At 35.0% G+C, this 288358-nt stretch overlaps 1 non-coding gene and 1 pseudogene across 1 annotated transcript; both read left to right on the top strand.

Moving 5' to 3' along the window:
- The first annotated feature begins 84864 nt into the window (after positions 1-84864).
- On the top strand, positions 84865-209418 carry LOC101443675 (pseudouridylate synthase TRUB2, mitochondrial pseudogene; annotated as a pseudogene).
- On the top strand, positions 101700-101829 carry LOC111760523 (small nucleolar RNA SNORA31). The gene has a single exon (XR_002794185.1). It is a non-coding gene; the product is annotated as a small nucleolar RNA SNORA31 (small nucleolar RNA).
- Positions 209419-288358: the final 78940 nt, after the last annotated feature.

Below are 288358 nucleotides of genomic sequence, written 5' to 3'. Positions count from 1 at the left end.
GCTGTCTTTAATTCCACAGTTGTCATAAAAAATTAAATCTACATAAAATGTAACCTCCGCAAGGAAAACAATCATAAATAATCAAGAGGAAAAACTTTAGTATTTATTCACACATTACTTTTTTTAATGATCTTTATTTTTTCCTGAGACTCCGAATTTTTCTCTGATGTCACTTTCCTCTATCTTAAAGACAAATTTTTTTTTTGGCATTTCTTATATTTAAGGTCTGCTGGTGACAACTGTTTCTCATTTTGTTTAACTAAAACCTTGAGAAATATCCACACTGGAAAGACAATTCTGTTTGAAGAGTATTTTTTTCCACACTTTAAAATTGTTTAGTCTGTTTTCTGGTTTCCATTATTTCTGAAAAGAAAATTATACTTATTCAAAATACTTTTCCCTCTTTGTAACATGAGATTTCTGTCCATCTGCTTAGATTTTAAATTAAAATTTGTATTTTGTTATTTGACTGTGATGAGGCAACAGTCACTTAAAAATTGCTTGATGTTTACAAAATGTCTTAAAACTGTAGATATTTTCAAATTCCCACATTATTTTCTCTGCTGTCTCCATTCCACTATTAAGCACATTAGGAGGATTTTTATTTCATGTTTTACCTTCAGCAATAAAATTTCATTAAAATATATCAATTTAACTGCCAAAGATTTTCTATCATTTCATTTATTTCAAGCATCTTTCCTTCTACTTAATTAATAATATTACAACAGGAGTTTGTCAGATGTTTCTTGGATTATATTTTATTCCTTTGATATATATATATTATGTATATAATATCGGTCTTTTTATATTTTCTTGCATGCCTGCTCACTTTATGAATGTTTTCTTTCCTCCTTGTCCTTTCTTCCTTCCCTCTTTTGTTCCTTATTTTGGGGGAAGGGACAGGATTTTTACATGTCTTCCTCATTACTCATGCTTAATTTGTGTGTCTAGCAAGGCCTATGTTTGCTTTCTTTAAAAAAAGGATAGTGACTCTTTACTACTTTTACACCTTGTCTAAGGTGGGTAGTATCTTTCTTCAAAGCAGTTTAATTTAAAGCCTGGGTAGCATATGAAGGCCTGAGGAAAATGGGGTGATGTTAAACTTGGGTTTTGTGCAATAATACCTGTAAGTGTTAAAGGTGAACTCCTTTCTCCAGTTGTGGGAAACATTCTGTTTGAGGGTTCACATCAAAGAGTTATGGAACCTCTTCCCTCATAAGGAAAATCTAATTATTGCTCCTAATATGCATAATGCTGCCCCAAAACTTTTTAACTCAGATATAGTTACTGCATTTTTTTTTTCTAGTTTCCTACAGCAGGTATTTCCAGTGCCTTTCAGTTTGTGGAATGTTGTGATTGGAGTGTTAGCAGAGAAAGGAAAGGATACAATTGGGTTCCAGCAGTGAGACTGTTATCCACAAAGTAGCTTGGTCAAAGTATCCATAATGATTCTTAGAATAAGCAAAAATTCCCCCAAAGCAATACTTCTAAAGGACATCAAATGGATTGTGACTTGTGTTGTTTTTATTACTATTTTATTTTATTAGCTATTAGCTATTTTTATACTAATTTTAGTAATTTAATCGTTTTGAGTGAAGAGAGATTCCCTGATCTGACTACATTCCTTGCCTTACCCACGGGAGGTATTTCATATAAATAATATTTTTAAGCATTAACACTCCATGCGATAGATTGCATGAAGCAAATTATATAAGTGCCTTCAAGAATACATTTTACTTTGTTCACAGAATAAACACAGGACAATATTTTGGGACAGCTTCATAGCATGTATGTTCAATGTCTGTTATAATCTAATATCCTTTACAGTTTCACCCAGAATTTTGAGTGTGGGGTTCCTTTTCATTTTGCCTTTTGGGGATTCATTATAATTCTATAATTAATACTTTTTCTTTCATCAATTTGGAAGAAAGTGAAAGTTTCCATTATTACAGAATATTTGAGACATGGTAGAAAAAGGAAACATAAACTCATAGGAAAAGCTTCAGTTCACAGTCCCAAAAAAGAAGATGAGACACAAGGGTTGAAATGATCTTAATTCTAAATATGATTAAAGCTATAATTTAAGAAAGGTTAAGGTCAATTTTTAAGAGTTAGAAGCAGGCATACTTATTAACTGATTAATTTACTTATCTGTTACACTTCTGACTAGTTGGAGACTGGTGAAGCAGTAGGATTTAACAATAGTATGGACGGCTAAAAGGTTGGGACAGTTAACTGAATAATTATCTACCTATATATAACTTACTAGAGGATATACATGGAAGGTAAAAGATGCTATAAAGGCAATACCAGAGGAATCTAATCTAGTCTTATAGGCCTGAGATTATCTATTAAAATGAGTTTAAGTTGATAATTTCAGGACAATAACACATTGCCAGATAAAGAGGAAGAACGATGAATGATTAGGGTAAAGCGAATTCCTGAGGACGTGATCAAATATGAATAACCTTGTGAAAGAAAGAAGCATGATGTTGCTGGCCAGGGTAGAAACTTAAGAGAGTGGTAAGTGTAGAGATTGATGGCGAAAGTGGCTTTTGGTAAGCCCAAAGAAGTAAGCATTTGATTGGGGACAAATGCTTTTTTTAATCTTAAAAAAAGTTATTTAAATCCACAGGATAAAAAAATAACTTTTATACTCCAGTCTGAATTCTGTGTGCATATGTGTGTAAAAAATATAATATTTACTGAAACAATGCTAATTATACCTTACATGATACATTCATATTTCTCTCTCTCTTTTTAGCATTGCTTTTTTTCAAAACTTAGCTATTAGCTACTTTTGTCTCTGGAGTTAGTATGACCCTTCAGTGTTGTCCTGAGTCAGATAAAGATTGGTTGACAACAAGTTCCTGTTGGAAGCATCCCTGGGCAATGCAGCACATGTCTATTCCAATTTTGGAAAGGAAAACTGGCAGAACTTACTGTGAAACTCTCTGTAAATCACCACTTGCTTCCAATTCTTTAATTAAAGAAGTATCTAATCTCCTCATCATGGTTTTCAAATCCTTGCATATCTAGTATCTTTCTATTTTGAGCCAAATCGACCATTATTCCCTCACTAAGCACTTTTCAGCCTCTCTGATATATTCTTCGTGTCTCTCTATATGGCTTAGTTGATTTCCTTTAAAAGCACATTGCATGGATGAACCTGGAGGACATTATGTTGAGTGAAGGAAGCCATACACAAAAGGACAAATACTGTTTAATTCTACTATTATGAACTAAATATTATGTGAAATATAAACATATTACATAAAATATGAATATGGGTAAAATTGCATATAAGAGACCCTTTATTTTTGAAGCTGAACAAATGTAGGTTAATACTATATAATGTTAATATCAGACAAAAAGGAAACATTGTACTGAGTGGAGGAGACCACAGAGTGCTGCATATTGCGTGATTCCATTTGTGTAGTGTGTAAGTATAGATCAATCTATAGAGATGAAATTTGATTGGTGGTTATGTAGGGCTGGGGAACAAATGCTAGGTGGTGTGGAGTCTTTCTTTTTGGAGTAATGAAATTGTTCTGAAATATTTGAAGTGATGAATATACAACATTGTGATTATGCTAAAGATCAATGATTGTATACTTCGGATAGATCATATAGTGTGTGACTATACCTCAATAAACTGCTTAATAAATAAAAAATTATGCAAGGATAGACATAAATGGTAGCTATGTACAGGAGAGGAAACACAGAGATTGAGAGAAGAGGAATTTTCTTGTTTCTTTGTCTGTCTTTTGTTAATTTTTACTGAAATAATGAAAATGCTCTAATGATGATTGAAGTGATGCATGCACAACTATGTGATTATACCAAATACCACTGATTGTACACTTTAGGTGAATTGTATGCTTTATTAATATGCATCAATAAAATTGTTTTTTTTTAAAGGCCCCTGCTCCTGTAATTGCGCTTACTGGGGATTTCTTCTTTCACATCTCCACTTTTCTGGGACAGGAGGGGCTCAGTGAAAAGGGCTAGGTCTCTGCTCTGGAACCAGAACAGTCTAGCACCTCAGCTATTTGGCACCTACAGAGACTAATTTGTAACACTCTCCTTTCTATTTGATAAAATTTTATCCAGAAATAATTTTGGGGTGATAGGAATAACAACAGTGGCTGGAAAACAAATGTGAACAATAAACTGTAAATAAACAATTTCTTTAGAGAACTCCATATCTATAATCAGAAAAGAGATTAGTAATTAAAATAATATAGATTTCAGTATTAAAAAAGAAGAAATATATTAATGCCCACTTATTTATAAGAATGCCTTTGCTGAAATAAAGAGGAACATAAAATATGAAAAATTGTTTCTAAAAGAATAAATTCTGCCATGCTCAGAGAATGATTTACACATTACTGACAGTTTTAAAGTAAGTTAAATTCTGTTTCTTTACCTTTATGATCACTGAGTTATCACTGTTTCTTTAAATCTACTGTGTAAACACACTTTCACAGGACTTGGACACAGGAACTGTAAGAGACTGAAACAAACTGGAGTGATTTCAAATTGCTACAAACTTGTTCTCATAACAAAGGCCTATCTCTGAGACTGGGATTTTCAGGGAAACTGGGATTTCTCCAAGTTAATTTTTGTGAAGATTACAATGTTTATTAAAGTATAAGTAAAGTGTGTTAATGTAGTCTTGCATGTTTGATAATACAACATTGCTGACAAGAATTGCTTAGAATTAGAACACCAAGTCTTGTCAGGAGGTACTATTCTATGGCTGACCTTGTTTAGAGTGGCTGGTGATGCTGGTAACAACAAGCTGACAGAATCTTTGTGATCTTATTATTGTTTTCAAATTTTCTCCAGACAATGCACCACTTTAGTCTCCCTTTCCAGAGCAGGACTGGTGCCATCATTCTGCCCTGGTTACATCACTGAGTTGAATGGATGAGCTTGAGGGTAGGTGAAACTTCAGGAAATTTACCACTTAACTTTTCATAAATGGTGAATATTTTACTCATTTACCTAATGTGAGAATTAAAGTAGAATTAAATATATGTGTATATATGCACATATGTGTGAACATACATATATGTATATATATACATGCATGAGTACTTATATACAGACATCTTATATATTTTACACACACAGATATATATACTTTGGACTATAGGACAAAACTGTATAATTTAATTCTAACCCCTAATGACTCCCCATCATGTCATCCTGTTTTATTTTCTTTATACCTCTTATCTATAAATGAAATTGTATCTCATATATATATATAAATATATAATTGTTTCCTTTCTTTCCCTTTTTAGCAAATTTACATGAAAACAATCTTTAACAGTCCTTAAATGACTTTTTTGCTGTGTAGAATTATGCCTGAAAAACAGCACATCACTAAATATTTCTGGAAAAATATTATTGAATGTCAGAATTATACAAACACCTGGGCCAATCAGTGTCATTTTTTGCCATGGGAGATACTGAAAGAAGACCAGGTTTTAGGAAAGAAGAGTTCTGTTATAGATAGGGTGTATGTTGCAGTTTGAGATTATTTTATGAATTCCCAAAAGAGAAAGATGATTTGTTTGAAGTACCATATTCCTGGGGATATGATACTTTTTGATTATACTAAATTCCATTGAGTCTTTTGATTAGATTACTTGATAAGACCCCTTTAGGGCATTTGATTGGACTAGTCAATGAGGTGCCACTCAAGTTCTGTGTCCGCCCTTTTGATATAAGTGGAAAGACAGAGTCCGACACACACAGAGGGAAAAGGGAGCTGCCATGTTTTATCCCGTCATGTGAGAGAGGACTAGAGGATCGCCTAAGCATGAAGTCCCCAAAAAGCTGGGCTCCTGGAGCAGCTCCCGAGGAGACAAGCCCTGTGCCAGGTTTGCCTACAGCTATAGAAAGGGGGAGACCTCGGCAGAGATTGGTGGGCATCTTGCTTCCCCACACGGCAGCTGACTGGTGAGAAAGCACCTCCGACAGTCCACTGATTTGGGTATTTTTACAGCCTCAGACCTGTAAGCTTTACCCCAAATAAACCTCCTTTATAAAAGTCAGCCCATTTCTGGTACTTTGCATAGGTAGTCTTTTGGCAAATGAAAACAGCATGTAAAATATCACTAAGGACAGGTTTACAAAGAAATCAGAGAAGTAGGGGCAAAACTAGGAATGAGTGGTGGTACATTATTTAAAATACACAATTTTTTAAGGAAAAAAAGACATCAACTGTGTGGTAAGCTGATGACTATTTACAAAAGTTTCCTTTGAGTTTAGCAACATTGGTACAAGAGAAACAATAGTGATGATAGATTTGTAAGGAAATCAGCTGAGAAAGGAGAAAAGACAAAAAGGCTTTAGGGAACAAGACTTTCTAAAACACTGTCAGTAAAAGGCAGCCAATCAATTGGACCATAGCTGAAGAGGGATTATGTAATGATGATTTAATAAGAAAGAGCTGCACTGCACAATAAGCTAGGCATTCTTTACATGAGCCTATTCAAAACTAGAATTTTGACAATCAAAATTGAGTTGTCTTGTAAGTATAAAATGTGCAACAGGTTTTGAAGACTTGGTAGGAGATAGATAAGAAACATTGTCCCAAAGGTATTTTTTACATTGAGTATAGTCAAGATGGTAATATTTTGGATATATTGAGTTAAATATATTTAAATTATTTTCACATGATTCTTCTTACTTTTCTAATGTGGTTACATCTGTGACTTCCTTTGTGGCATGCATTATATTTCTATTAGATAAGGCTGCATCTAGAATCTAATTGTATGCTGAGGGGCTTAAGATGAGAGGGCAAGGTATAGGGAAAAAGTGGAAAATAGATTCTGCAAAATCATGTTTTACATTTTCTTTTATTACAAAATTTTTATTACAGAAAAATGATACATAAAATACAAGATTCCCATTTGTTAGGGTTAGGATTAGGGTTAGGGTTAGGGTTAGGGTTAGGTAATTTTCTGTTTTTTTATTTTTTATTTTTTTAAAGATTTATTTTATTATTGCTCTCTCCTTCCTCCCACCCCCATTGTCTGCTCTCCGTGTCCTTTGGCTCTGTGTTCTTCTGCATTCGCTTGCATTATCCTGCAGCACTGGGAAACTGCATCTCTTTTTTCTTGTGTCATCTTGCTGCATCAGCTCTCCATGTGTGCGGCACCACTCCTGGGAGGGCTGCACATTTTTCGCTCAGAGTGGCTCTCCTTACAGGGTGCACTCCTTGTGCATGGGACACCCCTATGTGGGGGCACCCCTGCATGCCATGGCACCCTTGCGCACATGGCAGGACTGCACATGGGCCGGCTTATCACAAGGGTCAGGAGGCCCTAGATATCGAACCCTGGACCCTCCATATGGTAGACGAACACTCTTATCAGTTGAGTCATGTCCGCTTCCCATTTTCTGTTTTTTAATATTAGCCATTCTAGTAGATGTGAAATGTTATCTCATTGTGATTTTGATTTGCATTTCCCTAATATCTAGTGATGTTGAGCATCTTTTCATGTACTTTTTGGCCATTTGTCATCCTTTGGAGAAACATCTACTCAAGTCTTTTGTCCATTTTCTAATTGGGCTATTTTGAAAAATTCTTGAGGCATAGAGGGGATAAGATTTTAAGCATGGTTGATTGAGTTTAAGCTATTAGAGAAGGTAAAGAATACATACAACAGGAAGGAACCTTGAATTGTTGAGGGAAAGTTGAAAATGCAAGTTTGTTTTTTATATAATATGTGCACCAGAGATTCAATGGATTGTTTTGATGTAGTTTGAATAATTTGTTCCAGGCTGGGGTGGACAGACCCTAGAATGGCCCAAATGAATCCCATGCCCTGGCATTCATACCCTATATGGTCCCTTCAGCTGAGTGTAGATAGGATCTGTGATCTGCTTCTAGCCAACATGTAATGACAAAAAGGAAGGATTTTTAGATATAATTAAATTCTCAAAAAGTTTGATTGTATTGATTTTGCCCCCCCCCTCCTTGCAGCTTGCTTGCTGTCTGCTCTCTGTGCCCACTCACTGTGTGCTTTTCTGTGTTTTCACTTGTCTCCCTTTTTTTGTTGTTGCATCACTTTGCTGAGTCAGCTCTCCATGGCACATGCAGGCTGGCAGCACTCTGCAGTGCTTGCGGGCCTCGCAGCTCTCCACAGCATGTGGGCGAGCCTGCCTTCACAAGGAACCCCTGGGATGCAAACCCAAGGCCTCCCGTATGATAGACGGGAGCCCAACTGATTGAGACACAGCCGCTTTCCTGATTGTATTGATTTAGCTCATCAAATGGGAGAGAATTCTGGGTTAGCATGTATTAATAAGGGGAAAGTTCTTAAGTGTGGGACTACAACCCCCTGGGAGAGATATTGCCCTTGCTGGATTGATGAGGTAAGCTGAGGAAGACCACATGCCTTGGAACTGAAGGTGGCCTCTAGGACCAGAAGAAAAAACCCGTGCCCTAGGTCATACAGTGACAAATGATTTCTGCCAAAACCTGAATGAGCTTGGAAGCAGTGTCTTTCCCAGTTGAGCATCCAGATGAGAATGTAATCTGTGTGACACCTTAATTGCAAATTTATGAGACCACAAGTGGAGAACCCAGGAAAGTCAAGTCCAGAGACGCAGAAAAATGAGATTTAAAAATGTTTATAGACGCTAGGTTTGCAGTACTCTGTTACATAGCAACAGAAACATAATTCACAGGCCTTTCACCTTCAATAATTTTGGTGGGATGAATCAGAGTTCTGGTAATCTGAAAAGCTGAGTTCTAGTCTTTAGATATAACGTTTAGATCTATTTCAATTTATTCAGCTCTCTACTCTAGAACAGTTTCCTCTTCTGTGAGAGAAAAACCCTCAAAGCTGGTATATCTTAAATTAAGCCTTTGTGATTAATTACTTTGAACTCCAAACCTCTGTGATTTTTTCATTATTAATATTTAGAGGATGATTCACCTAGTCATTCTCCACAACTTGGAGTGCCATACTAAAACATGGCACTAATCCTTTCTTTACAAATTGGCACCATACACAGACACTGGCAACAGGTATTTAATATACAAAATAATTTGTACTAAAAGAACCAGAAATATATCATTCATAGGTTAAAAGTATCATATGAATTCATCATTTAATTTGTACTTGGAAGTTGCTAATAATGACTTCTGAGAATCTCCAGAAAGAAAAATGCAATTATGATTTATATTCATCTTAGATTTTTAAATACTTCATAAGCAATTGAGTTTTCTAAATGTCAACAATAACTATGTAAATGGAATCCTGATGAATTAAATGACAAATACATTTGAAAAGAGACACAACTACTTGTATCTTTAAATTTGATCCAAAGAACACTTCTCATGTGGTAGATTAACCTCCTTTTCAGTCTAGCATTCAAATCTGATCGTGAAGAAGGATGACAGCTCTCTTCTTTCTTATATTTATGTCAAAGTGTAGAAGAGCCTACATCTTAATAGCAACATTAATAGAAGTGTATTAGAAGTTGCTTCATAAAGTGATGGGCAGATTTTGAAAATGGGTGAGGATAATAATATACTCAGGAGGGTGGATATCTGGTGGGATGGCATGGAGGTCTATATTTATTCCTGCCAGAGTTAATATTCCTACCAATGATCCATAAAAATAAGTACAATAGTCCACTAACCATATTTTCACATGAAATTAGTGTTTCACATGGAAGGAAAGTGTGAAGGGAAAAGAGAAACAGTGAAAAACAGATTGTAACAAGATCATCACAAACCTCTCAAGTAGTTGACATTGTAACACTTCAATCCAAGAGTTCGTCAAACAAATCAGGGAAGAGATCAATGCTGTGGGGTCAGCAATGATTTTATTATTTTGAGCCTAAATAAGGAACATCATCTGAAAAGGAAATATTAGAATGTGGCAAAAGTTATTCATTCTTTTACAAAAGATAACACAGATAAAATCAGGAAGAAATGAAATTGGCAGAAAATATATTAGTTCTTTTTTTTAAACTTTAAAATGAGCCATGAAATTTGAAAACAGTAGATTTTCAAAAACCAAAAGGATTGACATATTTGGACAGGAAAAGGAATCAGGAGGCCTGAGTCAGTAACAACATGAGTTCTCATATGATATGTTATTGGAAAACTAAATAAATAACATCATCTTTATTTTATGCATGAAACTGCTTTTTTCCTAAGTTTACAGAATGTTTGGCACAGTCTTGAAATAGGGTTCTTCTTGTATTTATTCTTATACAGCTAAGTCTCTAGGGTACATTGCTAAATTACTATTAACTTTAGGTCCTACAATTGGAAAATGGGAATATTGACACATAACATAGTGTTTAGTGAGAATAAAATAAGACAGTTCTATTTGCAAAAGTGCTTAATGCATATATGGGGTCTATGTAAAATGGGATTGAAACTGCATTTCATCCTTGCAGGAAACAAAAGATAAAGATGTTTCTAGTCATCAATGAGTGGACTGACAATTATTCCCTCTATATCCAAAAAAATTCCAATTATTACATCCTGCTTCCATTTGCCTTCCATCGCTTTTGTGAATAAATTATTTTTTCATCTTTTCTCTTCCTCTCTTGCCATGTAGAAAAAAAATCACAAAAAAAAGCTACTTAATTTTAATTCCTTGTATGTTTTTAAAATATACATTTCACAATTGAGAGCAAATTAAAATCATGAAGTTTAAAACATTATACTTTCAATGACTTACAGCATTCTTTCTCTCAGAATTACCTATTTAGACCTTCACATCTAAACTTTCTTGTTTTGAAATAACCATCAAGACACCCTTTTGGTAAATTCAAAGCATTGTGAAAATGGGAACATATGTTTTCATTTAATGATTTTCTTAAAGTTTACCAACTTTTTTTCATTCTCTCTGGATGTGTTACTACTAAACAGTGGTCAACAATAATTAAGATAAAATTTTATTATAATTAAATTTAAGGTTGCTAGCACAGGTCTCCCAGATAATTGTGAATTTCAGATAAAGAAGAAATCATTTTAGTGTAGGTCCCATAGATACTTGAGACATTCTCATACTTAAAAAAAAAAAGTTGTTTATCTGGAATTCAAACCCTGTATCAGAATTGATTTTAGGCCATGATGAGCATATCTTGATTTTTATTTGCAAAAATCTGACAATCTTGTTAAAATTTTCAAGGGTGGAAGTGATCTAAGATTCAAGTGGTCAACTACTTTTCATTTCTAATATGTAAAATGATTAAAATATAAGGAAATATAGGACATTCAAAGCATCATTTATGAAAATATTAGGAGATAACTGAAGTGCAAACTATGTGTTTCTGATTATAAGAACAAGAGGAGATAGAATATAGAGGAAATAAATATCCTAGTTCTCACAACCTTTAGTATTTTAGTCACTTTAAGTTTTAGTAACAAGTGCTGTCTAAATTGGTTTACGTGCAGTGATGAAACCAAAATAATTCCTTTACAGAGGATTTCTGATTCTTACATCTGCTTAATCTTTCTTGTCAACAATGACACCTGTTCATACTTGTTGGCTGATTTAATGGTTTAGTGAATGAAAACAGGGACATTTTTGAGTCAAGAAATCCTAGATTGAATTCAAGCTGAGTTGATTTATTAGCTGTATGATATTTGGCAATTACTTAATACTTCTGCTGTTTGCCCAATCATGAAATAAAAATATTAATATCTATCAATTCCAAATAAAGTCAATTAAAGTTAGAAGTCTAAGGTAGGCATTGTGAAAAAACTTTATCATAGTTTGCTCCACTTAAATATAGTAACTGACCAAATAAACTTATAAAAAGCTAATGTAAAACAATGGTTCATTTGCAACAATACAATTTTCTAAAATCTTCTAATCCCCAGTGACAGTTTGAAGTTTTGTGAATCTGAGAAAAAAATCATGTTCTTTGAACTAATCCATTTCTGTGGGTTGCATTACATTCAGTTAGGAAATTTTGGTGAGATCACTTTTTTTGGAGGTACCAGAACAAGGGATTGAACCTGAGATCTCCTATGTAGGAAGTCATCACTCAAGCCCTGACCCATATCAGCTTCCTGATCATATCACTTTGATTGCTTTAGGGCCTTTGAGTGGACTATGTTAATGAGGTGTGACCCAGGTTACATTATATAAACTAAGAACTGAGAGAAGAAACACACAGGGAAAGACAGCTACCATTTCTACCCTGCCATGTGAGAGAGAGGCTGGTCTGCAGTCACAGAAAGACAAAGAAGCCAAGGCGCTGAAAGAGGTCCCCACAGTCTAGAGGCTGTGAATGCTCTAAATCAGCAGAGCACAGTGGCATGGAATGAGACCCCTGAGAGGCAAGGCTCATGGAACATATAAGAGCTAAAAAGATGAGCTGAGCTCTGCCATGTGCTTGATCACCCACAGCCGAGCTCCAAGAGGCCTGGAGGAGAAGGCAGAGATCCAGGCAAGAGCTGCCAGTTTGCCTTGCCTTGTGGCAGAAGCCCAGGATCCAACCAGCAGCCAAACTTTGGTGAGATAGCATCTCTGATGATGCCTTGATTTGGACATTTTCACAGCCTCAAAACTGTAAGCTTTTAGCCCAATAAATCCCTGTTATACAAGCCAACACATTTCTCATATTTTGCATCAGCAGCCTAAGCAAACTCAGATACCCACCTTTCTTTTCGAAGATGTTCTCATGCTCCCTTATGAACTTTGTGACTATTGATATGCCTAATGTTTTTGCTTGGACTATGGTTTGACTACTTTGGAGCTAATTATTTCTAAAGCCTATTTGTTGGAAGCTTGGGGAAGAAGTTGAATGTCACACTGTCACTCAAACAGCAGGTCATTTAGCCAGATTCCAAGACCAGAACTCAGAATTCTCCCATCTCCACTGTCATCAGAAAGAGAGGAATGCATCCCTTCCATGGCTATCTCTTTAAACAAATAGGCTTTTAAAGTCTATTAATTTTCAAATTTTATTCACTAACTCTTAAAATGTCTCCCATTAAAAGTAGAGACTTAAAACTTAACAGACTGGGAGCCAATGTGGCTCGGTGGTTGAGTGCCAGCTTCCCAAATACAAGGTTCCATGTTCAATTCCTGGCTCCAGTACCTCAAAGCAAATAAACAAAAACAAAAACCCTCAATGGACTAAAGTGCCTTTGTTTCTTAATAAAAACAGTGGGCTCTGGAGTAAAACAGACTAGATTTCATTTTATATTGAGCCACTTGGAAACTATATTACTTGAGGAAAATCACTTAAACTCCCAATTCTTCAGTTTATTAATTGTAGAGAGGAGAGTTACCCCACTAATAATTGAGTTTTCTCTCTATGAGACTTTCTAAGGAATCTGTTCTTACTGTGCTGGAGTACTGGATCAATGTGCCATTTCTACAGGGTGGATGACAGGATGACAAGAGCCAACAACAGTAGCCCCATAGGTAGGGTCAACAAAACTCAGTGTGTTTATTTTTTTTATTTACAGTGTGTTTGCCCATTGCCTTTCTTTTGTCAACAAAAAACTGGACCTTCACTTTTACAATGTAACATCAAAGCTCAGAGAAAATGAGTTTTTCCCCCTTCAGCCACTATTGGCTCAAGCATTTTAAATTCTTTTGAGAACATGTTTGAAGCAATAGTCAAAATTAAGCATTGTTGTAAACATAACTCAATGGCCTGTATATAAAATAGCAATTCATGATTCACCACACAAAAAAATGATTTAAAAACAAATATTAATTTTTACTTAATTTTCCCTTGTCCAAAATAAAATTATTTTATAAAAATAATTTAAAAATTACCCAAACAAGCTGATTATCCACAGTCTAATCCTTAAGGGCAGATTAATAAAATCACACTTGGAAGTAATAGTCTATATACATTGCTGCTATTGCTCTAAAAATCGTGGTTCCTGTGTTGTTCTATATTACCTTGGTTTGTGTACTATCCACTTAGAGAAATTATTGTAGTATTGTGAATACTTTGGGAGAAGGTTTTGAAATAAGGAATTTTATGGGATTGATTTATATGAGGGCAATTGTGTGAAGTTCAATGGTGGAATTGGATAGTTATTATCAAAGCCCACTAGGTTGCTTCTGCAGTATGAAGAAAGGAAGGGACAGCGATACTAGCATCCACCTATTTAAAATGCAGGGAGTGGTATGAGGTCTCTCCTAAAGACAACATTGAAACCTTTGGTTAAATTTATATATCACTTGCACTTTATACTTTGTGCAAGTTGCAGGAGACAAGGTAATCTAAGAAAAAATAGTTGAAAGAATTAAATTCTAGATTCTAAATTTGACTTACAATTATAACATTTCTGTTATTTTTGTTTTAAATTTAAACCTTTAGCCAGCCCATAAGGAGTTTTTAAAATGTCCAGCTAGTGCTATGTGCCAGGCATGATGCTAAGTACATTAACGACATTTCTTTTTCCTTGCAAGAAACTTTTCTTTTTATCAGTACCTTGTTTCTTTTTATTTTTTATTTGTTTTTAATTTTAAAAGAAGTTTTAAATTACATAAATGTTACATAAAAAATATAAGGGATTCCCATATGCCCTACTCCTTCCCCTTCCCACACTTTCTCATATTAACAGCTTCCCTCATTAGTGCGGGACATTTGTTACAATGATGAGCACATATTGAAGCATTGCTACTAGCCATGTATTGCAGTTTACATTATAGTTTACACTCTGCTCTGCACAATTTTGTAGGTTATGACAAAATATGCAATGGACTATATCCATCACTGCAATGTCATGCAGGACAACTTCAGTGTCCCAAAAATTCCCCCATATTACAACTATTTTTCTCTCTCCCATCCTTCAGAACCACTGATGGCCACTGCCTTTATATCAATTTTAAGGGTTCTTCCATTGCTAGAATAATAATAAGTCCATAATACTAAGTCTACGTGAGTCCATTGTTCATTCCCCAATCTTAAGGATTTTGGGATAGTGATGCCCATTCTGCTTCTAACTGAGAGGGAGATTAGATACTATGGGACAAATGGATAGAAGTATCTTGCTTGCAGCTGCAGACACTCTCCATTCCTTGGGATGGGGTTGCCCATTATCATCTCCTTGTTACTTGTCCTGGAGAGTAGGTTTTGCAACTCTGCTGAAATTCAGGGCTCAACTGTCACATGGATGGACGGAAGATTTCAGTCTCTGGGGCATATCTTTATCAAATATAGTGCTAATTATAGGTACAAATAAAAAGGTTAGAAGAACCGTGTGTAGAGAACGTATAAATGAATCTAACTCTGTTACACTGGGGAGGACAAATTCCAAAGTAAGGCCCAGTGACAGGGTACCAAATTCTTAAACTCTCTGCCCTGCTTATAGTTTCTGGATGTCTCTAGGACCCTCATTATCCCTACTACTTGACGCACTCTTTACTGTGGCAGTCAATGAGATACTGGTGAGACTTGCATAAATTTAAACGCTGGAATGACCTTCTGACTCACTTTGAAATATGTTAGTCAAAAAAACCTCATTTACAATTACCGTTTCCCTCTCTTGGCCAAGGTCTTTTTTCCAAATGTATTGCTAGTTGGCACTTGGTAATAATCCCTCAGTGCCAGGAAGGCCTTCCTCCAGAAGTCATGTCCCATGCCAAAGTTAAGTTAGTGCATTTATATGCTTAGTTTGGCTTGGAGAGAGGCCACATTTGAGAAATAAGAAGGCCCTTAGGATGTAACTCTTAGGCAGTATATAATACTAGGCTAAGTTTCAATTTCACAAGAAAAGATTCATACGTACAATCATCAATATCAAGGGCCTGACATAATTGTCTTTCTTCAGTAGGCACTGTCCTTACACTTGGGGGGATTCTTGATGCCCTTTTAGAGAATGTAGTCCATGTTTTATTATACCCATTTGGTAATGAGTATGCTACCTGCAATTCAAGATGGATTATTTTCAAGTAACTATATTTTTCCACAATATTTTAGTAAACATGCATGCAATAAATGATATAATTCTAGAATCAGGGATTATTTTCAGTGTTTTTTTAAGCTAATGTTAAAATTACAATCAAATTAAAAAGTTGAATATAGGTGTAACATAAAAAAATCCCTTCAACCACTTACCAATCATACAATTACATTGAAAGGTAAGAGGATTTTAGAAAAGTTGACATTATTCTCAATGTTCCTATAAACAAGAACACTTTGGAGTACAAATCTGATTAATTGGTCCCTAATACAAACAAAGTTTATTTAAAGAAAATTCCAAGGGCTCAATGAGCAATTAAAATGGATTTTTATAATTTTTCCTAACTCAATAAGCACCATGTTGTTTGAAAATATTAGCTTGCACTAATAATGATAAACTAGAATTCTAGGTAACTATTTTAGAACTAAAAATATCAGAGACATCTTCTAGTGGGTGAATTATTATTCAATTGTGTTACTAATAAATACTATTTGTTTTTAAATATAAGCATTTTGTTAATAAAATATAGACATTTAGTAAATGTTCACTAATTACTTATGTGATATATTTTATTTTGTTACATCCTTAGTTTCAGAAAACCACAATAATCTTTTCACTTCAAAAACAATTTGTTTAAATTTTTATAGAGATAATACATGAATATGTTTCAAAAAGGGAAAATATGTATTAGGTGGCAGAAAGTCACTCTCTCCCCTTCTCTGTCCAGTCCTCATCCACTCCTAACACCCAACATTCACAGAAAACTACAGTTAATTATTTTTAGATTTTTCTCCCATATTTCCCTATAACTATAAATTCAAATAGTAATATTTTTCTATTTAGCACAAATAAAAGGGACATTATAAACATTTTTGAACTTCTCTTTCCAATTAATTCATCGTGCAGATTTTCCCTTAAAAGTACACAAAGAGCAAAGGGCATCCCTTACTCTCTTTTATGTTGTGTAGCATTCCTCCATATAAGCTTACTCTAAGTTATTTAACTGACCCTGTGTCAATAAAAATTAATAATTTGTTATTAAACACTAGCCAGATAGTAAGTGTTTTAGGCTTGCATAAAATGGTCTTTGTAGCACCTACTTAGCTTGGCCAATATATTAATAGCATGAGAGTAGCATGTATCAATTTGATATTATTTATGAATTTCAAAAAGAGATATGAATTATGATTGTAAACTGGTCTGTTCCTCTTGGCATGATATCCTTTGATTGTATTAAATTCAAAGGTTTTATGTTTACTTCATGAAATCAAGATTAGGCCTTTGATTTGACTATGTCAGTAGGCTGTGACTCAGGGGTGAGTGTTGACCCCCTTGGTGGGCTGATAGAGACAGACACTCACTCAAGAAGATGTACCAATGAAGACACAAGAACTCCATAGACATGGAAGAGAAAGAACTTTGCCAGTTTTGATCCTGAAGCTCAGAGAGAGATGAGCCATTCACCTGATAGTTTGTAGCCAAAGAGAATGGAGCCTTAAGAGGAAGAAGGAAAGACCAGGCAGAGGTTGCATGCCCATCTTGCTTCAATATATGGCAGCATACTTTGGTGAGGAAGTAAACTTGATTTGGACTCTTTAGGGCCTTGTATCTGTAAGCTTCCACCCCAAATAAATACCCTTTTATAAAAGCCAATGGATTTCTGTTCCTTTGCATCAGCATCCCTTTGGTTAATACAGAATTTGGTACTGAAAGTGGGATCGTGCTTCTGCAATTACCAAAAAGGCTGGAACGGTTTTATAAATGGGTAAGGGGTATTTTTTGGAGGAATTGTGAGATGCTTGCTAGAAAAGGTCTAGATTTCTTTCAAGAGACTGTTGGTAGAAATATGGAGCCTAAAGTTATTTCTGATAAGGCCTTAGAAGGACATGATAAACTATTATTGGAGACTGAAGGAAATGTGATTCAGGTTTTAAAGTTGCAGAGAACTTAGCAATATTGACTCCTGATGTGATAGGGAATGCAGAATTTGAAAATGACAAGGTTGGATATTTAGTTATATAGCTTTCCAAAGTAAACTTGGAGAATATGGCCTGGTTTTTCCTTGCAGATTATAGTAAAATACTAGGTGGAATAGATAAGCTGAGAACTGAATTGTTGGGCACAAAGAAACCAGAAACTGATTCCAGAAATTACAAGCCTCACCTCCAGAAATCAGTCCCCAAGATGATAGTGCCCCATTTGAGGAATTAGCTAAATATGGAATTTTTAAATAGGGATTCAAAATGCAGCTATTCAGGAAACACTTGTGGAAAGTCTTACTGTCTGGTGGCTTGGACCCCTGCTCCCTGCATGCTAAACCAACAAGACTTTTGCAAGATTTGTACAAACAAAATAACTGTCAGCCTGAACTAAAAGGAGCGTGGAGGGGAAAGATGGAAGGGAAAATGACTTTAAGAAGAAAACCACTGAAGTTGAGGTCTTGAATTAAGATATCTCTTTGGACCAAAAGAGGAACCCCACCCATGTATACAGAGAGGGTGAGTTCTCTGAAGAAGGTGGATGTTCAGTGAAAGTTTTGCCACCCCAGGCTACTGAGAGGGTAGAGCACATTCCGCAAGGGTGGTGAGAGTGAAACTGACACCTCATTGAGGAGAGGAGCGGGCCTGCTCCCCATAGATTAAGGAAGGTCAAGTTGACAACTCACTGTTCTGACAGTGTTGGGCCTGTATGCCAGATATTATGGAGAATGATGCTGCCACCTCGCTGTTCTAAAGGGGGTGAGACCATACCCCAGAGACCGGGGAAAGAATGGCCATCCCTCCAATGTTCTGGGAGGATGAGGCCTGGAACTCAGTCACAACTCAGATGTTTGATGAGGATGGAACCATGAAAATGGCCATTGGGCAAACCTATGGAAAGGGTGAGCCCCATGAAGCCGCAAGGATGAAAAGAAACCATCCTCTTAAGAATGACTCTCAGACATTGAAATTTAATGGAGTATGCCCTGTAGGTTTTCAGAACTGTAGGGGACAAATGACTCATGTTTCCCTCTCAAATTCTCCTTAAGGTGATGCAAATGTTTATCCTATGTTTGTCCCTTAGTATATTGGAAGCAGATATATTGTTTTGCAAGTTTCACAGGTCTATAGCCAAAGGGGACTTTGCCCCAAGACATACTATATTTCTTTAAACTGATGATGATATGATTTTGTACTCAGCATTGCTACTAATTTAATTTTTTTTGAATACTGTAATGCCTTTTTGGAATTCAGAGGGTAGTATGTAGCAGTTTGATATTATTTATGAATTCCAAAAAGATGTATGGGCTTTGTTTGTAAACTAGTCTGTTCCTCTGGACTTGATATCTTTGACTGTATTAAATTCAAAAGTTTTATAATTACTTGATTAAATTAAGATTAGGGCTTTGATTCTACCATGTCAGCAAGGCATGACTCAGGGTTGAGTTCCCACTCCCATGGTGGGCTGATAGAAATAGACACTTAAGAAGATACACAGGAGAAGACACAAGAGCTTCATAGACACAGAAGAGAGAGAACTTTGCCAGATTTGATTCTGAAATCCTAGGGAGAAATGAGTCATTTATCTGATAGTTTTCAGCCAAGGAGAATGGAGCCTTAGAGGAAGAAAGGAGGAGAGACCAGGTAGAGGTCACCTGCCATCTTACTTCAACACGTGGCAACAGAATATGGTGAGAAAATAACCTTAAGTTGGACTCTTTAGGGCCTTGTAACTCTAAGCTTCTATCCCCAAATAAACACCCTTTACAAAAGCCAACTGTTTTCTGATACTTTGCATCAGTACTCTTTTGACTAATACATAACCATAGACAATTTGAAACTAAATGTGCATGACTTTCTACCAATATTTTTTGCAAAAACATTGTCTGTGGGCTATAGATTGCTGACATCTATACAAATACTGCAATGTTTCTACACCCTCACTATCTGTTGTTTTCAGGCACTAACTTTGTCAAACCAATACATTTATATTTTTATAAATCACAAATTACTTTATTAAGACAGCCCTAGGAAATTAATGTAATCACTAACAGAATGTATCATTGTGCCTTTGAAATTCCTCTTTAATTTTCTTCATTGGAATTTCAAAATATCTGCATGTAGGATTTTGTTTTGTTTTCACTTTTAGTCCATATGTAGCAAATTTTCTCCAAGACTTTAAAAATATTTTTAATGTTTCTGTTTTTTTTTCCATTATTGACTTTTGTTTAACATTTCGTCTGTACTTACAGTTTTTTCAGCATTGTTGTTTTCTTGTTACACTTTTACCTTTTCTACTGTCATTATTTCTACAATGATTTCTTTTATTGTTTCCATGTCCTTAATGTGTTCTTTCAAATCAGAGTTACTTTCCTAAGGTAAACTTACTCTCTTTACAGAATTCTTTTATTTCTGTTCTGTGGTGCACAATCATAGTTGATTCTTCAAGGTTTTGTTTTTGCTGGTATATCTTGCAGGTTTGTATTCAAACCACAATAATAAAATGAACATTTCAATGATGTCAGTTCCATGATTTTTTTTGATTTCCCAGTACACATACAAGTTATTTTTACTTTATAATGTAGTCCATTTAGTGTGTATGATGGTTTGAAGTTATTTTATGAATCACAAAAAGGAAAAGATGATGTTATTGAATTAATCCATTCCTGTGGCTATGAGACCCTTTTGACTGTACAATATCAATGAGGTGTAACTCAGGTTGAGTGTCCACCCTCTTTCTGGGTCTGATATAAATGGAGATACAAAAAGGAATGGGAAGCCCCATATTATATTGATCCTGCCATATGAGAGAAAGGACTCAGTGATGAACCTGGGAAGAAAAAGGAGCAGCCAAGACTGATAGAGGAGACCTGGAAATAGGCAAGCCCTATGGCTGGTTGCCCACAGCTGAGCTCCAAGAGACAGTCAATTCTGGAGGGGTAGACAGAGATTGGTGGTCATTTTTACCACTTGGCAGGATGTGAGGATGAACAGTGGCTGCTTTGGTGCTTTGGTGAGAAAGCATTTCTGATAGTGCCTTTAGTTTTGGACATTTCATGGCCTTGGAAATGTATGCTTTTACCCAAATAAATTTTTCATTATAAAAGTCAACCTATTTCTGATACTTTATATCTGCAGCCTTTTGGCAAACTAAAACTATGTATATTATGTCTAAAAAAGTAATGTACATAACTTAATTGAAAAATATGGTGTTGCTAAAAAATGCTAACCATCATCTGAGCATTCAGCAGGTTGTAATGTTTTTGCTAGTGGAGCATATTGTTTTGATGTTGATGGCTGCTGACTGAAAAGGGAGGTGATTGTGGAAAATTGGAGTGACTGTCAATTTCTTTTTTTTTTTTTAAGATTTATGTATTTATTTCTTTCTCTCCCCTTCCCCTCCCCCTGCCCGTTGTCTGTTCTCTGTGTCTATTTGCTGTGTCTTCTTTGCCCACTTCTGTTGTTGTCAGCGGCACGGGAATCTGTGTTTCTTTTTGTTGTGTCATCTTGTTGTGTCAGTTCTCCGTGTGTGTGGCACCATTCCTGGGCAGGCTGCACTTACTTTCGCGCTGGGCAGCTCTCCTTACAGGGCGCACTCCTTGCTCGTGGGGCTCCCCTATGCCGGGGACACCCCTGCGTGGCAGGGCACTCTTTGCGCGCATCAACGCATCAACACTACACATGGGCCAGGTCCACACGGGTCAAGGAGGCCCAGGGTTTGAATCGTGGACCTCCCATGTGGTAGACGGACGCCCTAACCACTGGGCCAAGTCCACCACTCTCAATTTCTTAAAACAAGAAAACAATGAAGCTTGCTGCATCAATTGGCTCTTCCTTTCACAAAAGACTTCTCTGTAGCATAATATGTTGTTTGAGAGCATTTTATCCACTGTAGAACTTCTTTCAAAACTGGAGTTAATCTTCTCAAACGTTGATTCTCTTTACTGTTTATGGAATATTCTAAATACTTTGTGTCATTTCGCCAATGTTCATAGCATCTTCACCAGGGGTAGATTTCATCCCAAAAAACACTTTTCTTTGCTCATCCATAAGAAGCAACTCCTCATCCATTAAAGTTTTATCATAACAATGCAGAAATTCACTCACATCTTTCAGCTCCACTTCTAATTCTAGTTCTCTTGCTATTTCCACCAAATATACAGTACTTCCTCCACTGATATCTTAAACTCATTAGGGTTACAATCATGTTCTTCCAAACTCCTCTTAATTTTGATAGCTTGACCTCCTCCCATGAATCACAAAAGTGAGTCTTAACTGCATCTATAATGATGAATCTTTTCCAGAAGGTTTTCAATTTACTTTGCCCAGATCCATCAGAGGAAGTACTTCTATGGCAGCTAAAGTCTTTCAAAATGTATTTCTTAAATAATAAGACTTGAAATTTAAAATTACTTCTTCATCCACAGGCTGTACAATGGATGTTGTGTTAGTGGGCATGAAAACATTCATCTCTTTGTGCATCTCCATCAGAGCTCTTGGTGATCAGGTATTATCAATGAACAGTAATATTTTGAAAAGAATCTTTTTTACTGAATCTTTTTCACTTATCTCTTCTCCTTTTTTCACATTCTCAAACCCTATATATTCCAGGACTACAAAAAATATCACGTATTGAAACTAAGTAAATTTGCCTGAATTAAATTAAATTACTTTATTCTTTAAAATGCTTTAGTCACTAATTTTGGGTAATTTTTCATGAATTTTAAAAATGAAATGGAATATTTAAAAATAAAACTATAGTCCTCTCATTTATTATATAATACTAACTCATATTCCAAATTCATTCAAATTTTAAAATATTGTATAATATTCTTAAAGAATAAATTAAAACATACCTTAACTTTTGAAAATCCATAAAACAATACCAAATGTATTAGACACTCCTTAGACAATATTTTTACTATAAACTCAAAAAGATATTAACTAATTTATTAACTGTTTTATAATCTAATTAGTATTAACTAATAATTAGTAGTAACTGTTAACTAATTAGTATTAACTAATTTATACCTGTTTTGTGGAAAATTGAAAGATACATATTTCTATACAACACCACCAAATATTGTAAGTGAATTACATAGCCTAAAATGTGGCAGTGATGAGAAGATAAATAAGGATATTTGTTGAATTTAGCAAACAATTTTAAAAGAACTTTTCTGCTTGAAGACCAGGTAGCTGATCCTTATACTTTGAGAATTCTTCCTTGGGATGGATGTTACTGGAGGTGCATGTAGTGTTAAAGTCACAATGGGACATGACTTGGCCACTGCAAGTTCCTCATCTCTGTTTTTTAGATGTAACTTAGAAGTCCAGTTTAAATTTTGAGTCTCAAAGTAATACCTGATTTAGTTTCTTGTTGCTGCCTCCCTTCACCCCTCCTCCTAGCCTTTGTTATCTCCCTTTTCCAGCCGTTGCTATCCTTCCCGCCAGTCCCGTCCACTTAGCCAACTCATAATCTGCCCCCTTTCTTAATCACCGCCTACTTCATAGCTGCCTGCACAGTTCTGCCTATCCACTACCGCCCCGTAGTTAACCCGCCCCAATTCCTACCCCTCCCTTGACCCGACCTTATATAATCAAGTGTGTTTCCGCAATAAAGTAGACTAGCTCATTCTCACAGGCTGTCTCCATGGTTTTTACCGCGCGTCCCCCACGCCTGGAGAACCTAGGCCTACGCGCTGGCCTAGGGGCTCACCGCCGAGCCGTGGAAGCCCGCCCGGTCCTCGTGGGTTGCTAACTTAGAATAGCAGCCCACAGCAGGGGTTGCTAACTTAGAATAGCAGCCCACAGCAGGGGTTGCTAACTTGGAATAGCAGCTCACAGTTTCTCACAGTGGCTACAATTTCAGAATTTGGTTTCAATCCCAGTTTGATTTTTGTGTCTCTTTGCCAACTTTTTCTACATGTAAAATGAGGATAATAGTATTTCCAACCTTATGGGATTCTTACGAAGATTTACTATTTGGAAAGAATTTAATACAGGTAAAATTATTGGATGAATGTCTAGTATGCTCAAGTAACATGAAAAAGAAGTGCTTTCATAACTTGTGTTTCAGACATTTTGTAATTCTGTCTTTGACTCCTATTTCCTAAGACTGGAACAAAACTAGCTTTTCAGCAGAATACAGACATGACTTTAGGTAAATCATACCTTATTAATCCTGACTTTAAGAGGAGAAAAAAATTAATTATTTTGATTTCTTTTTGTTTTGGATTTCACCATCTAATTATGTAATGACAAATTATTTAGTCTAAATAAATGACAAAAAGGGAAAACAGTATTTGTGCAAATTAAGAAAAATTATAATTTATATTATGATGAGCAAGTTCTTCCCATTTTTAATGATAATTGGTGGGTTTATATCATAATTAACCATGTCTCGTTCATTAGCTGGCATCATATTTTCTCTAACAAAATTAGAGAAAGTTTTAAGTGAACTTAACATTTAAGTGAACTTAAATGTTAGTAATAAAATGTATTTAGTTAACAATAAAAATAAATACATAAGCCTAGAGCAGTAGCTTTATTACACAGTCATTAAATTGGGGTATATTGTATTTTCCCTTCTAGTGATGTTACTGTCTAAAAGAAGTATTCCTGATTTGTGCTACATTTCATGGTCAGGGTAAATTATTTCCTTAATTGTGACTTAAAGACCTCTAAAATATTATGTTTGCAGCATTTTGAAATATTCATTGAATCCTTTTGAATTTAATGCATATATTTCAAAATTACCTCTATGATTTATCAATAAAATAACCAAAAACTTCAAAATTCAGGGCCAAGTAATGAAAAGTCAGAAAATAATCATCTTAATTTAGTAATAAAAGTACATTTTTAGTAATACATACCAAACTAACTAATACATACCTTGATAAGAATATCAATCATAGTTTTGTAATTTTTTTCCTGGTCTTAAAGAAGTGGCTTCCTAATTTTGTTCTTTCCCCAGAGCAATCCTTATAGGCTGTGCTAAGTGATGAGGGCAGAATGAATGTGGTAATTTATATAAGCAGATTAACTGATCAAAAGAAATGTGAATTAAATATATATATATAGAAAATGTATTGACATATTAATTTAAGATTAAATTAAAGCATATATAATGATTTGTAAATAATGCCTGGAATGTATCGATTTTTAGAATTATTTTTATCACTCTTATATGAAGAACACTTCTGTCAAGCCCTTGGATGAAAGGAGTTTGAGAGACTAACGTTCCTTTAATGGAAGAATTATTCTATTGTGTCAGGGAGCAGCATAATCTACCATTTATTCCATCCAGGCACAACAGGGCATTAAGTTGTTTTTAAAATTGTATTGATAGAAACATTTGATCATTACAAACATTTCAAACAAATATGAACATTTTTTGATGTTCTGTTACTTTAAATATGACTTCCCATATTAAATCTAGTATCTTCTAAAACTTCTACCAAATAGATTTGAAGACCTCGGAAGTTATCGCTCAAGTGTTTTAATTATGTCCCCTAGGCCATATATTTCTTTGTCTCTCTGTGGTATATTAAGAGAAATATGCCTTGACTATCTTCCAGCTTTCTAATTAATTCTTTAGATTATGCATTCTGTTGTTCATATTATCTATGGACTTTTCTCAATGATGGCTTTAGAGACATCTAATAGTTTTTTCCCCAAAAATAAATGGCTTTTCATCTACTTATTTTTCCTATTTTGTTTGTTCATGTTGAAATATAGATAAGGATACTATTTTATATATTTAAAAATCTACTTTTCTCTAAAAGTATTTTTATCATTTTCCTTTCCTATATTTGTGACATATGGCATTTTACTTTTTTTGATAGTTTTGTTATCACATAGATATCTTTCTCCTATTTGTATTCAAGCTTTGCTAGATCAATATCCATATTTGGATTTAACTAAGAGGGACTCTCTTTTTCTCCATGTGAATACAGATTCTGTTAAGAAAATGAAATATCTTTGCCCAATGGTCAAACATGAAAATAGAGAAAATGCTGCATTTGAACATGCTTTTCCACAGAACTCTCTTATTTTAGGAGGAATTGCTCTTTAATCTTGCTCACACTATCTCAGAATGGTTTTCTTACTCTTTAATCAATTGTCTGGGAACAAATACCCATGTAACAGTCCATCTCCTCACTCCCACTCATCCTCCTTATACATTGCAAATATTACAAAGTTCTGTCAGGAATAATTTTTTATGGCTTCATGTCCTTATCTGTTTAATGTAATAAATTCCTCAGATTTTTTAGTTTGATCACATTTGCTATAGAATCCATAGAAATGGAATATTTCTAAGAAGCAAAAGCAAAATGTTCTGGTTTTTAACTCTAACTTCTGTAAATTTGATATTTACATATTTGTTATGCCATTTGTGGCCATTTGATATTATTCATGAATCAAAAAGGAGATATTGATTATGTTTGCAAACTGGTTTGTTCCTCTGGGCATTATACTCTTTATTGATTTAAATTAAAAGACTTTACATTTACTGTATTAAATCAAGATTAGTGCTTTGATTAGATCACACTATTAGTGTGTGCAGGGTTGAGTCCCTACCCCCTTGATGGGCTATATAAATGAACACTCACTCAAGGAGAAGCAGACACACAGGAAGAAAAAGAGCTCCATAGACATGGCAGAAGAAAGAACTTGATCCTGGGGCCAGGAAGAGAGATGAGCCATTCACCTAATAATTTGTAGCTGAAAAGCCTAGAGCCCTGAGTAGCTAGAAAGCCCAGAAAGAAATAAGCCATCCAGCATACAACTGAAATCAAAAGAAGCTGGACCCACAGAGCCTTTAGAGAGAGAGGAAGGTTGAACCCTTGCAGACCACCCACCATCTTGCGTCAACACTCATGGCAACGGACTTTGGTGAGAAAAGTAACCTTGAATTGGACTCTTAGGGCCTTATAACTATAACCTTTTACCTCACATAAATGCCCTTTATGATAGCCAACAGATCTGGTACTTTGCATCAGCACCCCTTTGGCTGACTAGTACACCATTTGAAATGGATTTTGATGGGGAGAGATAAACTATCATATATAATAAAATGCTTAGGATGAATCTCACTTGTCTCCTTAATAGCATTCTCCCTTGCTTTCCCAAAACCATATCAGTAAAAAAGTAATTTCTATTTTGCCAAAGTAAAAGAAAACTGTTTTGATTTCCATTGTCAGAAAACTCCTATTCCCACTAAAGTTAAGAATAAAGCAAGGATGCTCACTATCACCATTACAATTTCAATCAGAATCAGAGGTACTAACTAATGCAATTAGGTTAAAACATCATTTTACCCAAATAACTGTAAAGGAAATAAAGCTTTATTTATCATCAGAGTATATGATTGTATACTTGGAATATCCAAGAATCAATACATATGCTACAGAAATGAGAAAATTTAATGGAATAATAGGATTTAAAATTACCAAAATGAGTGAATAGCCTTTATAAATAAAACAGAAATAAAGGAGATAAAATGAAAGAGAAGACACAATTTACAATAACAATAAAAAACAAATAAAAAGAAATGCCTTGGTGTGAATTATTTAGAATAAAATTGATTTTTCTTAACTGCACAACAAAATAAAACAATCTAACTCTTTAACAGATTGGACTGAATGAAGGTGTTTCAATAAATCTACACAATGAAATATAATGAAGTTTTAACAGTGAATGATGATCATTATATAGCAATTTGGAGTCATATCTCTATGCAAATTACTTTAAGAAAGCAAGGAAGGAAAAAGTGCATAATAGTTTGTATATGTGTGTGTTGGTGTGTGTATATATCACATACAAACATGTATGTGCTACATTTCTGTTAACCAATACATATGTATAAATATATGTGTATATATATTCATATGGATACAGTGAAATAACTAAAATTGCAAGGAAAGTCATTTCTATTAGAGAGTAGAGGGAATAAATTCGAAAAGAATGGAAACTATTTCTTTCTAAATATTTAGTCATTTATAGATTTATCTTTGAGATATTATAAAGATTTGACATATTTAAAAAACAAATGAAATTACACAAGCATTTTTCTTCCAACTGATAACTAAAACAAATGACCCCCAAGCATATAACATACAGGGCATCTAATTATCTAAAAATAACAATAATTTCAAATGAATTTGTAGCAGTTTGATACTGGTTATGAATTCCAAAAATAGGTATTGGATTATGTTGGTAAACTGGTCTGTACCTGGGCATGATTAAATTATGATTAGGGCTTTGATTGGGTCACATCAGTAGGGTGTTGGTGGGTGGGGACTCACAGATAAAAGGCATGACAAATGACAGAGTTGGAGGTTTTGATGTTGGAGTTTGATGCTGAAGTTTTAAACTGGAGCCCCGGGAAACAAGCACACAGAGGTAAGAGAAGTAAGCCCCAGGAAGAGAGGAACCCTGAGCCCAGGAAGAAGCAAGCCCCGGGAAGAGAGGAACCCTGAACCCAGAGAGAAGCCTGAACCCTCACAGACATTGGCAGCCATCTTGCCAACACGTGAAAATAGACTTTAGTGAGGGAAGTAACTTGTGCTTTATGGCCTGGTATCTGTAAGTTCCTACTCCCGAATAAATACCTTTTATAAAAGTGAACAGACTTCTGGTAATTTGCATCAGTAGCCCTCTGGCTGACTAATACAGACTTAAAACATGTTATTTGACTCTCTATGCCTTTTGTATAATATATACTAAAATCAATTGGTTTTAAAGAATTGCTAGGTGGTATTCATTAGACTAATATTGAATACTGAACTAACAGTAAATTATTATTCTGAAACTATGTTTAAGTGCATGAGGCCCTGGGGACTTTTAACAACTTAAATTTGGGAGATAGGAGCATTCTCTTCTTAAAACTAATAGAAGCTCTGGTTTTGCTAACAGGAGAATGAATAGGAAGAATATTTCAGAAAACATTTGACAAATTTCAGTTCTCTTCCAAGTTACACAGTTTACATTACCATAGGCAATGGGCACTATTATACTCTTTTGCATAACATCTGTCTCTTCCTCACAATCTATCAGGATAAAATAATTACTTCTTTTTCCAGGTGGTGAATTTTAATTTTCATCATAGCCTCTTTTACAGAATTTCATAGGAATATGGATGTCTTCTTCACAACATGGGGAAATACCAAAACCGCTCTGATTTTATTCAACCAGTTTTGACTCTTAATAGTAGGGTTGGAAGAAAGAAGGAACTTAGGGATTTGATAATAAAAATTCATCAATTTTATACCCCACTTTTTTTATTAAATGAGTTTTCTAGATTTTAAAACATTACTCATATGACATTTCTTCAGACTTGGGGGCATCCAGATTTCCCTTAATTTGGGTTTATTTCCTTGTCAAAATTTTATTACCAACAGCAAATAAGTGAATTATTTAAAATATGATCTTTGGGACACAGGTGACAAAGTTCAAAAAATGAATTTCATGCTCTTTTTTTGCTCAATTAATGGATATAATTCCAGGTAGAATAAATAATTGATAGAAAATAGTCATTCAATACAGAGAAATGGATTCATTATATTCTGAATCATGACTACAAAGAGTGAAAGTTATAAATTTGAAGTGGGTGGTACCTAGAGAAATGGACTTACCTGGACATGGAAAGCCAGAGACATAAATAATTGGTAGGATAGTTTGGACACTGATCTACCTTCCTTTCTTAAAGAAGTGGCATTGATATTGCTGAGCTTGATGAAGACACAGGAAATACTTTAACCTGTAAACATTCACTTAAATAAAGGAATTCAGATTGTTGCTTTAAAATCATACTGAATGATGACCTAAACTATACTATAAAAAAAAGTGTGTGCCATGGCAAGGTCTGTCCTTTTTTGAGATTTGATAAGCCCTTGCCCTCTTTTGACAAGTTATCGACAGCTGCATTCCCTAAAAATGAAAGTTAGAGAAATTGAGGTCAAGATATTCTGAAGTTACTATTTTTCCTATGAGGTCCCTTGTTGTTTCAGAAATTTCTGAAATCATAGATAAATTAACTGATATTTTACATTTACTGTGTTATAGTAAATTTAACACATTAACTGCCTGAAGAGTTAACTAAAAAGGATTTTTATTTTAAATTCTTTATTTTGAAATTTAGCGGTCTGAAAATAGTTTCTATAGCCAAAGATAGTTCTGCATTGATCAAATATAGCCAAAGATAGTTCTGCATTGATCAAATAAATTATTCAGTTCATATTCCCAAAACATCTTTGTATATTTCCAAAGTTCATGATTTATTGCAGAAATTAGTGAAATGCCCTCAACGTAAATCACTAAGAATTTAAAAGACACAGAGACAATTTAAGCCAAATTCATGCATAACAAAAAATGTATTTTTCTTTTATAGGTAATAGTTTCAGCAATAAGGGACTTTAAAACTTTTCATTTGCTTTAAATTGCTTAAAAAAAAACAGAACTAACTCATAGCAGCATATGTCGATGGAAAAGGATAAAGGATTTCGGCTCAACATGTCAGGGAATAACCACAGAGAACTTTCAAATCATAAAACCTAGAGATTTGAATCTTATTTTAATATGAGAAAATTTTTTAAATGTACCCATTTTTGAATGGTAGTGATAGGTTTTTGGATGAATTCTGATCACAAACATATTATGAAAGCTCATTAAGAGAAAAAGTAACATTCATACTAAAAACATAAAGAAACTGCTAAATTACTAAGGAAAAGGAAAATGATAGTATCTTAAAGACAAAGAGTTCTTCTCTCAATTCAAAGGCCCAATTCTACCTTTAGATATGTCATTATTGTCCAATAATGCATATAGGCCTTGCAATGTGTATAGAACACAAAAACTGTCCTAATAATAAAAAATGAAATATATTTGAAGTTTAAAGTAAAAGCCCCCTCAATTAAGTGAAATCACTTTACTTTGCAACAAATCAATAAATAATGTACAGCATGTAGTATTTTAAAAGCCTGAAAACTATGTGGAGATTCATTGAATACAAAGGGAATTTCATTTTTTTAAATGGAGATACAGAGTGGAAGGGACACACAGAGAAAGGAAGCTGCCATTTTGATCCTGCCATGTGAGAGAGAAGACTGCAGGAAGACAGAGAAGCCCCGAGAGGATGAGAGAGGTCCTGGAGTCTGGAATCAGCAGAGCACAGAGACATGGAAAGAGGCTCCCAAGGGGAGAAGAAGAATTTCATAGGAATATGAAATTCTGAGGGGCCATGCCCACAGAGCAGGTCAAGGCCGAGGAGACAAACCATATATCTGATTGCTCACAGCTGAGCTCAGGAAGAAAGTGGAGCAGCTGAGGCTGAGAGGAGACTTGGAAGAATGCAAGACTAAGTCAGCCTGGATTGTAAGGCAGAGACTTCAGCAGCAATCAGCCTCCATCTTGATTGGCTACATGGCAGAATGCCAGGATCGCCAGTCGCTGATTTTGGTGAGAGAGCATCACAGCATGATTTGGACATTTCCTGGTCTCAGAACTGTAAGCTCTTACCCTAAATAAAATACCCATTATTAAAGCCAACACAATTCTGGTACTTGGCCTTGGCAGCCCTGTGGCAAACAGACAAATGGGAAAAGATGAATATGTTTTTTCTTACCAATCAGAGTCCAACCTATCCCCAAAACTTAAAAGAAATAAATAGAATCTTACACTGAAAAGAAGCTAAAACTGACCTGAATGAGTATGAGTAGCAAAAGCACTTGCATATTAAATGTGGTTTTCCTATGGAGTATCAAAACACACAAAGGAGCATCAAGCCCTGGGATAATGGAAAAGATAGAAGGATGTAAGACCTTAAAAGAAATTCTGAGACACAATTTGAGCCAGAAAAAAAAATGAAAAAAGACAACCTTTCTCATTAACAAATTTATATAGAGACTCACAAACACTGTCATATTTGAATCTTGTTAAATGGCACTTGGAACATCAAAGACTAAACCAGATGATCAGGAAGGATAGTGTGGTTAACTTTGGTGATTATAGTGAAAGTTTTTTTCCTTTAAAAATAAAATGTTCATATATTTGTTAAATAAAATGCATAAAAATAAAAGCCAAATCCTCAAAAAAATGAAAACAATCTGAAGCCCAAGATCTTTTTGAAAGTAATTTTACTTATATTTTCTGATATAAGTATTTAATTAAACCTAATATTATTGATTTTAATAAAATAAATTAAATACATTAAAATAAATTAGATCAATTAGATACATGTCCACCATGTGCCATATGTACCTTATGATCTCGGATTTTTATTCAAGCTTCAAAGTAAGTGTTATGAATGTATGAATGTAATTTACAGTCACATTCATACAGTCAGGAAAAAGGTTCACATATTTAAGTATTCTACCCACAAACAATGAAATTATAACAAAGCAAAGCTAGGATGTAATCCAAGGAATGTCCTTTTCCGTAATCTGTAATTTCTTCAATAAATTATGGTAAATAAGGTTAAATTATTAATATTTAGTTACCAAAGTTAGATGTAAAAATTAGAGCATTGGCCATATTTACCAATGTTAAAAAATAATAGATCTGCTATTCAGTGGATGTGATTTGTGCTCCAGAGACAGGGATGATTTCTGTCTGATTCTCTACTGTCTCCACAGTATAAAACACAGTGCTTAGCACAAGTGCTCAGACTTTGTTGACTAAATGGACAAATGAATGAAAAAATGATGAGTTTTATATAACATTAAAGCTATTTTTGCTTTATTAAAAATTCATTTCTCCAAGACATATCTAATTCTTGTTGCATTATATTTTAAGAACTTATTAAAAAGAGCAGGAAACAAATGGTTCACTAAAGAAAAAAAATCTTTTTTTAGTGTGTGGGGCAAGTGTTTTGTTTGTTCTTGAGTAATGTTACTATAAAGGTGTACATATACATATTTATTTTACTAATATAATCATATTTTAAAATATTTAATTCAGACATAAAAAAGAATAAATTAATGATATCATTAGTCATATTGGCCCTGAACATTTTTATAATATGTTTGTCATAAAAGGTTACAAAACAAAATAAAGAGTAGAGACTGGTGTCTGATAAATAAACTTCTGTTTTACTTTTCCTAGAAGCCTGTCCAAATGTGAACCATGGCCCTGTTGCATGGCTTCTATATCACTGGACCTTGTGGTACCCAGTGGCATTTAATTATTTCCATTCTTGTGGGAAATAATCCCTGTTATTATTTCCTGAGATGAGTAATGTGCTATATGCTTGAAACAAAAATACTTTCAGTAAGAAATTTGTCTCTTAAGATGCTTACAGAATTACTCCAAATTCTAAAAATATTAAGGCCAAGTAATCAAGTTTGGTTCATCTAAGAAAGATGATAGTTGAGCCAAAGTGAAAAATAAGTCATAAAAAATGCAAGCTGTCTAAAGAAATTAAGAGTGCAGAAATTAAAATCCAAAATAAAGGTAACCTAAAGAAATTTGTATTTAATTCCAACTAATTTATTTTTATATTCTAAGTGATTCTAAAGTTCTGATTTCTGAAGTTGTCTTCAGAAATGATTTTTTAAGTTGTCTTACAGTTTTCAAACAAGTTGTTGATTTTATTTGAATCATATTTCTAGAATCCATGTGTTATACTGATTGCACATAATAGACATAATGTGATATGAGATGTAATAAGTACCTGCAACTGGTTATTAATTATTTAATAAATACATTTATTACATTTATTTGATTAGTTACTGGTATTGTGTCCCAGCCTCACAATTTTGTAGCCTCTGGTCAATCAGTTGTACCAAGTGACTTTAACATGAGATCTAAATGGTCTCTGCGTCACCATAAGCCTAAAATTAATTGGAGAATAAAAGCCCTGAGTAGGGAAAATAACACTGTATGGAAAAAGGAAGAAAAATAAAGTTGACATCCAGTCTCATGAAAGAATGGCGCCAACTATCTATACTATTCCTGATAGTGATCATCAGAAAACAAGGGCCACAAATGTTTCGCTGTCTGACTAGTAACTTAGTATTACTTCTCCACAGAAATAGCTTAATCCTTTGAAAAATTCTTGAAAGGCATAAATATTTTCTGTAAGCAACTTTAAATATAAGGTTTCTTCACATTATTTATAGTGAAATGTAAAAATATTTCAAGAAATATGCTAATAAAACCAGATTCATATTAGCATTCTATAATTGTTATTTTATCTCACCCATACACCAAAGATTTAATGAGTGTCATTATCCCAATAATCAAAATATATGTTTTGGATATTCAAACTGTCAATTGCACCATTACCTGTGAGGGAAAAAAAAAAGACACTGATTTGTATACACTGTATAGAGAATCTGTTATGTGTGTGTATGTGCATGTATGCACACATATACACACATATATTCCAAATATGTGAAATAAGAAATATCTGACTAAAATGTAGTCTGACCCTGATTTTGTAGCTAATTTAAAATTAGTGGTTGGTAGAAAGACAATTGTTAATGGGCAGAAAATTTTTCAACAGGTGGAAGATTTGAAATTTACAATTCCTTCTAAAAATTAAAGCTGTTCTTTTATTGTATAAAGCACCGTATATCAAATAAATATTAATTTAATAAGTAAAATGGGATTTTTGTTATCAGGTATTCTGTGAGTGTTTAATAATATTATGTGTCCTTATTTTGTTCGGTTAACTTTGGGACAATGAAAACCGATTACTGGATCAGCAAACAAAGTATACACTAGGTTAGAGACAAAAGACTTAACCTGTGCTCTATCTCAGTTTTGCTCTTGACCAACCAAGTAAGAAGCACTATAATCTCTCTGGGTTTTAGACTCTTTGTATATAAAATGAGCATCTCTTTCCTCTTTAGTTCATACAATAACCAACTCATTACAACTAGTATGAATAGATACCCTCTACGACAGAATTTAGATGTAATCTTCTGAAAGTATTCCCATTCTTTTGAAATTTGGCTTAAATGATTCATCTCTGTACTCACAGACCATTTCCATTGCTTTTATTACAATGCAATGCTAATTTTTGTTGCCCCAGTGCATGTCACAATTCCTAGTAATATGAAGAGAACCAAACCAAAAAATCCCACAAAATTTATAGGTGAACGTATACCAGTATAAAATGTGATAAAAGAAGGTTGTATTTCATATATTTTAAAAAAATGTTAGTGACTAGTTTCATGAGCCTGGGTTTCATAAATTGTTCTAAGACGTTCCTATAATGACCAAACTCTCCCTGAATTTAACAGTGTAAGTATAAATATCTTAAGTTGTGAGAATATATGGATGTTGGTAATCTGGTAAAATTAGTTCTCCTTCCCAGGTTCCTACTACAGAGTTTTTATCATGTGGGTGATATATAAATGCAGCTGTCTGACTAACAAATAGTAAATCAAGATATAATAGCAATGGTATATTACATATACTCATGTTTTTCCAACCTTCTTGAGATATCCATGCAGTGTTTTCTTTAAGAATTTTCCAGCTTTGCTTTCTGGGCAATGCTGCAGTGGCTCCTTTTCAATATGAGAAGAGATTAATGAATGGCAAGTTATTCAACATAAACACAGAGTTAGCTGATATTTTTAAATTTGATATCCAAGACATGGTACTCATAGCTTTGTGTACTTTTCAATTGGGAAAACTTTCTACAAAATATGTCTTGCTCTATTTTCAGCCATCAACTGATAAAGCTACATTTTCAATCCTTTGCCAAATATATAAATGTGCACTAAGTCCCTAAGGGATACTTGACAACTTTCCTTAGAAATGACAAGATTTTATGAATAACAAATACATTTTATGTTCATTGTAAATAAGATACTACCTCAGAATTATTTAAATAAATGTATTAACTTCAGATGATTAAAGTTGAACATAGACTAGTATCTACCTATATTGGCTAATCAGTAAACTATGTACATTAGATTTTTATTGACACTTTGACACTTTCCACTTTATTTTGTTTGCTTTAATTTTGCATTTATAGATTTAGAATATTACCTGGATTTAGAAACAAACAAACAGAAAACACACAAAAAAATAAGATCCAACTCTTTTCTGTCTAGAGAAGACTCTCTTTATATTCAAAGAAACAAGTAGTTTGCAAGTGAAAGCATGGAAAACTATGTGCCATGCAAACACCAAACGTAAGAAGCGGGAGTAGTTTTACTAATACCAGAATGAAATAGATTTTAAAACAAAAAAACATATATTAATGATGTAGAGGGAATTTTCATAATGACCAACCCATCAGATATTTTCTGAAAATATAAAAATATATTCACTGAAATACAAAGCCCCCAAATAAAGCAAAAAGGTGAAGGAATTGAATACAAAACAGACAATGCCACAATAATAGGCAGAGACTTCAAAACCCCACATTCAAAGATATATAGAATAACTGGCAGAAATTAATAGGAAAATATGAAACTTAAACACTACCATAAACCAATGATTTAACAGACATATCCAGAATACTAAGCCCATCAAAGCACAATAATACCTCTTATTTTAAAAACACATGGAAATTCTCCAGGATATACTATATCATAGGCATTAAGTAAGCCTAAAAAAATATACAGGCATGTAAATACAAGTATTTTCTCCAAACATCCTTAAATTTAATAAGAAACAATTAGAAGGAAATTTGAAAAATTGATATATATGTGGAATTTAAACAATATACTACAAAATGATCATTGGGTCAAGAATAGAAAATGCCTTGGAATAAGTGAAAACAAAAGCACAACATACCAAAACTTATGGTACGTGGCTGATATAATGCTCAGAGAAAACATTGTGCCTGAAAATACTTACCTTGAAAAAGAATGATCTCAAACCAATAACCTCACCTGCCACCTAAAGATACTGTATTGGTCAGCCAAAGGGGTGCTAATGCAAAATACCAGAAATATGATGGGCATTATAAAAGGTATTTATTTGGGGTAGGAGCTTACAGATACCAGGCCATAAAGCATAAGTTACTTCGCTCACCAAAGTCTATTTGGAGCAAGATGGCTGACGACGTCTGCGAGGGTTCAGGCTTCTTGGGTTTCTATGTTCCTGGGGCTTGATTTTCTCTGGGTTCAAGGCTCCTTCCTTCCTGGTCCTGACTTCCCAGGTCTTCAGCATCAAACTCTAATAACAGAAATCCCCGCATCAAAAGCTCCAACTCTGTCCTTTGTCACGCCTTTTATCTGTGAGTCCCCACCCACCAAGGGGTGGGGACGGGGTGGGAACTCCACACCCTAATGATAACTCAATCATGCCTGGGTACAATATTTATTTTTGGAATTCATCAATTATATCAAACTGCTACAGATAATAACAAAAAGCATAACTACATTGTAAGTAGAAGAAGGAAAATAAAATATTAGAGTAGAAATAGAAAATTTTAAAAGTGAGAGTAAATCAATAAAAACAAAGTTGATTCTTTGAAAAATAATAAGAAACTGAAAAAAATTTCGCTAGAAAGACCAAGATAAAAAGAGGAAAGTCTCAAATTATAAAATAAGGATTGAAAGAATGATCAGGTAGGGTGCATTCCGGGGAGTATTATGTTCTTCCCTGGGAAGACTGGCCACTTCCTCTGGAATCGACACAGCACTCACAGGTTGGAGTCTATAGAATCCAGATCATTGATTATGAGCACAATAAAAAAGATAGTCCCTGATCAGGCCCGTCGAAGTCCCACCCTGGGTGAGAGCTCTGCATGGGTGTTGTTTCCAATCTAGACTCTGGTATCTGCTGCTCAGGGCTTCCCACCTGTGAGCTAGATGTTGGTGAGTTTCTGTGTAAGATTGTTCTATTTCTTGGTTATTTTGTGACTCTGATCAATATTGATTCAATCTTTTCACTGATTATGTTATTCTTGTTTCTCACTCTAATTGTCAGAACAGACTTATTCAGCCAGGTATGCACATATATATTTATTTTGCATCCGGTCAGGACTCTGGCCGGAGGTGGGCCAGGTGTATCAGTATAAAAACTAGGCAAATATACTATGAAAAAAGAGAACTATAGACCAATATCCCTTATGAATATAGAAGCAAAAAATCCTCAACAGAATACTGGCAAACCAAATCCAATACCATATGACAAAGATTATACACCACAATGAAGGGGGATTTGTCCCTAAAATATAAGATTGTTTTAACATATGATAGGCAATCAATGTAATATACCATATCAATAAAGTTCAAAAACTCATGTACATCACAATAGATACTAAAAGTATGTGACAATATCCAACACATTTTCTTTTTTTTTTTAAGATTTATATTTTATTTATTTCTCTCCCTTCCCCCCACCCCAATCATCTGCTCTCTGTGTCCATTTGCTGTGTGTTCTTCTGAGACCACTTCTATCCTGATCAGCGGCACCGGGAATCTGTGTTTCTCTTCGTTGCGTCATCTTGTTGTATCATCTCTCCGTGTGTGCGATGCCATTCCTAGGCAGGCTGCATTTTCTTTTGTGCTGGGCAGCTCTCCCTACAGGGTGCACTCCTTGCGTGTGGGGCTCCCCTATGTGGGGGACACCCCTGCCTTGCAGGGTACTCCTTGCTCACATCAGCACTGCAAATGAGCCAACTCCACACGGGACAAGGAGGCCCGGGGTTTGAACCACGGACCTATCATGTGGTAGGTGGACACCCTATCCATTGGGCCAAGTCCGCTTCCTTATCCAATACATTTTCATGAGAAAACACCAAAAAATCTAGTAATAGAAGTAATAGATGCCTGTGACAAAAGGCATCTTTAAAAAATCTATCTACCATGATACCTAATGGGGAAAGAGCATATATTTTCACCTATGATCAGGAATAAGGATGTGTTCTCTTGCAACTCTATTCAGCATAGTATTGGATGTTTTGCTAGGACAATTAAGCAAGGAAATTATATGTTTAAGTCATCAAGATTAGAAAGGAAGAAGTAAAAACTATCTCTATTTGCAGATGACATGACCCATTTACAGAAAATCATAGGCAACCAACTAAAAATAATTAGAAATGAACAAGTTTAACAACATTGCAGAAGAGAAGATCAATACACAAACACCAATTGCATTTTTATACACTAGCAATGAAAAATCTGAAAATGATATTTTTAAAAGTTCAATTTTCAATAGCAAATGAAAAGATAAAATACTTAAGGATACATTTAATGAAAGAACGCAAGTCCTGTAAACTGAAAACTACAAAACGTTACTGAATTAAACTTAAAAATATCTAAATAAATAGGAAGACATTTTGTGTACATTGATTAGAAGACAATATTTTTGAATTATTAAATTCATCTATAGATTTAAGGCAATCTCTATCAAAATTCTAGCATTCTTTTTTGTAGAATGGAGATGCTTATCATCTAAATTATATGGAATTGTAAGGAACCAAAACTGGCTAAAACATTGCAGAAGTAGAACAAAGTTGGTGGATTCAAAATTCCTAATTAAAAAATTTATTACATAACTTCCATAATCAAGATTGTGTAGTACTGTTATGAAGTGTTATGGGTATAGACATATAGATCAATGGATGAGAAATGTGTCCAGAAATTAACCCTTACATTTATGGCTAATTGATTTCCAACAACATTACCAAGGCAATTCTATGAGGGAAAGGCAAGTTTTTGTTTTGTTTTTCAATTGTTGCTAGGATAGCAGGATATCCACATGCACAATACTAAAGTTGGAAAGCTTCCTTAAACCATTATACAAAAAATAGTTCAAAATGGATCATAGATTTAAGCAGAAGATTTAAACCTGTAAAATTCTTGGAAGAAAAAATGGAAATAACTCTGTAATCTTGGATTAGGCAATGGTTACTTTGATAGACATTAAAATAAAGCAACAACCAAAAAAGCTGGATAAATTGGACTGTATCAGACAAAAATTTTTGTGCTTGAAATGACAGTATCTAGAAAGTAAAAGAGAAAAACCCACAGAATGTGAGAAAATATTTACAAATTATACACATGAATGCATAAACCCTAAGAAACTGGTATCCGTCAGTTTGTGTGTATGTATCAAACCTACAACTATTTTAAAAAGACATATTACTCAACTATTAATTGGACAAATGATCGGAAAAGACATTTCTCCAAAGAAGACATGCATTTGGACAATAAATTGCTCACCCTTAGTAGCCATTAAGATAATGAAAATGAAAACCACAATGAGACACTATATTATTCCTACTACAGATAAAGTGTTGGTAAGGATGTGGAGAAATTGGAACCATCATACATTGCTAATATATTACAGGCACATTAGAAAACACTTTTTCAGGTCATCCAAATGATAAACACAGATTTACAATTACAATCAGCAATTCAATATCTAGGTATACACTCAAGAGGAAGAAAAATATATGTCTATACAAAAACTTATGCAAATGTTCACAGGAGCATTCATAATAGGCAAAGGGTAAAAACAACCCCAATGCTCATTAGATGATGAACATGTAGATAAAATGTGTATCTATACAATGAAATATTATTTGACAATAAAAATTAAGTACCAATATATACTATAACATAAACTTTGAAAACATTATGCTAGAAAGGGAAAGAAGTTAGCCTCAAAATATCTCAAGTCAAATGATTCCATTTATATGAAATGTCTAGAATAGGCAAATTTATAAATACAGAAAATATATTAGTAATTGTCCTGGGCCAGGTGAAGAAATAAAGAGTTACAATTGTGTGCAATTTCTTTTTGGTGTTATGAAGTTATTTTAAAATTGAATATATGTAATTGTATAACTCTGTGAATATACTAAAAAGCACTGAATTTTATAGTTGTAAAAGTGGAATTTTATGGCATATGAATTATATATCAATAAATATGTTAAACACCTTAGGAATAAGTTATATTCTCAATGGCATTTATGAAGAAAGGTTAGAAAATAAATATAAGACAGATTTTGGTATAGTTTATTAATATTAAGAAAACTTACCTGGGATTGGACAACTGAATTTCTTATCCTCAATCAAATAGCATTATTCCATCTCCCAATTTATCATCACTGTGGCACTTTGAAATTATTTTTTGAATCTCTCAAAAAGAAAGATTATGTTTGTGAAATAACCCATTGAGACCCTTTCAATTGAACTGTTACTGAGATGTAGCATAGGTCTCTTACCTCCTACTGGGTCTGATAAAAACAGAGGCACAGGAAAAGGGAGCCACCATATATTTGACCTGCAGGGTGAGAGAAAGAACTCCGGTCCTGCTCACATCTGAGCTGCAAGGAGAGAAGCCCCCAAGAGTACAAAGAGGTGAGGACCAGGGAGAAATGAGCCATATGTCGGATAGCTTGCAACGAACTCAGGAAGAAGCAGAGTAGCTGAGACTGAGGGCGGAGGCCCAGAAAGAAACAAACCTTATGCCTGCTTGCTCAAAGCTGAGCTCTGGAAGCTGGGCTTCTAGTGAGGGTGAGCCTGGAAGGGAAGAGAGACACCTCAGTAGGGATCAGCAATCATTTTGATTTGCCATATGGCCAGACAACAGCATCAACAGCAGCAGATCTCTGGTGAAAAAACACCTCTCATGGTGCCTTGACTTGAATATCTCTATGGACTCAGAATAAGCTTTTACCCCAAATAAATCCCCTTTATAAAAGCCAACCCATTTCTGTTACTTTTCATGTGCAGCCCTTTGGCAAACTAAAACACTCACTACCCTAACCTTTGTTTCTTATTCAGGAAATGCTTTGAGAATGTGTATTTGATATATTATGGTGTTGCTGCTGTTAGGATTGCCAAAGCCTTTTTTGGTAAAAAGTGAGGACTTGACTTACTATTTGTATTACTTTATTGAATGCCACATATAACTGATATTATTAATGGACCTAAATGTCACAAGTGTGTAAAATTTGCACATACATGTGTAAGTACATATGTACTTTGTCTTATAATTATTTTCCAATTATCATGATAGTCTACTCAAAATCATTCATAGTTCACTAATTCATACATATATTATTTATTTTAAAAATAAATGAGATTTGGGGGAGCAGATGTGGCTCAAGCAGTTGAGCACTCGCCTCCTACATGGGAGGTCCTGGATTTGGTTCCCAGTTCCTCCTGAAAGAAAAATAAAAAAACAGACAACAACAACAACAAAAAAACGCAAAACACAAAACAATGTGCAGGCAACAGTTAAAATAACAAGGATCGAAAACAATGAGTAAACAGATGAGGAAGACATGGGGCGGGGGAGATGCATGGATGAGTTTCAACAGAAACCACCTGACTTAGAGCAGGTTGCCATGACCAGCCAGTCTCAGAGAATCCATCAGCTCCTTCAAGCAGAAAAGGGGGCCAAGGGCAAGTTAGAGGAAGCCAAAAAGAGAAAAGGGAAGCAATTAAAACAAGGAAGGAAGAAGCTATGGCAGAAATTGTCTAGTACAGAATTCAGAAAGATAAGGTGTTTTGGCTGAAACAATCTAAGCTAATGGGCTCTCAGAGTAATTTCACAGAGGAATTAGAAGAACAAACGTAGCAAAGATACAAGAACTGAAGAGAAGTTACAAGTGCATGGAAAGTGTGATAGAACAGCTTCTGAGCATGGTCTGTGACATGAAACCAGAAATCCACATGAAGTATAGAGTCAACATTTAACCCAATGCTATATTCTTCAATAAATGGTGTGTGTATGCGTGCAAAAAAATGATAAGTTTCTTTCAAGTTTAACCAAAATTTCCAATTAGCTGCATTTGCCTATTGATTTGTGTGTTCAGAGATCACTTAAGGCCATCACCTCTGCATTTATTGTGGAAAAAATAAGGAAAAAACATAATGTAACTGCCAAAGCATTTGCTGACATGTTGATATATTACCAGGATAGCAACATAGAAGTTAAGATGGATGAAAGCTGTGACACTGGCTGCATTTTTTAAGATATCCTTCTTTGACCCTGAAAAAATGATTTTTTGCACTCCAATGCAATATCAAATTATAAGAAATTGATTGCAATGCCCCCACCCCCAATGAGGAAACATTAGGGCAGTTTAATATTTAACTATGTAGACTCTTTAACAGTACTTCAAACTATGTGAAATATAATAGAAATTTTATTTGCCAGAGCTTTTACTTGGTCAGTATCAAGTACTTCGGATGATGGAAGTTTATAATTCATTTATTTTCAAAAAAATTAATCCATACAATAAGAGAAAAATTAAAAATCATATCTAATTCATCAAGTTCAGTCTATTGTTGCTAAAGTTTCTCAAGATCTAAATGGAATCATAATCCACTGACTCTAAACTAAAATTTTCTATATATGCTCATTCACCACCTAGCTCACTATGTGTGCAGGTGCATATCTGCAGATGTGCATGTGTTTGTGTGGTATATGCCTGGTGTAGTGGTATATTTACAAAAATATGAATACTCATGATATATTTAAGCAATTGAGACCTATGTTATACAAAAAGGATATAACATTTACAGCTGACGCTTGTTTAATTTTCTTTGTAATAATTATCACTTGATTTCTACTAAATGTGTGTTTCCATTTTTACAATGGGAACTCCTGAATATAAGAACACAATTCAATATTCATAACTCATTGACCTTCACTATTTTACTAATTATATGCCTGTAAAATCGAACTGGGATGATTTCTCAAAACCCTGAAGAAACCCGTAACTGTTGTGAGCTAAAATTCTTCCCCATGTGAAAGATTAAAATCAAAAGCATGGGAGATTTGCCTAATGCTCTTCCATTTATTTATTGAAAAATTCATTTATATATACATGGGTTCATGGATATTTGCTTTGTAAGTTTGGCTTATAGTCTAACACTATTTCATTTTGTTGCCCTGTTTATTCTAGCCCTTTCAGTTGACCCTTTGACATTTCCTCATTTTGAGTATGTATATTCCTAAGGAATATCAGTAATATAAGGAAGATAAGAGCTATAAGGAATATAAATATAAGAAACATAGGCATCCCTATGATGTCAGACAGAATCAGCTAACAATTACTTAATTATAAATGCAAACTCATTTTCATCCTCCTAACAGACTCTTCTAAGGGTCAAAGTAAGCAAACTTTGGGCTACTGTCCATGCAAAAAAAGTGTGGAGACAATAATTAAAGAATAAAGTTTTAGCAAATATGGCTATTTATATATGTATATAATATATATACATCTATTTATGTATTTGTGTGCATATATATATATATAAACCCACACACACATAAATATAAACAAATATGTGTATTTTAACATACATATATTTTAACACATACACATATTTTAACATACACATGCTAAATAAAAATTGACTTGGTTGAAGTTAATGTTTTGACCAGGTTCGGCCCTCACTCATTTATTTATGACAAACTTATTGGACAATTTATATGTAAAAAACTGTAAAAGAAACAGATGTATGTGTGTGTGTGCATGTGTGACTGATTCTATAAAGGTAGTTTTTTGTTAATGATTTAAAATCCTATTTTTATTAACTCATTAATAAGTTATATATATTACATAAATGAGAAAAAGAACTTCAATTTTTTTCCAGCAATATTGGGATCAACAATTCTGGTAATAGAATTGAAATGGTTTTGTTATAATAATGAAAATTTAATAGTAATAATATTAATGTTTAGAATTTTTCCCAGCTTATACAAAAACATACATTTGTATATTAGAAGCATTAATATGTCTAAGTAAAATATCATTAAACCTGGGGAAATATTAGATTTTAGAAGTATTAATATGGCTTCTAAAATAGAAAACAAATTGCAATTGTTTAATTTCATTTCAGGTTTATATTTATCTTTAAATGCTTGTTTTAAAATAATTACATTTCTAAGTATATGTATTTGTATGAGGATTTTAACTTAGGTACTGAATTTCAAGAATTGTTTTACTTCTTTTTGTTCCAGAAATTGTTATTAATTTAAATAATACTAAAATTAGTTATAAAGCATTTATATGAAATGTCCATTTTATTTGGTAATATAACCTACACATTTTAATCTTTGTATTAGATAAGAGATCTTTCAAATTATTTAGATTTTCTATCATAAACTTGAAAGTACCCTTTTAATTTCAATTTTGATTACTTTTCTTTAACTTTGGTTGATTTAGATGTTCCACAGTTTATTTTCCAGATTTTTTTAAATAGCTTACTTCTATTGTGTTGGGAGAACTTTGAATGATTTTATCTTTGGCATTTGTAAAGAATTTCTCTATGACCAAAAATACAGACAATCTTGTATAGGTTTAATTTGCCTTTGAAAAGAAAGTAAATTCAACTTTCCAATTTTGTTATTTCTTCCTTTTATAGGAACTCTTCCTAGTTTCTCTTTCTTCCTGGACCAAGTAAACCAAGGGAGAAGAAGAGACTGGTGACTGTGAATTTACATCTCAATGGATCTCCTCTGGGTTTTTAATCTAGTCGGTGTTCTTTTCTCCTCTGCTCTCTATTGCCTTTAAATTAAGATTTTTATATTTCCACACACATTTTCTAGTATCTATGATCAGCAGAAGCAATAGCAAGTTGCCTAGTATTCCCTATCAGAAAATGTAAGAATAAGAATAATAGTACTAATTTAAATCATTGCTACTGTGTCATACTCTCATTAACCATAAACAGCCAACGTTGCGGCATGGGAGATTTAAGGCAGAGTTGTCTAAAAGGGCATCTGGCATTATTGTGATTGCTGTCAAAGGGATTTGATATGGACGTCATATTCTAGTCTTGCTTGAAAAAATATATGAGCATCATCTGGATATAATCATAACTTTATTAGAGAGGAGAGTGATGTATTCTGTAGTACAAAACTGTTTTCTGTTCCTGATTCCACTATTAACTTGCCACTCAACCTTGCAAAAATCACTTCATTTCTCTGAACTTCAATTTCCTCAATTCTAAAACCAGGATAATACTTATTCTGGCATAAAGTTAGATGGTGTTTAGGATGACTGCATAGGTAGCCTCTTGACTGGAGCAGCAGAGCCTCAGGGTTTGTATTATGCAGCTTTCCCCCTTAGCAATAAAATAAATACTGAAATATAAAGCCCTATAGTTTTTAATGCCTGGATTTTCTTGCATTACAAGTTATCTTTCTTATTAACATTTAGAACTACTTATAAGTACAAGTAATATTTTTCAATTATCCTTTACTCATATGATACCTGGAAATAATAATTAAGAGAATAACAAAATGGTTTAATAAAATAATGGGGATTGTGTTTATTTTAATTTACCTGTCATTTCTAAAAGTTCACCTAGTGAAACTATGAAGAAAATGGCACATCTTTATAGGTAATAAAATTACTTAAGCAAAGTAAATATCCTGTATTTTACCTCTTAAAATAGAGCTGGTGACTAGAAGAAATGCAGAAACAATGACAAGAGTTTTACTTAGGATTTTTGAAAATGCATAAAGGGCAATGACAAGGTTTTGTGGGGTTTTTGTTGTTGTTGTTGTTGTTTTGTCTAACAATGCCTTCCTTACTATGGATTTACACACAAAATGAATAAGTTTAATATATACAATCACTACTTTAGTGTAGTCATGGAACCATCACATAATAATAGAGACAGAAATTATGAAGATATGACAAAGATAGGAAACAGGAAACAGTGGAAGATAGGTTTCAGTCTCTTTAGATTTCTAAGGGCAAATGTACATTTCCATGATTAGAAATAACTTGAACCTAACCAACCCAATCCAAATTTTGTTGCAGCTCACCATAAAATAATTCTTACAATCACAATCAATATTCTGAAACCCTAAAGATATTGAAAACAAATATTAGGAGAATAGAGCACATACATTGTGGAAGAAGAAACACCATTGTAAAGCTTTGAATAAAAGTTGCCATATGGGAGTATTTTAAGAAATCTCTTCTGAGGTGTGTAAGTAGCTTAGACTTTTATGATATAGATTTAGAAAGGGCAAATTCATTTTGTTCTGAGTGTTTATCTAAGGTTATGATAAGGTCAAGACCTGATAGAGGGACAGGAAGACCGTTTCCTTGCTTTACCATCCATTGTTAGGTCAATCAGAGTGTAGCAAGTGGAATTGAGAGGAATAGTTGGGGCAGTGAAAATTTTTATTTTCTTCTTCATGTTTTACATTACATAGTATTTATAGTTTTTGATAAGTGGAGAAAACATGGAGCTTACTTTAGGGACCTGGGATTTTATTCCTCAATAATATGAACATTTTTTAACAAATACCTCTTGGCTATGGACAACAATGAATTCGGGAAACAAGAAGTTGGTCATTACCAAGAAAAAAAAAAAATAGAGTCTGAGACCAGAGAAAGTAGGACATTTGAATTAAATTTATATACCAACTCTCAGTTTTGAAGAATGTGTTACAACAGTATATCCCATATTTTAATAATAATAACAACAAAGTAATGTTATTGAGTGCCTGGAGATAGAAAACTAAAAATACTCATGTCTAATTCCAACATTGATGTGCATTCCATACCTCTTATATCTAATAATTTGTAATGCATTACATTTTATTTTATGCTATAATGTGATAGATACTCCTAAGTGCACTGGCAAACTAGAACAAAAATGCACTGATTTACTTTTCACTTATCACTTTATTCAGACATTATTTATCAAAACCTACCTCTGTAAAGCTATAAGTATTGGCAAAGTAATGTTTGAAGGATACAAATAAAAATAAGATATAATCGTTTCAAAGCTATGATTTTAAAATCTAGCTTCTCAAGAAGCTTGGGAATTCCATTTGCATGGGAATCTTTAAGCTCGAGATCGAGAAGTCTGAGATCTTGTTGAGACATTACAATATGAAGATATCATGGAAAAAATGTTTGCTCAGCCCAAATCTTTTTAAACTCAGAGTATAAACACATTACCTTTCCTTCAGTGTGGGACATGACTCCCAGGGATTAGTCTTCCTCGCACTGAGGGATTATTACCAAGCACCAACTAGAAATACATCTGGATAAAGACCTTAACCAAAAGGGGGTAATGGTAAATACAAACTGGTGTTTATGGCTAAGAGATTTCAAAGTGATTTGGGAGATCATTCCAGAGGTTACATTTATGCAAGTCTCAGTAGGATCTCATTGACTTCCACAGTAAACAGCATCTCAAATATTAGGGCTCCTGCTTATAGTCTCTAGAAATATCTAGAAACTATAAGCAGGACAAACAGTTCAAGAATTCTGCACTCTGTCATTGGGTCTTACTTTGGAATTTATGCTTCCTAGTGTAAAAGAGTTAGACTCGTTTATAGGTTCTCTACCCTTTTATTTGAACCAATAATTAGCACTATATTTGATAAATCTACATCCCAGAGACTTAAATCTTTGATCCATCCATGTGCCAGTTGAGACCTGCATTTCAGCAGAAAATTGCAACACCCACTCTTGTGTTCATTGAACTCATCCAGGACAACTAACAAGGAGATATAATAGACAATACCCATACTAAGGAATGGAGCATGTCTGTAACTGAAAGCAAAGTAGCTCAATCCATCTGCCCCATTGGATATTAAGCCCCATCTCAATTAGAAGCAGAGTGGGCATCATCATCCCCAAATCCTCAAGACTGTAGAAAGAACAATGAACTAAAGTAGACTTATTATTGTTCTACTATAGACTTATTATTATTCTAATAGTGAGAGAACTCTTATCATTGATGTAAATGCAGCGGCTACACAAGGTTGTGAGGGATGGGAGAGGGAAGAATATGTGTAATATGGGGGCATTTTCAGGACATTGGATTTGTCCTGCAAGACATTGCAGTAACATATACAAGCCATTGCATATTTTGTCATAACTTACAAAATTTTGTGGGACAAAATGTAAAGTATAATGTAAACTATAGTCTACGGTTAGTAGCAATGCTTCAAAATGGGTTCCTCAATTGTAACAGATGTACCACACTAATGAAAGATGTTGTTAATGTAGGAAAATGTGGGAGGGGGAGGCAGGGGGGCATACGGGAGTCCCTTATATGTTTTATGTAATATTTATGTAATCTACAGCTTCTATAAATTTTTTTAAAAAAATCAATTACAAAAAATCTAAAACCAGTACTTGAAAAGAAAAGAAAGATTCAGCATAATTGTCAATCTGTTTGCATATATTTTTGCTACTATCTTGCTTTATTAGCTTTTTCTCTTTTAATAAAATTAAATAGCTTCTCTTCCCTTTAGGCTGATTGTCTTTTACAAGAGGAAAATTATCATTTTTTTGCAGTATAATATAAAAACTTACTTTTGTTATTGGACAAGGAATTGAAATTTACTGCCTACCGTATATTGCTTATGGTCTACCAGGATCTCTTACAATTTTTGTATTAATAGGCTTCGGAATGAGGGTTGAAGAATGACATCCATCAGGTTATTACTCTGGCCCAATGATTTCAATGCAGACCTGTATGAAAACTTGTCACTCTGCCTATTCTCAATAAAATTCCAACCATTTCCACTTGTTATTCTATAACTAGACTCTCAGCTTTGCTTAGGGTTTGTAACCAAGCCAGGCACATAAATGAAAAAAAATAATTATCACTAATTTTATTGACCTGTCTCAGAAGTGATAATAATATTTTAATGAAATTTGTACTTTCTTAATGTCACCTGACAAATTGAAAAAGAGAGACTGAAATAGCTAACTTTGGTGATGACATCTAATATAAACTCCAAATTTTCCACCTTAATGTGTTTAGTCCTCATAATTCTGTGGGTAATGAAGAATTGCAAATTGAGCTAGCCTCTGTACTAGGCTGTAAAATTCCTTCTTATAGTAAGATAGTTAGGTATTTCTGTCATCATGGTAGCTAGCCCTCATTTATCTTTGCTTTGCTGCCATATGGGCATAAAGCATGGCCTGGAATAAGTTCTCACAAATATTTGTAGAATTGAATTGAATCCATGAAGATGAAAACAATGATCTAAATGACTGTAAAAGGAATTGCTTCAATTAGCCTCACTGTTTAACAGGAATAAGGAAAATTTTTAAAAATCTTAAAATAACAGTAAGGATATAAAATGGATGAGCACAATGTATACATATATGAAAATGTAATAGCCACCATAGAAAGAAGTTTTCTCATTTTTCTTAGTTACAAAAGGCAGTTCTCCAGATAAGAAAAAGAAAATAAATTATTTACATTCAATATTGGCAGCCTTTACCTTTAAGTTTGTTTGTTTGTGATACCCGTATGATAAGCCAAATGTCTACAACATGGCATAAACCGTTAAATGACTGGGCCACAAGTATAAGTCATAGTCATATTTCTATATGTACAATTTTGTAGAAGTGAGCCAGCAGTCCATCATCTGCTTACCAAGAAGATTTGTTATCTCTACAAGCTGAGTGAATTGTGATTTAACTAGGAAGATCCTAAAAGACTTCTACAAAATGACTTCCTTCTGCACATGTTTTATTGTCATTTTATTGAGGTCATTGGATTTTTCAGGTATCTTAAAATCTGACCTATAAACCAAATTATAGAGGAATTAATTTAGATGAAATTTAAAATTTCAACTTTAAATTTTTAATGAAAATCTTCTATAAGTTGCATCAATCCCAATTAACAATAGCAAAAAAAGCTTAAAATTAAATTTTAAGAGTTCAACTTTATTAAACACATTCATGAACAGTGTTTTGAACTCAGAAAAATAGATGTAGCTTAATTTAGTTCAAAGGTTGAACTATATATTTTTAACAGCTTAGAATTTTTCAAATCCGAGCTTGAATACCTATTTAAAATGGAGAAGTATGAACTTTCAAATTCTGTGATTCTGTGTTTATGTGTGTACGTATATGTACAGATGGGCAACAGAAGGGGAAAAGGGAACATTTGTCCTCTGATTTTTTTTAAATTTGTGAAGTCGTGGTATTACAGGACAATCATGCAAAAAATACAAAATTCCCATATACTACCCCACCACCAAACCTTGCACTGGTGTGAAACACATTAAAACTGATGATAGCACATCTTTATAATTGCCCTATTAAAGCTGATGGTTTAACTTTGAATTCACTGATTGTGTAGTGTAGGTCCATGGATTTAAAAAAATTAATAATTTTGTCACATTCCTATATATATATTTCAATGCTGGTAATTGCTTTGATAATGTCATGCTACCATCACCACCATCCATTACCTAAACATTTCCATCATTCCAAATAGGAACCCTGTACATTTTAAGCCTTTACTTCCTATTCCCTACTCCACCCCGTCCCCTGGTGACCTATATTCTAGATACTGATTTTATGAGTTTGCTTATTTTAATTGTATCAAATCACAAAGAAAATACAATAATTGTCCTTTTATGTCTGGCTTACTTTACTCAACATGTCTTCAAGGTTCATCCATGTTGTCATATGCATGAGGACTTTATTCCTTTTTATAGCTAAATGATAACCTACTGTACGCATACATTACTTTTTATTTATCTATTCATTGGTTGATTTACACTTGGGTTCATTCCATCCTTTGTCAGTTGTGAATAAAGTTGCTATGAACATCAGTGTGCAAATATCTGTTTTTGAGTCCCTACTTTCAATTCTTTTATGTGTATAGCTACAAGTGGGATTGTGGGGTCATATGGAAATTCTATACTTAGCTATCTGAGGAACTACCGAACTGTCTTCCACAGTGGCTGCACTATTTTATATTGCCAACAATGAATGAATGTTCCTACTTCTTCACATCCTCTCCAACACTTGATATTTTCCATTTTTTAAATCACAGTCTTTCTAATGGGTATGAAATGGTATCTAATTGTGGTCTTGATCCTTGATGGCTAATGTTTTTGAACATATTTTCACATGCTTTCTGGCCATTTAATATCTTCTTTGGAGAGATGTCTATTCAAGTCTTTCGCCCATTTTTAATTTAGTTGTATGTGTTTTTGATGTTAAACTGAAGGATTTCTTTATATATTCTGGAAATTAAACTTTTATCAGATACGCAGTTTACAAATGTTTTCTCCCATTGTGTAGGTTGTCATTTTATTTTCATGATAAAATCCCTTGAGGAACAAAAGCTTTTAATTTTGATGAGGTCCTTTTTTAACTACTTTTTCTTTTGTTGTTTGTACTTTGAGTATAAAGTCTAAGAAACCATTGTCTAACACCAGGCCCTGCTTCTCTAGGTTTTGTTTTAGGAGTTTGCTCATTCTAGCTCTTATATTATGGCTCCTGATCCATTTTGAATTGATTTTTGTCTATGGTTTGAGGTAAGGGTCCTCTTTCATTTGTTTTGCAAATGTAGATCCAGTCTTTCCAGCACCATTTCTTAAAGATAATTAGCTTTCCCATTTGCCACCTTGTCAAAAATCAATTGGACATCAACGTAAGGACTACTATCTCACCTCTCAATTAAATTCCATTGGTCTGTATCTCTGCCCTTCTGCCCATAATATTCTATTTTTATTGCTGTGGCTTTGTAATAAATTTCAAGATTGGGATGTGTAAGTCCTCCAACTTCATTCTTCTTTTTCAAGGTGGCATTAGCTATTCAGGGCTCCTTACTCTTCTATATAAATTTGGTGGTTGGCATTTCCATTTCTGCAAAGAAGCTTGTTGGGATTTTGATTGGGATTGCATTGAATTTATAAATTGCTTTGAGAAGGTTTGATGTCTTAACAATTTTTACACTTTCAATCCATGAACACAGAATATACTTTTATTTATTTAGGACTTCTTTGATTTTTTTTTTCCCAATATTTTGTAGTTTTCTGTGTACTAGTCCTTTACATTCTTGGTTATACTTATTTACTGATATTTGATTCTTTTACTTGCAATTGTGAATAGAAATCTTACCTTGACTTCTACTTCTGATTGTTCATTGCTTGTGTATAAATTTTTGGATGTTGATCTTTGACCCCACCATTTTGCTGATTTCATTTATTAGCTCTAGGAGATTTGTTGTGGAATTTTCAGGATTTTCTATATATACAATCATATCATCTAACAAGAGGGAAAATTTTATTTCTTCCTATCCAGTTTGAAGACTTTTATTTATTTCTTTGCCTAATTGCTCTGGCAAGAATTTCCACACATTGTTAAAAAATGGTTGTGACAGTGGGCATCCTTCTCTTATTCCTGATTTTAGAGGGAACGTTTTCAGTCTTTCATCATTAAGTAGGATGTTAGTTGTGCATTTTCCTTGTAAGCTCTTGATCGTGTTGCACAAGTTTCCTTCTATTCTTATTGTTCTAAATATTTTTTTCATGAAGCATGCTGTATTTTGTCAAATGCCTTTTCTGCATCAATTGAGATGATTATTTGTTTTATTTCCTTCATTCTATTAATTAGGTACATGATATTAATTGATTTTCTTATGTTGAACCAACCTTGTATATCAAGGATAAATTCCACTTGATCATAGTGTATGATTATTTTTATATGCAGTGTAATTCACTTTGCTAGTACTTTTTTGAGGATCTTCACATCTGTATTTACAAGAGATATTGGTCTATTGTTTTATTTTGGTATCTTTATCATGCTTTGGTATGAGGGTGATATTTTCATAGAATTAATTAGAAAATGTTCCCTCCTCTTCAATTTTTTTGGATATATTTGAGAAGAATTAGAGTTAAGTCATCTTATAATGTTTGGTAGAATTCCCTGTGAATCCATCTGGTCTTTTCCTTTTGGGGATGTTTTTGATGGCCAATTAAATCTCTTTACTAATAATTGGTTTGTTGAGATCTTCTATTTCTTCTTGAGTCAGTGTAGCTAATTTCTGTGTTTCTAAGAAACTTTACATTTCCTATAGGTCACCTAATTTATTGACATACAATTGTTCATAGTATCCTCTTATAGTCTTTCTATGTCAGTGGGGTTTGTAATAAAGCCCCCCCCCTTTTCATTTTTCATTTTAGTTATTTGTATCCTGTCTCTTTTTCTTTGTCAATCTAGCTAAAGTTTTGTCAATTTTATTGATCTTTTCAGAGAAATAACTTTTGGTTTTGTTGATTCTCTCTATTTTTCCCCCTTTTCTACTTCATTTATCTCTGATCTAATCTTTATTATTTTCTTTCTTCTTCTCACTTTGGATTTAGTTTGTTCTTCTTCTAGTTCTCCCAGTTTTGAGGTGAGGTCTCTGATTTGAAGACTTTCTTCTTTTTTAATAAGCATTTAGAGTTATAAATTTTCCTCAGCATTTACCTTCATTGCATCCCATAAGTTTTGGTATGTGGTAATTCATTTTCATGGAAAAGGAAGCATTTTTATCACAAATAAAATACTGATTTAAGAAGCACAAAGTCACTTCACACAATTTAAAAATGAAAGAATTAACATACTGACAGGTCATAATTCAACATGAAACATTGGCATGTTCACCAGTTTGCTTGGTGCCTGTGATGGTTAATTTTATGTGTCAATTCGTGTATGTTATGGTGTTAAGTTGTTTAATCAAACACTGGCCTAGGTGTCATTGTAGAAGCATTTCCTTGATGACAATTGCTGCTACATACAGTTGACTTTAATTAAGGAGATCACCCTCAGCAACACGGGCAGGCCTCATCCAAACTTTTGGTGATCTTTAAAGCAAGATCTGAGGCTTTTGAGAATCAGAAATAATTTTGTCTGGAGACTGCAACTGCCACTGCTTCCTGGCCTCTGCTACAGACTCATATTGTAAACTTCAATGTTAGTCCCCCTGGAATTTCCAGCCTTCTACTTCTAACATGGAATTCGGACTGCCCAGCTCCCACAATCATGTGATCCCATTCATTGTAATAAATCTCTTTTCATATATTTACCTACATGTATCCAATTGGTTGTTTCTCTGGAGAACACTAACACAGGATAAAAGTGAGTCCTTTTAAAGATCCTTAAAGCATTCATATTAGGTTAGACATAATATTTAAATGTTTTTATTGATTTATTTGCATGACTGATATGCCAACTTTTATGAAATACAACAGTTCTGAAATACAAGTGGTTTTAAAAATAATCCTCTAAAGTATTTAATTGAATGGCATTTGCTTTAATAAAGGTTTCAAATGATCTTTAAAACCTGAAACAAATCAAATTTTGGACATGGTATAACTAAGACAAGAGTCTGAAAATTGTGAATGGATATATTTTCTGAAGGTTAAAAACATGTAAGATTGATTAGTGACAAGTTCAAATAATGTGAAAGGCAATACAGGTGAGACAAAAAAAAAACCAAAAAACAACAGGACTAAAAGTCTGCATTGTACAAGCTTATAAAGTAATTTATAAGGTTTGCTGGGCTTCAGCTCACTTCAGGAATCATGAGTTTGAAAGTGCCCTGAAGGTTCTGGTTTCTTAACATCCAAGAACAATAATTGAAAAATGCATGCTTGTGAAAAACTCTCTCAAAGTTTACCACAGCTGAACCAGCAAAAGATACAAATGGCTCTAGTCAGCAGCCTCTGGAGATCCTGGGGGAGCAGTTCATGTTAGGAGCAAGGTCAGCTACTCGTGGTCACACTTGAAGTATGTAGCTTCTGTCTTTATTTTGAGTTATGCAAATGACCATAAGTTCTGGGAAAAAATAGAGTCAGATTTAGAGATAGAGCCAAAAATAAAGAGAGAACTAGAGATCAAGGCAGAGGAAAGGATGAGAAAGAATGAGAGGTTATAATGCTGTACTTTCCAACATTGTAGGCACAAACTACATGAGTTTATTTAAATTTAAATTAATTAAACACAAATAAAATTTTTAAAAAAGTAATGTGGTTGTACTAGTCACATTTCAAATGCCCAATGGTCTCAAACAGTTAGAGACTACCTTATTGAACAGCACACATTTCCATTGTCTCAGAAATTTATGTTGGAAAGAGGTGATAGAGTCAGAGGTAGGTATTTAGGGAATTAAACTGAGTGACGGTAAAGAGAATGAAAGTTACTAAGGGTTAGAGATTAGAATAGAGAGAAAATAAACTTCTTTAAAGATTGCATTTATGTGTTAAAAAATTTAATAGGACTGGAAAATAAGAATAATAGGAGACAAAAAAGGTATAGAAGCAAACAATCATATGAGTGATGTGTGATTAAAAAAATCATAATCAAGATACCACGTGGCATGCATGATATCCAAAATTTAAGAAACCAAAAAGAAGTTCACAGAGATTATAAGCAGAGCACTACAACAGTATTCCATTGCTTTATTTTTTTGGCTTTTTAAAAACACATACATTTTAAAATTTCAGATATTCTCAACCTTTCTCACCTTATTTGTGTGTGAAATAGAATGACTGCCTTACTGGGTCAGGAAGTGAAGGACTGTTGGGAAAAGAAAACATGAGAATGAGAATATGAGAAAACCATTGCTAAACATAAAAATTAAAAATACGTATTTTGAAAATTTCAGAATAACTTGAAAATGTAATACCCTCCATTTTTTTTATTCTGAAAAGATGGATTATGAATTTATATAGAATATAGATTATTATTTTTGAACAATAATTTTTTCAAACACTAAGAAATTTAATGTAGCAATTAAAGACTATTATGAGGATGTAATAAAGGAACACAGGGAAACGGACTTTGGCCCAGTGGTTAGGGCGTCCGTCTACCATATGGGAGGTCCGCGGTTCAAACCCCGGGCCTCCTTGACCCGTGTGGAGCTGGCCATGCGCAGCGCTGATGCACGCAAGGAGTGCCCTGCCACGCAAGGGTGTCCCCCGCGTGGGGGAGCCCCACGCGCAAGGAGTGCGCCCGTGAGGAAAGCCACCCAGCGTGAAAAGAAAGAGCAGCCTGCCAAGGAATGGCGCTGCCCGCACTTCCCCTGCCGCTGACGACAACAGAAGCGGACAAAGAAACAAGACGCAGCAAATAGACACCAAGAACAGACAACCAGGGGAGGGGGGGAATTAAATAAATAAATAAATCTTTAAAAAAAAAAAATAAAGGAACACAAAATTCAGAAGATGGAAAATTGAATTAAATTTACAACTAGAAAATTTGTTAAGAGATTTTGCGATGTGACTGAACAGCACTTTCCTACTTTTAAAGAGAATATCTAGTCTACTATTTAAGTTTACATTTATATAATCACAGTTTGTGTGCTGCAGATTTACATGTTGTAAATTGATATATTTATCAACAGTTAATTTGCATGCAACAAATATTTAGTGACTGTTATTCTGAATGTAAGAATTTATCAGTGATAAATGGGGAGGAACCCACATTCCATGATGTTGATAAATCTGAAAACAGAAAGTCTCTTGGAAAGTAAAAAAGTATGTACTTTGAATCTCATATACAGGGAAACTCAAATGACTTGAAATAAGATTTACTACTTCAGGATCATGTGATGTGTTTAGATTCTCAATAATGAATATAATCTTCAGGGTAACAGGAATTTTTGCTGGATTTTGTTTAATGTGCTTGCCTAGTACCTAAATCATGCCGAACATATCACAGATGTTGCATAAATAAAATTTGTCAATTCATTCATCCAATCATTTATTATTCAACTGTAATTTATTGAGTATGAATTATTTCCTAAGTACGTGCTAGGCCTTCAAATATAAATAAGGTCAAGAGCTTCGAATGAAGCAGCCAAATCAACAGAAAGCTAGAGGAAATTGCTGAATTTTATAGGCATTCATAGGAGTACCACTTCAACCTGCTTATAAGACAAATTGGGCAAAAGAAGACTTGGGAGTTGGACAGGGAAGTACAGACAAGTGTGAAGGCTAAGAGAGGGTTCTTCATCTCTATAGGACGAATATCAATAGTGCCTTTCTATTTATTTTGCTTATTTTTTAAAAGAATTAAATTTAAAATAATTATTTTTTAAAAGAAATGAATGTAAGAGAGAAATATTCTGGCACAAGATAAGTACTCAGTAAATATTGTTCTTTAATTTGGGGCTGATGGATTATTTATCTTTGATTTGATAAGACTATAGGAGAAAAAATCCTGGGAAAACACTTGAAATATAAGGATACACAAAATAGTTTTCCATATATTCAACTATAACCTACTATGAGCAGATTAAATGATAAAATCAATGGATGCAATTAGAAGTATACATCTTAAAACCTGTGAATACATTTTATCCAAATGTTCTTAAAGATAAAGCAGTTGTTCTCAGAGAGGAAGCAGTGGAAAGGCATCAGAAAATGAACACAACCTCTGCCAACCCAGTTTTCCTTCCGTTGCTATTATAAACTACCTCTGATCTTTGGTTTCTTTGTATTTAAAATATGGCTAGTAATAAAATCATACACTTTAATTTAGGGTATTGGGTAAGAATCAAATGAGATAAAAGGTTATGAATATATAATTTAAATAAACATAAAAAAATGGCAAATTAAGACACTCAGAAGTAAAGATAAAAGATAAATTGTACTCTGTAGGTGGCAATATTTCCCGTCTTATTTACTGAATACTTTAAAAGTAAAATGTCGGCTAAAGTAATTTCCTGCAGATGCCTTAATTTGCTTATTCTACTGAAGAGTTCTCTGAGATGCCTTTGTGTGTGTGTGGATATGGTATTTCCACATCTGGAGCTGAAGTCTTCCAGGTGTGTAACTACTCCATAAAATACGAACTGTAAAGGTTATTTCAACAGTTTCTGAAAACACAATTTAACCTACTCAACCTGAAAATGTGCAAGCACACCAGTCAAGTCAATTTTGGCAGCGAGAGTCAAGAGAATGAGTGCCATATTTACATGAATTTTGAATGCCGGTAACTTTGAGATCATTCTGCCACCTTTCCTAATATATTGTAATGTGTGCGCCTCAAGGAAACAGATGGAAGGCTGCCCTCACCCATTGTCTAATGTACTTAGCTTTATGCAAACAACTTCCTTTGGTTTGCCACCAGATATAAAACTCCACATCCTTCCTTACAACATTCAAACCTGAAAGTGTCTGATCCAAAAAAGGAACTTACACTTTAGTTTTAAAAGATTTTACAGTTTTTTATTGCATTCCTTTTCTGCTTTCTAACACAAGAAAATTATTTCTATATTTATGGTATTCCTAATGCATCATTCTTTTACAAAGATTTATAGTTGTTACTAGATCAACAGCTTGACATTTTAAAGAAAGATCATGGCCACTGAGTCCATGTGGCCTCCATATATTTTGGAACTATCAAAAAAAACAGTGTTTACTGTGGGACTCTCCACATTGCAATGGGGTGATACTGCCCCTACTGACAAATTACTGATCCAGAGATAGGAAGCAAACACATAGCAGACAGTCTTTGGGTATTTGAATTAACACTTTACAGGTTCAACTATGACTTGTGCTCTTCAGTACAAAGAGATTTCAATTTAGGAGTGATTGATGCAGGATATTAGCTGATACTTGGGCTTGAAAATGAAGGGAAATTGCCTTGGGCAAGAAAGACAAAGTATGTGGAATAATAGGAAAAGACAAGAAATGGAGAGAGTTTGAAAAGATTTAAATATCTGGTTTTAGTTTGACATTTTGGTTTCCTGAGCTATTCAGAAATCTTTCTTTTCTAAGCATTGTACCGTAAGACACCTTACTTTTTTCTATCAATCCAGTTTGGGTTGGCATTTTGCTACCTTCTATGAAAGTTATTAATAAAAAAGTTAAACATTTTTCAAACTTTCAGAAAAAAACATACTATATAGACCATAACAAATGGACAACATAGATTTATGTAATTAGTGAACACATATGTTTTGATCCTTGAAAGAGATAAAACCTATTAACCTGGGGGTGGGGGTGGGAGAAATAACAGTAACAACAAAAAACCTTCCCTACTGCCTTCAGGCTGGTTACAAATCCAAATAACCTTACACCTCCCTTTTTACTGCTACCATATGGTAGCTACAATTTTGTTCCAAAACTACATGTCTTACATTAGTAGCACTTTTATTAAATGCTCCTGTGTGATGATATTTTCTGAGACAGGGTAGGATATGCATGAGAGCAACTAGTCATACCACATTGCTTCCTGGAAGTTTAATTCATCTGAGAAACATCCAAAGTAAGAATAAATGCCGTCAAATTACTACAGCCACAAGAATGATGTAGATTTTAGCTTGTCAAGTACTCCTACTGATTTTTATTGAAATGGTACTTAAGTAGGGGCAGTGGATACTAGTATCATATTCCATCAGAACCCAACAAATGCATACAAGAAAAGTGATTTGGGATTTTGACACCCTGAATCAGAGAACACTAAATAGACACATTTGGTAGTGCAGAAAGCTATTGGTGCTTTCACGATTGTTTTGCTCTTATTTTTTTCACTTGTTTGTGTGTTGTCAACTATTTTGAAATCCGCTTAACATAAACACTTAACTAAAAAAAAAAATAAGTTTGGTTTCAGTCTGAACCACTTTTCATCAACTTTCCCAACGTCAAAATCCTGGCAGCCTAGCCCATAATCCTCAGTCCTTCATTTCCCCGCAAATTGATGATCCTCTTCGATCCTTTTAATCTCATCACTTTTAAAGTCAGGAAACTTTTAACATATAATGTAGGATGGTAATTGTTTGTACTCCCTTTATTCCACTAACTTTCATGTATTTTATTTTAAATTTATTACCTCATCTCTGCTTAATTTAAATTCATTCAATCAACCAATCCATTTACCTAGCACTTTCCTGTGAAAATTTCAAGTTTATCTCTTCTGATACTCAATTCCTTGCCAAAGTACAGTTTCTTACTGTATCCCTATACTGGACTAGGATCATTTTCCTTCTCTCTGTAGAATTCCCTTTTAATGTAGGCATAGTGGTGAAAATTAATCTCCATATTTGTTTGTTTGAAAGTATTTTAAATTACTTCCAGTCTTGAAGACGATTTTAAATTGTTTGTAGAATTCCATCTACTATGCTAAGTCAGCTGTCAGTTTTATTGCCTTTTAATTAAAAGTGCTTTATCATTGTTTCTGTGGATTTCTTTAAAATTGTGTCTCTGTTTTTCAGAAGATTTTATTATAGTGATTATAGTTATGATCACTTTACATTCATCTTGCTTGGTGTTGACAAAACTCCCAAGTTTGTTTTGCAAACTTTCTTTAGTTTTAGAAAATGCATTGTCAGTATATCTTTTGATATTCCTTCTGCCTCATTTTTTTCTGTCTTTTTTTCCCTAAAACTCAAATCATATGCATATTAAACATATTCACTGTATTGTCTTTGTCTTTTATGTTCCAGTTGTGTTACTTTATTCTTTCCTTCCTGTTGTTCAGTTGGAATATCTTCAACTATACAGGATTGACCTCAGAATGGACTCAGAATAGGTGAACTAGTGCACCTGAAGGAGTTAGCCAAGAGTACCAGAAAGAAAAAAAGTTTGAGAACCAAAGCAGAACAGGATATCTCTGATATGTATTACAATATCAAATGCTCTACCATATATTTAATTGGCTTCCTGGAAAGAGAGAAGAAAGAGAAAGTCAAAAGAACTATTTGAAGAGATAAGGGTTGAGAATTTTCCAAATAAATAAATGACATTAACTTAACATATCCAAGAAATTCAGCAAAACTCTAAGCACGTTAAATACAAATAAAACCATACCAAGGCATGTCATAAATAAATAGTTTTAAGCCAAAGATAAAATTGATATAAAGGCAGTGGTTCTGAGGGCAGGGAGAGGGAAGACTAGGTGTAACATGGGGCATTTTTGGGACATTGGAATTGTCCTGTATGATATTGCAATGATGGATACAGGCAATTATAAATTTTGTCAAAACCTATAAAATTGTGCAGGGCAAAATGTAAACTATAGTCCTTGGTTAGTAACAACCCTTCAATATGTGCTCATAAATTGTAACAAATGAACCACACTAATGAAAGATGTTGTTAATGAGGGGAAGCAGAGGAGGGGGGAGGGTATATAGGAATCCCCTATATTTTTTGATGTAACATTTATGCAATTTAAAGCTTCTTTTAAAATAAAATACAAAATAAAGACAACACAATAAATAAATAAATAAATTAAACCAAAGATAAAGAGCAAATCTTTTTTTTTCATATTTTAAAATAAAATTTTATTGAAGTGTATCATTCATCCATGAACGTACATCAATAAAAATGTATAGTAAAATTTGTGAATTTACAAAACAAGCATGTATATAGCATCATACAAGGTTCCCATTCATCTCCCCACCACCAAACCCTTGCATTGCTGTGAAGCATTTGTTACAAATTATCAAAGAGCATCATCAAAATATTACTTCTCACTATGGCTCATATCTTATATCTGGTGTATTTTTTCTCCAACCCACCCAATTACTAACACCCTGTATCAGTAAAATATATTTGTTATTGTTCAGTAAAAAATGTTCTCATATTTTTTCCTGTTAATCACAGTCCAGCAAATCTTAAACACAGGCAAGGGAAAATTGAGTGGCTATGACTTCCCATCAGGGAAAAAAATGGAGGCTGGAGAAAAACAGAATGCTATATTAAACAAGACCAAAATAAAATAAATATAATTGTCAAATTTAAATTTCATATTAATATAACATATTGTCTTAATTTTTTAGCATGTTTGAAAAAGACATTTCCAGATAAAACCTAAAAGCATTTTTATTCAGTCAGTGATGCTCTACCAAAAAGGATAAAAAATATTCTTCTGACTGAAGGAAAAAACTAAAAAATAGAAAGGCCATATTTGCAATAAGTAAGGAATGTTTCTCGACAAATATAAAATAGCCTTCTTTTAGTGTCCTTATTCTTCTAATACTCAGAATTTAAAAATTACTAAAAGCATAAGGCTTACTAAAAATGAAATAAAATATATTAAGAATTTTATACAGTAGAAGGAAATAAAATATAAAATCTTCAAATTCAGGAGTTTGAAGAAAAATAAATGGATTTTATTAATATAATATTTTTAGAATGATTGTGAAGCAGAAAAAATTTTCTGGCAAAACAAAAAATATTTAGATAAGTCAATACAGGATATACAATGAGATGCTGAAAAAATATGTGATTTATCACAATGTAGGCAAAAATGAAACATAATAAATGATAAATGGGATAAATAAAACCCAAGTACCTAGATGGGAGTATTAAAAGCAAACAAATAAGTTGCTACCAGGTACATGAGATAAATTTTTCAGCAAAGATTGACATACCTGATAAACAAGCTAGTCCCTGCTACAACTTGCTTCTAAGGAAAAACATTTTAAATATAAAGGCATAGTCAGGTTGAAAGGAAAAGTTTAGAAAATCATAAACCAAGGAAATACTGAGCAAAAGTAGACTTGAGTGTCTCTGTTAATATCTGACAAGATAATTTTAAGTCCAAATATATTATGAGAATTGAAAAGGGACAATTTATAATGAGAAAATAATCAGTTCTTTAAGAACATCTAGTAATTCTAAATGTGAATGTGCCCAAAAACAATGGTACACAATATATGAAGCAAAAATTTTCAGAACTAAAGATAGAAAGAGAAAAATCCACAATAAAATTATATATTTTAATACTACCGTAACTTTGATTGTGTCTAGCTAGAACAAATATATGAAAATTAGTACACATAGAGATTTGATTAACATTATAATGAACATGACCTACTTGACATTCATGTAGCACTTATAACCCACTACTGAAACATACATTTTCCTTTAAAGTGTTCATGGAACGTGATCTGAGATGGGACATAAGGGGACCCATAAATAACTTGCAATAAACAAAAGCAAGTAAATCATTCAGGGTATATACTATGACCCATATTTATTTTGCGAGTTCCACATTCTTTTGTGTGCATCCATATTTCCACCTGCTATTAATTTCTTTTTGCTGGTAGAACTTCTTGAACATTTCTCTTAGAGCAGTTGTCGTGGAGGTCAATACCCTCAGGTTTTCTATGCCAAAAAAATATTAATTTTTGCCTTTATTTTCAATAACATTTTCACTAGGTATAAAATTCTACAGTGTGAAGCATGAAGGGGAAAGAACAAAATTAAGTGGAGAAAGCCCCAGATCCTAAAGCAGGTTTTTTTGTTTTTTCTTAAAGATTTATTTATTTATTGAATTCCCACCTCTCCCCCTGTTGTCTGTTCTCTGTGTCTATTTGCTGCATCTTGTTTCTTTTGTTCGCTTCTGTTGTCGTCAGCAGCACGGGAAGTGTGGGCGCCGCCATTCCTGGACAGGCTGCTCTTTCTTTTGCGCTGGGCGGCTCTCCTTACAGGGCGCACTCCTTGCGTGTGGGGCTCCCCTACACGGGGGACACCCCTGTGTGGCAGGGCACTCCTTGTGCACATCAGCAATGCGCATGGGCCAGCTGCACACAGGTCAAGGAGGCCCGGGGTTTGAACCGTGGACCTCCCATGTGGTAGACGGTCGCCCTAACTACTGGGCCAAGTCCGTTTCCCCCAACACAGGTGTGACACAGAGGAAGGGAGAGAGAAAAAGGAGAACTGGACAGAAAGATCCTCAACCTGCAGTGCAGCTCTGAGAAAGTAATGACCAGGGTAATGGGAGCCCCGGAGCAATGATAGCCCATTAAAGATCTCCAATTTTTCAGGAATATCTTATTTCTAGGACCTCAACCATACTCAGTTGTTAACTTGGGTCAGCCTAGAAAGGTCGTGACCTTGTTATGATGCTCTGGTGGATCCTTAAGTGATAGCAGCTGTAGGATGTCAACGAACTAGAGCCTTTTTTAGCAGATTCTCTCCTGAAGAGAGTTCTGAGCAGACCATTCTCATGACTGCCACTAAAAGCAGCTCTCTTAACCTGGCATAAAGTAAGTAGGATAAGGCTACAACAAATATCATACTTATGGGGAAAGAATAAATGGCTTCTCCCTGAGATCAGAAACAAGACAAAACTGCTTTCAACTTTTCTGTTCACTATTGTACTCGAAGGGCAAACCTGAACATTAGAAAAAAGAAATGTGAGAAGTACACTTATATCCTGTTCATTTTGACACTGCAATATTCTCTGAAATATCTAAGGATATTTTAGAATTATTTCCACTCCATTCATAAAATTTGATTCTCTGGAGTTGCTATCTTCTTTCAAGTTGTTTTTAGCTTCTGCCTTTCATATTAATAACTTTGCTGATGATCTTGTTCTGCCCTGTCATGTGTAAGATAGGGATACAAAAAGAGCGAGTTTAATTAACTGTGCTTGTGGGGGAAATATTTCCACTGTAGTATGATATTGTTGGGTTATTGATGTGGAAATGCCTGCCATAATATTTTTAGGTTTTATCTATCTGTATTTATTTTTCATTTGGTCTTGGACTTGTTATACTTTGTAGAAAAGGTAATGACTTTGTTCTTCTGAAGGGTGAACTTTTTTCTTCCGTTTAGAGATTCAAATACTACAAGAAGGCCTTGGGCATCACTTAATACACCTGTGAACAGTGTGGTCTCCTGAGCTGTGAGTTTTCTTCCTAGGTCAGTGACCTTTTGTTTTACTTTTCATCTTTTTCCTTCATCTTCTCAAGTAGGGGAACTCCCCTCTCCTGCCTGCATTGAGTGGGGAGAGAACACATAGGTATAAATCTCCTCAATTAGACTTTCAAACAGTCTGTTTACTTTTAAGATGATTTTCCTTGATCTTGTAGAGTATACTGCCACCAATTATTGTGGCTTTTCCAAGTTTTCTTGGGAAATATTAACTTCCTTCTTGAATTTCCTCACTGCTGAGTCTTCTTAATCTAACTCTGTTTAGGTGAAACATGCTCTGTCATCTGTTTAATCATTCTCAACACACTTGAGCCATATATGAGTGTGGATGCATGTGTATTCTTTTTTCTTGATTCTAGAATCTTATATATTTGGAGTTTACTTTAAGGTTTTCAATTCAATAGCTAAAGTTCTGGTGTTTTTGAGTGATGAATCTTACCAAAATTTTTTAAATTTCTGATTTTGAGTTTGTGTGCTCATCTTAATTTGACCTCTTTTGTTTCTTTCCTTTGTAAATCCTAACTGAATGAATATGTCCATGCAGAGAAATTTCTATTTGATTTATAGATTCCCCAGTGTTTTCACCACACCAGGATCATTTTTTAATTGCTATATTCTCAGCTTGGGATATCCCCACATTAAGAGCATAGTACAAATCTAGTATCTAAACATATCAATATTGCATGCCTATTCTGATTTCTTGTGAAAACATTTTTTTCTCCTCACTTAAAGAATCATAGCAGAGACAAGATTAATTTTCTCTGGTGACAGATTTAATTACTTCCTTTATAAGTGATACTAAACTCATCTGATGATACCTACACTCCAGGATTTTTGGAGTGTTGAAAACCCAATACTCTAAGCATTACTATTTCAAATAACTTTACAGGGTTGCTGAGGAATCATCTTATTTACTTTTCTTCCTAGCTGACAGTACATTTCACTTCTGGCACCTGTAATTTCCTCTTCTCTTTTTAAAAATCACTGCACAACTTTTTAAAAAATATCATATTTCAGCCAGAAAATCTAGGGGTTTCTTTTTTCCAGGATCCTTTAGATCTATACCTACATTTGTTTTTACTTTGCTATATTGGGGAAACATACTTTCTCAGTCCTCAAAATGAACTCTTACTGCTTTTGTTCTTTTTTTTTCTTTTTCCTGTTTTCCAGGTGCCAATTTTCTAATGTGTCTTAGCTAAATATCTTTTTGCTTATTGGTGTTACCTCCAGCTTATCCTCTAACAAATTGTCTTCAATAAACCAGAAAACAGGAGCTTGTTTTTCTTACTTTCATGCATTTTCTGGTTGCTTTATGAGGCTGTCTGTTCAGTTGTTCATGAGAATGGTTTGGACGGACAATTTCTAGCAGCTCAAGAGCTCAATCTGACATCGATGGCAGGTCTGTGTTTCACAGCAGGAGAGTTTTGTGCACAGATCTGTTCTGTTGACGTTTCCTGAATTTGTGCTTTCATGGAGTGACCATGAGTGAGAAATAGAGGCTGGCTTCCTATTACACAGGTATCTATCACTTGCCAAAAAATAAACCACATGACACAATTGTCTAAGAAGGAACTTTGGTGTCTTGATGACACTTACTTTTTCTTAACAGAAAACACAATGTTGTTAGGGTTTTCTTCAAAGTCTATATTATAAAAAATATCAATTATGTTAATTCACATATATATTCATTCATATATATACATATTTCCAATTATATACCCTGGAAGACAAATACATTCTCTTTCATCTAAACAGCATTTAGATTTTTATATTACTAATATATTATACCATTTTTGATAAAGTGACAGAAATTTTCATGTCCAGTTAGAATTATTAATTTTGTTTTATGTTGTCTGGTTGTTTAGTGCAGTTCTTTTCTCCTTTGAAAAAAAGGATTCACTATAATAGGCTCATAAACATAATTAAATGACAATCAAATTTCTAATAGGAAAGAAGAGATACTACAGAAATGAATTGTTTTGTTGAAATCTAGGTTTAAAAACTCATTATTATTTTAAACATATAAGTATACCAAAGAAACCAAATGGCTCCATAGCTCATTATTAATATGTCATTTTCCATTAAAAGAAATGTGTATGAAGTCTACTTGATTAAAAAGTAAAATAGTATATAAAGTTTCAATATTAGATGTAGGGAATTATATCCACCTCTGTGACAGTTGAATTTGGTGAATCCCCAAAAGAGGAAGATTATGTTTTCAATCTATTCCTGTGAGTATCATACTTTCTGATTGCATTAAATTCTTTTGAGGGCCCTTGATTAGATTACTGAAGATAAGATTGATTTAGGGCTTTTGATTGGACTACATCAGTGAGGCATGAACCAGCTTGGATCTCCACCCTCAGTCTGAGTCCAATATTAACAGAGACACAAAGAGAGACAGACACAGAAAGGACAAGGGAGCCGCCAACCTTGATCATGCAATGTGAGAGAAAGGATTCCAATTTCCCCCCAGCTGAACTGCAAGGAGAGAAGCCCTGGGAGGTTCAAAGAGCTGAAGCTCATGGTGAAATGAGTCACATTCCTGATGGCTTGCAGCTGAACTCTTGAAGAAAGCAAGCAGCTGAGACTGAAGTAGGAGGCCTGGAAAGAGACAAGCCCCATTCCTGGTTGCCCACCGCTGAGCTCCAGGACCTGGGCACTGAGAAAGAGTGAGCCTGGACAGGAAGGCAGAGACCTGGGCAGAGACTGGTAGCCATCTTGCTTCACCATGTGGCAGCTAACTTTGGCCAGAAAGCATCTCTGCTGAATCCTTAGTTGCACATTTCACGGCTTCAGAACTATAAGCTTTTACCCCAATAAAAGAAAGCCCACTGGGTGGACTGGAGGAGAGTGTAAACTATAATGTAAACCACTGTCCACGTGGTGCAGCAGTGCTCCAAAATGTATTCACCAAATGCAATGAATGTGCCACGATGATGAAAGAGGTTGTTGATGTGGGAGGAGTGGGGTGAAGGGGGTGGGGGGTATATGGGGACCTTAATGTAACCATTAAAAAAAATAAAGAAGGAAAAAAAATCCCCTTTATAAAAGTATTTCTGGTACTTTCCATCTGCAGTCCTTTGGCAAACTAAATCAACCTTCTGTCTCTTTTCTCCAAAAGAAAGTACAATTTGAGTTTCATAGTATTTCTTAACAACTCTAACATTCTTGTTAATTCCTATAGTTATGTTCTAGGAACATCTTCCATACTGACTTAGCTAACTAGCCCTGTGTGTCCTCAGCTGAGACTTCTTCATTCCTTTGAGCATGCACATGTAGGCAGAACTTGTAAGTGCACCAGTAATTTTTAGCAAGTAGTCAATTTTGTGGTTTTAGACTCCTGGAATAATAAACACACATGCACACATACATACACTTTCTATAAGTCTATCACTCATCCTATCTATCTAATACTAGAAATTGAAAATCAAAGAAACCATGCATCTATCTTTAGTCACAAAATGAGTTATTTGGTACATTGTCATTCTTGCTCATCCCTCTCTCCTTTATTCCCAGGGAAAAAATAAAATTCAACCTTTCACCTAATTTGTGCCTGCACCCAAGTAGCTGAAGGCTGCATCCCTGCGTATTCAGACCGTAAACCTCAAGTGTTCCCTTAAGGCAGCCTGAAGCCCTAATGGATTTCCCTAGTTCATTTACATTTCCCCTTTTTGTCTCTCCTTCATTATTCAACTCTACTCTTGCCATCTCTACTCTCAGTTGTTAACCTTAAGGCCTACTTCACAAATGGTAATTAAAGCTTTCAGAAAAATTTCCATAAACTTTAACTGCCACATTCACTGAACTCCTAGCATCTTTATCCACCTACTTGGCTCTCCATCCTGTCCCTGTAGATAACTGTGAGCTTTCTCTCCTCCTGCGAGTCCCTCCACTTGTATATTAGGTACCATGCGCTCTCACCTAAATGAGTGTATCACTCCAGCAATTCCCTCTCTCTCAGTTTCACATTTCCTTTCTAATTAATTACTTCTATTAGCCAACAATTATGACATTCTTTCTCTTTTTTTCACATCTCTCATAAGCTTTCACACCATTTTTCCTTTGCTTTTTCCCACAAAACTCCTTGTAACACTTGAATGTACTCGTAGCCACTGATTTATCTCCTCTCAATTTCATTTAAACCTACATCAACTAAGCATCCTGTCTAACTTACCATCATAACTGAAAGTAACAAATTAGTTTCACATTTATAAATCCATATGCAAATCCCCAGCCCCCATGAGCTGGACTTGCCAGCCGCTTTGTCGTAGTTCATCGTCACTAACGATTTTTCAACAATCATGTTTGTTTCAAAGCCTCCTGAACACACCTCACTTCTGTCCTCTAATACTGGCTGATATATTTTGATTGTTCTGCCCCAGAATTCAGTTGTGAGGCTTTTTCTCTATTCTTTCTACATTTACACCTTTGGTGAACTCATCTATTTTCATGGCTATATCTCTATGCTGACATTTTAAAATTTCTATTTCAAGCCCATGTCCTTTCCTGAACACCAGGCACACAAATCCAACTGTCCATTTGATATTTCTATTTCGACGTGTGAAGGAAATCTCAAACTTTCCATCTCAAAACTTACATGTTTTCTTTATCCCAGCCTCCCCCATCTCATATGATTCCATTCTTTCTATTTCTCAGACTGAAAATCTTGAACTTAGGGTTAGCTTTCTTCTTCCAGTCATATTTTAGAGCCAGTCAGTCATTAATACCTGTCGGGATTTCTTCAAACATACCTAAAATCTAAAACTTCCACTGTTCCACATGATACAAGACATTTACTGTCTCTAATCTGAATTACTGTAATAGCTTCATAAGTGTTCTTCTGGCTTTTACTCTTTAAACTCCCCTACTGCAAACCATTAGCAATTTTCTCGTTAGAGTAAACTATTTTATTTTAAATGTGCCAGATTATATTTGCGAAGCTACAATGGTGCATTTTGGAAACACTTGTTAAGGGCACAGCTGAAACTTTTCCTGAATAATCCATTTATTGCACAGAGTAAAGAGTCTAGAAAAGGCAAATAATCTCCTTGTCACTTGGCATAGAATTCAACAGAGTAGGGAATGAAGTCCCATCATGGCTGGTCTCCTGGGGTGTTAGAAAACTGACCTGGGAGGGGTCCATAGATGGCAGCTCCACATGTCCCAGCAAAGAGAGCCCAATCTATACTGTGTGAGCATGGCTTTTAATCCACCCTGGTGGGAGGAGGACCTGCCACTGAGAATTCCTATCCTTGATAAGCATCTGGTGCTGCTTGTTCCTGGTCTGACCAGGTCTTGTCATTCTACTTAACATCTCTTGCAGTTGTGGAAATGCACACAATAATAAAGGAAGGTGGAGGCGGCAGAAAATTGGAGAATGGCTATTTATCATATGTTTGTGACTTCCCCACAGAAGGAGGTAGGGGTAGATAGGTGAGGGCTGGGCCATGGCTGCTTAACAGGTGTCTGTAATTTCCCTAGCAGTATCACTATTCTGCTCAAAACTCTCTAAGATACAATGAAATTTACTAACTAATTACGCCCACTTAGTTCATCACAATGCCAAATGAAGCAGGAACAGAGAGGAAAGGTTCGAGTAGCAACTTAGGAACTAAAATAATGTTAAATTTTTATGCACACTTTATATAGTATTTTGCCTATTTGTGTATGTGTATGTGTATGTGTGTCTCCTAATCACTCTTGACATTTATGTATAGGTTTTTTCCCCTGAGTTTGTGAAATATTTAATAACTTTAATTCTAAGTTGTGGTAAGTGAAAATGCATTAGAATTAGTAGTGCAAAGTTAAGGATAGATTAATTGAGGTCAGAATTTCCAATTTTCTAGGAATGACTCTGGAGTCAAAATAAACTAAATATAATAAAAATCTGCAATTGGTATTTGTTTCATCATTATCAGCATCATTGTAATTTCTCCTTCAAGTATTTATTCATCATGTATAATTCCTTTAATAAACAAATATAAAAGCATTTTAAAATAACTTAATACAATTATTATTGAGCACTCACTGAATCTAAAATGTTAATTCAGAACCTCATTTAATCATCCCCCAAATTTATGAAGTTCTATTATATCCCCAATTTGTAAATAAGGAAAATCATTTTACGGAGTTTAAATGGCTCATTTAAATTCATCCACTTGGCGTTTTCCCCCCTAGAATATAAAATTACTATTTCCTCCCAACAGAGAAAGGATTACTTGTTCAATGAGTTCTCAAAATTTTCTTCCCAAATTTCTGGTATTCAGAAGTGAAAACTATGTTTAATATCAGTCACCTTATTATCTTTATTATTATAACTAGTGAATTTCAAAATGCCGATTTTTATTAAGAAATTATATGTCTTTTAAAATATTTAAAAATATCTAGTATTCTCATTACCTTTTTTAAACTTTTTAATAGAAGTTTATCATTCACACATGAACCTCCATACACAATAAATGTGTAGTATAAATTGTGAGCTTACAAAACAAACTTGGAAATCCATAAACAGGGCTCCCATACATTACCACACCACCACCATCTGGCACTGTGAAATACTTTTTTACAAATTATAATATGGCATCGTCAAATTATTACTACTAATTTTGTCAATATCTTACATTTGGTCTATTTTTCCTCCAACCCACCAAGTTAAAGGCACCCTATTCAAGATATCAAATATTTTCTCCTGCACATTGATATCATTTAAAAAAGTGGGACAGAATGTGAGTCAGACTGTTTTGGCAAGCATAAACACTATTACAGAAATATTGTTCCTGTTCCTTCTTACTTCTTGTGCCCTGAAATTGTCCTGAGTTGTACTTCTGCCCATGTGTACATTTTATGGTTTCTGATTTTCAAGGATGTCCTTTGTTCAAACTATTAATATTGTCTTAAAGTAAGTTTACCCATGGTGGATTGAGGTTTGTAAAGCAGAACATGCTTTGGCTACCGCAGCATTTCTTAAATGTTACTATAAATTAATTTATAATGGAGACTTTCTGGATGAGACTAAGACATAGACATTTGTCATAGCATAAAAGAGATGCATGATCCTTCTCTTTGTATAATCTATTAATATTGAGATAGCTGGCTTATGAATTTACTTTAAAACATCTATGTAAATTAGTTTAAAGTTCTTAAAATAAAATTTGAAGAAAAAATACAGACCTGAGAAATGAGATTAATGTTTCAAATACTATTTCTTTTCTCTGTTTGGAACATTATTTGAATCACATCTGGAATGTATTATACTATGTCATCAAAATGAACCTGTACTTCAGAAAGAAAACATGAATTCAGTTTAGCTCATGCTAAAAGCGTGTGTGTGTATATATATATATGTGTGTGTGTGTATGTGTGTATGTATGTATATACGTATATATATGTATATCTTGCCAAGTGTAAACTGGTAAAAGCTTGAAATCATGTATAGAAATAAGCTGTACTATCTTCTTAAAGCATAATATTGACAAAAAGGACTAGGCTAAAATCACTAAAGATAATTTTATGTGGAAGTATATTCCAAACAGAATAGTACATGACAGGAATAACAATGGTTTAAAAGAGAATCTTTAAAAAAAAAAAAAAGAACTAGATTAAACTCAGATACTGAATTAGCAATGTAACTGGCTAACTTCAACAGGACTGTTACTTGCTTATCTGTAAAATGGACATAATAATGTCTGGCTACCCTTCCTCACAGGGATTTTGTAACATCAGAGAAGTTATACCTGGGCATGATTAAGTTATGTTTAGGGCTTTTATTGGGCCGTGCCATTAGAACATTGAGTCCCCACCCCGTTGTGGGTAGGGACTCACAGATAAAAGGCATGGCAAAGAACAGAGTTAAGGTTTTTGATGTTAGAGTTATGATGTTGGAGTTTAATGCTGAAGCCTTAAGCTGGAACCCTGGGAAGTAAGCACAGAGAGGAAAGAGAAGCAAGACCTGGGAAGAGAGGACCTGAGCCCAGGAAGAAGGAAGCCCCAGGAAGAAAGAAACCTGAACCCAGAGAGAAGCAAGACCCTGGAAGGGAGGAACCCAGGAAGCCTGAACCATCACAGATTTTGGCAGCCATCTAGCTCCAACACATGAAAATAGACTTTGATGATGGAAGTAACTTATGCTTTATGGCCTGATATCTGTAAGCTCCTACCCCAAATAAATAACCTTTCTAAAAACCAACCAATTTCTGGTGTTTTGTATCAGCACCCCTTTGGCTGATGAATATAGATCCTGAAATCTGTTATTGACGCTTCTACCACAACCAGAACAAAGGCAGAAAATGAACTTTGCTTTTTTATGTTGCCTTCTAAGTTCCCACCAATGATTTCTGATGAAAGAATCTATCAAGACAACAGCTGACAAGGGAGTCTGGGAAATCTAGTTACCGGCTACCCCTAGAATTGGAGAGAGTAAGGGAAGGTTGGAATGCAGCTTGGAACCAACAGGCAATATCTGACAGAGTGCCACAGTATAACAAATAAATAAATGAAGCACAGACCAAATGGAAATTTACTGAACTACGTCATTTGTATGTTTGCTTCCCCTTTACTCTGGGAGAAATCGTTTATTTTTCTTTTAGCTCTGTGTAGAAGTCAGGTGCTTGGCACTTGAGACAGATTCAGTATTTGTCAGTTGGTCAGATGTTATAGAATGATTGAGCCAGATATTTAATGTTATGAAAGGGTTTCCAAAACTAGATGTAATCTTACATTTCAAAGGTATTCAACACTGCATTCCTATGCTGAATATTTCACACCTTTGCTCAGTATAAATTCATTGATATCTGTGCACCAGACACTGACTACAAAAAAGGCACTGAAATATTATACAACTGAAGATATCAATTCAACTAGATATGCTACACCTTCAAAAAGTTTATTTTATAGAGGAGAGTCAGAGCCAAATCAACAATTAGAGCACAGCTTGGTCATCCCTCTTTAGATAAATCCTATGCTCTAGGTAAAGAGGAAAACTGAGCAGGGAGCTCACCTTGCTACCAAACTCATTTCCCCTCCCACATAATGATCATGCTGCTCATCCAACTACAAACACTTTCCATACCACGCCCTGCCTAGGTTATAGATATCCTTAGACATCCATAATACTTCCCTTCATCACTATTGCACAATAATGAATCCTAAATTCCCTACTAATGGACCTAGCATATAGCCAAGATTCAGAAATACAACTTTCTTTCCATATCCCTCTCCACTCCCCTTTCTTCTCTACCCCTCTGCTTCTCCTCCTTTCTCTACTGCTCTTTCTTTCTTTTACCATTTAAGTTCACAATTTCATAGCATTTACAAATTTGTTTTAATATGACATATGTGCTTCCCAAATCACTTGCTAAGAAAACCATTCCAGAAGAATAATAGGGCTTTGGGGGCAAATAGGATTTAGGGGTAGAGCACTCAACCCTCTGTCAATGACCTGTAAGAAACAAATGGTAGGAAACAATGAACATGAACATGAGAGCCCAGTTTAACACATGTTAAGTGGCTAAGAAATACATAAATACAAAAATTAATGTGGGATTTTAACTTGGAAAAAGCCCTGAAATTTGCATGGGGGAGTGGGCTTGAAGTGGTGGAAATAGGATTATCTGTAATTGCAAGGAAGGATGACTTATAACATGAGGAGTGAATGATTGTGGCTCATAACATGCACAAGTTATGCTAAGTGGTCAATGTTTGAAGTGTGTGCTTTTTGTGTATTCTTATACAGTTTGATTGATCTGGATGCAGATTTCTGTATTTACCTAGCCTGAAATTATCTAGTGTTTTTCTCTGTTGAATTTGCATATAATCAAATACGGTATTCACACTATTCTCAAATTATTCCCTAGTATATCAATTGCATTTGAACAAAATTGGCTTACTGCAAAACTCACTGTATTACTTCCATAACTCATGTAAAATTTAGAATGTTGACAGAAATAGATTTCATATGATGATGGCAGTAATCTCAATATTTATTAGGGAAAGTATGACCTTAAGAGCAGAGTAGGCAAATGCTTAACATAGGTCAGAACATAGGGACAAGAGAGGTTTGATTCAGATAACATGCAAAGAGGGTGTCTCTTCAATCTGTTGCCAACGTTAGCACAAATTTTGATAAAGAATACTAAGTGAATTCTTGATAAACCAGTGCATATATTGGTTCACTTACTTTTTAATTTTCATCTTGAAATAATTAAGGATTTATGAAAAGAGTTGCAAATATAGTATAGTTACCTCATCTTTCACACAGCTCCTCCTAATGTTGACATGTTATATAACCATAGAACTTTTAACAAAACTAAGAAATTAACATTAGTACAATACATTGAGCTAATCTAGAGGCTTCATTCAGAATTCACCACTTTCACACTAATGATTGCTCTCTGTTCCAGGATCCAATCCAGCCTGCATTCTGATTTGTTCCAGTTTCTCAATCTTTTCTTGCCTTTCATAACTGTGATGATTAGTTCATGTATAAACTTGGTTAGGTAATGATGCCCACTTGTTTGGTCAAACAAACACTGACCTAATTCTAACTGTGAGGACATTTTGTGGACTTAAATCATTAGTAAGTTGATTGCCTCTGTGGCTGATTGCAGCTACAATCACCTGAGGAAATTGCTTTCAGCAATTGGAGATGTCTCATCCAATTAGTGGAAGGCCTTTAAAGGGGAAGTGATGCTTTCAGCAGTCAGAAGAGAGACAATTTTTGTCTCGACACAAGCCAGCCAGCTCCGCCTGCGAAATTCATCAAGGGCCTTATAGGAGCTCCTGGTTTGGAGTCTAGAGAATTTAGAATCACTCATGTGAGATAATTTTTATAATATATTATATCTATAGGTATCTCCTGTCAGTTGTGTTTCCCTAGATAGCCCTGACTGAAACAATAACCTTAACATTTTGAAGAGTGCTGGTCAGGAATTTTGTGAAATGTACCTCATATTGGGGTAATCTAATATTTTCTTATGATGAGACTGGGATTATAGAATTTTATAGAAGGTCTATGGAAGTGAATCGTTCTTATGTTCTCAGGGCATCATTATCAGGTGATATTTGATATCATCACAATGAGTTACTGGTGATATAACCTTGTTTACTTGGTTAAGTAGGTGTCTGTCAGGTTACTCCACTGAATAGTCATGTTTTTCTTTCCATACTCCAGTCTTTGGAATTCAGTCACTAAGCTGAGGTCACAAGCAAGGAGAACAAATATAAGCTCTAAGTCTTGGATGGGAACCTATCACAAAATTTGTGGATGTTTGTTAAAATTACCGCAGTGACTTGTACATAATTTGGGTGAGAGACTTGTATATCTCGCTAATTTTACTCATTCATCTCTGAATCTGCAACAATTATTACCATGATGTTTAAATGTTAAGTTCTAATTCCTTAGTTCATTTAACATTTGTTATCTGGGAATATTTTTATGAAAGATTTATCCATTCTCACCCACTTATTTTTATACTCAAGCATGTATTTATAGTAATAGAATTTATGGACTTTTTCTTATTTTACTTATAAGCAAATATTATTTTTATTTATTTTGATAAGTGTAAGGGGGTTTCATTAAATGCCTTCTCCTAAATTAATTTTCTTCTTTAATATGTCATGTAATTCTTTATAGTAATGTATCTGTAAATGTGGTTAAAAATTGTCCTACTGAAATGGATACAAATTTATCATATATTATAATTTTATATATCTTAGATAATTTTGTTAAAATTTCCCTGGGATTTCTTATATGTTTATAAGAGAAATGAGTCTAATTTCTTCTGGTAGTGTTCTTATCTGAATAAAACTTTACTTATCTAACCAAAACCCTAATAGTCTCATAAAATATTTTGAGAAGGGAAGCGGACTTGGCCCAATGGATAGGGTGTCTGCCTGCCACATGAAAGGTCCACGGTTCAAACCTGGGGCCTCCTTGACCCATGTGGATCTGGCCCCTGTGCAGTGCTGATGTGAGCAAGGGTGCCCTGCCATGCAGGTGTGTCTCCTGCACAGGAGAGCCCTGTGCACAAGGAGTGCACCCCATAAGGAGAGCCACCCAGCGTGAAAGAAAGTGCAGCCTGCCCAAGAATGGCACCACACACACATAGAGCTGACACAACAAGATGACGCAACAAAAAGAAACACAGATTCCTGGTGCCACTGATAAGAATAGAAGTGGTCACAGAATAACACACAGTGAATGGACACAGAAAGCAGACAATGGGGGGGTAGGAGAGAAAAATAAATAAAAAATAAATCTTAAAAAAAGAAGTAAATGACTACTATAAAAAATAAAATGTTTTGAGGAGTGTTCACTTGTTCTTTTTCATGAAATGTGAATAAGATCAGTAGTAGCCCTTGAAATTTTTTCAAATTTTATTGAAGTATATTATTCTTTCAAGAACATACATAAATAAGTGTATAGTAAAAGTTGTGAACTCACAAGCATACAGGACACATACAGGAGTCACATACATCAACCTTCCACCAACACTTTGTATTATTGTGAGACATTTGTTACAAATTGTGAAAGAATATCATCAAAATCTTACTTCTAACTATAGTTCATATTTTACATTTGGTGTATTTTTCCCTAAACCCATCCTATTATTATTTTTTAAATATATTTTTATTACAGAAGCTGTACCTTACAAAACAATCATGCCCATGTGTAGAATTCCCATACAAAATCCCTTCATCAACACACAACACCATGATGGAACATTTGTTATAAATTATGAAATAATGTCATCAGACTATTACCAACAACCATGGTCTCTAGTGTACATTTGGCATGCTTTTTCCATACTCCCTATTATCAACACAGTACATCTTTGGGATAGATGCATAAATATTACAGTATTTCTTTTAACCACAGTCCCTAGACCACACCAGTTATATTTTTCCCATGCTTCTCTACATTTCCACCACCCTATGATAGTGACATACATCTGCTCTAGCTCACAGAAGGACACTCTTGTATTTGTAAAATCAACTACAATTCTCATCCACCTCTTGGTTCACTGTGTTATTTAGTCCCTGAATTATTCTCTGGATTTCTTGCAATTGCCATATACATCTAGAGACTAACCTTTCCAACCATATTCCCATTTATAAACCAGCTGTTACTCACTATAATGTGTTACCACCAACTCTATACATTTCCACTTTCACAGTAAAGTTAATTAAAATGTCTACATACATTAATATTGGTAGTCATTCTCAGCTTTCCTCTTATCTACGTTGACTTGACCACCTACCACCAGGTCTGGAAGATGTTTTTGTACATTTTCTTCAAGAAGCTTTATGGTTCTTGCTTTTATATTTAGGTCTTTGATCCATTTTTGAGTTGATTTTTGTATAAGGTGTAAGATAGGGGTCCACTTTCTTTCCTTTTGCTATGGATATCCAGTTCTCCTGGCATCATTTGTTGAATAGACTGTCCTGCCCCAGGTAGGTGGGTTTGACAGTCTTATCAAAGATCACTTGACCACAGATGTTAGGGTCTGTTTCCAAACCATCAGTTTGGTACTATTGGTCTATGTATCTATCTTTGTGCCACTACCATGCTCATTTTACCACTGTAGCTAGGTAATATAATTTAAAGTCTGGAAGTAAGAGTACTACAACTTTGCTTTTCCTCTTTAAGATGTTTCTATCTATTCAGGACCTCTTTCCTTGCCAAATACATTTGATAGGTGTGTTTTCCATTTATTTATGCAATGCTTGTGGAATTTTTATTAGGATTGCGTTAAATCTGTATATCTATTTGCATGAATTTGTAGAATTGACATCTAAATGATATTTAGTCTTCCAATCCATGAGCATGGAATGTTCTTCCAATTTATTTACATCATTCTTAAATTTCTTTTAACAATGCATTGTAGTTTACTGAAAACAAAATTGTAGTTTACATCCTTGGTTAAGATTATCCTTAAATATTTGATTCTTTTAGTTGCTATTGTAAATGAATTTTTTTCCTGACATCCTCCTCAGATTTGTGTATTACTAGTGTCTTAGAGTCTGTTTCATCTATGTAAGTATAGCTACTACAGCTTTTTTTTTTTTGGTTACTGCATGGGTGCAATATATTTTTCCTGCCTTTCACTTACAGTCTATTGGTATCCTTTGGTCTAAGGTGTCTCTCATAGACAGCATATTGTTGACTCATATTTTCTTACCCATTCTACCAGTCTGTGTCTTTTGATTGGAGAGTTTAATCCACTAAAATTCAATGTTATTAGTGCAAAAGTAGTACTTATTTCACTCATTTTGAACTTTGAGATTTATCTGTAGTATTTTATTTTCACCACTCTTTTGGCACTTTGCACGCCCTTAAATATTTCCTGCAAAGCCAATCTCTTTGATATAAACTTTCACAGACTGTATTTCTCTGTAAATATTCTAAACTCATCCTCATTTTTGAAAAACAATCTCTCTAGATATAATATTCTTAACTGAAAGTTTTTCTCCTGCAATATCTTAAATATATCATACCACTGCCTTCTTGTCTCCATTGTTTCTTATGAGAAACCATCACTTAATCTTATCGGTTTCTCTTATATATTATGTATCACTTTTTTCTTGCTGTTCTCAGAATTCTCTTTGCTTTGGCATTTGCCATTCTGTTTAGTATGTGTCTAGGAGATGATCTATTCAAATTTATTCAGATGGGAGTATGTTGTGTTTCTTGGACACAGATATCTATGTCCTTCATTAGGGTTGGGAAATTTTCTACAATTATTTTTTTCAAATATTCCTTCTGTCCCTTTTCCCTTCTCTTATTCTTCTGGGACATCATGATACTTATATTTGCACATCTCTTGCTGTTGTTTAGTTCCCTGAGAGCCTGTTAAATTTTTTCTACTCTTTATGTCATCTGTTATTTTGTATGTTCACTTTTGGAGGCCATGCCTTCTATCTCACCAATCCTTTCTTCTGCCTCCTCAAATCTGCTGTTATATGACTCCAGGGTATTTTAAATTTCAATTATTGAACCTCTCATTCCCATTTGATCTGCTATTTTTCTATGTATGCTTTCAAGTTCTTCTTTGTGCCCATTCAATGTCTTCTTAATATCTTTGATCTCTTTAGCCATCTCATTGAATTTATTAAGGAGATTTGTTGGAACATCTATGATTAGTTGTCTCAACTCCTTTATGTCATCTGGAGGCTTATCATTCTTTTAACTGGGCCATATCTTCTTGTTTCTTGTTATGGATTGCTGTAATTTTTTGTTAGTGTCTTGGCATCTGGCTTACTAGATCTATTTATTTTGGGTGCAGTTTCTCTCATTAGTTTAGGGATTTCTTGTCTTTTCTCTCTTGCTGGTTGTGTGTAGTGGGAGCTAAGGATGAAGTTAGAACTATAAGCTGTGGTAGCTGAAACTGCCTGCATTGCCCCATGGACCGATGATCTTCTCCAACTTTCTCCTTTTCCAGGGGTAGGGACAGAGCCACAGCAATGTGAAATAATCCAGGATGTGCAGACCAAGACCATCTGAGGTTGCCAGAGTGACTGATGAAGCTTCATGCCCTTTCCTCCCCTGCCTGGGGTGGGGAAGGAGCTGTAGGTGTGGGAAGAATCTATACTATCCAAGTCCAAAATAACTACAGTTGCCCTGGTAGACTGACATAGCACTAGCACCCCTGACAGGGTTGGGGATGAACCCTGTGGACTGCCCAACAATCTAATTCATGTGGGCTAAATGTATGTGCAGTTGCCCTGAGAGACTGAGGGCATACTGCCTCTTTTGCCATTTAGAGGGTAGGAATAGAACCACTCATGTCCAACAATTCAGTCCTGTGTAGGCCAAAAGTGCCTGCTGTTGCTCAGAAAGACTTAGGAAATATCAGCCCCTTTCTATCCTATTGCAGGGGAGGGATCCACAGATCCCCATCCATCCAGGCCATGTGGGCCAAAAATGCCTGCCACTGTTGCCTAGAAGGCTGAGGAAACAGAGTTCACTTTCTATCTTACTTATGGACAGGAATGGAGCTATAGGTGTCTGACTATTCAGTCTGTGTAGGCCCAAAGCACCTGCAGATGCCCAGAGAGGCTGAGAAAACACAGCTCCCCTCTTATTTTATTAGGAGGTGGGGATGAATCAATAGGTGCCTGAGTCCAGTATGTGTAGGTTGAAAGCACCTGTATTTTCACAGAGAGGCCCTATGGGGTTGGAGGGGAGAAGATGGAGTTGAACACACTCAAAAAACCAGTTTGTGTGGACTGAAAATGCCTGCAGTTGCTCACAGAGGTTGGGAAACACAGCATCTCTCCTATCTTATTGGGGTGCAGGAATGGGGACCCAGGTGTCCAACTAGTCAGTCTGTGCTGGTCAAATATGCTTGCAGTCACCCAGAGAGGTTGGTGTAGGTCCTGCCAGCTTCCTTCCTACCAGAGGTGGTACCGGAGCTAGGCTAGGACTGCAATCCAAGCTGGGTGGAAAGAAGCCAGTCCCTATTCTCACTGTGATTTTCAATCATCCCTGCTTTCTGTCATATTGGGAGCAGAGACAAATGATGGCTACTGGCTTCTTTATGATTTGGACACTTCAAACTTTGGCTGTTCTTAATGTAATACTTTAGCCAGTTGAATTTACTAATCAGTAGCTGAAGTTGGTGGCCAATTGTCTCTTCCTCCCCCATTTTTGGGAAATGGAGCCTTCAGTTCCAGCCATGGAATATCTCCTGTGTTGGCTTGCACTGCCAGTGGAGGATGAGCCCCAGCCTCCACTGCCTGTACTCATGAATCTTCTCTGCAGATGGGAAGTCTACTCCTTCCATTCATTCAAGGATATTGCAGGATACTTTTCTGGTCTCCTGGAGCCCCCAAAGTAGTCCTCTGGTTGATTATTAACTTCCCTGTAGCCTGAACTGATTTAGGAGCACCTTTTTCTGCCATCATCTTGCTGGTTGTTAACCCTTTAATTTTTGTTAGATTTTACCATAGATTATTTATATATAAAATTTATCAACAGAGAAAATTTATAGTTTTCTCTCTAATCTTCATAAGAGTATTCAGATTATTATTTATTTTTACCTGTTCTTGGTCATTTATATCTCTCTGAGAAATTTGTCCCTTTCACCTAAGATTTAAATTTATTTTCATAGCGTTAACAATATGCCTTTAAGTAATGAAAGCTGTAATCTGAATGGGGCATGTAGTAGTATCCTATTGCCACTGTAACAAATAACCAGAGACTTGGTGGCTTAAGATAGCTCAAATTAATTACATTACTTCTATGGAGGCCAGAAATCCAAAATCATTTTCACTCAGTCACACTCCTTCCAGAGGCTCTTTTTACCCCTGTGTTTTCCAAATGCAACATTTCTTGCATTTCTTGGATTATCATTGTTTTCACCATCTTGAAGGTTTGCAGGCATAGCACCTTCAAATGTCTTTCTCAATCAGCATCTTATTGCGTATTGCCTTCTGCTCTTTTGTCTCTGTAGTCATTTTCCCTCTACCTTCCTTTTGGGATATCTGTAGTTTCATTTAGAGACCACCCGGAAAAACCTGCATAATATCCCATCTCATGAACCTTAATTTAATCACACTAGTGAAATATCTGTTACCCAAAAAGGAAAAACCCAGTTTCTGTGAATTAGGACCTGGATATCATCAAGGGCCACTATTCAGCCTACCAGGCTTGTAAAACATTGTAGTTATGAACTTGATTGGGAGCCAGTCAGCCCAGATTTAAAGCCTAGTCCCATTTCTTGAAAGATATATGAGCTTGGATAATTGATATAATTCATCTGTGCCTCAGTTTCTGTTTCTGTAAAATGAGAATATAGATTTAAATATAGTTCATATTTCCATGATGTAAAAAAAAACTTGTCTGTTAATATTTTAAAAAACTGTAGGTATATATCATTTTTATTGCAATATTATTTATTAAGAATTTTCAAAAAAGAAACAGCACATTTTCAAAGATAAAACTGTTGTTACTATTAAGTATATTTAATTGATATTTAATAAGCCACATAATCTTCTCAGATATTCAAATTAATAAATATTCCTTAAAAATTAGACCATGTAGCAGTTTGCTATTATTTATGAATTCAAAGAAGAAATATTGATTATGTTTATAAACTGGATGGTTACTCTGGTGTGATAGCCCTTTGATTGAATTAGATTCAGCTGAGATGTCTGATTAAATTATGTTATCCTTAGGGCTTTAATCCAACTCATGTCATTAGAGTGCAACTCAGCATTGAGTCCCACCCCCCTTGGTCTGATAAAACAGACTTACATGGAAGTAGATACATAGAAGCAGATATGCAGGAAGAGGAAGTGCTCTATTGACACAGCCTGGGAAGAGAATGCTCCATAGGCACAGCCAGGTCAGCCTGATAGTATTCAGCTGACCTTGTGGAGGGAGCAGAGCAGCTGAGCCTAGAAAGAAATGAGCCCTGAGGAGAATGACAATCCTTATGCCAGCCTACAGCTGAGATTGGAAGAAGCTTGGACCACAGAATCCTAAGAGGAAGAAGGAAGGCTGAACCCTCGCAGACATCACCCACCATCTTGCATCAACACGTGCCCAGTGATTTTGGGTGAAAAAGTACCTCTTATGGTACCTTGAGTTGGACTTTTTAGGGCATGGTAAATGTAAACTTCCACTCCAAATAAATTCCTTTTATGAAAGCCAACAGAGTTCTGGTACTTTGGATCAGCACCCCTTTTGACTGATTAATACAAACCATCCATAACATTCTTGGCAAACTCAAAATGTTAAAAATTGTTTTGTAAATAAACAGTTCCCTAGCTCTAAGTATTAATCAATGGTAGATTTATGATTTCTCCCTCCATTCTTTTTAACTTATATTAAAGTATACATAGGAGATTTATGTAAAAGGTATACAGATCTCCATGTAAAGTAAAAAAGAATAAAAACATTCTCCTTTCCTATGTACTAGGCAAAAGCTTAGTATTTTAGAAGTAATTATTCATATAATCTAATAGAGAAAAAAAGTAAGAGAGGTTAAATAACTTGTTCAAGTTTATGCAGATATTAGGTAGAAAAATCTAACTTTAAATCAAGATGGTATGGAATTAGAATCTGTGTTTATACTAACATGGTTTTATTTCATGAGCTGTCTTCAAAAAAAGCTAAATTATTGAGTATATATCAACAGAAAGAAAAAGTTTATCCAATGCTATCAGGATGAGATGTTTGTTTGTTTTATTTTGTTTTGTTTTTGTTTTCAAGAAATGGAAATGCAACAAAAGGAAAAATAATTTAAAACCTATACCTTTCAGAGTATTTTAGTTTGCCAGAATGGCAATGATAAATACTACATGATAAGTTAGCTTACAACAGGAATTTATTGTCTCATGGTTTTGGAAACTAAAATCCAACAACAAAATATTGACAGAACTTGCTTTCTTCCAGAGTCTGTAGCCTTCCAACAATCCTCTATTGTAGGGAGCATAGGCCATATTGTGGGCCTGGGTACCATCGAAAGTGCTGAGTCATGGTGAGTCAGGAGTGCTGAGTCATGGTGAGTCATGAAATGCTGAGTCATGGGGCAGGGCCAAGGCGCATGTGCCTCCCCTAAATTATCATATCCCTATATATTCCCCCTTTCCCTCCTCTTCCCGAACCGTCTGCAGATTGTGCATGACCCCATGTGCGCTGGCTCTCCCAGTAAAGTCTCCTGTTTCTTCCGACCGGTGTTCGTGAGAGTTCGCAGCACAGTCCTTTCGCCGCAGCTGGTTTGCGGCCCCGGCGGCGGTTCCCGGAGCGAGGCAAGAGAGAGGTCACCCCGACAACCCATAGCTTACGCAGGCAGTGTTAGGAAGGCCCTCTCCCCAGGCAGAACCGGTCCACGAGCTGCAGCCGACCGGCCGCCTTCACTCTATGCCATGGTGATTTCTCTCTCCTTGTGTCTGCTCATTTAATTTCTCTGGACTTCCGGTTTCTGCTTCTATGTTCAATTCCTTTGCCTATCTGGACTTCAACCATATAGATTAAGGTCCAGCCTGATTTAATCTTCAAATACTCTGTTGAAAAATGTGTCCAGATCTTAATTTTATAATATATTCAAAGGTCCTATTTAAAAATAGGTTCTTACCCATAGGACTAGGTGTTAGGACTTGAACATATCTTTATAGGAGGTTTAATTCCATCCCTAACAGGCAGACTTTTTGAAGGAAGTTTGGAATACCAGTTACATCAAGTACCCTCCTTTTTAGATATTATTTTTCTCCATTCATGCTTCTCACTTCTGCTAAACTCATCTAACTGTGAGATGCAACTCAAAATCACTGAATTCTTTGGAACTATGGTTAAATAATACCAGACCATTCAGTTATTGAATTTTCTATAATTGTGTATTTTCCAAATCTTACTTTGGAAATTATAGATTTGAGATAAATAGATATTTGTAAAGCGTATGTCACTCATACATTTGTTAAGATTGATTAACCAAAACCCATTTACCAAAACAATATTATCTTGTTTCTTAACAATTTGATTTAACTGAATTAAATTAAAAGTCATGCACATGAATATAAGTGGTACATATAAAAATTGTATATATAATAAATATTTCCTCATCTTTTGCAAAAAATAAAATGTAATTTTACTGTTAGATAATGTTCTTTGTCCTAGAATTGAGTAGCAGATATGTCTTTCAGAATGAATCTATATAGTGAGAGTTATGCAATTCAATTTTATTTCTTGCCTTCTAAAATAATCAGATATACATTTATTTCTTAATGTCAGTAATAAACTCATGTTGATTCCTTGATTATATAATCATTGTATTTCAAGATGGATTCCAACTTATCAATTTTTATAATCATATATATCCATTAAATTTATCCTTAAATTGTGTTGTGCTACTTAATAAAATGCTGTTTGTAATAATTTGAGGAAAAAATCACTTCTATTCATATCTTTTACCTCACAAGTGTAAATAACCTAGATAAAAAATGACTGTTATTGTTTTATCCATGTGTCATTATATAAAATACATTGTCCATATTTAGAAAAAAGAACATGAATATATTGAGAAATATTAGGTTTGTTAAAATAAGCGCCACAATCAGAAACCTACTTCAGCCAATTTGCCCAATTTGAAAAAAAAACCCACAAAAACAAACAAATACTATTCCCTTTGGATCTCAATTTTCATGTTGTTAAATGAGAATAATAATAGTACCTACTTCATAGACTTGTAGAGAAAATTAAATTAACTAATTTATGTATTTATAAAAATGCCTGGCACACAGTAAATGTTATCATCACCATCATCATTATCATTTTAGTAATCTAAACATACTGAATCCTTCTAAAATATATGAGGACACAGAACACAGAAATAATTCCATGGATTTCGATGGAATTTTGTGAACCAATGAAATGGGTAACCAAATATTGTATGGTATCTTTTCCTATATGTTTGTGAAGAATGAAACATTTTAATATATGTGATTTACTTATAAAAACTTACAACCCACATATTAAAAATGAAATAATTATTTTCTAAAGAAGAATCACTTGTCAGAAAGAAAAGAAAATTAAATCATGAAAACAAACAATAAGTATTCATTGATATAAAGAAGCATAGAGTTAAATGTTTCCTATTCAGATCTAGATATAGAGATATATAACCAAAATCAAGGCCAACTATAAGTATACATTTTTATTAAATCATAATATTTCAAAAATTGAGGAATAATGGTGTTTAGTAAAATAAAAATAATTCAACATTTACCAATATTATGCAAAAATAATTAATTTCATCATTGAGATTCATGGACTACTAATCATTATTTTCACATCGTAGGTGTTTATATTATGTAATGCAAAACTTCTCAATTTGATAAAGGATAATGATCTGAAAAGATAATGATTTCAAAATAACCCATTAAGATGTTAAAATTTCACAAAATACCTTATGAGAGCCTCCTTGTTGCTCAAATGTGGCCTCTCTCTAAGCCAAATTCATCATATAAATGCATTTCCTCCTGTATGGGACATGACTTCCAGGATGAGCTTCCCTGGCACTGAGGAATTACTATGTAGCACCAACTAGCAATGCAACTGGAAAAATCTCTTGACCAAACAGGAGAAATGGCAAAGACAAATGAGTTTATATGGCTAAGAGACTTCAAAGTGAGTCAGGAGGTCATTCCAGAAGTTACACTTATGCACATCTCAGCAGGATCTCATTGAGTGCCAAAGTAAATATTGGCTCAAATAATGTGGCTTATAAGGGATCTGGAGACTTCCAGACACTATAGGCAGGGCAGACAGCTCAGGATTTTGGTGCCCTGCCAGTGGACCCCACTTTGGAATTTATGTTCTCCAATGTGATAGAGTTAGACTCAGGTGTGGTTTCCCTACACATGGCTGTTCTGCCCCTTCTATTTGAACCTATAATTAGTACTAGAGTTGCGAGGTATATGTCCAAAAGACTTAAGTCTTTGGGCTGTTCATGTACCCACTGGGGCCTGAATCTCAATAGAGTTCCAGCACCTACTCTAAATCACTGGACTCATCCAGGACAACTAAGAAGGAGATGATGATGGGCAACACCCATTCAAAGGAACAGAGAGAGTCTGCAGCTACAAGCAAGCAGTGCCATCCATCTGCCACAAGGTGCCTAAGCCCCCTCTCTCAATTAGAGGTGGAGTGGGCATCACCATCCCAAAATCCTCAGGATTGGTGAATGAACAATGGACTAGAGTAAATTTACTGTTTCTCTAGTATAGACTTGCTGTGATTCTAACAATGGAAGAAATTTTATCATTGATGTGGGGGCTATTTTCACATCGTCTGAGGGGAGGAAAAGGGAAAAAATAGGTATAATTGGGGGTATTTTTGGGACTTGGGAATTGTGTTGAATGACACTGCAATGACAGATACAGGTCATTATATATCTTGTAATAACTTCCAAAAATTTGTGGGAGAGAGTGTAAAATACAATATAAACTATAATCCATGCTTAGTGGCAATGTTCCAAAATGTGTTTATCAATTTTAATAAATTTACTACACTAATGAAGGATACTATTAATGTGGGGAAATATGTTTGAGGAAGCAGAGCATATGGGAGTCCCTATATTTTTAATATAACATTTATGTAATCTAAGTATCTTTAAAAAATAAAAAAAGTATATTAAAAATTTCATTAAAAATATGTATATGATTACATTGGCTAGTTGGTCATGGAATTTTATACTGATAACATGCTGATTGGACCTAGTGAGGAAGGCATTCCAGACTTGCTAGTAAGGCAATTATGTGTTAGTGGATGGGAGATAAATACAACAAAAATTCAGGGGCTTTTCACCACAGTGAAATTTCTAGGCATCTAGTGGTGTGGGGCATGTTGAAATTTTGCTTCTAAGGTGAAGGAGAAGCTGTTGCATCTGATCTTCCTACAAACAAAATATAGGTACAAAGCATTGTTGGCATTTTTAGATTTGAGAGACAATATATATTTTATTTGGGTTTGGTATTCTGGCACATTTACTGAGTAACCCAAAAGCCCCTAGTTTTGTATGGGGCCTGGAATAAAATGAGACTCTACAACAGGTTCAGGCTGCTATGCAACATTCTGACATTTGGGCACTATGATCCAGCAGATCTAATGATGCTGGAAGTGTCGGTGGCAAATAAAGATGTTGTCTGCAGCCTTAAGCAAGTCCTTACAGGAGCATCACAGTGTAGACCTGTAAGATTTGGAGCAGTCCTGTCATCTTCTGTAGATAACTACTCTCCTTTTCTGAAGCAACATTGGCCTGCTTCTGGTCCATGGTAGAGGTTGAATGCTTAATCATGGACCACTAAGTTGTCTCAGAATGAGAGTTGTCTGACAAACCAAACCATAAAGTTGAGAATGCATAGCAGAATACATGAGATCAGGCTTAAGCAGCCCAGAGGGCACAAGTAAGTTACATGAAAGAGTGGCCCAAACACCCATTGTCCCCACTCCTACCAATTTACCTTCTATTTCTCAGCATGAAAATATGCCTTCATGGGGCATTCCTACAATTCCTTCCTCACTAAGATGACAAAAGAGAAAACACTGGATTGGTTTATAGGTAGTTCTGCATTATATGCAGGCACCACCCTTAAGTGGAAAGTTGTGGCATAACAACCTTTTCTTGCACATTTATAAAGGGCAGTGGTGAATGGAAATCCAACTAGTGAGCAGAACTTTGATCAGTCTATGAAGTTTTTCATTTTGCTTGGAAGGAAATCTGGCCAAAAGTGTGTTTCTGTAATGATGCATAGGCCTTATTCAATGGTTTGGTTGGGAGATCAGGGACTTGGAAAGAACGTTATGGGAAAATTTGTGACAAAGGGGTCTTGGGGAGAGGGATGTGGACAGATTTTTCTTAGTGGACCAAAAATACGATGAGATTTGTGTCTCATGTGAATGCTTACCAGAGGGAGACTTAAGCAGAGGAGAATTTTGATAATTAAGTGTGAACAATGACCTGTTCTGTGGATACAAGTCAACCTCTTTGCCAAGCCACTCTTGTCATTGCTCAATGGGTTTATGAACAAAGTGGCCATGGTGGTAAGGATGAGGTTATGCATGGGCTCAACAACATGTACTTCTACTCACCAAAGCTGATTTGGCTACAGCCACTGTGGAGTGCCAGTCTGCCAGCAGCAGAGATACATACTCAGTCCAAGATATTATAAAATACCCTGAGGTTATCAGCTTGCTACCAGATGGCAGGTCAATTTTTATTGGACCACTTCCATCATGAAGGGGGCAGTAGTTTGTTCTAACTAGAATAGAGACATACAGCAGATGTGGGTTTTCCATCCCTGCATGCAATTCTTCTGCCAAAACTATCTTCCATGGACTTACAGAATGCCTTATCCACCATCATGGTATTCCCACATTGCTTCTGACCAAAGAACCCAAATGATGTGCAGGAATGGCACATGCTCATGGAATTCTTACCATGTTCCCTATCATCTTGAAGCAGCTGGATTGATAGAATGATGGAAGGCCCTTTCAAAGACTCACTTACAGTTCCAACTAGGTAGCAATACCTTACACAGCTGGGGCAATATTCTCCAGGAGGCTGTGTATGCTCTAAATCAGCAATTGCTCTATTGATGTGGGTTATAGGTGGGAGGCTCTTTGTCTCTTCAGAGATAACCTAAGCTCTCTGACTTGTGGGTGTGACAGTAAGAGGCTGCAGTCCTGCCCTTGGTAACAATGGCAACGACTCCAGTCCCAGGAAATAGGTCCATGAATCAAGGGGTGGACACGAGCGAGGCACCAGACACTATTACTCCTAGTGATACTTTTTTCCTGTCACATAACATTAAGCTTGCTGGTATAGAGGTGTTAATTCCAAAAGATGGAGTGTTTCCACTAGGAGCTACAACATGTTTCCATGGAGTTAGAAATTTAAGACTGCCACCAGGCCACTTTGGCTTCTCATGCCTCTGAATCAACCGGAAGGGAAGGGAATTTCTGTACTGATTGGAGTGATTGATACTGATTTTCAAGAGCAACTAGGGCAGCTAGTACAACATGGAGGTAAAGAAGAATTTGTTTGGTATACTTGAGATCTCCTAAGGCATTTCTTATACTAACATGCTCTGTGAGTTAAGTCAATGGAAAACTGCCACAACCCAATTAAGGCAAGACTACTATTGCCTCAGAAATTTCAGGAATGAATGTTTGGTATTTGCTGAAGGTAAAATGAGTATAGAATGGATAATGGAATAAGGTAGTTTAAAATATGAGCTGTGACCATGAGATCAGTTGCAAAAAAGAGGACTACAATTGTTGTGTTTCTTCTGTGTTTACTATGAATATATCTGTATATAAATATAAAACAATATCTTTGTTTGCTTCCCTATCCTATTCCCTTATAACATAAGTTGTATTAACTTTGTCATAATATTTAAATAATAGGATAACAGTTTTTAAGAATTAATATTAACCAAGGACTTTGGTCCTTTTTGGGGAGATGGGTGCATTTCTGGTTGTGATCAGGGCAGTTGGAATTATGTTAGGGTAAAATGTGACAGTTATTGTTTTCTTCTTACTAAGAGGTTAAATATAGTTTATGAAGATGTGTATGGGTGCCAAGTTGACACGGGGTGGACTGTGATGGTTAAGTTCATATGCCACCTTGGGTAGGTTATGGTGTCCAGTTATTTGTTCAAGTAAGCACTCTCCAGATTGCTACAGTGAGAATATGTCAAGGATATTTCTTGGCTATTTAAACCTACATTCAAGAAAGGGGATTGTTTTCAGCAATGAAAGAAATCTCTTCCAGTCATTTGAAGGCCTTAAAGGGAGAACTGATGATTTCAGCAGTCAGAAAAATGTCTATATCTACTTCAGGCAGCTTCTCTTTGAACATCCTTTGGAAGCTTCATGGGCATTCCTAGCTTGCAGCTGCTTATGGAATTCAGACTTGCCAAACCCATAGTCAAATGAGCCAATTCCTCTCATAAATTTCATAATATTTATATTAGGTCAGTTATGTTTCCCTGGTGGGTGCTGACCAATAAATACAATATGTGCATGTCATCTACTTTTCTAAAATATTGCATTTAACTCATATAGCATTTTACTAGTCTTTATATGGCTACAATATATCTTATTAATAATTTTTATTTTATTAATTTCATTATATCTTCTATAGGTAACCTGATCTTATACATCTATATTATTTTCTTATTTTGTTCAATATTCCCATTTTTGTTCATATCTGTTCTTTAAAATTGAATATTAATAGCATTCCCATTTTATGGTTTGAAGATATTGCACAATTATATTTTTAAGAACACATTGTATTTTGTTATTTTTATATTTTTATCAACTCTGATATATTTCAAAAAAGGTAAGATATAGATATATTATGTACTTGGCCATTGCTATAATATTACATTTCTATACAGTAACAAGAATTCTTGAGATTTAAAAGCAAATCATTTGAATTTTTAACAAAAATGCCCTGGAAGCAAAAATACATTTTTGATTGTTTTCTGCTGATGGATCACTCTTTTTTCACTTTGACGCCTTGAGGGATTAGTCTTTTATATCATCTGGCTATGTCTATACAAAGCTTTAACCCACACTTGGGTGTAAATAGAATAAAACATCATAAAACTTCCTTTAATCAAAGTTTTATACATTTCAATACCCAACTAAATATTTCACTCTCAGGCATAAGATACATACAAGATATAAAAGGAGTGTTAGTAATATGTTATTATGCTTTTTAAAATGGAATGTATCAATTTGCACCATGTAGTAGAACTGTAAAACTTAGTAACTTTCTATAATTCTTAGTTCTTTTAAAACTGACTTTTTCTTGCTTTCAGCAGCATGATACATAAAATAACTTTATTAAAGAAATTTAACACAAAAATGACAAGTTCAATCCAAAAATAAAATATGTATTTGCCTAATATTTTTAAAGTTCCTTAATTAAAATAACTATGACAAAAAATAAAAAGTATATTCTCTTTCAATTATATAAGAGATTAAAAAGAATTAAAAATAAGTTATTTGGGAGAAAACTAACATTTTAAAATTAAAAAGCAACATTGTTGACTCGTGAATGAAGCATTCTGTTTTTTTCTGACATTTCAAGGAAAAAACACCTTAATTTAGGTCACCTGTAAAAATCTATTACTTATCATTGTTATTTTTAAAATAATGATTATTGTTTATTAGTGTTAATATTCCTATTATTTACCTTATTAAAATTTAATACTATCAAATGATAAAATATGTATTTTTTGTTAACCTGATATACATATCAAAGACATGATGATCTTGCATAAAATTTCCTAGGTATACTAAGTTAAATACTTAAAAGTTACCCATAGTTTTCTGCTATTTAATATAAAAATACAGATATTAATTCCCATCATGTTACAACCTTACTTAATATATTTGTCAGTTGCCAAAATTCTGTCATACAAACTATTAGGAGGATTATTTAATGCACATGTTGAGAATAGTGACTATATTGTGCTTGTAGCATTTATAAAGTATAAAATACTATGAAAAAATATTTTATTCTTGTTTAATTTGTGTATATTTTAAAAATTAAAATAATATTTATTCACTTCCAAACATGATAGGGTAACATGGACAGGACTTAACCTTATTACACCATGGAAAAAATTGCAAACTGGGGAAGAGATAAGAACCAATTGTTTCAGATATTAGACAACATAAAATGTAGGACTTTGATAGCTGAGATAAAGAAAGAGAATGATATATCTCCAGAATTCTCTGATTTTTTTCCTTTATGTAATTTCTTGATAATAGGGATGGGGATTGGAAACTAAACAAAGTCCAGAAGACTTGCTGAAATGAAAAAGTTGAGATTAGAAATGAGGGAAGCTGAAATGGATACTATTTACAAGTTTGTGTTCTGTAAAGGACGCAGCTATTTAAAATATAATTCAAAAAATCTGCATGGAATCCTTCTTGATTATTTGCTGGATACAAAGCTATTCAAATGCTGAGGGTAATTCTAAAAGGCCAGGGAAAGAAAAAGTTTTAAGTTTGAAAGTTTCCATAAATCACAAAGGGCAGGAAGACATTTCAGCTAGTCTCATAGAACAAATAATCTTCAATGACCACCAAGGTCATTTAGTAGAGATCCTAGAAGATTACTTAGAAGTAATTCTAAGCTATTCCTTATTAAAATGCTGCACTTTTCCTTCACTAGCAAACTATGATCACATGGATTGGCAAGTGACTTAACTGCAAACCCAACAAAACGCAACACACTTTAAAGCAAGAAAACAAAATCCTGTCACTGAATGAGCAAACCACAATGATCCACCCTTCAACCAATTTTTTGCTAAATATGTGAACTCTGAATTCAATTCTAATAGTCAAAATACCTCTCCTTGTGCTATATGGCAACTCAAGACCCTTTCCCTCCCATATAAATTTGATGTTTGGCTTTTTCATTTCTGCAAAGAAGTTTGTTGGACTTTTGATGGGAATTGCATTGAATCTGTAAATTGCTTTGGGTAAAATTGACAGCTGAACAATATCTGGTCTTCCAATCAATGTCCTCTCATTTATTTAGTTATTTGATTTCTTTCACATGTTTTTTTTTTTTTCTGTGCATAAGTCCTTTACACACTTGGTTAGGCTTATTCTTAGATATTTGATTCATTTAATCGTATTGGAAATGGAATAGTTTTCATGACTTGCTCCAATTGCTCATTGCTTGTGAATAGAAACATTCCTGACTTTGCATGTTGAACTATACCAAACCACTTTGAGGATCTAAGAAGTTCTAGTAGCTTTGGTGTGGATTTTTCAAGATTTTCTGTATATACAATCATATTATCTACAAATAATGAAAGTTACACCTCTTCCTTTCCAATTTGGAATTCCTTTATTTCTTTCTCTTGCCTAATTGTTCCAGCAAGAACTTCCAGTAATATGGAAACTGACAGTGGTGACAGTGGGCATCCTTATCTTGTTCCTTATCTTAGAAGGAACACTTTCATTCTTTCACCATTGTGTATGACATAAGCTATGGGTTGTTCATATATGTCTTTAATCATGTTGAAGAAGTTTCCTTCTATTCCTGGTTTTTTAAGTGCTTTTACCAAGAAAATTTGCTGGATTTTGTCAAATAACATTTCTGTACCAATTGAGATGATCATGTGTTTGTATTTCCTTTGTTCTGATAATGTGGAGCATTACCCCAATTGATTTTGTTATGTTGGACCACCCTTTCATAACTGAAATAAATCTCACTTGATCATAGTCTATAATATTTTTTAAAAATGTATTATTGGATTCATTTTTCTAGTATTTTATTGAGGATTTTTATGTCTATATTCATAAAATGGATTCGTCGGTAATTTTCTTTCCTAACAAGTTTTTGTCTGGTTTTGGTATGAAAGTGATATTGGCTTCATAGAATGATTTAGGAGTAGTCCCTCCTTTTTCTGAAATTCTACAATTCTCTAACACAAAAAGCTGTTAAAGAGGAGCAAAAAATTTCAATGAAATCATTAGTAAATTTTAAGGTATAGGAATAGAATTTAATGAAATTATAGCATTAAAGAAAAGATTATAATCTCAATAATCTGCTGGGCAATTTCAAGTGGTCCAAAATATGTGTAATTGGATTACAAGAAAAAGGTGAGCATCTGGGGCTCAGAAATAATAGTTAAAGCTTAATGAGCCTCAATAGGAATAAGTACATATGCACAAAACAGAAATATACATCATAATCAAATTATTGAACTCAATTATAAAGAGAAATATCTTAATAAAAGCAATCAGAAAGTAAAGATACAATATATGCAAAGAAACAAAATTAGTAACAATTTGTGCATGCTTCCTCAGAATTTCTACCAGATAGAGGGTAATGGGAAAACATTTTTTAAATGTTGGAATACAAAATAACACTATTTCTTTATCCATTGACAATGACCTACAAAGAGGAAAGGGAAATAAAAACCAAACTGAAATAGTTCATCTTTATCAGAACTGATTTTATGAATTGGTCTATCCAAAAGATAAGTACAAGTCCTAATCTAAAGAAATAGGATTTTTGAAGATGTTATTATCTATATATATCAATTGATTTTATATGCTGACATATTTTTTAGGATTTTCTCATCAATCTCATGATAGAGTTTGAACTAGAAATCAAAATTACCTGCCTTTTTCACTTTGTATTTTGTTCATTTGTTTGCTTGGTTTTGTCTTAGCAAACTTCTGCTTTCAAAACTTAGTTGAAATTCCTGAACCTTTTTGATATGTTGTAGAGAAAGATATATAGAAAAAATAGTTACAAAGTTTGAAGTAAATTTATCATATAAAATTTACCCATATACCTCCTACCTACTTCTTGTAGAAAGACCTAAAAGACTCTACTCCCTTTTCAAAACTGTAAATTAATCTACATCAATGGATCCACAAGAAACTTTTGAGTTTTGGCACACCATTAAATTATCCTTAGAAGAATCTCTCACTGCTGTCTTACTTAGAGTTCTCTTAACTTAGAGGGGTCTGGCACTGCTCTCTAGGCATAATGTCATTAATATAATTGGACAGAGTGATATCATCAGAGACAGAGAGCAGTGATGTTTCCAAGAAACTGAACTACAGAAAAGAAATGGAGCAGTGATTCATTCCTTAAGAATATAATAAAATAAATACTGTTGTACCTGCCTTTGAAAATATTTCCTTATGTTGTAAACAATTTATCACAAAGGAGGAAATAAAACCTGATGTCATCAATAGATATTCAAGATCAAGTAGCTTTATTAATTTGCTCCAATAGGGAAACCACATCTGGATAGCAGCTGTAACTAGATTCAGCACCCAATTAAACTGATGATTATCTACTGCCATTGCCCAAGTCCCATCTGTCTTTTGAGGGGAGTGAAGTGGATAATCAAATAGGGATGTTAGCAATCATCATTTTTGTTTCTTTCAAGGTTTTAATGTGATCAAAACTCTACAGTTAACACTAAGAATGAACTACTTACATTTTTTGTTTCTTTCTTTGTTATATTTGTTTCTGTTATGGAAAGCATGCTCTACAGATTTATATTTGACTATTCTTCCAAGATAATGATTCTAAAATAAGTTGCATATAGTTTTTTTCCCCTAAAATACCAAGAAATTAAAATGAGGAGATATGTGATTCTCTTGGACATACTCTGAAGCAGATGGATCACACCTGTAATTATCACCTAACCTACATTAGCTCTCATACTGACTTGTGAGCTAAAATTTTGTGTTTGGTTTGCAAGAATTTGTAATAGCTCAGGTTCAGTTCTAATATCTCCTCAAAGTGTTCATATTTCCTTTTCCACATCCAATTACCTTGAAATCTGTACGGAGTCCATTAGTAATGACTAAGAGGAATAATATCAGTGTATACATGTAGTGTCATTGCATGGTCCTTCTTCAGGTATGTCTAACATGACATTTTTATACAAGAGCTTTTAGTTATGTTAATTTACATTAACCTAAGCAATTAACCTAAGAGTCATGGACCTATTGTGTTGGATCAAGATATATTTCACAAACCTGGAGATTTGAGATTATACATATCACAATAAACTTAATTGGCCATTCATAGCTTTTAGTTTAAGAAATTCCGTGATCAATTAATAGCCACAACATTCCGGTTCAGATCATTTTGCCTGCCCTGACTCTACTTAGTCTTTGGAATCCCCATGTATTTTAACTCTGGAATTAATTACTCATTAATGAATGTATGCTATGATAGGATCCTTCAGTCCTTCACTGAAATAAGGAGGGAATTTAATTAGTTAATCTCAAACTACCATCACCAAGTGCAGCATACAGGGTAGACTAGGTTATTCTGTAATAATAAACAATTTAAAGATGTCAATGCATTAACATTAAAAAAGTTTATTTTTTTCACTTGTGATACATGTCCAGGGTAGTCATACATGATTGGAAAGATCTGGAGACCCAGGATAGATTGTGATCCATCTCCACACATACCTTTACAATACCTGAGTGAACTGTGTATTGTCCTTTAAAGCATCTACTTATATTTCATTAGAAAAAGAGTTTACTCAAATTTCTTTCAATGAAGAGTCACATGGCATGACCAATTTAACTGAGTACAATATTCCTGAGTTCCTGGAAAGGGCAGAACTATACTATTGATGATCAAAGCTAAAGTATATTATATCCTCTAGTTACCAAAGTTTTTTAAAAGGATGCCTGAGCACTTACAATTCTCTGATGGAGGAGAAAAAAAAAGGAAAATAGTTTCTTCTCACCCAGGTCAGCTGACAGGGAGATGAGGATGGACAACCACCACACTAAGAAACCAAAAGAGTACAGCTGCAGACATGAGAATCCTATCCACCAGCCACATGGGACCAAAGCCCTGGCATTGCCATCCCAGTGTCCTCAGGATGGAGGAATAAAATATGGACTAGGGTGAACTTACTGGTATTTTACTATAGAATTATTGTGACTCTGGCAATGGAAGAAATTGTATCATTGATGTGGAGACAGTAACCACTGGAGTTGTTGAAGGTAGGGAGAGGGAAGAAGAGATGTGATATGGGGTATTTTAAGGACTTGGAGTTGTCCTGAGTAATACTGCTGGGACAGAGGCAGACCATTATATGTCCTGCCATAATCCACTGAATGGAATGGGAGAGAGTGTAAACTACAGTGTAAACTATAATCCATGCTGTAAAACAGTGCTCCAAAAAGAATTCATCAAATGCAATGAACGTACCACACTAATGAAAATCATTGTTGATGTGGGAAAAGTGAGGGTGTGGGGAGTGGGGCATAGGGGAACTTCCTATTTTTTTAAATTTTTGTTCCTTTTTAAAATTTTTATTAAGGTTAATAGATCACATAGAATGTTAAATTAAAAAAAAAATAAGAGGTCCCCATACAACCCACACCTCACCCTCCCACCCCTATCATTTATGTAAATTGTATTTTTTGAAGATAAATACATCACAAAAAAGGTTACATTATAAAAGACATAAGAGGTTCCTGTATACTCCCCATCCCCACACCCCACTCCTCCCACACCAACAACCTCCCCCATCATTGTGGCATGCTCATCGCACTCGGTGAACACATTTTGGAGCACTGCTGCACCACGTGGATAGTAGTTTTCTCTGTAGTTCACATTCTCTCCCAGTACATGCAGTGGGTTATGGCAGGATATATAATGTCCACCATCTGACCCTGCAATATCATTTAGGACAACTCAAAGTCCCCAAAAAGCCCCCTCATTACATCTCTTCTTCCCACTCCCTGCTCTCAGCAACTACTGTGGCCACTTTCTTCACCTCAATGCTACAATTTCTTCTATTAGCAGCCACAAACGTTTTATAATAGAGTATCAGTAAGTCCACTCTAATCCATATTTTATTCCTCCATTCTGTGGGCCCTGGGATGGTGATGTCCACTCCACCTCTATATCAAGAGGGGGTTTAGATTCCACATGCATGATGGATGCAATTCTCCTGCTTGCAGTTGTAGGCACTCTCAGTTCCCTGGTGTAGTGATAGACCATCTTCACCTCCCTGTTAGCTGACCTGCATAAGTGCAACAAACCAGAGAGTAGGAGCTACAACTCTGCTGAGGCTCATGGCCCAGCTGGCACATGGACAGTCCAGAGATTCAAGTTTCCTGAGTATACACCAATGTTAGCCCAACCAAAGGTTCAGTAAAAGTCACAGAAGAGGCATGTGTAGAAAGGTCACATCTGAGTCCAGCTCCATCACACTCAGGGACACAAATTCCAAAGTAGGGTCCACTGACATGGTACTGAGCTCCAGAGCTATCTGCCATGACCATATCCCTGTGGGCCTCCATAGCCCTCAGGAAAACCAGTACCTGGTGTTGTATCCACTTTGGTTGTTTTGGGGGTCTTCCTGAGGGGTGTATAAGCACGACCCCTCTGATGACCCCTTGACTCTTTTTTGAAGACTCTTAGCCATATAAACTCATTTGTCTTTGCCATTTCCCCCTTTTATTCAATGTCTAAATGCAGTTTTTAACACACGATCCTACATGTGGGCTGAGATATTCTGCTGGTTTGAGTTGACCCTTTTATTCAAGGTCTTTTCTATTTACATCACCAGCTGGTGCTTGGTAGTAATCCATTGGCACCAGGGAGGCTCATCCCTGCGAGTCATGCCCCGTGCTGGGGGGAATGTAATGCATTTACATGCTGAGTTTGGCTTAGAGAGTGGGCACATTTGAGCAACATGGAGGCTCTCAGGAGGTGACTCTTAGGCACCCTGCATCTCTAGGCTTAGTTCATATTTCGAGCACACAGCCTCATAAGCACGGTCATCAGTATCAAGGGCTCATTTTTGGAAAATCCTTCTTTGTTGGTCTTTGCCGTTGCACTTGGGGGATTGTTGCTATTCTTCCTATATTTTTGAAGTAACATTTTGTGTGATCTATGTATCTCTGAAAAATAAACTAAAAATATTTTTTAAAAAGATGCCTGAATGTCCCCCATCAATATATGGCTTCTGCATCCTCTCAAGATTTAAGTTTGAGAGTACTTCATAATGAAGTATAAATTTGACCATTCTATCATTCTTATCTCCAAAACTCTTTGAGCCATTCCTCTGAAATATATCAAAGAGATTATTATATCTCCAATTTCATTTAGTTTGGGACAAAGTTGAATTAAGGTGTTTCAGCCAAATATGAAAAGCAATTTTTGAATTTCTTTGTTAAGTGCATACATGTCAAAAAGTTAGCTTGGTTTTATATATTTTCTCCTTTTCAAACACCATTTAAATTCATACCAATTTTATTCTCCAATTCTTGACAATGCATAATAGCAAAAGTACTAAAATTTCACCTCATGAGTACTGGGTAAGGGATGACAAAGGAAGACTTTTTCATACAAAATTACTTTGGTAAAAGAGTAGCAGCATCCTTAAGCAGATGAACAAAATCATCTTCATTATGAGGAGGGAAAAACTACTTTTCAGAAGAAGGGTTTTTTAATCACGATGGGTGTGACTGTTTCTCAATGAGGGAATATTGATTCTTTTTTTATATACAGAACAGTGCCATACATCGTCAGTGGCTAAAATATTAAATGTTGGCTCATTCTGAGTTATTAAATCAAGCATAAATGCCACTTTCCTAAACATTCCCAAATGTATTTTAGAAACACAGTATTATGCATTTTCATTATTATTATTATTTAATTATCTCAAATGTGCATACATACCAAAAATATTTATATTTCAGAGTCTATCTATAAATACAGAAAATTCCATGTAAAATATATGGTAAGGCTATGAATTTATCCACTGTTTAATTTTCCAGCCTGCAGAGTTTGACCCCAAATATCCAATCTGTTACATCTGTTTTTTTCAATAAAAATCTTAAGAGGAGTGGATGTAGCTTATGTGATTGAGCACCTACTTCCCATGTACAAGGTCCTAAGTTCAATCCCTGATACCTCCTAAAAAAAAACCTAATTGTTATTTTAAAGCAGGTTGTAGACTGGATGGTAAAGTACACATAATTTTAATCTGGAAGTGTAAATGAATAAGGATATCTTAGCAAATTCTCTAAAGAATAATGAGAGGAATCATCACCTTCAGATACTGATATTGAAAAATATAGTGCTTTAACTGAAATATAGAGAAAAGTAAATAGAAAAAAATAGAAGACCAATAATATCATACATGTTTGTTGTGATTTTAAACAGTGTTGTTTTTAAAACAGTGAGGAAAGATAGAGTATTGAAGTAATGTGGTTACCACAACTTGCTAAGTAAGCACTTGTAAGTATTTATAAATATATTTAAACCCCATCTCACTCATTAAAATGCAAAGCAATTTCAGAATTATCTAAACTTTAAATGCATATACAAAGCTTAATATTTTAACCAGGTTTTTATGAATTTTGCACTATGAATGGCTTTCATATTGTGACACAAAATCAAGAAGTATCAAAAAGTTATGCTGCTATGTATCTCTGACGGACCTGGAGCAGCCGATGTCTGCTGCTAAGGTTTCCACCACAGATGCAAGAGAAAGAAGGTTCTCATGCTCTCTTTGTCTGGTTGTGGCAGGCAAGATTGAATGGGGGATACAGGAAAATTTAAAAACATGGTGAAGGGACAATATTCTTTGCAGCTCAGAAATAAACTTGTAAATATTGAAAAACAAAGTTATGTCACTAGCAACATACAGAAAACTCAAATAAAAATTAAAAATATGTGTGGAACACATTATAGACATACACTTATTTTATATACTCTTTGGACAAATTGTCATATGCATTGGACATAGCTCACAGATACTTTTGCAAAATATGTGTAAACTCTGACTCAGAACAAATGTATATATTTAAAATACCTAAAAATTAATTATTTAAAATAATATCTTTAATACTGAAATTATTTAATATTTTAATACTTTTCTTAGATAGGGAGAAAGTGGAAATAGGTATATAATTGATTTAGAAAGTTAAAAATATGGGCAATGCCCAGTGTTGGGAATTATTGAAAGAAGTTGGCGTACCCATACAATATTTTATCCATACAATATTTGATAGATTGGAATTACATTGTATCTATAGCTAAATAAACAGATATATAAATAAATTAATGATATCAAGTCTTCCAAACCATTAGAACTGTACATCCTGTCATTTATCTGTATCTTTAATTTCTCTTAGCTATGTTTGATATTTTTTTGTGAAGGAATCTTTCACAGCTTTTATTAAATTTACTCATAAATAATTTTTCTGAATGCTGTTTTAAATATTTTTATTTTAAAATTTCTTTTTCTCATTATTCATTGGGGTATGTAAATAATCTGGAGCTGTGATTGACATTTGGAAATAAAAGAAAAGTACTTGTTGAATTAGCCCTTTTAGTCGTGGAACTTATAAATCTCTATGTCATCATGCATAGTGTGGCTTGCAGAGAAGCGAGCTAAAGGTTTCGGGACACAGCAGTGTGAAAGACCACAGAACTGCATAAAATTTCTCTATTCGCCTTGCTTCATTATATATTATCAGCCTTTTACCTCCTTTAGGTTTATAATACTTTAAAATATCTAATTAGTACTGGTCTTTGCAGTGAAAAAAAATGGCTGTCAACAGAATTAGCAGATGCACTTAGTCTAACTCCAAAGCGATAATGAAGATAATACAATTTGGATTCACCTCGATAAATGCTACTCTTTTCTCCAATTTATTATCTGTATTTGCTACTCCTGGCAAACATTTTTTTTAAAATGCTCTTTTGCTAACAGTGTAATTAATGGGCTTTTAGATTACATTTTCTTAACAAATACTGAAAGCATAACATCAATGCCAAATAAGTTATCTTTGCATCATTGCAATCTCGTTAAAGGCAGCAATATTGACGCTATGTGTTAGCATGTCTTATGACTTATCACTTACCATGAATCAGGAAGCATCAAACAGTAAAAAGTGAGCAAACTTTTTTTACTTACAGCGATAGCTTTGTGTAAATAAATAAAATACTTTTTAGCAAAATAAGCTAGAAAATTTAAAATACACTGAACTATTATACTTCTGTTAGATACTTTAGGGACTGTCAACTATCAATCAATGCATTTCTTCTTATTATAACTTGCTGAATTTAAACGTGGGAAAAAAATTGACAGGCATCAAAGAAACAATTTACTCTAAAAATAATGAATCTCCAAGTTCAACCCAGTGATATTTCATGATTTCAGAAAAGTGCTATCCTAAATTTTAGGTGTATCTACATATTTTCGGGATGGGGGGATTTCTCTATCTGAAAGAATGGTACAAATGAAAAAACTTGGTGAATGTTTTAGTAGAATTTATTAAAAAGGTAAAGGTAAACCCAATGTACAAACACAGTCTTGGTGACCATGGAACTTGCCCCCATGTCTATGATGAAGTCTTCCTAAGGCTTAGCTCTTTTCACTACTGTTTCCCCAGATTGGTTATATTTTTACAATACTATCCAGGTTGCTTATATTTTTAACATAATATATAATTTAACAGCCAGTAAAACTAATATCAACTAGTAAATCTAATTGATTATAGAATAGTCACCATTATTTTATAAACTGTTTGAACCAATTTAATTAAGTTATTATTGCATAAAATGAAGTTAAGATTATATATATAATGAATGTATATATATTTTACAGAAATTAGATATATTTTTAAATGTTTATGTTCTAATCCCAAGAAATTGTGAATAAATTAGATTACATGGCACAAGGAAATTAAGGTTACAAATAGAATTAAGGTTTCTAATCAACTGACTTTAAAATAGGCAAATTATTTTGTGTTATCCTGGTGGGCCAAAGTAATCACAAGAATCCTAAAATGTGGAAGAAGGAAGCAGAAGAGGAGAGTCAGAGGGAGACGTGACTATTGAAGAAAGGTGTAGAGATGCTATATTGGTGTCTTTGAAGATGGAGGAAGGTGACCTATAGAAGGTGGAAATCACAAGGAAAGAAGTTCTCCCCTAGAGCCTCCAGAAAAGAATGACATCCTCCAGATATCATGATTTTAGGACATGGAGACCCATATCATACTTCTGACCTATGGAACTGTAAAATCACACCATTATATTGTTTTAAGTCACTAACCTTGTGGCAGTTTGTTACAATGACAAATAGGAAACTCATACATCAAGTGAATTTAAATTTTTCAAATATATTCTAGAAAAATAAACTAAATGTGAATTCCAGATTTCATCTTCCCTCTTCCTGCCAAGTCACTGTATGGATATAATACTATAAATAAGAAAACAGTGGCAGAAATTTAAGCAGGTAATCTGAAGCATCAAGATTCAAGAAATTTCAGGAACTCAAGGGTAGAAAGCAGATGACATGTCAAATAATAAAAGGTTAACAATGATGGTTCAAAGAGGTTTTTTTTTCTGTTTGAGGCCATCTGCTCTCTATGGGGGGAGGGGAAAATGTCAGTGCTAAATCCTAACTTGGATAGACTAAAGCTTGCATTGGCAATTGAAATGATTCACAAAATTTACTTTCAGAATGGACTTCTATTTGCAACTGGAAGGACCTGGGAAGAGAGAGGATATACCCAGTGACTCAAAGGAAGGTATATGAGTCAGCCTAAGGGGTGCTGATGCAAAATACTAGAAATCAGTTGGTTTTTATAAAGTGTATTTATTTGGGGTGGGAGCTTACAGATACCGGGCCATAAAGCATAAGTTACTTCCCTTACCAAAGTTTATTTCCAGGTGTTGGAGCAAGATGGCTGCTGACTTCTGCCAAGGTTCAGGCTTCCTGGGTTCCTCTCTTCCCAGGGCTTGCTTCTCTTTCCTCTGTGTGCTTACTTCTAGGGACACCAGCTTACAACTTCAGCATCAAACTCCAATATCAAAACTTCAACATTAAAAACCCAGAACTCTGTCCTTTGCCATGCCTTTTATCTGTGAGTCCCCACCCAGCAAGGGTTGGGCTCAACACCCTACTGGAACAAGAGGTTTACTTGATTAAGTCATCTAATACAATATAATCTAATATGCCCAAAGGAAAAGACCAGTTTACAAACATAATCCAATATTTCCTTTTGAAATTCATCAATAATATCAAACTGCTACTGAGGTTAAGACTGTGCTGATTTATCCTTTTTTCCAGTTCATAAGAGTGTATACTGCTATTTCTCTTACTCCTCCTGCTTGGTTATCAATCTCAGATATTAACAAGATAAGGTCCACATTTGTTGATAAATCACATCATCCCAAGTGAGCAGAAAATGAAACTTGCCAGGAAAGGCCAAACTGTAATAATTAGAAAGATGGGTAATACAATTAAAATGAAAGAACTATTGAGAAAACATAGTTAGAACAAAAGAAACTCCCAATACTACAAAAACAGCCCATACTTTCAAATAAATATATTATTAACTGAAATGAAAATAATCATTTTTCAAAAGCAAATTCATTTTATAGAATATTAACTGATTTAACATATTTCATAATTAGAGAAACTCATGAAGATATGGAAATCATGTGTTAAGAATCATAGAAACATGGAAGCTACATCAAGTCCACTTAATTTGCAAATGGAAGCCCCCCCCCCCAAAAAAAAAGTAAGGGAGAGAGAATAATTAAATGACAGAAAATATATCTGAGATGAAGAAAGATAGATTAGAGATTTAGAATTCAGTATTTTAGTGTATTCCATGCTTTGGGGATTAAAAACATGCTTGAACATATTCCCTTGAAATTGTTGAAATATAACACTAAAGAGATAATTAGATGCAAATGTCAAGGCAGGAAAATTCATATGTTCACAAGGGAAAGAAAATTCATTCTAACAGTTTTTTTTTTCTTTTATGGCAATGTATGATAGAAGATTGAACTAAGAATGTACCTATAGGTGATTGTATGAGTACCCGATGAAGCTGCTGTAACCAAAGAGAATATAATTCACCTATTAAACAAAATAAAGGTAGTTTTGGATATGAAAATCCTCAGAGTTTAAATTACATATGTAGACTTTCTAAGAGATATTCATCAGGAGAATATGGGCCAAATAAATATTATACCAAATTAGAGATCTCAAGTTAGTGTTAAAAGAAGTCTCCAAGTGGTAGTGGGCAACGAATCTACCTACATGTGAAGGAATTAACATCAGGGATTAATCAACACATTTAACAAAATTAAAGCTCACATTTGTATTTAGAACACTGCCTTCAATAACCACAGAATGCACATTTATTTCAAGTAACAATAGTATAGGTTTTTTTTTTTTCTTTTAATATGCTGGGCCATAAAGTAAATAAATTAGAATGTAAATTAGAAAAAAAATAACCTGAAAATCCCTGTGGTGGTTGATTCCATGTGCCAAATTGGCTAGGCAATGATATCTAGCTGTTTGGTCAAACACTGGCCTAGATGTTGCTGTGGAGGTATTCTTCTGATGGAATTAGCACCTGTAATTAGCTGACTTTATGTAAAGGAGATAACCCCTGATTAATAATGGACTTTCTCCAAATCCATTCAGTTGGAGACCTTAAAAGCAAGGATGTGAGGTTTCTGGAGAGAAAAAATGTTCAGCTCAAGAGTACACCCTCTACTCCTGTGGGTTACCAGCCTATTGCCCTCCTCAATGGATTTTAGACTCAAGATTTCTAGCTTCTAGAGGGGCCTACAGAATTCAGACTTGCCAGCTCCCATGCTCATGTGAGCCAATTCCTTAAAAGAAATGTCTTTATAAAGATTTGGTTCTATTTCTCCAGAGAACACTGACTCATAAAATACACATAATTTGAAAATTAAAATATACATTTTAAATACTCAAATGATTGAAAAATTAGAAAGGAAATTAGAATTTTCCACAGTGATAGTTTGTGCTGACAAGGTAAATACTGTCTTAATGTGTGTATGAGAAAAAAGAAAAGGGTGAAAATCTGGGAGCTAAGTATCCATCTTTAGAAATTTGTAAAAGAATAACAAAATAAACTTCATAATTTTAAACTTCTATTCATGACAAAATTATTAGTATAATCAGAAATTTAAGGAAACTACAAAAAGTTACTATAAACATAAATCATACTTAATAATAAATATTAAAAATGTTCCCACTGGCATTGGAAATATGCAAAGATGCCTGTTATTGACAGAATTTTAAATATTGTTCTAGAAGTCCTATTCACTACAATATGGCAAGTAAAATAAATCTTTTGTTAGGATTAGAAAGGAAGAACTATCATCTACAGATGTGATAAAATTGAATGTAAAAATTTAAATTTATATATATGCACATACATATCACTAGGACTAATAACTGATCATAGAAAGATTACTGGAAATAAGGTCAATATATGAAAAATCAAGTAGTATAAAAGGGTTCAAAAATTAGAATTAAAGTGTTACTACAAAATCATAAGATGTATTGGTTGTTATAAAAGATATGTGAAGACTCAAAAGAAAATCTATAAACATTATAGTGCCAATTAAATAAAATGAATAAATAGATGGCTATAAAATGTTTGTCATTTGCAAGGCTCCACATTATAAAGTTGTTAAACTTTTCCAAATAAAGTTTACATTTACTGAAATATTCCCAAATTTCCCAAGGTTATTTTTCTGACATTTGAACTGATAATAAAATTCATATGGAAAAGTAAATTTCCAAGAATAAGGGGAAAATAAGGGACAGAATTTTTCTCCCAAATATCGAGTTTATAATTATACTAAATTTAAGGCACTGTAATAGTAGCAAAAGTATAAAAAGATGAACTAATGTAACAAAATAGAGAATTCAGTAATAGACCCAAACTACATGGGTCTTAATTTAGGAGAAGCTACACAAAAATATGGAAAATGTAGACATTCCAGACAATGTAAATGAAAGTTTACATTTTAAATCATACCTCACAAAATACACATAACCAATTCCTGAAGGGTTGTAGGTTTCAATGTGAATGCCAAAACTATAAAGCTCACATTATATAATATATGGGAATATATAGTTTACTTTAGAATATGGCAATCTTCTTTAAGATGGATAAAGCAATACACTAATCTAAAAGGAAAATCTTATAAATTAAAATGGGTTATATTTACACCAAATAGCAAAATGAAGGTAAGTGAAAAATCAAACATATATTAAAAGAATATATTTTCAATGGATATAACCAACATAGCACTGACTCCAAGAATCTATAAAGAAAAACTACATATAAAGATGAAAAAGGCAGAGAATCCAATAAAAAATGAATGAGGCTTAACATGCACTTCAAAAAATATATTCATATTGCAAATAATCATTTGTAGACATACTCTTCTTAATTATCAAGAAAAAAATTAAAACCAAAATGATATACCATAATACATTCACTAGATTATTTAAAATAGAAAAATCTCATAATAAAAGTATTGGCAAAAAGATGGAATACTCATGCATTGTTGGAAGGCTTCTGAATTTATATAGCTGCTTTTGAAAACTGTTTTAGCTTTATAATTTATGTGAACATTTGAAGATTATTGACCCAGAAGCAACTTCTTCATGTTCCTTGTAAGCTTTTCTTCCTGTCACATCTTAGAAGTGGTGGTTAGTGGAATGAATTACAATTCTTGCCATTTCACCTGGTCTCAAGTCCTTAAAGGATACCCAAGACTGTGTATCTCCCTCTAGTAGAGGAATCCTTTCTCTACTATTCATAAACTTTCACCTCCTCTAATCTTCATGGCCTACCTTCCAATATGATCCTGATCTTTACCAATGAGGTGTCTGAGCCCTTAGTAACTATGCTTTTCTAAAGGTAGGTTTGTTACATTCATCCATTTACTACCTTCAGTGGATTGAATAATGTCCCTCAAAAATGCATGTCCACCTAGAATCTCAGAATGTAACCTTATTCGGAAAAATATCTTTGCAGCTAAAATTAGCTGAGTTAAGTTGAGGTCATACTGGATTAGGGTAGGCCCTAAACGCAATGAGTGACATTCATATAAGAAGAGGAGAGGACAGGCAGAGGCACACACAGAAAAAACGCAATATGAAGATAAACTTAGAGATTGGTATAATGCATCTACACATCAAGAAATATCAAGCACTATCAGCAACCATCAGAAGTGGGAAGTGGCAAAAAAGGATTCTTCCCTATAGCCTTCAGAGGGAACATGAACCTATGGACATATTGAACTCAAATATATAGCCTCTATAACTGTGAGAAAACAAATTTCTGTTGTTGTATTAGTCAGCCAAATGGCTGCTGATGAAAAATATCAGAAATAGGTTGGTTTGTGTAAAGGGTATTTATTTGGGGTAGAAGCTTGCAGATATAGGGCCATAAAGCATAAAATATATCCCTTACCAATGTCTATTTCCACATGTTGGAACAAGATGGCTGCCAACATCTGCAAAGGTTCAGCCTTCCTGGGTTCCTCCCTTCCTGGGGCTTGCTTCACTTTCCTCTGTTATTTCCTCAGGCTCCAGCTTAAGTCTTCAATATCAAACTCCAATAACAAAACTCCAATATCAGAAATCCTTAACTTTGTCCTTTGCCATGCCTTTTATCTGTGAGTCCGCAACACCAAAGGGCAGGGACTCAATGCCCTACTGGCACAAGAGGTTTATGTAATTATATAATCAAGTAAACCTATGAATCTAATATAATCTAATATGCCCAGAGGAGATCAGTTTACAAACATAATCCAATATTTCTTTTTAGAATTCATTAATAATAAGAAAGTGTTACAGTTGTTTTCAGCCACACAGCCTGTAGTAATCTGTTACAGTAGCCATAGGAAATTAATACACTAGCAAAATTGGGCAAGAGGACATTAAGAGGTGTCTGAAAGGATCTCCAGAAGGTTAAACATTTTCATTCTTGTCTCCACAGTGTAACATCAACCCTACCTCCTTCTGATGATTAGGATCAAATTTCTTATTTATCCATGGTACCCAGACCATTAGTTACAATATTTTATTTCTGTTGTCATTTCTATACATGCAGCAGAAAACTCATGTATTAATCAGAAGAAATTTATCCCGGTGATCCACGTTGATAGAAGATTTACAGTTACAACCCTTGTGTTGAGATCTATTTTCTTAGAATATAAGTGAAGTCTGCAGTAAAATAGTTGCCAATCCAAGTTCCTTTAGGGCTACTAATTCTAGTCCAATAAAATCTACTTGCCCACTGTATCAGGATTTTACACAAGCTTTTTCAAGAGACTTTATTGGATTCAGTTAAAAACTGATGTTGCATGCCGTTTTTGTGACATTAACCATTTCATTTGAGGAAAGATTTATCAATTTAGAGCTAAGCCTTTCATGAAACCAGGTAATTAGCTGTAGTGCAGAGTTTAGCAAAAACTTCTGGAAAGAATTGATCATAATTATTTTAATCTTTATAGATCATTTGGTCCCCTCTGCATGTGTTCATTGCATTGTGAAATCAGTAACAGAAAACATGAATTCAAATACTTATGGCTATGTTCTAATAAAATTCTATTTACAAAAACAGGTGTAGGACAAGTTTTCACCAAAATATTATACTTTCCTGACTCCTTCAATAGGGTCTAGGGACCTGACTAATGTACCTGCCTTCGTATTCTAAAACACTTCTGGTATTTTTTGTGTATATGCCTAAGTATCTACATGACCCACTTTATTTTAACCTCTAAATATCCATAAATCAATGCTTCATATGGTGGTGTTCTCTATTATCTACTCATCTATGACCTGTTTTCCTATGTGTTGTTCAATAGAAATAGAATGCATTTGTGTATGCAGTTTTATTTATTAGAAAATAAATAAGAAACAGGTGATCCTCAGCATTGGGAAATAAAATATGGATTAGAATGGACTTACTGGTATTCTCCTATAGACTTACTGTGATTCTAGTAATGGAAGAAATTTATTGATGTAGAGACAGTGGCCCCTGGAGATGCTAAAGTCAAGGAGAGGGAAAAAGAGGTGAAATAAGGGGGAATTTTCCTGAATAACATTGAAAAGGCAGATACAGGGCATTATATATCCTGTCATAACCTACAGAATGGAGTGGGAGAGAGCGTAAACTGCAATGCAAATTATAATCCATACTTATTGGCAATACTCCAAAATGTGTTCATCCTAGAGAGGAAAGCCATATTATTAAAACTCAAACAGCCACTCTAATCTTTGAGTGTCTTCCTTGTTTTGATGTAGTGCAGTAGTTTTCTCTGGTTACTTGATAAATTACTACAAACACTAAAGCTTTTAAACATCATCCATTATTATCTCACACTTCCTGTGGGTCAAAAGTCCAAATATGGTTTACTTGGGTCTTCTTCTCAGTCTTTCACTGGCCTCCATCTCGGTCTTGGCTGTGCTGCATTCCTTTTCAGAGTTTGAGGTTCTCTCCCAAGTTCATGTTGAGGGTGGAGGAATTCAGTTACTTGTGCTTGTAGGACTGCCAGCTGGGAGCTGGTCTCCGTTCTTGAAGACCCTCTGCATTTCCCTAACAAGTGCTCCTCTCAGCGACTTTCATAATATGGCAGCTTACTTCCTTAAAGACAGTATCATCAGGGAGCCCCATTGACAATATTTTAACAGCTTTTGCCTGATTATGTCAGGCCCACCCAGAATAACATCTTTTTGATTAATTCAAAATTAATAAACTAATTAGGAACCTCCTCAATGTCTCTTCATAAATTAATAAATTAATTAGGAACCTCCTCAATGTCTCTTCATTGTTCATATATACTATAACATGATTTTGACATTGAACATTAGGCAAGGAAATATCCAAGGTTAATTTGATGATCGTAAGGCATGCCTGTCACTGACAGGGATTTATTTTCACAGTTGAAGAATATCCCTGATGGTCCAACCCATATAATCCCCAAGATTTTCATAGACTTGGATGGACCTTGCATTTCAGCTGGGTATACTAGTCTGTATTTTTCATATGTATGACATTAGTCCTTAAATGCTCTTGAGCTTCTTTATCTGAGAAGGCAATTAGGATATCTTTAATATAATGCACTAATTTGCTTTTTTATTCATTAGGTTTACTGTGCTTTATTTACCATTTTTAAATGTGGGGTTAGAAAAATAGAGATAGGTTATTCCCATCAACTTCACAAAGTGGTTCTTTATTCCCCTTTGAAATTAATCTTCCTCATCAAACATCAGGCCCTGATAACCATAGACCTTATCTTCAGTCTTTAGTTTGCAGTTTCCATAATCTCATAGAAATGAATTCATTCTCTATGTAGATTTTTCAGTCTTTCTTCTTTTGCCTAATGTAATTCTTTTTATATTAATCCAAAATGCATAAGTAGATTGTATTATCAATAATTTTTTTGGTTTATATTGCCGATTAGTACTCAATTTTATAGAATTTGACAGATGATGTAAATTCAGGTTGTTTCCTATTTGGGGATATTTTGAATAATGCTGGTATAAACATGCATATTCAATTATTTAGACAGACATATATTTTAATTTCTTGGGACAAATACATAGGTGAATAGTTTTTGGATTATATGGTAAGTATGTGTCTAGTTTTTAAGAAACCACAAAACTTCTTTCAAAAGTGGCAGTTTAAGAGTGCCATTTGTTCTTCATCCTCAACAATGGATAATGGTTCTAGTCATTCCAGAATGTTTATACTCATATTTTATTATAATTTTAGCTTGATTTCCTTTATTGACTAATGGTGCTGAACATACTTTGAGGTTCTTATTGGATGTCTTTATATCTCCTTTATTAAAGGGTCTTTACAAATATTTTTGCTATTTTTTACTGAGTATTGTTCGTATTTTTATTGAGTTATAAAAATTCATATTATATTCTGGACTTTTCAGATATGTGCTTTGCAAATATGTTTCCCAGTACTCAACTTGTCTTTTTATTTTCTTGATAGTGTTTGTAGTATGACAGTAGTTCTTTTTAATTCAACAGTATTATTTGAAAATTTACTTTTTATTAAAGCAATTTTATCTGCACACTGTACAATCCATCCTAAGTGTCCAAACAATGTCTCTCAGTATAATCACAGAGTTGTGCCTTTATCACCACAGTTAATTTTGAATATTTTCATTACTTCAAACATTAAAAAAATAATAAACCCTTAGCCTTTATAGTCCCCAGTTATTGACCTTAACACTGATATAGTAGCTTTTTTTACAAATGATGGAAAAAATACTACAATATTACTGATAACGGTAGTTAATAATTTGCATTAGTTGTATTTTCCCTATATACCACCCTATTATTAACACCTTGTAATAGTGATGCACATTTGTTATCATTCAAGAAAGAACATTCATATTTACTATTAACCATAGTCATCATCCACAACAGGATTCACTTTGTTATACACTCTCATGTTTTATCCTTTAGCTTTCCTTCTAGTGACATACATGACCTTAAATATTCCGTTTTGGCAGAAGACTTGGCCCAGTGGTTAGGGTGTCCGTCTGCCACATGGGAGGTCCACGGTTCAAATCCCGGGCTTCCTTTACCCGTGTGGAGCTGGCCCATGTGCAGTGCTGATGCGCGAGGAGTGCCCTGCCACGCAGGGGTGTCCCCAGTGTAGGAGAGCCCCATGCCCAAGGAGTGCGCCCGGTAAGGAGAGCCGCCCAGTGAGAAAGGAAGTGCAGCCTGCCCAGGAATGGCGCCCCACACATGGAGAGCTGACACAACAAGATGACGCAACAAAAAGAAACACAGATTCCCATGCTGCTGACGACAACATAAGTGGACAAAGAAGATGCAGCAAATAGACACAGAGAACAGACATCGGGGTCAGGGGGGAGGGAGAGAGAAATAAATAAATCTTTAAAACAATATTCCTTTTCAACCACATCACATGTATAAGTCAGTGCTGTTAATTATCCTCAAATTAATGGTTCTAATCATCTCTTCCATTATCAAACATTTATCATCAACTTTATTATAAATTCTGCACAAATTAAACATCAGCTCCACATTCTATTTCCTATTAAACTATATTCTAGATATTAAGTCCATGAGTTTGTTCATTATAATTAATTCATATTATGAGATAATACAATATTTGGCCTTTTATGCTTGGCTTCTTTTACTCAACATCATGTTCTCAGGGTTCATCCATGATACATGTGGTCACATGTATCAGGACTTAATTTCTTCTTATTGCTGAATAATATTCCAACATGTGTATATGCTATATTTTGTATATCTATTCATTGGTTGATAGACACTTGAGTTGTTTCCATCTTTGGGCAATTGTGAATACTTTCACCATGAAAAATTGTGTGCATATGTCTATTCACATCTCTGCTTTTATGTCTTCTAAGTATCTATATAGAAATAGGACTGCTAGTTCATATGGCATTTCTATACTTAGTTTTCTGAGGAACTGCCAAACCATCTTCCACAATGGCTATAACACATTACATTACCATGAGCAGGAAATAAATGTTCCTATTTATCTAAAACTTCTCAGGTCTTGCAGTTTTTCATTTTTTTTAATAGTAGCAAGTGTAGAGGGATGAAATGATATCTCGTTGTGGTTTCAATTTGCATTTCCCTAATGTTGAACATATTTTCATGTGCTTTCTTGCCATATGTATTTTCCCTTTGGAAAAGTGTCTACTTAAGTTGTTTGTTCATTTCTCGATTAGGACATTTTTCTTTTTATTGTTGAGTTTTAGGATTTTTTAATATATTCTGGATATTGAATAATGATCAGATATGTGGTTTCAAGACCTAACTGTACACCTAGAGGAACTAGAAAAAGAACAACAAACTAACCCCAAACCAAGCTGAAGGAAAGAAATAGTAAAGAACAGAACAGAAATAAATTAAATTGAAAACAATAACAACAAACAATAGGGAGAATAAACAAAACCAAAAGTTGGTTCTCTGAGATCAACAAAACTGACAAACCCTTAGCTAGCCTGACAAAGAAAAAAAGAGAGAAGGTGCATATAAATAAAATCAGAAATGAGAGGGGGACATTACCACTGAGTGCACAGAAATAAAGAGAGTATATCAGGGTTCTATGAACAACTAACTATATGCCAAGAAAACTAAAAAATGTCAATGAGATAGACAAATTCCTAGAAACACACCAACCACCTATACTAACTCTAGAAGGATCAGAAGATCTCAACAAACCAATCACAAGTGAAGAGATTGAACCAGTCATCAAAAACCTCCCAAAGATGAAAAGCCCAGGAGCAAATGGCTTAACAAGTAAATTCTACCAATCATTCAAATATGACATAATACCAAACTTGCTCAAGCTCTTCCAAAAAAATTGAACAGGAAAGAATGCTACCAAACTCTTTCTATGAAGCCAACATCAACTTAATACTTAAACCAGATAAAGATACTATGAAAAAAGAAAATTACAGACCAATATCTCCAATGAATGCAGATGTAAAAATCCTCAGCAAAATACTTGCAAACTGAATCGTAAAACACATTAAAGAATTATACCCTAAGAATAAGTGGGTTTTATTCCAGGCATGCAACTGTGGTTCAAGAGAAGAGAATAAGTTACTATAATAAACCTAACCAATAAATTGAAGAAGAAAAATCATATGATCATCTCTATTGATGTAGAAAAGGCATTTGACAAAATACACCCTTGCTTGATAAAAACATGTCAAAAGACACGAATAGAAGGAAGATTTCTCAATATGGTAAAGTGCATATATGAAAAACTTACAGTGAGTGTTGTACTCAATAGTGAAAGACTGAAAGCTTTCCCACTGAGATCAGGAACAAGACAAGGATGACCACTGTCAACATTATTATTCAGTATTGTGTTAGAAGTCCAGTCTAGAGAAAGTAGGCTAGATGAAGAAATAAAACACACCCAAATAGGAAAGGAAGTGGCAAAACTTTCAGTTTTTGCTTATTATATGATACTATATCTAGAAAATCCTAAAATATCCACTAGAAGTAATAGATGAGCTCAGCAAATTGGCAGGATACAAGATTAATATGGAAAAAAAACCAGTTCTGTACCTACTGATGTGTAATCTGAGGAGGAAATTTTTAAAATTCCATTTATAAAATAATCAGATATGTAGGAATAAACCTAACTAAGGACATAAAGGACTTGTATTCAGAAAACTATAAAACATGGCTAAATGAAACGGAAGAAGACTTAAATAAATGGAAGGACATTCTTGTTCACAGACTGGAAGACTAAATATTGTTAAGATGTCAATTCTACCAGACTGACTTACAAATCAACAGAATTACAAGAAAAATCCAAACAACTTTTTATGCAGAAATCAAAAAGCCAATAATCAAATTTATTTGAAAGGGAAAGGAGCCCCTAATAGCTAAAAATGTCTTTAAAAAAAAGAACAAAGTTGGAGGACTTCCACTTCCTGATTTAAAATGATATTACTTAGCTACAGTGGTAAAAATAGCATGGTGCTGAAATAAGGACAGACAGATTGATCAACGGAACCGAATTGAGGGCTCAGAAATTGACTCTCACATCTACAAACAAGTGATTTTTTTGCCAAGGCTGTTAAGCCCACCTGGCTGAACCAGAACAGTCTGTTCAACAATTGGTGGTGAGAAAACTGGATAGTCATATCTAAAAGAAAGAAGTAAGATCCCTATTCATACTTCATAGAAAAATTAACTCAAAATTGATCAATAACCTAAATATAAATAATAATAACCATAAAATTCCAAGAGGAAAATATGGGAAAACATCTTCAAGGTCTTGTGGTAGGTGGTGATTTCTTAGACTTTTCTCCCAAAGCACGAGCCACAAAGGAAAATAATAGGTAAATAGGATCTCCTCAAAATTCAGTACTTTTTCACCTCAAAGGACTTTGTCAAAAGGGTGAAAAGGCATCTGATTCAATGGGCAAAAATATTTGGTAATCACATATCTGAAGAAGTTTTAATATCCATGATATAAAGGAGATCATATAACCCAGCAATAAAAAGACAAACTACCTGATTAAAAAATGGGCCAAAGATTTCAAAGAAAAAATGTTCAACATTAGTAGCAATTATGGAAATGCAAATCAAAACTACAATGAGATAGCATTTCACACCTATTAGACTCACCGCTATTAAAAAGTAACAGTAAATGTTGGAAAGGAAGTGGAGCGATAGGAATGCTTACTCACTGTTGGTAGGCATGTAGAATGGTACAGCCACTGTGGTGGACCGTTTGGCAGCTTCTATGGAAGTGATTATAGACTTGCCATAGGAACCTGCAATACCATTGCTCAGTATATACCCAGAAGATCTGACAGCAATGATATGAAGAGACATCTGCACACCGATGTTCATAGCAGCATTATTCACAATTACCAAAAGTTGGAAACATCTCAGGTTTCCATCAACGAATGAATGGATAAACAAATTATGGTATATATACATGATGTAATATTATGCAGTCTTAAGAAGAAATGAAGTTGTTATATGATAACATGGATGAACCTGGAGGACAGTATATTGAGTGATGCAAGCCAGACACAAATGGACAAATACTGTATGGCTGCCTTATTATGAACTAAATATATTATGTGAAATATAAATATATTATATGAAATATGAATATGTTTAAAATGCACATGAAAGACCATTTTTCTTTGAAGCTGAACAAATGCAGGTTATTACTACAAAACATTAATATCAGACCAAAAAAAACCCACATTATACTATGTGAAGTAGACTAAACACAGTACTACATATTGTATGATTCCATTTATATAAATATAAACATAAATCAATTTTTAAAGATGAAATTAGATTAGTGGTTTTGTAGTGTTGGGGAAGGAATGCTAAATGGTGTGGAGTCTTTATTTTTGGAGTAATGAAATTGTTCTAAAATTTTTGAGATGATGAATGCACAATATTTTGATTATACTAAAAGCCATTGATTATATACTTTGAATAGTTCATATAGTATATGAATATATCTCAATAAAACTGCTTAATAAACAAATAACTGTGAAAGAATAGCCAGAATAGCTGCTATGTTGGCAGGGGAAACCTACAGAGTCTGAGAGGTGAGGAATTTTCTTGTTTTCTTTGTCTACATTTTGTTTATTTTTATTATTGAAATAATTAAAATGCTTTAATAATGATTGAAATGGTGAATGCAAGATTATGTGATTATACCAAATACCTTCGACTGTACACTTTGGATGAATTTTATGTTTTATGAATATGTATCAATAAAATCGACTGGTTTATAAAAATAAATTGACCATAGACATGAAGGTCTACTTTTGAACTTTCAATTTGATTCCACTGATCAATATTTCTATCTTTATGCAAATACCATACTTTTTTTTTTACTACTGTACCTTTGTAATACACTTTAAAGTCCTCCAAATTTGTTTTATTTTTTTCAAGAAGTTTTTGGATGTTTTGGACCTCTTTCCCTTACACTTGATAATTGGATTTTTAATTTCTGCAAATAAACTGTTGGAATTTTGAGTAAGATTGCACTGGATTTATTTAGATAGACTCAATCTTAACAATATGTAGTCTTCCAATCCATAAACATTGAATGCCCTTCCATTTTTAGGTCTTCTTTGATTTCTTTTAGCAATGTTTTCTAGTTTTTTGAATACAGGTCCTCCACTTAACTGGTTAAATTTATTCCTAGATATTTGATTTTTTAGTTGTTATTGAAAATGGAATTTGTTGACTGATTTACTCCTCAGATTGATCATTACTAGTGTATAGAAACTCTACTGATTTTTACATGTTGCTATTGCATTCCCCACCATGCTGAATTTGTTGATTAGCTCTGATAGCTTCATTGTAGGTGTTTCAGGATTTTTGAAATATAGGATCATGTCATCTGTAAGTAATGAAAGTATTACTTATTACTTGCCAATTTGGATAACTTTTAATTCTTTTTCTTACCTTATTCCTCTAGCTAGAGCTTCTAGCACAATGTTGAATAGGAGTGGTGATAGTGGGTTTCCTTGTTTGTTTCTGATTTTAGAAGGAAGCTTTCACCCTTTCACCATTAAGAATGATGTTGGCTGTGAATATTTATTATATGTCCTATATCACATTAAGGAAGTTTCCTTCTATTCCTGCCTTTTAAAATGTTTTTATCAATAAAGAATGCTGGATTTTGTTGAACACATTTTTTTTAATCAATCAAGATGATCTTGTGAATTTCCCCTTCTATTTGTTAATATGGTGTATTACAATAATTGATTTTCTTGTGTTGCACCACTCTTGCATATCTGAGATTAAGCACACGTGGTCTTGGTTATAATTCTTTTAGCATACTGTTGGATTCAATTTTCAAGTATTTGACTGAGAATTTTTCATCTATAGTGTTTAGAGAAATTGGTCTGTAATTTACTTTCCTTGTAGTAGCTTTATCTAGCTTTGGCATTAGGGTGAGATGGGCATCATAAAATGCATTAAGGAGTGTTCCCTCCTCTTCAACTTTTTTGAAAGTTTGCAAAGAATTGGTGTTATTTTTTCTTGAAGTGATTAATAGAATTTACCTTTTATACCATGTGCACTGGTATTTTTTGAAGGTACATAGATCACAAAAATGTTACATTAAAAAATATGAGTTCCCCCCTCCCCCAACTCCTTTCACATCAACAACCTCCTACATCATTGTGGCACATCCTTTGCGTTTGGTGAATACATCTGGGAGCGCTGCAGCACCACATGGATTAGAGTTCACATTGTAGGGTACACTCTACCGCTCTATCCTCTGGCACACTCTCCCACTTTCAGGGACTAAAATACCCAACCCCCCTCAGTACATGGCAGTGAAACACAGGTTGTACTGAGAAAACTTTCATCAAGCGTGGGTGATGGGCACTCTTCCCTACTGTGGGGTGATTCACTCTCAGGTTTTGCTTTGGTTTCTTCATCTTCCCACTCGACTCCCTCCTGGATGATGTTTGGCATTCTCTGGTATACAGATCCCCAAAACAGTTGTGTTTCAGACAGGTTCTGTCTTCCCTCTTACTGTTCTTATAAGAGAGTTGAACCCTGCTGGTACCATCTTAGCACCAAAAGTTTTAAAGTTTAATGAAATTCAAATTAGCAATTTTTCTTTATTTTCCTTTTTTATTCTATTTAAGAAATTCAAATTTATACATCATCAGAATATATTTTCCTATGGCTTCATTTTAAAAAGCATAGATACAGGTTTAGAATTATGTCTATGATTCATTTAAAGGTTTTTAAAAAAATCTTGTGACAGAAAGGTCAAGTTTTATATTTAACCTATAGATGCCCAATTTTTTGAACAGATAATTCCTTCTCTTTGAATTACCCTGGTACCATTATAAGCAAATTTTTGACCATTGTGTGACCATTTCTGGACCCTCTAGCCTCTCCTATTTAATATGCAAAACACGTTTGACAACTCTAGGTTCATAAAAAAATGGCCTTGTGTTACTTGGTATAGACTTACAAATATGTTCTTCCGAAAATTGTTTTGGTTATATTAAGGTCTTATGTTTTTATTTAAATTGTAATAACAACTTGTAAATTTAACAAAAATCCCATTGAAATTTTGATTGGAGTTGCATTAAATTTATGGTTGAATTTACAGGAAATTAGAATATTAATTTTGAAATTTTCAATCTTTAACCTGCTACATTTCTCCTTTTATTTATTTAAGTTGATCATTAATTTATCATGTTATTTTTAGATTTCAGCAATGGTATCTCTAGCAAATTTTGTATAGTTTTTCTAGAATTATGTCCTGTTTTGACACTTTGTAAAAGATGTCATTTTAATTTACTTTTGATGTTTGCTTTTAGAAATACAATTAATTTTTGTATATTGATGTTGAAGTTATGACATTGCTGAATTCTCATTAGTTATAATAGTCATTTGGGCAGATATTTGGTGATATAATCACTAGTGATGTCCACTCTTTCAGTCATAATACTGATAAAAGCATGTTAGTATCAAATTTGTCAACCCATTAAAATTGTTTTTTTCGATAACCTTTCTTTTGGCTTTATTTATTTGATTTTTCTCTATGGATTTCCTCTTTTCTATTTCATCATTTGTAATTCTTTATTATTGTCTTCCTCCTACCTCATTTCAGATTATTTGCTTTTCTTTTTTTTTACTTTCTGGAGGTTGGAACATTGGTCACCAATTTCATATTTAATGCTTAAATTTCCCACTAACTACTTCTTTAAGAGCATACTAAAAATCTTGTAATTTTGTTTTTCAGTTTCATAAAATTCAAAATATTTTCTAAATTCCCAAGGTTATTTTGAAATGCATTATTTAACTTCTGTGTTTTTGGCTACTGATTTGAAGCTTAATTAAAATATTTTTAAGGAATATTTACCATATGTTTTGCATAATTTCACTCTTATGAAAGTTTGAGATTTTGTTTTGTGGTCCAAGGTATGGTCTATCTTTATGTACATATTAAAAAGAAAACACAAAAAACAACAGAGTTATGGTGTTGTTGGATGAAGTGCTGTATTATTATCAATTACGTCAACTGGATGATATATTTATTGATTTTTCTTGTCTATATTTTAGTCAATTACAGAAAGAAGAGTACTGAGCTCTCCAGCTATAATTGTAAGTTTGTCTATTTTTATTTTTAGTATTGCCAATTTTTGTTTTTACATTTTAAAGCTCTTTTATTAGGTACAAGAATAGTCAGAAGTGTTAGGTCTACTGAATAAAATAAAGTTTTTATTAATGTGTAAGACCCCTTTTAACCATATTATTTATTCTGAAGTATAGGTTTTTTGACACTAATATACCCAATATTTTTTAGAGAAGTGTAAGTTTGTAGGAAATACAGTTTTCCCATATGTATTAGTCAGCCAAAGGGGTGCTGATGCAAAGTACCATAAATCTATTGGTTTTTATAAAGGATATTTATTTGGGGTAAACTTACATTTACAATGCCTTAAAGAGTCCAAGTCAAGGTTACTTCCTTACCAAACTCTGTTGCCAAATGTTGAAGCAAGATGGCAGCAACATCTGCCAGGGTTCAGTCTTCCTCTTCCTCTTAAAGCTCAGTGGGTCCAGCTTCTTCTGATCTTGCTGTAGGCTGACATAAGGCTTGTCTCTCCTCCCTAGGCTCATTTCTTTCTGGGCTCAGGTGCTCTGTACTCTTCACAAGGTCAGCGATAAACTCTCAGGTGAATGGTTCATCTCTCTTCCCGGGGGCCTCTATTGTGTCTGTGGAGTAGTCTTTCTTCCCCTGCCTTCTTTTGTGTGTCTACTTCTCTGTGTTCTGGATTAAGTGTTCACTTAAATAGCCCACCAATGACGTGAAGACTCAACCCTGCATATTCTAATAACATGGTTAAATCAAAACCCTAATCTTGATTTAATCAAGTAAAGTAAAGCCTTTGAATTTAAACACAATCAAAGGTAGCACAACTAGAGGAAAAGACCAGTTTATAAACATAATCAATCCAGTTTATAAACATAATCAATATCTTTTTTTAATTCATACATAATATCAAACTTCTAAACCTTATATCCCCTACAAATAAAGTTTTACTTATTTTTTTTAATTAGTCTTTTTCAACTTAAAAAAAAATAAAAGAGACAAAAGACAGCTCAACAAATTATGGAAGCACCACTCCAAAAAATTCTGTCCAGGTTCATTTATATCATCTAATCCTAAAAAACAACTCAATTGTTCCTCCAGTCCTCAGAAAAATATACAGATGAGAACAGATAGGTTAAATGATAGGACAAAGTTTTCCTCATTAATAAAGAAAATGAAGAAAAATATGCTTAATCATATTCATATTTCATAAAACTGAAATACATATTTTTTTTTGACCTTTAGTATTGGTTTAGTACCTTCTTTGCCTTTGCTGCAAAAATATTACAATATTACTGTTAATTATAGTCAATAAGTTACATTAATTGCATTTTCCAATATTCTTTAATTGCATAATATTAATTGCAATAACACCATATTCTTAACACCTTGTAGTAAAAACATTCTTCCACTTACGTTATTAACCACAATCCTCACCTACCACTAAAATCACCTTGCTATATAGTCCCTAGATTGACTTTAACTTTTTGTCATTCCAGAATATTTGTCTCTAGCTTTCAATTAACATTAACCTCCCTAGATGACTCCATACAGCCACAAATCACATTTATAAATTAGCAGTGTTTGTTATATTCATGATAATGGGCTAACATCAACTCCACCCATTACTGTATATTTACAATTGACTTTATTAAACATTCTGCATACATTAACATCAGCATCCCTTTCTCATCCAACATTCTGTCTCCTAACCTACATTCTGTAATTCAAATCCATAAATTTACTTCATATATTTAGTTCATATGACTGATACCATACAATATCCATCCTTTTGTATCTGGTTTATTTCAATCAACATAATGCCCTCAAGGTTCCTCCAGTTCATAGTTTTTCCTGTTATTAACATTAGTGTGGTAGCTTTGTTACAATTGACAAAACTATATTATGATAATATTATTAAATATTGTCCATAGTTTACATTAGGGTTCATTCTTTGTGTTTATAGTCATATGTTTGTTTTTATTTCTAATAACATATATACAATGCATCATTTCTCCTTTTAGCCATATTCAAATATATAATACAGTGATGTTAATTACATTCACAATTTGTGACACAATGTAATATTTCTGGTTATGTTTAGTGTTTGCATACTAAATTTTCCTTCTTTTTTGTATTGAAACTATTTATATATTTGTATTTAAAATGTTTCACATATGCATCGTATAGTTATATCCTTTTTTACTTTTCAATATTTTTGTGCCACATTTTAAAAAATTGTATCATCTCTCTGGACTTATTATTCATTTTTAACTAATATTTTTAATGCTTGTTCCAGGCTTTATAATATTCAATCATTATTATACCATTCAATAAAAGTGTAAGACACATACAACAATATAATTTTACTTTCTCCTTCCAGTTATTTTTTCCTTTCCTTCCTATAAATACTGGCTTTGGCTATCACAAAATGTATACATATTTATAAGTCCAACAATATATTATTATCATTGCTTTAATGAATTTTCTTTAAAAGATTATAAAATAAAATTTCTCTTCACCATCATTTTAGCAACTTAAGCATTCAGAATTACTTTAACTTACAAATTTCCTTCTGGTATTAAAATTCCTTCTTCCAGATCAACTTTATTAATTTGTTGTTATTGCTCTTGTTATTGTTATTGTTGTTGTTTTAGGGCAGGATTGCTGGGAGTGACTTTTCCCAGCTCTTCTTTATTCAAAAAATCTTTGAGTTTGCCTTAATCTATGAAAAATATTAATACTGAATATACATTTCTGGGTTGATCTATTTTCATTCAGTTCTTGCATGAAGTCTCCTGGAATACTTATCTTTCTTCTTTGTGTAGTTCCCTCTTTTCTGCAATCCCTCAACAGATGTCAAAAATATTTTCTTCTTATAGTTGGTTTTCAGAAGTTTAACCATAATATGTATAGATATATTTTTCTTTATATTTGTATTGCAGGGTGTTTTCTGAAGTTTTGAGATCTCTGGTTTGATGACTTTACTTCTGAAAAATTGTCAGCCATTATCTCCTCAAATTTTTCTTCTTCATCTTCTTTTTTATCATCTCAATGGGCTTGAATTATATTCATACTGGATAATTTGATATAATTTCACAGCTCTTGGATGCTCTGCTATCTTTTTTCTCAGCCATATTTTTCTTTGTGTTTAATTTTTTATAATTTCTATTTTTCTGTTTTCAACTACCCTGAATGTTACCCTCTCAGATTGTCCATCTTTCTGATGAACCCATGGGTATGATTCTTTATCTCAGAAATCATCCGTTTTTAGAATATTTTTTACATTTTCATTTTACGCATTTTAGACTTTGTAGTTTACATTTTTCTTAACATTCTCCATTTTTCTTACTTTTCACTAGTTATTTGAACATAGTTGTCAATATTATTTTAATTTTCTTGTCTGTTACTATCTCTAGTCACAGATCTGTTGATGGCTTTATCTCTTGACAGTAGGTCCACATTTTTGTTTCCTTGTTTTATTTTACTGTTTTGATATGTTTCAATTTTTGATTAAATGCCAGAAATTGTGTATAAAGGAATAATAGAAGCATAAGTCTCATTTCTGTGCAGTCATGTGCACATTTCTTCTTCTAAATGATCATTAATGTGAAATATAGAGCCAATCTAGGTAGGGGTTAAGCTGTGTTTTAAACATCTTTATTTATAATTGATTATCTGCTCTAATTACTTTTAAATTACTGCAGTTTTCAAGTTCTTCTATGAGAGATTACTACTACACTGTGCTTTAGTGGAGTCCTGGAGATTCATAGGGTTTTTGTCACTGATTCTTTTCCACCCTCAGTGTTCAGCAGGCGTTATATACCTGCAACACAGAGGCAGCCTCTTGTGCTCTTGCACCTGCCCCAAATAGTAGATATTGTTGTTTGTTTCTGAACATAATCCTCATTGTAAAGCAAAGGTAGTCTTCACTAACCCTAGGCTTAGGCAGGCCATCACCTATCAAAAATAAACCATTTGTGCATCCCATCTATCTTTGAAGGAGCTTGTCACCCTCTGACATTTACTTCTACTTGTTTGTTTTGCAGCATAACTGACTGATCAACTCAAGAAACATTATTTTATATATTATCTTAGTTTTTTCTTGTGTTAAGATTTGAGTAATTATTCTTGTGGCTACTTTTAGCTTCTATAAGTGAGACTTATTTCCTGTAATCTGCATGAGCTACTCTTCATTTCCACCAAGAAAGATTCTGCAGCCATTCTGGCATCATGTTGTGAACATGCCATATCTTGCCATAAAATGCATTAGCCATTATGATATATAGGTCTGAAAGAAGATAGCCCTCCAAGACCAAACTGAGACAACACAAAGGATCATATTTACAAAATTACCATGAATCCTTAACATTCTCAACCTCAAATTATTTCATGTTCTTTTCTTTTCACACCTTCATTACTACCATCTATACTTGTATTCAGCAAAATATCCAATTTTTAAATCTCAAAGACATTGTTTATTGTTTTAGCTTGCAAAAAGTGGTCAAACTCAATGTAGAAGAAATAGGTTGGCTTTTATAATGGGAATTTATTAGGTTGAGAAGCTTACAGTTCTGAGGCTGTGAAAATGTCCAAGTCAAGGCGCCATCAGGTGATTTGTTTTTTCTCCCCAAAGACCCAAACATGAAGGCATCTCCTGATCTCTCCTTTCTCTTCCAAGTTTTGTTGCTTCAGCTTTTGACTTCTTCTCTCCTGGGTTCCATTCATGTCATCTCCTTGCACTTACAGCTTTCTCTCTGCTTCTGCGGCTTTTTCTCCATTCTGCTACTGAATTCATCCTGTTTATAAAAGATCCCTGCCACCTACCATAGATTTACAATCACAAGAATAGATTAGTCCCATGGACATGATTTTCTGGGTCCCATATAAGCCTTAAACTATCACACTTATAGTATTATAATTCAAAACCAGGATATTGCCCATAAAAATTTTCAAATTCAAAGGAACTGTTCAAGTTCTAACATCTAATTTTCTTATTGCATAATTGAGACTTTCTAAATTCTGAATTTTGGTGTCTAATTAAGCCCTATTTAAGAGCTATAATCATGCATGTACATTCATTTTGGTTTATTTAGAATTCCTAACTGCCTCATGACATATTGCCTAATAATACTCATAAAAGCAGAGCAACAAAAAAATCATAGAAGATCCAAAACTTAAACTTCCTCATATTTCTCACCTAATTCTTTACCTTCTCTGTTTTATGAATTTTCTCTTCTATTATTTCCTTTTAGCTGAAACCTGATACCACCTTTGTATTATCATGTTCTAATCATTATAATGTCATATTAACCCTAATTACACAAATACACAGCTATTTCAAGTATATTTGAAATTTTTCCACCATTTAGATACCATTTTAAACACCATTTTAAATACCTTTATATGTAAACAAAAGATAAATAAGCTTAAAGGCCCTATATTATGAAGAAACATATAGAACATTTATAATAGAGAATACAGTGAGGAGAGAGAAAAATTCAGAAGGCATAGAAAGGATGTTGAGATTCGCAATTAATTTATACTAGTTTGAAGAAGACGTGCTGAAGGAACTGATACCTGAGACATATCTTGAAAGATAAGTAATAATTCATGAAGTGCGAAGTGGGGATAGCTTGGAAAATAAGTTAGAGATCGGGGTTTCTGGCCATATTTGTATGCTTTGCTGATTAAACTTTAATAACCATTGATGATTTTACATGGGCTCAAGGAATTTTAATGTTTTTACACACAAGTTCCAGAAAGCATAAGTCCCTATTCACTGAAGTTTTTATTTATTTATGCATATATTTTCTCTCAAAAAAATCCACAACTGAAGAACCTTAATATAAATTCTGTTTTACATGCTGTAATTCCAACATTTTTGAAACTCCAGTCTGGTGGGTCAAATATGCAATATCTTTATAATGTGTGCCCTATACTGTAATTGCTTCAGATGCTTTTTCAGTAAAAGTGGTATTTCTTTATACTACCTTTGGCCACTCATTCACTGAATTGAAATGAATGACCAACCTGGGAATCTGGAATAAAACAAATTCATGCTGCTTTCTTTCCTTCAACCTGATTCATTAGCAGAGAAAAAAGGGGAAATTAAAAACAAGGAAGCAAGAAATAACAGTAGATATTGGATACTATCACTGTCTAAATCTTCCAACAGAGGAATTGGAGTTGACAATGAAAATTAGCTTCTGGTAAGGGTTTCTTTATTGGTTCTCTATACTTTATTACTTACCTTTAAGAATGGTTTACCCGAAGGAAAATAAAACAGTAGAAAAAGATATTCTGGTGAGTCAAGTAAATTTGACAAAGCACTGCTTTTACTAACATTTCCTCAACACTGGAAATACATGTAGTGTAAACTAAATTTACTAGGGTGAATTACTGAGTCATGTGGCTGCCTCAAGTTTCATTCTAGCAAAGCTTAAAGAATATTCAAAAGAATTATTAAAGATTTTTTAAATGATCGAAGAAAACACAAACGGGGAACTCTCCTTACTTTCAGCTGTACCTTGCCTAGCCCCTTAAAAGCCTGCTAAACTTCGGCAGGATAACTATTAATGCTTTTCCAAAAATAACTACTGTGTAGTAAACACTTTTAAACAAAAGAGATGCTGAATATTCTTTTCAAACTTAAGCAGCAGGTTTAATGAATCTTTTAGGATTGAGTCTATCCTTCATTTGCAGTTGACATTGGTTTGCTTTCCAAGCAATTTTCGAAAGAAGTTGGAATTAAGTCTTTATATAGAAATCATTGGCAAAATATTAAACTCAAAGTAAATGCAAAGTACAGTGTTTTTTACAGTGATTTCAAAATACATTAGTTAATTGAAATTAAATATGGAAAAGCAAAACTATGTTAAATGTTTAAAATGAAAAAAAAAAGGAAAAACCCCACCTAAGACATGCATTTGAATTCATGCAAATTATAACTACTTTATATTATTTAAATACTGTTATATTTTTGGCATTATATCTATAAATTACATTCAATCTGCTCACATATATGACTATATTAATATTGCATTAAATTATGGAATGCATTCCAATAGTGATCATATATTTACTGTGACCCTGAAATCCAGATAATTTAATATTGTAAAACAGTGTTTGCAAACATTTGAGTAAAATAGCAGGTTATTGAATAGCTAGCTAAAATTAAACTTCTAGTGGAGAGTTATTAAGTTTCTTAACATGTCTCCAAAAGTCACTTGAAAACTGACAATTGATAAATATAACACAATATAATTGGTAAAAGAAACTCTCATAAACATATTAAAAATAACTCAGTGCTTAAAATAGAATATGAAATGATGTTCTTTTCTATTTGTACTACTTTTAAGATTAAAAAAAAATTTTAATACAGAATTATTTTTGACACATCTGCTTTGTGTTCATCACTACTATACTTACACTAACATTATTAATTTAAAATATTTTCCCCTGAGAAAAATGAAATCAATTATATAATATTATAATACCTTATTTTATGAAATCTTGGACACCTTCATATTTAAGATATGCCATTAGTTTATTTAGGGTTAAAAAAAGTTAAAAAAGGGGGAAAAAGTAAAAATGTACTAATTAACCATTACATGGAGCATTCTTATCAATAATATTTCTAAACTTTATATGTCCTGAAAAAGCTCTCATTTAGAAATATTTAGATGCTTCTATCATATAATCATTTTTGCATATGTGTAAAGAGGGAAAATATGAGTGAAATAAAGATGTTAAAGTATTCCTAAAATTTCCTCACAGAATCCAACTCTTTTAAATCATTTTTATCCTAAAACTATTGAAGTCTGTGTCTTCCTCTCAATAACCTCATCTGGCCATCAATAGTAGCAGTGCATCACGATGGAGATGCTCCACAATGTAAATGCTCCACAACGGCAACGCTTCAAAATGGAAGTGCTCCTTAATGGCAATGCTCCACTTGTCCCCCAAGATTTAAAAACACATCTGGAGATGACAATGAATGGTTTCCCTGAACAGTAGAAAAGACCCATATTCTTCCTTCCAACAATCCTTAAGTCAATCGGTGATTGAAAATGCAAAAGATTTAGGATGCCTAATCACACTAACAGATATAATAACTGAGTTTTCTCATGTGCAGGTTGTGACATTCAGTGTTATCATAACTACCTCCTGGCCAATTTAATTGTAATACAGCATTGAACTTCAGGTGCTGTAGCAGTTTGATATGGTTATGAATTCCAAAAATAGATATAGGAATATGTTTGTGATCTGGTCTGTACCTGGGTGTGATTGAGTTATGACTGGGGCTTTGATTGGGCCATGACATAAGGTAGATAAGATAAAAGGCATGGCAAAGGACAGAGTTGAGGGTTCTTAATGTTGGAGTTTTGATGTTGGTATTCATGCTGAGGTCTTAAGCTGGTGCCCTGGGAAGTAAGCACACAGAGGAAAGAGAAGCAAGCCCCAGGAAGAAAGGAAACTTGAACCCAGAGAGAAGCAAGACCCTGCAAGGGAGGAACCCAGAAAGCCTGAACCCTTGCAGACATTGGTAGCCATCTTGCTTTAACACGTAAAGACAGACTTTGGTGAGGGAAATAAGTTGTGCTTTGTAGCCAGGTGTCTGTAAGTTCCTACCCCAAATAAATACCCTTTATAAAAACCGGCCAATTTCTGGTATTTTGCACCAGCGTCCCTTTGGCTGACTAATGCATATGATTTCAATCTACAAACATAATAAAAATAAGGGAAGAAGTATATCTTACAATTGAGGAAAATTGCAGTAGGCTACAAAGTTTTAATGTTGTTTTATTTTTACTAAAAATAAATGGTTTTCTATTTGCCTTTCTTCTTATAATCCCTTCATCCTTAGATTTATAAAAATAATATATTTATGTTAATATTCATTGATTTATGGATAGGCATATTGTGTTTATGCATGCATATATATATTATATGCATATATATATATATATATATCATAATATGTATGTTTGGATGGATAGATATGAATCATGCTTAATAGGGAATTTCTCCATAAGAAAAAGTTTATTTACTCCATTATTTTCAAATTTCCTTGTGATGATCTTACGAGCAAGGAATATATTCCTAAGTGTGCAGATTTATGTCCTACAGTCTTTTAAAATTTTTTCTGCTCAAGCAGTAAAATTTTATTCTGATTCCAGCATACATCTCTGATATCTTATGTAATAAATTTGCTTCAAAAGGCTATGAGCTAGAACCAGCAAGATGGCGGCAGAGTAAGGAGCTCCTAGAGTCACTCCTCCTACAGGGCAGTTTGCAAACACCCAAAGCTCTCTGGAGCCAGCTGAAGCTCCTGTTTGGGGGCTCCAGGGGGCCAAAAGAGCATCCTGCAATGTCCTTGGGAAGTGGAAGGAGGAGACTGCTCACCTGCAGAGAAGACTAGTAAGTAGAGCACTCCACACCATGGAGGCCAGTGCCCATCCTCCACTGGAGGCACAAGGCACCTTGGGAGCTGTTCCATGGCTGAAACTGAAAGCTCCACTTCCCCAAAATGGGGGAGGATGAGATTGTTGGGCACCAGTTTCAGCTATGATGAGGAAATTCATCACAGGCTACAGTATGATCCTGAGAACAGCTAAGGTTTGAGACTTTCCAAGTCAGAAAGAGGCTGGGAGCTGCCACCTTTACTCTGTGCCTAGCATGAGGGGAAGTAGGGTGGACTCAGAATCCCAGTGATGATGGGGACTGGCTTCTTTCCATTCAGATCATATTTCAGGTCTAGCCTAGGCCCCAGTACCACTTCCACTAGGGAGGAAGCTGCAGGGACCTGTGCCAGCCTCTCCAGGATGTTGCCAGCCAAGCTGCAGAGGCTGGTAATTATCCTACTCTGGTAGCACAAGCTTCCCCAGGAGCTGCTCTGTGATGGGAATTGGAAGCTCCATTTTCCAGAAACAGGGGAGGAGGAGATGGTTGGCTGCTGATTTCATCTACTGATTGGGAGATTTGGCTGACTAAGAGATAACCCTGGGAACAGCAGGGGTGAAAACCAGCCCAAGTCAGAAAGAGGTCAAGAGCCACCAGTCTGACTCTACCCCCAGCCTGAGGGGAAGCTGGGCTGACAGTCTATTGCTGGCAGATCAGCCTGCAGCCCACCTAGTCTTCAATCCTGCCTCTGGTGGGGAGATGGCTGACAAGCCCTGCACCAGCCTATACAGGTAACTGCAAGTAACTTTGGCTGGCATAGACTGAAAATTAGAAGTCCACCAGGGCAACTGCAGTCATATTGGACCCACACTGCACAGATTGCCGCCCATACCTGCAGTTCCATCCCTGCCCCAGGCATGGAGAAAGCGATGTGCAGCTTCATCTGTCTCTCTGGGCAACTACAGTCTAGGCCTGCACTTGGATTATTCCACACAGGTGTGACTCTGTCCCTACCCCTGGCAAAGGAGAAAGTTGGAAGACGCTTCATTAGTCCCTGGTGCAATGAGGGCAGCTTGAGCCTCCACAGCTTACAGCACCAACTACATGCTTGTCTCCTACTGCTCAACCAGCAAGGGAGAAATTATAGGAAGCCCTAAACTAAAAAGAAAAACTGCACCCAGAAAATTATTCTAGTAATCCAGATGCAAAGACACCAACAAAAAATTACAATCCACACCAAAAAACAGGAAGCTATGCTCAGTTAAAGGAACAAGATAAGCCTCCAGATGACATAAAGGAGTTGAGACAACCAATCATAGATGGTCAAACAAATCTCCTTAATAAATTCAATGAGATGGCTAAAGAGATTAAGGATATTAAGAAGGCATTGGGTGAGCACAAAGAAGAATTTGAAAGCATACAAAGAAAAATAGCAGATCTTATGGGAATGAAAGATACAATCAATGAAATTTAAAAAAAAACATTGCAATTATATAATAGCAGATTTGAGGAGGCAGAAGAAAGGATTGTTGAGCTTGAAGAAATGACCTCTAAAAGTGAACATACAATAGAAGAGATGAAGAAAGAATGGAAAAAATTGAACAAGCTTTCATGGAACTAAATGACAGCAAAAGGCATGCAAACATACATGTCATGGGTGTCCTAGAAGGAGAAGGGAAAAGGGACAGAAGGAATATTTAAAGAAATAATTGTAGAAAATTTCCCAACCCTATTTAAGGACATTGATATCCCTGTCCAAGAAGCACAACATACTCCCATCTGAAAAAATCCAAATAGACCAAATCCAAGACACGTACTCATCAGAATGTCAAAAGAAAAAGACAAAATGAGAATTCTGAGAGCAGCAATAGAAAAGCATTGCATACCATATAAGAGATAGCCAATAAGATTAAGTGCTGATTTCTCACCAGAAATCATGGAGGCAAGAAGACAGTGGTCTAATGTATTTAAGATACTACAAGAGAAAATCTTCAAGCCAAGAATCTTATATCCAGCAAGACTGTCTTTCAAAAATGAGGGAAAAATTAGAATATTCACAGATAAACAGAAGCAACTGAAAGAATTTCTAAGCAAGAGACCAGATTTTCAGGAAATACTAAAGGATGTGCAAGAGCCTGAAAACAAAAGACAGGAGAAAGGGGCCTGGAAGAGAGTCTAGAAATGAAGATTATATCAATAAAAGTAACTAAAAGTGTCAAAAGAGTGGTGAAAATAAAGTATGACTGATAAAACTCAAATAGGAATAAATTTAACCAATGACATAAAACACTGGTATTCACAAAACTCCAACTCAATGTTAAACAAATCAAAATAGCCCTAAATAACTGGAAGAACATTCCATGCTCACAGACTGGAAGACTAAATATCATTAAGATGTCAATTCTACTCAAATTGATATACCAATTTAATGTAATACTGATAAAAATTCCACTAGCATTAAAGAAAAAATTGAAAAAACGATCATTAAATGTATTTGGAAGTTTACAGAGTCCTGAATAGCCAGAAACACCATAAAAGGGAAAAGTAAACCCTCATCTCCAGACTTTAAATCATAATACCTACCTACAGTGGTAAAAACAACATGGTACTGGCCTAAAGAGAGACACAATAGACCAATGGAACCAAATTTATGGTTCAGAAACAGGCCTTCACAGGTATGGCCAAGTGATTTTTACTAGCCTGTCAAACTCACACAATCCATTCAACAAATGGTGCTGAAAGAATTGGACATCAATAGCTGAAAGAAGGAAAGAGGACCCCTAACTCACACCTTGTTCAAAAACTAACTCAAAACGGATAAAAAAATACTGAAAATAAAAGCAAGAACCATGAAATTTCTAGAAGAAATCATTGGAAAATATCTTCAAGACCTTGTGGTAGGTGGTGGATTCTTAAAGGAGATAAGAGAAGGACTGAGTGGACTACTGATGTTTTATATTTGTAGAAGTTTTAATTAGCTTTACTGTAAAAGTGTGGAAATGTGTAGAGTGGATGATAAAACAGAGTAACAGCTAATTTATAAATGGGGATATGACTGAAAATGGTAGTCTAGTTATATAAATGACAATTGACCGAATGCGTGAGAATAATCTAAGAACTGGATAGCATAGTAAACCAGGAGGTGGGTGAGAATTGTGGTTGATGGTACAGACGCAAGTGTGTCCTTTGTTAGCTGGAACAAATGTATATCACTACTGCAGGGTGATGGGAATGTGGAGAAGCATGGGAAAAATACAGTTGGAGTGACCTATGGACTGTAGTTAGTAGTAATAATATAATATTCTTGCATATGCAAAAGATGTACTGTGTTGATACTGAGGCAGTATGGAAAATGTGAGCCAAACATACACTATGGACATGACAATAATCAGATGATATTATTTTATCTGTAGCAGATGACACACCACATTGTGGTGTGTTGCTGGAGGGGTGCTGTTTGGGAATTCTGTACATGTTCATGACTGTTTTATAAGTTTACAAATTCTGTCATAAAAATAATAATAAGGTGGGTTGGGGAAAAAATGCACCAAATGTAAGAAAAGGTCTATGATTAGTAGTAAGATTTTGACAGTCTTCTTTCATAGTTTGTAACAAACGTCTCATGACAATGCAAGCTGTTGGTGGAGGGTTGAAGTATGTGACCCCTGTATGATGTTATGCGTGTTTACTTTGTAAGTTCACAACTTTTACTATACACTTAATTGTTTATGTATTTTATATATAAATGATATAAAGATAATAATAATCAGATTGGTTAAGGGAAAAAACACTTTGTTTAGTAGTAATATTTTGACAATGCTCTTTAATCATTAGTTAAAAATGTTTAAAAACAATGCAAATTATTGGTGGTAGGGTGAGATGTTATATATGTTTGATGTTATATATGTTTATTTTGTAAGTTCATATCTATTATACATTTATTCTTTATGTATGTTTATGTATGAGTGATATATTTCAATAAATTAAAATAAAAAAGGCTATGAGCTCTGTTCTATCACTAATTCCAGCATCATGTAGCAAAGAACCATGGACTCCAGAGTAGTTATGGAGACTGAATGATTTAATATATAAGCATAGTAGACACGACATACATAAAAGTTTGTATTAATAATATAATTACCCTGAAAATATCTAATAAGTCATGTATGATAACAAAGGCCATATGGCCCTGACAACTTTGCGTCCACAGAGTGCACCTTAATAGGAAGCATGATTACCTGGATTTGTGTATGAGTAACTAGAATATAGATGACATCAAATATTGTTAGCATATTTTGATGAATGGATTTTTCTATGTTCTATGATAGGGCACCAGTGAAACACTTAGTCATGTTCCTTTATTCAAGTCCTATCCCTTTGACATTAGTTATTCTGTCTGTGAATCAGATTTTCTTTCTTGATTCTTTTCCACCTGGGTTTGTGGCTGGTTTCTCTTTTATTTCTCTAAAAGCTATTTTGTTTGTTTCTTCATTAATTTTATTTTCCAATTGCACATTGATTAGTCAGGTTTTCTGGGGAAACAGAATAGACAGGAGATCACTGTAAATAGTGTGAGATTTTATAAAATTGTCTCACATAACCGTGGGGATGCACAAGTCCAAATTCTGCAGGGAAGGGTGCAAACCAGGGGCTCTAGTGAAGATACTTGATTAGTTCCCAAGGAACACTGGCTTTCTGAAGTGGAAAAGGGAATTGTCTCTCTCCAAATGCTTGAAAACACTTCCCATTTAAGGTCTTCGAATGATTGGATGAGACATCACTTATTGCTAATGGCAATCTCCTTAGTTGATTGAAGATGTAATCAGCCATCTATGCAATCAACTCACTGATGATTAAAGTCTATGAAATGCCCTTGTATTACAGGTAACCCAGTGCTTGCTTGACCAGACAACTGGGCACCATTAACTGGCTGAATTGACAAATTAATCTATCCATCACAGTCCACCCCTTGTGGACTTAAACCATAATTAGTTTCTGAATATGAATAATAGCATATATACAAATATATATATATATCTATTTCCACCTTACAATATTCAACTGTCCTGTGTACAGCTGGAAAAACACTAATTCTCCACAAAACAGTGTGCAAGTCCTTGGGTAATATTCACACTTAAAGTTGACATCCTTAAATACTATAACAAGAAACTACTACCAATTTTGTCATATGATAAGGCAAATGGTTAGGGAAAAAAACAAAGTTTTCATTTTATGTACATATATAAACATACTCATAATAAAATAAGGAAGAAATATTCATGCCCAGTAGAGACCTCATTGATGTAACATCACATGGTCAAAGTTTGTATTTATCACTACCTTCTTTCACTACCCATTATATGTTCCTTTTATGCTCAGCAAGCACTTCAGCAGGCTGTGGTTCCTTGCCTGGTGGGGTAACCCAAACTTTCATTCTTGAAGATTCTGGGCCATTGTTAGTCCTGCGTGGATTAGGTTGTTGAAATTTTCCATTGACTTTAATCACAGGCAATGACAGTACTAAGAGACACCCTAGGGGATCTCCTGTATTCCAGGCAAACTCTTCTTTACCTCCACTGTGTAGGTGCAGTCCTATTTCCCCTTGATAGTCAGGATCAGTAATCCCAGCCATTATAGTAATTCCTTTCTTTGCCTCTTAGTTTAGAGGCATGAGGAGGCCAAAGTGGCCAGGTGGCATTCTTAATTTCAGTTCAATGAAATGTTCATTGTGTTCCCTGGTGACAGCACTCTTCTTTTGGAACTGAAACTTGTAGACCAGCAGAGATTAAGGTTGCAGGGATAGCAAGCAAAAATTTTCCTAATGGGTCACTAGGGGTAATAGGGAGCTGTGCCCCCTCTTCTTTCCACCATTGATTCCTGGTCCCATGAATCCTGGCTATGGGAGAAACAGCACTATAAATCAGTGCTGATTTAGAGCATACACAGCCTCCTGGAGAACATTGCACCAGGCCTGCAAGGTATTGGCACCTAGTTGGCACCATAATTGAGTCTTCAAAATGCCATTCCGCCATTCTAACAATCCAGCTGCTTCAGGATGATGGGGAACACGGTAAAACCAGTGAATTCCATGACCATGTGCCCATTTCTACACATTATTTGCTGTGAAGTGAGTTCCTTGATCAGAAGCCATGCTATGTGGAATATCTTGATGGTGGATAAGACATTCAGTAAGTCCACAGATAGTAGTTTTGAAAGAAGCATTGAGTGCAGGAAGGCAAAACAATATGTGGAGTATGTGTCTATTCCAGTCAGAATAAATTGCTGCCCCCTCCATGAAGGAAGCTGTCCAATGTAATCAATTTGTCACCAAGTAGGAGGTTGATCACTTCAGAAAAGAATGCCGTATCAGGGGCTAAGTATGGGACTCTGCTGCTGGCAGATTGGGCCCTCAGAGGTAGCTGTAGCCAAGTCAGCCTTGGTGAAGGGAGGTTCATTGTGCTGAGCTCATGCATAACCTCCATCCCTAACACCATGGCCACTTTGTTCATGAGCCCACTGAGCAATGGCAGGAGTGGCAGGGGAAAGAGGCTGAGTGCTAGCCCCAGTGTGTGTCATCTTATCTACTTAATTATTAAAATCTTCCTCTGATGAAGTTACCTTCTGATGAGCATTCACAGGGGACACAAATATTTTCATGGTTTTGCCCACTCAGAAAGATCTATCTATATACCTATTCCCCAGAACTTTTTGTCACCAATTTTTAAATTTTAAGATTCCTTCCATGGTCCCTAACCACCGAGACAAACCATTGGCAACAGCCCGTGAATCAGTGTGTAAGCCATTAATCCTTCCAAGCAATTTGAACAAACAGGTGTACTGCTTCAAGTTCTGTCCACTGGGAGGATTTGCCTTCACCACTGTCCTTCAGGGATGTCCCAGAAAGGGGTTGGAGTGCTGTAGGTGTGCACTTTCATGTGGTAACCTGCATATCCTGCAGAACCATCTGTAAATGAAGCCTTGGTTCTCTCTTCTTCAGTCAAATGATTGTAAGAAACTCCCCAAGAGGCCATAGCTGTGGACTAGGGAAAAGAAGGTAACATGGCAGGAGTAGTGGCCATGAGCATTTGAACCATTTCCTCATGTAACTTATTTGTGTCTTCAGAACCTGTTTGAGTTCTATCGCCTATCTACTACATCCACTTTATGATCAGGTACTGCTGTGTACACTCAAATTTATGACTTGATATGTCAGACAACACCCAGCTCATGATAGGCAACTCAGGTCTCATGGTAACTTGGTGGACCATGATTAAGCTTTCAGTGTCTACTAAGACCCAGTGGCAGTCCAAAAGCTGTTTTGCAAAATGAAAGTCGTTATCTGGAAACGATTACTCAAAAATTTTTAGAGTCTGCATTCTTCTATAAGGGCCTGCCAGAGGCTCCAGACTACATATGTATTTGCCACTGAAACTTCTAGTACCACTGGAAATGCTAGATCATATGACACAAGTGGCAGTGCTGCTTGCACAGCAGACTGAACCTATTGCAGAGTCTTCTCTTGTTCTTGTCCCCACTCAAAACTGGCCAGCTTTTCTGGTCACTCAGTAAATGGGCTGGGGTAGCACACCCAAATGAAGAATATGTTGGCTCCAAAATTCAGAGATTAGCTAAGCATTTTGCCTCTTTTTAAAATTGTACTAGAAGTCAGATGCAACAGACATACCCTGTATTTTTGTTGGCTTTATCTCCCATCCTCTCTCATGCAAATTCCTTACCAATAAATCTAGAGCCATTGCTACTTCTTTCTTACTAGGTCCAATCAGCATGATAGCATCAGTATAATGGAATGGTGTGATGTCTTGTGGGAGGCAAAGGCGATCAAGTTCCCTGCATACAATATTATGGTGTAGGGCAGGGAGTTGATATACCCCTGAGGCAGGACAGTGAAGGTATTTTGCTGGCCTTGTCAGTTGAAAACAAATGGTTTCTCTTGGTCCCTACTAGTGAAAATTGAGTAAAAATATTTGCCAGGTAAATAGCAGCCTACCAGGTACCAGGGGATGTGTCAATTTGCTCAAATAACGATACCACATCTGGGACAGCAGCTGTGCTTGAAGTCACCACCTGATTAAGTTTACGACAATCTACTGTCATCCTCCAAGATCTTCTGTTTTCTGCACAGGCCAAATAGTAGAGTTAAATGGGGACACTCCTACACTCTTTAAATCCTTGGTGGTGACACTGATGTCTATAATCACTCCCGGATTCTGATATTGCTTATGATTTACAAATTTGCTAGCTAAGGAGAGTTCTAGTGGCTTCCATTTGGACTTTTCTATTATAATAACCCTCACTCCACATGTCAAGAATCCAATGTGGGGATTCTGCCTGTTCCTTAGTGTGTGTATTCTAAGTATGCATTCTGGAACTGGGGAAATAACCACAGAATGGGTCCAGGGAACAAGATGGATCTGATCTAATCTCCATTGATCACCTGACCTCCATAAGCCCCTACTCTGACCGGTGGACCACAGTGACATCTTGATTCTCCTGGAATTCACGTCACTTCTGAACCAGTGTCTAATAATTGCTGAAATGTCTGATTATTTCCTTTTCCCCAGTGCACAGTTACCCTGGTAAAAGGCTGAAATTCTCTGGGGAAAGTCGGAAGAAAGATTAACAGTATAAATTTTTGGCACTCTAACAGGATCTTTCCCAAGGCAAACTGGTCTTCCCCTCATTCAAGGGGTTCTGGGTCTGTAAACTGTTTCAAGGCTGGGAATTAATTAAGGAGTCCTGGTTCTTTTTCTCTGCAAGCTGAGTTATGGTTCTGTTCACTCACCTAGAACTCTTATGCTTATAGAGATCAAGAAGGAATTTAGTAGACTGCCCATCTATTTTACTTCTAGGTTCCCCATGATCTGTTTGCCAGTGCCATAAGTCTATGCAGTTCAGACTCTTGATTCCTGCTTTCAGTCTGCCTGTCATTGTAGTAGTTGTGCTCCCTTGTCTCTCATGATTAAATGCAGCTATGTGGCTTCTGCCAGCCTGAAATCTGATCATTCCCATAGTGTTTAAGGATTCTAGTCCATGACAGCAGTTCCCACAGTAATATCTGGTCTACAAAGAGGAGCAACCACAGAGCTCTTTAGGGAAGATGGAGTAACTATTAGAAATATATTCTTCATGGTCCTGGTTAAAGATGTGTCCTCTAGACATTCCTGGGATGGGTGAATCCATTTAGCATGGTGAATCCATTCTAGCATTCCAATCTTTCTAAGCCTTTGAGTATCATCTTCTACAGTATACACCAGGGTAAATATGGCATCTCAACTTCAGACATTCTAGGCCATCTTTTGGTCTGTGTTTCAGCCAGTCACCCAAACAAACTGTTAGAGCCATTTCTAACTCCTCGAGCTAGAGCACTGAATCCAGAATCCCTTCTTAGTGGACCCATATCAATAAATTCAGCCGGATCCAACTTTATATTTCTTCTACCATTATCCCAAACCATTAATATACATTCCCATACATATTCCCATGATTTCTGTCATTTAAGTAGGAAAACTCATGCTTTTCTTTTAGAGTATAGCATACTTCCTCATGGGTACTTTGTGCTTCACGTTTGGGTGTTTGTTGTGATTTTAGTCCACTTACAGGTGTTGAAGAGAAGAGGTGTGTTGGCGGTGGGTAAGAAGAAGGATTAGAAATGTCTTGCAGCCTATTAACCTCAGGGCATATCTTTGCCCTTTTTTTCTGGTGAGATAGTATTAATCTCTTCAGGCAAGAGTTGGATGGCAGATTCTTCAGGGCAAGGTGGAGGTTGGTGATGGTTTCTTCAGGGAAGGGAAGAGATGGATACTTCTTGCAGCAGTCTTGAGATAGGGCAGTGCCAGCTTTAGTTTGATTGGTACCCACTTCAAAGCTGGAAGGAATTCCAGACTTCCTGGGGTAGGCTGGAGTCAGGGTCATACAAGCTTGACAAATCCTGGTTTCCACAGGGCAGGCCATTACAGGTTTATCTGGTAAACTCCCAGCAGAATTTAGAGTTCCAATGTATCACCAATATCATCATCAACCCATTTGTCTCCATCTTAATCCTCAGTGTTCCCCACCTCTCCAATCAATGGCCTCACTTTAATAGCAGACACCCTGCAAAGTTGAGATTTTGTTTCTGTTTTAATCAGAGTAGAGAGCCATTGCAAAAATCTCAGAACCCATTCAGAAATCCCATTTTCAAAAGTTTCTGTTTCTCAAGAACCACTCCCACTATGAAGCTGCATTAGTCAACATTACCTGGCCAAGTTGACCCTGAACCTAACCATCAGTTAGGCTACACATATTCCTCAATGAAGCTGTCCTTTCACCACTTCTTTCTGCTTTCATCTCTAATTAATAAAATAATGACTCCACAGGGTCATCTACTATTTCATGTGACTGATGATCATCTCTATACATCCAGCTCAGATCACTTTCTGAGCTGTTTTCACACATCAATCTGACTACAAATGTAAGCATATGGATATTGTTACATTATTTTTTCCAAAATTTTACTTAGTGTGTTTCATGTTATCAAGTCTGAATAATATTGGTAATAATATGGCAAACAATTTTCTGATAAAGTTGGCTATTTCTGTGCTTGTATGTATGTATGTATGTGTGTTTAGACTGGTCATGCTTAGCTGCAAAAAAATTAATTCAACATGAATTTTCTTAGAGTTTTTTTAGATTAGAAAATTTTATCACTAGATAACTGTGGTACCATATTGCCTAATGCTTTCACCAAGACCTGTGTCCTGGTTTGAGTCTTTTGTGGATCCCAGAAAGTTATTTCTTATGCTAACCCTTTCTGTTCATGTTAGCCTATTGTATGGGGAGACTTTTGGTTAGATTAAGTTAAGGGATCTTTTGATTATATCATTTTTATTAGATCACTTTAATTATGGTCCTTTGATTAGATTGTGGAACCTAGGGTGGGTCCTAATCATTTTACTTTATATAAATAGGATGGGAGAAAGATGCAGAGACAAATGAAGAAATTTTTGCTGCCATTTTTATCCTGCCATATGAGATTGGGCTTCAGGATCATTTATAGCACCAGGAAGACCGAGGAACCCTGAGAGGCCAAGAGAGAGGTTGGAGGCTGGAATCATTGGATCACAGAGGCATGGAAAGAGGTCTTCTGAGAGGCTCAAAGAGATGAACCTTCACATGGAGAGGGGAGAAATGAGCCATGTGCCTGAATGGCCCACAGCTGAGCTGTGGGAGAAAGTGAGCCTGGATGAAAAAGCAGAGAGAGAGATCAGCAGACCCGTCATTTTGCCTTGCAATGTGGCAGGATTCCAGGATCTGCCAGCAGCAAGCCTTGGTGAGGAAGCATCTCTGATGATGCCTTGATTTGGACATTTTCACGGCCTCAGAACAACAAAGCTTTTAACCCAATAAATTCCTGTTATAAAACCCACCCATTTCTGGTATATTGCTTGGGCATGTTTTAGCAAACTGAAAAAAACCTCTCATCACATTGTCAATGGAAAGTTGTAATAGCAATTATGTTAATGGAAATAAGAATTGACCCCAACGGAAGGATTTTAATTCTGCAAATTAGATTTCTTAACATATGGTTCTCACCACCCATAATTAGGTTAAAGATATATAAGCTAATTGGCAAAATGTGTTAAATGTTTCATTATTCAATTATTAATTAAAACTATTTTATGAAAAGTAAATTGGCTAAGCTAATTGCTCTTCTGCTTTTTGTTCAAAAGTCTTTATACACAGCAAAAATTTTCACCATTGTCAGCTCTTATGAAGTCATTTCTCAACTGCCCAAATGGTAATCATTATTTTCACGCAACTCACACTTAGAAATTGGAGATTCTACCCCAAAGAAATTTCTTTTGTCTTTCCAGCAATGGATATGGAGATTACAGTGGTGTGTATGAGTATGTGTGCATGCGCGTGCATGCACATGAGAGGGAGAAAGAGTGTATGCATGGGAGAGATAGTTAAGGAGAACAGGAGAGAGACAGAGGACAGACAGAGAAAGGACAGAAAAAGCCCCTGCTGTGTATCTTGAAGCTCATTTCACAGATAATGACTGTTGCATCTGGATGAAAACCATGTAGCAAACTCTTGACATTTAAAACTAACTGAGTGGTTTTAATGGAAAACAATCCATTATTGAAAATGGAAATTTCTTTTAATAATATATATATATGATGTACGTGTATATATATGTATATCAATATGCAGTGTGCAGATAAATATATATATCTCCCTTCTTCCCTGTTTGTTTTGCCATGGCACGAGTTCCATTTAGGAGGTCAGGTTTTTAGGTAAGTTTCTCTACTGCTATACTGAAAAGATTTTCAGACTTTCAGACCTGATGTATCAGGCCTTATATTACACCTATGCAAAATAGCATCACTATTTATATTCCAAGATAAGTTTATGTTCTTTAAAACACTTGCATTAACTGATTTGGCAAATTCCGATTTCATTTTCTATTAAAACACTAAGTTAGTGTGATTCTTAGACGGTCACATGGGTTTCCTTTCTCATGCAAGAAGGGACAGTGTAATTAAATAGAGGACCGAATGGTTCCTTATTCAGATTCCAAAAATATAGTTATTCTACTTTTTAAATTCTATGAAATATGTACTCATTACTGAAAGTTATCCTTGTTCAAAAGAAGCCTCTGTGCTTGAAGGAGAAAACTGTTATAAAGTTACCTCTAATACCTAACATATCTACATAATAGATCACTAGCCAGAAAAACTAAGTTACTTTGTTTAAGCAGTGTTTACCAGAATGAAACTATTTGGGATAACCTCTCTCAGTTTACTTTAAATAGTTTGTGGTGTACACACCTGATGGTTGCTGGTATATTGAGCAGTGGTTAATAGCTAGCAGTAGAATGCTTATTTAATTTTTCAATTTAAATGCCTAGATAATGCTAGGGGCAGTCCAGATTTATAAACAACTTGTTCTTGGCCTCAAGAGGTGTTATTATGGTTTAGGATGAGCAATTATTCAAGCTATCCTCCGGAGATGAGGGATGTGACAGAAGCCACACTGGCACTGTTTAGAAGCAGCCTGCCAGATGGTCAGAACCTGCAGTGGTGGAATGAGGACAGCATTGAAGGGACCTGGGGCAAAACAGCTTTCTGTAGCAAGCTGGTGGCAGCAGCACATGGAAATTTGAGGGACCAGTTCTGAAGGTTTGGTAAAGTGACATAAACTCCACAAAAGTATACATAAATTAAATAAAGATGACTTGAAAATTGACCAACTTCTGGACTCAGACTTTCCAGTTTAAATAATCTTCTATGGCCTCCTGGTTGGCTGTTTTTCTTTCATCCTGACAAAGCATACAAGTTACAGTAGATTTTTATGTTTTCCTTTAGCAAGTGAATTGTTTCTTTGTAGCCCCAGGCACACACACACACAAAAGGAGTTGAATATTGTTCTGGCAAGTGATAGCAGTTTCCTAAACTGCCATGTTACCGGAATATTTTGTTCTCTTCACTGTTTCCCCGTATTGTCGGCAGCTTGCAGAGCTCAGGATCATATATTTGCTTTTTTGTTCAACCTGATGTCATTGGGGGATGAGTATACGCCCAAGGAGGTGTGAAGTACTAATGAGAGCAAGAGGAAAAGGAAAGCAATACTCTCTGGTGGCTCCATTTTTAGTGTTAAACTGAGGAAGTGTAACACAATGATGGGAACACAGTTATTCAAGAAAGGCACCAGAGAACCCCATTCCAGCATAGTCAGGCAATTTAGTTGAAACACAATATTTATGGCATTTCAAATGCAAGGAATACTTATTTGTTAGATTGCAGGAGAGACATTATCACTGTAATAAGACATCACCCATCCTTAATTTATATATATATGCATTAAATGTAATATAATCTGATTTACATACAATAAAATGTTCTTATATCAATCCATACTGTCTTTATTATTACTGCTTAAAAGTTTGTGTTTCTGCCAACTTTTATTTTTTGGAAAAATAGACTATTCTAGACCATTCAATAATCCATTTAATTAACAGTAAATTCTTTCAGCAATATTGTGCAATTTACAGTGTAGAATTATTTTGTCAAATTCATCCCTAAATATTTTAAGTTTTGATAATATTATAAATCTATTTTTTTTATTTCATGTTCCAACTTTTTGTTCCTGGTATATAAAACTGCAATCATTTTATATATTGTATACAATGTAACATTGTATTCTGTGAACTTGCCAGAATCAAATTATTGACTTTAGTGTACATTTTTAAATTCCTTCTATCTTTTTACATAAATTATTTTATTCTTAGGGAGAGCTAGTTTAAGAATAGAGCTTCTTCACTGTCTTCCAAATCTTGCTTTTACATTGACTTATTTTAAATGGATTCCTAATTACTGAAAGTATATTTACAAATAGTGTTGGTCCACGTTATGTTATCTGTCTACTATCTATCTGCTTACCTTTCTACCTAGGCATCTATTCATGTATGGCTAGATGGATGGGTGGATGGATGGATGGACAGATGTATAGATGAATGGATGAATAGACTGATAGACAGTGGATGGTTAGATAAATAGATATACAAAGAGAATTTCTTAGATGTAAAACTGTCTTTTTTGATTATCTTATTAGTTAGCTAATACAAGGGCAAAATCCAATTGTTATATCTATCTTTAGAATAAAAATGAAATACTATTCATCTGCTTGCAGTGACCTGATTTAAAATCCAAAATGAAGAATAAAATTAGCTATTTTAAGGTCATTTGAGAGTCATCCTTCTGCATTAGTCAGCCAAAGGGGTGCTGATGCAAAATAGCAGAAATTGGTTGATTTTTATAAAGGGTATTTATTTGGAGTAGTTGCTTACAGATACCAGGCCATAAAGCATAAGTTATTTCCCTTACCAAAGTCTATTTTCACGTGTTAGAGCAAGATGGCTGCCATTGTCTGCGAAGTTCAGTCTTCCTGGGTTCCTCTAGGCTCAGCTCCTCTCTTTTCTCCACAAGGTCAGCTATTGACTGTCAGGAGAATGGCTCTGTCTCTCTCTCCCTGGGGTTCCAGCTTCAGCATCAAACTCCAACATTAAAGCCTTCAGCTCTGTCCTTTGCCATACCTTTTATCTAAAGAGTGGGGACTGACTGTCCTACTGGCACAAGAGGTTTATCTGATTACTTAATCAAGTAAACCTCTGAATCCAATATAATCTAATATGCCCGAAGAAAAAATCAGTTTACAAACATAATCCAATATTTCTTTTTGGAATTCATCAATAATATCAAACTGCTATAGCTTCCATGCCCAAATTTTGGTGTATCATTCTAATACAATATTTAAAAAAGGAAAAAGGAAAACTAGAAAAATGCTGGATTCTGAAAAAATACAAAATATATTAAACCAAACTTTAAGAAACTCAAAGTTCCCTTTATTTCAGCTTGTCCTTGAAAGAAATTATGCAAACAACTTCAAGAAAATTGAATTGCAAAATCTAAATTCTGTAAAAAAGATTAGCATAGACTGAATTCAAACTTACATTAAGTAGAAAGACTGTAGTAAAGAAAATATGTTCTGTTTGAGTCCAGGCTCTAAGTATTCTGTCCATGTCAGTGTAAGATTATTGACAAAATTATTCTTGAAAACATATGGTTGCCTGAGTTATAACAATATTACATGCCACCTGTGTCCCTAATTAGAATGCTTCTGTTTAGTTTATACTAAATATCAAAAGCATGCTCATTACTCTTTACCAGGGTTAAGTTAATCACATAATAATCTATAATATAAAGATGTCAAAACCACTTGGAATTACTGAGGCTAATTGCAAATAAATAGAATTGAATATACTTACCGTGGTTTACTACAGCACAAATAGTTGCATACTACTATTTTTCTCAACAGTGTATTCCCAGAGGCAAGCCCCATGCCTGGAACCCCCTTGAGGTAGTTGTGAATTAGTGAATAAATGAATGACTGAATGTAATAGGAAGCTTCACGTATAGCATGATTCACATTTTTAAACAAGCAAGAGTTTTTATGCTTGCTCCTAGGCTTTTCTATCATTTGCTTGGGGGAAAAAAAAAAAGGTTCAGTGGATCCATCATAGATACTGAGGCAATCACACCTGCTGAGTGATGCTGGGGTATTGTTTGGTTTAGTCATATAACACTCTATCTGCAAATCACCACGAGAGAAACAGAATTGAAAACACTAATGTCAGTACTCCATCTCAGACATTTTGATTATTTATTTTTGGGTGTGCCCCTCGCATGAGGATTTTTTTTAAAGCACCTCAGATGGTCTGAAAATGTAGCTAGGGTGAGAAATAGATTTTGACAGCAGAAGAAAGAGGGAATTTCTACACAGGCAGAGGGAGTAGTACAAACAAAAATACAAATATGAGGCATTGTAATGTATTTCAAGGTCATGTCTCATGCTTGGGGGAAGGTAGTACTTTTATAGGCTAAGTTTGGCTTAGAGACAGCTCACATTTGAGCAATATGGAGGCTTTCAGGAGGTAACTCTTAGGCAACATATAATACTAAGCTAAGTTGAATTTGTATTTTATTTATTTTTAAAGCTATTATTATTATTTTGCTTTCCTATTAATTGTATTTGGTTATTTTGTTGGCCTCAGTTTTAAGAAGTTTTGGATCACAAAAGGGTTACAACTGAGGCAGGGAGGATCGTTGGTGCAGGATGTGAAAGAATGGGGATGCATAGGAGAAAGCTCACCTGGGTATACCTTATAAGGCACATGAATGAGTTCAAGTATTCCTGGGGCATTGTCACAGTGGTTCACACAACAACTGAAAGAATATTGAATTCCCATCCTGGGGAGCTCTGCCACGTTTTCTAATGGGGCAGCAAGAATCCCCTGAATTCAGGAGGATGGACTGTTGATGGGCCCTTGATAATGATGACTGTACTTATGGACCTTTTCCTTTGAAATTGAAACTTAGACTAGTGTTATAGATTGCCTAAAATTTACCTCCAGAGAACCTCCTTTTTGCTCAAATGTGGCCTCTGTCTAAGCCAAACAGCATGTATATGTATTACCTTCCCCCCAGCGTGGGACATGACTCCTGGGGATGAGCCTCCCTGACACCAAGGGATTACTACCAAGCACTAACTAGCAATGCAACTGGAAAAAGATCTTGACCAAAAAGGGAAAAGGTAAAGAAAAATTAGTTTATATGGATAAGAGACTTCAAATTGAGTTGGGACGTCATTCCAGAGGTTATGCTTATGCATGTCTCAGCAGGATCTTATTGGCCACCAAAGTAAATATTGCCTCTTCCTCTTGAGGCTCCATGGGCACAGCTTCTTCTCAGCTTTAGGCTGTCACAGGACTTGTCTTTCAGGGCTTCCTCTATCAGTCTCAACTCTCTTCCCAAGGTCAGCTGTAAACTGTCAGGCAAATTGTTCATTTCTCTTCCTGGGGCATCAGCATTAAAAATGACAGATTTCTTTTTCTGCCCATGTCTTTTTGAGTGAGTGTCCCTTTATATCAGCTCACTAAGGGCACGAGGACTCAACGTGAGTTACAGTTTACTGATGTAGTCCAGTCAGAAGTCCTAAATTGATTTTATTAAGTAAACTTAATCAGAGGCCCCTCACTGAATTTAATACAATCAAAGGTATCACATCCAGAGGAAGAGATTAGTTTACAAATGTAATATTTTCTTTTTTGGGGATTCACAAAAATAATCTCAAACTGTCACATAAAGGAGGGAGGGGACTATTGTTGGATATCACATTACTACAAAGTTAGTGGTTTAAGAGAACAAAAATTTATCTCACAGTTTACGTGGGGATAGTGGCTGGGTTGGTTTCTAATTAAGGTATTAGACTGCTGGGTTCTAATTTGTAGGATCTGAGAAAGTGTCAAATTCCAATTCATTCAAGCTGTTGACAGAATTCAGTTCTGTAACTTTGTCAATCTGAGGTACCAGTTTCTTCACTGGCTGTTATCTGACCATTTTCTGCTTTGAGAGACTATGAATTCCTTCTAATGTGTTCCCACCATAATCAAAGCCAGCAATATGTGTTAGGTCCTTATCATTCTTCAAATCTTTCTGACTTCTACAGCTTCTGCAACTCTGATTTCCTTCTTTTGTTACAAGCCAGAGAAATTCCTCTGCTTTTATGGGCTCACGTGATTAAATCTGGCCCGCCCAAATAAGCTCTTTATTTGCTTTTTATGGTCAACTAATTTAGTACTTTAATTAAATCTGCAAAATGTTTTCAAAAAAGTATTTTTTCTTCTTTTAAATGTTACATTAAAAAATTATGAGGTCCCCATATAACCCCCACCCCCCTCACCCCACTCCTCCCATGTCAACAACCTCTTCCATCATCATGGCACATTCACTGCACCTGATGAATACATTTTGGAGCACTGCTCCACCACATGGACAGTAGTCTGCATTGTAGTCTACACTCTCCCTCAGTCCACCCAGTGGGCCATGGCAGGGCACACAATATCCAGCATCGGTCCCTGCAGCACCACCCAGGACAACTCCAAGTCTTGAAAGTGCCCCCACATCATACCCTTCTTCCCTCTCCCTACCATCAGCAGCTACCATGACCACTTTCTCCACATCAATGCTATGATTTCTTCCCTTACTAATCACAATAATTCCACAGCAGAACACCAGTAAGTCCACTCTAATTCATATTCTATTCCTCCATCCTGTGAACCCTGAGAAGGTTATGTCCAGCCCCTTCTACATCAAGAGGGGGCTTAGATTCCACATGGATGATGGATACAATTCTCCTGTTTGCAGTAGTAAGCACTCTTGGATCCCTGGTATGGTTGTTCACCTTCTTCACCTCCCTGTTTGCTGGCCAGGGTAAGTCCAATAAACCAGATGGTAGGAGTTGCAAGTCTACTGAGGCTTGGGACCTGGCTGTCACATGGACAGTCCAGAGATTCAGGTCTTCTGAGTATACACCAACCCCAATGACAACCACAGGTCCAGTAAAAGTAACAGAAGAATCATGTGTAGAAAGGTCACATCTGAGTCCAACTCCATCACACTCAGAAACACAAACTCCAAAGTAGGTCCAACAAACATGGCAATGAATTCCAGAGTCATCTGCTATGGCCATAGAAACTGTGGGTCTCTGTAGCCCTCAGGAGAAACCTGGGTTTCTATCTACTTTGGCTGTCTCTGGTATCCTGCTGAGGCATGCATAATTATTACCTCTCTGATGACCTTCCGCTATTTTTGGAGACTCATAGCCATATAAACTCATTTGTCCTTTCCATTTCCCCTTTTTATCCAAAGTCGAAAGGCAGTTTTTAACACCTGATATTACATGTAGGCTGAGATATTCTGCTGGTCTGAGTTGACCCTTTTATTCAAGGTCTTTTTGTAGTTACATTATCAGCTGGTGCTTGATAGTAATCCCTAGGCACCATGGAGGCTCATCCTTGGGAGTCATGTTCCACACTGGGGGGAAAGTGATGCATTTACATGCTTAGTTTGGCTTAGAGAGTGGCCACATTTGAGCAACATGGAGGTTCTCAGGAGGTAACTCTTAGGCACCCTACAGTTCTAGGCCTAGTTCATATTTCAGACACACAGGCTCATAATCATAGCTATTAGGATCAAAGGCACATTGTTGGACCATCCATCTTTCTTGGTCTTCGCCATTGCACTTGGGAAAATGTATTTAGATAAGCATTTATTTGAATAACCAGAAATGGGAATGTTCGGCTCCACATCAACTTTTGGGGGATGGACAAACTATTAGAGTAGATGACTATCTAACTTAGTTACAGGCAGTAGTATTAAGAAAGGAGGAAAAGAAAATAAAAATAAATGATGAAGGAAAACATGTTTTCCTTCCTTCTGGAAGCTAAGATGGAGGATATTTTTTAAAGGTCAAATGAATTATCTTTGACACATGCTGAAAACAGATTAAATAATGCTTCAAAAGCATTTGTTGGATTTGGCAATTAATAATCCCAATGATAGCTTGATGAATGGAAATGTGAAGTACAGAAGCCCAGTCATAATGAGGCCAAGGTATATAGATATGACAGAATCTAAAATAGATTAATTTTTGAGAAGTTTGAATAAAAATAACAGAGAGGGTCTTAGGACAGCATCTAGAAAGCATTTAGTGCAATAAAAGATAATATAAAGCTTATTGTAAAATTTTAATATAAAGGAGACCTTAATATGATCGTGGAATAAAGTGTTAAAGCTTACAATTTTTTTTTTGAGAGAGCCAATTAGTAATAGAAAAGTTTCTAGATTAAATGAGAGGGAAGAGTTTCAAGACCAATAGTGAACCTAATTCCTAATGACAGCTGGATTTTGAACCAATGTATCTCTCCTTTTTGAAGGTCTCTTTAAAAATTCTGAGAATCTATGTATATTTGTCAATCTATCATCTAGAAAATGAAAACAGGTGCTGTTAATGCATTAAATATTTGAAAAAATTGAAAAAAATAAAATAAAGTGAATAAATTGGACCAAACATATGTTGGAAACAACATTAGTAACAAAAGGAAAACTGTACTGTTTTAATTTTCTAGTTGCCAAAACAAACACCATGCAACAGATTGGTTTAAACATTAGGAATTTAATGAGCCTAGAATTACAAGCTCAAGATGTCATCATGGCAATGCTTTCTTCCAGAAGACTGTGGTCCTTGGTTCTTGGCTTTTCCATTACATGCAATGCACATAGCAACTTCTCCTGTCTTCTCTCTTCTCTTCCAAATTCCACTGACACTAAACCTCTGGCTGCTCCCTGGTAGCTTTCTCTGTGTGTGAATTTCATTGTATATATAAAGGATCCCTGTAACAGGATTACAACCCATCCTGTTCATTAGGGCCACACCCTAACTGAAGGGACCACATCATCAGAAGATCCTATTTACAATGGGTTTACACCCCCAAGAATGGATTAATATTAAGAACATGTTTTCTGGTGAACATAGCTCCAGGTCACCACATGTACTTTAGACACCAAAAAAAAAAAAAAAAAAAAAAAAAAAAATCCTGGAATTCCCCAAATCCAGACTCATAAGTAAAAAACAAAAAAGCAAAAAAAAAAAAAAAAAATGGAGAGAAGAAATGATAGAAGTTAGGAAAAATTTAATTTTTTAGAGGATTCACAAAAGATTTTCCTTAGATAGATAAAGTACAAATTGAATGCAATTTTATTTATTTCTGGATTACTCTATATACATAACGTGTCTGGGAAGAAAGATTATTTCACTACATCTAGAAGAAAGAAAGTGAGTAGTAATTTTAGTAGATGAAATAATAAATAGATGATATTTCTTAAGCCTAAAGGCAATCACTAGAAAAATGAGTTGATTGAAGGACTTATGAGCTAAATTCATCATCATTTATAAACGGTAAATAACATATATAGTCTAAATAAATTCAATAATTTGTAATACATTGCATGAACTTAAAATAGTAATTTCTGAAGAACTTTAAATGGAATCATTCAAAGTGGCTGTGTCCTACTAATGAGGCAGAGTAAAGTAAGGAGAAAAAAAATATTACTTTGTTTGGAAAAATAAAAAATATAAAACAAAGTGGTACTTTTTATATTGTGCACTTACATAAGTCTTCTCTTTAATAAAATTTGTTAAATGTATTATTCCTATATTTGGGAAAGTATACAAAAAAGACTGTAGTTTGGGAGTAAAGCATTGAATTATATGAATTCCATGGAGTTGTGTTGAAATATATTTGAAAGCCTATTATATTATCTTTTAATTACTAATATAATAAACCTGTAGTAAATTGGCACTACTTTGTTCATGTTAGGCCATGGTGGTTGAAACTGTCATTTTATAGTATCACTGAATATAAAAACACCATGAGGCAGCCCAATGAATCCTTGGATTACTGATATATTTCTTACTAGTAGCAAATAAGTAGCAGTAAATCTATTTTTATGATAATCAGGTGAATAATCAGAGTGAATAATTGTTTGTCTACTGCTATAAGTAATGAAAATATGACCACTAATCAGCCATAGCTACACATTACTAGAAACTTTCTCTGTCTCCTGGTTGAAACATTTGCTCCTGAGAATCAGACACTCTAGTTCAGAAAAGCCTAAATTTATGAGAACAAGATGTGCAAATTTCTCCTGTAAGTCAATGGGGATGATGGTAGGAATGGCTACTGCCTCTGCAATCCCTTAGTTGGTGAAGTCATATTGTCTAGTTACTGAGGTCATGGTACTATCAAATGGTCATCAGTTCAAAGAATATACCTCATCCTGAACTTCCACTTCCATAGGCTGTTTTCTTAGCATTTTCATTGTCTTTAAGGTAACAGTGTTCTTTTAGGATATTAACCTCTAGGCAATATAATATATGGCAGGATCAGAGTATTCCATGGACATATACCCATTGTCCTATCCCATTCACCCTCAGTCTGAGGCAATTTTATGTAAAATTTGTGATATTAGGCATATACTTTCTGCTCTATCTTAGTAAGTTTGGCTAAGACAGGTCCAACATACTACAGGAAAAATAGAGATGAGGTGCTCCTGCTGTCATATATAGCCTCTATCTCTGCAAGCATGTCTCATCTATTCATGTGTGTTCAGTCATCCAGCTGGATAAGGACAGGAGCAAGTCAGCTATATACTTAGTTTATCCTTAGACTGTGGTGGTTGCTCTTTGGGTTGCCATTGATATTAATCTTAAAGATTAAAAATATTGTGCCCGATCTACAATATTCAAGTCTTGCTTTTACCATGTCCCTGCTACACCAGCCAATTTACCTCAGTTCAGTTTTCACTCTATACATGTATCAGTGAAGGATAGTAGGTGAAAAAGAGTCTCTCTATGCCATCTGTTTATAAAAATTACTTCTACACCTTGGATCTTCTCAATGCTGATTCCAAAAGTACTGTTACCAATTTATAAACATTGGTGTTATTCCCACTCAATTTGATGACTTATGGGATCTGACTACCCAGTTTGTGCTTGGCACTTCTTTTCATTTAACCATTTGCTATTCAATTATCAAGAGATTAGTCTTAAATAGGGCCTTGTAGCAGACCTGAAGGTGCTGTTCAGATAGTGAGTTATTCTCTATTGCAGATGGTATGAATTCATTCCAAAAGCCTAGTGTGGTTGCCATTGAAACTCTTCCATGAAAACTTGTGAGAAACGCTATGCTGCCTACTTATCTACCTCAAGCACCTCCAGCATCATGCAATCTGCTAAGTCAAATGATCCAATAATATTGCCATGTATAGTTCAGCCTAAATATGCTGCAGAACTCTCTTTTTTTCTGGGAATCATTTAAAACTGGCAGCCTAGGGAGTCATTTGATGAATCGTTCCAAACTAGATTACAAAGTGTGCTATGTGCTCCCTCCAAAACTTAGAGAGATCTGTTAAGTACTATTCCTCTTTCTTTCTAGTGGATGGTAAAAGATGTAATGAAATTACCTTGGATGTCTAGGACAACTAGATTCCTATGAACATCATCCAACTTAACAGCCCTGTGAATATTCATAAAGTATATTTTCCATCTTCTCCTGTACATGTTTTACAAGGACATCTAGATTGTTTACTACTTCTTGCTTACCAGGCCCAATTCATATCATATCATCAATAGTGTGGGTCAATGTGATAATCTGTGAAATGTCTATAGAATCAACGTTTTGAGCAATAATGTGTCTGAGAGCAGGTCATTAATTATGGCCCTAGGGAACTAACATAGTCAACTCTCATCTGTCATGAGCCAGGATACTCCATATTGTTTTTTTTTTTAATTTTTTAAATTTTTTTATTTATTTAATTCCCCTCCCCTCCACGGTTGTCTGTTTTCTGTGTCTTTTTTGCTGCGTCTTGTTTCTTTGTCCGCTTCTGTTGTCATCAGAGGCACGGGAAGTATGGGCGGCGCCATTCCTCTGCAGGCTGCTCCCTCCTTCGTGCTGGGCGGCTCTCCTTATGGGTGCACTCCTTGCGCGTGGGGCTCCCCTACGCGGGGGACACCCCTGTGTGGCACGACACTCCTTGTGCGCATCAGCACTGCGCATGGGCCAGCTCCACGCGGGTCAAGGAGGCCCAGGGCTTGAACCGCGGGCCTCCCATGTGGTAGACAGACGCCCTAACCACTGGGCCAAAGTCCGTTTCCCTCCATATTGTTTTTACTGCTCCCTCTTTCCCTCAGGAGCTCAATTAATATGAGATCTGATGAAAACCATAATGTCTACATCTTTTAAGTCCTTAAGCATGGCATTGATCTCTGCTATTCTATTCATCAAGAAGCATTATTTCAGTTTTACTATTTTGGTTGTGGAGATGGGATTATAGGAAAATTTTAAAAGCTTCCTTTTGGTTTATTCTAAATAATATTCTTATTCTTCAGCACTGACAACCAGAATGTAAGTTCTTCAAGCTGGTAAGTATATCCATAATATTATGTACTCAGCAACTGAGGAAACTAACAGTCTAATGTGAAATGGACTTGAAATAGGACTCCATGTACAACCTGCTCTGAATAATCCCCCTCTCCTAAGTGTAGCCATAATGATATTAGCATCAGGTTAGATCCTTTAATCTAATCTCCCTTTACATTGGAGAATTTCTTTTGCCATAGGATATTATTCCTTTAGGAAATGGGTTTATTTCCTTTTGTGGCAGGATTAAGACAATTGATTCCTAATATCTTTGCAGTGGTGGTGTTCGGTCCTTGTTTAAGAGGACAAACATTGTCCTTTAATCAATGCATTCTTAATCTGAGAACTGATTCAGATTTTGAAATTGGGCAGGGGCTGAAAGAAACCATATTTTTCACATGCTCTAGATATTTTTTGCTGTTGTTTCATAAGTCTAGTAATTCCTTCATTAAATGTGCATCTCTGTAGCCCCTAGGAATCCCCTGGTTTATTTGCCATCACTACAGGTACATGTAGGTCATGAGCTACCTGGTTGTCATTCTTTTCTGACTATCTTTTGTTAATTATGATCATCTTCCTTTAAAATTTATATACTCTTCCCTATTCTCTGCTATCTCTGTTGAGTTCCATAGCATCACCCCTTAAAATATTAACTCTGGGGGATCACCTACCACATGGGAAATCCTGGGTTCTTTTCCCAGAGCCTCCTAAAGACGATGAGCAAGATAGCAAGTCAATACAACGGGCTAGTGCAGCAAGGTGACACAATGAAATGATGCAACCAGATGACACAATGATGAGACACAATGTGGAAACACATGAGAGATACAACAAGCAGGGAGCGGAGGTTGCTTGAGTGATTAGGCACCTCCCTCCACATGAGAGGTCTGGGGTTCAGTTCCCAGTGTCACCTAAAAAAAGAAGAGCAGACACAGAGACCACACACACACAAAAAAAACAGACACAAAGAGCAGATAGCAAGTGCAAACAATAAACAGGAGAGAGAAATAAATACATAAAATAATTCTTTAAAAAATATTAACTCTGGTGTATGTAGGACAACTGTTACTGAAATTGACAAAAAACAGTGCCATTTGACTAGGGTATTACAAGTTATTTTAACGAAATGGGAGTTTTCTGTGCCCTCTTTAATCAGCTGATAGATTTTCTGGTCCTAATAATAAAGCAATCTTAGTATTCATAAATTTCAGATAAACTCCAATAACAATTCTAGTGACCCTTCAGTTTTATTCTAAGCTTCCAAGGGTCATCCCAATAGTATTTTTTTTTATTATTTTATTTTATTTTTTTACACTTTTTAAATAAAGTTAATAGATTACAAAGAATGTTACACTAAAAAACATAAAAAAATAAAAAGCATAAGAGATTCCTATATACCCTGCTCCCCACCCCCCACACCATTATTTTTGTAAATTGTATTTTTTTGAAGATATGTATATCACACAAAAAATGTTACATTAAAAAATATGAGACATTCCCATATACCCCCCCAACCTCCACCCCACTTCTCCCACACCAACAACCTCTTCCATCTTTGTGGCACACTCATCGCACTCGGTGAACACATTTTGGAGCACTGTTGTACCACGTAGATAATAGTTTACCCTGTAGTTCACACTCTCCCCCAGTACATTCAGAGGTTAAGGCAGGATATATGAAGTCCAGCATCTGGACCTGCAATATCATTTAGGACAACTCAAAGTCCCAAAAATGCCCCCACATCACATTTCTTCCCTCTCCCTGCCCTCAGCAACTACTGTGGCCACTTTCTCCACCTTGATGCTAAAATTTCTTCTACTGCTAGTCACAATAATTTTGTCATAGAATATCAGTACGTCCACTCAATCCATATTTTATTCCTCCATTCTGTGGACCCTTGGACGGTGATGTTCACGCCAACTCTGTATCAAGAAGGGGTTTAGATTCCACATGGATGATGGATGCAATTCCTCTGCTTGCAGTTGTTGGCACTCTTGATTCCCTGGTGTGGTGGTTGATCATCTTCACCTCCCTGTTACCTGACCTGTAAGTCCAATGAACCAGAGAGTAGGAGTTGCCACTCTCCTGAGGCTCAGGTCTCAGCTGGCACATGGGCAGTCCAGAGATTCCCCTGAGTATGCACCATCCCTAGCACCAATCAAGGGTTCAGTAAAAGTAACAAGAGGCATGTGTAGGAAGTTCACATCTGAGTCCATCTCCATCACACTCACTCAGGAGCACAAATTCCAAAGTAGGACCCTTTGACATGGCACAGAACTCCAAATCTATCTGCCATGACCATATACCCTGTGGATCTCCATAGCCTTCAGGAGAACCAGCATCTAGGGTTGCATCTACTTTGGCTCTCTCTGGGGTCCTGATATATGTTGGGTATTTTTATAGTAGTTACAGTTACAAACGTCAACTGAGGGAGTGCTGAGTTCCTACCCAGGGGAGCTCTGTCACATTCCCCAATGGAACAATAATCTCCCAAGCGCAACGGTAAAGACCAACAAGGAAGGATGGTCCAATAATGAGTCCTTGATACTGATGACTATGCTTACAAGCCTGTGTGCCTAAAATATGAACTAAGCCTAGAGCTGCAGGGTGCCTAAGAGTTACTTCCTGAAAGCCTCCATGTTGTTCAAATGTGGCCACTCTCTAAGCCAAACTCAGTATGTAAGTGCTTTACTTTCCCCCCAGTGTGAGACATGACCTCTGGCGATGAGCACTGAGGGATTACTACCAATCACTAATTGGTGATGCAACTAGAAAAAGACCATGAATAAAAGGGTCAACTCAGACCAGGAGAATATCTCAGCCTATGTATTGGATCAAGTGTTAAAAACCGCTTTTTGACCTTGAATAAAAGAGGGAAATGGCAAAGACAAATAAGTTTATATGGCTAAGAGTCTTCCAGAATAATTTGGGAGGTCATCAGAGGGGTCATGCTTATGCACACCAATAGTGTTTAAGGATTGAATGCAGGTGATCTGTCCCTTGAAATATATCCATAGAGGTCTTCTACATTTCAAACCATACTCTTTGTTGAGAATTTGTTGACATTAGACTACCAATTTTGTCCTTGATGGTTTCAATTCAAGTTCCTTATAGCCAGCCAATGCCATGATTCTTATAACACAATTTCCCATTTTTCTCAAGTGCTTAAACTGTTTCTTAAGCCAGTTCAAACCTTTCTCTCATTATAATCTACCAACAGTTTAGAGTTTTAGGAATTGAGGTAGTTCAGCATGCCAAGGATTTTCAATATTTCACTTGTTACCAGCAATGGAGTCTTTATTACTACCTGGATGACAAGGGATCTGATTCCCAAATTATATCCTGAGGGTGTATTTCCTAACACCTCTTTTCTTTCCAACTCTTTTGATTGGGATTCCCCTTTAACCTGAAAATAACAAGGATTTAGTGTAAACTGATTCTTTGTGAGATTAACCCATGAAAATTTTCTGGGGAGGCAGAAGGAGTAAGGAAGCGTGTGCAACTGGAAGATAATTCCTCCGAGGAACTCTGTAGAGAGTATAGCATATACCTCAGAGTTAACCTAACTGAAGAAGAAATGAATGTGCTACTTATCCACTCCACAAAATCTTTATTGTTATTGCACATGGGTCTCTATATGAAGCATTCACTCTCCAAACTCTTGGTTGCCCTGAACCTGTATCAACTGTTCTCCATAGTTCCAAGTTTAGTTAAGTCCTCCAATGGGGCACTATTGTCTGGGAACTTGATTTCCAGAGACTTGGAAGTCCCAGAATCAGTTTCTTTTTACTTTGTGCCCAATAGATCAGTTCTCAGCTTATCACTCTCTTCTAGCATTTTGCTATAAGTTGTAAGAAGAAGCCAAGCCACATTCGCCAAGTTTACTTTTGGAAAGTTCTTCAGCTAAATACCCAGGCTTGCCATTTTCAAATTCTTCCTTCCATAAAACACCAAGAGTTAGTCCTACTAAGTTGTCTGCAACTTTAAAACATGGATCACCTTTTCTCTAGTTTCCAATAATAGTTTCATCATTACTTCTAAGGCCTTGTAAAATTTTCTTTGGAGTCCATATAGTATCAACAGTACCCTCAAAGCACTGTAGGTTTTTTTCTACCAAGCATCTAACAATTCCTCCAAAAAAAAAACAAAAACAAAAACAAAAAATAGACAAAAGCCCTATCCGTTTATAAAACCATTCCAGCATTTTGGTAATTGCAAAAGTATGACCCCCACTCCTGGTACCAAATTCTGTATTATTCAGTCAAAGGAGTGCTGTTGCGAAATACCAGAAATCTGTTGGTTTGTAAAGGGTATTTATTTGGAGTAGAAGCTTACAGTTACCAGGTCATAAAGCATAAGTCACTTCCCTCACTAAAGTATATTGCCATAAGTTTGAGCAAGATAGCTGCCCAAGTCTGCCAAGATTTCAGGCTTCCTGGATTCCTCTCTTCCTGAGACTTGTTTCTTTCTGGGCTCAGCTGCCCTTCTCTCTTCACAAGGCCAGCTGTAGACTATCAGGTGATCAACTCTGTCTCTCTCCATGGGGCTTGATTCTCTCTGGGCTCAGCTCCTTTGCTCCTCTGTGTGATTACTTCCTGGGCTCCAACTCAAAACTCCAACTCTTTTCTCTGGCATGTAGTTTTCTTTGAGAATCCTGACACACCAAGGGGACAGGGACTCAACTTCCTACTGATGTTACCAAATCAAAGCACTAATCATAATTTAATCACACCCAGGTACAGAACAGTTTAAAAATATAATCCAATATCTATATTTGAAATTCATAAACAATATCAAACTGTCACAATTGCTGTCCTCAAAGCCACAAAGAACAATCGGCACTTTTGGGTCCTAAGTTTACTTGACATGTCAGCCTCATAGCATTAGGAATTTGATATATATGGGCTTTGCCTACATAACTCATTATAATCAGTGCTTACTTATGAGGCTACTGAGGAAGCTATATCCAGGTTTACTCTTAGGAGGCAGAGGAAGCTTTCTAAGTTAACACATACAAGAATTTGAGAAAAGAGATTTTTAATATTTGATCATTAATATCTCTCTCTCTATATATATATACACACACATATGTATACTATGTGTATATATATGTATGTGTATATACATACATATATAGTGTATATATATATACATAGTACATATGTTTGATTTGGTCTATTTTAAATCATCATTCAAGAAAGCACAATGGAAACAAAAAAAGACCCAGGAGTAAAGTAGTCTGATAATGGATTAGTATATGGAAACTGACTCATAGAAACATATAAAATCAACTAAGAAAACATGTTAGAGTGAATAAAAGGCATAAGGTTATTCTTTTAGCTTTTTTGCCTTTATTTTTTTAAATGTTACATTAAAAATATATAAGAGGTTCCCATATACCCCCCACTCCCCTCACCCAACTCCTCCTACATCAACAACCACTTTCATCATCATGGGACATTCATTGCATTTGATGAACACATTTTGGAGCACTGCTGCACCACATGGATAATGGTTTACATTGTCATTTACACTCTCCTCTAGTCCACCCAGTGGGCCATGGCAGGGCAAACAATGTCCAGCATCTGTCCCTGCAGCACCACCCAGGACAACTCCAAGTCCTGAAAACGCCCCCACATTATATCTCTTCTTCCCTCTCCCTACCCTCAGCAGCTACTGTGGCCACTTTCTCCACATCAATGCTACAATTTCTTCCATTAATAATCACAATAGTTCCATGGTAGAATATCAATACTATATAAAACAATAATTAATACTCTTCTTTTAGTTTTAATCTAAATACCCAGGTAAGAGTAATACTGTAATATATGCTTTATAGTCTTATGTATTTCCAATGAGAGGGAATAAGTGACCTTCCCATTTTGAAAGAATTTGAGGTAGAGGTCATATAGCATAAAGTATAAGGAAATAGATTATGTGAAATTGAAGGAGAAATTGAATCATGTTAGGGTGACTTCAAAGAGTTCACATAAGCCATTGCGTATGACCTGGCCCTAGCATAGTAAATTGCCTTTAATGAACCAGAGTTAGGATCTTTTTCATTAGGAGGAAAATAGGAACTATGGGCCCAGAAAGCATAAATTGGGCTAAGAGAATACCAACTGACTCAGTGCAATTGAGGAAGATATTTGCTAATGGGAAATATAACTGAATAGGCAGCCTGGGGTCACAATGCAAATGGCTTTAAAAGTCTAAAGACTTTGGAATTCTCTATAGGAAATGAAGAGTAACTGATGGATTTTAAATACAGGAGTGGCATGACTGGAAATAAGAATAAAGTTTAGCCTCTTTAGAAATGAGAGCCGTAAGAGGAAGAACTCATTGAAATCATGAAATCAGCCCAATTATTTAGCAGTGAAATGAACAGAAGAGGTAACACTGAGAATGGGATAAAACAGAATAATTTGGAATAGTTATTTTCAAGTGGCCTTTTCATAATGATTTTTAAAATCATGAAATAAAGTCCACCAGAGACATCCCTGCATTTTTTTCCTCATGCCTGGTTCACATATCATCTCTGACCTATTGTCCTGTGAAAATGGATCAGACACAATTTAAACATTATTAAGTCAGACACCTAGGGATCCTAAATTTTGCTTTGATCCAACATCCCTTTTTAGGACTCCTCAGATATATATACCATGGGATCAAAAACCAAACTTCTGGAATATTTTAGAATATGCTTGAAGATTCATACCAGTACACATCAGCCTTCAATATGGAATGTTTAAGGGAGAAAAAGTACTGTTTCATGGTGAAAATTCCCTCCCTGGGAGCCCATCTCCAGCCTCTACCTGTAATTTAATGATGCTCAATGCATTGATAGTTCGTCACATAACAACATATTGTTTAGAAATATTCACAAAGAGAATATTTAAAATTTATAATTTATTTTAGGTTACCTTACTAGGTCCTTCAGTACAAAGCTAACCCCCAAAGAAGCCACCTAAAAAGTAAGAAGAGGAGGCACTTTAGAAATAAGAAGAAGGCACAGTTTAATATCAGTGGCTTTAATCTTCCATCAGGAAAAAAAAAGTATTTTTGATTGGGAAAGTTGCATGTTTACGGCTTTTTTAAGAAATGCTTTTAATAATGTAATATTTTCATTGTTTCCAGTTTTGATAGTTTAGGAACAAACTTATTTGAACCAAGTATACAGTCAACTTGTAAACTTTGTCAAGTTGTGAGCCATTTTGTCTGTCAATTATTTTTAATGCCTTTTAATAGGACAGTAGTTACACATTATGTCAATGTCTTAAATGGTTCTATTTAATTTATAAAACAAAATACTACTCTATAAGATACTAAGGCAAAGTCAATGACTTGAGTTTGGAAATAATACCTTTGCTAGATTCTCACATATTCTGAGATTTTTTTTTTACTATTTTTGCTTTTGCATTTCTTATTTCAAACTTACTTTGTAAAATTACAGAATATCTGTGCCATATATAAGGGAAAATGTCACTATCTTTATTTTCAAAAATACTTTAAAAATTTTGAACTTTCTGTGTCTAATCACTGAAATAAGTCGAAGATCAGATATTAACATGTTCTTTCTAAAATTAGAGTAAATACTGGGCACAGGTTAATCAGAGCCCATTTTTTCTATGTGTATGTGTGTGCACACATTTCTTTAATGCTCTGAGGCACATTAATTTTCATTTAGCATTTGTGTCCTTTAGTGTAAATATAATTATATTCTACATGATGTTGCTCCTGACACTGGCATTATTTTTCATTTTGAAACTTAAATGAAAAAAAGAAGCTATATATAAAGAAAGTTGAAAGCTACATGTGTTTAGATAAACTGAAAAAATTAGTAAGCTTATATCAGAAAATAGATTTTATAACATCACACGATATACATAAAATAAATAATCAAAAGTTTGGAATCAAAGGTCATCAGCAAGTTTTTCAAAGGAAAAAAATGAGTCTGATTCAAAAAGTAACTCAGATAGCAATCAAGTTATAGACAGCAAACTACTACCAATATGTAAATTAAAAGCAGAAAGTTAATTAGTAAAGAATAAGGCCACTAAATGTTTTGCTTTTACTCATGGGAAGAATTTGAAGCACTTAGTTGAATAAAATAAATAAAATGACAACTTAGAATTTAGACAATATATAAATAAAATTTTGTACTCAGGTATTTCATTAATGCAACTGATGTATGTTTGGTATGCATATTTCCATTGTATGTAGATAGATGAAAATTTAGTTGCACAAATAATTTGCATTGTCTAAATAATTCTCCCCTTTATTCTGCTTTAATGTAAATGACCTTTCAAAGCATACTTACTTTGATAATTATAATTTTGGTTGAAGTGGTTCACACCTGTGTTCAAGGCTCAGGTTGCTACCTAACTGGCATCATTCTGCACAATAGATGGAAAGATTCTGTAAATTAGTAACTGGTAATTTGACGAATTGCTTTGAATTGTGATCCAAGACTATGATTATCCTGTTTTTGGAAATTGGGTCCAAGAATATAAACAAAAAATAATTTGTTTTTGGGATTTTCAGGAACTAAATCAAAATATAATAGAAAGTGCATACAATATATATTTTCAATATATATGATAACTTCTACTTTGTAACACAACATAGGCTGCAGGAATGATGTAAGTTCTATGTGTCTAGTTAAAAAGGAATTGAGTAGCATGCTATCATGATCATTCTTCCACTTCAGAAAATTGCATATGTGACAGGGACTTTTGCTGACTCTTTCCTCAATGGATGAGTTTAGTTAACTATAACTTTAAACATAAAAATGTATGCCAGGAAATTATTCCATTCCTGTGGACTGAATCCTTCTCGTTTATTCACCCTTAACACTGAAAATAGTTCCAAGAACCTAGTGTTTCTCACTCAACACTCTTATTTTAATTTAACTCCCTCTCTTCCAATGTATTCCATTTCTTCCTTCCTCAGGATTTTGGATATTAAAAATATTAAGAGGAGACAGAAATTAAGTTTAAATTGCCATCTACTATGTACCAGGTACTGTGCATATCTTTGACACACAATGGTGAAGAGATTCTCTCTTATGGGTGTAAAAACATATATATATATATATATATATATATATATATATATGTATGTTTGTATATATATGTATGTATGTATATGTATACGTAGACATAGATATGGTCGGGGGAGAGACAGGTAGACTGCTTTAAGACTGTCTTAAAGGTAGAGCATGCTTTGACTGATTAAGAAATAGCAAGACGGCCAATGGGTCTGGAGCAGTGTGGACAGTGGGAAAGGGGTAGATGAGAAGCCAGATCATATAGGTATTATGGGCAATGACAATGACTTTAAATTTTATTCACAGTGGGCTGGAAGGCCAGGGAGGCCATCCTGAACAGAGGGAAGGCATGATTTAATTGACATTTTGAAAGATGCATGTTAGGTGCTGTGTGGGAAGTGGCAGCAGGGAGACCAATTAGGAGCTTATAACTCTAACCTGCAAGAGAATTGCAGTGTTCCGACAAGAGAAGTGGAGAAAGGGATCAGATTTAATACTTATTTTGAAATTCAAACAAGCAGAATTTACGAATAGTCAGTGCTGAAAGATGACTAAAAGAGAGTATCCAAGAATAGCACTAAGTTTTGAGAACTGAGTCACTTGGAAATCAGTGGTACCATTGACTGAGATAGGAAACACTGGGAAAGAAGTACTTGGAGGTTATATCTGTGATGCGATTTCAACATCCAAGGTTATCATTCTGGAGTACATGGAGATACCTTCAGGAGACAGTCATCTAAGGGATATCAGAATATATGTGTACACCAAAGAGATGTTGCAACAAATGAGTAACTTGGAGAAAAGAAAAGAGGAGATGACTAATCCTGGGGCTTGCTAAAGTATAGAGGTCAGAAGCAATGGGGACTTTTATACATTTTTGGTGTAATTTAACATGTCCTATATCCATCATTGCATGATCTTGTGGGACATTTCAATTGCCCTGCAAATGCCCTGCAGTTACCCGGCTTCCAACCATTCTATCCCTCTCCCCCCACCGCACCCCCAGGGCCCACAGTGACAATCAATCTTCACTGCTTGAAGGAACAGATTCACAGATACTTGCAACAACACTGAGGGATAGACATACTAGACTGTCACCTCCCATGAGGAACCACCAATTCTCTTGAGAGACACACTTCCCTCTATTTCAGAACATCAGGCCTTCCCAGGATGTGAGTACACCCTCCTACTCATTGTATGGGTCTCCACCCAATGATATAACACACTATGACAAGATGAGCACTCACATACTTCCTAGAAGCTTGTCCCTGTGCCAGATGCCCCCTTAAGCACCTTAAACAGGTAATCCTTCCTTATAATATTTTCTAAAGAGTTTTCTCATCATTACAGTTTCAACCACATACCTGACAATCTCCCATGTTCAATTGTTCTGCCCAGTCCTTCCCACCCCCCCTCAATTTCTTGGGCCATCCGACCCATCCCCCCAACCCTAGCCCCCATCAACCATGCAATGCCCCACCCAAAGTTATCCTATGACCTCGTCTTATCCCTTTCCTATACAAACACCTCCACTTTATCATGTTATACCTACATAGGCATCAGCTCACAACCTTCTTCTCCCCCCAATTTCTTGTAAGCCTATCATCCATTCTTTAGCTCTCTGAGACAGCTTGGCTTGCTTCTTTCATATCAGAGAGGGCAGGTACTATTTGCCCTTCAATGTCTGACTTGTTTCAATAAGGTCCTCAAGATTCATCCATGTTATACCATGTGTTTGTACTGTATTCTTTCTTATAGTTTAGTAGTATTTCATTGTATGTTTATACCACATTTTAGGCTAAAATGTAAACCATAGTCTGAAACATAAGGAACTGAAAATGGAAAAAATTGTATGGTGTAAAACATAAACCATAATGTAAACCAAAATGGAACCATGTTTGAGAACTATGTTTCAATATCTGTACATCAGCTACAGCAAATATAACATGAACATGTAAAAAGATCATTTCTGGGAAAGCCCAGAGAGAAGGGCTTGATGTTGGATATATGGGAGTCCCCTATATTGTATATGTGACTTTACTGTGATCTAAAACCTTTTTGAAGCCAAAATTAAAAATTAGGAAAAAAAAAAAAAAAAGAAAGCATGTAGACACTGAGGAAGAAATGAAAGAAATTGCCTTGCCATACAGGACAACACCAATTACAGTGATGAAAGGCAAAACATCAAAAACAATGTTTTATGATATTTTTCATTTTTTAATATCCCAATTTACTTTTACTTTATTTTAGTTATTCTAAATTAGTATATATCCTATTTCTAATCTTTAAAACTATCACTACTATTTCATTTTCCTATTAATTGAATTTGGCAATATATTAGGCTCCATTTTTGAAGAAGTTTTGGACCACATAGGGATTCAACTATGGCAGTGGAAGAACATTAATGTGGAGTGTTACTGATGGGGGACACATGGTTGGAAGGGAATTCTCCAGAGCATGTATATAGGGTGCATAAAAAGGTCCAGATGTATGTTGGATATTTTCATAGTAGTTGCAGTTACATATGACAACTGATGGAGTTGAGTTCCTAGCCAGGGGAGCTCTGTCACATTCCCCTATGGAAGAGCAAAAATCTGCTAAGTGCAAGGGCAAAAACCAGTGAAGAAGGATGGTCCAATGATGAGCCTTTGACACTGATAACTATGCTTATAAGCCTGTGTGCCTGAAATTTGAACTAGGCCTAGAGCTGCAGAGTGCCTAAGAGTTACCTCCTGAGAGCCTCCATGTTGCTTAAATGTGGCCACTCTCTAAGCCAAACTCAGCATGTAAATGTATTACCTTTCCCCGACTGTGGGACTTGACTCCTGGGAATGAACCTCTCAGGCACTGAGAGATTACTACCAATCACTAGCTGTGATGCAACTAGAAAAAGACCTTGAATAAAAGGTGGAAATGATAAAGACAAATGAGTTTATATGGCTAAGAGTCTTCATAAAAGAGTGAGGAGGTCATCAGAGGGGCCGTGCTTATGCATGCCTCAGCAGGATCCCAGAGACAGCCAAAGTAGATACAACCCCAGATACTAGTGATCCTGAGGGCTACAGAGACACACAGGTTCTATGATCATGGCAGTTGGCTCTGGAGTTCAGTGCCTTGTCAGTGGGCCCTACTTTGGAATTTGTGTTCCTGAATGTGATGAAGTTGAACCCAGATGTTAACTTTCTACACATGCCTCTTCTGTCACTTTTACTGAACACTGGGGTTTATGTATACCCAGGAGACTTCAATCGCTAGAATGGCCATGTGCCAGCTGAACCCTGAGCCTCAGCAGAGTTGCAGCTCCTACTCTCTAGTTTGTTGGACTTGCACAGGTTGGCTAACAGGGACATGAAGGTGGTCAACCACCAGACCAGGGAACCGAGAGTGCCTACAACTCCAAGCAGTAGAATCACATCCATCAACCATGTGGGATCTAAGACCTCTTTCAATATAGAGGTGGAGTGGACATCACCAAACCAGGGTTCACAGTATGGAGGAAAAAATATGGATTAGAGTAGACTTGCTGGTATTCTACTATAGAACTTTTGTGACTAGTAATGGAAGAAACTGTAGCATTGATCTGGAGAAAGAGGCCATGGTAGTGGCTGAGGGCAGGAAGAGGGAAGAAGAGATGTGATGTGGGGGCATTTTCAAGACTTGGAGTTGTCCTAAATGATATTGCAGGGACAGATGCTGGACAATATATATCCTGACATAATCCATTGAATGTACTGGGGGAGAGTATAAACTACAGGGTAAACTATAATCCATGCTTTGCAGCAGTGCTCCAAAACATATTAACCAAATGCAATGAATGTGCCACGATGATGAAAGAGGTTGTTGATGTGGGAGGAGTGGGGCAATGGGGTGTGGGATATGTGGGAACATCTTATAATTTTTAATGTAACTTTTTTTGTGATCTCTTTATCTTTAAAAAAACAATTTAGTAAAAATATAAAAAAGAAAAAAGAAATAATGGGGACATGTTAATTATTAAGGAAGAATAAGAATGATGTCTCAGTGAGAAAGGAGAAAAATCAGGAGAATGTTGTATCTTAGCGACCAGGGAATTAAGTCTTTCAATATTCATTTTATTCTTATCATTACCATAGGCAGGAGAATTGATTGCTATAATTATTCTACATGATGGAAAAATCTCTGTGTCTCAGAACAGTGATTCATATACCCATTACCATAGAATTGTAAATAATAACTGTGGTGGCTTGGAACTATGTATTCCAGAAACCGTGTTCTTAAACTTAATCCATCCCCATGGGAGTAGACCCATAGTAAACCGGAATATAGTAAATCGGCCTTCAGTTAAGTTGTGGTTCAGTTGACTCAGGATGAATCTTAATACTATTACTGAAGGCTTTGTTGGGAAGGCCACAGAGAAAGCTACAGTGGAGCAGTCAGGACCTGGAAGTCAAATGAAATTTCAGAAAGCCAGGAAGACCACCATGTGCATTGTCTTGTGACAGAAAAGCCAAGGACCAATGATTTGTAATAGTTCAATGATGCCACAATGTTTTGGGAGAAAGTATCACCTTAGTGACATCTTGATTCTGGACTTCTATTATCCTCAAAGTGATGAGCCAATGAAGTCACACTGTTTAAGCCAGTCAATTGCTTAGTATTGTTTCACTAGCCAAGAAAACTAAAATAATAATAATAATGTGACTAGAAAAATGTGTCTTCTAAGGTCTAGATGACACACTTCAACAAAAAGAAAAATTTTCTGAAATAAAATGTTAACTCCTACGATATCAGTGACGTATCAAATGGGGAAGACTATTTTAGCTTATCAGCAGCCCTCATTAAAAGTCCTAATTTACAGTCTTTGAACAAAGTGTTTAAATTTTATCAATACTAGGTTCCTTCCCCAGAATAGAGAAGAAAGTCTATAGCTCATCTTTGTCTTTATTCCAGAGTCAGTATGTTTCAAGTGTTACTGTATGAAAAGTGACTCTTCTATGATACACCTTAGCACAATTAATAAAGCAAAGCCAGATTACTTCTTGTGGATATGAAATTCCAGAGCATTAAAAGATAAAAATAGTAATTTTAAACATAAAAAATATGAATAGGTCAATAGTTTTTCCAAGTGATATCCATATTGAATAGAGATGAAAGGAGTGGGCAAAATTTAACAACCATGGAAAAAGGAAAATTTCTGAAAAAAAAAGAGTCAAATCTAGGTAAAATTTTTATCTTAATTTTTTTCCAAAATTATCAATAAAATATTATGAAAACATGTGTCATTATCATGGTTTTAAATTTAAATTCCATATATAAGTGTATTAGGATTCTCTAGGGAAACAGAATCAATAAGAGTTATCTGTCAATAGTATGCAATTTTATGAGTCTCTCACATGACTGTGGGGATGCACAAGTCCAGGTTCCACAGGCAGGCTGCAACCAGGGGCTCCAAGGAAAGTGCAATGAAGATCCTTCATGAGTTCTGGCAGATGTTGGCTGCCCAAAGATGACCTGGATAATTCTCACTCCATGCTGGAATCACTTCCCCTTTTAAGGCATTCAACTGATTGGCTAAAGCATCACTCATTGCTGATGGCAATCTCCCTGATTGAAGTAATAGTAATCAGCTATCTATGGTTTACCATGGCAGTAAAGTCAATGGTGACTGAATTAGTCAACCAAAGGGGTGCTAATGCAAAATACCAGAAATTGATTGGTTTATATAAAGGGTATTTATTTGGGTAGGAGCTTGCAGATACCAGGTCATAAAGCATAAGTTGCTTCCCTCACCAAAGTCTATTTTCACGTGTTTGAGCAAGATGACTGCTGACATCAGCAAGAGTTCAGGCTTCTTGGGTTCCTGCCTTTCAGAGTCTTGCTTCTCTTTTCTCTGTGTGCTTACTTCCAGGGGCTCCAGTTTAAGACTTCAGCATCAAACTCCAACATCAAGACTCCAACATCAAAAACCCTCAACTCTGTCCTTTCCCATGCCTTTTATCTGCAAGTCCCCACCCACCAAAGGGTGGGGACTCAATGCTCTACTGACACAAGAGGTTTACTTGATTATGTAATCAAGTAATTGATCCAATATAACCTCATATGCCCAGAGGAAAAGATCCATTTCTTTTTGGAGTTCATAATAATATTAAGCTGCTACAGTGACTAAAGTTCATAAATACCATTTTATTATAATTAGTCCAGTACTTGCTTGACCAAACAACTGTGTACAATTACCTGGCTGAGTTAACACATTAGCCTAACCATCAAAGTTCAACCCTTGTCAACTTGGCAACCATACATATTACGTTAAACCATTCTTAGTTTCTAAGTAAAAACAATAACAGACATGCATATATATAAATTTCTGCCTAACAATGTTCAACTCTCCTGTGTACAACTGGAAACACATTAATCCAATATAGAATAGGGCACAAGTTCTTGGGTAATATTCACTCTCCAACTTGACACCCTCAAATATTGTGACATGAAATGGATACAAGTTTTTATATGATAAGGGGAAAGTTTGGGGGAAGAAGACAAAGAAATTTATTTTGTGTGCAATCATCACCATAATGAAGCAAGGAAGAAAGATTCATGGCCATTACAGTCTTCATTTCTGTAACTGGTCACATGGTCAAAGTTCATATTTATTACTACCTTCTTCCACTACACATTCCATGTTTCCATTACCCTCAGCAAGCACTTCAGCTGGCCATGATTCTTGGCCTGTTGGTGTGACCCAAACTTTCATTCCTGAAGATTCTGGGCCATTATTATTTCTGCTTAGATTGGGTTGCTGCAATTTTTCATTGACTTTAACCATAAAACATGGCACTACTAGGAATGGCCTAGAGGATCTCCTGTATTCCAGGCAAACTCTTCTTTACCCTCATTATGTAGATGTGGTCCTATTTCCCCTTGATTGTCAGGATCAGTCATCTCAGTCAGTACAGAAATTCCCTTCTCTGACTGTCAATTCAGAGGTAAGAGGAGCCCAAAGTGGCCAGGTGGCAGTTTTAACTTCCAGTTCAGTGGAATCATTATTGTTTTCCCTTGTGATGACCCTCCACCTTTTGAGACTAAAACTTGTAGACCAGCAGAGTGTGAGGTTGCAGGGACAGGAAGGAAAAATTTTCTCAGTGGGTCACTAGGGGTAATAGTGAATGGTGCAACTCCCATTTCCACCCCTAGATTCCTGGATACATGGATTTGTTTATGGGAGAAACAGCACCATAGAGAGGGTGTTGATTTAAAGCACACACAGTCCCCTGGAGAACATTGTCCCAGGCCTGCAAAGTATTGCCACATAGTTGGTGACATAATTGAGTCTTTAAAAGGCCATTCCACCGTTCCGTTCTATCAATCCAGCTGCTTCAGGGTGATGGGGAACATGGTAATACCAGTGAATTCCATGGGCACATGCCCACTTCTGCACATCATTTGCTGTGAAATGGGTTCCTCGATCAGAAGCAATGCTGTGTGGAATGCCATAGTGGTAGATAAGACATTTGGTAAGTCTACAGATGGTAGTTTGGAAGAAGCATTGCATACAGGAAATGTAAAGCCATATCCAGAGTATGTGTCTATTCCAGTTAAAACAAATCACTACATCTTCCATGGTGGAAGTGGTCCAGTGCAGTCAACCTGTCACCAGGTAGCAGGCTGGTCACCTCAAAGAATGGTGCCATAATAGGAGCTGAGTTTGGGTCTCTGCTGCTGGCAGATTGGCACTCAGCATTGGCTGTAGTCAAGTCAGCCTTGGTAAGGGGAAGTCCATGTTGCTAAACCCATGTATAACCTTCATCCCTACCTCCATGGCCACTTTGTTCCTGAACCCATTGGGTATGATAAGAGTGGCTGGGGAAAGAGACTGAGCATTAACCACAGAGCAGGTCATCTTATCCATTTGATTATTTAAGTCTCCCCCTGCTGAAGTCACCCTCTGGGAGCATTCATGTGGGACACAAATATTTTCTTGTTTTTTCCTCACTCAGAAAAGTCTATCCATATACTTTTCCCCAGACTTCTTTGTGACCAATTTTCTAATCATGTTCCCTCCAATTCCCTGATCATCAAGCCAAACCATTGACTACAGCCCAAGAATCAGTGTACAAATGCACCTCTGACCATTTCTTCTTCCAAGGAAAATGAACAACCAGGTGCTCTGCTTGAAGCTCTGCCCACTGGGAGGATTTCCCATCACCACTGTCCTTCAGGGGTGTCCCAGAAAGGGACTGCAGTGCTGTAGCTGTTCACTTTCAAGTGGTACCTGCATATCCTTCAGTTCATCTGTAAACCACTTCTGAGTTTTCTCTTCCTCAGTCTACTGATTGTAAGGGACTTCCCAAGAGGCCAGGGCTGTGCACTGGGAAAAAGAAGGTAACATGGCAAGGGTGGTCACCATGGATATTTGGACTACTTCCTTATGTAACTTACTTGTGCCTTCAGGACCTACTTAAGGGTTACCTAGTATATATCACTTCTACTTTATTATGGAGTGCTGCTGTGCATTCCCAACTTTATGGTTTGGTGGGTCAGACAGTACCCAGCTAATGATAGACAACTCAGGTCTCATGGTAACTTGATGGCCCATGGTTAAGCATGCAGTCTCTACTCTAGCCAAGTAGCAGTCCAAAAGCTCTTTCTCAAAAGGAGAGTAATTATCTGCAGACGATTGCAGGGCTTTGCTTCAAAATCCTAAGGGTCTGCATTGTGACTCTCCTATAGGGGCAGACAGCATGTCTATTTGCCACTGAAACTTCCAGCACCATGGGATCTGCTGGATCATAAGGCCTATATGTGCCAGAGTAGCACACCCAAATGAGGAGTGTGTTGTCTCCAAAATCCAAAGAGATTGACTAAGCCTTGTGCCTCTTTTTTGGTCATAAGAGGGGCCAGATTAAACAGCTTATCCTTCACTTTAGAAGGGATATCTTGACATGCCCCATACCACTGGACACCTAGAAATTTCAGTGAGGCAAAAGGACCTTGCATTTTAGTTGGATTTATGTCCCATCTTCCCTCATGCAAATGCCTTACTAATAAATCTAGAGTCTTTGCTACTTCTTGTTCACTAGGTCCTATCAACATGATACCATCTATATAATAGACCAGTGCTAATATAGCCTGTGCATGAATTCAAAATTATCTAATTCTTTATCCAAGTGTGCCTAGTTTCTAGAAAGCCAATTAAGTAATATAGGCCTTATAGGCTTCAAATATTCAGAAAGAATGTCGACTGAATGTGTATTCAAAGTTACATCCAGATGGAATGTGGGTGATATGTTAATTCAAGCTTACCTGAAATGTGGGGGATATATTAATTCAAAACCTATCTGATACTCAAACAAACACTTAAAACTTTAAGAAACTAACAAAGAAAAGTCCTTTTAGCATAGAAGCACCGTTTGACTTCCCCTCCTACATCCTCTGTAGAAAAGGAACCCAGAAATCCTATTCAGGGCTTGACTTTTTGGACAGGAGTCCCCGGGCCTAGCTGGTTATAATAAATTTTTCTTTCTCAGAATGTTCCCGAGCTTTAGCCTTCAATATATGATCAGTGGATCTCTCTGCTTCCACAACAGTGTGATGTCTTGTGGGAGGGAGAGATGATCAAGATCCCTGCAGACAATATTATGACACAGGGCTGGAGATCAATATACCCCTAAGGCATGACATTGAAGATATTTGCTGGCCTTGCCAGCTGAAAGCAAACTGTTTCTGGTGGTCCTTACTAATAGCAATTGAGAAAAAAGCATTCACCAAAACAACAGCTGCATATCAGGTACCAGGGGATGTGGTGATTTGCTCTAGCAATGATACCACAACTGGGACAGCAGCTGCAAATGGAGTCACCACCTGGTTAAGTTTACAACAATCTACTGTCATCCTCCAAGATCCATTTGTTTCTGTGCAGGCCAAATAAGAGAGTTGAATGGGGATGTGGCGGGAATCACCAGCCTTGCATCCTTCAAATCCTTAAGGGTGGCACTAATTTCTGGAATCCCTCTGGGACTTTGGTATTGCTTTTGGTCTACTATTTTGCTGGGCAGGAGCAGTTCTAGTGGCTTCCACTTGGCCTTTTTAACCATGATAGCCCTCACTCCACAAGTCAGGGATCCAATGTGGGGATTCTGCCAGTTACTGAGTGTGTCTATTCCAATTACACATTATGGAACTGGGGAAATAATGACAGAATGGGTACAGGGATCTACTAGACAAACTGAGAAAGATCAGAGCTAAAACTCCATCATCACCTGACCTCCATAAATCTTTTCTCTGACTTGTGGACCACAAGTCACCTTTTGGGTCTCCTAGAATTAATGTCACTTCTAAGCTAGTGTCTAATAATCCCCTAAATGTCTGACATTTCCTTTTCCCCAGTGCACAGTTACTCTGGTTAAAGGCCAAAGATATCTTTGGGGAAAGTTTGGAGGAAGATTTACAGTATAAATTTTGGGCAGTTTAACAGGATATTTCCCCAAGGAGACCTGGCCTTCTCTTCATTCAAAGGGGTCTGAGTCTGCAAATTGTCTCAAGTCTGGGAATTGATTACAGGGCAGTGATTCTCGTGTCTGTAATTTGAGTTAAGATTTTGTTCACTCGACCTAGAACACTTCTGTTTATACAGATCCAGTTGAAATTTAGAAGACCACCCATCTATTTAACTTCTAGGTACCCCATAACGTGTTAGCCAATGCCATAACTCTACGCAACTGAGACTATTTTGAGAGTTTTTTTGACTCTGCCTTTCATTGTGGTAGCCACACCTACCTTTACTTTGGTGATTAACTATCAATACTTGATTTGACTTTTACCAGACTGACTTCCCATCATCCTCATAATATTTAAGGATTCTAGTCCCATCACAGCCCTCCCTACAGTAATACCAGGACTACAGAGAAGTGTAACCACAGAGCTCTTCAAACTTATTCCTCACAGTCTTGATTAAAGGTGTGCCCTCTGGACATTCCTGGGTGGGTGGGAAGCTCCCAAATGGTAAATTCTTTCTAGCATTCCAATCTCTCTAAGCCTTTGAATTTTCCCTTTTACTGTAAATCAGGGCAAGTCAGGCATCCCAACTTCAAACATGCTAGGCCATCTTTTGGTCCATATTTTAGCCAGCCACACAAACAAACTGTTAGAGCCCTTTCTAACCCCTTCACCTACAGCAGTGAATCCAGAATTTTTGCCTAGTCGGCCCACATCAATAAATTCAGCCTGATTCAACTTTGTATTCCTTCCACCTTTATCCCATACCTGTAGTATCCATTCCCACACATATTCCCCTGATTTCTGTCTATGTAAGTTGGAAAACTCATGCAGTTCTTTCTGAGTATATCTTACTTCCTCATGTGTCATACTTTGATTTCACCTTTGGAGGTATGTTGTTATTTTAGTCTCGTAATAGGTCTTGAAGTCAAGAGATGTGGTGGGGGTGGGTAAGGAGAAGGATTAGAAATGCCTTGCAAACTGTTGACCTCAGGGAATTCCTTTGCATTTTCTTCTGGTGAGACAGATTTAATCTCTTCAGGCTAGGGTTGGAAGGTAGTTTCCTCTGGGCAGACTAGAGGTTTGACTGTGCATGCTGGAATTTGGCTGGTATGTGCCTTAGGGCTGGGAGGAGGCCCAGACAACTAGGGCAGACTGGAGGCTGGGCAGGGCAGGCTTCAGTTTAGCTGGTACCCACCTCAGGGCTGGAAGTTGTTTCAGACTTTCTGAGGCAGGGTGGAGGATGGGTGATTCAAGGTTGACAAGCTGTTGTCTGGACAGGGCAGGATATTGCAGGCTTATCTGTTAAAGTCTCAGCAGAATTCAGGGTTCCAATGTCTCCACCAGTCTTATCATCATCCCATATATTGCCATCCTGATTCTCTGGATTTCACTCTTTTCCAATCAATGCCTTCATTTAATTGCAAAAACCCTGTCAGCTTGAGATTTTAGTTTCCTTTGTAACTGCTACTAGTACAATGAGAGTCTGAGTTTGGTTCTCATATATTTCAAGCCTGTGCCTATGGGAGACAAGATTTTCTTTCAGAGTGCACAAAGAAACTTTTGCATTATCCATGTGGTGTTTAAGTTTCAAATTTCAAACCTTTAACTCATCTCTTTCTTTTGTAACAGTATCCAGAGTATCTAGGAGAAGCCAGCCAACATTTTATACTTTTTGCCTCAACAAAACTCTGTTAAGGTGTTGAAAATACTTTCACCCAGATCCTTGCTTCTTGTAAGTAGGGAAGTAGGGGAATCCAGAGATGATATTTTTCATATCTCGATTGCCAACTCACTCCATTGTCTGTTAGAGACCTCTTCATTATTGGAAAGGGAGTCATCAGTACCCTTGAGTCCAGTTAGAGTAAAGAACCAATTGCAAAACTCCCAGAACCACCTCAGACACACCATGTCTAAGACTGTTCCTCAAGTACGACTTCTGGTACCAAGCTGTATTAGTCAGGTTTCTCTAGGGAAACAGAATCAACAAAAGATATCTGTCAATAATATGCTATTTTATAAGAGTATCTCATGTGACCATGGGGATGCACAAGTTCAGGTTCCACAGGTAGGCTGCAACCAGGGTCTCCAAAGAAAGTCCAATGAAGGTTCTTGACAAGTTCTGGGAGATGCTGGCTGTCCAAAGATAAGCTGGGAAATTCTCTCTTAATGCTGGAATCATTTCCCCTTTTAAGGAATTCAACTGATTGGATAAAGCATCACTCATCGCTGATGGCAATCTCCCTGATCGATGTAATTGTAATCAGCTCTCTATGATTTACCACTGTAGTAAATCAATGATGACTAAAGTTCATTAATGCCCTCATATTACAGTTAGCCAGTGCTTACTTGTCCAAACAACCGGGTACAATCACCTGGCTGAGTTGACACATTAGCCTAATCATCACGATAAGTAATGAACAGAGATATTTTATTCCCTCTCATGAAAAATGGGATATTTAGAAATCTCATAAGTCATCTGCTATCAATTTAGCCATGTGTAAATCTCATAGTTTTGTTTTATATTATTATGTATTGTTGTCCTCAATGCTTACTTCTCATTTTAAAATATTATTTTAATTATTTTGTTCTATAATCTACCACCACCATGGTTTTATTCACACTTTATGCATTCCTGGGTTCCTTGTTTCATGTCTCAGATTTTTTGTCCTTAGTATTTTGTTAAGAACAAAAAGAGCACAGCATGTATTTAGTTTCTGCAATTACAAATATGCCTATACATAGTTTTGGTACTTGAATTTAAAAAATGATATATATTGTTCTTGGTCAATCCATTCTTTTCTAAACATGTGTAGACTTAGGTTAATTTTCTTTGTGCATTGAATGGTGTGGTAGAAAAGCCCAAGTCCAGCCTATGTTTTGTTTTGCTTTTTTATGATTGGGGCTTTTTTCCTGCTAAGACTTCTTTTGATTTTTTCTTTTTCATTGAAGCTATCGCCTGTTTAGATCTGAATCAGTTTTCCTTGGTACAAGCATCTCACTGTGTCTTAGTTTTCTCAGGATGCCATAAAAAAGTAGCAGAAAAAGGATGACTTAAAACAACAGAAATCTGTTGTCTCAAAGTGCTGGAGGCTATAATCTGAAAATGAAGGTCTTTCTTTTAGGGCCATACTTTCTTTGAGTCCTGTAGGGAAGAATCTGTGCCTTGTTTTTCCCCTGCCTTCTGCTGGTGGCTTGTCGGCAACCCATTGCTTTCTCTGCCTCAGTAATCACATGCTGTTTTCCCCTCTGTCTGTGTCCAATCCTCCCTTTCTTATAAGGACAACAGACACATTGGATTAGGGCCCACCAAATCTTACCTAATAACATCCTCAAAGACCCTATTTCCAAATAAGGTCACACTCACAGGACTGGGGTTTAGGACTTTAATTTGTCCTGTGGGGCATAAAATTCAACCCACAACACCAGGAAAATAAAAATTTTCTAACATTAGAGGTAAATATTTCTAAAAGCTTAGTTTTTAATCATTTTTGGTTCTTATTTCATAGCTTCTAAAATTCGTAAGTGCCAATTACTCTCATTGTGTATTCATGTTTTCTGTCTTTGCTATCTGGTGATTATTTATTTAGAAATCATTTGTTATTTTATTCTGTATTTTTAATAAGTTTTCCTAAAGTGTAGTTCATGGTATTCTTTCAAGTTTTACAAAACTCTGTTTGCTCCTTGATTTTTCTTACAAAATAATGTATTTTATACTTAAGCATTTTTATTCTTCTATTTGCTTTATCTGAAATTTCTTTTTCCACATTAACTATCTTTATTTAATATATGGTCATTTCTTTCATTAAATATGTTTTATATAATTATATAAAACTTTATAAAACTTTCCTTGAAAGTTTTCTTTTCTTTTCTCTTTTATATTTCCCTCCAGTCTAAAATGTTCAATTTTCTTTTCTTTTCTTTTTTTTGCTATTCAAATTGGTTTTTACTTTATTGTGTTCCGTAGACACCATGGTCAATACTGGACATAGTATATTCTGTAGTTAATGAAAAACTAGCACTTTATGAACATCAAAAAATAGTCTTCCATAAAAGTAACATGTTTCTGGTTTAAGGCATATTGTTTTAAAAATAATAACTGACTCTTCTTTTGTGATGGTCATTGTCCAACATCATCCTTTTGTTAGTTGTCCTGGGTGAGTCCAAAGAACAGGACAGTGGGTGTTACAACTCTGCTGAGATTCAAGATTCAACTGTCATATGAGCAGACTGAAGATTTAAGTCTCTAGGACATATATTTAAAGAATATAGTGCTAATTATAGATTCAAAGGAAAGGGGCACAAGAGCCATATGTAGGGAAATTTAAAATAAGTCTAACTCTGTTAAATTGGGGAGTATATCTTCCAAAGCAAGGCCCACTTGGCAGGGTGCTGAATTCCTGGGGTTGTCTACCCTGCCTATGGTGTCTAGATGTCTCTAGAGCCCTCAGGAGGCTGGTTGTTTGAGGTACTGTTTACTGTGGCTGTCAATGAGATCCTGCTGAGACATGCATACGCATAACCGCTAGAAGGATTCCTTGACTCACTCTGAATTCTCTTAGCCATAAAGACTCATTTGTATTTAATATTTTCCCCTTTTGGTGGTGCTGAGTTTGGCTAGGAGGGAGGCCACATTTGAACAATAAGGAGGCTTTCAGAAAGTAACTCTAAGACAATATATAATACTAGACTAAGTTTCAGTTTAACAATAACAAGGTTCATGAGTATAATATTAGTATCAATGGCCTTTGCTAGGCACTGTGAAGGGGCTCTTGCTGCTTTATTAGAAAATGTCCCAGGACTTCCCAGGATGGGAATTCAATATCCTTTTGGTTATTGTGTGGGTCTCCACCCACTAAGACACCATTCCATGACCTCTTGAACATATTCATATGCCATAGACGCGTGCCCTTCTATGCACTTCTCCCACACATCCTCCCATCCGTAACTGCAAGCAAGATAGTATCCACAGTGACAACCAAGACATTTCCATCTATCTGATCCATGGGATCTAAACTCCCTCTCAATGAGAAAAAGCATGGGCATCACAATGCCAAACCCTTAAGACTGAATAGTGACCAAATATAAGGTGAATGCAGCTAAGGACCAAAGTAGACTTATTATTATTCTAGCAATGGAAGTTCTTTTATCATTGATATAAAGGCAGTGGCCACCAGAGGATCTGAAGGGAGGGAGAGAATAGGTGTAACATGGGGCATTAATTGGAACATTGGAATCATCCTGCACGATACTGCAATGATGGATACAGGCCATTACCAAAACTTACAAAATTGTGTGGTACAAAGTTTAAACTATAATATAAACTATAGACCATGGTTAGCAGCAATGCTTCAGTATCTATTCATCAATTGTAGCAAGCGTATCACACTAATCAAAGATGTTATTAATGTGGGAAAGTGTGAGAGAGTGGAGTGGGGTATATGGGAATTCTCTCTCTCTATAATTTATTTCCACCTCCTGCCCAGCAGCTTGCTTGTTGTCTGGTCTCTGTGTCCATTTGCTGCAGATTCTTCTGTGTTTTGCTTGTCTCCCTTTTTGTTGTTGTTTTGTGTCACCTTGCTGAGTCGGCTCTCCATGTCACTTGCAGGCTGGGAGGCACTTCGTGGCACTGGTGGGCAAGCCTGCCTTCACAAGGAGGCCAAAGGACATGAACACAGGGCCTCCCATAGGATAAATGGGAGCCCAACTGATTGAGCCACAGCTGCTTCCCTCTCCCATATTTTTGATCTAACATTTATGTAATGTAAATCTTCTTTAAAAATAAAAATTAAAAAAAAAAAACACAGCTGCTCCATCTATATGGAGAAACACAGGTAATGCAACAATTCATGGAGGTTTGCCCCAATATACCTAATTTGGAAAGATGCAGACAGAGGGATTATAATTCTTCTTTGCTCTCATCTAATGTATGTGTTTGGGTGTGTAACTTATGTATGACACAAGATTGTGGGTGAGTACCATTTCATGCACATTCACAGTGGAAGTGGGGTAACAGAGATAAAACCAAATCCTGGGAAGTAAACATGTAATTTCAGTTCTTTCTGAAGAAATCACAAGTTTCATTTGCTTAAATTGAATAGGCAGTGCAGTTCATAACATGGACACATTTCTCATAGTATAGTTCTTCTTAAAGTGGTGATCTTAGACTCTTTCTAATTCTCTTCTTCCCTACTAATTAGTTGTTTCCTTTCATATCAGTGTTTTCAGTTATTTGTTTTGTCTTCATTCTTCCCTTATGTTCTGGTGCCCCTCAATATCTCATACTCTTGATTGTCATTTAATATTTAAAAATAAAATATCATTTCAATTAATAATATAGGTATCATCTCTTTCTTTACTATAATTTTTCAATATCCTAGATGAGTGTAAAGGCATATAAACATGAAGGCTTATTCTTAATGTTCATAAACAATTGTGTCCACATTCCAACACATAGAAGAACAAGGAAAATCCTACACTGGATTGTACATTTTGAGTGGAAAGTTTCCATATGACATATGTTTCACTCATTGTAATACAAGCTTCTCCTATTTGCATTGACCATGTTTATGTGAATATATTTACAGATTCAACCAGTTATCTCTATTATAGATACCAACATATATATATATATACACACACATATATATTATATAATATATGTAATTGATGACACTGAACACAATGATACAAACACAGGAATTTTTCATTTAATTTCTTAAATGTTACATTTTATTATAATTGCTGTTTTAACCTACTGACTTTAGGAGGCTTCACAATTAACAAAAAAGAATGATACTCATCTGCAGCAGTTCTAAATTATTTTACAACTCCCAATAAAAGAAGGATTATGTTTGTGAAATAATCCATTTCTGTGGGAGAAGGGCCTTTCAACTGGACTACGCTAGTGAGGCATGACCCTGGCTGAGTCTCTGCCCTCTTGCTGGATCTCATAAAAACAGAGACACAGGAAAAATGAGTCACCATATTTGATACTGCCATGTGAGAGAAAGGCCCTCCAGTTTCACCCACAATGAGATGCAAGGAGAGAAACCCCTGAGAAAGAGCTGAGACCCAGGGAGAAATGAACCATATGTCTGAGAACTTACAGCTGAACTCAAGAAGAAGAAAGCAGAGCTGCCAGGACTGAGAGAGAAGACCTAGGAAGAGACATGCCTAATGCCAGGTTTGCTATAGCAGTAGAAATGTGTAGACCTCAGCAGAAACCGGTGACAACCTTGCTTCACGAAGTGGACACTCACTTTGGTGAGAAAGACCCTCTTAAGGTGCCTTGAATTGGTGTTTCACAGCCTTGGAACTGTCAGTTTTTATCCCAAGTAAATCCTCTTTATAAATGCCAAGCCATTTCTGGTACATAGCATTGGAAGCTTTCTAGCAAACTAAAACATCATCTCTGCAGTACACATTCTTATTGCATATCCTGAGCTTTGGCTTTCTGCACTCTATACATATAGTGTCTTCAATATTACATACCTTCTGCCTTCAAGAAATGTATTATAATTTGAGCTTTTAAAGGTGCCTAGCACAGTTAATGAGAGAGGGGGAGCAGAAGAGAGAAAAGGGTGTTAGCTATCATAGTACCTGCTTGAGTAAATGAAGTAGTAGAGGCAGACATCAAACTAGAAAAATAATTAGGAACAGGTATAGAAATGTGGTAAATGTTGAGACAAAAAAGTTGAGAAAAGATGGACATATTGAGTTGAAAGTTCCCATGTAACATAATTTAATAGCTTTCTTGAGGTATAATTTATATTTAATCAAATTCAGTCATTGTAAATGTACAATTCAATGATTTTTAGTAAATTTAAATAGCTGTGAAACCATCTTTGCAATCCAGTTTTAGAATATTTCCATTATCCAAAAAACATTCTAAGTCTGTTCGTAGCCCTAGACAACTACTGATCTGAATTTTATTTTTATGTTTTACTGGACATTTCAAATAAATGCAACAACAATATATAGGTTTTCTTTATTTTAAAGTGGATTTTTCACACAGAATAATGTTTTTGAGATTTGTTTGTTCCATAGATTAGTCTGGTCATTTATATTGCTGAAAAGCATTCCACTATACGGGTATAGCACATCTTTTTTAATACATTCATTAGTTGATGGATGGTTAAATTATTTCCAGTCTAGGTTATTATGGCTAATTCTGCAGTGAATATTTGCATCAGAGTTTTAGTGCATGCATTTGTTTTCTTTTGTCTTGGGTAGGTTCCTAGTAGTAGAATGTCTGGGTCATAGAAACTACTTATGGTTAATTATCTTATGAAAAGGTATGTAAAACTGTTTTCCAAAATTGCTCTATAATTTCATATTCCTACCTCCAATGTATATAGAAGATTTTTAGTTTCCTCATATCCTTATCAATACTTGATCTTGCCTGACATATTAACTATAGATATTCTAAGTGGGTTTGTAGTGGTGTCTGCTTTTAATTTCTATTGCCCAATAATTACGGTTGATGAACATCTTTCCATGTAGTTATTAGCAATTCTTATGACTTCCAGTGTCAAGTGTCTATTCAATCTTCTTATTTTTAATTGGATAGTCTACTTATTATAGAGTTGCAAGTATATACCATATATTTCAGTTACAAATATTTTCATTGATATACGGTGAGAAATATTTTCTCCCAGTATGTGTCATGTCTTCACTTTCTTAAGGGTGTCTTTTAAAATGCAAAACTCAAATTTTAATGAAGTCTGAATTAGCAATACATATTTTTTCATGATTTGTGCATTTGGTTTTGTGTCTAAGAACTCTTTTGCCCAATCAGGGTCATAAACACTTTTTCTTGTTTTCTACCAGATGATTTCGAATTTTACCTGGCACATTTAGATTTTTGATCAATTTTGTCCATTGCTTTTGTAGCCCACAATCTTTCTCAAGTTTGTTAGTTCTTAGTTTCATTGTGAATTCCTATTGATTTTCTACATAAACACTCATGTTAGTTGCACATAAGACTAATTATTTTGTAAGCTGGAAAACTTAATTTTTCTTACTTTCTACCCTTTATTTTCCTTCCTTATTGCACTGGATTAAACTTCTAGAAAAAAATAGAGTAAATATTGTGAGATTGGACATTCTTAGCTTCTTCCTAATCATAAAGGGAAAGCATTCCCATTTTTTTCATTAAGTATGAAGTAAATTGTAGATTTTTGGTGGGTGCCCATATCAGTTTGAATAAGTGTTTTACTAGTCTTTGTTGGGAATTTTTCATCATTAACAGGTGTGGGATGTGTGAACTACTTTTGTTACATATATAGGAATTACCATGTACTTTTTTTATCCTTTATTCCTGAATTTGGTATTTGCTTCTTCTCTCTTATATTATTGGTCACAGTACCCAAGAGATGGTCATTTTTGTTGATCTTTTTAAAAAAACATTTTGTGGCTTCATTGATTTTCTTTAATTGCTAGATTAGATTGTCACTCTAATCATTATTATTTCCTTTCTCCTGCTCATTTTAATTTTTTAGTTTGCCTTTTGTTTTGCTTTTTTTTTAAATTTCTTAAGGTAGGAGTCTAGACAATTGCTTTGAGATGTAGTTTTCTTGATATAGGCATTTAAATCTCTCAGTTGCTATTTGAACACTATATCCCATAAATTGTGATATGGTGTATTATTTTCCATTCATTTTGTAATATTTTTATCTCTTTTGGTTTCTTTTTTGACTCATGTTACTTAGAAGTGAGTTGTTAAATCAATAACATTTCTTTCCAGGGTGGAACACTAATTTAATTCCTGATGATCAGAGAACCTATGTTGCATGACTTTAAACTTTTTAATTTTACCAGAACATATTATTGACCCTACATATTGTCTGCCCCGAAGAATATTCCATGCACATTAGAGAATAATGAGTAATCTGCGGTCTTAAAGGGAAATGTTCTTCCAAATTTCAGTTTATGAAACTGCTTGGTTTAATTATTGCTCAGTCTTTGGTTTTCTTTCACTTTTTCTATATAGTTATTTTGTTCATTATTATTGACATAATGGTATGCAAATCTCCAACTATTATTAATGAATTAGTTATTACTCCCTTGGGTTATATCAATTATGCTTCATTTATTTAGAAACTTTGCTGTTAGTTGTTTGTATAATTATAATTGTTCTACTTTTTAAATTTATCTCCATTATTATGAAATGGTCCTCTTTGTCACTAGTAATATTTCTCATGTTAAATTGTGCTTAGTCAGATATTAATATAGCCATTCTCTCTTGTAATTACTATTCCATAGTATATCTTTTCTTATCTTTATACTTTCAACTTACTTATAACCTTAAATTTAAGTTATGAGTCATATACTTAACATCTAGATAGGACAATAGTGTTTTATATAGTCCAACATTTTCTGCTTTTGACTTGGGTTTTTCATCAGCCAAATGTAATGTAATTATGTATATATATATGGAATTGATCTGTCACTTTGCTTTGTTTTCAATATTGGGCACTCTTTTTTTTCTGTTCTTCATTCATTGCCTTCTTTTTTTTTGGTTAAAATATGTTTTTATGTACTATTTAATATTTTTGTAGAATTTTATATACAATATTTATAATAGCCTTAATACTAGAATGTCATGAATAGAGTTTATTATTGCAGACTTTTTACCTTTAGTTTTAGGAATGATGTAGTTTCCCAAATAATTTAAAAGGCAGTGCAGAATACCATTAATAGGAAGAGGTGATGATATATAGGGTTTGGTGCTTAAAATATTCCATGTGTTCAATAAATATTTGAGGTTCAAAATAATTATTCAAAAGTTATAGCAGTAACTCAGTGTCCCAAATCATCATTCATGAGGTAATCTCATAATAGTTTCCATCTCATGAGAGGTTTATTTAAAAATTTTCCTGGGTTATTTAAAAATTTTCCTAAATAAAATTTTTGCAGAATTAGAATTCTACCAGTGTTGACTCATTTTTTAGCTTTAATTTCTTTAAAGAAGGCCCTATTTTTATTTGCTCTTATTTGCTTAAAGAGTTTTGACTTCCATGTTTTCAAAATTTTTTGAAAATAATATGTGGTGTATAGAAAACACGCAAATTACAGGTCTCATCTCCATAACCTCTGACTTTCTAAAGGAAGATCCTGGAAATCTGATGCTTAGGAAATAATCTAGGTGGCATTTACACTAATCAAACTTAAGTTTTGCTAATATTCTTTTACCTTGAAATATTAGTTTAGGTTCATTATAAAGGTACATACTTTTATTACATTGATAATATATTCTACATTTTATATCTTCAAAAATTTTTGTTTCTCTATAACTACATCCATTTTATTTTGGACATCTAAATTATTATGAGTAAATTTTTTACTCACTAGCTGTTGTTAGGCAGTTGTGACTCCTTTGATAAAACTACTACTTAAGTTCATTAGAGAACATAAAAAATAGCTCACACTATGGCATGTAAATGAATACTTTTCTATTACAAAACTTTATTACCAACACTGACCTATTAAATATAATTCAGTGTTAGTTCAAGAATCAAAATATTTTACAAATATTCCCTTTCCTCTTTGCTTATCAGTGAATTATATATCCTATGTTATGTAGTAAAAAATTCATTGGAATTGTAATTCAAAAGGTTAATCTTGAAGTCCAACTCTTGCTTTCTGGTGGCTTGGAGTGGGGCAAATCACTCATGTTTCTAAGTCTCTGCATCTTCATTTGCATGTGAATGATCTAACTTAAGAGAGGATTTGGCTCATAATAGAACTAAATGAAGGTTTTGCTTGTTTTATTTTCTTTCTCGATCAAGAGATAACATCATACACAGAGTTTAAGATAATAGTAGCAAAAAGCAATTTCTAAAAGTGTAACCAGACCTAAGCACTGATTACTCAGCAGCAGGATCACCTTGACATTTAAGGAAACATGGAATTTGAGAGTCATGTTCCTTTGAGTTAAGTACTTCATGTGATTATTTTTGGGTAGAAACATTGATAAAGCTTAAAAGTGGCTGTATTTCCCCTCCATTTCCACCCCCAAACTAGCTTGTTTCACTAATATAGACACCATCACAACTTAAGCCTCAAATTAAATGTATCATTTCTCTGTTTTTATCATAACCACCTTTCCCAAGGATGAAATTTCAATATTTCCCAATTAGACACACATTTTTATCTTTCTATTTTCGTTGCAGCACAAGTAGAATGACCTTGAAATCTTATGTTTCTACTTTAAGACTTTGCTTTATTGTCAGTAGAGTGACACTACTGACAATACTCCAGATTAATCACAGTGCTTAGAAAATAAATATATGTAAAATACTAGAATACTTCTTGGAACTCTATAGCCATTTAATAAATGGAAGGGTTTTATAACAAGCCAACAATTTTTATTATACTCTTGTGTTTATCCCTCACAAAGAACTGAAGGAAAATAAACAAAACCATTTAATATTTGGGCAAGTGCCAGTTTGACAAGGTTCCATGCTAACCAAGTGTGCCATAATTAAAAAGAGTTGCACTAAACATCAAATGTGGACCAAAAAGATAACAACAGTAAATGAAAACAAAATAAAAGCACACTTTAGAGATGAAAAAAAAATTGTCTATTAAAAATAATGGGTAGGGAACAATGGTTAAGGAAGAGAACACAAGTTTCTCCCAAAAGTCTGGCTGCCAGAGATCCTGGTCTCCTTAGTCACATGGCAAGGCACATGGCAGTGTCTCCTGGGCTCTCCCTTCTTCTCTTCCAGATTTTGTTAATTTCAGCTTCTGATGTCCATCGCTTTCTCTCCACTTCTGTTGCTTTCTGCTTCTGTGGCTTTCTCTCTTTCTTTCTCTCCATATTTATCCTGTTTGTAAAAGATGCCAATAAGAGGATGAAGACCCACCTTTGGGCATGACTCACTGAAGTAACTTAATCAAGAGGCCGTACCCACAATGGTTTCACAAGCATCAGAATAGACCAGTTTTAGGAACTTGATTTTCTGGGGGTACATACAGCCTTGAACTAGCACATTGAGTTTGATAAATTGATATTTAGCTTTGAAAAGAAAGAGGAAGGAAGGAAAGAAAGATAGAAAAGAGGGAGGGAAGGAGGGAGGAAGGAAGGGCAAGCCTGGAGGTCAAGATATGGGATTAGTGAACCTATAGAGTGGGTAGATTTTGTAGCGATCCAATAATTATGAATTGCATTTTTAAAACTAACAAGAAAAACAATGAGTACATTTATTAGGTTCTTAGAAAAGTCTTATTAGAAAACTTTTTATTACCACAAACTTAGTGGCCTAAAACAACACAAATGTAATACCTTGCAGTTCTTTTGATTTGCAGTCTCAATGGGCTAAAAGAAAGATGTAGTCATAGCTGTGTTCCTTTATGAAGGCTGTGGAGGAGAAATCATTTCCCTGCTTTTCCAGCTTTTAAAGAGTGTGATTTATCTCTTAGCTCATACCTCCCTTCCTTGGTCTGCAAAGCCATTGAGTTCTTCTCATATCACATCACACTGATCTTCTCTTCTGCTTCCCATTTCCACTTTTAAGGATCTTTGGCATTAAATAGGCTTACCTGGAAAGTTTAGACTAATCTCTTCTGCTATGTTAAGGTCAGATGATTAGCAACATTAATCCATCTGCAAACTTAATTCCTCTTTTTAATGCAGTGCAACATATTTCCAGGTTCTAGGGCTTGGGCATGGACATTTTTGAGGGCTGTATTTTTACCCGTCAAACTCATAAGTTCAGATAAATGAAACTCTTATGATTCTGATTAGGAAAATATTATATATATATATGTGTGTGTGTGTGTGCTCACACTGTAATTGTGCTTTCAAGTGTCTGTGAGGTTGAGATTCTGTAGTTTATGTGGCCTGGTATTTTGTAAGTGGAGGAAGATCCTGCTTAGATCAGAGCTGTAACCAGTTTTCTGATGCAGACTCACTATCCTAGTCTGTCCTTGACTGTTGATCTTTGAGAAATAGCTCATCTCACATGGTTAATGACTGATAAACTGTCACCAAACCCTAATGCTCATTTTGTTGAATCAAAGTTTCCATTCACATTTGACTTTTTATTACTGATGCTCAGTCTTTGCCATTATTGGGGCTATATTGCCATTATTGGTACATGGCTCCCAAACAAGCACAAAGAAATTGCTAGGTCCATAGAATGATGTACAGGCCAATTTGATGTTGTCGTGATGCTTCAAGTTCAACTCTCCCTCCTTTCCCACCCCCAACTATATCCATCTCTCTACACTGAGTCCATCACCTAGAAAGCTCTGAGATTCATGTTCCTGATCATGCAGTTATGGACTTCTTCATTAGTTTGTGACTTCTCCCCTTCTACTTTGTGGTTCAGTTTTGAAATAGCAAAGATATTGAACAAGCCTTTATATTTTCCCATAATCTTCTCCCATAATACCTTTGGGTCAGAAAGGATAATCTCTCTGTGGCAGTGTGATATTGTTGATGAATTACAAAAAAGAAATACTGATTGTATTTGTAAACTGGTCTGTTCCTCTGGGCTCGTGATACCCTTTGATCGTATTAAATTTAGAGGTTTCATTTTGACTTGATTAAATTAATATTAGGACTTTGATATGGCCAAGTCAGTAGGATGCTGAGTCCCGCGGCCTTAGTGGGTAGACACTCACACAGAAAGTTACACTGAGAAGGAGAACACAGAGGAAGAGAGACAGTTCATTTGACAGCATCCTGTGACCCTGGGAAGAGATATGACCCTGACAGTTCACAGTTGTCCTTGTGAAGAGAGCAGAGAAACTGAGTGTGGAAAGAGATAAGCCTGGTGAAGAGAGATGAGCCTTATGCCAACCTACAGCTGAGATCAGAAGCTGGGACTACAGAGCCTTAAGAGGAAGGAGGAAGGCTGAACCCTTGCAGACATCACCTGCCATCTTACATCAACACCTTGTAACAGACTTTGGATGAGAAAGTACCTTTATGGTACCTTGAATTGGACTCTTTAGGGGTGGTAACTGTAAGTCTTTACCCCAATAAATACTCTCTTTATAAAAATCAACAGATTTCTGGTGTTTTGCATTAGCACCCCTTTGGCTGTCTAATCCACTGTCTCATTTTTCTCCTTTCTATAGCCTCCTTCTTTATCATGGCAGCAAGGATAGTGGAAAGAGTATTGAAAATATCAATATTATGTAGGAGGTATTGAAAAGCTCCATATGATGAAAAAAAATCTAAGACTGGAAGTTTTCCAAGTGTCCCTTGATCTGGAGGCAGGTCATAATTTGCAACTAAGGATTGCATAATAAAATGTTTAATAGCCTCAGATATTCACTCCATTACATATGAATATCTTATAGCTCTTTCTACCTTTTCAAAATGATCCAAACTCCACTCTTTCACCATTCTACCACCATTCTACAGTTCAAAAAATTCAAGAATTCAATTTCTTGAAGTAACAAATGATTTCCTGAATTCATTAAAAAATCACAAAGTATTATTCATCATCTTTCAGTAATTCTTTCCTTCTAGTGTACGAAATTGTACCTAAGAGAAAAGAAATCTTTATGCCCATTCCTTTTACAAAAAGAGCAATAATAAAGTATACTATGAGATACATAAAAGCATTATAAATACAGAAAGCTATATGTAATTCCATTACAAAATTTATTACTAATGAATTTGGTATGAAGCTCACTCCTCCATGATAAGCATATCACTTTCAATCAGTAAATCTTGCTTTCTTTGTCACCACGTTGAGTGGTTGCTGCATGTAAGAATTATATGGAGAGCTGGATTACCAGAGATTTTCTTCAGACTTGATTACTTCCCTTTCTGCTATTCAATTAAAGGCTGATTTATAACTATCCCTTTCTTATAATATTTTGGAGAAATACGAATAGACTTTCAGATGGAGCAGCAGTATAAAACTGAATTTTGTGATATTGTTTCACCTAAAATTGCAATGGAAGTGTCCAACATTTGAATTATTCTCTATATTTCTACGTCAATATTTAGAAGAATGAACTTTTTGTTTGTTTATGGGAATTTAGCATTCAACAAGAGGAGAACAAGGTTTATAATTACTTATATTTGTTTTGTTTTGTTTAATGTGAAATTGAATTCATATAAATATTTAGTTTTCATGATTTTTTTCTTATTAAATATATTGGAAGGAGTAATTTGAAGTATCAAAATATTTTAATTATTTTTAAATTATATACTGCCTTAGGAGTGCTTGGGCTATGTAAAAAAAAAACCCCAGATAAGCCTTTGGCAAGACAAAGATAAAAAAAGAAAAAAATGCAAATTATAACATGAATAAAAATGTTACTGTAAGTGTAGAATTAGAATATTAAAGTTTGGAAGTATAATTATTTGAAAATTTTATGAAAATATTTTTGATGACTCATGTTAATGGAAGTTTCCTCGATTGTTTAATTTTACAAAACTGTAAAGAACTGGAAAACCTAAATAAACATTTAACCGTTAGAGAAACTAAGTCAGTAACTTCTGATTTTTCCAAACAAAAAACGTTTGGCAGATAGCTTTAGAATAGATTTTTACTGAATACTTATAGAAAAATAAAACCAATCTCACACATAGTTTTGCAGAAAAGTGAAGAAGAGAAAGATAGGCTATGAAAATGGATGTTAAAACCTTTAAAAATGAAAAGATATGGACACAAAAAGACAAAATGAAATAAATATATTTTAAAAGAAAATATAATTATATATTGACATTCAAGGTTAATTTAGCAACAGAATGTTAATCAATATCACTTGCACATTAAGATCTTAAAGAAATGGAATTGAATGATAGTGACAATATGTGCAGAAAAAGTGTCCAATACTATTAAGTACTGTTCCATGATTAAAATGTCTTAGGTATATAAAAGACAGAACGTCTTTAAACTAATAATCAAAATGTATAAAATTCTAAGATGCCATATACTAGAAAAAAACTTAAAAGTACATTAGATCAAATCTAACAAATACCTTTATTAGGAAAATTAAGATTTATTTAAAATATTAAAGAGGACCTATATAAATAGACACAGTTATTATTTTTGTAAACAAGAAATCTAAACACTGCAAATGTGACTATGGTTTCCAAACTGATTATATACAAAATGCAATTGAAATCACAAAAGAAACAGAAATATACTCCTGTATATATTCTCTTACATTTTATAATAGAGTTTTCATAGTCTTGGTGATAAGGTGGACTAGTAAATGGGAATGAGAAATATAGTTATTAACATAATAAAAAAACATAAATACTTACCTCAGAAGAAAAACAAGATGTGATCCCTGAATCATCATTGACTTAAATGTGAAATGGAAATCTATCTCCTTTTTTTAGAAAAAGTAGATGTAAGAAAATAAGTACATGATCTTGGCTTAGGGACAAAGTTCTTAGACAGACTTCACAAATTATTCTAAAAAAGGAAGGCAATAATAGATGAATTCATTACATTTAAGGACTTCTATTCATCTATAGACATCATGAATGAAACAAAAAGAAAAGCCAAAAAATGGAATACAATATTTTTCACAAGTATAATAAAAAAGAATCAATATCCAGAAAGATATATGAATGTACGTGTGTGTGTGTGTTCGGGGGGGGGGGGGGGGGGGGGTAGCTGTGATTAAAATATATACCGCTAAGAAATTTTAAAATTGGAAAAAGATATGGACAAAACCTTCACAGATGAAGCATAAATAATAAAAAGATGTTAAAGATCAGAGAAATGTGAATCAATGCCCCAGAAAGGTATCCACCAACACCAGTTTGGTAAACATTCAAAATTTCGACCATAACAATTGTTGTCAAAGATAAGGAGCATAGGCGCCTTCCTTAACTGCTTAGTAACTGCTTTGTGGGACTGCAAATAGATGCAGCCACTTTAAAAAATAATTTGGCATCACCTAAGATGTCGTATTTTATGACCTAACAACTCCACTACTTGGTGAATAACGTAGAGACAATTTTGCTTATGTGCTCATGTGCTTCATTTCATTTATATGCATTTCATTTATATACATTCCAAACACAGGCAGAACTAAATATATATATACGCATATAACATTATATATCATACTGACATATGCATATATAGTATTTATAAATATTTATGAAATATATCTACATAATAAAGATTCTTACATGGATAGCAAAAACTTAAAAAATACAAGGGATTTAATAACACACAATTCAGTCTAAGAGGGTACTCCAGGATGAATGAAGGTGTGATAAGGAACAATTGGAGGCTTGTAAGGTATTTGGTTTTGTGAATATATTGTGATTCTCTTATTATAATTATTTAATTATACATGTAAGTTACATATAGCATTTTTATGGATATTTCACAACTTAAAAATTAAAGAAAAAGTGCCAGGCCATTCATATTTTAGATACACAAACACCAGAGACATTGTGTCCCATTAAAAGGGTTTGAAATTAGAGAGATCCAGGGTTGAATATTTATGGTGTCACTTACAAACTTTGATAACGGGACATTTTTTAAGAAGGATATGCTAATAAGCATTCCATAAGATTTCCATGAGGACTAAATGAATAATGAATGCAAAATGCTAACAAAATGCCTGCCACTTTAGATGCACAAATTGAGAATCAGCAGGTAGGAAATGAACCCTCCTTTACTGACAGCAGTTTCGAGTGGAGAGAAGTGTGTGTTCACTGTGGCAACTACATTGTAGGAAGAATTGTCAAATTGTGAGTGAAAAATGCAGTGGAGTCATAGTTTCCAATAAATAACACTGTAAGAAAGCAGAGATTCATCCTTCTCTGGCATGCATATACATGGGGAAAGGGAAGCACCTGATAGAAGTTGCTCTCATCCCACTGAAGCTCTTTCACCCTTAGAGGATCTGTCACTGTATTCAGATCATAGTGGCAGATTTATCCCCACGATTCAGGTTGCTCAGTAATGGTTCAGGTAACAGCATTTCAGTAGTGTCATAAAGTGAGAACTCATAAATGACGGAGTCTATTATTGTGTGACAAGCTTCAGCCCAGTGACTTTGTTTGTGACTTTGTACAGACTCTGCAGAAATGCTTCCATTCTCATGAGGTTTCGGGAAAAAAAAATTCAATGTTAACACTGTTCAGCACATTTAATTGCCTATTACTATGAGGAAACACCTCATATGAACTACAGTAAACCAAAAAACTGAACAGTATAAAATAATTGGCACAATGCACAGCAATTAACATACATGGATCTAACCCTCAAGTATGGTGAGAGCTGGATGCATCCTGTGGTTTCCTTAACATTTCAAAATTAACTGCTATTTCCATATTCTGAATAAAGCCACTGAATTTCACTCTTCTTTCATTTTATTTTATAATCAGAATAGCAATTAATGGAGTTGTTCTAGTGATTAAATGACTGACCAAAAATATATATACATGTGTGTGTGTGTGTGTGTGTGTATATTTATGTCAATAGCAAATTCCTGTGAGCAGTTTGTCCTTTGAGAGAAAAAGAAAAAAACAAGGCAGCTCTTTGGCTCATATAATTTTGCCTCATGTCTTAAGTCCTTGAGTGATTAATTAAACTTGGACCTGGTTACTTCAAAATTTACCATATTTCAATTTTGAATTAATTTTTTCTTTCTTATCTTAATGTAGTAGAAATAGTGATTCATATTTCTATCCAATTATTAGTATTATGGGGGCATTGGAATCTTTAGAAACAATCTGCACCTACTCTAATTTCATGTCTTCAGAAGCACCTGTGCAGTTAATATTCCACACAATTTCTCTTTGATGTGAGCCTCAATGCCGCATATCTTTTGTCTCATGTTTTTTTGTGATATGCCAGGAAGGAGGAAAACCACTACTTGAAATGACACCAGAATTTATTTGAAATACATTTTCATATCTTTGCCTTAAAGACATAATTATTTTAGTCTTTTCTGTCAAAATGTTATCACTCTAGATAACAGCAGGAATCAAAACTATGGCCCCAAATGCTGTTCCTTTTTTAGAGATCTGTCTTGAAGAACACATTAAAAAAGGGTCACTATATAACAATGCTAATATATACATTTTTTATGTGTTTAGTATTTATGTGATAAAATACATAAAATAAATTGCACAGGAAAATATCAGAACTAAGTACAGAGAATTTCTTAAGAAGCGGATAGAGATTTTCTAGATTCAAAATAGAGTATATCTCTGCTTTATTCCTCTAAATTTTGCCTCATTCAGATCTAAATATTTGAAAGAAAAAAACAGATTCTGAATTACTTATGGTCAGTAAGTTGAAAAATCTAAAACACACAACTGATGAAAAGTGATAAAAGAATAAAAGTTTTGTATAACGCTATCTCTATTGACGACACTGAATAATGCAATTAAATAATTTCCCACAAGAAAACCTCATAACTTTCTGGCACATTCTTTGAAACATTCAGTGAAGGAAGAACATGAATCACACTCAAACTTTTCTAAGTTCAGAAAAGCAAAAAACACCACTTGTTAATCACAGACCAACCTTGCTCATAAACATTTATGGCCTAAATGCTAAGCATTATGTTTTGTGCATCATGAACACATTAGATTTAACCTAAGGATGCAAAGGACTTTTGAAATTTAAAAATTTATTACTAGAAATTCATGATGTTGATTGAAAAATGGAGGAAATATATACTGTAGTAAAATTAAATACAAATAAAAATATTTTATACATTTTATCTCCTATTCTTAATTTAAAAAGAATAACAAAAAAGAACTTCCATAACCTGATAAAGGATACTTATAAAATCCAGCCAAAAATCATAATCATGGCCAGTTTTATTTATGAATAAAATGAGAAGACAAAGATGGCTGCTATTATTAACTCTATTGGACTTGATTTTTGAAAGTCACAGGACAGTAAAATAAGGAAAAAAATTGAAAGTAAGAGAAAAAAAACTATCATTATTCATAGATATAATATCAATATATCAAGATCCTCAAGAAAAACTTAAATAATCTAATGAGCTCCCATTAAAATTATGAAGTGAATTTATCAAGGTCCCTGGATATATGGCAAAGACACAAAAATAATTGAATTTCTACATACCATAAAGAAATGATAAGAAAAAAAAAATCATTGAGAGTGACATCCAAAACACCCCCATATATATGTGTGTTAAAAAAGCAAGTCCTCCACACAAAATATTATAAATATTATTGATAGACATTTAAAAATACATAAATAAGTGGAGAACAATATTATATTCCTGGAATCAAAATTCAATATTCCTAATTGCTAAATCTGCTCGAATTGTTCTAAATATTGAATACAATCACAAACAAAATGCCAGATGAGTTCATTTTATGAATGAATACTGACAAGCCAAATTTAAAATTTATATTAAAGTATAGAGGGTAAATAAAGCACATACGATAATTAAGAGAATTTAGAAGTTGATGGATTATTCTAATGGCTATCAACTGTATTGCAAAGTGACAGAATTTCAGGAAGATTTATATTGAATTGGAGGCAGCGGACTTGGCCCAGTGGTTAGGGCGTCTGTCTACCACATGGGAGGTCTGCGGTTCAAACCCCGGGCCTCCTTGACCCGTGTGGAGCTGGCCCACACGTAAGTGCTGATGCCTGCAAGGAGTGCCCTGACATGCAGTTCAAATATATTGAACTGAGGATAAATAATGCAACAGGAAAGAATAGTTAGTCCAGAAGCAGCTTCCCATGTATATGGGCATTTGATTTATGAAAATAGAGAAAGGATGATCTGTACAATAAATGGTACAGTGTAAAGTAATTAACTATATGGAGAAAATCCCCACCAAGCATCTGGGTGGAGACCAAACTCCAGACCTCACCCTCCAAGAGTATTGGGGTGATGGCCACACTTTACCCAGTCTTTGGGTTAGAGTCTTAACCCCCTAGTACAGTGAGACAGAGACAATATTCTCCCTAATTTTTGGCATACAGGCCCAACCTCAGAACAATGAGTTGGTGACCTGGCTTTCCCTAATCAAGGGACCTATGGGGTGGCAACTTTAACCTCCATAATTCTTGAAGAATGTGCTCCACCTTTTCTGTATCCTGGGTGGCAAAACTCTCCCTGAACATCAGGTGGGAACATCCACCCTTTTCAACTGTCAGGGCAAATTCACACTCTATACACATGGGTGGGATTCCTCTGTTGGCCAGAGGAGATATCTTAATTCCAGATCTCAGGTTCCATGGTTTTCCTCTTAAAGCTGTTTCTCCTTCAATCTCTCCCACTGAAGTCCTTTTTAGTCCAAGCTAGCAGTGTTTTTGATTCATAGAGCTCTTGCAAAAAGCTTGTGGGTTTAGCATGCAAGAAGCAGGGGTCCAAACCATCAGACAGTAAGACCTCCACAAGTCTTTCCTAGACAACTGTATATTCAATCCAGATTTACAAGTTCCAAGTTTATTTAAGTCTTCAAATGGGGAGCTATCATTTGAGGGCTTGATTTCCAGAGGCTTGGAATTTCTAGAATCAGTTGCTGGTTTCTTTGTACCCAACAGGTCAGTCCTCAGCTTATCTCTTTCATCCAGCATTTTGCTATAAGCTGCAAGAAGTCAAGTCATATTTGCCAAGTTTACTTTGGAAAGTTCTTCAGCTAAATGCTCAGGCTCACCATTTTCAAATTCTGCCTCCCACTAAATATCAGGAGTTAATCTTGGAGGGAATATGATTGGAAAATTAGTGACAAAGAGACCTGGGGAAGAGGTATGTGGATAGAGCTTTCTCAGTGGGCAAAAAAAAGAAAAGAAAATATTTGTGTCCCACATGAATGCTCACCAGTGGGTAACTTCAGCAGAGGAATATTTTAATAATCAAGTGGATAAGATGACCTGCTCTGTGGCTAATACTCAGCCACTTTCCCTAGCCATTCCTATCATTGCCCAGTGGCCATGGAGGTAGAGATAGAGATTATACATGGACTAAGCAGCATGGACTTCTCCTCACCAAGGCTGACTTGGCTATGGCCACTGCTGAGTGCCCCAGCTGCCAGCAGCAGAGGCCCACACTCAGCCTCCAATATGGCATCATTCCCAGAGGTGATGAACCTACTAGCTGGTGGCAGGTTGATTACATTGGACCACTTCTACCATGGAAGAGTCACTGGTTTGTTTTAACAGGAATAAACACATACTCTAGATATGGGTTTGCATTTCTTGCACACATGCTTCTTCTAAAACTACCTTCTATGGACTTACTGAATGCCTATGTACCACCAGGCATTCCACACAACATTGCTTCTAGTTAAGGAACCCATGTCACAGTAAATGATGTGTAGAAATGGGCACAAGCCCATGGAATTCATTGGTCTTACCATGTTCCCCATCATCTTGAGGCAGCTAGATTGTTAGAATGGTGGAAAGACCTTTTGAAGTCTCAATTATGGTGCCAACTAGGTGGCAATACCTTGCAGGGCTAAGGCAATGTTCTCCAGGAGGCTGTGTATGCTTTAAATCAGTGTCCACTCTATTGTGCTGTTTCTCCCATATCCAGGATTCATAGGTCCAGGAATCAAAGGGTGGAAATGGGAGTGATGCCACTGACTATTGATTGCCCCTAGTGACCCACTAGGAATATTTTTGATTCTTGTCCCTGAAACCTTAATTTCTGCTGATCTACATGTCTTAGTTCCAGAAGAAGGAATACTGCCACCAGGGAACACAACAATGATTCCATTCAAGTGGAAGTTAAGACTGCCACCATGTACTTTGGGCTCCTCTTAGCTCTAAATCAATAGGCAAAGAAGATAATTACTGTACTGGATGGGGTAATTGATCCTCACTGTCAAAGGGAAATATGACTGCATCTACACAATGAGGATAAGAAGAGTTTGCCTGGAATGCAGGAGATCCTGTAGGGTGTCTCCTAGTACTGCCATACCCTGTGATTAAAGTCAATGGAGAATTGCAACAACTCAATCCAAGGACTAACACTGGCCCAGAATCTTGAGAAATGAAAGTTTGGGTCACCTCACCAGGCAAAGAACTACAGCCAATGGAAGTGCTTGCTGAGGGTAATGGGAACATGGAATGGGCAGTGGAAGAAGACAGTGATAGATATGAACTTCGACCTCATGACCAGTTACAGAAATGAGGATGTAATAGTCATGAGTCTTTTATGTTTTGTTATGGGTATGACTGTATGTACATAAAACAAATTTCTCTGTTTTCTTCCCCAACTTTTTCCCTTATGATAAGTCCAGTTGTATTAGCTTCATGCCATAATATATAAAGATGTCAAGTTTAAGAGTGACTATTACCCAAGGACTTTCACCCTATTCTGTAAGGAATTAATGGATTTCCAGTTGTACTCAGGAGAGTTGAATATTGTTAGGTGGAAAGATATATGCATGTCTGTTATTGTTTTTACTTAGAGACTATGTATGGTTTAAGGTAATGTGTATGCTTTCCGAGTTCACAAGGGGTGGACTGCGATGATTAAGCTAATATTTCAACTTGGCCAGGTAATTGTGCTCAGTTGTTTGGTCATGCAAGTACTTGGCTAATTGTAATACAGGGACATTTATGGGCTTTAGTCATCAGTGAGTTTACTCAGATGGTTGAATACTTCTACGATCAATTAGGGAGATTGTCAGCAGTAAGTGGGGCTGCATCTAAAAAGGGAAGTGATTTCAGCATTTAGATACTCATCAAGGACCTTCACTGGACTTCCATTGGAGTCACTGGTTTGCAGCTTGCTTACAAAACATGGATGTGTGTGTCCTCATGGTCACATGGGAGAATCTTATAAAATTTCAGGTATATTTACAGATACCTCCTATTGATTCTGTTCCCTAGAGAATCCTGACTAATACAGCACTGAAGGAGAACACTCAAACATAAATTATCAAAGACTCTGAAAAGTATTTGCATTTTTTTTTAAAGTTAGTTCCTGACTCATTCAAGGACATCTTTCTAATAACAATAGCTGGATATAAGTTTATAGAGCACATGCTTCAAAGTCTAAATTCCAGGGGTAACACATTAAAATATTAAAATGTCCAGGTTTCAATAAGGTCTTCAAAACATGCAAAGAAACAGGAACTGATGGTTCAGTCAAAGGAGATGATTAATGCATTACAAGCCATCAATGTGTAGGACTAGACCTGGGACATACGAGGTAGAGATTTTTTTTAATGGTATTAAATATGTTCAAAGAGCTAAAGGAAAAGATGGACAGAGAAATAAAGGAAATCAGGAAAATGATAGAAGAATGAACAAAAAGAAATATCATTGATGAGATGAAAGTTATGAAAAGGCACCAAACAGCATTGGCATCCACAATTACAGAAAGTAAAAATCTATAGAGAGTTTCAGCAGTAGTTTAAAGCTGGCAAAAGAAAAAATCAGAACTTGAAGATAAGACCATTGAAATTATTTTGACTCAGGAGCAGAAAGAAAGAATGAACAGAAGTGAATGGAGCCTGAGGAACCTGTGGGACACCATCAAGCATTGTGGGAGTCCCAGAAGAAAAGAGAAAGTAACAAACAGAATATCCGAAGAAATAATGACTAAAAACTCCTCAAAAAAATGCATGTTTATACACATTCAGGCGCTCAACGACTCCAAAAAGAATAAAATCAAATAGACCCACACTAAAGTTTATTAAAATTAAATTATTGAATGCCAAAAATAAATAGAGATTTCTGAAAATCAAAAGAGAGAAGCAAAATGTCCTGTACAAGACATCTTCAATGAGATGCCCATTTCTCATCCGACACTATGGCAGCAAGAAGAGACAATGGGAAGACATCCATAGAACGATGAAAGCCAAGACTGCTAACTAAAAATTCTATATCCAGCAAAGCTGTCTTTAACAATGAGGGAGAGACTAAGACATTCCCAAATAAACAAAAGCTGAGGAAGTTTGTCACCAATAGATTGGCCCTATAAAGAGATGCTAGAGGTAGTTTACAGGTTGGAAGGAAAGGTTAATAAAAATAGATAGAAAATGCATTGAAGAAATAAAGTCTCAGGTTAAGTGAAACAACTGAGTAAATATAAATGCCAGTACTATTGTATTTTTGGTTTGTGACTCCATCTTTTAATTCTTACAGAATCTAAAAGGCAATTGCATGAAATGTAATGAGAAATGAATGGTTTTGGACTCATAATGTATAAACATTTAATTTGTGAAAAGAACTACATAACAAGGGGCAGAGGCCTCTAGGAACATAATTTATGTATTCTATTGAAGTTACTTTCTTATTAAAGCAAACACATTGCAGATTGAGGAAGTTAAATTTTAGCCCCATGGTAAATACAAAGAAAATATTGGATATTATGTAACCTCATAGAGACAGCAATTAGTGTACCGGTTGCCAGGTTCAGGAGTCAGGGTAATGGAGAATTAATACATAATGTTTTAAAGTTTTAGTAATGGGTGGTGATGAGGGTATTGCAATATTGTCAAAGTGATTAATCCCATTGAATGGTATGTTTGATGGTGTTCGTGGTAGAAAAGTTTATGTCACATGTAGGTTTCCACAATTTAAAAAAAAGAGCAATGAAAGAGACAACAGCAATTAAATGCAATATATCATCCTGGATAGGATCTAGCAAGGGAGGAGAAAATGCTCAATGGGACTTTATTGGAACATATAAAAAATTGGAATATAGACTGACGGTAAGCTTTATATCAATAATACATTTCTTGAACTTGCTAACTGTTCTCAAGGTGATTACATATGTGAATATACTAGTTCTTCGGAAATGGGCATGACAGTATCAAGCATTCAAAGAGCATGGAGTGTGATGTGTACAACCTAAACTTAAGTGTTCAGAAAATGGATAGATGATAGATAGATAGATAGATAGATAGATAGATAGATAGATAGATAGATAGATAGATAGATAGATAGATACAATGAAAAATCTGACAAAATTTTAAAATAAGAATAGGTAGATCTGGGAATGGGGTGGTGGTAAATGTATGTTAGAATTCTCTATTTGGGTTTATTATTTTTTGTGTAAATATCTTGTAAGTTTGAATGTATTTCAAAATATAAAGTTAAAAAAATGCACATAGACACATTATCTATATTACACCTAAACTGAAAACAAGTAAAATGTCCATCACCAATATAATAAATATATTAATGGTGCTATAGTCATACAAAGACAATTTTTAAAATTGATTAAATGAATAAACATTCACCTCAAGCATCACCCCAGTGAATCTCATGAACTTAAAATTGGGCTAAAGAAGATACTGCCTCCACAAACACACACAGTTAAAAAACAACCAAATAAAGCTGTTTTATGGTGTTAGAAATAAGGATAGTGGATATTTGGGAGAGAGGCATGGAAGGTATTTTGAAGTACTTATAATGTACTATTCCTTGTGCTGTATAGCTGTTACATGAATGTATTCACTATGTGCAAATTAAATGAGCTACATGCTCATAATTTATGTATTTTATATGCATGTTATATTTTAATTACAAAATATACTGAAATATTGGTATAGGATAGAATTTATATATTGTGCATGTGTTTGGGATTGTTTTGTCATGTTTTCAATGTGGGATGAATTTATAAATTCCCTATATAATAAGATAAAGATATCCAAGAATCTCTGCACATATGGAAAAAAAAAATCCATTAGTTCAGAATGTATCTTGGGCTAACTCTGGATTGCTATTGAAGTCTGTGAAGTCCTTTCCTTCACACTGACAAACATTAGGGTGTTCTTTAAAAATAAATGTGGACTGGAAGTTTCCCAAGCATACTTTCAAAACTCATTTTTCAAAGAAACCTCATTTTTCGAAGACATTAATCATAAGGTATTTCATTAATCATATTAATTAATCATAAAGTATCCCAACCATGCATAAATGCACATAAAATATTATAGTATCATTCACCTAGATTTAGCAGGTCATAATGTAGGTGGATACATTTTCAGATGAATATTGTAAATAAAAACTATTCACAATAGTAGTCTCATCTCATTTTTATTCAGAAATAAATGTAAATGATGCTAAAGGCTCACAAGACTATCCTCTTTTTTCATCCTATGCCCAGTAGGGAGAAAAATCACTGTTCTAAATCTGGTATTTATCATTCCTTTGATAAATCCACATTAGTTTTGGGGGATATTTATTTTGACTTATGTAGCTATCATTTCTATTGTATGAATATATCATAATTTTAAGCCATTATCTGATGAACAATAAGTTTATTTCCACTTTTACATATAGTGCTTTATATCAGTTATGCAAATTAAAATTCACCTAATGCATGAGCATTAAATTGATGAGTAACTTAAATGCTGGAAAATGGAGGTAAACTACTTGCTATTTAAAAAAAAACAACAGCCAAAGAAAATGGAATTACAGAGACAAAAATATCCCCTAACTTCTAGTTTCATACATTAGAACATTGTGAAAATACTATTTATTCCTATGTTTTTAACATTAGAACAAATTCTATGACTTATTTTATGATAATATATTTTAAGATCTATGCTCCTAAAAAAAACTATGTTCCTGTTTATTTTAATTCTTGTTTATTTCATATTTATCTGAGAACATATTTTATATATGAACATTTCATCATCATTCACAATCTTACTCTTTGACATAGCATTCCCATTAGAATGAAAATTTTTCATTCTCCACAGTATCAAGGCTTTGAAAGTAGATAAAACATATAGTTGTCAGTGACTAATTATAATAATAATATAGTATAATATAATACAATATCATACATATATAAGACAATATGATATTTTCAAAATAATATGATGAAGTAACACCCTAAAATAAATAATTTTATTAGTTTTTCTTTCATTATTTTTCCTGCAATATCTATTTTAGAATGCATCTATTCTTGTCATGTTTTATTCAAAATAAAATAAAATTGAAATAAATCATCAGCACACCACGTATTTGTTTTTTGTTGTTGTTAAAAATAGAACGCAACATATTTCAACTTAAAAACCTGTTGTAAAATAAAAAATGATGTTAAACTTAGTTTATGATTTTTGCTTTAGCTGTTGCTTTTGTTTGAAGACCTGGTATCATTTTGTGAGAGAGCTATTAAATTTTGTTTAAAAATATTATAATGTAAAATGGACAGAAATGGGAAATGAGGTATTTAATTTACCATAGTAAAACTATCACTATGAAGAATAGATAATATATATCATTGGTAATATATGGAGAAATACCACAGGTGAATAGCAGAAACAATAAATCTGTTTTTACCACAGTACTTGTCTTAAGTATTCTTCTTAGTAATAAATAAAATAATGTTAGGCCACACAGAGCTGGCTTGAAATTCCCTTGTTTATGGCCATATATGTCAGTTTTGATTCAAACAATATAGCCCATTTCCAATGAGCCCGAATCAAAGAGATAAATCCTCAGGTGAGTATTTAGACAATTATTCAGTACTACAGGTCAGTTTTGTCTTTATTTATCTCATTACTGGAAGTCATATATTTGATCATGTCCTCTGCTCTACAGAGGAAATGTGATAGAGATTAGCATGTGGTTTTCTACCCAGACCCAACTGAGAATTTGTTTCTCCACCTTGTCATTTTCATGAATAATAAAATAAGAAACAAACAAAATAAATGCCTCAATAATCTATTTTGGGGGAGTCTGGTTTTACCTTTTCAGTAATAGAAATAGAGCAGAAGTGAGCATTTGGAAGAAGGTAATATTCAGCTTTTCTGTTTTATGCACAGACTCACAAACTCATGTACATGCTATACTCTAAATACGCTATTCTACTCCCACCCCAATTCTCCCCCTCATTTTTCCAGTACCAATTGTTAAACCGCTCCAAGAATTTTGAACTAAGGAATGCATGTGTAGTAGCTGCATACTTACTTGAAGTACACACTATCATATTCCCACAGAATGTGTAGTGAGCACTTCCAACCCATGCTCCTGGGAAGCACACTGACTCTATAACAAAAATGCTTTTCTGAATTATTCTCATTTCTTTAGTTGCATTCCTGATATCATCTCTGCAGGCCTTTTAATTATCTATTATTTGTAATTTCTCCATGCCCCAAAGTGAGATATGTAATACTATTTGAACTGCAACAATACATGCACATATACAACAATGGTTTTTCAAATTCAGGCTACAATGTAAGTAAGCAAACCTACTAATATGAATAAGAAATAACTGTTCTGATTAATCTAATCTAGTAGAGAGACAGAGAAAAGTAAAAAAAAAAAACAAGTTTAATATTTCAGATAAAAAAAGTGCAACACAGAAACATAAATTATAATATATGACATTTCCAGGTCTTTGAAAAGTAACGATAGCGTAATACAAATATATGAATTGGGACTAATGTCCATCTCAGTTAGCTAAAAGAATTAGGAGATGCATGCACCATTGGCTGCCCACATGTAATTCATACTCTTGAAGCACAATCCCAAACACAGTCATTTTTTCCATGTGCAAATAAAACTTATTTTAGTAAACTATGTTTATTCTTTCTATATTCATATGTCTACAATACTGCTTTAATTAAATTTCAACTGAAAAACTTGAATGTATTGCTGAGGATTTATGGTATTCATGTGGTTATAAATAGAAGCCACAAATGACTTGTTTTTTCCACCATGGGCAATTAAAAAATAATCAGAATTGACTAATTGACTAATCCTAATTTTTTTCTTTACATTTTCAAAACAAAATAACTGAATATGGCTTAGATTAAAGACAGGCATGTGCTTACTATTGAGCTTAAAAACAGTGAGTTTTTTACATATTTCATACAGACGTTAGGTTTAACTGAAATTAAGCAAGGTCTTTTCATAAGTGATTTGTACAGTGAATTTTTATCTTACCTGCAGTTATTATGGTTTTCCTTTAAGAATTAAATGAATTTCTTGTGATTTACCATTCATTTTTTAAAAAAAATATTTCTTTGGTATATTCTCTTAATTTTTGCAAGGTATACGATTAACAGAATATTTTTTAATGCATTAAAACTGCTTTGCTTTCCATGTAAACTCATATTTACCTCACCAAAAGGGTTGTTCATATTCAGAAACATAACTAAAAACAAATGAAAATTATATATACAAGGAAAATGAGCAAAAGATGCATATATCACAAACATATAATTCTTTGCCTTTCTCCAAAAGTTAGTAGTAAGTAGATAGAGTAAGAGTAGCTGGGACATAGAAATCTCAGTTACTCAATTGACTTTATTTTTTAGTGAAACAAAATTTGAATTATTCAAGCTGAAGCTATTAAATATTCATAGTGCTTCATATTATGAAGTTATTGATTAATGTCTTTGGTAAAGAACACTATTATCTCTGATTACATCAAGGTCATTTTGAGGAACAGGACCAAGGCACAAAGTTTTATATATGGAAATATGAGAAGCTAATACATAATTCATATTTAACAGATAACATAAAGGTTAACCCCTTGGAGAATCTGAAGATAATACTCATGTTCTTCTGACAAGTCTTTATACTGGCAATTTGGAAAATGCCAGTGTTTTATTACTACCTATTCTTGTACTATGACATGAATTAATGCATACCTGCCTCACTATTCCTATGGGCAAAAAGGAATTTGAATTATGTACAAGTGAGATATTTTATAAAATTAAATGAGCCAAAATGCTTTTCCTCTGTATACCCATTAGAAATATTCTGAAAGTAGTTCCTTTCACTTCCAGAGAAAATTGGTGCACTATTTTAACTTCATACCAGATATCTGTTAAAATTTGTGTGCTCACCATAAGAATGGAAATATTTGGGACAAGTTCACATTTTGGAATCATATATCTACTTAAGATATAGGTAATATTTAAACATTGAATTGATTTAGGTCTGGAATCTCAGTTTAAAAAGTAAAAAAGTCACCATAAGTTTAAATTGTTAGTTCAAGCTCATAATGGTATATTGCATATTGGTACAATGGGAAGATAATTGGTTTCAGATAAACCTAGATTTAATTCTGCCTTTGCCATATACTGGCTAACTCATGAGAATGTTTTTAAACATTTGTGTCATGATTTTTTATATGTACAAATGAAGGGAATGTTGACACTTTCAGATTTGATGGGAGGATGAGATAATGGAAGTAAAAGCAGTTGGCATGTTTTATCACTTTATAAATATTAACTATCCTTTTTGTTGAGAGATACATCTAAAAGCTTGGCTTCTGGACTTTCCTTCTGTAGCTTGTTCCACTACACTGCCCTAACGTACTTAAGCCAATAAATCAGTCAGTGAGCTTGAACTATGTATATCAGTCTCCACAACCTGTATCTTGTTTTCTCCACCCAGTAGCACATTAAAACAATGTAAGGAAATTCTGGTTACAGGAGAACAAGAGTCTTTTTTTAACCCTTTGGCCACATGTTCCCTGAAATTTCTCTATGATTTAGGGTTTAGTTTAAAATATTGAATTGAAGAGATTGCTAAATCCAAAACCCATGGAGCCACCTTTCTCTAATAACTCAGAACAAATCCATCATCACATCTCACTGGCTGAATCTTAAAAATACAGGTTGAGGCTCACCCCAATCATGATGGCAACCTGAGATACTTCATATTTCCTGCTCCCCACAGAAGTTTATAACAACTGGCAGGAACTGGCAGAGACACTTTTCTCAAAGCTCCAGAAAACAGTTAAAGGACTTCAGTTAAAAACATTAAGATGCCCTGCACCCTGATTGGCCCTTCCCACACACACTACCTGCTTGGCATAGAGATGGTGGCACTCTCAGGGTGTGGATCCCTCGTCCTGGTTTCAGAGGGAGCAGATTACCTTCAAGCACACTCTGGGAGCTTATATCTTTGGCCCATCTGTCTAGGGGTGGCCTGAGGGACTCAAAATCACAGAAACGTGCCCTGTGTGAAGAGGCAGTTTACCACGCTCTCCTTTAGAATCCAGTCAATTTGTACTCCCTAAGGCGAGGGATTGTTGGATGTAGGATATGCAGCACAGTGCCCAGGACTATGAGAAAACTATTTCCTAGGGAAGAGGGGATTCCTTGTAAACTGGGGAATTCCTGGGGCGACAGGTACATACTCAAGGCATGCTGAGAAAGTATTAGGGAGGCTTCTACGCATAGGCCTGGAGCATATTCTCCCAAACTCGGTTTAAGGATAAGCCCTGAAGGAAAGCACCAGCACAGATCAAACAAGGAAATATGGGAAAGAAGTTTTCTTTGTCCCTTCTTTTTTTTTACTTCCTGCCATTCAGGAAAAGCAATGTAATAACACTAGCTTACTAGGATACAGTCTTAAGGAATAGATACTTCACAGTCTAAATTCCAGTAGTAAGACATTTATTTAAATATCAAAATGTCCATGTTAACAAAGTTTAGAAAATATACAAAGAAACAGGAAGTAACGGCCTAAGAAAAAGAGAAGATTGAAACATTAGAAACCATCTGTGAAAAAGAGCCACCTTTGGGGACAGGACCGTCCAACGTTTTGGTCCAATGCCTGTGTTTCCTCCAATGCCTGCTTTTCCACTTGCCCAGCAGCCAGCTTCAGGCATGGGGTCTGCAGGATGGATGTGGCTGCACTGACTTTTGAGGGCATTCAAGCCCCCGGTTCTAAAATGAAAGCACCTGCTGGAGGCCGTGGAGATGCAACTTTTGAAGAGTGTCAGCGCTGGTCATCCTCCTGCCCCTGAACAATGTGCACTTTCTTTTGGGTCCCGTGGAAGGCAGCGAGGAGGAGTTGACCTTCACTGCCACCAGTGTGCCCACGTTGGTGAAGCATCTCCCCATGCGTGGACCAGCAGTCACCAGCCTGAAGGTTGGCATGGACTTCGTCTGGATAGCCAGGCTTCCGGAGGGCTCGTGCTCAGGTGGAATGTGGATGCAGGCTTCTCACGACGTGTACTGCTCAACTAACCAGGATTGCACAGTACATGCAGCCTCCTGGGCAAAGCCACAGATGATTTCTGTGAGGATGGGCAGCTGGTAGAGAAAGCAGCGTGTGACCACGTGACCAGAAAGAGCTGGACCAAATCTTGACAGTGATCCGAGGCTCCCATCAGAAGACTCTGGTGAAGTACTCCAACCTCCACCTGAAGACCCAGCTGGCTTATGAGACAGCTGTGGGAGGCTTGGTCCAGCCCATGAATAAGTGCCCGCCAGATGCTGATGACTGGCACCTGAAGGCCTCCTCTTTGTACCTCTGGAATTCCTCTGAGAGCCGGGGTTCTTAACATCTTTTGTTCCATGAACACTTTTGTCAGTCAGGTGATGAATAGTACTATACTTTAATTATTGCAAACACTCGTAAGTAAAAGAAATGCTAGATTTCAGTTAAAGGTTAGAGAAAATGAAGATAAGAAGTTGATTTTTTTTTTTCAATTCAATGACACAGACTCATTGAAATCACTGTAATCTGGTGAAGATCCCCTGTTCTAGTCTAAGTGGTTTGAGGGTGGGAAATACTAAAAACAGAAGTTAAGAGACAATCAGCCACCCCTCCCCCCAAAAAAATCGATGTGGGGCCAAGGAGTCGAGAGCCAACAGGAATAAAACTGGCAGAAAAAAAGGCTAAAAAATAATTTTTTTCTTTGTAATTTTCTTTAAGATATTAGGATGAACCTTTGACCCTGTATGTACTGGATTTATTTAACCAGTCCCTTATAAATGAAGGTAATGTTTCCTTTTTTTTTTTAACTGTTATAAGGCACTTATGAACACCTACTTATAACTTTCTCCAACCAAAGCAAAACTTTTGGGTGATAGGACAGGAGTATTTTGTATTTTGATATATACGATCATGTTATTCCTAAAATATTGCACAGTTTTACATGACCAACAGTACAAGAGATCCTCCTAAATTGGAGGCCAATACAGGATGCCATATTTTTATTAATTCTTCCACTCTGAAAGGCAATGAAATGGTCATCTCACTTTTCTGGGGGAGAGGGGTTGTTTACCTGTGGATGGGAAACAGGTGCTCAAACACTGAGCTACATCTGCTTCCCTGTTGAGAGCTGCTTTTGCTTGTTGGTTGGTTGGTTTATTTTTGCTTTTGGGAGGTACTGGAGATCAAATCCGGGATCTTATATATGGGTTGCAGGAACTCAACTACTTAAACTGTATCCGCTCTCTTCTTTTTAAATTTGTATATCTTTCATTATTAGAGAATTTGCACATCAATTCTGGTTTACTGGCCATTTGGATTTCTTTTGGTACACACACAGTTCATGGCATTTGCCTAATTTTCTTGTCATCCTTTTCATATTGCTTTATATTGTGGATATTAGCTCTTAAACATTTTGCAAATATTTTTTCAGTCTGTCATTTATTGGCACAGGGGTTCTTAACCAGGGGTCCATGGACCCCAGTCCATGGAAAGATTTCAGGGAGTCTGAGAGCTTGAATTAAAAAAAAAATCAACTTATAATCTTTATTTTTTTCTGACCCCCAATGTTGAGTGTCATAAAACTATTTGACTCTATTCTGAGAAGGGGTCCGTGGTTATCATCTGATTGGCAAAGGGATACAAGGAACTAGAAAAGGTTAAGAACCCCTGGATTAGGGGAAATAGATGCCCTCTGGCTAGAATTTGTTTGGGCCCACCATGGCTTCCTCATCTTCACACAGTTCTGCCTGCCTTCCAGGCATCCCACAGCCCAGAGCAGGTCTGTCTCTGCCACTTCTCAGCTCATCCATAAAATGGGAATAATGATTTCACCCACCTCATGGAATTGTTGTGGGAACAAATGAGTTCATTGTGTCAGGTGCTTATGATGCTGGGCTTGTAAAGACATGCTCTCTGCTTATGAACTGTCCACTTGCTGTCACTACTTTCTTCTAAGCCATGACTTAAAATCCAAAGTTGTCCAGCAGGTATGTGGTCAACTTCCAGTCTCCAGTTCTTCAGGGCTGCCCTGGGCAAGTAACAAAATGATGATGATGGACCAGTTCTATCCTAAAATCATGAAAGCAAAGAGTTTCAACTGTCAGTAAAACAATTCCATTCCTCTGCCCCATAATATCTATATCTCTTCATTACTTTAAATTTCATAATTAACAGATTCTTGTATATTTATAGTACTATAAAACTATTTATAATTTTATCATATGTGCAAATACCATGCAAACAATTGAATGTTGATCATATGTTTTCAAAGATTAAACATTTATGTATTTATCTACATCTTGCTTTGTTTTGCTTCATGTTATGCTCCTGTGATCTATTCATGTTAATTCATATAAATCATGCATTATTTTAGGTGGAGTTTAGTATTGTACTGTTTGAAACTATCATAATGCAGTTATTCATTCTTCAATTTGTTGTAATGCACGTTTTCCTTGTGTTTTGCTATTTCAAAGAGTAGTTGCTATGAGAGTGCATTCTTTTTTTTTTTTTTTTTTAATTTTTTTATTTTTTATTGACTTTGTAATAATATTACATTAAAAATATATATGTGAGGTCCCATTCAACCCCACCCCACCCCCTCCCCCCCCCCAACAACACTCGTTCCCATCATCATGACACATCCATTGGATTTGGTAAGTACATCTTTGGGCACCTCTGCACCTCATATACATTGGTTCACATCATGGCCCATACTCTCCTCTATTCCATCATGTAGGCCCTGTGAGGATTTACAATGTCCGGTGATTACCTCTGAAGCACCATCCAGGGCAGCTCCATGTCCCTTGTACATACTTATCATAGTATCTCTAGGTTATACCCAAGAAATATAATTTTTGTGTCATAGAATGTCTTGGATGACTTTTATTCACCACTATAACTCCTCTCACCCTCAACTATTGTTCTTCCATAGCTTTGGGTACCAGTTTTAGATAGATCTCATAAAGATCTCATAAAGATTGTTATCATAAAGATGCAACTGTCCTAAGGCCCCAGGAAGGCTTCACTTTCAGCCTTGGGACTTCTTGGAAAGTGTCCTGTGAATTGCTGGAGGAACCCTGTTTGGTACTCACAAATGTACAGCCTGGAAAAGGCAGGGGCCTTAACATCTCATGGGAAACTCGTGAAAAAAGGACCCTCAGAGAGCACGAATAAAGGTTCCCCCTTTTGTTTCCCTACAGTAAATGGTCCTGGAGTATTCAATCATACAATTTGATAATTCATTCTAGATTTGACTTTCTCATTACCCCCTACACTAATCCTGTATAAAGTATTCTCACATCTGTTCTTGGAGAGGAAGAGCATGGAACAATTATGTTTTGGTATCTGTACTCCTTGTTTTTCTCTAAATCAATTGTACAAATTTACACTCTCACCAGAAGTTCATGAAATTATATATGGGCATATGAGTCCCACATTTGTATCTTTTTCTGAGATCTTTTTATTGACTATATCAATTACCTTGAAACGCAAATAGGTATCTAAACTTTTACAAGTAAAATAAGACTCTTGATCTGCATTTTGCTAATCCCACTTCTTATCAGAGTGATTTTCTTCTCAGTAAATTGTGCCATTTTCAAACATTTTGCTAAGGCTCCAAATTTTGGAGTCATCACTATCTCTTTCAAACACAGCACTCCAATTTATTGACAAATGTATTCTACTTCAGTTTCAAAGATATCTAAAATCTGAATAACAGATTTTACCAAAATAGCTTTTTAATGCATTGGTTGGCTGTCATTATCCACCTCCCCTTTTAATCTCCTAAAAAAGCACCCAAAGTAATTTTTAAAATTTTATTTATTTCTTAAAGAAGTTGTGTGTTTACAGAATAATTATGCACAAAGTACGAGATTCACATATAGCACCCTATCATTAACACTTGCATTAGTGTGGAATATTTGTTATACTTGAGGAGAGCTCATTTCAATAATTGCACTACTTACTATAATCCATGATTTTACAAAGGATTTACTGTGTAGGATAGTTCCATGGACTTAAAAAAATATATTTTGCTACTATACATATAATCTAACATTACCACTTTTAATCATATTCAGGTATATATTTCAATGTTGTTAATTACATTCAAAATGTGCTACCATCACTACCATCCATTACCAAAACATTTCCACCATTCCCAAAAGGAACCCTACATTTTAAGCCTTAACTTTCATTTCTCTATCCTTACTCCATCCCCTGGTAACTTATATTCTAGATTTTGACCCTATGAGTTTGGTTATTCTAATTTTTTCAAATTGGTGAGATCATTTAATTGTCCTTTTGTGTTTGACTTATTTCACTCAACATGATGTCTTCAAGGTTCATCCATGTTATTGAATGTATCAGGACTTCATTCCTTATTACAGATGAATACTATTCCATAATACATATATAACACATTTTATTTATCCATTCATCCATTGAAGGGCATTAGGTTTGTTTTTATTCTTCGGCAATTGTGAATAATGCCTCCATGTGCATCAGTGTTCAAATATCTGTTTGAGTCCCTGCTTTCAATTCTTTTGGATATATAGCAGGTAGAGGGATTTCTGGGTTATATGATAATTATATACTTAGCTTTCTGAGGAACCACCAAACCGTCTTCATAGTGGCTGCACCATTTTACATTGCCACTGACAATGAATGGGTGTGCCTATTTCTCTGTATCTTCTCCAACACATGTTATATTGTTTTTTTATTTTAAAATAGTAGTCATACTAATATGCATGAAATAGGATCTTATCATGGTTTGCATTTGCATAATCCCCTGATGGCTAATGATATTGGGCATCTTTACATGTGCTTTCTGACTATATGTGTATCTTCTTGAGAGAGATGTCTATTTAAATCTTTTGCCCATTTTATAATTTGGTTGTTTGGCTTTCTGTTGTTAAGTTGAAGGGTTCCTTTATATATTCTGGATATTAAACCTTTATTGGAGATGTAGTTTCCAAATATTTTCTCCCGTTGTGTAGGTTGTCATTTTACTTTCATGATAAAGTTCTTTGAGCGGCAATTTTTTAAAAAATTTGATGAAGTCTCATCCAAAGTCATTTTTAAAATGTAATTCATATCATGTTAGTTCTTCCTTTCGAGGAAAATCTCCAAACTATTCCCTTTGTATGCACAATAAGAACTAAAGGTCTGGTGTGGCCTCTAGTGACTTTCTGGTCTCAGCCCGTATGACCCTCTCCCTGGATTACTCTGCCTTTAGATGATCATCTTGCTTCCACTGAAAGGGGGCCTTTATTCTTGGCACTCCTTTTGCTGGAAACACACTTTTATGTGATATTTTCAATTCCGTGTGTCCTCTTTTGATGTGTCTGGCTGATTAGCAATCAATATTTCACTGTCATTTCATTTGATTTCACTGTGCAGCAATTATTACTAGTCTGATAACGTTTAATATACATTTCATTTAACTCTCATTGTTTCTGGTTTTCTTTCACCCCATCATCCACCTCAGGAAGAATGAAGGCACTTTGTCTATTCTCAACACTTTTCAAAAGCCAGCCCAAGGCTTGGAAAAAGGTCAGGAGCATACTTGGTACCCAGTAATGGTTGTTTTCTATGACTCTGTCATCAAAACCCAAATGGTTAAATTGAAGAAGTGAAAGATTGCAGCAGAAATACAACAAAATGACAATAATAGCAAACAAACAACAAAAAAAAGGACTAATAGAAAAACTCTTGAAACTTGGGATCCATTTTTGTAATGACTTTGAAAAATGCTCCCACTAAATCTGCCAATTTACCCTGTATGGGGGGAGGGCATGATATAATGGAGAAAAAGGTTGACAATGCTTTACATCTCACTTAAATGTGAATCAAAGATAAATGGATTAATAAAAATATGTAAGTTTTGTCATCAGTCACATATATGTAATATACTTGCAACACATTCTTATATCAAATGGTGAAGTAGATATTTATTGAGAAGGACTAAGGTCTATTCTATAAAATATGCACCAAAGGTCATTTTTAAGAGGTAATCTGAGTGAAAATATTCTTAATTTTCTAAATATCTCAACTTGTTTCTATTTTACTACTTTTACAAACTCAATTTTCAGAATCGAAAATCATCATAGTCTTGGGTTACACTTCAAATAAATGTTTCAAGTTACTAATTATTAATTTACTATATATTATTTCTTCTACTACAATACAATGAACTTATAGAGGGGAACCTGAAATCTTGTGGCTTGTCTTAACCATATGTTATTTAACAATTATCAGTTTTAATTATCAGTGAAAGTACATTTGCCAGACAATTTTCATTGAAACAGATAAAAGAGAAATTTATATAAATAGTGCAAATCCTTGCTACACATAAAATTTCAATATAATTACTTGTATTACACATTTAAAAATATCCACCTATTGCTTACGGTAAAATGCACTCTATATTTATATAATTCAGGCAAGTTCTTCAGGTGTTCTTATGATGGAAATGAAAATTTTAATGACTTAATCCTTTGATTCCTTTTTCTTCTTCTCATGGAACAATTATGAGTTTTCTGATGTGTTTTTTGTGTAAGCAAAGGAATTTTCCTTACCTACATAATTTACGTTTGAAGCACATCTGAGGCAGAATAGATAATGGAGAAGTATTTTTCACTATGCATCCAAATATGCACCCATTAATGTTCAATGCAGTCTTTTTCAAGAGTTGCACTGGGTTAAAAAACAGGGAGAAACATATTTCATCACTCTGGCAAACATTAAACATCTTTGACAATACTGGATATTTGTGAGAATGTAGAATATCATCAATGAGTTAAGGCAACCACTTTATTTAAAAACCACAAATATAAATATGTGCAAGCCCACCCACTGAGTATTTTCACTCCTAAGTATACATCTACCTGCATACATGTATAAGAATATCTGTAATGGCACTAATAATAATTGCAAAAATAGGGAAAAACAAAGCTATTAGGAGTAAAATGAATAACTGAAGACTACTCCATACAATGGAATAACATACATCAACAAAATATGAATAGACTACACAGAAAATCATGGATGAATCTCAAAAACACAATCTTGTTAGGAAACAAGATTTAAGACTACATATATTTCCATTAAAACGAAGTTTAAAACCCAAAAATAAACTAAACCATATTTTGAAGATTCAAACTTGAATATAAATTCTAAAGAATTTCAAGGAACAGAGCATCACAAAAATGACAATAGTTGTTATATCAAGATGGCCCAGGGATTTGTGGACGGAGAAGGAAACGCTAAAATTTTCTGTATTACTAAAAACATTGTATTTGCTGCCCTGTGTAATGACCACATGGATATTTGCCTAGATCACTTAATTTACTTTAAGTATTATGAAAAATACCAATGAAATATTCAAAAGATATTTAGTGAAATCAGTAATAACATATTAGCATTATGAAGAAGTTAATGTAATTTTAAATAATTTCTGTTGAAATCCCATCCAAGTTTCAAGGCCCAGTTGGTATATCACTTCTTTAATGAATACCAATCCATCTCCCATATCATAAAAAAAAATCACTCTCCTCTGAGTAAACCATTGATGTTAAGTGTGATTTGTCCAATTATACAAGTTATAAATATTTTTTAGCACATGTTATATTTCTTATGGTCCTGGCAAGGGACAGAAGTTAGGATCACCTTGGATTATGATGAGATCTTAATGAATAGGCTTTTTACAGAGGTATAGGTGGGGTTAAGGATGTTGTAGCAGCCAGCAAAAAAGCAATAGCAGGAAGGTCCTTAAGACCTGACAGAACAAGGGAAGGAAATAGGGCAAGTAAACTCAACTAAAGATGGAGGCATTGGGCTGAAGAGTAGGTAGAAAAGCATATTTGAGGAAGAGAAGAATGTAGCAAATAAAAAATATGAGTTGTTGAAGCGGAGAGGGAGGTAAAAGAGATGGCTTAGTGCTTCTCATTTCTCCTACTAGCAAAATGCAGCCAGAAGAGGAATGGCACCAGAAACTGGGTGATGGAATCCATGAAACCTGAGAATGGATATTAGAGCATTGCACAGTTTATGTGCTTCTCTTTTTTAAAAATATATAATACCTTAGTGAGAAGATTTAATACAGTGCTTCACAAACAGCAGTTGTTGAATAATGTTTGTTGACCTTGTTTAAAATCCAAACATTTCATTTGAAGTAGCTTTTCAATATCCTAACTTGTTCAATGTATAAATGTTTTGAAAGATTTTTAGACATTTTCATATATGTCTGAAATTATAAATACCTGTTTCTCTTCAGGGTATTGTCTGACCATTTAGTTTCTTCCAATTTCTATTTCTCATATTCAGTGTTCATCGAAAAGATAAGCTGTTCGTTTTCACATCTTTCAAAGGATAATGAGACCTTCCTGGGAATAGCTGTTTCCAAGAAACTAGCTCTCCTCGGGTAACTGGCATTGAAAAACCATCAGAGGAAAATAAGCTGCCAGAAACCACTGCTTCCTTAAAACTTTATGAAAATAGACAGTGACTTAATTGAGCTTGAGATCTGTCCAGGATGTATGAAAAATGCATCACTTAATGCAGGGTTCATATTTATTTATGCCAGGACTACTTAAGATGTACACACTATTTCTTAGGATAGAACAATAGACCCTGATTTACCAGCAGCTCCAGAGTCTATTAGCATATTTGGAGATACTTGGGAGAAAATGTGTGTCTGATGTTCACCTTATCTTTAATCCCTTATTCAGGCTTAATAGAAGAAATTATGTTAGAAATAAAGATAAAAAATATACAAAATGAAGAATCATATGTGTTTGTTTATTAGGTTTATTCTTTTATAATAAATTTTACTGTCAGAATTTTCTTTCTCATCAGGGAATGTGAGGACAGAAATAGATATTGGATTTTACCTCATTTTTAGAATCCAAGGTGCAGATTTTGAGAAATATAAATTCTAATATAAATTCAGTGTTGCTTTTTCATGAGTACTGATTCATTATTTATAGTGTAAGTGATTCAATCAACATGCAATTCTTTATTTCTCTCTTTCAGGATAACATAATTTCCTTGAATCAAGAGAATGCCTTAATAAATCTACAGAGTTCACTATGAGGCCCTTTAAAAACAAATTATGAATTAATGGCTGTGAAATAACTTTTTGAAAATGTTGAGGATGTGCTGTGGTAGTTTATTTATGAATTCCAAAATGAGAGATTATGTTTGTATATTGGTCAGCTTCTCTGGGTGGGATGTCAATTGATTGTATTAGATTCAGCTGAGACATCTGACTAAATTTTGTTAAGATCAGGGCTTTGATTCAACTATGTCCTTAGAACGCAACTCAGCATTGAGTCCTAGCCCCTTTGGGCTGATAAAACAGACTCTCACATGGAAGCAGACACACAGGAGAAGAACGCAGAGGATTAAGAGAGCTCAATAGACATGGCTAAGTCCCCAGGAAGAGAGATGAGCCTGATAGTCTACAGCTGACCATGTGACGAGACCAGGAAAATCACGTCCATCAATCACGTGGGATCTAAGCCCCCTCTCGATTTAGAGGTGGAGTGGACATCACCATCCCAGGGTCCACAAGATGGAGGAATAAAATATGGATTAGAGTGAACTTACTGGTATTCTACTGTAGAACTATTGTGACTCTAACAATTGAAGAAACTCTAGCATTGATTTGGAGACATTGACCATGGTAGTTGCTGAGGGTAGAGAGAGGGAAGAAGAGACTTGAAATTGTCCTCAATGATATTGCTGGGATAGAGTTTGGTTTTTGATGCTGGAGTGTTAAGCTGAAGCCTGGGAAGTGAACACACAGGAGAACACAGAAAAATATAGATGGCTCCTTAGACACAGCAGAAGCCCCCTGAAGGAGAGAGACTGAGCTGTTCACCTAATAGTCTACAGCTGGCCTTGTGGAGAAAACAGAGGAGCTGGGCCTGGAGAGAAATGATCCTTGGGAAGAGAGGAACCCAGGAAGCCTGAACCCTGGCAGATGTCAGCAGCCACCTTGCTCCAACACATGGCAATAGACTTTGGTGAGGAAAGTAACTTATGCTTTATGACCTGGTAACTGTAAGCTGCTATCCCAAATAAACACCTTTATAAAAACCATCTCAATTCTGGTATTTTGCATCAGCAGTCCTTTGGCTATAAAAAGTCTAATACAGACTTTTTAGGGCCTTGTGACTGTAAACTTCTACCTGAAATAAATAACCTTTATAAAAGTCAACAGATATCTGGTACTCTGCATCATCACCACCTTGGCTGACTAATACAAGTGCTTTTTAGAATGATAGTTCTATAATGCAGCTGCATTAAACTAAAGAAGGGACTAGTAATCTAATATTTAGGGAAATTTCCCAATATCACCAAGTACAATTATAAGGTAACATGATAGGAAATGTGATAGAATAGTACAGGCTGATTTTATAATCATCCTGTGTTTATAATTCTAGAAATTAGCAGGAAATCTACAGAAATCTACATTTCAATAGTACATAATTTACATAAATTTTAAACATGTTTGTCTAAAGTTTCTATAAATAATGTGACCTGATAAATAATATTTATTTAGTTGCAAATAATTTTACATATTCAGTATGAGATATTAAACATATTGCTGTCTGGAAGGAAAAAATTAATTTCAAAAGAGATTTTCTTGAGGTCATTATAACTGCACTCTTGGCTGTTGCCCATATTGATATTTAGGGCTCCCTTACAGACATCAAGCACATTGTGTTGTGAGGCTAATCTCATTCTTCCCGTAACATTCTCTGTACTGCCTTTTATGCTCTCATCCACTCAAGCTCTCTACTTCTTAGCTCCTTCCCAGAGTTCTAGACATCATTCATTTTTAATTAATTTATATATTTTTAATTGTATTTTTTGAAGATACATAGATTACAAAAAAAATCACATTAAAAAATATAAAAGGTTCCCAACTCCTCTCATTGATTGTTCTCCTCACCTTTGAAGGTTATCGAGATTCCAGTCTCAATCTTGTATCTGAGTAATTTGTAGGATCCTTAATTCCATATATTTCTTAATTAAACTAAAGAATATGAAGATACAATCTGGAAGGAACCCTAGAAATTCTGTAGATGGGTAGCCTCCATTTACAAATAATAAAACTGAAAAAACAAGTTACTTGTTGAATTGCAACTTAGTCTATACAAACAGAGGACTCATTTAATGTTACAGAACATTACAATTTTAAAAATATGGTTTTGATTAATTTTATTAAATATATTGGAATCAAAATTTGTGCCATTTGTGTAATTTCGTATTAAACTGTTTTATATTAAAATCAGCTTTACTATAGAGTGTTTATTTAAGAAATAGAATAATAAATCTAACATTCAAAAATTTTCCAAATATATAATTGTATGTATGTATATTGTTTAGTTTGATTAAAATAGTCACACTTTCTAGAAAAAAGGCCAGATATTTCTAGTGTGATCACTAGAAATTAAAAGGAAACTAACGCTCTGAATGGTTAAATAACTTAATCTTGTAAGTATTAGAAACAAATTCTACTTCAGAATTGTGAATTAAAGTTAGTGATGAATCTATGATAGCACGACACCTAATTTTACACATCTGAAGAATGTTTGCATGTATATGTGTTTTTAATTATTCTCATTTAGGAAGATTATGCAGCAAAATCTAAAAATGTTATACCACAATTATGTTTAAAATTTTATTGATATTTTTTAAAGTAAAAGATAAGTCATGATAATGGGACAAATAATACTTAGCTGCTGAATATAAACAAAGTATAAAGTAGCATATATTTTGCAGGCACAAAAGTAGTAAAAACAGCAAGATTTAGGAGCTCCAGTACAAGAGAGATATATAGTACCAAGTGCAGTAATCTCAAAAATTTATATCCAAAACTGTGCAGACTAGATTTTGTTTTCAGTGACTGTGTTCTGTATGGAAGATGAACATGCCCATGATAAAGGTGTCTGATTTAGAAAACTAGAGACTGCATAGAGGAATATAAAATACAATTATATACTTCACTTCTTTGCAAAATTTTAAACAGAATGTAATCAATCAATTTGAAACTTAGATATATCTGTGAACCAATGACATGACTTTTAAATTATGTTTGGTTTATAAATGCACAAAATTAATAACAGCTTTTGTGTACATGTACTATTTGGGAATGAAACTACAGGAACTATGTTACCAGACCAAACAGCTTTTGAAAATTTGTGTGCTACAGGGCAATTTGTCACTTCATTTTAATGGAATGTTCCATACTGAAAATGTCTAACTGCTCAGAAGAGTAATAGGAGTGTAAATTTATTATCTGAGAAAAGAAAATTAATTGACACAGGCCAAAAATGTAATGGAATTATACCCATGTGGAATAATTGAGAACTTCAGGAACTTTATCTAGGCTCTGTGGAATGATAAAATTACATGCAGAAAAGTTGAAATATGTCTTTTTACAACAAAGCTCAGGATTATTCAAAGGAGTGTTATATGAAATAAACTTTTATCTTTCAGACAGTCTAAACTTTAAGACATGCTTAAGAGAATAGAGCAGGTCACTTACAGTATACAATAAATTTTGCTATAGTTTTTGGTTAGTTTTGTTATTGGTGGTGTTACTGTTAGGTATTTAGCATCCCTACAGAGAGAATTAGCAATTATTGAGATAAAAAAGTTTTAAAAAGTATTAAAAGATCAAGGCAATTTATAAAAATTCATTTAATAAAAATTGTTTATTGAATATCTACTATTTGCTAGGTCATGTTTTAGGACCTTGGGGTACAAATAAAATATCTATTCAAATTGTAAAATTTGGGGAGATATATCAGGGATAAAATTCATGTATAAACTTAATCTTTGCAATTAGCTATAGATGCTGTGAAAATGATAAAAAAGGGAGGAAAAAAATAGCAATGGCAAACTCATGGTGTAGTATTGAAAATGGCATGTTTGGTGAATAGAAAATAGCCCAATGTGTCAAAAGCACAATCAGTATCAGAAGGATGCAGTATGGATTAAGGTTCAGAGAAGAATTCAGTGGTTTTTAGTCACAGTGTTGGTTATCAAAAATGTAGACTGAAATTTAACCCTAAAATATTATCTATGATGCAATAAATTTTATATCTGGATTGGAAAGAACTATCACAGCTTATCTCTAATTTCTATTGTCTCTTCTGGTAAGGATGATGACTTATTTTCTTTATTTGACCATGTCAGAAATATGTCACTGAAGTTTGATAGATATTTTCTTTCTTGGGCCACAATTTTAACCTCCAAGTAAACATGGCATATTATTACTTTAGCATTATTTTATAAAAAGCATTTGATTTAAATAAAAATGTTTCTCCTTTGTTCAATTTTTAACTTACTCTCAAATGTAATAACAATGCAATGAAACAAAACCTATTTTCAGTTCCACATAAGGCTTTATTTATAAAAAATAATTTCATGAATATGTAACATGTAGGTGAAAAGAAATGTCCCATAATGAAAATTTTCTATTGTTCAAGGTTAGTCAGATCAGTAAGGTACAAACCATCAGTCACTAGATCAAAGAGATGTAGATTTGTCTTCAGCACAGTATGTTTTTCTCAGATTTTTGAACTTGATTTTGAATTTGAAATATAAATTATAATAAACTTATTTTTCACTGTCAAGTTAGCTATGCAATTTTAGACAAAACCATGGAAATATATTGTTATGGTATATCCAGGGAATTTATGAAATTAAATAAAAGTGACATAGGCCAATGCAATGTATCATGGCCCCTAAAAATATGGTGAGAATCTATAAATAATTATCCAATGGAGAACTTATTTGGAAGTGCCAGTACAGATGTACAGGCATTCTGAGCAGCATAGAAATTGTTTTGCTAATGTTTGCTAAAAACATTTCCATGGATAATAATTATGACACATAAAGGCAAAATTTAACCCACCAGTTTAGGAATTATCAGGATCTCAAAGAAAAGACCCAATACAGATTGAATCTGTTACAAGAATGTGAAACCAGAAATGCCTCAGTCTTATGAAAAGCTATTATTCACATGTAATAGAGAATGAAATGAGTTCAAAAAATTTGTTACTCACTTATCACAAACTGAGAGTGGTAAAATCAAGTTGGGAAATCTGATCTTTGATTCCAAAAATACTCCATTTCCTATTACATTATGTTGCATCCAAATAATAATGAAAAATAAATAGTTGTTACATTTTACAATTCACATGAAGTAATCTATCATGGTATTAAGCATTTTAAAATATACTCACATAAATACATACATATATATATACACACACACATATATATGACTTTCAAAACAGCCATTATTTTACAAATGATGGACTAGGTTAAGTGTGATTTAAGGTTAAAAGTAGTTAGTGATGGCTTTGGATATTAACTCACAACTGTCTAAAATCAAAGCCAGTACTATTGGCTCATTTTCCTCTGTGATACAATGCTACTCCTTCAAGTGCAACAAGTTTGACTGTAGATGTTTCCTATCTTAATATCCTTTCATAATTTGTATGATTCTTCCACCTCTCATAAGACACTATGTATTCAGTATCTTAAAGTTGTAGGATGTGTTAGATTAACATGAGTAAAATGGAAGGGGCGGTTGTTCACCAAAATCATTTTCTGTTTCTCCGGAACAAAGAACTGCCCTGCCTTTTCCCCAGCTAAACGTGTAGGCAAATGTGTATGTGTGTAAATATGAGTGAATTTTGGCCCAGAAGAGTATCAACAGGGCTAGTGTGATAGATTATACTCAACTAAAATGAGAGGAACAGCGTCTTTTTTTTTAAATTTATTTTTATATTTTTTTAATTGACTTTGTAATAATATTACATTAAAAATATATATGTGAGGTCCCATTCAACCCCATCCCCCCACCCCACCTCTCCCCCCCCCCCCAGCAACACTTGTTCCCATCATCATGACACATCCATTGGATTTGGTAAGTACATCTTTGGGCACCTCTGCACCTCATAGTCAATGGTCCACATCATGGCCCATACTCTCCTCCATTCCATCCAGTGGGCCCTGTGAGGATTTACAATGTCCGGTGATTGCCTCTGAAGCACCATCCAGGGCAGCTCCATGTCTCAAAGACGCCTCCACCTCTCATCTCTTCCTGCCTTACCCCATACCCATCAACCACCATGTCCACTTTTCCCAATCCAATGCCACCTCTTCTATGTGGACATTGGATTGGTTGTGTCCATTGCACCTCTATGTCAAGAGGAGGCTCAGATTCCACATGGATGCTGGATGCAATCCTCCCACTTTCAGTTATAATCACTCTAGGCTCCATGGTGTGGTGGTTGTCCTTCTTCAACTCCATCTTAGCTGAGTGTGGTAAGTCCAATAAATCAGATTGTAGGTGCTGGAGTCTGATGAGGCTCAGGACCTGGCTATCACATTGTCAGTCCAGAGATTCAAATCCCCTAAATATATCTTAAACCCTAACATTAACTGCACCTCCAGCACATTAGCATGAAAGTCTTATGAAGGAAGATCCCATCTGAGTCCAGATTCATCACACATAAACACCATTTCCAAAGAGGGGCCATCTGACCTGGTAGTTAACCCCATCGGCCATGACCATAACTCCCATGGGTCTCTTTAGCCCTCAAAGGAACCAATATCTGGGGGTTGTATCTGCTTTATCTGTCTCTCTGACTCTGCTCAGTTGTGCATGAGGGCAATCCTTCTGCCAGCCTCCAGACTCTTTTTTAGAAACTCGTAGCCATATAAACTCATTTCTCCTTTCCATTTCCCCCTTACTTTAGGTCAAACAGCATTTTAAAGTCATGTTATTTTATGAGAACAGCGTCTTAATATATAGAAGTGAGCAGGCCTCGAAGAAGATTATGCTATTGGGAAGAGAGAAGTGGAAAACACAAAGATAACAGTCATTCCTGCCCTAAAAATGGACACTATTCATATGGTAAGAGCCAAAAACTGTCAAGAAAGATGATAAAATCTGTTTATAAGTTCATGTTTTTCAGTGAATAGCCAAATCTGTACCTTTATATAAAATTTTACTTATGGACAGAAACTTTCAGATATTCCATGCTAAATCAGTCACAGAATTTCAATTTTTCTGTGTATCAAATGCAGGTGATAGTAGACTAGCATTTTTCAGACCCAAGCCACACCCCATTCATTCTTTAGTCACAGTTTTCACATTCCATCAATTGACTTCCACCATGCTTCCATATCTCTCTAGTCCTCATTGCTTTTACTACTCTCTTGTTTTAGATGTCCATTATATCCATGGCAGACTACTATAATAGACTTTTATCACTATACCTACATACATATTTATTACTCTTTCCGAAATACAGTCTTTATAGCATTAGTTTCCAAATAAAAATATATTCAATGGATATTGCCATTGGAATATAACCTAAATCCTCAATCTATTAATAGCAATTATGGATGTTACTTTCCTGAAGGGTTTCATGATTTTCAAAATCAATCAATCATTAGTCATCCAATTACCTTGTACTGTAATGTTTAATTTAAAGCTCTAGCCTTCTGTGATCCTCATGCATGGATGCTATATTTTCCTCTATATTATGTATAATCTTGCCTTACATAAAGATTCTGCCTTGCCTTGACTGAGCTCTTTATTTTCCTTCAAGAAAGAACTGAATATTTTCAACTGTTTTGATGTAACTAAATACCCTCTCATTTTAATTCTCACAGCTGTTTTCACACACTTATTTTAAAACATTGTAATATCAGATAAGAGATTTTTATATTCTTATCTCAAAATAGATTGAATTATTGTTCCATTTTCAAATTAATTTTGAGTCCATACAATTAAATATTTAAATAGAATAAAAATTCCTACGTTAGAAAATAGTGGTCTGATAAATGTCAATGCTATATGCTACTTGGTTAACACAAGATAACCACAATAACAATAAATCTGATTTGGCTTGTGGTTACACTCCTCCCTTACTTTTGTTTATTCCTCCATACTGAAGGATTTGGATGATGTCCACTCTGACTGCCTCAGGCTGAGAAGAGATGTACACATTATGGGGCAGAGAAAAGGAGTTGTTTTGCTTGCAGTTGAAAATACTACTTGTTTTGGGGATGGGACTTGTCTATCATCATTGTTTTATTACTTGTCCATTGAAAGCCCAAAGAACCAGGGTGTAGGAAGTGGCTGCAACTCTGCTGGATTTCAGGGCTCCACCAGCATATGAACAATTTAAAATTTTCAGTCTCTGAGAAATATACTTAACAAGTGCATTGAAAATTATAGGTTCAAATAAAAAGAATAGAAGAATCATGATTAGGGAATTATAAATGAGTATAACTATGTATGAATATATTTTCCTATATTCCCTGATAGGGCCCACGAAGGGGATGTTGAGTTTTTGAGGACATGTGGCTTACCAATGATGTCTAGATGTTCCTAGAGACTGTGGGAACACTTTTGTTTGAGACTGTGTTTAGTGTGGCAGTTTGTGAAGTCTGCATGAGATCTTTATAAGCTTAAGCTCTGTAATGACCTGCCAACTCACTTTGATATCTTAGTCATAAAATTCTATTTTATTTGATATTTCTCCCTTTTGGTCAAGGTCTTTTTCTAAATGCATTGCCAAATAACACTTGGTAATAATTCCTCAGGGCCAGGGAAGCTTATCCCTGGGAGTCATGTCCCATATCAGTGGAAAGGTAGTGAGATTATTTGCAAAGTTTGGCTTACATAGAGGACACATTTGAGTAAGAAGGAGGTTTTCAGGAGGCAATTCTTAGGTATTAGTTATAATTAGGCTTAGTTTCATTATTTCAGGAATAAGGTTCATAAGTGCAAGCATTAAGATCAAGGGCTTGGCTTACTGGCCCATTTTCTTTTATTGGGCAAGGCTTATACATTCCAGAAATTTTTGCCATCTTATTTAAGAAAGTAGCAGAACTTTCCCAGGAGGGATGCTTAATATTCGATGTGGACCTCTATCTATCCAGTAAACATATCTATGGCAACAAGGATACATTTATAACCCATAGAAGTATACTTTAGATGCATTTTCCTGATATACCACCCCACTATCCACACCCTGTACTAGTGGTGCACTTTTGTTATAAACCCTGAAAGAAATTCTTATGTTTGTATTATTAACCACAATCTTCAGCCCCACAGAGTTCACTGTGTTATAAAATCAACACTCTAGCCTTCTATCAACAGAAACTACCCAAAACTTTTGCACATTCACACACTTGATCACTGTTAATTACACTCATATTATTGTGCTATCACCTCCATCCATTTCCAAACCATTACAATCAACCTAATTACAAATTCTGCACAAATTAAACACTGGATTACCATTCTTTACTCTGGCTCTATCTCCTGGTAACCTACCTTCCAAACTCTTATATTTAGGTCTTTGATGTATCCTGAGTTAATTTTTGTATACGGCATACCATTCTCTTGGATATGGATATCAAGTTCTCCCTGCATCATTGTCAAAGAGACTGTATGACCCCAGTGGAGTAGACTTGGCAGCCTTAGCTATTTAGAGCTCTTTACCCTTCCAAAATATTTTAATAATTGGTTTTTACATTTCTGCAAAAAAAGACTTTGAATTTTTATTGAAAGTGTGTTGAATCTGTAATTAAATTTGAGTAAAAGTGACCTCTTAATGACATTTGGTCCTCCAATGCATGAACATGGAATGTACTTCCATTTATTTAGGTCTTTCTTCATTTCTTTTAGCAATATTGTGCAGTTTTCAATGTACGAGTCCTTTACATCCTTCATTAAATTTATTCCTAGATATTTGATATTTTAACTGCTATTTTAAATGGATTTTTTCCTACCAGATAAATAGCTTAAGAAGAAAATTTTTACAATCAAATATATTGATACAGAAAAAGCATTTAACATAATCCAACAACCAATCATCATGAAAGGAAAAAAAGCCCTCAGTCAACAAGGAATAGAGACAAATTTCAACTTGGTAGAGAAACTACAGTTAACACCATACTAGTTTTGGGAAACTAGATGCTTTCAACCTAATATGGATACAAGGCAACATGTTCTCTTTCACCACTCCTGTTCAGATCATACTGGAAGTCTTAGCTAATGGTACACAGCACAAAAATGACATGGATTTAAGTGTATATACATTAGAAGATTCAAGATGGTGGAGTAAGGAATGATGGAGTATACCATCCTCCAGAAGTGGTAAGAGATTAGACAGAATGACCAGGCATGGGGGAGGTAACATGTGTAGCTGAATGATGAGGACGTCTTTGTAAGGTACAGGTAGAGATGGCAGAGCTGTAGGGTGAACAATACAAGCTAAAGACAAATGAGACCTTTTTAGATGTGGAGGATGGGGTCACAGGGCAGGCGGTGGTGTTGGCAAAGTGTTACTTTCCCGGTGCGGGGGAAGGAGTAGAGCTGCAGGGAGAATGGTGCAGGCAGACAATGAGGGCGTCCCTGCTAGGTGCAGGGAGAAATGGAAGAGCCACAGGGAGAGTAGCATGGGTGGCCAGCAAAAAGTTCCCTGCAGGGTTCACGGAGAAGTGACAGTGTCACAGGGCAAAAGGCATGAGCAGCTGCTAAGGAGGAGCCTTAATGGGTGCAGGGAGAAGTAGTGCAGGTCTCCTGTGGAGGAGGTCTCACTTTCATGGGCTGTCACAGATGGGCACAAGGGAGAGTGACTCAGCAGCACTTGGATTCTCAAGGCAGGGCATCACAGTACAATATCCAGAACAGAGAAGGGCAAGGAGACCAAGAGAGGCTACTGCAGTGGAGTTAGCTCAGGGATGGGTCTGCACATCTTTCCTGAGTCCCTGGTCCATTTTGATTAGTAAAACTTGAGCAATTCTAAAGATGCATAATCAGTGAAGAATCTTAAAACACAGCCAGACAAAATAAAATAAGTAAAAGAAGAAACTTAACACAAAACCAAACAAAAATAAAACCCTAGACAAGAGAGAGAGAAACTGACCTACAGAGTTAACTCATCAAGATAAACAGATGTCTAGACATCAGCAAAAAATTTCAATCCTTTCTAAAAAAACAGGAAGATATGACCTAGTCAAAGGAACAAATTTAAAAGTTGGAGGAGAAGCAGAATTTGCGACACCTAATCGAAGTAGTCCACATAAATCTCCTAAATCAATTCAAGGAGATGAAGGAAGACATGAAGAATATTAAGATACTGGGTGAGTATACAGAAAAAATTGTAAACATCTACAGAAAAATAACAGATCTTATGGTAGTACAAGGAATAATATAATAAATAAAAATGTATACTAGATTGACACAAGAACAGATGTGAACAGGCAGAAGGAAGAATTAGTGAGTTAAAGAATAGAACATCTATTCAGATAGAAGAGCAGACAGAAATAAATGGAGAAAAAATGAGCAGGGTCTAAGGGAATTGAAGGACAGAACAAAATGCACAAATATTTGCATTATGAGTGTCATGCTGGAAGAAAAGAAGGGAAAAGGAGCAGAAGGACTGTTTGAGGAAACAAAGGTTGAAAATTTCACAACTCTTATGACAGTCATTGCTGTACTTTTCCAGAAAGAACAGTTTAAACAGAATAAATCCTAACAGAACATCTCTGAGACACATAATAATCACATTATCAAGTGCCAAAGATAGAATCCTGAAAGCAGCAAGAGAAAAGTGATCCATCACATACAAGTCCTCCTCCATAAGATGAAGTGTTGATTTCTCATCTAAAACCATGGAGGCAAGAATGAAGTTGTATGCCATATTTAAGGTATGGAAAGTGAAAAACTGCCAGCCAAGAATTCTGTATCCATCAAAATTGTCCTTGAAAAATCAGGGAGAGATTAAAATATTCACAGATAAGCAGAAATAGAGAGAATTCATCAGCAAGAGCCCTGCCTTCAAGAAATACTAAAAGGAATTCTGCAGGTAAAAGGAAAAGACAGAAGAGAGATTTGGAAAAGAATGTAGAAATGAAAATTATTAGAAGCATAACTAAAAGGGTAAAAAGAGAAACAAAAAATAATATATGGCATGTAAATATCTAAAAATAAAATGCTTGAAGAAAGTTCTGCCTTTACAGTAATAGCATTGAATGTTAATGGATTAAACCCCTCAATTAACAGACACAGATTGTCAGAATGGAATGAAAAATATGATCCATCTAAATGTTGTCTACAAGAGACTCGTCTTTGATCCAAAGACACAAAGAGGCTGTAGATGAAAGTTTGCAAGTAATCAAGAAAGAGCTGGGATAGCTGTATTAATATTGGACAACACAGATTTTGTCCCTGTTGTGAGAGACAAAGAAAGACTCTATATGTTCACAGTTTAATTTTATAATCATGCAAACAAGAACTAATACAAATCCTATTCAAACTCTTCCAAAAAACTGAAGAGGAGGAAATATTACCTAACTTATTTTTTAAGGCATATAGATCTTCTCTCCCCTCTCTTCCATGCCTCATCTCTTTCACCACTTGTGGATCTCTTTCTATGACTCTGTACTCCACTAATTCCAGCCTATTAAGGTTTCTCTGTCACTTCTGCTTTTCTTGTATGCTTCTGCTATTATTCCTCTGTTTATAAAGTACTCTATTAAGAATATTAGAACTCACCGTAGGTTCCACAAGTTAATCTAAGGACTTAATTGAAGTTATCTAATCAAAAGTTATCTAATTGGAAAGCGGCTGTGGCTCAATTGATTGGGTTCCCATCTACCATATGGGAGTCCATGGGTTCACTTCCCAGGGCCTTCTTGTGAGGGCAAGCTGACCTGTGCCCATGGAGAGCTGACAGACTGCTCCCATGGGGAGCTGACAGCCATGTCCACGCCCATGGAGAGCTGACGGCCTTGCCTGCAGAGAGCTGCTGCAGCAAGATGACACACAAAAGGAGTCAAGCAGACACAGAGGAACACATAGTGAATGGACACACAGAGAGCAGATGGTAAAGAAACCGCAAGGGAGTGGGATAAATAAAAAATAAAAATAAATCTTTAAAAAAATTATCTCATTAAAGTCTCCTTAAATGAATCTAACCAAAGGAGCACACATAAATAGGTTTACATGCAAAGGAATGGGTTACATAAAAACATAATTTTCTGGGGCCCCAAAAAGAACCAAACCAGTACAATCTCCTTGAATTGGTTTAGAAAACTTGGGTGGAAATCTTTGATTAGTTGTTCTAAATTCTGAATATCTTTCAGCTTTTTAGTTTTTTTCCTTTGGTTGGGCCATATCTTCCTCTTTCTTTGTATGACTTGTAATTTTTTGCTGCTGTCTAAGCATCTGATTTTCGTAATGAGTTTACTCTGCTATTCTGCTTCTGTCTTCTGCCTATGGCTTCATTTTTATTAATATTTGGCTTTGTGTTGAGGCTATTCTTTGACACTTGGTTCTGCTTAATATAGATCTTTAGAATTGTCCTTGATTAACTGAAAAAAGAAAAAAATTGGAAAAGAAAAAAGAAATGAGAACAGAAGTAGAGGGAAAAAAAGAAAGATAAATTTACATAAACTTCTAAGCCCTCCTCTTAGGCCATTGATTTCTGGCTAGACTACTTCTCACAGGCTGCCTGCATTACTCACACCTCAGTCCCACTGCTCCCCAGGCACACAGCTGGGCTCCACCCTCACTGATTGCCCTGTGGCTCTACCACTTCCCCTATGCCTGGCAAGTGTGCCTGTCTTCCCACTGCTTCTGGAGAATGAGTACAGCCTGCTGATGTTTCTTCTGCTACTTTCCTCCATGTTTTCAAATAAGATGCTCTGGATACTATTTTTTTTTTTTTTTTGATGGAAGAATATTAGTCATATATCTACTGATTATCCATTAATGATATTTGAGGAGTCAGCTTTCTTATGCTACCACATCTATTTATGCTTTGTATGTCTTAATAATTATATTATAAATTGGAATTAAAGCATCAGAGTTTCAAATATTGTGCCTATGATACATTTATTGATGCTCATGATATAAACTTTGCTTGTGTACTTTTCTAATAAAATGTTTTAAAGTCATTGGTTACTATAGTTTTTAAAATACTTGCTTTTGTGTGTACCTCTTGCTAATTTTACTCTTCTGAATTCTCTAAAAGATCAGCAAGATTTGTCAGAGAAATTTATATAATTATGCACATATGTATATGCCTGCATATGTTTGTGTTTTATCTCTATTTTCCAAACAATTATATTTGAAAATTGATTGGTTCCTTTTTTTTACCTACAGCCTCTTAGTAAACAATTCCATTCTCCCATTTCAATCTGATCTAATGCTCTCTATTTCTTTCATGTTGGAATTTTCCTTAATTTAATCCATAGATTGAATCCTATGTTTTGGATAGACAATATTTCTATTTCTTGGTTTAAACTGACTGACACATTATTTTGGATTAGAATTTGTTAGATGGCTTTTATAATCTGTATTTCTGGACCTAAACCCTTGGATTTCTGATTCATTAGTTCTAGTATGGGGTCCATAAATTTACATGAAAAATCAATGTAATATCAATTATGCTGACCTGGCGACCACATTTCTAGGACACCTGGGGTAGATGTTTTTCACTGAAATACATTCTTCAATAGATGCGTTAAAAAAATCATAAGAAATAGATTTCTTGATACAGTCTCTCTTCCATAATTGAGTCTTAGTTTTATATTGATCTCTCCTCTCTATTGACGCATAACTTACAATTTTATTATTCTACTCTACTCTACTCTGTTCTATTCTATTCTATTCTATTCTATTCTATTCTATTCTATTCTATTCTATTCTATTCTATTCTATTCTATTCTATTCATTTTACTAGATATTGAACCCAGGATCTCATACATGGGAAGCAAGTATTCAACCACTGAGCTACATCCACTTCCCTAAAGAATATATTTATTTATTTGTTTTGTTTATTTATTTTTAATTTTTTTAAGGTAGCACCAAGGTTTGGACCCAGGACCACATACATGGGAAGCAAGTGCTCAACTACTGAGCTACATCTGCTCCCTGTCTTATTTAATTTAGTGTGCTGAGCTTTTGGAAGAATCATTCAACCTTTCAATCTGGAGACTTGTGATATTCATTTCTGGAGAAATCAAATGAATAATTCCTTTGATTAATTTTGCATGTCAATTTTCTTGGTTACCTTTCCTGGTCTCTTTACTTGTACTTTATATTAAAGCCTTATGTTATTTGTTTTGACTTTGTTTTTAGGTTTGGCTATCACATTTCTTTCTGTATCTCTCTTTATTTCTTTAATTTGTTTTGCTTGGTTTTGTTTTGTTTTTATCTTTTTCTCATTCTATAGTTACTACATTTTAAAAGCATCACGTATTGGTTTTGTGAGTAAAATATCTTATCTACATGGAAATACTCACAGAATTATGGATTTACATTTTGGGCTATCAGCATTGCACATTGTATCTCTTTCCTTGGAATTAATTTTCTCATTTCTTTTTTTAAAATTTTTGTTTCTCTTTTCAGGCACTTTTTTTCAAATGCTGGTGTTATTTTTTCTTATCTGCCATAATGTTAAATGAAAGTTTCCTACATATGTCTTTGGGAATAGTCTATAGTTAGTTCAGTTCTGGGAACTGGATTTTTCATTTTGAAGAACTGACATATGGAAATGTGGAGTTTTCTCTATTCATTTTCTTTCTCCTGAGGATATTTATGTTTTCCAGTTTCTTGTCTGTTCTATTTACCTGGAGTTAGAAACTAAGTAGAGGAAAGGGTTTAATAAATCTTTCTGTGTATGTATGTGTGTGTGTGTAAAGGGTAGAGTGAAGTGTTTAGCCATATGGTTGCAGGTTCAGCTAAAGGATTTGTATAGACTTCCAAACAATATCCAACCTCTAGCATTGTTTTCATCCTGACCTTCTAATGGTACATGGTTTCTCTCTTCTGAAAATTAAAAAAAAAAAACAAAAACAGAGGAAGTTATTTTATCTTTTCACACATTTAATCAATATTGTCACATAATTCCATTTATTATTGACTGTCATTTTAGTGGAGTTTTTGGATAAAATAAGGCAGGTTAAATTTACTTATATTATTTCTACATCCCCCTATTGTTCTTTATGTCTGACATATAGTTGACATTAGAATAATGTTTGCTCAGAGAATAGATTTTTAAAGATTGATTTTTATATCCCCAAAGTATCTTGCCCTTTTCCATGAATATAAAAGAATTTATATAATATTCAGTCAATTTATAATATTCAATATATAATAAATAACATAGCATTAATTTTCTAGATTCATAGTATCTATAATTAACATTTATGCAAAGTTCTAAAATTTACAAAAAGCCTTTTATATGTTTTTGAGTATCACACAAAATTTCACGAAAAAAAGAATTACTAATCAACCTATTTTAGAACTTATATCATGTTACTGATAGAATATATAAAAGTATGTGTATAACTTGGGAGAGCTTCAAGGGATTCTGTTGTACTTAGGAAAAGCAAACAAATAGTTAAATAGGATAATGCATGCATTAAAATTGAAAAGTAAAAGAAGAAATCAAGGCAAAAAATAAATGTCTTAATTCTTAATAAAATATGATACCTTGTTTAAGTAAATGTATTAATGATGGAACCCTGGTAAGTATAAATGATGATAAATGTGTTTGAATACAAAAAGTTACATGTGACTGTGTTAGTTTGCCAAAGGTTGGCCCATGCAAAGTACCAGAAATGGGTTGAATTTTATAATGGAATTTTACTTAGGGTAAAAGTTTACAGTTCTGAGACCACGAAATGTCCAAAACAAGGTATCATCAGGCATACTTTCTTAGGTTCCTGCCACAAGGTGAAACAAGACAGTCACTGATCTGTGTTGAACTCTCTGCCTTTCCTGATAGAATCTGCTATCTACTGGAGCTCAGCTATGACCAGGCATAGGACTTGTCTCCTATTGGGTATCCTCTTTCAGTCTTGGCTGCTCCACTTTCTTCCAGAGTTCAGCAGTAAGTTATCAAGCTTATGACTCACATCTCCCTGGTTTCAGTTATTTGAGTTTCTCAGGGTTTCTTTCCTTGAATTCAGGTGTGGGCAAACCCAGAGTCCTTTCTCTTTCATTGCAGAATCAAATTTGGTTGTTCCGTTTTCCTGTGTGTCTCCACTTATATGAGCTCCAGTAAGAGGTCACACATCACACCTGACATGACAGTCTAAAGCTGGATGGACTCTAGAAAATTATGTCCTTAGAGTTAATCCTTTCCTTTGGGTGTAAACCTATTTTGGTATGATGTTCTGATTAGATTACTTCAGTAATGGTGGAACTCAGGCTGGGACTTAATCCTCTTACTAGTGTCATTTATAAATGGAGGATGGGAGAATGAAACAGAGCCATTCAGAGAAAAAGCCACAGGGATGGAAAGAAAGAATCTGGGAGCTCAGAGAGGAACCCATGAAAAAGGAAACCACAGAATGAGCACCCAGAAACTGAAACAATGAGCCCTGGAAGAGAGGCAGATGTCTCCCATGTGCCTTGCCGCCTGAGCACAGGCTAACCAGAAGCTGACCTTCAGTGAGAGAGCCTTTCTCATGTTGCCATGATTTAAGCACTTTCACAGCCTCAGAACTTTAAGATTAGAAGTTAATAAATCCCCATTTAAAAGCCAAGCTATTTCTGGTATATTGCATTTCAGCAGCCTAGCAAGCTAAATGGATTTTGGTACCGGGAAAGTGGGGTGCTGCTATTGCAAATCTGAGAAGTGTGGGAACACTTTAATAATAGTTCAGTGGTAGATTCTGGAAGAATTGTGAAGTGCTTGATAGAAAAGGTTTAGATTTATTTGAAGAAACTGTGGTAGAAATATGAACACTAAGATACTTCTGATGAGTACTTAGACAGAAATGATGAATGTATCATTGAAGATGGAAGAAAGTTGATCCTTGTTTTAAAGTAGCAGAGAACATGGCAAAATTGGCTCCTGATGTTAGATGGAAGGCAGAATTTGAAAGTGACAAGCTTGGATATTGAGCTGAGGATAATTCTGACTAAATGTGAAAAGTGTGGCTTGGTTTCTCCTTGCAGCTTATAGGAAAATGCAAGAGGAAAGGGACAAGCTGAGAATTAAACCCTGACACAATGAAACCAGAAATTGATGGTTTGGAAAATATTGAGTTTCCAGAAAAGGAGTGCCCCGAAGAATGGTGGTCCATGTAAAGACTTAACTGAACATGGAACTGGTCAGCCATTTCAACGCAAGTAAGAATTGGAAATGCAATTATCCAGGGAGGGTCTGTGGGAGGTATTACTGTCTGAGAGTTGGACTTCCTATGTGCTACATGCAAACCCAAAACATTTCTGTGAGATCTATGTGAACAGAATCACTGCCAGCCTAGACTAAAAGGAATAGAAAAGGAACAGATTAAAGGAAAGAAAAATGACTACATAGGCATAACCATCGAAGCGGAAGTCTAGACTGAAAACATCTTCTTGATCAAAGAGAGTAAGCCTACTCATGTGTGCAGAAAGGGTGAATATGCCCCAGCACTTTAAGAAGGAGGGCCTTTGTAGCAGTTTGATATTGCTTATGAATTCCAAAAATAGATATTGGATTATATTTGTGACCTGGTCTGTTTCTCTGGATTTATTAGATTGTATTAATTTCAGAGGTTTCATTTTTACTTGATTAAATTATGATTAGGATTTCAATTGGGCTATGTTAGTAGGACATTGGATACCCACCGCCTTGGTGGACTGGGACTCACAGAGAAAATTACATGGTAGAGAAGGGAGTTGGAGTGTTGGATCCTGGAACCCCAGAAGGAAACATAAAGGAAAAGAACCCGGATGAGTAGAGGCAGCTCCATAGACATGGCAGAGGCCCCAGGAAGAGAGAGAGTTTGATAGTATGCAGCTGACCTTGTGGAGAGAACAGAGCAGCTGAGCCCAGAGAGGAACAAGTCCTGGAAGAGAGAAGGGACTTATGCCAGCCTACAGCTGATATTGGAAGAAGCTGCGACCACAGAACTTTAGAGAAAGAGGGAGGCTGAACCCTTGCAGACTTCAACAGTCATCTCACTCCAACACACGGCCACAGATTTTGATGAGGGAAATAACACTTTATGGCCTGGTAACTGTAAGTTTCTACTTCAAATAAATTCGTTTTATAAAAGTCAGCATATTTCTGGTACTTTGTATCAGCTGCCCTTTGGCTGACTAATGCAGCCCTAGCCCCCAGTCTTCAGAGAGGATGGAGTACATTCCCCAGAGATTGTGGAGAATCTGGCTCCACCCAGTTTTCTCACAGGGTGGCCTTTTTCCTAGGGATTGGGGAGAGTATGACTGTCACCCCAGTGTTCTCTGAGGGTGGAACTGAGAGCATGAGAGCTGTGCAGGCCCTTGGAGAGGAGAGGGTGGGGCTGCCGCTCCATCAAGTCCAGAGGACAAGACATCATTCTATAGATGAATCATAGACTTTAAAACCTAATAGAGGAAACCCTTTAGGGTTTTCTAATTGTTTGCAACAAGTGGCTCCTGTTTTCCTTCCAGTTTCTATCTATGGCAAGTTGACCCATGACTTCCTTTTCCTCTTTTATATTGGAAGCAGATAACCTGTTCTAAATTTCACAGATCCACAACCTGAGAGGAATTTTGCCCCAGTACAGACCACACCTGTAACTGAGTTTGATGAGGTTTTATACTTCACATTGTCACAGAAATGACTTCAGGCTTTTTGAGATACTGTAATGGAGTGAATATATTTTGAATATGGAAAGAACATGCATTTTGGGGTCCCAGAGTGTGACAGTCATATGTTCTTAAAGTTAATCCATTTCTGTGGGTGCAAACCTATTGTGGGTGCGACCTTTTGATTAGGTCTCCTCAGTAAGGCATGGCTCAGGGTAGGACTTAATTCTCTTTCTGGAGATCCTTATAAATGGGATGAATACAGAGAGGAAAACAGAAAGAAAGTAAGAAGAAAGAAGCTGAAGCAGTGAAACCTGGAAAGAGAGAGGAACCAGCAGATGCTGACACAGGCCTTGCCATGTGACAGAGGAGTCCAGGACATCTGGCAACCAATTTTGGGGAGAAAGCATTGCCTGGTGATATTTGATTTGGACAATTCTATGGCCTCAGAGCTGTAAGTTTTCAAGTTAGTAAATCCACATTTTAAGAATCAACCCATTTCTGGTATATTTTGTTTTGGCAGCCTAGCAAATTAAAATAGTAATCATAGTTTGTATTTTTGTTGGTTTGGTTTATTTCAAACTTATGTGGACATGTAGAAATGGTGAAATGATAAAAATGTCATAATTCCCCAGGCCTTCAGTTACCAATGGTGCATCTCACCAATGGAAAGAGGAAAGAGCTTTGAACCTTAGAAGCCCTTCCTACTTAATCTTGTTTTAAATTTTAGATTATTTTCATACACTTATTTATGAAAAGTCATGTAACCATTTTTTTAAAAAGGTATGTAAAATATTTTTAAAAATTAAAATCCACATAATATATATCATTTGAAAAAATCCCCCATCTTTTACCTATATGTAAACCCCCAGAGTTGAAATCTAATTTATTTTTCCTCTTACTAAGGAAAATTCATCATTTTCTCATATCATTTCAAGCTCTTCAAAGCATTTTTCCTAATCCTCAAGGGTTATCCTATCATATGCCTATATAATTTATTAATCATTTCTCTAATTTTATATAATTTGATGGCTTAATTTTCCCATTTTTAATCACATGAATATTCCTATGATAAAATTGGAAATAAAATCTTATCAAAATTTGTAAAATGATAAATATATTCTGAAATTACAGAAATTATTTTTAAAATTTTAAAATGTTGAGAGAACAAAAAATTGCAAATAACTAAATTTATGCATTTAAATTAAAATTGTTTCACATAAAATCAGAAATCAGGAAGTTATACTTCTTATTTCCATTAAAAATCTTTTTTCTTGTTGGGGAGGATGTATTACTTTGGAGTAATTTGCCTTACCATTTGGGAATTATATTTTCTGCCTAAAAGAGAATATATATACTGTCATGTGTTAAAACGGATAGGGATATTTGTTTTTCTCTTATGTAAGAAGTCTAGGGTTAGACAATCCAAGACTGGGTAGAATGACATATATTGTCAAAATCATAGACTCCGCTCAGCTTTCCATTTTGCTATGTTTAGGTGTGACCCAGTCTTCATAGTTGTAACCTTGCAATAATGATTATATTATTACCAAAATAATTATGTTACTGTCACATGCATATATTTGAAAATAAGTATCATATTATATATTACTGCTATGTTTTAATTTTAGGACAAAAACAAAAAGAGTCCTTTTTAGCAACATGTACTTCCATCTTTTCCCTTGGTCTGTGGCACATCACCAGTAACAAGAGGCAAAGAGGAGGGGAAAATAAGAGATTTAGTAAGATGCATTGCTCTTCCAAAAAAAACCCCCAAAAACAAGGAAGGATGAGGGAGACATACCTGATTGCCAATTAGTACTGTTTACTCCTTTCTTCTTAGCCTTTAAAATGCTTGTATTCAGCCCTTTTTCTTGGGTTCCTGCTCTTCACAACACTTCGTCATTTAGTAACTCTCATAAGTCCCAGATCTCCAGGCCATTCTCAGCTATAATGAAAATAATTTCTACAAAGAGGCCAACATTGGATTCAGATAAGTTAATAGGACATGTCTCAGGAAAAAACCCCAGCTATGATGATAGAACACTTCACCATAATAAGTGCATAAAAGTGCATGCACACACAGAGACATACATTCACATACTTGAGCTAATATATCTTTTTGAAATCTTATTTTTTTAGCAGAGAATGTAGCCAAAGACAATACAAGTATCACAAGATCTAAATAGGAAGAGACCTGTTAAAGAGGAGGAGGAAAGGCTGTTGTCAAACTGCTTCCTAGACTGTGCTGCATGTGATATGTGTTGAGAGATGCCAATTATGTGCCAAGGGAAGGAGAACAAATGACAGTTCAGTAAAAGGTCTTTGGTCTGTACACCTACTGAGTAATAATCAGTAAATGGGATATATACTATAGTTGCAAAAAGAAGAATTTAGATTTTGAAACCTTTAAAAAAAACCACTTTCTTTTGTTTGAAAATGATGAATCAAATAAAGCCTGCATCTAGTGGGATGATGGGGCAAGATGAAACTGGAGTAGGAGGTAGTACACAAATAATACAGAGATTTTCTTTCTTTTTCTCTCAAGTTGTGACTGTCCATACTTTATAGAATTAACCTGCTTCCAGTATGAATATATGTCCATTAATTGACATGGTGGTAGGTAATTCATGTTTATTTCACCTTAAGTATGGACATCGATTTGGAAATTTACAACAGATGATACTTGTGTATATGTAAGTTAGAAATGATCATTTATCTGGAGGTCTATGTTGGAAAGATAAATTTTCAAGCCATAAGCTTCTGGAATAAATCTTTTTATATGTATCCTATTCCTCTGAAGTGTAAAATAAGAGAAGACAGAAAAGAATATAAATGTGAACATTTATATTTAAAGATGTTAGACATAATGGGAATTCATGCAAACTAGAAAGATTCAACATATTTAGTTTACATCTAGCTCACCTCTAAGACACATTTATTCCTAAAATTGTATATGAATGTGCATATCTGAAGACCAAATATGCAAGATCTCAGAAAGATTCTTCTTTGAGGAAATAAGGAGTCCATCATTGGAAAATTATCTATATCAAGGTTACACTCAGGTTAAAGAAAGTATGCTTGCGTCATACAAGAGTAAATTTTTAGGTCCACATGAATTCTGTTGTTTAGATTGCCCCTGAGTATTCAAGCCTGTGACCTGAGTTTAGGTGCTATGGGAGATATGAGATAATCTGTTCAGCAGCTCTTTCTATTTACTGTTTTCTCCATGTTTACAGTTTACTTATCCACAGGAGCTACCATATTAGGACAATGTGATCCCACTCAAGGAGTCTATATAACTTTTTGTAGAGATCATAACTCCAACAAACTTGTTCAAATGCTGTACCCTGACCCCTCAGCCAGAATTCACTAAAGCAGAGATGGAAATTTGGTTCAAGAGGATAAATAAGCACCTTCTTTAGGATGGTCTTTGAGCAAGGAAAGAGCTTGACGGCAGTCTTTTTATAGTGTCTGAAGATTGAAATACACAGGATATGTATTTCAGGAGGTAGAGGCAGGTATATTCCATTTTATGGAGAAAAATGGGTCTGCAGTGATAAATTAGGAAACCACAATCAACAGAAAACTTAAAATACAAAACACAGAGATAGACCAAAAGACTTTTGGAATATTGCTTCCCATTGCATTTGGTAGCACCTGTATCCTTGCCTTCCTTATAGCTTTCCTATTCAACCCATCCTGCATGTGCATGGTCAAATGAACTATCTTTTGTTTAGCTATTTGACCTGTATTTCTTTGTTCTACATTGAAGAACTAACTAAAATTGGATTTCAGAAAAAGGAAAATATAAAGAAACAAAAACAGATTATGGCAATGATAATAAGTTCATCAATACATTATTGGGAAAAACATCAATATTGATGAAAATTCATATTTTCCATTCTACAGTCTTGGAATTCACATTAGTAGATACAGCAGCATTGGAATTACTAGCTTTTAGGAAGTAACTACATTGTAAAAAGTGTCTTCCTTACATAAACATACTGGGTAGTAGATACTCTCAGGAGAATCACTAACATTACAAATATTGGAAAAGTACATTATAGGCAGTCTTGGATATTGAGTAAAATTCACTAGTTCATTGGAGATTATTAGGAGCCGCCACATCAGAAACAACAGCTTTAGAAATAGTGGTGGTGGAGAATCAAATATTAGTACTTTGCAATTAGTGGAAGATTTTTTTCCAACTACCTGGTATGAAGCACCCCAATGAAAAGAAGAAAAAAATGCTGAATTACAACTCTTTGTCAAATGAAATATTCTTGGGTTTGATTGTTACCCATTTTCCCCTAAGGATTATGTGGAACAATAAATATGCCTTAAAATAAGGTGGTTAAAATTATTTTAAGTATTACATGCAGATACTTTAAGCAATGTGAACAGTTATTTGGAGGTGTATTAGCATCATATATAATTAGACCCAAGATTTCCAAAATAAAATTGACTCTATTGCTTTTAAGAAGGCTGATGGGATATTTTCCTAAAGTAAAACTTTTAAAGCAAAATAATTATTTTCATGTTGCATATAATTTTTAGCAATGTGAATCAAACTCGTGAAATAATTTTTCCAGAGATATAATTAATTTAAAAAGAATGTTAATTGTGCTGTTTTCTAGACATTTCCCAGAATAGTGCTTTTAGAGAGAGAATCTAGTATATCAAGTGTAGAAACAAACAAAAGGGAGCCCAAAATTAATAATCTGTCTGGAAATATTATCTCATTATGCCCATGACTATCTGTGAGCTTAACAATTAAATTTAAAGTTTTAATGATTTTAACATACATAAAAAAAGAGGAACAGCCATAATGTCAGCAGCTTTCTAAGTTTTACCTTGATCAAATTAAAAACTGGCTGTTTGATTCATTATACTCAGTTAAGATTCTTTGGCATTTTATCTGTAAAAGCTGTATTTTATTTATCTGAAAAGTGGAAATTTTTTTAGAAGTGCCTTTTTGCTTTATAATTTTTATTGTTTATTTTTTAAGGCTAGTATAAATGTCTTTATAATGGAAACTGCACATAGATTTTATCTGCATGTAGAATACCTATCTGACATGAATAAACGAAATCTTACTTCATGCCTTTTTGCAGATTATTACAATGCCTTGTTTTACGTGTTCTATTTATATACAATGGGATACACATTTCCTTTGAAAATATAATAGTTATGAATATACCTTTATAGAATCATCACTAAGGTATATTCAGTGACACAAGCAACCATAAAACAGGGTGTATGTTATTGTAAATGTCTGTGTGTGTACATATATGTATGTATGGAAAATATCTCGAAGGATAAATAAGAATCTGTTGACAGTGATTACCTTTGGAGAGTAGGATAGGAGAAGGATGAACATTTACTTTATTTTTTATTCTTTCATATTGTGAAATATTATATACATACAGAGAGTGAACAACAATGATAAAAACATGCAGCTCAATAATATTTTACAAAGCTAACACCTGTGTAACTAGTACTGAAGTAGGTAAATAGAACAAGGCAGCAAATAGGATGCTGCCATGTCCTTCCATCCATTTAATCACCACTTCTTTTCAATCCAAAGTTAACTGCTGGCCTGAATCTAACTATTGTTTTTATGAATTTTCTATTTATGCATATATTTCAGTGTCACCTACTTTTATTGAACTTTCTATAAATGGAATCATAGAGAATATATTAATTGTATTACATGATACCAAACAGGCTGCTAACAAGGTCAGGCATGACTAACAGGTAAACATTTTTTACTCCTTCTATTTGACTTCTTCTATTTCATGTTAGTCACTTTGGCCTTTGGGTGGTAATAGCATATCATGGTTCTTTTTGAATTTTATTTGATAAACAGTTATTTCCATGTTCATTGTACATTTAGATTTCTTCTTATGTGAGTTCTCTTTGAGTCCTTTTTACCACTGTATTTTTAATTCCTTATTGATATTTTAAAATATTTTCTGGAATGAATGTGTTGAAAATAACTCCTCTGTCTAGGCATTGCATTTTCTCTCACCTTAGGGTGACTCTTGATAGAATTTAATTATTAATTTTAAGTCAATGACTTGCAATTGGAAATGATGTGGTAGATTGAACTATGTATTCAAATTTAGAAAAATTCTTAATGATAATCTGTATTCCTGTGAGTGTGAACCCATTGTAATAAGACCTCTTGGAGAAGTTATTTTTAGTAAATATGAAGTCTACTTAATCAGATACTGGAGTCCTTTATCAGCAGAAGATATTCAGACAGAAAGAGAAAGTTCCAGGGAGGAGGTAGAATCAGGAAGTCAGTGGGAACCCAGAAGAGAAAGGAGACATAAACAAGTGACAGGAATGAGAGTTGCAAGACAAGGAACACCAAAAAACACCCTTCTTCCTTATTTTCTATACCTCAATTTGTGCCTTGCTAAATAGCTATTATTCTTACATTTAAACCCTTCGAGTCTTCCCTCAAATTCTCATCAATTTTAACAGGGACTTATGAATTATTTTATTCTTTATGAAGAATAAATCTTTGGTCTTACTGATTCTTTCTATCATATACCTTACCTTTTATTTTGTTAACTGCTGCCCTGTGCCTATTACTTAGGCCCTTATGGTCTCTTTTGAATTAATTTTTTTAAATTTTTTCATCTCTTTAAGATGGATGCTTTGATCATTTCTTTTCAGGAATTATTAGTTCCAATTAACGGATTTAAAATATAAATTTTCCCTAAACATTAATTTTCCTAGATCTCAAACATATTAAACAATGACATTAAAATCATCAATTTCAACACAATTTAAAAAATCTTGGTGTGATAACAAGATTTCCTTCTTTGTGTTTACAAAGCTTTTGATTCTATGAAATGATGTGTTTCAATGGTTTTAGAGAGTTCCTTGAATTTGACTCTTCAAGAACTATCCTTGCCCCATTATCTTTCTTCAATCTTTTAAAAAATCCACTGGTAATCATATTAATTTTCATATTATATCCTTTTTGTCTCTTCCCCTATTTTCCTCTCACTCTGTTTTTTTTTTTTGTATTCCATTCTCTATTTATTCTGATCTATTTTATAGTTCACTAATTGTGTCTTTATATATATGTAATTTTCTCTTAAATATTCTCATGGAGTTTTTAATTTGATCTTGGATTTTTTAAATTCTCAGTTTTACATTTGTCTCCCTCCACATATTTTTCAGATCTCTGCTCTAATTCTGAGTCATGCTTTTTATCCCCTTGGACATATTAAATAAACTCATTTTTATATTTTGCTTTATAATCCTAATGACTGCAGACTTATGTATCTGTTTATATTGTCTGTTGCTTCTATAGGATTTCATTCATTATCTCATTATTTGTGGGTCTTCCATTTCTTCCAAACTTTATGTATTTATCCTTAAAAAAATAGTTTAGTTTGCAATGTATGGACCTTGCCTGGGTCCTAATAAAACACTAAAAAATAAGCAAACGGCAGCAACAAAACTTTTATTGCAGAATGATATTTGCTAGAAAATTGGAAATGTGAAATCTATGCAATATTTGATTATTTTAAGAAAATATTATGTTCCAAAGTGAAATAAAGGAGATGTGGTTTTGCTAAAAAATTGAGCTCACCTCTTTTATTATTTATATTTATTTTTGCAAGAAATAAACTTTTGTTTCTTAATCCATTGAGATTTGGGGTGTATGTTGTAGATTAAAGCAGCATAACCTAACCTATCAATACTGCAAAAACATTTAAATTTTTGATCTTTTCAAAAGTCATATATTTTACCAGCATATAAGCTTCAATGATAAAAATAAACAATTTCTATTTTTGTTTATTGTTTCAATTAGTTTTTTTCAAATTTCAAACATCAATAATTTTGAATTTTTTGTTCTTTGTATTTAAAAAGAAAAAATAGAATAATGAAACCTAATGCATTTCATGAAATCAACCAGAAAGCCTCAGAACTCTCATGGTTTCACTGGAAACATGTAAAATAGAATTTAAAATATACAGTGAACACTGAAATTTACCATCTGAATACTGAAACACCTATGATGAGGAAACTCCTTTGAAAATAAGGTGCTGTGAAAATTCCTTATGAACAGAATCTTCACATCTTTTTATACTTCTGAAATATTTTTTTCTCCAGATTTTATTGTTTCTGGGAAAGCTAGTTTGAATCAGTTTCTAAAAGAACTAAAATTTGAGAACTAGGAAATATTTTAACACTTTTTCTTCATGTTCTAACATTTAATGAACAAATTCTTGAGGAACAAACACATGTAGTTTAAAGATGCACAATCAAATGTGTACAGGTAAATTTATGATATCTGGGACTCACATTATGGTACATGGCATGGGATTTAGTTGGAGGTATAAATTAAGCAAGAATGGTTCATTTTTTATGTTTGAATATACTGAGGTTACATTCATCGAGTCTCTTTATATGTTTAAATTTCTCAATAATCAAAAGTTAAAAAGTAATTTGAGAACTTAGAGTTATCTATCCTCAGAGTATTGCCTTTTTTTTTCTTTTTATCAGTCACATGACTATGCAAGCAACTCAGGATCACCTCCATCCCCTAACGATTCAAATCTGGACTTCAGCTTCTGCAAGAGCCATCTAAGTCTGAGAACCCTTTTAGCTAAGACTGTCCATTGGGATGATGACTTAAAAGCAAAAAGTTTTTCCCATTCTTTCAATAATCAAATCCTTAATCTATTCTACCAGTATCTCCAGGATTCCTGGGTTGTATCATCCATTTTTTGTTTCCTCCCATGGTATTGATATTTATAAAGATTGCTGTATCTTTACATTTTTCCACTTTTGAAATATCTTTCCATTTTTTAAATATGATAATGCTTTATGATTGAATTCATGTTATAACTTCTTGGCAGAAATGCTACTTACATGCTGTGTCCACAGTGAATCACATCATAAAACACATGATGCTGTTATCATTGATGTTGACTTTCATTTTGGTTAAGCTATGGTCTGCCAGATTTTTCAACTATTAAGTTAACCATTTTCCCCTTCAGAAGAAATCTGTAAGGAAATAGCTCCATCCCTCCCAGAGTTTCTTCTTTCTGTTTGTTTTTGTTTTCAGTTTTGCTGAGTGTTGAATTTCCTGTACTAATTCTGTCAAGTTGATAGTCTTTGTCATTTGGGGCCACTGACTTCTCAGATTTTTAATGGTTAGGTAAGAGATTTCCTTAAATGTCTTGAAACTGTAAACCTCCCAACTTTTCCTAAGGCACTCTGTGTATGTGTGTGTGTGTTAGGGAATGCTTTTAATGCTTCAGCAGGCAATTTACTGGTCTAATTTAGCCTTCATATCCTGTTGGCATAGGTCCCCAAGGTCAGCCAGAGGTGAGTTTAGGGCCTTCTCACACACAGCTTGGTGCACAAGTAGAGTCTTCCAGATACTCAGGAATATGTTGGATGTTTCCAAAGTGCCTTATGGGCCTCTCATTCTGCATTTTTCCCTTTTATTTTTCTGGCCAGACATTTTTGTCTTATAACCACTTCAGACAGTTATGTTGTTAAACAATTTCCATTATTTATTTCAACAAATGCCCTAAGCATAGAGCCCTTTGCACAGACAGGCTCTGTGTCATGTCATGGAAAGACAAGTCCTGAGAATGGAGCTTTCCAGAAAGATCCCAGACATGTCAAATAGTGACAAGGGGCTGAGGCTGGGGTTTTTATGGAGCTAGAAACTTTTATGTCCTTCATGGTGCTGGTTTCACAGCAATCGTGTCTGTGAGGCTGCTGATTTCCAAGGCTACAGAAGAGCTGGGAAAAGGGGATAGGATTAGGACAATAAATGCCACTAAAGATTTATGTTCTAACTGAGATTTAGTTTTTTCTTAAATAAATGCTCTTTACATCATTGCAAGCCTGTAGTTCATTTCCAGAGTTCTGAAAAAGTTGATTTTCTATATTTTTTTCCAGTGTCCTCAGTTGTTTTATAAAAGTAGGGGATTTTCATATGTCCTGCCTCTGCCATTTTGGAGTTTCCCTCTAGGTACCAATATTAAGGTCTTTTGTTTTCAATTAACTGATGGCATATTGTCATCCTGATACTAAAATGCATTAGTGGCAGTATTTTATAACATTTTATATGATAGACCAACAACACGTACTTGCTATTCCATTTGCTCCTCTATAATCCTCAGCCTAATCTTGGAGTGATGTGACAAGTTCCAGTAAATAAAATGTCAGCAGAATTCATACGTCATCTTTAATTGGCATGGTATAGTATAGGGAGATAATTTTGTATTTGAAGTTAAGAAGCCACCAGTTACTTCTCAAGCAATTTAAAAGACAAAATTTTGTGTTATGGACTGCCTAAGACTACCTCTCCTGGCAATATTTGTGGGAAAATATTTTATTTCCCCAGGTTCTTAAATGGCTCTAAAGATTTTACTTTCATTTTCTGTTTTTCCGGTACCAAAAGGCAAATGGTGGTGCACACTATAAATAAAAGGGGCAGTACTTAAAATTGGGTGGATGAGAGCCTCTCTTTCTAATCCTCCTTGCTTATTTTTATTAGTTCTCAAAGACAGATTCACAGAGAATTTCCCATTACCCATCCCCCAGAAATTCCCTGAATCATGTTGTATTCTTCAATGAAACTTCATATTAGGAGTTATTAGATCTGAGCTGTATTAATGGCATGCTAACTAATCCAATCACTGTATTCTGAAGTCTATGTAAATGATAACTGACCCATTTCTAGTTAAACATTCCCAGGATAGACAATTTGCTTCAGAGTGAATCAGTCTTCTGTAGAGTAGCACTCTGATTTTCAAAGAAATCCTTTGTGTGTTCTCTCACTTCATCTCCTTGTTCTCTAGTTATGGACACATTTCTTGGAGTAGATTCAATCTTGGCATTATTATTTAACAGGACTATTTTCAAACACAAAGTTATTATTCCCATAGAGAATTCTAACAACCTCTGTGGCAGAGCAAGTTTTTATAGAATTTTTAAGACTTTTTTTGAAAAACTTACAATTAAAGTTTCCTAACAATGTATATCCATAGGAACTAATGAAGAATACAACAATGGACTGCTTAATGCTATTAAATGTCCTCTGCTGGAACACTAAAGTTTAGATAATGGAATTTCTCAGGATTTTTATAACTAAATAAGCCTCTGTAATACTGTTAGAATACATTAAATAGAAGGTACTAATGGGCAAAATTACAAATAAACAAAAAGATATTCGAATGGCTGTAATATTATTGCATTTGCAATAAAGAAGATTCACATTAGTGAGGGGCAAATGGGATAAATACAATATTAAATAATTACTATTGTGTGAAAATATGTTTCTCTAAACATTCGTACCTAGACAAAGTGAAGAGAATCTTAAAATCTGAACCATTCCAGTTTTCACATCAAGAAATGTAGAAAGATGGTCATTGAGATATATACTCATTTGATTAATTATATAGCTGCACAGGAGTGTAGTAGTTTTCTATTACTTCAGAACAAATTACTAAAAATATAACAATGTATAACAATGCCGATTTCTTTTCTCACAGTTTCTGTGGTCAGGAGTCCTTGCACAACTTAATTGGGTTGTGCGTAGCATTACATAGACTACAGTCAAGGAGTTGGCCAGGACTGGTTTCTTAATTAGAGGCTCGACTGATAATAAATTTCCTTCCAAGTCCACTCAGGTTGTTGGCAGAATTCATTACCTTGTCTTTATAGGACTGATGGTCTAGGCTACTTGATGAATGTTGGCTGGAGGCTACTCTCAACTCCTAGAGCCAGATACTGTTCCTAGGGGTCTCGTGCAGTTCCTTGTCACATAACTTCCACAGGCCCCTTATTTCATGTATCCAGCAAAGGAAAACCTCCAGAAAGCCTGCTAACAAGACAGACTTAAATAATATAATTAATATAGTATGATTTGGTATGGTATGGTATGGTATGGTATGGTATGGTATGGTATGGTATGGTAAGGTAAGGTATGGTATGATGCAGTATAATATAATATAATAACATCATAATATCATATCATATTATAATATAATAAAACAGCAGTCCCATCTCATCACCATTGCCATATTCTATTGGCTAGGAGCAGGTCACACAGTTGCCCACACCAAGGTAGGGTAATATTCATGTCCATAAACACTGGGGAGTGAGGCTAAAGGAGCTCACCCTCCAGGATCTCTGCTACATTGGAGCTAGGGATTACAGTGTGTGATGTCAGTTTTATGTGTTAAGTCAGCTAGGCTATAGAACCCTGTTATTTAAACACTAATCAAATGTTGCTGTGAAGACATTTTGCAGATGTGATTAAGATCCACAATCCATTGACTTTATGTAAAAGATATAGCTATAATAATTTGGGTGGGTCTATTCCAACCAATTGAAAAGCTGTAAGAGCAAAACTGAGATTTCCCTGAGGAAGAAGAAATTCCACCTGTAGACAATAGCTCCTGTCTGAAAGTTTCAAGCCTTCCCTTCTTGACCACCTGTCCTACAGATTTCAGACTTGCCTAGCTTGCACCCCAAAATGCAAAATCCAATTTCTTGCAAAAGATCAAGTATATGTATTATATTTATATAATGTTTGTTTGGTTTTGTTTCTCTGGTGGAACTATGACTAAAACACAATACTATTTTCATTTCTGCTAAAAATATTGGGAATAAAGTAGAAGCAAATTAGTTATCTTTTTAAATCTCTGGGAAAATGGAAATATTTCCCAGTATGAAGGGACATCTGACAGGAAGAATAACATTGCTTTTTAATTCACTGTGATGAGATTTTATACATACTGAGTTTCCAACTATTTATATACATACAATCCATCATAATATAGAAGTTAGTAAAATAAATAACCTCTAGTACTTGTAGAAATGCTTATTCCACAAGCAGATATGATAAAGCAGATCTGATTAAAAGACATTTTCCTCAACTGAATCATGGATTTCCTATGGTTGGGGAATTATTCCAGGTTTGGTATTAACAGGGTTTTTTCCTACACAAATGGGGTGGAGACTTTAGCTCACATCATGGAAATATTAAGAAAATCTGCCAGTGAGCTTGTTGCTCGGGCAGTTATGTTTTTATCCTGAACCATTTGGGACCCTTAGTTATGCTTAAACACTATTTTAAGACCAAATCTGATGTTCGATTGACAATGAACATATCCAGAACTTTTTCTTGTTCTCCCTGACTATAAGAGTCAATGATTTTTCACTTTCTCAGTTTTCCAAAGTAACACTTCTGAGTTTAGAAGAGCCAGGACTTGATTCAAATCATCACATTGCAGTGATTTATGGTATTTTATCTTGGAGTACTATACTCTTCACCCAGATCCTCAACGCAGTAAGCAAAGATTTGTCACTATCAAACACGAGGAAAAACTGTGTTCTCACCCAGTCTCAGGGAAAGCACATTTTTGGGCACACAGGCCCTTGAAAGGTAATCTCAGTCATTTGGTTGCAAACCTTTTCAAATGTTGTCTCTCACTTGTACTGATGGGACTGTATTCCCAACCTCACTACTTAGAGCAATAGCAGAGTCAAACAGCTCAGCATTCTTATGCTCATGATATGTAAGTATGTTAGGTATTTTTTGACTGTCTTCCTGTTTAGCAATTGTGCTATTTGAGACTTTGAAGAAGCAGATGCTGAAGTGAAGTTAGGAATGTCAGCAGTGTATTAGAGAGTAATGGCTTGCTTATGAAAGGTGGAAGTGTGGAGAGCAGAATCTGGAAGGGAAAGCCTTCAGACTGCACAGAAACTGCAATCCTGAATACTACTTAGTTGTTTTGTATAGACCTTGAGTTATTTTCCAGGATACTATTGTTTCTTAGTGTTCAAGATGGCGAGTCAAAAGGAGATATAATATACCTCACCATTCCTCAATCTGTAAGAGTGGCTGTCATATCCACTGTTCAACCCAGGATGCAATATTGTTTGTGATTTACTATATTGGCTGTTGGTTGTGATTTGGGAGTGGGAGAAGTTTCAGAGTTTTCCCTTTGGTCTTTTCCATTATCATAGCTTTTACCCCAGATCTAAAGATTAATCTGAGAATTCCTAAAATTGCCAAGCATGTCAATAGCTATTATATATTTAAAAACTCAGAAGGCCTAATCTGAAGATGACTTTACCCAAGACATCATTTATTACTTGGCCTCTGTTTTATCTCTTCCTATCACAGAAGGGAAGGCATCATGGTACTACTGATCTCTAGGAGTCTGGACAGCCAAAATCTCCAGGGTTATCAACCAATATATCCCTAGATCATATGTTAGAGTCCTAGGTTTTCCCTACTAGGGCACCTCAATTGGCGTAACAATCTGTTTGATGCATGCATTCAATCACCGTTGAAGCCTAGGGATTCCAACTATTAAATCCCGAGTTTGGTCACTATATATGTGTTTGTATATATATTTCCATTGGAAGACATAAAGATCCTTGGTAAGCTACTAAATTGTTATCTACCAAATAATTGGTAAACTACTTAATTGTTGGTAAGGTATTGAAAAGAGCCTTTGCTATTCATATTTAGTTGCCAATTGGTGGTTAACTGCCCCCAGTCTTCCACTGTGTTTCTGTAGGGCGTTAATGAAACTTAATAACAAACAACCTGAGTCAATCCAATTGTCATTGTATGTATTATTTCTACCCCACCCCCAATTTTTCAAATTATTGAATCAGTTTCCAGTCTATATATTTACCTCCACTGGAACATTTTCAAGTCACCCCAGGTGAAAGTTTCAGAAAAGTTATTCATTCCAGGATCATATTTTCATTACCAGAGACAAAGTTAGAGATCCAGTCCCAAATCTTCATCATATCGGTTGCATCCTTACACTATTACTGGTATTACTTGTGCAGTTTAGCTTTTTGGGAAGCAGAAAATAAGAATAAGTTTGGAACATCAGCATTTTAATGGGAAAGATAAAAGGAGGGGAGAAGAATTAAGCAGGAAAGACTTCAGACAATAATTTCCATCTGAATTCTCAAAAGAAAATGGGGATGAAGTAGCATTTTGCGAATAGATCCACTAACATTGACACAGATTTGGAAAGTCTTCATAAGCTCAATGGGAAATTCCAGTGAAAATATGGCCCTTTTGAGGACTTTCATATTTAGCTAAAATAGCAAGCCATTGGAAATCATGTCCAACTTAGTTGTTAACTGGGGATTTCGCTGTAAAGGTGATACAAATCCAGACTACACTGTAGGTGGAGGCTTCCCACAAATTAAATTGCTTACTGTGGAATAATTTCTTTCTTAAAGGGATATCTGAATAGCACACATTATGGTTGCCTCAGCAATACAAGATTCATGTACTGTTTTATAAACTTTGCTACCCAAGTATTTTTGTTGTTGTTGTTGCTTGTTTACTTGTTTCAAAACAACTATAATATAAAGTTCTGAGAGGAACACAATAATGCCTGAAAAACTCTGTGGTAGCTCTTCTCTGTAGGACAGGTATTACTGTGGGAACTGCTGCCACAAACTTGAATCCCTAAATGCAATGGAGATGATCAGAGCCTATGTGGTAGTAGCCAAGTGACACCACTTAACTGTCAAACATAAGGTGGACATGGTTACCATAATGGACAGTACAGTCAATCCAGTAATAAGAATCATCTGATTCACAGAGAGGTATGTCTTTGGCTAGTTTATCACAGGGTATCTAGAAGTGAAATAAATGGACAGTCGACGAAAATTCTTACTTGATCTGTATAAGCAGAAGAGTTCTAGGTCAAGTGAATAAAAGAATAGGTTGAATCACAAAAACAGAAAGTCATGACCCTTCAGTCAATTCCAGACACAAGACATTTTACCGACCCGGAACCCCTTGACTGAAGGGATGGCCAGGTCCTGAGGAGAAGGAACCTTTTAAACTGACAAAAATGTATACTGCCAGCCTTCCCTAAAGGGCCTTATGGCCTTTTCCAGGGTGACTGTGCATTGGGGATAAGGAAATGCTCAGCTTTTCCAAGGATTACTGAATACTGACACTGAATTAATACTAGTTCAAGGAGTCATGTAATATCACTTTGATCCACCAATCAGAGTGGGGGCGTACAGATATCAAGCAAAGAATAGAGTTTTAGCTTAGATCTGTCTCACAATGAGTCCAGCATATCCTTATACCTATTCTGTGGTTATTTGTCCAATTCTGGAATGCATAATTGGAACTCAGCAATTGGCAGAATCCCCATGCTGTTTCCTTGAACAGTGGAATGAGTGTTATCATGGTCATAAAGGCCAAGTAGAAGCCACTAGAACAAATCTACCTGGTAAAAAAGTAAACCAAAAAGCAATACATCATTCCTGGATAAAATGAAGAGATTAGTGCCATGATCCAAGGCTTGAAGAATGCAGTGTTAGTGATTTCAGCTACTTCTCTAGTCAATTCCCCTAATTGACCTGTGCAGAAAACAGATGAATCTTGTAGGGTGACAGTGGATTTTCATAAACATAACTAGGTGATGACTTGAGCTGCAGTTGATGTTTTAATCATGGTTTCATTGCTTGGGCAAATTAAAACATCTGCTGACACCTGTAGCAGCAATTAACTTGACAAATGCTTTACCTTTGATAACTGTTAGCAAAGATCACCAGAAACAGTATGCTTTCAGCTGACAAGACCAGCAGTATACCTTTACTGTCCTTCCTCAAGGGCATATCAACTCTGCATCTCTGTAGCATAATCTGGTCTTCAGGGAACTTGATCATATTTCCTTCACACAAGACATCATCTTGATCCATTACATTAATGACATTAAGCTGATTGGACCTATTTATCAAGAAGTAGCAACTAAGCACTTCTCTAAACTTATTGATAGGATATTTCCATGTCATAGAGTGGTAAATAAATCCATGGACTTACAGAATGCTTTATCCTCCATCATGGAGTTCCTCACAGTATTCCTTCTGATCAAGGAAAATACTTCACAGCAAATGAAGTGAGAAAATGAGTACATGCTCATGGAATTCACTAGTCTGATCATGTTCCCCGTTGTAGCAGTTTGAAATTATTTTATGAATCCCAAAAAGAGAAAGTTATGTTTGTGGGCTGGTTCACTCCTGTGGGTGTGAGACACTTTTTTTCAATTGAACTACCTCAGTAAGGCATGACTCAGATAGAATCTCTGCCCTCTTGATGCTCTGATAAAAATGAAGGCACACTGAGAAAGAGAGATTTGACAGTTTTTATCCTGCCATGTGACAAAAAGAAGAGGTACAAGCAGCTGAGGCCTGGTGAATAGTTGAACATATGCTTGATAGCTTGCAGCAGAAATTGGGAAGAAAATGGAGTGGCCAAATTGAGAGAAGAGGCACAGTAAGAGAGAAGCCCTATGCCTGGTTGCCCACAACTGATTCCAGGAGGTGGTTCAGTCCAGAGGGGAAGGCAGAGACCAGACAGAGACCCACCCCCATCTTGCTTCATCATGTGACAACTGACTTGATTGAGAAAGCAGTTCTTATGTTTCCTTGCATTAGGCTTTTCATGGCATTGGGATTGTAAGCTTTTACCCCAAATAAATACTCTTTATAAAAGCCAGCACATTTCTGATACTTTGCATCCCCAGCCCCTTCAGCAAACTTCAAAATACCAAATATTCTGAAGTAGATAGATTGATAGAACATTGGAATGACCTTTTGAAGACTCAATTATGGTGCCAACTGGGTGGCAATATCTTACAATTCGGGAAATGTTCTTCAGGAGGCTATATATGCTCTAAACCAACATCTAATTTATGGTGCTCTTTATCCTAGAATCAAAATTCATACGACTCAGCCCAGGGGGTAAAAATGAGAGAGGTGCCACTCACTACTACAACTCAGTGATCCATTAAAAAATTGCTCTCTGTTCCCATGATCATATGCTCTGCTCATACAGAGATCTTGGTTCCAAAGAGAGGAATAGTTCCACCAGGAGACAGAACAGTGAACTCACTGATCTGGAAGTTAAACATGCCACCCAGCCACTTTTGACTCTTTATTCTTCAGAAACAACAGGTAAAGAAGGTAGTTACTATACTAGCTGGGGTCACTGATAATGATTATCAAGGGGAAATATGACTGCTAATACACAATAGAGGTAAAGAAGAGTATGCTTGGGATACCAGAGATCCCTTTCAGTATCTCTTAGTATTGCAATGCCTTGCAATTAAAGTCAATAAATAACTACAACAATGCAATCCAGGAAGAACTGCTAATGGCCCAGACACTTCAAGAATTAAAGTCTGGATCAGAAGAAAGATGCCGTCGGTTTAAGTGGGCACTCACTACCTCTTTTGCCAAAAACAACTGAGTGAGCTGTTTTGAGTATCCACAGAGCAGGAGATTTAGGACAGTGATCTGGAGGGAACAGGACAAAGAGATAAAACCCCAAGGGAAAACCATGAGTTTTTCACCCTGGTGGCTGGAATCAGCAGGTGGCTAAGCCCACCCTCAAGGCAAAAAGCTGCTGAAAACCCCAAGACTCACACCAGCCACTAAGCGGGAGACAGCATTCTCCAGGATTAGGAAGGTTCTGGTGAAAGGTGAAGAGGCATTTTCTTTCTGTGGGTTTTGTTACCTGGACCCCCTTTGAACTTTAGGGAGCACACTACCTGGTGAGAGGTGGCCCCAGGGGAGAGGAAACTCTGCTCAGACATCCTGATTTACCTAGTCTACCTGGGAGAGAGGAACTTGGGCTGGGAGACAGCTGAATCAGGCAATTGACTGCTCTGGTGCTGGAAATTATCAAAATTTCACCTCCCCTAAGGAAGGCAGGCAATAAGAAGCATTTAATAACCTTCCAAGGGACTATTTAGGGTCCCCTGGGAGGAGGGGGAGGTCTAGAAGAGGGGTGAGAGTCATTTCTCCTCAGTGAGTGGGTTCAGATACCAGGGTCCCATCTGAATTTCAGAAGGGAACTCAACCTTACCAGGAGAGATGAGGGGGGGATTTGATCACACAGGTTATCATGTCTTGCTGCCCTGGGAAAGAAAGCAATAAGAATAGAAAATGGGCAGGGACAGATGACTCCTAATCAAAAGGAATCTAGGAAAGTGACTGGATAGCTCTTCAGCTTATACCAACGAGAAGATTTAGCTTAATAGAGGAGTAGCCGATTTGAATATACGAGGACCCTGGCTCAATTCCCGGCTCTCCTTAGAGTAGTGATCTGCCAGTTTATCAAACACTCAGGTGATACTTTAGGACAGGAACACACAGACAGTATTTTTGTATTAGCTTCTCTTGGATCACTTGCTTTTCTTAAAAAAAAAAAGTTCCTTTTAAAAAAAAATTAACTTAGTTTACCTGGTAAAACCCAATTCAAAACCTGAAGAGGGCAGGCTGCTGGTAATTGATTGACGAACACTGGCAGTCTGAGAAGTTCTCCACGAGCCTAAGAGGGAAGGCTGTTTTTCCTAAATTTTTGTTTGATCGCTTGTTTGAGCCTTTGTTGTTGTTATTGTTCTTCTTCTTCTTTTTCTTCCCTCTTTCTTACTCCCCCCATTTGTTTTTTAGCTAGGTACTGTTGTCTTCCTCCTTCCTTTATTATCCCCCCCCCCCCTTTTATATATACCAATTTTGTCTACCTACACTATTTCTTTACTTCATCTTCCTATCTTCTACTTTCTGTTTTTGTTCCAGCATTCCAACTCTCTCTGTTTGGTCTTCAATTTTTCTAGTTTTTATTTCTATCTCCTCTATTCTCTGTTTTCTTTCTTTTAAAAATTTTTTTCTTAGTGTTTTTTTTTCTCTTTCCCTATTTTCAGATCATTCTGGCCTATTAATTCATTCTAGATATTTTTCTCTATTCAGTTTTTCATTTCATTATTTGTACCCCACTTTTTTATTCTTATTCCTCTGCATTTCTTAATAAATTAATTATTTATTTTCCTAGGTCTTACATGGTTCCTCTTCTACTGTTTACTATTATTAATACTATTATCCTTTTTCTTTTCTTACCTCTTTCCTTTTCTCTGGCCCTAATCTTTTTCTTTCAAGGGAACATAGATAACTGCAAGGAAATAAAATGAGGAATGAAGTGTCAAAGAGAAAGCTTACAAACACAAAAACAGCAACTAAATAAAACTCTAAAGTAGAGAAAGAAACTAATCAACTGAATAAACTCACCAAGATAAAGAGATGACTGAATACCAACAACAAGACATGGCCCAGCCCATGAACAAACCAAAGACCAGGAAAAGATGCAGAACATGAAACAACTAATCAGAGATGTCCAAATAAATATCATGAACCAAATTAATGAAGTGAAAAAAGAGATTAAGGATATTAAGAAGACACTGGAGAACATACTGAAGAAATTGTAAGCATACGTAAAAAGTTAACAGATATGATGGTGAAGATCCATCATATAAATCAATTCAAGAAATAAAAAATACACTGGAAATGCATAACAGCAGATTTGAACAGGAAGAGGAAAGAATTAATAATGTGAAAGATGGTACATCAGAAATCAAACAGAAAGTAGAACAGATAAAAAGATAGAAAAATCCAGCAGGGCCTTAGGGATCTGAAAGACAACACAAAATGCTCAAACATATTCATTACAGTCATCCCAGAAGGAGAAGAGAAGGAAAGGAGACATAAGGAGGGTTGCAGGAAATAATAGCTGAAAAATTCCCAAACGTATTGAGGGAGATGGATGTACATGTCCAGAAAGTGGAGTGCACTCCAAACAGTATAAATCCCAACAGGCCTACTCCAAGACATATATTATCAGAAGTTTAATGCTCAAGACAAAGAGAGAATAATGAAAGCAGCAAAAAAAGAGAGAACTATCACATATAGGGGAAGCTCAGTAAGATTAAATACTGATCCGTCATCTGAAACCGTGGAAGGAAGAAGGCAGTGGTATAACATAGTTAAACTGCTGAAACAAAAATACCTCCTTGCCGAGAATTCTCTATCCAGCAAAGCTGGCATTCAAAAATAATAGAGAATTCAAAATATTCACAGAGAATCAGAATTAAGAGTATGTCAATAAGAAACGTATCCTTCAAGAAATACTGAATGGAGTACTGCATGTTGAAAGGCAAAAACAGGAGAGAGCTGGAGGAGAGTGTAAGACAAATAAACAACAACAACAACAACAACAAGAAAAACAAAATGAGAAATAAGAACAACATATGACATACATAAACCCAAAGAAAATATAACTAATGTAAGTAATTTCTTGATAGTAATAATTCTGAATGTTAATGAATTAAACTCACCAGTCAAGAGAAAGAGATTGGTAGAATCGATAAGGAAATATGACCCATCTATATGCTGTCTTCAAGAAACCCACCCAAGACCCAGGGATTCAAGGATGTTGAAGGTGAATAGCTGCAAAACAATTTTATAATCAAACAATAACCAAAAAGTCTGGGAGTACCTATACTAATATCAGACAAAATAGACTTTAAATGCAAATCTATTTTAAGAGACAAACACAGACACTATATATTAGTAAAATGGGTAATCTTTCAAGTAGAAAAAATCATCATAAACATTTATGCACCTCAAAATACACGAGGCAAACACTGGAAAAACTAAGTGGAGAAATACATGCCTCTACAATTATAGTGGGGAAATTTAATAAACCATTATCACCATTACACAGAACATCTTCACAGAGAATTGATAAAGAAACAAAGAATTTGAATAATACAGTAGAAGATCTGGATCTAAAAGAAATATATAGAACACTACACCCAAATACATCAGGATATATTTCTTCTTGACTGTACATGGGTCATTGTCCAAGATAGACCACATGCTAGGCCACTTTACAACTCTCAATTAATTCAGAAAGATTGAAATTATACAGAGTAATTTCTCTCATCACAATGGAATGAAGCTGGAAATCAGTTAAGTCCAGAGAACCAGATTAGGCACAAAGGTATGGAGGTTAAACAACACACTCGTAGATAAACAGTGGGTCAAAGAGGAAATTGCAAAAGAAATCAGCAACTTGAAACAAATGGAAATGACAACACAAAATATCAAAACCTATGGGATGCAGCAAAAGCTGTACTGAGAGGAAATTCATAAACGTATATATCAAAAAAGAAGAAAGGGCTAAAATCAAAGACCTAACTGCACACCTAGAGGAATGAGAAAAAGAACAAAATCTAAACCCAGATGAAGTAGAAAGAAGGAAATAACAAAGATTAAGACAGAACTAATAGATATAGAAAATAAGAAAGCACTAGAAAAATTAAACAAAACCAAAGATGGTTCCTTGAGAAGGGCAATAAAATTAACAAACACTTAGATGGTCTAACAAAGAAATAAAGAGAGAAGATGCACATACACAAAATAAGAAATGAGGAAGGGGATATCACCATTGAAGCCACATCAATAAAGAGTATCATAAGATAATATTTTGAAAAATTATGTGCCAACAAGAAGGGTAATTTAGAAGAAATGGGCAAATTCCTAGAAACACAAGAACAGCCTACATTGATGAAAGAAGAAATTGATGAACTCAACAGACCAATCACAAGTAATACAATTGAATTAGTCATCAAAAATCTCCTAACTAAGAAGAGCTTGGGACCAGACAGCTTCACAGGTGTCTACCAAACATTCCAGAAAAATCTAACACCAATCCTGCTTAAACTCTTCCAAAAAATAGTAATAGAAGGAACATTGCCTAACTCATTCTATAGTGTCAACATTACAGATAAACATAATATTGCATAAACAGACACTGAAAAATCACTTGAAAAAATACAGCACACTTTCCTGATTAAAACACTGCAAATGGTAGAAATAGTAGGAAACTTCCTCTACACGATAAAACTATATATGAAAAACTTACAGCTAACATCATATACAATGGTGAAATCCTAAAATATTTCCCTTTAAGACTGTGAACAAAACAAGGATGCCCACTATAAGTGCTCCTATTCAACATTGTGTTAGAAGTACTTGCTAGAGCACTTAGGCAAGAAAAAGTTATAAAAGGCATTTGTAGCAGTTTGACATGGTTATGAATTCCAAAAATAGGTATTGGATTTTGTTTGTAATCTGTTCTGTACCTGGGCATGATTAAGTTATGATTAGGGCTTTGATTGGGCCACATCATTAGGGCTTTGAGTCCCCATCCCTTGGTGGTGGTGCCTCACAGATGAAAGGCATGGCAAAGGACAGACTTGAGGGTTTTTTGATGTTGGAGTTTGATGCTGAAGCCTTAAGCTAGAGCCCTGGAAAGTAAGCTCACAGAGGAAAGAGAAGCCAGCCCCAGGAAACTTCCTGAACACAGGAAGAAGCAAGTCCTGGGAGGAAAGGAAACTTGAACCCAGAGAGAAGCAAAGCCCTGGAAGGGAAGAACCCAGAAAGCCTGAAAGCTTGCAGACTTTGGCAGTCATCTTGCTCCAACATGAGAAAATAGACTTTGGTGAGGGAAATAACTTATACTTTATGGCCTGGCATCTGTAAGCACCTACCCCAAGTAAATATCCTTTATAAAAATGAACCAATTTCTGGTATTTTGCATCAGCACCCCTTTGGCTGATTAATACAGAATTCAAAATGGAAAGGAAGAAATAAAAATTTCCTTATTTGCTGATGGCATAATTCGATACATAGAAAGCCCTTGGAAATCTACAACAAAGCTCCTAGAGCTTATAAATGAGTTCAGTAAAACCACGGGTTATAAGATCACGGCACAAAAATTAGTAGAACAACAATAATGAGCAATCTTAGATATAAATCAAGAAAAATATACCATTTACAATAGCAACTAAAATAATCAGATACCTAGGAATAAATTAACTAAAGATGTAAACAACTTAAACACAGAAAACTATACAATACTGTTCAAGGAAATAAAAGAAGACTTAAATAAATTGAAGAATATTCCCTGTTTATGGAAGGGAAGTCTAAGCATCATTAAGATGTCTATCCTACCCAAACTGATCTACAGATCTACAGATTTAATGCAATCCCATTAAAAATCAACACAGCATGTTTTTAACCAAACTGGGAAAGGTAACTATGAGATTTATTTGGAAGGGCAAGAGGCCCCAAACAACCAAAGACATATTGAGAAAAGAAAAATGAAATTGGAAAAATCACACTACCTGGCTTTAAAATATACTACAAAGCTACAGTGGCTAAAATTGCATCTTATTGGCACAAGGATAGACATACTAACTAATGTAACTGAATTGAGAGTTCTAATATAGATCTTCACATGTACAGTCATCTGATATTTGACAAGGACACCAATACCACTTATCTGGGAGAGAATGGCCTCTTCAAAAATTGTGCATTGAGAACTGGGTTTCCATATTCTAAATAATGAGAGAGGAAACCATCTCACACCTTATACAAAAATCAACTCAAGATGGATCAAAAATCTAAATATAAGAGCAAAGACCATAAAAACTTTGGAAAATAATGTAAGGAAGCATCTTGGGACCTTGTGATAGAAAATGGTTTCATGAACTTCACATCCACAGCATGAGCAGTGAAAGAAAAAATAGATAAATGGAAACTCCTCAAAATTAAAATCTTTTGCACCTCAAAGGAGATTGGCATGAAAGTGAAAAGACATTCCACACAATGGGAGAAAAAGTTTGGTAAACACATATCTGATAGGAGCCTAATATCCACCATATATAAAGAAATCCTATATTTCAAAAATAAAATGACAACCCATTTAAAAAATGGGCAAGTGATTTGAACAGATGCTTCTCCAAAGAAGAAATACAAATGGCTAAAACAAATATGAAAAGATGCTCAAACTCACTAGCTATTAGGGAAATGCAAATCAAAACTACAATGAGATGTCATCTTACGCCCATTAGACGGGCAGTCATTAAAAACAAAACAGTACTATAATGTTGGAGAGGATGTGGAAAATGGGAACCCTCATCTACTGCTGCTGAGAATGTAGAATGGTCCAGCCATTGTGGAGGACACTCATTAGACTGGCAGTCATTAAAAAAACAAACAGTACAACACGTGTTGGAGAGGATGTGGAAGAATGAGAACCCTCATCCCCTGCTACTGGAAATGGAGAATGGTCCAGCCATTGTGGAGGACAGTTTGCCGGTTCCTCAAAAAACTGTAGATATGCCATATGATCCAGCAATCTCATTGCTAAACATACACTGAGAAGAATTGAAAGTAAATACAAGAACTGATATATTCACACAACGTTCATTGCAGCATTATTCGCTATTGCCAGAAAGTGGAATCAACTCAAATGCCCATTAACAGATGAATGGATAAACAAAATGTAGTACTTACGTACAATGGAATATTACTTAACTGTAAGAAGGAACACAATACTAACACATGGTATACCATGGATGAATTTGGAGGACCTTATGATGAGTGAAGCAAGCCAGGCATTGAAGGACAAATATTACTTGACGTCACTGGTATGAAATAAGCAAATCAGGCAGATTGAGAGAACTAGAGTCTGGAAGATAGGTTTACAGGAAATAGAAAGGGAGAAGATGCTCATATGGGCAAAATTCATGAAAAGGTAGAAGTGAGTAGTTGTGCAGTAAAGGGACATCATAGGGGTGTAGTGATACTAATGGGTCGGTGGTGCAAGTTTGACATGGGGTAGGGTGGGCAGGGTTTATTGGATGGTCCATTGAATTAGGGGAGTGTTGGGGGTGGAACTTGTGAATACACTGGGGTTTGGTGGATGTCTGATTGAAACAGCAACATTGTGAAAGCTCTTTTGGCAATATGACAAGGAATGGTTATTGGTTTAGGGTGGTGGGTGGGGTAGCATTCGGGATAGGGCTCACCTGGGGCAGTCTTCTACAGAATGTGTGATCATTTTGTCATAGTGTATTGTATCAGTGGGTGGAGATCCACATAATGAGATGGAAGGAGTTGGAGTTCCATCCTGGGGAGGTCCAATATGTTCTCAAACAATGGTGCATGTCTCTTAAGATCATGGGTGGTTCCTAATAAGGGAGGACAGGCCAGTGTGTTAAGCCCCCAGTATTGTTGCCAGTAAGTATGAATCTTGTCCTTCAAGGAATGAAGACTGGTGGTCACTGTGGGCCATGAGGGGAGGTTGAGAGAGGAATAGAGCAGATGGAAGAGGGGGTATTTATGGATCAATGGAAATGTTCTGCTTGATTGTGCAATAATGGAAGCAGGCCATGTTGAATTTTATCAAAAATTTATAAAAGTGTATAATCTAGAGTGTAGACCATAATGTAAACCATTGACCATGGTTAGTGGCTACATTTCAATATTCATACATCAATTGTAACAAATGTACCATCCACATATAAAAGATTATTTGATATGGGAAGGGGAAAAAGGGGGAGGATGTTGGGTCTATGGGAGTCCCTTCAGTTCTGTGTGTGACTTTACTGTGACCTAACACTTCTTTGAAGTCATAATGAAAAAAAGTAAGACACTGGGGAAGTAAGTGTAATAAAATGTCACTGTACATACAGGACAACAGATCTTACAGTGATGAAAGACAAAATATCAAAAAATTTTAAAAAATATTTTTCATTAATTTTAATATCCCAATTTATTATTTTATTTTAGTTTTAGGTTCTTCTAAATTATTATATATTTTATTTAAAGCCCAACAGCATTATTTCATTTTCCTATTAATTATACTTGGCAATATTCTTGACTTCGTTTTTGAAGAAGTTTTTCACCACAGAAGGGTTACAATTGTGGCAGAGGAGGATCATTGGTGTGGATGTTAGTATGGGAGATACATGGTGGGAAGTTTACCTGGACATACATATAAGGCATATAAATGTGTTCAAATTTTCTTAGGACATTGTCACAGTGGGTGGAGAGTCATGTAATAATCGAAAGAATATTGAATTCCCATCCTGGGGAGCATTGCCACATTCTCTAATGGAACATTAACAATCCCTGAAGTGCAGGGCAATGACTAGTGAAGAAGGATGGTCTATTAATGGGCCTGTGATATTGATAATTATGCTTATGAACCTTTGTTCTTAAAATTGCAACTTAGTCTAATCCTGTAGGGTACCTAAGAGTTACCTCCTGACAGCCTCCTTGTTGCTCAAATGTAGCCTCTTATTAAGTCAAACTCAGCATATAAATGCATTATCTTCCCCCCAGCATGGGATATAACTCCTGGGGACAAGCTTCCCTGGCACCAAGGGATTACTACCAAGTCCAAACTAACAATGCACCTGGAAAAAGACCTTGAATAAAATAAGAAAAATGTAAAAACAAATGAGTTTATATGGCTAAGAGACTTGAAAGTGAGTCAGGAGGTCATCCCAGAGGTAATGCTTATGCATGTCTAAGCAGGTTCTCATAGACTGCCAAAGTACATACTACCCCAAATAGTGGGGCTCCTGAGGGCTCTAGAGATACCTAAGTCATATGATCATGGCAGATAGCTCTGGATTCTGGTGCCTTTCCAATGGGCTCTACTTTGGAGTTTGTGCTCCCCAGTGTGACAAAGTTGAACTGTTGTGACTTCTCTACACATGGCTTGTCTGTCCCTTCTATTTGAACTTATAGTTGGTGCTGGAGTTGGTAGTGTATGTCCAAGAGACTTGAATCTTTGGGTTGTCCATGTGTCAGCCGGGCCCTGAGCCTCAGCTCAGCAGAGTTGCATCACCTACTGTCCAGTTCATTTGACTCACCCAGATAAACTAACAAGTTGGTGAGAATGGGCAACCACCATACCAAGGAGAGTAACCATTACTGCAAGAAAGAGTCCCATTCATCAGCCATATGGGACTGAGGTCTCCTATTAGAGGTGGAGTGGACATTATCATCCCAGAATCCTCAGGAATAGGGAATAAAATATGGACTAAAGTGAACTACTGGCATTCTACTATAGACTTATAGTGATTCTAGCAATGTAAGAAACTGTATCATTGATATGGAAACAGTGGCCAATAGAGACACTAAAGACAAGCAGAGGGAAAAAGAGGTGTTTATGTGAGCAGTTTTGTGACTATGAATTGTCCTGAATGTCACTATAATGACATAATCAGGCCATTATGTATTTTGACATAGCCTACACAATTGAGTGGGAGAGAGTTTAAACTACAATGTCAACTATAATCCATGCTAAGTGGCAATACTTCAAATATTTTCATCAATTGCAATGAATGTACATTAATGATAGAAGTATTTAATATGGGGAAGGGTGGGAGGCATGTAGAGTGGGGCATATGGGGACCCCTCATATTTCTTTTGTGTGTAACAATTTGTGTAATCTAAGTATCTTTTCAAAAAAATAAAAATAAAAAAAACATATTTATAAAAAAGAATTAAAGTCTGGGTCACACCACCATGCAAAGAATCACAAGCAGCTGAAGTCCTTTCTGAGGGTAAAGGAAATTTGAAATGGTTAGTAGAAATGTACTTAAAAATACCCTTGTTACCAGGTACCGAAATGTGGGCTGTACTTGTATTTCCTCCTTTTTCTGCTATGAATGTTTCTGTGTATGTGTACATGTTTATATATTGTTATATATTTGTTTTAATCTCTCACTTATCTCCTGTTGTATAGCATAGGTTGTATTAATTTCATGTTATTGTGTTTAATTTACAAGATTACAATTATAAAATTGTATATCCCTCGATGTCTTATCTAGAAACTTATTACATTTTCTGTTGTATGCTATATAGTTGAGTTTCATGTGTCAACTTAGCTGTTATGGTGTCCAGTAGTTTGGTCAAGGAAATACTGGCCTGATTGTTAATGTGAGGGCATTTTGTAGATGGATTTGTTTGCCTTCATAATCAATTGATTGTATCTACAATCAATAAAAGATATTGACTTCCACAATATAGGCGCTCTCTTTATCAAATCACTTGGACTCCTTAAAAGCCAGAAATCAAGTTTCAGGGGTAAGAGAAGAATTTTTCTGTCTCTCATTCATCTAGTCAACTTCTCATGTAGTAGTATTCAACTTGACCCTCATCAGAATTTACAACTTGTGGCCTTCCCTATGGAAATTTGGATTTGTTACCAACTCTTAGTCACATGAGTCAATTCTTAGAATAAATCTAGATAGATAGACAGACAGACAGACAGACAGACAGACATATCTGGAGCTTAGAGAGATTATATTTGAGATCCACCTAGACTTTGCCTTCTTTGTCTCTACTTCTTTAATTTTTATTATATTAAAATTAATCATAAGTATAGTGGCTTCTGAGTTCTGCAAAGTGTTGTAGTGAGTTATAGACCTGAGAGGGTTGTGGGAAACTCCAAACTTGTGGCCACTTGGTCTGGTATTTGAGCGGTCAAGGAACCCCAAACTTAAAGCTGTTGTCTGAATTGAGGGCATGATTGCACCCTTAACCTGTGCATTGTTGAGTACTTCTGGGTAGAATGAGAATTGTATTATGGTTTCTGTAGAAGAATCTGTAATTACTGTACTTCCAGAGAAATTCTATGCACATAAAATTTTTGTATGTATGTGTGTATGTGTACATGTATGTATACATGTATGTAAGAAGGAAGGAAGAAATTAAAGCAGCTGGCCTGATATCCATTCCTTACCCCCAAGTATTGGAATTTGCTTTTGGAAAAAAACAAGAGGGCAGGGATCCTGATTAGAATCCATGTAATTATGTTGATAGTTTTCCGTAAAGGGTCTGATGGTAATTGCTAGCAGGAGAGTGTTTATCTATGAAATGCATGTAGTATTGAACCTTGTTTTACAAATACTTATGTTAAGCAAATCTTCAATCTATAGATTTATAAGGAACATATCCTTACTAAATGCCAGGTAAGCTTCATAGCTCTCTGTGGTATAAAATAATGCTAGCTTATAACCTAGATGCTTCTTGATGTGTGAGATAACTCTTATATCTCATCAGTGACTTTGTTTACTCTGTATCAGAGAGTCCATGTCCAATGATTAAAGGAGGGATCTGAAGAGACCTGTGCCTACTTTACAATTGTCTGTCGATTTATTGTAACCTTAAAATTATTGGTAATATTTCATAAGAGCCATAGTTCATGTCAGTCTCAGTTGACAATCACATACATTTTGTTGACTCAGTATATATATCAATCTCCATATTGTTCAGAATATTTTACCTTTTCTAAAGTCTTTTGGAGAAATGGGCAAGCTAGTGTGCAGTCAGAACATTTAGTTCAATTTCATTAATCTGTAGTAGTGGATATTGTAATTGCAGGAGAACTTATAGAATTGTTAAACTTCTGGGACCTCTAATCTCCTCCATTGGTGTATTTATATATCATTTGACCAGTATTCCTCTGTCACAACTATTGTGAATTTGACCATCTTGACTTCTAATAGTTTATGAACTCAAGGTTTTTTCATCCAAATTACCATAACTATTTTCAATCTTTTGTATTTAAAAAGTATAAATTTTAGAATCAATAGTCATTTTCTAGAATGAAATCTGCTGGGATTTTGAGAGAGATACTATGGAATCTATAGTTCAATTTGGAGTAAATTGATCATTTGAAAATACTGAGTCAATCAGCTTGATATACCTCTCTTAATTTATTATCTCAAGAAAACATTATTTTACTGTAGAGGTCTTCTTATCTTTCATTAATATGTTGCTAAGTTTTTGTTGTTGTTGTTAACATTCTGAATTATATATAAATTCATTGACACATTATTGCTAGAATTTAAAATACAAAAATATACAAACGTCATCTGCAAACAATGTTTTAATTTATCCTTCCAACCTCCATATTTTATTTATTTTTGATGTCTTATTTCTTATTTCACTAGATATGACCCTCAGTAAATTGTAGAAAAATTAAATACTGAGTAATACTTAAAAAGATTTTTCTATATTATCAAACATTTTAGGTGAAAGTAGTAACTCTTGCCCTTATGCAGAAGAGAAAATGAGGTCAGTGAAATACTCTCACTTTGTCAAAGTCAAAAACTTGTTTGTGGAAAAACTAGCACTCAAAACACAGTTAATTCACTGTAATTCTAGTGCTTGTTCCTTTTTCTATTTTTGTCACACCATCTAATTTAAAATACATTTTACCTCTAAATTTCTTAATATGCATTTCCTTCTAATTCTCTGATTTGGTAGCCTCTGCACTAAGTTGGTCAATGGAAATCAATTTCTCTTAATAAGGGTTACAGTTTCAAGTACTCACACTTGAGTACTCAGTACTCAAAATTCTTATGCTTTCAGAATTTCCCTCAATAAAACTTTATATGTTTACATGTAAAGAATACCATGAATGAAGTTTTACAGTATATTGCTCATACTTATCAGGTCTCTAATGTAATATTAAAAAGCAATCTTCACACAATTATGCATATTGACACCTAAGCGTCTTGTGTTTCAGTGATCTAAATATTCTATCCTTCTATTTAAATGTATCTATGTCCAATTATAAAGAAATTAAATATCAAATGTCAAATGGCCCATCTAATTTTTTCTATATACAAAAAGAATAATAAAATTTAATTTAAATAAGATTGCCATGGTTCCATATAATCTTTCTGGGCATATTTTTAACTACCTGCATGAGCCTACTTAAGCCATTTTTGATGCTTTATATGGAAAATGATTATAGAGGCCATTCGATGTTATTAAATTGTATAAAACCCTACATTTCTCTGGTTGATGAATCTCACCCTTGAGTTTCATTTTATTAAACTATAATTATTAGATACTCTAATATTCATACAAGATGAGTCTGTATCTCTTTTTGAGCTCAAAACTTTGGAGTAGGATGATAAAGTATAATGGAATAGGAGAACTAAAATAGTTATAGGAGTTCCTTTTAGAAAGTATCAATCCTTTTAATAACCAAAGCTGTAGGCATTAGAACAAAATTTGAATATAGATGCTTTGTCATGCAAATTGAGGTTGATTTTCTAAAATCTTCCATTTTTAAATTGAAAATTATTCTTCCTATTTCTTACATTAATTTATTTTTATTTTCTTTTTAATATTTTGTAGTGTTTGGTATCTGGTAATGCTTAATTTTATTCCTCATTTAGCATTGGACTTCTTACACACCTTAATTTAAGAATCTTCAAAAGATTAAGTATGATAAGGTATGTATTAACCATTGGCAGATAAATCTTAGATGATTTTCTATTCAAATCCATCTGGAACTGAACCCATATTCATCTGGAGCTATTAATAATTCGCAGACAGTGAAAGCCCAGAGAGTCAAAATAAGAAAATGAGAAGATTTCAATAGAAAAACACACACATACACACACACTCACATTCCTACCAATCCCCTGCTATGCCAATCGTGCTAAATGGATTATTATGGTGGAAGAAAGGAGAAGAAGTGAACTATATTTAAGATATTTCTACTACCTTCTGTTTAAGGGTAGTGAATATCAGAAAAGCAATAAAATTTCCTGCCAGATGTCAACTTCAAAGAAAGAGTGCTGGTAATGGTGAGCATTAAAAAAAACACAAAACAACAACAACAACAACAACAAAAAACCCACACATTTTGCAAATGGAAATGGCACTTGCAATTTGAAAACAAATTAAGCTTTGTGTCTACTCTTCAGAATCTTTAAGAACTTCTAAATTACCAAATACCCAGGTCCAATATCCAGGGAAGCTGATTCAATTGAACAGTAAATGAGAGCAACTCTTCTACCAATAACATAGAATAATTCAAACGATAATCTACTTTCAATTTGTTTTCATTTATAATCAATTATAAGCAATGAATAATTAAGGAAATATATATATAAAGTATGGACTCACGTATGTGATACCACCTTCTTTCTTGAAAGGAAGAAATATAATGACAATAATTACTATAATATGTTTATTTCATACTCATTTATTACTTAAAAATACTTTAAGTTTTCTCATGTGATTAAATAAACATATTTCCTCTTTCATGCAGCAGTTTATTTATTAAAGTAACCTGTTTGTATTTCACCAATAATCTTTATATTTAGGTTTTTTCAGATTCAGTCAATAAGGCAATTCTAAGTTGTCAAAGACTAAATATTGATAATTTACAGCTGTATACTTGAACTAAATTTTAAGAACAAGGAGATGGCTCCAGATTTCAGTATAGAAATCAGAGGATGAAATATCTTTCTAGTCCTGTAGGCACTTACACTTCAATATTCTTGGCATGAACTGCCAAAGAAACAAGAGAAAGACCAAGAGGCTGTGAAGTCCATAGTGCACAGTTTGACTTTCATGTTGTACTCATCGGTGCATATTGAAGACTGGAAAACTCACCAGTTCATCAGTTAAGACATAATAGTTGAGTATTATGGATTGGACAGTAGATGTAGGGACCCAAAGTAGAGTTCTAGCCTCAAGAAGCTAATATATTTTTAAAGAGGACAAATATTAATCATCCATATATAAACAAATAAGATAATTTATTGTTCTTATGAGTGCTAAGAGCAAGAATACAGTATGAGAGTCTGGTGAGGGATTCTTCTTTAATTAGTTTTGTCAGAAAATTCAAGCCAATAATGATGAGTAGGGAGCAATGGAAATAGCTTGAAGACGAATGTTCCAAGCAGAAGGAGCACAACAGGAAAAACCCCTTGGTAGGAATAGATCTGAAATGTGGAGGGTCAGAAAGAACACAGAATCACCAGTGTGGTCTTTCACCCTAGTCTCATCTCATCGTTGAAATGATTTCCATACAAAGCTAAAATTTTCGTAAATTTAGACTCAACCTTACTTATAGCTGAGCAGTAAGCAAAACAATACTCTGTGAAAAGTCTCTGATTTGGGGAAGTCCTGTAACTGTAAACTGGAATTTTCAGAACTTTATGTAAAGCCCATTTTTTTAAAGAATCGAGAAATGTTCCCTATATAATGTTCTGGTAATTTATAGATATCCAGGATATCTTGTTATTCTTGCTAGATATCACATCAAGAATATGATGGAGGAAGTTATGCATTATGAACATCGTCTATGTGCTTTACTTCTTCTATTTCTGCATCAACCATATGTGATCAATATTTTTTTTTGGTCTGTTTTATAGCAAGGAAGCTGAATTGCTGAGGCAAAAGGACCAAATTAACAACTAGACGTGGTAATCATGAGAATATACAAATTCAACACTAGTCTAATCCAAAGTATATGATTTCTAATTTTATATTATTTTCTCAAGAGGAGGGCATAGAGAGAAAAAAGGCTCTCTTCTCCCATTAGGCTAACAATGTATTTTGTTGTTTTCATAATGATTAATTTTCGGCACTTACACTTTTCTAACTGGATACTTCTTTTTTCAGGTTTTTCTTTTGCAGAAATTTAGAAACAACACTGTGAATGTGACATTTACCGAAAAGAGAAGTTGCCAAACCAGTTGAGAATAACTGTACAATGTGTATATTAATTCCAAATGTTTTCAACCCTCAGAACAAAATATTCTGACTTTTAGAAAATATTGATTTCTAAAGAGTGAGAAATCCGTGCATTATGTGTCTTTTGTAACAAATTATTTTCTTGAATTATTGAAAGCAATAAAACCAAATCAAAATATACCACTAACCTTAATTCCAGTTCAGAGAATTTCATAATCTCAAAAGTATCATTATTATAAAGGTAGGACTCTAATCCAAATGTGCAATAAAAATGGACTTCTTGAATATTGCACAAAGCATGTAAAATAAGTATTTCATATACTCAGTGAATATACAAACAAAATGAATAAAAAGCTCTAGGGATATAAAATTATATCTGTTCTTATTTGGCCAACACTACAATTTGGAAATTACTAATTAAAGATAATAGTGACTGTCAATACAGCAATATTTTAATGACTCCAAAGAAATCCCACAGCAATCAATTTAGATCAGAATAAGTTTATTGTAAAGGGCCAAAGGTGCAAAAAAAGTTTCCTTTATACTATAAAGCAAAAATTTCTCAAATGAATAATGCTTAGTCAAAATTTAACTAGATAATTACTTAATTTGCATTTATTTATGAAATATAATAACTGGGAAGTGAGCTCTTTGGGAAATGATCTAAGAATTAACAGTTGACTTATGTAAAAAGCCCCTTTAAACTCTGAATAAACAGAACACATTAAAGATACTAACATACAAGAACAACAAAAACATAAATAAAAACAAAGATTAATATAACATTTGTTTAACAGAAAGCAGGGACCAATATCAAAGTTTGCACATCTACAAAAATTACCAATCTTTAGTAAAGGGGTACTTTATCTCATTAGTTAAATGGGAAGACAAACTTCAGTTCCAATGTTTTAAATTTAGTTTGCATAGAAACAGGGTAGGGCATCTGCATTTATACTTAGATCAGCAAAAGTAGAAATAAAGAGAACTATCCATGAAACTTGTTTATTTCCATTTTATGCCAACATGATGGGAACAAAAAGTCACAAAAGAACCATGACATCAAATAGCCCCCTTTCTTTAGAAGGATTGTGTCTGGTCTACCTAGTGGGATTCCTTGGGGTTTGATGCTGGTAATAGGAAATTCTTACTAACAACAGAGGGAATTGTAATGAGGCTCTGAGCTGAACTGAGAGGTGATTTTGACTCAAAATAGGTCAAAGGGAATATTTAATGCTTTGAGGGAATACAGGAAAACAAGAGCAGATACTCAAGCTGTAGAAGAGAATCAGAAATTAGGAAAAAAAAATTAAGGCGGAAAAATGCGATAGATTGCAAAAACATTGATAAGACTTTGTAGCTCCTCCTATCAGGAAGTGGAATTTATTTTCCACCTTTTGTATCAAGTATGGCTTTGTTACTTATTTTGACTAATAGAACGTAGCAGTTTTTTTCTCATGCCTTACATTGCTCCTGTGATATCGATAAACTGCAAATAATCTGTGGCATAATGACACAATGTGCAAATAATCTGTGGCTGTGACATAGCTCCCTCAGCTCCGTCACTTCAGTGGAAAATCATCCAACTGCCCTGCATGGAAGAGAGACCATCTGGGACAAGCCATTTGCTGGCCAAACTTTCTACAGATATTTGAATGAATCTACTGAGGTCAGCCAAGCCCAGCACAGACCAGAAAAAACACACAAACAAACAACAAAGCAAAAGAAAACAATCAAACAGCATAAGCATCAGCTAAGTAAATAATTTCTTTTTAGAGACACTAAGTTTGGGGTGGTTTGTCATGTAGCAAAAACTGATACACATGACCAAAGGCTTACAATTTACATTACTTACACACTATTTTGTTCATGCTAACTTGTGTGAGGAAGTTTAAGGTCTGATGCAGATCCAGAGAGAGAGCCTGGATGAGTTTTAAAGATTTATTATAACTCTCATTTCTCCAGGGAGAGGGCCACAGAGAGGAAACAGTTTAAGGTTATTTATTTGTAAGCAGTCTGGGGTCATAATTTTCTAGCAGTTAGCAGAGGTATAAGTGGGGCTTTGTCACTACAAAATATCTGTAAATGTAATTCCTCAATTTACAAAAGCTAGAATTTACAAATAACACACCCATTCAACTTTGACTTGACCAAACTTTAATTAAGCTATCTTCTTCCCACCCATCCTAAAACTTTGACTTGGCTCAAGTTTGCAAAGCACTGAAGCCTTAAGAAAAAAAGCAATCCCATTTAACAGTTTATTCTGAGAATCAGCCCACCACAAAGAGACAAATTTCTTGTTAAATCCTTCTCATCATACTGTCTGATCATCCCTGCTGTTTATGCTATTCCCCCAAAAGTTCCTATTAACTACTCTTATACCTCCCTATTAAAAAAAAAAAAGAAAAGAAATTATTTTTTGTTTAATTTTGAGATACTTGCAGATCCTGAGATTGGAGTATTTTCTGTATTGTGATGGTCTTTTCAAACAAAGTCTCCCCTTATACAGAACTGGATTTATTTATATATGATATACAACAGAAAGTTTTAGGGAATAAATGAGTAAAGACCTGGTTCATTTCATATTATCTTTGGAATATGATGAGTGTGTGACTTGCTCAAAGAGCAGCGGTACTGTATATGGTGACACAACTGTTGGTTAATGAGTGCTTCTCAAGCTGTAATGTGTAAAGAAATTGCCTGTGGATCTTGTCAGCAGGCAGGTCTGGAATGGACTCTGAGAGTCTGTGTTCCAAAGGACCTCACAGATTAAACCAGTGTTGCTACTCAGTTGGCCTTCTTTGAGTAGCTTGGGAAAAGGTTATTTAGAAATTGTCCTGCTATTTACACTCTACCATAGAGGCATTTTTTACATGATGATAATGTATTTGTGAATCCACTCTGCCCTCAAAGTATTTCACAGTTATCCTCTAAGACTAATCAGGGAATATTTTGTTTTAAAATCCCTATTAACTCTTTGTTGGTAGGGACAAATGCTAATTGTTTCAATAAATTGAAAAACAAGTAAACAAGGAGAAAAAGAACTCAAAATGCTAACTCCTTAGGGAAATAGGTAATAAAATAAGATTGCTTGGGGCATGGTTCCATGTAGTGCTAAATTTTAGTAGTATTGAAATAACAGGAAGTAGAATTAGAGTAACAAATATGAAGTATTAAGAATTTGCTGAAAGAAAGCTTTCAGATTCTTCCTCGCACACCCCTCTCCCCATCTCCAAAACAACAGTATTTTTATTAACATGTAATTTGAATAATTTATGGTGCAAATAAACTCTCCATCCTGACACAGACATTATAATCTAAATATTTTTCACTCTGACCAATTCTAAATTTATGATACTAGATTCTCATCAGTATTTGTGGTCTATTTTTCTTGTAATTAGCATGGGAATTTTAATCTGCCCATCTTTATTTCTTTATTTGGTTAGTTTTCCATGAATTCTATAATCAGCACCTATCTTATATTAGTATTCCTAACGTAGAATTCTCACTGATAGTAAATTTAACTAATAAAAATGCCAGGCAAGTTCAGACTGAAGTAATCATTTAGGGGACTTAAAACATCTCACAATTATAGATGTATCTACTTCACAAGAACATTTCTGAATTTAGCATCAACTATAACTCTTAATATAAAATTCAAGGTGCATTAAAGGCTATTATGAGAATGAGATTGATATTCACATTAAATGCATGTGCCTATATATATATATGCATATGAAGAATATGCTTTTCTACAAGAAGGTAGAACTTAATTTGTATTTGAAAAAACTCTGGTTTTGAAAAAAAGTAACCTGATATTTGATTGTTATTCTTTATGATATTCTATGCAATTTTTCATTTAGAGGACTTTCAAGGAATTATAAGTGTGCTTTAATCCTTACTACATATAGAATTATTCTACTAGTTTTTGGTCTTATAGTAATCAATTCAATTAAACCATTTAATTTTCTTCTATATTTGAGTCCCTAGGAATCTTCCATGGGGATTAGTATTAGTTACATGTATTCGTTTACAATAAAATGCTTTAAAAATCTATAAAGTTAGATAATAAAGCAACACAAATTTTAAGAGTATTTTATTAGTATAGATTGACTTCATTTTAGTTCTTCTCAAATTAATATTTGGCAAAGAAGGGCTTAAAAACATATGAACCAAAGATGCTGATGTGGCTAAAGTGGTTGGGCACCCTTCTCCCACATGGGAGTTCCCCAGTTCCATTCCAGTGCCCCCTAAAAAAGCAAAACAGACAATAAGCAAAACAAATGAAAAACTCCATGGAAGCTGGTATGGCTTAGTGGTTGAGTGCTGGCTTCCCACATACGAGGTTCCAGGTTCAATCTCCTGCCCTCGGTACCTCAAAAAAAACCAAAATTATAAAAACCAAAAAACATATGAACCAGAACTTCTGAAAGGAGGGAGAGGGAATAATAGATATAACATGGAGGCATTTTCCAGACATTGGGATAGTCCTGCATGACGTTGCAATCACAGATACAGGACATTATACATTTTGTCATAACCTATAAAATTGTGTGGACAGAGTTCAAACTATAACATAAACTATAATCCAAGGTTAGTAGCAATGCTTCAATATGTGTTCATGAATTGTAACATGCACCACACTAATAAATTTTGTTCATGTGGGAAAGTGTGGGAGGGGACAGGGAGAGGGAATGGAGCATATGGGAATCCCCTATATTTTTTATGTAACATTTATGTAATCTAAAACTTCTTTTAAAAGCAAACATATGAGAGATGACAAGTCTAATGAAGGTATTACCCGAGAATCAAGTAACTATGTCTACTTAGGGTAAATCTCATGATGGACACTGCCTTACTACAAAACTTAACAAACAGCAATTTTGAAAATGGGTTATATTTACTGCATAATCCCTTCCCAAATTCATTTTGAAAGGCTAGATCTCCAGAGAGAAATAAGAATTATATATTTGCTTAGAATAACAGTGACTATTAGTGCCTTGTTTTTTCCATAGGCAAACTAAAATATGATTCTTAAACTGATTTAAAGTTGATAATTTCTCTTTTATTAGAATACATTTAAGTTTTATTTATTTGCTGTACTCAAATATCACTAGATAATTGATCAACTTCTTTCCCAAGACATAAAACATAAATTATGTGCATAGCTACTAGCCCACCAATAGTAAAAGAAATATAAATTTGAATTAATATCAACACTCAAGAAATGTGTTTTATCGAAATACTCTACATTAATAACATGTAATGAGAGAATATAACAATGTTACAATTATTAGTAATATTTGTTATCATGTTATATTTTCTAATTGGTCGAGATACTATGTCATATGTGAATATAAGATGTATAATTATAAATGTGTAAATATATAACAGCATATATATTCAAATATGCAATTTCACTTGAGAAAAAGTACCTTAGGAAAATATCAATATTCCCTCTGATATTGATAATGTAAAACTGAATGCTTTAACATTTGATATGCAGTGAATCAGGATAACTATTTTAGGTAAAATGCAGCTTATGAGATCAATTTTAGCACATCCTTTAGGAAACTCAAACTTAGCTGTAAGTGAATTGAGGGAACTTCATTTACCTATTCAACTATTCATTCACAGATTCTGTCAACAAAATTTTCCCCTTGCTTGGGGCCCATGTTGAGGGTCCCTGCTCTGAATAAGCTTATGATCTAATGGGGTAGAGACACATGTACTAGTAATAAGAATAAAGGTACACAATAATGAGAATATTTTTCTATCTGGTCTTGATGGCACTGGGCTTGAATTTTAAAATTCAATTCAATGTGAATTTATGAATTGTAAGTTAAATTTGCATTTTAAGTTGAATGAACAGATGCTAGAAAAGCTCTATATATTGATTTTGAGAGATAGTGAAAAACAGAATGTATTCATGGAAGCCTGGATAGCAGGCATAAAAGACAGAGACATGCTTCAGATCTGAGATTTACTCACATTTCTATTATATTTTGGTAAAAACTATATGACTTTAAAAAATGAAACACACACAAACACATGCATACATACACACAAACACATAGACACACAAAATTCTAATATCCCAGGTGAATAAGGTAAACTTTAAAGCCTTCTATTGTTTTAGCTTTCACATTTTGACTTTTGTGACAAAAATTTATATGTACTTTCATATATACATATACAAAAGGTAGGAGTTAAAGCAGCTTTTATATAAGACAATTTGAAAACCTTAATAGTGTAAAGCATAGTCTTTTCTTTCATGTACATTGATTAGATGATGGATCGTCTAAAATTTAAGTTAAATGCAAGCTTACAGCTTACTCTTTGTCATATTATATAGACCTAAGGAGAGAAAAACCATGTGCCTCATTGGGAAAACAATTTGTTATAACCCTCATGCTTGCAATTGTGCTGACAAAGCATGGCTTTGAAATATTTTAGTTCTTTAATCTTAGTGGGCACCAAAGGAGAGATCAAATATCCTTCTATTATTTTCCTATTTGCGTACATTGGTGAGGAATTGTGTGTCTCTCTGATTCAGTGTATTTCTTTTCCTTACGATGCTGTATATTATTGTACTTGTGCATGATTGTGTTTGTGTATGAATTTGTGACTATCTCTTACTTTCCATCTATTTTTACAATCATCATAAATCTTTCTCCTGGCCTTTTGCATATTTTTCTTTCTACTTTATAGCTTTCTAAGACATGTCCTTTCCACATAATTGACCTTAGTATTCAATTGAAAAAACCTTTATTTTTTTCTCTATTCAGTAAAAAAGTGGTTGTTTTTTGCTGATCCTATTATTAAAGGATAAATGAGCCGTATGTTTCATATCTCTCTGAAATATATTTGCATTTTATAAATATGGATCTTTATTTTCTAAAGGTTCACTAATACTCAGTAGAAAAGAACAACTACAACCGTGGTGCAATAAGTATTTATTCCCAAGCACTAGCAAAATATTAACATTTTTATAATAAAACTTCCAGACAGTTTTCAGATATCAGACATTTATCTCTTAAAATAGCATTTAAAAGCCTAGCATTGCATAACAACAGTATAATTTTTGAGGCTTATCAGATTTATTGATATATAATTGACATGCAGAGAAACTGCTAATGTTTAAGTGTACAATTTGGTGACTTTTGACATAGGTATATAATCATAACAACAACCAAGAAAAGAAACACAACTATGTTGCTAAATATTTACTAGTGCTGCTTTATCCTTCCCACCAATACTTGCTAGAATTTTCTAAATTGTATATAAATGGAATCATGCAGTTTGTAATTTTATACCTAGCTTCTCTCACTCAAAATATTTAGTAACATCTATCAATAGTCCAATCCAATATTTTTCTGAGTAGTATTTCGTTTTATGGCTATTCCACAGTTTCCTTTCCATCTGTCTGCTGATGGCCATATTGGTTATTTCCAGGTTTGGGCTATTACAAATAAAGCTTCCATGAACATTTATGTACAAGTTGTTTTTTGTTTTTTTTTTTTTTTGATATGTGGATTCAGTAGTGAATGAAATGGCTAGATCATATAATATGTGTACATTTAATTTTTTACAAAAGCCACCAAGGTATTTTTCAACGTGGCTTTGCCAATTTACATTCTCCCACCATTATTTAAGAGCAGATTTTACATAGTTGCTGGATATGGTTGATGACATTCCTTTTTTAAAAAAATTTTATTAATAATTTATTTTTTTATTATTGATTCTGCAAAAATATTACATTAAAAAAATATATGAGGACCCATTCAACCCCACCACCCCCACCCCACCCCTCCCCCCCAGCAACACTCATTCCCATCATCATGACACATCCATTGCATTTGGTAAGTACATCTCTGGGCACCTCTGCACCTCATGGTCAATGGTCCACATCATGGCCCATACTCTTCCCCATTCCATCGACATTCTTTTTTATTTACCATTTGCTGAAGGGTTTTTTTATATCATGGTTGAATGTTTAAATTTTTCAGATATTTTTTGGATGTTGAAATGATCATACTGTATTTATAGTCTTTAATTTATTAATATGGTAAATTGATTTATTTTCATTCCAGGATAAAATGTAGTTGATCATATTGAGGTGCCTTTTTACATGTGGTTAGATTAGACTTATTAAAATCGCATTCAACATTTTGTATCTATGCTCATAAGAGATATTAGTGCATAGATTAATTACTTGTAATGTTCTTTTTATATCAAAGTGATATTTACCTTATAGAAAGAATTGGGAAATATTCACTCCTTTTCAATTCCTAGGAAGTATTCTGTAGAGTTCAATTATTACTTCCTTCTATTTAGCAGAATTTACCAGTGAAAAAGTATTTTAAATACAAATTTAACTTTTAACAGACATGGATATTCAGGATATGTAGAACTTTTTGAATAACCTTTGGTTATCTGTATTTCACAGAATTTTACCATTTAAGCTAAATTATTAAATTTATAGGCCCAAAGTTGTTTATATAATCCCCTTATTATACTTTTAAAATATGTAGAGTCTGTAGTGATGTTACCTCTCTTATTCCTAATATCAGCATCTCTTGTCTAATCTCCCTGAAATTACCCGCATGTAGAGAAAGCCTGTCTTCCTTGCGTGCTGTATGTCAAAAGTTTGTATTATATCTCTCCTTGCAGGTTTCTATCCATTCTTCAGTCAGTTTGGTGGAAGCCCAACTTCATCTTTCAGAAAATTTCAAGAAAAGTTTTATTTTGTCTATTTAGAAGATTATTCTAATTGTTAAACTGAAGATGCCATTTTTTTCAGCATGCTATATCCTAAATAGAAAAATTATAGACCTAAGATGTCTTCTTATGTGAAATATATTTTATTATACTACAAAGTTATGAGTAAAATATTGCTCCTATAGATTCACTTCAATCATATGGCATTTTCTGGCCCTATAATTATGTTCTATTTTAAAGAAACAAATTATAAACATTTGGGGATTATAATCCCCTTTAAAAGAGCAATAAAGTAAGAATTTATATATACATATATAATACTTTTTTTTCAAGTTCCGAAATTGTATTATTGTGAATACAAAGGCAAAATATTAACAAGAGCAAAAACGTTGTTTTTGTAATATTATCTCTCAACTTTCAAACTATATGAGCTTGGCTATAGGTAATTAAATATTAGGATTAATATAATCCAAGCAAACAATGCCATAAATCATTTTTCAAAAATATGTAGCCACTAGAGTATTTAACTTGAATGATATTTATTCATTATTTAATCACTAAATTATTCAATCTTTATAATGAATATTGTGTAATGAATTTGTATTTAAAATTTACCACAGTATATGATGTAACCTAAGAAAAAAATTCATTAGTTTGTGAGAGTGAAATGTGCACATGAAATAATTCCATAAAAATGCAAAACCATCTGTAAATAAATGTCAGGACTACTACAGAAGATACTCAAAGAAGATAATCTAGGCAGGCTAGATATTGTAAACATGCCTCTTGAATAAAAATAGGTATGTATAGATGCTTACATCAGTATTTGTACATCAGTAGAGAAGAAGGGATTTCAAACAAATGATATGAACATGAGAAACTGGGGCAGCTATGCACGCTTGAGTTATTTGTTGAACATTTATGTATAGTGGCTAACGCAATTTGGGAAGAATCTTGAGAGTTACACATTAGAATTTTTAAAGAAATATAAGATTCTGGATGCCCTAATCTAATCTGGAAACAATAAAATGCTTTTTTAATTCAAAGCAAAAACACTGCCATATTAATCCAAAGTATCTAACAGCTTTTAGCTACTGAACATATTTTTATTTTTAGAGCAGGTTTAGATATACTGAGAAATTACAAAGATATTTCAGAGAGTTCCCAAACATCTCTTTCTTTCCCCCGACCCCCACACAAATTTTCCCCATTGCATTTCTGTGACACATTTGTTTATATTAGCTAACCAATACTGATACATTAGTATTAACTCAAGTTGATAGTTTACATTAGAATTTAACCTTCATGTTGTATAGTTTTATGGCTTTTGACAAATACGTAATGCCACGTATCCACCATTATGTTATCATAGAGAGACGTTTACCTGTCATAAAACATCTCTACTATACCTGTTCATTCCTTCTCCTCCTAAACCCCTTGCAACCAATGATCAATTTACTATATAGTTTTGCCATTTAAACAATGTCATCTAATTGGGAACATACTGTATTGCAGCATTTTTAGACTGGCTTCTTTAACTTAGCAATATGCATGCAAGCATAATTTCATGGCTTGATAGCACATTTATTTCTATTGCTGGACAATATCCCAATGTATGGAAGTAGCTCAATTAATTTATCCAGTCACCTGCTGAAGGTAAATAGTTGATTCCAATTTTTGAAAACTATAAATAAAGCCTCTATAAACATTCATGAACAAGATTTTGTATGGACATAAATTTTCAACTCATTTAGGCAAATAACCTAGGAATATGACTGAGGGATTATGTGGTAAGCCTATGATTACTTTTGTAAGAAACTGCCATACTGTTTTTCAAAGTGTCTGTACTGTTTTGTGTTCACACTAGCAATGGACAAGAGCAACTCTTGCTACACATTGTTACCAGCATTTGATTTGTCAGTGATTTGTATTTTAGCCATTCTAATAGGTTTGTTATAGAATCGCATTGGTGTTTTAAATTTAAATCCCCTAATGTTATTTGTTGTTGAACATCTTTTCATATGTTTATTTATCACCTCTTGGTCTCATTTGGTGAGGTATGGGTTCAGATCATTTGCACATTTTAACATTAGGTTATTCTTTCTAATTGTTGACTTTTCAGGTTTCTTTGAATATCTTGGATATATGTCCTCTTTCAATATAAGTTTTTGATAATATTTTCTCCCAATCTGTAGCTAGTCTTTTCATTCCTTTGTGAGTAGCTTCTACAGGGAAACATTTTTTAATTTTAATGAAGTCTGACGTCATTATTTTTCTTTCATGCACCATGATTTTAGTGTTGTATCTTTGAAGGCATTGCCAAATTCAAAGACACTTAGATTTTTTACTATCTTAGTTTGTCAGGACTGTTGTTGCAGACTATCATTGTTTAATGATCTTAAACAACAGAAATTTATTATCCTCCAGTTCTGGAGGCCAGAAATCCCAAATCAAGGTGATGACAGAGCCATGCTTCTCCTTTAATGGATAATCCATACCATGCATCTCTCTTAGCTTCTGGTTTTTAGCTGGAAACTCATAGCCTTTCTTGACTTGGCATAACATAACTGAATCTCTGCTTTCAACATGTGGCCATCTCTCTTTCTGTCTCTCTTATTTCTTGCATCCAAGTTTCCTAGGCTTATAAGCACACCAGTCATATTGTTTTAAAGGTCCACCCTAATGCAATTTGGTTTCATCTCAACTAATAAAATCTTCAAAGTTCTTTTTCCAAATAGGATCATATTCACAGAACCGAGAGTTCAGTCTTGAACTTATCTTTTTGTGGGACACAAGTCAATCCCTACCACCTATGATATTTTACATTCTACAGAATGAACTACATAAGTCATATTTTGTGAAACGTGAGGCTTGTGTCTAGATTCATTTTTTTTTTCACTTGGATGTTGAGTTATTCAGCAACATTTGTGGAAAAGACTAACATTTCTTCATTAAATTGTCATTATTTTATGTCAAAGTTTACTTGACCCTTTTTTGTCAGGGTCTATTTTTCAGGGCCTTCTATTGTGTTCTGTTTCTGTTCTGTTTCTATTATGTTGTTGAATTTTTTTATCTATTTTTTCACTGTCTCACAGTATTTTGGTCACTGTAGTTTTGTATTTCACTGTGAATTTGGGTACTATCAGACCTTGAACATTTTTCACCTTCAGTATTGTGTGTCAATTATGGGTCGTTTGCCTTTCCATATAATTTTAGAATCCGTTTTTTTTTTCCCGCACAATAACTTGTAGAAATTTGATTGCATTGCATTTAATCTATAGATCAATTGGGGAAGAAATGACATCTTAATAATATTGAGTTACCTACCTACACGTTGATATGGAATATCTCTCCATTTATTAAGATCCTAATTACTTTCATCAATGTTTTACAGTTTTCCTCATGAAATCTTGTACATATTTTGTTAGATTTATACCTAAGTACTAAACTTGTGTGTGTTAATATAGTGTTGTGTTTTTAATTTCAAATTCTATTCATTCACAGTTGGTGGTTTAGTTTCCTAGGATGCTCAAAGTGGATACCATGAAATGCGTTGACTTAAACAACGTAAATTTATTAACTTGTAGTTTTGAGGCCAGGAAAATGTCCAAATCAAGGCATTAACAAGGCTATGCTTTTTTTTTTTTCCCAAAGACCACCTTCTGGGGATCTTGGCTTCTCTGCCACATGACAAAACACCTGGCAGCTTCTGATGGGCTCTCCTTTCTTTTGCTTTCTTTTTTTAAAAATTATTTTGTTTTTATTTGAGCTTCTTTTTCTGTGGCTTTTTCTCCATATCTGAATTTCATTCTCTTACAAAGTATTCCAGTAATACTTTGTAAGTACCATCCAGGTCAAGGTGAGATGCATCTTAACTGAAACACTCTTATCAATAGGTCCCCTTAAAAATGGATTTACAACCACAGGAATGGAATAGATTTAAGAACATGTGTTTTTTTTTTTTTGGATACTTACAGCCTCAAATGGCCATGTTAGGTATATAGAATAGCAACTGGCTTTTTAGAAAAATTTTTTGAAGTATATCAATTATACATAAACATACATAAGCATTAAATGTATAATAATAGTTGTGAACTTTAAAAACTAACATATAACATCATACAGGACTCTCATAACTCACCCCACCACAAAAACCTTGTATTGTTGTTACACATTTTAAACTAATGATTAAAGAGTATTGTCAAAATTTTACTACTAACCAAAGTATTTTCCCCCAACCCACTCTATTACTATCTTTATATAATTTATATATGAACCTACATAAACAGTAAGTATATAGTTAAAGTCATGAACTTGCAAAGCAAACATGAGTAACATCATACAGAGGTCCAATACAGCAGTCCTCCACTAATACCTTGCATTGTCATGAGGTTTTTGTTACAAATTATGAAAGAATATTGTCAAACTCTTATTATTAATTATAGTCCCTATCTTATATTTGGTGTATTTTTCTCCCAACCCACCCTATTATTTTTCAAATATATTTTTAATGACAGAAGTTGTAAATTTAAACAATCATGCACATGTGCAGAATTCCCAAACAACACCCCTCTATCAACACACCACACTATGGAGGAACAGTTGTTACAGATAACATAATATCATCTGATTGTTACCACATCCATAGTGTACATTTAGCACACATTTTCCATACTGTCCATTGTCAACACAGTACATCTTTGGCATAGATGCAAGAATATCATATTATGCTAACCACAGTCCATAGGTAATTCTGGTTGTATTTTTCCCATGCTTCTCCACATTCCCACCACCTACAGTAGAGATGTACATTTGCTCTAGCTCACAAAAGACACTCTGGCATCTGTACCATCAATCACAATTCTCATCCACCTCTTGGTTTACTGTGGTATTCAGTTCCTAGATAATTCTCTAGCCTTCTGTCAATTGGCTTTTATATACCTAAGCTACCATTTTCACCCACATCTCCATTTATAAACTAGCTGTTACTATTTGTTACCATTGCTCTATACATTTCCACACTTTTACATAAAAGCTATTTAAAATTTCTACATATATTAAGCAACAGTAGTTCATCTCAGTACTCCACTTATCTCATTTTAGAATCCACCACCAACCACCAAATCTTGAAGACATTTTCGTACATTTTTTTCTAGAAGCTTTATGGTTCTTGCTTTTACAATTATTAGGTTTTAGGTCCATTTGGAGTAAATTTTTGGTTAAGATGTGAGATAGGGGTCCTCTTTCCTTCTTTTGGCCATGGACATCCAGCTCTTTCAGCACTACTTGTTGAAGGGGCTGTTCTACCTAAGCTGTATGGGTTTGACAGGCTAGTCAAAAATCACTTGACCAGGGAAATGGATGTGGCTCTACCATTTGGGTGCCCATCTACCATAAGGGAAGGCCCTGGGTTCACTTCCTAGGGCCTCCTCGTGAAGGTAAGCTGGCCCATACCTGCAAAGTGCTGATGGCCCATGCCTGTGGAGAGCTGATGGCCCATGTCCATCACACAGCTGACACACACAGCTGACAGCCCATGCCCATGGAGAGCTGACGCAGCAAGATGATGCAACAAAGGGAGACAAGCAGACACAAAAGAATGATCAGCAAGTGGACACAGAGAGCAGACAGCAAGCAAGAGGCAAGAGGGGGAGATAAATAAATAAAAATAAATCTTAAAAAAATAAAGTCACTTGACCATCTATGTGAGAGTCTGTTTCTGAACCATCAGTTTGGTTCCATTGGTCTATGAGTCTCTTTATGCCAGTATCATGCTGTTTTTACCAGTGTGGCTAGGTAATATGATTTAAAGTCTGGAGATGAGGAATCACTTTTACTTTTTAATATGTTTCTGGCTATTCAGGACCCCTTATCCTTCTAAACAAATTTGATAATCATATTTTCAATTTTAAAAAAATGCTGGTGGACTTTTTATTGGGATTGCAATGAATCTTTATATCAATTTGAGTAGAACTGACATCTAAATGATATTTATTTTTTCCAATTCACAAGCATGGGATGTTTTTCCAGTTATTTAGGTCTTTTTTAATTTCTTTTAACATGATTTGCAGTTTGCTGTATGCAAGTGCTTTACATTGGTGATTAAGTTTATTCCTGACTATTTGAGTTTTAGCTGTCATGTTTTATTTTCACCACTCTTTTGACACTTTAGTTACTTTTATTGATTTAATCTTCATTTCTAGACTCTCTTCCAGGTCTCCCTCTCCTGTCTTTTCTTTGGTATTTTCTGAAAATATGGTCTCTTGGTTAGAAGTTGTCTCAGTTTCTGTTTATCTGTGAATATTCCAATCTCACCGCCATTTCTGAAAGACAATCTTGCTGAATATAGGATTCTTGGCAGGAAAGTTTTCTCTTGTAGTATCTTAAATATGTCATACCACTGTCTTCTTTTGCCTTTGTGGTTTCTGGTGAGAAATCAGCACCTATTCTTATTGGGTATCTCTTACATGTTATGCATTGCTTTTCTCTTATTGTTTTCAGAATTCTCTGTCTTTGGCATTTGACATTCTGATGAATATGTGTCTTGGTGTTGGTCTATTCAGCTTTTTTTGAATGGAAGTATGTTGTGCTTCTTGGACATGGATATCTATGTCCTTCAATAGGATTGGGAAATTTTCTACCATTATTTCTTCAAATATTCCTTCTGCCCCTTTTCCCTTCACTTCTCCTTCTGGCACATCCATGACATATATGTTTGCACATCTTCTCCTATCATTTACTTCCCTGAGAACTTTTCAATTTTTTGCACTCTTTTCTTTATCTGTGTCTCTTTTCGTTGTGTCATCTTGCTGCATCAGTTCTCTATATGTATGGTACCACTCCTGGGCAGGCTGCACTTTTTTCACATGGGGCGGCTCTCATTGAGGGACACACTCCTTGTGCGTGGGGTTTCCCTATACAGGGGACACCCCTGTGTGGCGTGGCACTCCTTGTGCTCATCATCACTGTGCATGGGCCAGCTCACAACATGGGTCAGGAGACCCTGGGTTTGAAGCCTGGATCTCCCATATGGTATGCAGATACTCTATCAGTTGAGCCAAATCTGCTTCCCCATCTGTTGTTTTGTATGTTCACTTTCAGAGGCCATTTCTTCAAGCTCACCAATTCTTTCTTCTGCATCCTCAAATCTGCTATTATATGATTCCAATGTTCTTTAAATTTCATTTATTGCACTTTCCATTCCCATAAGATCTGCTATTTTACTACGTACGATTTCAAATCTTCCTTGTGCTCATCCAATGTCTTCTTAGCATACTTAATCTCTTTAGCCTTCTCATTGAATTTATTAAGGAGATTTGTTTGAACATTAATGATTAGTTGTCTCAATTCCTTTATGCCATCTGGAGGCTTATCTTGTTCCTTTAACTGGGCCATAGCTTCCTGTTTCTTGGTGTGGATTATAATTTTTGGTTGATATCTTGGCATGTGACTTACTAGAGTATTTATTCTGGGTGCAGTTTTTCTCTTTAGCTTAGGGCTTTCTGCTCTTTCTTCCTTGCTGGTTGTGCAGTAGGAGCCAAGGATGTAGTTGATGCTATAAGCTGTGATCCCCAGGGATCAATGAAGCTTCTCCAAACTTTCTCCTTTGCCAGGGGTAAGGACAGAGTCACAGCTGTGTGGAATAATTTAAGTCATGCAGGCCTGGACTGTAGTTGGCCAGAGATACTGATGAGGTTTATAACCCTTTCTCCCCTGCCTGGGGAGGGGATGGAGCTGCAGTTGTGGGCAGTCATATGTGCAGGTCCAAGATGACTGCAGTTGCCCCAGTTGTCCTCTGATTATTCAGTCCATGCCAGACAAGGTACCTGCAGTTACCTTGATAGACTGGTTCAGGGCCTGCCAGCTTCCTCCCTGCCAG

Source organism: Dasypus novemcinctus, chromosome 2 (genome assembly GCF_030445035.2).
Source record: "Dasypus novemcinctus isolate mDasNov1 chromosome 2, mDasNov1.1.hap2, whole genome shotgun sequence".
In the NCBI taxonomy this organism is placed as follows: Eukaryota; Metazoa; Chordata; class Mammalia; order Cingulata; family Dasypodidae; genus Dasypus; species Dasypus novemcinctus.
This window is presented reverse-complemented; position numbering and strand designations above follow the sequence as displayed.